We start from the raw sequence: 274,475 nt of genomic DNA on the forward strand, positions 1-274,475 counted from the left end.
CCTCCATTTTATAACCCCCTTAAGCTTGTACACCAAATATCTCAGACCGAATGTTACTCTAACTTCCCCTCGACAGCAATCCTTCCCAGCCCATCTGGCAGTTTCAGCTGGGTCATCATGGCTAGAGGCTGTCCTAACTAGAAATACTGTTTTTAGTTTCTTTAGTGGAAATACAAAAACAGTCACAGGAAATACTGAAACAGTTGGAACCAATTCTGGGAACCAAGTCTTATACAACAGAACCGCTTGTCTATCTGCCTATTCATCTGTATTTTCTTGTCAACGTCTGGACTCCAATATTGTCCAACGAGGGAAAAAATAAAGTGACACCAGAAAGAGACAATTCCTCAGTTTGCACTTAATAAGCCTATTCGTAGGGCCTACCGAGTTGCGCAGCGGTCTAAGGCACTGCATCGCTGTGCTTGAGGCATCACTACAGACCCATGTTCGATCCCAGGCTGTGTCACAGCCAGCCGTGACCGGGAGACCCATGAGGTGGTGTACAATTGGCCCAGCATTGTCCAGGTTAGGGGAGAGAGGGATGGAATCTCCCCATCAATGACCCCCAGACAAAGAGAGAGGGATGGAAAGAGGAGTGGCTCTGAAACTGTCTGTCGTTTCATTTCCTTTTAGGGTTACAGACAGGTTTGACAAACACAGGCCTTGTAAGTGAGTGTGAGGGTGTGTCTTGTGATTGATGCAGCAGTAATAAAGCCATTTAGGACTGTTTACAACATGATTAATGGTCACAAGGTCGCATCATGATTACATTTTCCAGGTTTGTGTGTGTATATGTGAGTGTACATGTACAGTGCATTCAGAAAGTAATTCATACCCCTTGACTTACTCAACATTTTGTTGTGTTACAGCCTGAAAAATGTTCAAATGTGGCAAAGCAATTTTTGCAGTATTACATTAGTGCCTTGTTGCAAACAGGATGCACGTTTTGGAATATATTATTCTGTACAGGCTTCCTTCCTTTCACTCTGTCAATGAAGTTAATATTGTGGAGTAACTACAATGTTGAGTTCTCCTATCGCATCCATTAAACTCTGTAACATGGTGAAATCCCTGAGCAGTTTCCTTTCTCTCCGGCAACTGAGTTAGGAAGGACGCCTGTATCTTTGTAGTGACTGGGTGTATTGATACACCATCCAAAGTGTAATTAATAACATCACCATTCTCAAAGGGATATTCAATGTCTTTTTTTTTTTTTACCCATCTACCAAAAGCTGCACTTCTTTGCGAGGCATTGGAAAACCTCCCTGGTCTTTGTGGTTGAATCTGTGTTTGAAAGTCACTGCTCAACTGAGGGACCTTACAGATAATTGTATGTGTGGGGTACAGAGATGAGGTAGTCATTCAAAAATCATGTTAAACATTATTATTGCACACAGTGTGAGTCCATGCAACTTCTTATGTGACTTGTTAAGCAAATCTTTGCTCCTGAACTTATTTAGTCTTAAAATGGGTTGAATGCTTATTGACTCAAGACATTTAAGCTTTTCATGTTTTATTAATTTGTGAAAAGTTTGAAAAACGTTATTCCACTTTGACATTATGGGGTATTGTGTGCAGGTCAGTTACAATCTTTTTCTTTTTAAACATTTAATCAATTTGAAAATTCAGGCTGTGAGACAGCAATATGTGGAAAAAGTTGAGGGGTGTGAATATTTTCTGAAGGAACTGTATGTGTGTGCGTGCATGTACGTGTGTGATTATGCTGGGTAGATCAGAGGGGTCAGTTTAGACTGACAGGATTACTGTGTCCGTCTTATCAGAACATGATCTGTTAATGAGGAAGAGCTCATCACCTTGGAGAGGACAGAGAGCTGAGTCATGACACTGCTGTGTGAGTGTGAGAGAAAGTATGTCAACATTTTTAAATGAACTTCCCTTAACGGGGACATGACACATGAGCAGAAATGAAATTACTTAGCACTGCAACACTAGTTTCCCATACAGAACATGAATGGATAAAGCAGTGCTTGGCATCAGTTAGTCAGTGCAGTATTAGGGATCTATTTGTGGTGTGCTGGCTTAGCAGAGAGTTCAGTGCACCCCATAATGACAAAGCGGAAAAAAAGAAGCAAATATGAAAGAGAGAGAAGAAAGCACACGAGACAACACGTTAAAACTAAATTCCCTTGAACGAGGACATGACAATGACACGAGGGGAAATGACATGACGCAGCGCTGCAACACTAGTTTCCCATACAGAACATGAATAGATAAAGAAGTGATTAGCATCAGTTAGTCAGAGCATAAGGGTTCTATTTGTGGAGTGCTGGCTTAGCAGAGACAGTTACAGTGCATTCAGAAAGTATTCAGACCCCTTGACTTTCACATTTTGTTACGTTACAGCCTTATTCAAATTTTTATTAAATTTTTTATAATCCTCATCTATCATAATACACCATAATAATAAAGCGAAAACATGTTTTTAGAAAACAGAAGTACCTTATTTACATTAGTATTCAGACCCTTTGCTATGAGACTCGAAATTGAGCTCAGGTGCATCCTGTTTCCATTGATCAACCTTGAGATGTTTCTACAACCGGATTGGAGTCCACCTGTGGTAAAATTCTATTGATTGGAAATTATTTGGAAAGGCACACACCTGTCTATATAAGGTCCCACAGTTGACAGTGCATGTCAAAGCAAAAGCCAAGCCACGAGGTCGAAGGAATTGTCCGTAGAGCTCCGAGACAGGATTGTGTCAAGGCACAGATCTGGGGAAAGATACCAAAAAAGTTCTGCAGCATTGAAGGTCCCAAGAACACAATGGCCTCCATCATTCTTAAATGGAAGAAGTTTGGAACCACCAAGACTCTTCCTAGAGCTGGCCGCGGGCCAAACTGAGCAATCGGGGGAGAAGGGCCTTGGTCAGGGAGGTGACCAAGAACCCGATGCTCACTGACAGAGCTCCAGAGTTTCTCTGTGGAGATGGGAGAACCTTCCAGAAGGACAACCATCTCTGCAGCACTCCACGGAAGCCACTCCTCAGTATAGGCACATGACAGCACCCTTGGAGTTTGCCAAAAGACACCTAAAGGACTCTCAGACCATGAGAAAAAAGATTCTCTGGTCTGATGAAACCAAGATTGAACTCTTTGGTCTGAATGCCAAGCGTCACATCTGGAGTAAACCTTGCACCATCACCATGGTAAAGCATAGTGGTGGCAGCATCATGTTGTGGGGATGTTTTCAGTGGCAGGGACTGGGAGATTAGTCAGTATCGAGGGAAAGATGAACAGAGCAAAGTACAGAGAGATCCTTTATGAAAACCTGCTCCAGAGTACTCAGGACCTCAGACTGGAGCAAAGGTTTTCCTTCCAACAGGACAACAACCCTAAGCACACAGCGAAGACAATGCAGGAGTGGCTTCGGGACAAGTCTCTGAATGTCCTTGAGTGGCCCAGCCAGAGCCCGGACTTGATCACGATCGAACATCTCGGAAGAATCCTGAAATTTAGCTGTGCTGCGACGCTCCCCATCCAACCTGACAGAGCTTGAAAGGATCTGCAGAGAAGAACGGGAGAAACTCCCCAAATAAAGTTGTGCCAAGCTTGTAGAGTCACACCCAAGAAGACTCAAGGCAGTAATCCCTGCCAAAGGTGCTTCAACAAAGTACTGAGTAAATGGTCTAAATACTTATGGAAATGTGATTTCAGTTTATTTTTAATACATTTGCCCCCATTTTGTTTTTTTGCTTTGTCATTATGGGGTATTGTGTGTAGATTGATGAGGGGGAAAAAACGATTTAATCAATTTTGAATATGGCTGTAACGTAACAAAATGTGGAAAAAGTCAAGGGGTCTTAACACTTTCCGAATGCACAGTAAACCAGACCCATGTTCCATTCATGACTCTGACTGCAGCTTCTCTTCTCTCCCACAGAGATTATCACACACGCATACAGTCATGCATATACTGTACACACACACAAACACTCACATACACAGGGAGAAAGCCGGTCTGCACCACCACATACAGAACATACAAACACAGACGGAAACATGGCCCAATAGCCTACAGGCAAAACCAGGACTCATTCTTTATGTATAACCATACACAAGCAAGAGTAGATCGTCTATGCAGGTATCTGTCACGTATAGAGACTGAGTCTATCAAACATTAGTTCAACCTGAGCTGGGTATGCAAAATCCAATGCAAATTAACTTTCCTGAAGTTTGCTTGAGGTCATGTGACTGGGTCGAGACAAGTGTACATGAGAGTAGTCACATACACTCTGGCTGCTGTAGACCTAAACCCCAGCCAACGCAGCACAGGCCAACCACACCGGGCCGTGAATCAGACAGCAGCGCCTGCCAGGGTTGGCAAGTAGCAGACGTGTAAGTTTGGCTGGAGTTGAATCACCGCAGCATGCACGCCACAGTTACCCCACGCTCCCTGCACAAACCCCATCTGAATGAATTATACAACCACAACAAAGCAACAACTATCAAGAGCAACATCTTTAACTCTGCCCAGACAACATCGTCTGACTATTTGCAAGACAAAACCCCCTCGACCTTGCAATCATGAGTGATTGAGTTACATGTAACTGCAGTCATGTGGCCACTGTAAATAGTACTGTATTGCCATCTGAGCTAGAGTGCTGCTGACCTGCCCTTGGTTTACACATCAACCCTCTGGCCTCTGCCATATCAACAGCACATGACATGGGCCTGATAGCCTCAGCTGTTTTATGGACACTCTACTGTATCTCACCAGGTCAAAGGCTAGTGCACCACCACATAGAAATAGGTTGTGTCGCAAATGGCACTCTATTCCCTACATAGTACACTTATTTTGAGCCTTACGGGCCTTGGTCAAAAGTAACAGGCTATAGGGAATAGGATGCCATACGGTATGCAGCCATAGAATAGATAGAGAAGATTGCTTGTCTCAGATATGCTATCACTATCTTTCTTTCCAATAGGGCGATACATGGTAGAGCTGGGTATAGGTTGAGAGCCAGTGGTTTATAGAATGCTGTATTGCTGAGGGCCAGAGGACAGAATGCTAGGCTAATCCTGTCCAGCACAGTACAGCACAGGGATTCCCTGAATGTAGTATACTCTTTACTGCCATGCAGCTCTGTGTGTCTAGACAATAGAGAAACGGACAGAGAAGGCTTGGACCCTGCTATTCTAGGAGGATTAATAATGGACAAATAATGCCCCTGTTATTACACACATTAACCTTCATTCCGGAGCACTGTTTCAGAGCCTTTGTTGCATCATTGACTTCTCCTTTGATGTCCGTCTGACTGAAATCTGACAGCCAAATGAGAGGAGACAGGAATAGGGGTAAATAAAAAGAGGAGTTCGGCGAGAGCTAGACCTACCTCAGCTCAACACAGATTTAATTAACTGTTTTGTGTCCAATTACATTACACCAGTGTTTGTTCATCCTGGCCCTGGGGACCCAAAGGGGTGTGTTTTTGTTTTTGCCTTAGCACCAAACACCTGATTCAAATCATCAAAGCTTGATGATGAGTTGATCATTTGAATCAGCTGTGTAGCGCTAGGGCAAAAACAAAGATTCACCCCCCTTTAGGTCCCCAGGACTAATATTAAGAAACACGCATCACTGTTCTTGAGTGCGTGTTCTACTGACCTGTAAAACAGCTACTCCAACATGTTTTACTCCATGGACTGTCTGGGAGAGTATTTTTAACAGAGAATGGTTTCATTCATTCTCAGCACCAGACACATCAAGCTACAGCAGGTAACTGCCAACACTTGAGTAAATGAGGAATACAAAGTATATTGAAAGCAGCTGTGGATCGCATTAATTAAGCAATTAACATCCCATCATGCTTAGGGTGATGTATAAAAATGCCCAGTTCCCCATTATTTTGGCCACAATAAGAGATCTCAGTCAACAGATCTCAACCCAATTGAACACTTAAGCCGGGAGATCGTTTTCCACCAAAGTCATCAAAACACTAAATGATGGAATTTCTCATGGAAAAATGTGGTTGCATCCCTCTAATAAAGTTTCCAGAAACTTCTATCTCTGCCAAGGCGCATTAAAGCTGTTCTGGCTCATGGTGGCCCAACGCCCTATTAAGAAACTTTATGCTGGTGTTTCCTTTATTTTGGCAGTTGCCTATAGGTCAGTATAGATGTTGACAGCTAGTGTTGAGCTGACTCCGGCTCTGTGGTGACACTATTTGAACAGATATGTTTAAATGTGGCATGGTACAAAAACCTCCAGCTTCCAGTTAAAAAAAAAAGGTTTCTGGTCTCCCTCTCCAAAGTGAAGCACATTGATTGGGTGTTTGCCTGTCAAGTAGTGTTTCTACAGGCCTCAGCACTCTCAATACACTTCTATATTGTCCTATAGTACCTTTTAGAATCGCAAGTGTTTTGGTGACAATTTAGTTGCTTTAAAGGTTCTAGCATACTTTTCCAAGGGGAAACACATTGTTAGGGTGTTCAGATAGTGTTCCCAACACACATAAATAATGAAGATATGACATCCACAAGATGGCTTATTTTCCTGGAGATTTATTGGCCCAGCAAATGCAGAATGTACACATGTTGATCTCTCAGACGCTTTGCTTGTCATACACAAGTTATACACAGTACTCAGGCAAGACCAGGTGCCATCCGCTCCAAACGATCATCTAAATCTACATAGAAATAAATAGTTTGAGAAAAAATGTCTTACAAAAAAACAAAATTCAAGTATCAGAAGCAAACAAATGAACAAAAGTAGTACTGCCAATATGATATGCAGAACATATTTGGCCGGCTAACAAAACAACTTCAAAGCCATTTTTCTCAGTTTCACTGTTGGCGTAGTTACGGCGTTTTACCTTTGTAGGGCAGCGTAGTACACGACTTACAATTAAACTTACAATTAAGTATGAATCAGCCAATCAGAGAGCAGTACAAAAGAGCCTCTCCAAAATACCTTTCCACTCAGTTCTAGACTTGAACATTCCAAACGCTGAGCATTCCTTCAAGTCTTATATATTTACATGTCTATTTACAGAACGTATTTTCAAAACAAAGATATAAGTGCTCACACATGTTAGCAGCTGGCTTACAAAGAAAAGTGAATCACGTTATACTGCATGTTCTCTGAAGGTAGCATATGTCTGAATTTCTATGGCCAGCTATATGGGTACAGAAGCAGCATTGGGCTTGCAAGACAAGCACTAGGCACTCTAGGTCCAAATCTCCTTTTGGAGAGAAAGACAGAAAGAGAAAATTGTGTCTATGGACACAGTCATACACACCACTCAATAGGAATATCAACTTTGCTGTGCAAAAAAATCATTCATTTCATAGCATGAGTACACCGGTTGTTCAGTAACAGTCTGATACTCAAATCTTTAGAAATGAAATCAGAACCAAAAAAGTGAATAAGTGCTCAACATCAACCAAAGTGACAAACACAATTTGGGTAGTCATTATTTCAGAGGCATTCCTATAGGAACATGTTTACATCGTAAACTAAATGATTCCATCTGTTTTTAAAAAGAGTGATATAACCATGGATACATGACTCATCACTCAGATCTCAGGAGGGTGTCAAGAAAGGGAGATTTCAAATTTTTGGCCTGGTTCCAGCTCTCTGAAGGATGCGTTGCCAAGTGCCAAGTAGTCACTCAAACCAGATATAATAGTTCCTTAGAATCACAGAGCTATTACACTAATTAAACCATAATTCCAGGGTGAGCGGTCACTACAGATTCACTTCGGAGGAACCAGAGAAAGCAGAGTGGTTGAGACATTTTGTACAGTATTGTACAGTAGCATACATTATGTTTTACTGGTAAATAAATATGCTATAGGCTATGCAGAGCCATGGCCGGGTCCAGTCGGGTCTGTCGGCTGTAGTTACATAGACCCAAGACCCGGTTCAGACCGGATGGAAAACTTAGAATTTTGGACCCGGGCCCGCTCGGGTATTTCGGGTGGACCTGTGAAGACCCCTAATGTACAGTGTAATCTCGCTCTTTCCCAGAGGCAAAGTGTTTGTACTACAAGCACTGGCAGATAACACAGACCAGACACTCACTAACATGTCTGTGTGAGAAAAGAAGTGCCCTGGGATCTCCAGAAAGAGGAAGATGGGGGGGGACACAACAATGTCCATTTTGGTGACATTGTTGAATTTTCTTTGCCGGCTTTCACTTCCTGGGGTCTTGGATCAGGTGACGGGGCAGCGCGATCTCATTGGCAGAGCTGCAGGATCTCATGGCGATCGTTGGACATTCTCTTCATGTTCTGAGGGAAACAAAAAGCCTAAAATGGTTAAGAAGACTTGGGGAAACCATCACAATATAACAAACAAACTAAGAGTCGTCTGTGAGACAAGACACATAAAACATAAAGCGAGGGAAAGATCCTGTCCTATAGGCTAAGTGACTCCAGGCTATATATATTCCATGTTAAATTTAAACCATGTGTGGGCTCAAAAACGATGATCCAATCTCCCTATCCCACGTCTAACTACACCTCAACAACTAACTATAGAGCTACAATAGGTGTGTAAGAGTGTGTGTCTTTACTTGTCTATGGGTGTTACTGTACACTGAGTGGACAAACCACTAACACCTGCTCTTTCCATGACAGACTGACCAGGTGAATCCAGGTGAAAGCTATGATTCCTTACTGATGTCACCTGTTAAATCCACTTCCGGCGGTGTAGATGAAGGGGAGGAGACGGGTTAAATAAGGATTTTTAGCCTTGAGACAATTGAGACATGGATTGTGTATGTGAGCCATTTAGAGGGTGAATGGGCAAGACACAAGATTGAAGTGCCTTTGAATGGGGTATGGTAGTAGGTGCCAGGCGCACCGGTTTGTGTCAAGAACTGCAACGCTGCTGGGTTTTTCACGCTCAACAGTTTCCCATGTGAATCAAGAATGGTCCTTCACCCAAAGGACATCCAGTCAACTTGACACAACTGTGGGAAGCATTGGAGTCAACATGTGCCAGCATCCCTGTGGAACGCTTTCGAGACCTTGTAGAGTCCATGCCCGACTAATTGAGGCTGTTCTGAGGGAAAAAGTGGGTGCAACTCAATATTAGGAAGGTGTTCTTAATGTTTTGCACACTCAGTGTATAAGTGCCCCTTCTGACTGTGACTTAAGTTGACAGGATCTTTCCAAACCCTGAATAATTATCACCTGTCTATATGTACCTGCAGAGTCTGAGACACAACAACACTACTACTACAGAATAAGCTGCGAGCTAAATCTAGCTGCTTTCTCACTTTACCTTTGAAACACTAAAAGAGAGACGAGTTTCAGACAGTGAAGGATGGTGCAGATGGGCGGAGGTCTTTAAACAGAACAGAAAATACATTTAAAATATAGACGTTCGAAAGACGTGAGTGACAGAACAGTGTGTAGGGGTTGCCGTGGTAACATGCAGACAGCAAAGCTCGAGGAATGCTCTGACATCAGTTAGAAGGAATGCGAGGCTGGAATGGTACACAGCACGTGAGGCCATAGTGAGTGGGAAGGAAGAAGGCACTTGGCACGTATTCCTGTAGGAGAGGTACTTACAGACAGACTTTGCCCAGCCAGTGCTGCACGGTGAAGAAGAGAAGGAAGAAAGAATGAAAAGAAAGAAAAGAAGAAAAGAATGTTAAGAGAGCGAAGAGACAACAGTGTAGAATGGAAAATTGCTTAGAGCAGGACAGAGAGAGAGTGAGAGAGAGAGATGTCCTTCAGTAGATTTGAGGAGTCAAAGATGAGAGAGAGAGAGAGAGAGAGAGAGAGAGAGAGAGAGAGAGAGAAAGAGAGAAAGAGAGAAAGAGAGAGAGAGAGAGAGAGAGAGAGAGAGAGAGAGAGAGAGAGAGAGAGAGAGAGAGAGAAAGAGAGAGAGAGAGAGAGAGAGAGAGAGAGAGAGACAGAGACAGAGACAGAGACAGAGACAGAGACAGAGACAGAGACAGAGAGAGAGAGAGACTCACCTGTCCGGCCAAGGTGAGGTGGGAAGGAGTGCAGAGGGACATGGGCAGCTCCTGGAGGGGTTCGTCCAGGCCGTCGATGCGGGGTTTCTTGATGTTGGGCTCGGGGCTGGTCAGGGGGGTCACACTGTTCCTCCTGATCAGAGTCCCAGGATACTTCTTCATCTCCTCTGGTCTCTCTCTGTGGGTGTTCACCGCTTCCACGTTGAGCGAGATGGACTCTACCTTGCAGCCTGCACACAGAGTAAAAACAAACACACACCACAGTCAGAACAGATATTTAGACGTCACCTTATTTCTCCTGCCCTAGACAAGCTAGAGAACATACAATTGACCCTAATGCCCAATTCACACTATAGAGCCAATCTGAACTGTTCTATTCTGTCTCTGATATTTTCTGGTCACATTGGCTTGGCTCGGTAATGTGAAAGGTGTACACAAGTTCTCACCGTAGGCAATGGGGGTGAGCTTCAGCACCGTGTGGAGGGGACACTTCAGGTAGGGCATCTCTTCTGCACTCTTATCCAGGAAGTAAGCCAGCAGACAGCGCATCACAGCCTGGTGACAGATAACCAGAACGTTCTCCTGTCTCTCCAGCTCCATGATCACTGGCTCCACCCGCTGGACCAGGTCCTGATAGGACTGGAGGGAGGGAGGGAGGGATAAGACAGAGAGAAAGAAGAGAGAAGGGTTAACTTGATATTTTCACAGACACATCGATTCACAGAATTTGACACACTAGAACTATGTCCATGTGTAACTGTACAGTAGTTGGCAGTAGCAGGTTGATTCTAGTAGTATATTGTACTGTGCTAACCTCTCCTGTGGGGTAGCGGTAGTAATATTTGTCCTGGTCTCTCAGAGCAAACTCCTCAGGGTACTTCTCCTTCACCTCATCGTACGTCATCTCCTCACACACCCCCTGTGCACACAGCACACACCTCACATTAGAGCTGTTTAAATGAAGCACCACACACACAGTCCAGTGAGTGGTCTATTCTAGTGTGTGTGACTCACAGCGTCTATCTCGTTGAGGGCCTTCCACTGTTCGTAGGGCACTCCCAGGCTCTCAGCAGTCTGGATGCTGCAACACATCTGATTGGTCCACACCTTCAGATCCGTCAAGTTCTGCTCTTTAACGAACGTCGACAACGCCCCAGAAAACTACACAGAGAGAAAGGGGAAAGAGTAAGAGACCAGAAAGTGTGTGTGTGTGTGTGTGTATTCATGTGTCAACTTAGTGTGCGTGTGTCTGTCTACGAGTGTGTTTCTACTCTCGTACCTTTCTCCCCCTTGGCGACAGCCCTGAGTCTCCCCCCAGGCGTCCCTGTAGGTTGTGCGTGCTCTCTCCATGGCGACACAGGTAGATGGCTCTGGGCTGGACGTGGATGTTCATCAGGTAGTAGACGATCTTACTCTGGACGTGGTCCTGGATCCGGTTCACCAGGAACCGTCTGCCTACATCTACCACCTTGATGAAGGACAGGCTCCTACGTAGGGGGTTAGAACAAGTTTAGTCTAGGGCCTGAATTCACTAAATGTCTCAGAGTTCCATATAATCTTATTTATTATTATTTAAAAGGCCAAACTGATTCTAAATCAGGTTTAAGCCAGTCTCAGATCACACATAAACAGTAGCTAGGGTCAACAGGTATGAACAGTGAATAAGCTATATGAGGTTTAGGCTACCTGTCGTACTGGTCTGGGTCCAGGGGTTCGTAGTGAACCCTGTAACACTCTATCCTCTTATGGAAGTCCTCCATGGCGTCTGTCTTGTTGCAGTCCTGGTAGTCTGGGCAGGACACCTTCACTTCCTGTCATGGGAGGAAGTAAAAGGTCAGGTGACAGCGTAAGACACTCATTAAGAATAACATTATAGATATTACAACGTCAGTAGCTAAGGTCAGGCTGCAACATTAGAGGAACCTTGCAGGAACATGAGCCAACCAATAACATGTTTCTTCAGATGTTCTGTTCAGATTTCTCACTCACCATGATATTTGTGGCGATGACGCTGGGATCATCACACACCGACTCAATGAAGAAGATCTGCACACACACATTTAGAGTCATTTAGAGTCATTTTTATCATCTTTACATTGAAAGACATGATGAGTCATTCGATCACGTATCTGTTTGAGATTGCATCAAGCCGCTCGTAACCATAGAAACACCACTGACCTTGAAGCCGTTCTCACTGCCAAAGTCCAGGATCATGTCTCGTCTCTCACGAGTAGTGTTGGTGGCATCGAAGACTGCAACCTGGCCTCCCTCCTCTGTCAGGTAAGACTCAACGTCTCTCAGAGCTGCTAAGGCACATTGTCTAAGCAAGAAAATAAATCATCTCTGTTAGCCTTGTTTCAAGTACACTCTGATGATCAATGACGTCACATGATGCTCAGAATTTGTCATGGTAAAATACAGAGTAGGATGGGGAGTAGGGGTGGACTCACTGTCTGATTTTCACAGCACTCTCGTTGTCAGCCTTGAAGAAGTCATACGAGCTGTAGTTCTTGACTGCTTCTCTGCGATACTCTCCCACGTTAAAGACTGGAGGCAAAGAACAAACTAACAATGGTAAATAGAATGTTCTGGAGGGAGAAAGTGATCCCAAGCCCAGTTTGTGGTAAATCTGCAAACTAAAACAGAGGAAAGGAACTAGATGAGATGGCAGGAATTCCGATTCAAGAACAATAATCCAATCTCCGCCCTTTTAACCCCAACGTTCCTCTTAGTGAATAAATACAACAATAAGATCAAATAAACATTTCTAGTGCAGTGTGAGGCACATTACTATGACCAATAACAAAAGTTACTAATTTGTTAGCTACACCTGTTAATGTGTCTCGTCATGTGCTGAGTGTGTGTACTGTGTGCACTGTGTGTGTGTGCTGTGTACCTTTGGTGGGCATGCCGATCCAATTGAGGTATCGGGTGAGTTTCTTGGACATGTAGGTCTTCCCCCTGGCTGGCAGACCCACCATCACAATCACTGTTGGGGGGTTGGCCAGGTGTGGGGCCCCCGTCACTAGAGATAGAGAGATTACAATATTGTTCAATAGCCATACACACAATCAACCTGATTAATCGTGTACTCTTAATTTACACACAATAATACTGCATCTTCATTCAGTGACGAATGCCTCTCATTCACACGCTCCTACCAGCTCTAATCCACTTTCCAGGACACAGTACCTCCTCGATGGTAAAACAGCTATAAAGTTATTAGGTCATCACTCCCTCCTTTCCTTCCCTCTATCATTCTCCATCTATCTCACTCCCTCCCTCATTCAGTGTCAGAGAGCTGTACATCCTCTTATAGACTTTGGGAGACTAAGGCTCTGGCTGTGTGGCTGGTCCTTGCAGCACAGTGATGGTCATGGTCATGGATAGACACTAATAGTAATTCCCTCCCACCAGTCTTGTCTGCTCTGCTTCCCCCAGCTAGACCCTTCCCCAGTGGTCAAGATGGTGCGTCTGTCTACCTGCAGACACTGCTGAAGCTGTCTCCACTCCCCCAACCTGACTGAACAGTCGGCTGATAAACCTCCTACTAGAGAGATGGTTCCAATGTCAGAACCACTGTGCATTAGTCAATGCAAGTCCGTCTTTAAGGCATGAAAATGTTTATGGGTATTAGTTTTCATTGCCTGAATCTCCATGTGATACAGACATCACCAGCTATTGGTGCTTTCAAGACGACTGGGAACTTGAGGGGGAAAACTAGGTCAAATCATAATGTCAGTGATCTTCAGGTCAGAAAGTTGGAGTTCTAGAAATAATTTGTATTTTTTTAACCTTTATTTAACTAGGCAAGTCAGTTAAGAACACATTCTTATTTACAATGATGGCCTACCAAATGGCAAAAGGCTCCTGCAGGGACGGGGGCTGGGATTAAATATAAAAATAAATTAAATATAAATAGAAGACAAACCACACATCACGACAAGAGAGACAACACTACATAATGAGACCAAAGACAACAACATAGCATGGCAGCAACACATGGTACAAACATTATTGGGCACAGACAACAGCACAAAGGGCAAGAAGGTAGAGACTGTCAGTAAGAGTGTCCATGATTGAGTCTTTGAATGAAGAGATTGAGATAAAACTGTCCAGTTTGAGTGTTTGTTGCAGCTCGTTAAAGTCGCTAGCTGCAGCGAAATGAAAAGAGGAGCGACCCAGACATGTTCCAGTTTCCGATTTGCATTCCGAGTTGGATGACCGTTCAAAACGATTTTCCAAGTCTGAGCTCGTTTTTTTCCGAAGTCGGAGATTTCTGAGTTGCAAATTCACTGTTGTTATGAACGCGGCATAAACTCATTCACCTCTGTATGACACACAACAGCACAAACAAACTGACGTCAGTGAATTAAGCAGTGGCTATTCAGGCCATTGATATTTATCAGTCGGCTCTTTACAAACTATCGTCACTAGTTACCACAGCCACAAATTCATAAACCCCGCCTATTTCTGCAATTCTCAGCCATTATCCAGCTCGCACCATGCAGACACGCACGATAGTTCGTCCAATCCCGATGCGTCTGCATGTGAAATCCCCCCGTCTCTCCCACCCACACAATGGTTCCTGGCTGTCACGAGCAGAGCGGGGAGCCCCCGGGACCACAGCCACAAAGACATACAAGCCGGCTATTTCTACAATTTATCTTATTAAAATGTAATTTTGAACATAACCCTTAAACTAACCACACTGCTAACCTTATGCCTAGCCCTAACCTTAAATTAAGATCAAAAAGTTATACTTTTTTTACTTTGTGGCTGTGGTAACTCGTGGAAACTAGGGACCAGATGGAGACTTGGTTGCTATAGTGAGCACTATCAACCATAACCCTCTATAGCTACTTGTGAATCCTGACCTGGCTGCGTGCCAATGGCCAGTTTGGATAGGCTGGGCTAATAGGGTATATGCTTTTAGCATAATTATAGTAATTACACACATAGTGTACTTTTTAAAAGTCGGTAGGTTCATTTGAAAACTAAGCTGTTTTAAAATTATTCTGTTGAATGGTTTCAAAAAGTAGGCTACCTACTGTATGCCACGCCAATTGAAAATAAAGCCATGCGAGTAAAACATCAAAACATGCAATCACATGTATTTTCTTATTTCAACACATTCTATGCACCCTCGAACTTAAAGTTCAATACACTACATTTTGCAACAACGTTCCCTGTTTTCTGGTGACCTGTCTGGGGTCTCCCCAACCTGGACCGCTAATGTAGCCTAATATTCCAACCAGCTGCTACATTGTAGATATTATTGTAGGCTCAATGAGATGATTATTTATCTGATTATTGTGAATAAATCAATAGCATAATTATCAAAGATAATGGCATGTAATACATTTATCCTATGGACTTTTTCTAAATGAAACCTGAATGAATCAGATGGGTGCTGATACCAGCCGCGGGTTAGGCTACTACTTACATCGCCGGGGGACTGCCGGTTTGTCATCCTTTGAAGGAATCCAGATCTTTTGTATCCTGTTCTGAGTAAGCATTCCTAGAGGGTAGTGAAATAAAACACGAAAGAAACCTAGGTTTCCCAATAATATCGGTCCCCCCAAAATACCACCGTTACGTGCTTTCAGATCAGCACGAATTAAATAAAAACAGTAGGATACAATTCAAAATGTTTTGGATCGGTTGTCGTTCTCTCTACCAGACAAGTAGTCTGTAATCAAATATATTGGCGAGCTAAGCAGTCGTTAAGAGCTGCTGTGTTCTATTCTAATGCCGTTCAGCCTGTGCCGGTGTATTAATCTACCCCGCTGTGTCCCAGTTCCTTTATTTAAACTGTCCCAGCAGGAAACAACTTGATATCGACGACATCCACCGGGGCGCGCGCTCTCGGGGAGGGTGATGCTGCGCTCCCTTGTGGCTGATGACGGTAATCCACTATTATGGCAAATGGGAGTATCCCGGCGGTGCACGTGCAGATTTGCACCCCAGTAAACCTTCAGACAGGAACAAATATGACCCAAAGAGAGGTTTTTACAGCATTTGCGGTCTCCAAATATTATGTAGTGTCATGCCAATGTCCTATACGGACACTTTCTGGTGCAGATTAATATTTATTTTATGCAATAAAACAGGAAGTGACAAACTTCAGCAATAATTTTACTTCTGGGTAACAGATTATAGGCTATGTGACTGCCATAGTGGCACTTAGACTTGCCCTGAGCATGGCTACAGCCTGCAGTCATGTAGGACCATTTGAGTTTGTATCATCAATAAACTTAAGATACCAGTGAAAGGATTTGTCCAGTGAATAGAGAGAATAATGGCATTGTGCCATTTGGATCTGATTATTTCTAAGTTCTTCTTGTTCGAAGTGCAAGGTGTATATTTCAGAGTGGGGGAGATACAAAAAGAGTGCATGTGTTTGTATGTGGGCCCGTCAACCTCTCCACACACACACAACTCTTCATAGCCTAGCCTACTTCTTCACCCCTCTGTTTCTCTCCTGAACCAGGCCATGTCAGAGCCTGACCCAGACCCCAATCACCCACACTAGGGATACTAGGGAATACCTCCCCTTGACAAGACTGTGACCCAGTCTGGGTGCCAGGGGAGAGACCCCCCCTCCCAAACACACTGTGTCCCCCCCTTCCCTAATACACATACCAGTGGTATTTAGGTTAGGCAAAGAGCACGGTCACTCCTCCAACCAGACACCATCTCACTCCCCCTGCAAGAGCCAAGCATGCTCTCCTTCCACCCTCTGCATGCCCGACCTGAAAACTTTACCCTCATAAATCCCCCCCCCCCCCCCCCCACACACACACTTAATCTTAACTTTACCCAAACATATTTGTATTTCTATCACAGGAGGTTGGTGACAGTTTAATTGGGGAGAACGGGTTTGTGGTAATGGCTGGAGCGGAATGATATCAAATACATGGTTTCCGTGTGTTTGTTGCCATTCCATTCACTCGGTTCCAGCCATTATGAGCCGTTCTCCCTCAGCAGCCTCCACTAGTTTCTTTGTATCTAAGCTTAATTTGAGGTTAGTCATAAAATCTGAGAGTAGAGTCCATGTCAATTTAATTCCCTTTCTATGAATGAGCTCATTTCTGTGTACTACCCGATCGGAATTAATTTGTTCTGATTTAATCCTCCACAGAGATTAGTCATTGTGACAGTCCTCTAACTCACCTATGACCCCTGTCTGTTTTACATAAGATCTGAATGAGGCTAGGGGGGGGGGGGGGGGTGTTTCTTTCATAACTGCCCCAGTACCCCCTCACCGTGCCAGGCTATGTAAAGATGGAAAGCTGAGGGTCTGGTCCTCAGAGCCTCTTATGTCAGACAGAAAAAAAACTGGGCTTCCTAGACTACGCTCTGCCCTAGAAGAGAGATTAAAACCAAAGATTTTAAACAAAAGGAACATTTATTTCCAGGTTTCAATTGTACAGGTTCATATCAGGACACAGAAACCAAGACAGTAGTTCATTACCTCACATACAGGATTTTTCTGCTGGCAAAACAGAAACTACAAGTTAAACTAAATACAGACACATTGTGCTGCTGTTGAGAGTATAAATGTTTGGGGTACTTAGAGACAGAAAGAGCTACTGGTGATTACCAATGTGTGTGTGTGTGTGTGTGTGTGTGTCAGAGCATTTCTTCTGTCCCTGTGAGTATGGATGAGGCGGGTCGTAACAATTCAGGTGGGATGGACCGTGTGTGTCTCACATCTGCTCTCCCAGGTCCAACACTCTGAACTTATCCTGGTTATAGAAGCAGGCTTTTACCACCCGACCACCAAAGAACCTCCCGTTCAGATCCACCACAGCTAGAAGACAGGAAACAAACATTATTACTGTGCAAACATTATTTATTAACACTACTGACTTGACTTTTCTGTCAGCTTAGGCCAGACAGGTCTGTAATATCACTGCCGATGTATCATTGAGTGAAGACTAGTGAGGAATTGTGTTGTTTTGTTCGTTTGGACCGTGAACAAACATACTGTCATCCTAACACGGTCTATGGGATGGTGCTCCTCTTTGATAGTCTACAGTGTTTTCATCATGGACCGTAATTCATTCTTATCAAAGCTTGAAAAAGCAAAATGTTGTGGCTATCAGAGGCTTTCGTATTTCCTGGTATTCAAACACTGGAAAACACAGCCGGGACATCACCCAAGTTCCCAGGAGTTTCTCCTTCCCGAGAATGTCACAGATAAACAACAACAAACAGTCCTGGAGGCAGAGTTCAAATACACATCCAGTCTACAGTAGTGAGATGGACACTGTGAGAGTTCCTTATCAACACTAGGCACATAACCTCATAGGGGCGTGTGTGTTTGAGCAGTGATGACAAGTATCTATTCATCCTAACACCAATGCCGGGACATTCCCAGTAAAACAGGCACATGTGTGGACAAAAGATGGATACATGTGCAGAGCCGTGGCGTATTGGTAACACCACCCGGCATAAGTCACTTCTCCTCACCGGACACCGGGGTTCAAGCCCAGTGCCCACCTTTCCCATGGTTTCTCTACCACTTGCCTGTCTCCCCCTTTGAATTCCTTACTGTCTAAATAAAGTCAAAACACCTGGAAAACAATAGTAACAATGTGTGTGTGTCCAGTCTGGTATTAGTAGCATTATCTATCCTCTACAGAAATGAATAGGGTGTGTGTGTGTGTCCAGCCCAGTCTAGGGTGTATATATTATGTAGGCCGTGTTTCTGTTCCCTTAGAGGATGTGATGTAACGGCGTGCGTGGAGGGGCAGGGGGTTACTGGGACAGCTGTGATGTAACACCTGGGGGGACAGTCTCACCTGCTTTCTGATCTGGGACAACCCATTTGAACTGGCCCCTGCGTTAGCCTTATTACAGACGTAACAGTGATACACACACACACACACACCCAACAGTTACACACACGTTATACACACACACACCCATTATACACACAAACACCCGTTATACACACACACCCGTTATACACACACACCCGTTATACACACACACCCGTTATACACACACACCCATTATGTTTCACTATATTGGATCACTCCAATATATTGGTATCACTCCGCGGCAGAGGGATACATCCAAAGTGAGGACTTACAGATTTACTCCGGTGTCACGGCAGGGGTCTGGTCCTATATATAGACCCCATGGCCGCGACGCACATTCTCTTTCATTTTCTCAGCAGACGTCCGTATGGTTTGAGGTACAAACTTTCTCAAGTTTGCATGGTAAGTCACTAGTAAGTGTAATATCTTGCATGGAAGCATACTTACTGGCTGTCCACATGGCCAGCCCCTCGAGTGCTCCAATCTCTGCACGCAGTTGATCTGTAGCTTCGCCCATGGTTTGTCGTACTTGTGTTTTGTTAGTCCTAAAAAGAGACGGAGGGTTTCGACCGATTCTGGACCTCCGCAACCTCAATGTGTACTTGAAGGTACTGAGGTTCCACATGCTGTCCCCAGCCCGCGTGTTACAGGCCGTGTCCAGGGACTAGTGGTTAGTGACGCTGGACCTGAGGGATGCGTACTTCCATGTTCCTGTTCACCCAGCTCATTTGCAGTACCTCTGATTTGCTTTCGAAGGGACTGCTTACGAATTCATGGTTCTTCCCTTCAGCCTCTCCTTGGCACCCCGCACTTTCACAAAGTGCATGGACGCTGTCCTGGCTCCTCTCACGTCCCGAGGATTGTTGATCCTCAATTACCTGGACGATTGGCTGATTTGTACCACGACCAGGACCCAGGTCCTGTCAGACAGAGACATGCTCGTGACCCAAATCGGCGGGCTGGGCATTACTGTAAACAACAAGAAGAGTCGTCTGATGCCCACCCAGAGGGTGGCCGAACTGGACTCAGTCCTTATGAGAGCACACCTGCCCACCAGAAGGGTTCAGGCGATCTTATCTTGCTTCGACCACTTTCGTCAGGGTCGGACGGGATCCGTCTTAACCTGCCAACGCCTGTTGGGCTTAGGGCACTGTTGAGGTGGTGCTGTCACTCCTTTCTCTCAGGTGGGGCAGGATGCTGGGGATGTGCCGCTGGGACCTGGTCAGCACAGACGCCTCCCAGATCGTCTGGGGAGGGGACCAAGGGCAGGTCGGTCAGCGACTGTTGGTTACCCCCTTGGAGCGGCAAGCACATCAATACACTAGAGTTCTGAGCTGTACTGCTGGCTCTGCGGTCTTTCCTTCCGCATCTGATTGGAAGACATGTCCTGGTGAGAACGGACAACACCACAGTGATGGCTTACATCAACCATCGTGGTGGCCTGAGGTCCCACCGCCTCTATCTTATGGCACGGGAGCTCCTTCTCTGGGCTCAGGGATGTCTAGCGTCTACGCGCAGCACACAAACCTGGCATCCTGAATGTGGCAGCGGATATGCTCGAGGGAGGGCCTGCCACCTTGGGACTGGAGCCTACATCACCAGGTCGTGCAGCACCTGTGGGACAAGTTTGAGAGGGCGCAGGTGGACCTGTTCGCCTCCCTGGGCAATGCACACTGCCCCCTGTGGTGCTCCATGTCAGATCCACCAGGGCCTCTGGGCTTGGATGCTCTGGCTCACGATTGGCCAGGGCTGGAGCTTTACGCATTCCCCCCTCTTTTTCCCCTGATCCAGGCTGTGCTGGACAGGACCACGATGGCCGAGCATCGTCTGCTGCAGGGTGGCCCCATACTGGCCCAGACAACCCTGGTTCAGCCTTCTCCTGTCTTTGTTGTCTGGGACACCTTGGCAACTGCCCCTGAGACCCGAACTGCCGGGGAAACTGTGTCGTCCGGGACCGCACTGCCTCAGTCTGTGGGCTTGGCCGCTGAACGGCATCAATGGTCCATGTTAGGACTACAGGAGGGCGTAATGAACACCATGCAGAGAGCAAGGGCACCGGCTACAACTGTGGCATACCAGTTGCGCTGGCGGTTGTTCTGCTCTTGGTGCACTGGTATTGAGGTTGTGCCCGAGTCATGCAGGACGCAGTATATCCTCCAATACCTGCAGTCTCGCTTGGATGAGGGCTTGGCAGCCTCTACTCTGAGAGGGTTTTTGGTCACCATATCTGCCTGCCATGTGGGGTGGATGGACAGGCTGGTGAGGAGATATCCCTTGTTCTCCAGGTTTATGAAGGGGGTTTGTCGCCCGCGTCCAGCTAGTACCTGCTCAATGGTGAGCTGGGATCTGGGTGTGGTCTTGGCAGCTTTGGCAAAGCCGCCTTTCGAACCGTTTGAGTCTGCATCTCTGAAACACCTCTCTATGAAGGTGGTTTTCTTGGTAGTGATCACTTCCATGAAGAGGCTGGGTGAGCTCCATGAAGAGGGTGGGTGAGCTCCATGAAGAGGGTGAGTGAGCTCCATGAAGAGGGTGGGTGAGCTCCATGAAGAGGGTGGGTGAGCTCCATGAAGAGGATTGGTGAGCTCCATGAAGAGGATTGGTGAGCTCCGTGCTCTTTCAGTAAGTTCTGAGTGCTACAGGATGGACCCCGAGGGGAGGAGTATATCTCTCCGCCCCAACCCTTCATTCCTCCCGAAGGTTCTGTTTACAACCCCCCGGCAGTGGTGGGGGAGTCTGGGCCTCCCTTCGGCATGTTGTGCCCTGTGTGGGCACTGGCTGCCTATGAGAAGCGGACACGGTCAGTGAGAACAGACCAGCTCTTTGGGACTAAACCTGTAAATCCTCACCTCGGATGTATCCCTCCGCCGCGGAGTGATACCAATATATTGGAGTGATCCATATAGCTCACATAACCGTGGTTACATACGCAACCTTCGTTATACACACACATACGTTATAGTAATACAGACAAACAAGCACACACACATCTTACAGAAACCTCAAGGAAATAGAAACACATAGAACACGTTAGGTTGTGCTGACCTTTGATGGCAGACTCGACTCTCTCAAACTCCAGAAATATCCTCACTGCTTCATCATCTGTCACCTGTGCAATCTGAGGAGAACACATAGTTTAATACATATTATAAACTGGGTGGTTCGAGCCCTGAATGCTGATTGGCTGACAGCCATGGTATATCAGACAGCCGTATACCACGGGTACGACAAAATATTTATTTTTACTGCTAATTAAGTTGGTAACCAGTTTATAATAGCAATAAGGCACCTCGGGGGTTTGTGATATATGGCCAATATACCACGGCTAAGGGCTGTGTCTAGGCTCTCCACGTTACGTCGTGCATAAGAACAGCCCTTAGCCGTGGTATATTGGCCATATACCACACCCCCTCGGGCCTTATTGCTTAATTAGTCAACACAATATGACTCAGCACTTAACCATACACACACAGACAGACTTATTCCTCTCACCTCAAAGATGACACACTTGATGACCTTGCCGTATTTCTCACACTCTTCTTTGGTCTCCCCTTCCAAATCTTCATCCACCTCTCCTCTGCCCACCATGTTCTAAAAACACACACACACACACACTTTATTGGACCTATGCACATAAACAAACACACAAGAATTTACAATAAATACTCATGCACAGACACAAAGACACACATAGCACCCACCCGTAGCAGCACGACTTTGGTGGGGCATTTGAGGATCTCTGTGAGGGGGTTGGCCTCGGACTTCTTGGATGGGTCCACTGATGGGAGAAAGAGAGCAGAACATGTCAACAATAGGTCAAATAACTGAATATATTGGTAAATGTAAACAGGAAGAGACTCAGACTGTAGATTTGACCAGAATGTGGACCACAACTGATGTTTTAACAAAGCTAGTTTATCAATCAGATGATGAGAGGGTTACAGGCACTAACCTTAAACTCAATTAGCACATATTTTCTAGATTATCAACCATCATAATGTAGGCCCAGAATAAATGTGTTTACTAGTTCCATAATGAAACTTGACACACATTGAGATGAGCAAACTGTATAACAAAAAATCTAGAATTTGCCTGTGAAAATTAGACAGTAGGAAATAAGAATAGATGGAGACAGCACAGACATGGGACAACAAGACACACGGGGCGAAACCGGATGTGATGCGTCAAGGTAGGGAGAAAGTGATGTAACAGTGCCAAACCTATTGAAGCCGAGCCCCAGCCTAAAGGCTCAGCTGCTGCCGTCTGGCTACTGGATCCTGGTGCTTTAGGAGAGGAACACACACACACGCGAACACAAACAAAACGGGGAAAAAAAGAACACACACAACTAAGTTCAAATGTTGAAGATTAAAATCATCAATGAATGAAAAATACCAATTAAAAACAGAATCTTGACTGAGGATGACCAAACACACAGCTACAAACAACGTTACAGTAGACAATCCTGGAACTAGAAACCAAGACCATTCATTCTGGGCCTATGTAGTACATGATAAAAATAAAAACATCTGGACAGGCTAATATAACTAGAGGAGACAATGAAAATAAGCTCGTATCCATCTTATCTAGTAGAAAGATCATGAGTATTGGTGTTAAAGAGAAAGGGGGGGGGGTAGATGGCGTGTATATATATGATAAGAAAGAAATCTGAGAGAAAGACAGGAGCTGAGAGACAGGAATGAGTGAGAGAGCGAGACAGGGCAGTGAGACGGCAGAAAGTGGCGTTACTCTTCTCAGTGTTGTCTCCTATGATGATCTTGCCACCCCTCTTGCTGGTCTTCTCTACAGACAGGGCCGTGCTGAGACCCTGCTCGTGTTTGCCCAGCCCCTGGCCCTCCCGGAAGCCATACTTCTGCATGATCTTATGGGCCACGGTCCCTCTGGGGAGACAGGGCCACAACATCAGATAACACCACCGAACAGAACACTGAGCGGCTGCACTATACAGGTTGATGCCATTAGAGGGCCAGTGTTCAGGCTATTTCAGTGTGTTGTGTTTTGAGTTGGGTACGTGAGACTACATAGAACTAATAGGGTATCATACTCACCCCATGTTGGCCAGGAATGAGTTGGTGGGACCGCCAGGTGGCGAGCGGGGGCGGTCGGAGTCCTCGTACATGGGGGGAGGGATGGCTGCTTTAGAACCACGGGAGGGACGCATCTCATCATCATAGGAGTATGACGAGCCTGGAGGGGAGAGACAGACAGTTAACACACTCACCTCATCCTGATCAAGCATGTTGAATGTCATCCTAACATAAAATAACACTGCTATCTACTGGACAAACTCCCCCACATCCCAAACAAACAGACAGACACCAATCCCTTTGTGAGCCATGACTCACTGTCTCTACTATCCACGAGCGATGAGGGTGGGGCGATGGCTGCTCCACCCATACCTAAAAGAGAGACATGGGTAAGAATCAAGGGACATAGTCTAGTTACCACATACAGTCAGACACATTATCCTGACGTAATCACAACATTATCCTAACTCCTTAAGTTAAGAACAAGTCCATCTGCCTAAATAATTGCATATAATAGTGATGATAACTCTGCTGTGAAGGCTCAGTGTGGAGACCAGTGAAACCAGAGGTAGTCTACTCACTCCTTTTCCTCTTCTCCTTCTCATAGTCCTCCTCCTCCTCATCTGACTCTCCTTCTGCCGCGGGGAAGCGGGAGAATCCGCTCGGAGCGCTGCTGCCCTCGTGTCGGTCCTTCCTCTTCCTGGACAGGAAGCACACATGAGGTCAGAACGAAGGACAGAACATGGACTGAAATGATGTGGTCATCGTCAGGTCCATATTCCTACAGTGTGAAAACTTCTATAAACAATACGTCATCCTCAGTTTCCTGAGGGATATACCATTCTAACTTATGTCAACAATAACAACAGAATCCTGTTGAATGTTCTAGAAGTGTAGCTTTGGTGCTGTTCGGTAAGAGGAGGTCGTACTTCTCTCTGTCCTCTATCTCCTTCAGCCGTTCCTGCTCTCTCTGCCTCTGCCTCTCCTCGCGGTGTCTCTTCACCACCTTCTCGTAATCGTTGGGGAACATGGGGTCATACTCATCAGCCAGGGGGATTAGCGCATCCCCCGAGGAGAACCCGCTGGGTGCTGTGTCCTGACACACACACACACACACATAAGTCACACATAATTAACACACATTTCACATGGGATACCCTGACAAATACTTGTGTCACAGAAACACACACAGCCCTCACCTTGAGTCCTGCTGCAATGTGTGGGGGTGTGTCTATTATCTGTCTGTCATCAGCGGAACCTCCTCTCTTTAAGTCAATGACTGGAGCCAGGACAGTACCCTGCTTCATCCGCTGACTCTGAGGGGAACACACACACATCATTCATACCTCTGGATGTGGAGACAAGATTCATAGATATGGCTAGGGATGCTTTTGGTAAGCATAGCTTTGAGTCATTCCTGAAACAAGCTTTCATCAACCTGCGGTGCCATTGGAACCCACCTTAGCCTGAGTCAGAGCTGCCTTCTTTACTTTCAGCTGTGACTGCAGTAGCTTAAAATTCTTGGACCAGCCCTCGGTCTTGGTGTCACTGGTCGCACTCCCGACGCCCATGTCGTCGTAAAGCGACATGGTTCTCTCAGTTTAAAGACACGGGAAACACTTTGGTCACCCCACTTCGATACCGAAGTAACTTTTTCGTTGCAGGTTAGGAGAACGTACGCAGTAAATTATAATACTTTACTTAGTATGTCAGGAGAATTAACGTAGCAGGTTCAGACACTAGGCTTAATGTTAGGAAAAGGGTTAGGGTTAGCGAAAATGCTCTCCTAACCGGCTAGGGAAATGATTTGTATCGTAGTGGCGTGAAAAGAGTGTGTCCCTTAAAAATAGTCCTGGCAGTGGCAGGATAAATAGACCTGTAAATAAAAGCAGTGTCAACAAAAAAATAACGTTAGGTAACTGACATAACGTTAGATAGTTAGAGCTGTCGTTTGGATTGCAACTACACGACCGCACATCACACTGAGCAGACCATTACCAAAGACAGTCCAGTAGGTTGAAAAAAACGAAACACATTGCATTTGTAAGGACGTAGCCAGCTAGCTAACGCGTTACTAACGATCAACAACAATTGTATCGGTCTTTTGTCGCAGAGGCACACTAACAATATTTCCCACAAATAAGACTCAAATACTCACCTTATAAAATATAAATAGTAGCCAAATAAATCGTTGTAATGCGTGAATATGTGCCTTTTTATCAGCACATATCGCTACATAGCTTGCTACATGGACTTCCAAATAGATAGAATAAACGTCATCAAAAATGGTCAACTTCTTCTTCTTTAAAATTATATTAGCGGACCGCAACCAACTGCAAGGTGCATACACTGCCACCTACTATACCGGAGTGTGAGGCCGGTCACAGCCTCCTACTAATCTATTTCCCTTATCTAGCCCTGTGTTTCTGCCTACTGTTCTGAAGTGTGAATTAATTACACTTTGTGACACAAAATGAGAAAGGATAAGGAAAAAGCAAGAAAAATTGCCCTACCAACTATCCCTATACCTATTAAAAACGCACCACTATTCCACTACTTTGCCCTATCTGATCCTACATCATGCAGGCCCGGCAGCCTGGGAGGACGGGACACTATTGTTCAACACACCTTGCACATGAATGAGCATGAGATTTCTGAACAGCCCTCGAAACCATGCCAGGACCATCAGAAGCACCAGCCCCAAAAGTAGGTCCATTTACTACAGGTAAGCTCCATCAGTCCGCACTGTAGTTCTACCAATTTGTTTTACGGCCTCTGCGCACGATACATCATGACTAATCCGATATCTTTGAGCCTCTCTCTGTACCTGGCATCCACCAAATGCTGCACTGTGTTCTCCCCCACAATTACAGCACTTAACTTTCACATCGCTTCCACATTCACCGTAATTACATGCCCCTCCACAGCTACATGTCCCATTCAAAACCCTGCAGTGCATATGGGACAGATTCTCTAACATTGAAACTAAGGAATCCTAGGTGTATTTTTCCTGGTACGACTTTCTCAAACCTCAGCATCACTGACAAGCTTTAACTTCTTTGACCCGCTTTCCTGCTGATCAACCTTTTGGCCTTAATCACTCTGCCTCCCTTCACATTTTCTTTAATATAATTTGTGGACATAGATATTGGGATCCCAGTGATGACTCCCCTCAATCTAGCATAAGCACCAGGGACATGGCTTTTAATCTTCTTCCCATTAAATTTGTCCATTTTGAGAATATTCTCTTGATATAGTCTGTATATAGTCTCACTATTGTTATTTTACTGCTGCTTTTTAATTACTTGTTCCTTTTATTTCTTATTAATATATATTTTTAACTGCATTGCTGGTTAAGGGCTTGAATTTAAAACGTTCCACCTTCTCCACTGCTGTCCCTTCGATGTTTCTGTGGTCTATCGTTGGTTAGTTATAAAAATCTATGACATAGTCTTACAATTGGAATTAACGATTGTATATTGGAATTCAACCAACACAAGCCATGTCTAGCAATTCAAAGGTTGTGTGTTCAAATCCCATCATGGACAACTTTGGCATTTTATCTAATTATCAGCTTTGCAACTACTCACTACTTTTTAGCTACTTCGGCATTACTTAGCATGTTAGCTAACCCCAACTCCTAGCCTCTAGGTTTTTTATTTAACCTTTATTTAATTGATAACGTTAGCGACCTAGCTATACAAAATCGATGGAAATCCACAAATGAATACATACCATAGGAAACGTAACATATCATACTCATTTTAATATTGAAGATTTACATTTACTATGTTACTTCTAACCCTGAGTCCAGGTTGTAACAGTAGATTGAGAATGAAAGTGAAAGTGCCAGTGGAAGCTACACATGTCATGTGGATGAAAGGTTTGCGGCGTTAACACAGACCATAACAAAAGGTCGGAGATGCATATTATTTTCCTGTGGCTCAGTTCATCATCAAAGAGACTTGAAAGTGAGTCCTTTATTTAAACATTGGAATAGCAGGCTCCGGGGTCATGCGGCTGCGTCTCCTTTCCCTCCTTCTTATCGTCAAAGTGTGTCGACTCAATACTGTCAGTCGAGGTCAGTACATTTTGTCTGTTACAATTATGTATAGTAAGGGATAAACGTCGTCCCTTTGCGAATTAATATTTCCTATGTATTTTACAGAACGGCGTTGTTTATCCCGCTTATAGTTGCCAAAGAAATCACACATTTACAGGTATAATCATTTTTTATTCCGTAGATTCTTTTTTAAATAAACGAATGTATACTTTCTCATATTTTGGTTGCTAGTTCGATATTTATGCTCATATAAGTAGGTTTGCTAGCAGCAAAACTATTTATCTAGCTAAATAAGCGACCCAGTCGTTCGTTCGATTAGTTCGTTCTTTATGTTCGGTTGCCATGCTCAGTGGCAACGTTCGTATCCCTTGCTTGCTGCTAGCTACGGCTACAAAACTTGTATTCTGTTGCGTTTATTTACGCGGTTTATCCCACATACCAAATAAAACAATACTATAAGCACACATTTACCGTTAGAAATAACATTTAACCAAATGCTAGTCTAAAAGAAATGGGAGATCATGTCTAGATGCATTTTACAGTGTAGATGTAGTATAAATACTGAACAAAAATAGCTGTCCGGTTTATATTTTTGTTCAGTATAAATTACCTGTCTGAGCTGATGAGACAGTGGATTTCGCAGTCAGATGAAACAGAGTAAATACGTATTTCAACGTCATTGATTTAAAAGGTGGTCATTTGTGGAATAGACACCGGCTAGAATGCGGTTTTAACCAATCGGTATACGGGATTAGACCCACTCGTTGTATAATTCCAAGGTAATGTACAGAACGTCTGCGTTTTATCCCTTACTTACTATTTATTGATTAATTTCACACGGAATAATAACCATATTATGTTTTTTTCTTTCTGCCATTTATTCATGGGGGTTATTTGGGGTAGCAGGTAGCCTAGTGGTTAGAGTGTTTAGCCAGTAACAGAAAAGCTGCTAGATCGAGTCCCTGAGCTGCCAATGTAAAAACAATATGTTATTCTGCCCCTGAACAAGGCAGTTAACCCGCTGTTCCTAGGCTGTCATTGTAAATAAAAATGTGTTCTTAACTGACTTGCCTAGTTAAATAAAAAAACGTGTGTGTGTTGTTGAGGATGCTACTCACCTGTTGGGGGCTGCCATCTGCATAGATTGAACAACACTCTTAAAAGGTGTTATCTAGAATCTAAAAGGGTTCTTTGGCTGTCCCCATAGGATAACCATTTAAAGACCCCTTCTTGGTTCGAGGTAGAACTATCATTCTCTCATACACTCTTTGAAAAAAGGGTTATTTGGCTGTCCCCATAGGAGAACCCTTTTTGGTTCCTGGTAGAACACCTTTTGTTTCCATGTAGAACCCTCTGGCGAAAGGGTTCTACATGGAACCATGACATAGACTGACCAGGTGAAAGCTATGATCCCTTATTGATATCCACTTCCATCAGTGTAGATGAAGGGGAGGAGACGGGTTAAAGAAGGATTTTTAAGCCTTGAGTCAATTGAGACATGTATTGTGTATGTGTGCCATTCAGAGGATGAATGGTCAAGACCAAATATTTAAGTGCCTTTGAACGGGGTATGGTAGTAGGTGCCAGGTGCACCGGTTTTAGTGTGTCAATAATTACAACAATGCTGGATTTTTCACGCTCAACAGTTTCCTGTGTGTATCAAGAATGGTCCTCCACCCAAAGGACATCCAGCCAACTTGACACAACTGTGGGAAGCATTCAACATGGGCCAACTTCCCTGTGGAACGCTTTCAACACCTTGTAGATTTCATGCCCCAACGAATTCAGGCTGTTCTGAGGGTGAAAGGGGGTGCAACTCAATAATGTTCTGTACACTCAGTGTATTTGTGTGTTATTTAGTGCAGTTTCATCAAATCCGTTTTACACATTTGTTTCAGATACTACCAGGTGACCTAAAATAGAGAATCAAATAGCTTGATTGTCCATGTTATTACTATCTTAAATCAACCATAGCCTATGTGTTAGGGTTGTAGATGTAAAGAAAAATGTATGTTTTTAATTAAAAAGTGATGGTCAATTATTTCTTTCCAAAATGGTCCCCAGAGGAAGAAGGCCTAATCACTATTTCCTGTCTGAGAAATGCTGAAAGAAACCAAGTTTCCTTACCCTGAAAGCAGTCTAAGCAGACAGAGGCCAGTTATGGCCCTAAACTCAAACACTCGTAAAAACATGAAAAAGTTATTGTCTATAATCAAAGAATGTCATTTTGGCCATACATTTTTTTAAATGTAAGTTTTAGAAATTGATAGAAAGATTTAAAAAATGTAAATACATTTTGGAGAGATTTTTGAAATGTAAATACACCTGGAACCACCTCAGCGGCCTTGTGGTTAAAGTGTCCGCCCTGAGATTGGAAGGTTGGGAGTTCTACCGAAGACTATAAATGGGACCTATTTCCTCTCTGCTTGGCACACAGCATTAACGAGTGGATTGGGGGTAAGACCCTGTGACAGATTAGGGGGTGTACTTGTACATTAAGAGGCTTCATGCTACAGAAACAGAATATTCGATGCCTGGGACTTGTTATGAATAAAAGCCTATACAGACAGATTGGTAAAAAATATCTGCTTGTTGACAAGATGATAGGGATTCACTGAAGGGAAATATTGACCAACAGAGCATCTTTGAATAGTGCTCTTCATGTACACCTCAAAAACAAACTACGGGTTTTTATGTTTTGAGCTTCTGTGTTGTATATTGAAGTGTAATATTGGGATGTAAACTCAGACTCCATTTCAACTCAACATGGTGCGCCAATAACCATATGTGTGTGAGATGTATACTTTTGATACCATGAAGATTTTTAAGACTACCAAAAAACACCATGGTTGGACACTATTTGACATGACAGGAACCTGCCACATCTGTGGGCCAACCAAATGAAGGCTCTTTTAAAGGCTCTCTGAAATGTAATAGTTAAACATTTTCACACCCATTGTCTTGCTTATATTGTCCTTAAAACACTACTCAAACGTATCTTTCCTCTCGTACTATGTTTTCTACTAACCTTCCAGAGAGACCAGGGCTGCGGTCCAAACGCTTAAAAGACACACCCTATCCCCTCAGCCCTCAAATTATGTGGACACTTCTGAAACGCTTAAAAGACACACCCTATCCCCTCAGCCCTCAAATGATGTGGACACTTCTGATGACGAACCATGACGTTTGACGAGTATACACTTACAGGGCAAGGGGCGAGGGAGGTAGGAATGATTTTTAAATGGACCACCCTTGGCTGGAAATTTGTCACTCGTTCATCCCGCGATGATTGTGTTTTCAGCCACCGGGTGCTTTATATGCGCAACAGTCAATTGAGTGCATGTCTACTTATATTAAATATATAATTATTAATATATTCCTACTGTATGATAGCTAGCAAATTAATTAGCTAACTAACGTTAGCCTGCCTAGCTTGTGAAGAAGGAAAATGTTTTATTTCTCCAATTTCTCAAAAGATAACCAAACAAAAACATATTTACTTTTACGAGACGTGTTTGTGTAGTCATGTGCATTAGTAGCACAATTTCTAACTTATATGCATTAGTTTTTACTTACGCTTGTATGTTGACTTCTCCATTGATGTTGTTTTTAAGTTTTCACAGACTTTTCTTAGTGGATGTACAATGGCCGCGAATTGAATTATGGTTAGTTTCAGGCCTTGGAGTGAACATAATTGTACACTCGCAAAGCTGACTAAAAACGAGAGCTGGGGGGCTTAAGTTGCAAACTTCCCTTGCTTGGCTAATCATTTGGACCGCCCTCCAAGATAGCAACAGGGATTCCCCCAAGGACATAAGGTGAGGATACAGTAAGTGGAAGGGCATAAGGCAAGGGTACAGTAAGTGGACGAAGGTGTGTCTTTTAAGTGTTTGGACGGCAGCCCATGAGTAATGGCAAACATTGTTAAAGCCCCAGTGCAGTCAAAATTAGTTATTTCTTCTTCTGTATTATTCATTATATTATGCTACAACTGAAGAAACTGACACTGTAAAAGTGTGATTTTTTTTTGTGATAATGTGAAATGATAATAGTTGCTAGTTGAAAATACAATCCACAAAATCTTCACAGGACCTCCTAATCAGCAAATGTTGCATGGATGGAGTTTAGGCTTGCCTGGTGACATTACCAGATGGTGTAAGTTAGTTGACCAATAACAAAGAGTTTGAAACCTTTCTGCCAATAACAGTTAATTTTCTGATTACATATCCCTCCCATTAGGTCCCTCCGCTCTGGTGGATTGAGCCACATTGTGGTTAACATTGTTTAGGTGCACTTCCCTCCCCACTCAGACCACTCCCAGACAGTCCTAGCACAACTATTGATTGAAAAATAGTTTTTTGCTAAAAAGCTATTTTTGTTTATTTTGGACAATTTGAGTGGACAACTATTACAGTAGGTACTTAATTGTTAAGCAGAATAATCTGATAATAACATATGCAATGGGGCTTTAGAATGCAGAAAATGCAAAATTGGTCCCCCAAAATGTTCAAATCGCGACTGCGCCACTGAGGCTTTGGTTCCACCCCAGTGTTATGGGAACACACCTTATTTACTTAGTCACCTTCTCATCACCCCTCAGACGTGTGCCCACCCCTGCCTCAGTGGAAGCTCACCAAGCCCCTGAACACGAGGGATAGTTATCAAGAAAACGATTCTCTGCGCTACCAGTGTGTGGATGGCTATGTGAGGAAGGCGGGGACCTCCAATCTCATCAAGTGCAAACGGATTGGTCAGGTTCTTCAGTGGATACCCCCAACACTGATATGCATACGTAAGTAGACACTCCTATGACACATTGAGACAGACAAGCCACACCTATAAGATCAGGAATTCCAATTATGCAATAACTATAGACTATATCTGTAATGCATATCATTTACATATAAAGAGCAGGTATGAGACTAGATATTTGGAACAAACGTGTGTATTGTCTGGCTGATTCTCACATGCTTATTCCAGCTGACCCATCCATTCCAACTACGATAAAACGTGAGTATTGCCTGTCTGTATGCCTGCCTGCCTGTCTGTCTCTGCCAGAGAGAGAAAGAGAGATTTAGGAATGTTGTTAATAAATGCCAAAGCCTGATGGCAGGAAAGGGTTGTAGTGAGTTTCATGTCAGGGGAGATCAATGAGATTAAAGCCAGCAGCCAGCAAATCAAACTTCATTTGCCACATGCGCCGAATACAAAAAGTGTAGACTTTACAGTGAAATGCTTACTTACAAGCATTTACAAGCATTAGGTCCCACCAGAGCGGAGGGACCTAATGGGAGGGATATGTAATCAGAAAATGCTTGTTAAGGAACCAACAGTTCAAGAAGAAGAAAATATTTACCAAGTAGGCTAAAATAAAAAGTAATAATAAAAAGTAACACAAGAATAATCTGTACATGTAGGTGGGGGGCGAAGTGACTATGCATAGGTAACAAACAAACAGCGAGTAGCAGCAGTGTACGGGGGGGGGGGTCAATGTAAATTGTCCGGTGGCGATTTTTATGAATTGTTCAGCAGTCTAATGGCTTGGGGGTAGAAGCTGTTGAGCCTTTTGGTCCTAGACTTGGCGCCCCGGTACCGCTTACCGTGCGGTAGCAGAGAAAACAGTCTATAACTTGGGTGACTGGAGTCTCTGACAATTTTATGGGCTTTCCTCTGACACCACCTATTATATAGGTCCTGGATGGCAGGAAGCTTGGCCCCAGTGACGTACTGGGCCATTCTCACTACCCTTTTTAGCGCCTTCCGGTCAGATGCCGAGCAGTTGCCATACCAGGCGGTGATGCAACCGGTCAGGATGCTCTCGGCATCATTCAAGATTGTTGCTTTTGTGAGAAGGTGTTAAAGTTCACAGTTAGCCACTGTTATGTAAATGACAGCTGAAAAGTACCCATGGAACTTAAAACTCTCGACCCGCTCCACTACAGCCCTGTCGATGTTAATGGGGGCCTGTTCGCCTTGGCTCCAAGTCAGAGCAGGTCCTCGGGAGCCCAGTGAGACACTTCCCCCATACAGGGAAAAAGAAAAGTCCGAGCCTTTTGGGTAAAACACTGGGGTAAATTGTCAGTAGAGAGAGAGAGAGAAAATCATTATCTCTGATATCTGGGAAATGAGCCAATCAGTCAGCTGCACAACGTTTCCATATTGTTACTGTATGGTTTGAACATAAGGCAGTTAAAAAAATAAAGTACAAGTTTGAAAGTACTATGGAAAGCAAATGGAAAGTACCATAGGGGAGTGGGTGCATATTTATTTTAACGCCACAGACTAAAAATAACTGACCGCCGTCTCGAACGCCCCTTAAGTCTACATATCCTCTCTCCTTTCCTCTTCTTGTCATTCAGCACCACTACTTTCACTTTCTCCTATCCTTTTGGGTACCTGATCTGTGTGATACAGTATATGGAAAGATACATTATATGGAACGTTCTGTACATTGCCACGGGACCTAAGGCAGCGTTTCCCAAATTTGGTCCTCGGGAGCCCAAAGGTTGCACGTTTTGGTTTTTGCCCTAACACTACACAGCTGATTCAACACGTGAGGATTAGTTGATTATTTGAATCAGCTGTGTAGTGCTAGGGAAAAACCAAAATGTGCACCCCTTGGTTTGGGAAACGCTGACCTAAGGGAAAGAGTCCACTGACATTGATCAGACTGTGGTTATCAACCGTCTGAGTACACGATGTGATTCTATCTATGATTTGAGCTGTTTCTGTGGCCAACCCCACACTGTGTGCAGGTGTTTGTTTGACTTGGGCTGGGACCTACAGTGCCTTCAGAAAGTATTCACACCCTTTGACCTTTTCCACATTTTGTTCTGTTACAAAGTGGAATTACAATGGATTTAATTGTCATTTTTTGTCAACAGTCATTCAAGGGTTTTTCTTTATTTTTTACTACATTGTAGAATAATAGTGAAGACATCAAACTATGAAATAACACATATGGAATCATGTAGTAACCAAAGAAGGGTTCTATATTTTATATTCTTCAAAGTAGCCACCCTTTGCCTTGATGACAGCTTTGCACACTCTTTGCATTCTCTCAACCAGCTTCACCTGGAATGTAGTCTTGCAGGAATTCCCACATATGCTGAGCACTTGCTGGCTGCTTTTCCTTCACTCTGCGGTCCAACTCATCCCAAACCATCGCAATTGGGTTGAGGTCGGGGGATTGTGGGGGCCAGGTCATCTGATGCAGCACTACACCACTCTCCTTCTTGGTCAAATAGCCCTTACACAACCAGGGGTGTATTTTGTGTCATTGTCCTGTTGAAAAACAAGTGATAGTCTCACTAAGTGCAAACCAGATGGGATGGCGTATCACTGCAGAATGCTGTGGTAGCCATGCTGGTTAAGTGTGCCTTGAATTCTAAATAAATCACTGACAGTGTAACCAGCAAAGCACCCCCACACATCACACCACCTCCTCCATGCTTCACGGGGTGAACAAACATATGCGGAGATCATCCGTTCACCTACTCTGCGTCTCACAAAGACATGGCAGTTGGAACCAAAAATCTCAAATTTGTACTCATCAGGCCGAAGGACAGATTTCCACCGGTCTAATGTCCATTGCTCGTGCTTCTTGGCCCAATCAAGTCTCTTCTTATTATTGGTGTCCTTTAGTAATGGTTTCTTTGCAGCAATTCGACCATGAAGGCCTGATTCCCGCAGTCTCCTCTGAACAGTTCATGTTGAGATGTGTCTGTTACTTGAACTTTGAAGCATTTATTTGGGCTCTAATGAACTTGCAACAGATGTAACTCTGGGTCTTCCTTTCCTGTGGTAGTCTTCATGAGAGCCAGTTTCATCATAGCACTTGATGGTTTTTGCAACTGCACTTGAAGAAACATTCAAAGTTCTTGACATTTTCCGCATTGACTGACCTTCATGTCTTAAAGTAACGGTGGACTGTCGTTTCTCTTTGCTTATTTGAGCTGTTCTTGCCATAATATGGACTTGGTCTTTTACCAAATAGGGCTATCTTCTGTATACCAACCCTACCATGTCACAACACAACTGATTGTCTCAAACGCATTAAGAAGGAAAGAAATTCCACAAATTAACTTTTAACAAGGCACACCTCCTGAAGCTGGTTGAGAGAATGCCAAGAGTGTGCAAAGCTGTCATCAAGGCAAAAGGTGACATTATTTTACCACGTAGAAAATAGTAAAAAATAAAGAAAAACCCTTGAATGAGTTGGTGTGTCCAAACTTTTGACTGGTACTCTATATTTCCACACTAATACTGTGAAAATTATGATAATACCCTTTTAGTGTAGGAGCTGTTTGAAAAGCATGTCTGAAATTTCAGCCTGTTTTGGAGGGATGGCGTTTTGGCCTGCCTGGTGACATCACCATGCGGTAAATTAGTTAATAGACCAATAAGAAAGAGAGTTCTAAACCTCTGCCAATAACAGCTAATTTTCTGTTTCCCCCTCCCGACTCAGACCACTCCAAGACAGTCCTAGCAAAATTGTTGTTATTTTGGTTTCTTTTTAACCAATTCTCAGTAAGTTACTTAATTGTTACCCAGAAATGATTTGATATTAAGCTAAACAGCTGCATTGGACCTTTTAAACACTGTTATTGCACACAGGGTGAGTCCATGCAACTTATGTGACTTGTTAAACAACATTCAATACATTTTTGCTTTTAACAAGGCACACCTCCTGAAGCTGGTTGAGAGAATGCCAAGAGTGTGCAAAGCTGTCATCAAGGCAAAAAGTGACAACTTTGAAGAATCTCAAATATAAAACATATTTTGATTTGTTTAACACTTTTTTGGTTACTACATGATTCCATATTTATTATTTAAAAGTTTTTGTGTCTTCACTATTATTCTACCACGTAGAAAATAGTAAAAAATAAAGAAAAACCCTTGAATGAGTAGGTGTGTCCAAACTTTTGACTGGTACTCTATATTTCCACACTAATACTGTGAAAATGATGATAATACCCTTTTAGTGTAGGAGCTGTTTGAAAAGCCTGTCTGAAATTTCAGCCCGTTTTGGAGGGATGGCGTTTTGGCCTGCCTGGTGACATCACCATGCGGTAAATTAGTTTATAGACCAATAAGAAAGAGAGTTCTAAACCTCTGCCAATAACAGCTAATTTTCTGTTTCCCCCTCCAAGACAGTCCTAGCAAAATTGTTTCTTTTTAACCAATTCTCAGTAAGTTACTTAATTATTACCCAGAAATGATTTGATATTAAGCTAAACAGCTGCATTGGACCTTTTAAACACTATTATTGCACACAGGGTGAGTCCATGAATGTGACTTGTTAAGCAACATTCAAGACATTTTAGCTTTTCGTTTTAAATTAACTTGTAAACATTTCTAAAAACATAATTCCACCTTGATATTATGGGGTATGGTGTGTAGATCATTGACACAAAATCTCAATTCAATCAATGTTAAATTCAAGCTGTAATACAACAAAATGTGGAAGAATTCAAGGGGTGTGAATAGTCTCTGGAGGCACTTAAGTCCCTGCCCTGGTTGTATTGATTTCCTGTGACTGACCTCTTTCATCCTCTCTCCCCCAACAGCTTCAACAACCCAGAAGACAACTCCATTTCCTACAACGCACCTCTCAGTGCCCACAGAGAGAGTTAGCCCAAGACCAACCACTCTCAGTTCACTTTTATCTCAAACACCGCGTATGTCCCTCCCAATTTTCATCAATTGCTGCCTTGCTTCTCTCTGTATGTTAATGATGAATGTCCCATGTGCCTCTATGAGGTATAGTTGGACAGGTCAGTTAAAACTGTTACTCTGACCTTTTCCCTCTAACCCTAGATCCTGTCACAAAGACCCAAGAGGTCATTAATACGGTTACAGTGACAACCACCATCATCGATGACATCACATCAGTGCCAGTGGATAAGTCCAGTGCGGTGACCTCTGTCTCCACAAAGACCGTGTCTCCATCAGAGAGTTACTGTGTCTCCAACAGAGCCCCAACCTCCAGTCAGTATCCAGTTGACGGTATAAGGAGACTTGTCCCATAGTATATCACTCTACTGAATAGTACAGATATATTTTTGTTGCATTTATTTAAGGATCTGTGTTGGGTAATGGTCCATTCTGGTGTACTGTTCTTTGTTGTTCATGCTAGACCAGGGGTTCCCAAAACTCTTTGGCCCACGACCCCATTTTGATATCTGAAAATTCTCATGGCCCCAACCATGTAATTTTTTTTAAATTAAAATGTAATTAACAGCCAATGTTACTTTTTGTATTTGGGGCTATGACAGTCCATTGCAAATTAGTCTGACAATGTATCTTTTCTCAACACCACTAATGAGATGGGTGTGCTTGATGCATGTAGTGTCGGAGCTTCTCAAAGTCAGGGGCGTGGTCGACAGTGCGCACCTCATCTCTGCTGTCACATCCAACCTCGATCTATATTTGGTTTTAATGCAGACGAGAGCACGGAATCCAGCTTCACACAGATATGAGCTGGCGAAGGGTGGCATGAGTTTTTTTTATTTCCCCACCCAGCATGCTTGTGTTCAGTTCATTCAGTCTCCCAAATGTATCTGTTATGAATTGAACTTTAATTAAATGAGTTGACTCTTCACATGGGATGATTTTACTAAACAACAAAAGAAAGGGAATATTGAATGATCCCCAATCTCCCAAAAACGTTTTCAACATACATCTGTAAAATTATAGTCTAGAAACTAAAGCTTTGGTTGTCTTCCTCTCAGGCTTCCATGTCTTCTCCCTGGACCTCCTCAATGTCCACCTCTTGAACATCAGACTCTGAGGCCTCATCTTCACTGTCACTTTCCAACCTTGTTGAGGATGGCTCGTTGTCAGGCTCAAAAAGACAAACATTTTCCCAGATGGCCACCAAATTTTCAACCCGTGTATTGGTCAGCCTGTTGTGTGCTTTGGTGTGTGTGTTCCCAAACAAGGACCACTTGCGCTCTGAGGCGGCTGATGTTGGTGGGATTTGGAGAATTTTATATTTTTACATTTTTTATTTAACTAGGCAAGTGAGTTAAGAACAAATTCTTATTTACAATGACGGCCTAGGAACAGTGGGTTAACTGCCTTTGATCAGGGGCAGAACGACAGATTTTTACCTTGTCAGCTCGGGGATTCGACCTAGCAATCTTTTGGTTACTGGCCCAACGCTCTCACCACTAGGTTACCTGCCGCCCGATGATGGAGGCAACAGGGGAAATAGCCTCAGATCCACAAAGTCCATTCCACCAGGTGGCTGATGAGATATTTTGGCATGACTGCCATATTGCATCTCCATCCCAAAGCCCTTGCTTGGAAGTGTACTTCGCCAAGAACCTTGCCCTCATCCAGGCCAAGGTGGCGAGACACGGTAGTGATGACACCACAGGCCTTGTTGAGCTCTGCACCAGACAGGATGCTTTTGCCAGCATACTTGGGGTTCAACATGTACGCTGCGGCGTGTATGGGCTTCAGGCAGAAGTCTTCACGCTTTTTGATGAATTTCAGAACTGCACTTTCCTCTGCTTGGAGCAACAGTGAAGTGGGCAGGGCAGTACAGACTTCTTCTCTTAAACCTGTAAGCAGAGTCTGAACATCAGACAGGATGGCATTGTCTCCCTCAATCCGTGCAATGGCTACTGTTATAGGTTTCAGGAGTTTCAGGCTGCTTACCACGCTCTCCCATAATACATCATCCAGGATGATCCTCTTGATGGGACGCTGTCCATATCAGCAGACTGTGATATGGACATTTCTTGGAGCGACTCCGTCCCCTCCATGAGACTTTCAAACATGATGACAACACCACCCCAACAGGTGTTGATGGGCAGCTTCAATGTGGTGCTCTTATTCTTCTCACTTTGCTTGGTGAGGTAGATTGCTGCTATAAAACTCGATGACCCTTCAAATACCTAACCATTTCCTTGGCTCTCTTGTAGAGTGTATCCATTGTCTTCAGTGCCTTGATGTCCTTGAGGAGCAGATTCAATGCATGAGCAGCAGAGCCAATGGGTGTGATGTGAGGGTAGGACTCCTCCACTTTAGACCAAGCAGCCTTCATGTTCGCAGCATTGTCTGTCACCAGTGCAAATACCTTCTGTGGTCCAAGGCCATTGATGACTGCCTTCAGCTCATCTGCAATGTAGAGACCGGTGTGTGTGTTGTCCTTTGAGTCTGTGCTCTTGTAGATTAGTGGTTTAGGGTTGGAGATGATGTAGTTAATTATTCCTTGCCCATGAACATTCGACCACCCATCAGAGATGATTGCAATACAGTCTGCTTTCTCTATGATTTGCTTGACCTTCACTTGAACTCTGTTGAACTCTGCATCCAGCAAATGAGTAGATAAAGCATGTCTGGTTGGAGGGGTGTATGCTGGGCGAAGAACATTCAGAAATCTCTTCCAATACACATTGCCTGTGAGCATCAGAGGTGAATCAGTTGCATACACAGCTCGAGCAAGACATTCATCAGCATTTCTCTGACTATGTTCCTCCATTGAGTCAAAAAACCTTCTGATTCCAGGAAGACCATGAGCTGTTGCTATCGATAAGCTGTCAGATTTATCATTTTCACCTCGACTAGAAGTAGAGGGACTTTTGTCAGAGGTTGCTTGTTGTGAGCGCTGAGGGAACTTTATGCACTTGGCCAGATGATTCTGCATCTTTGTTGCAATCTTCACATATGATTTGGCACAGTATTTGAAAATGTACACAGCTTTTCCTTCTACATTAGCTTCAGTGAAATGTCTCCACACATCAGATAGTGCCTGTGGCATTTTCCTGTAAAGATTAGAAGAATTAAAAAAAAAAAAAAAAAAAAATACAATTCCATGTACAGATAAATAGTTAAGCAGTTAGATTAAACAACTCCTTTGTAAGATAAATGTTTTAAAATGAAACATGTATGGAAACAGGTGAATTAACACTCCTCAGTTAGCAGACTCAAGCAAGCTAAAACCCACATGGTAGCAAAAACGAACTAGCAGAAATTGTTAACAAGTTAGAAATTATTTAAACACACTTTGCTGTAGGCTACTATTTACTTTACTTAAGTTAACAAAAAAATCACGTATGTCATATAAAATATATTCACCCCACCCAGTATTGTAATCAAAACTTACCAAATTCAAAAGGCACTCGCACATCTGAGCAATCTTATTTGCAGTTGCATGGCAACAGTTGAACAAGATAAAGGACGAAGGCCGTGAGCTCTGACGAAGGCCGTGAGGCCGATACGTAAGCTTATTAAATATCAGTGATACTATCAAGAGCAGTGTGCGGTTTCCTTTTTCCTTAATCAAAACTTACCAGAAAGTATGTAGTCCTTGGCTCAGACAGTGTAGTAGGGTGGGCTCAATATAATCTCATGAGTGTGCAAGATTTTGCAAATCAGCCGTACATGTGATGGAAAAATGCACTGTGCATGCAGAGGGTAGCAATTCCATTGAATTGGGGATATTTTAACCAGTTATTGGCTTCATCAATAAGTGCATCGATGATGTCATCCCCACAGTGACTGTACATACATACCTCAACCAGAAGCCATGGATTACAGGCAGCATCCGCACTGAGCTAAAGGCTTGAGCTGCCGCTTTCAGGGAGCGGGACTCTAACCCGGAAGCTTATAAGAAATCCCGCTATGCCCTCCAGCAAACCATCAAACAGGCAAAGCATCAAAACAGGACTAAGATCGAATCGTACTATACTGGCTCTGATGCTCGTCGGATGTGGCAGGGCTTGCAAACCATTAGACTACACGGGGAAGAACAGCCGAGAGCTGCCCAGTGACACGAGCCTACCAGACAAGCTAAACTACTTCTATGCTCGCTTCGAGGCAAATAACACTGAAACATGCATGAGAACACCAGCTGTTCCGGAAGACTGTGTGATCATGCTCTCCGCAGCTGATGTGAGTAAGACCTTTAAACAGGTCAACATTCACAAGGCCGCAGGGCCAGATGGATTACCAGGACGTGTACTGCGAGAATGCGCTGACCAACTGGCAATTGTCTTCACTGACATTTTCAACCTCTCCCTGTCTGAGTCTGTAATACCTACATGTTTTAAGCAGACCACCATATTCCCTGTGCCCAAGAACACTAACGTAACCTGCCTAAATGACTACAGACCCGTAGCACTCACATCTGTAGCCCCGAAGTGCCTTGAAAGGCTGGTCATGGCTCACATCAACACCATCATCCCAAAAACCCTAGACCCACTCCAATTTGCATACCGCCCCAACAGATCCACAGATGATGCAATCTCCATTGCACTCCACACTGCCCTTTCCCACCTGGACAAAAATAACACCTATGTGAGAATGCTATTCATTGACTACAGCTCAGCGTTCAACACCATAGTGCCCTCAAAGCTCATCAATAAGCTAAAGACCCTGGGACTAAACACCTCCCTCTGCAACTGGATCCTGGACTTCCTGGCGGGCCGCCCCCAGGTGGTAAGGGTAGGTAACAACACATCCCCCACGCTGATCCTCAACACAGGGGCCCCCCAGGGGTGCGTGCTCAGTCACCTACTGTACTCCCTGTTCACTCATGACTGCACGGTCAGGCACGACTCCAACACCATCATTGAATTTGCCGATGACACAACAGTGGTAGTAGGCCTGATCACCGACAACGACGAGACAGCTTATAGTGAGGAGGTCAGAGACCTGGCCGTGTGGTGCCAAGACAACAACCTCTCCCTCAACGTGATCAAGACAAAGGAGATGATTGTGGACTACAGGAAAAAGAGGGCCGAGCACGCCCCCATTCTCATCGACGGGGCTGCAGTGGAGCAGGTTGAGAGCTTCAAGTTCCTTGGTGTACACATCACCAACAAACTAACATGGTCCAAGCACGCCAAGACAGTCATGAAGAGGGCACGACAAAACCTATTCCCCCTCAGAAGACTGAAAAGATTTGGCATAGGTCCTCAGATCTTCGAAAGGTTCTACAGCTGCACCATCGAGAGCATCCTGACTGGTTGCATCACTGCCTGTTATGGCAACTGCTTGGCCTCCAACCGCAAGGCACTACAGAGGGTAGTGCGAACGGCCCAGTACATTACTGGGGCCAAGCTTCCTGCCTTCCATGACCTCTATATCAGGTGGTATCAGAGGAAGGCCCTAAGAATTGTCAAAGACTCCAGTCACCCTAGTCATAGACTGTTCTCTGTTACCGCACGGCAAGCTGTACCGGAGCGCCACGTCTAGGTCCAAGAGGCTTCTAAAAAACCTCTACCCCCAAGCCATAAGACTCCTGAACATCTAGTCAAATGGCTACCCAGACTATTTGCAGTGCCCCCCCCCCCCCCCACACCCCCTCTTTACACCACTGCTACTCTCTGTTGTCATCTATGCATAGTCACTTTAATAACTCTACCTACATGTACATACTACCTCAAATAACCGGTGCCCCCGCACATTGACTCTGTATCGGTACCCCTCTGTATATAGACTCGCTATTGTTATTTTACTGCTGCTCTTTAATTACTTGTTACTTTTATCTCTTATTCTTTTCTGTATTTTACAAAACTGCACTGTTGGTTAGGGGCTCGTAAGTAAGCATTTCACTGTAAGGTCTACACGTGGTATTCGGCGCATGTGACGAATAAAATTTGATTTGATTTTTGATTTGAACATCCCCTGTGCCGTTTCATGCTCAGGAATCGTGAGACAGAACATTATGTCCGACATGTATAACGAACAAAAGTCAACGCATGGGCATCTCGGCCCTCACAGCTAACGTTCATTGGAGATCATATGAGTTTTTGAGTCGTTCAGTCAGTTTCCTCTTGATTGCAAGCAATCACATAAATTATTTGTTTAACAGTGTTATTTGGGCGGAAGGTAGCGGGGCGGCAGGTAGCCTAGTGGTTAGAGCATTGGGCCAGTAACCGAAAGGTTGCTAGATCGAATCCCCGAGCTGACAAGGTAAAAATCTGTTGTTCTGCCCCTGAACAAGGCAGTTAACCCACTTTTCCTAGGCCGTCATTGTAAATAAGAATTTGTTCTAAACTGACTTGCCTAGTTAAATAAAAATATATATCTGACAAAGGTATTGATGTGAGCTTCTTTGCCGGTGCCTCCCCACACATTGAACATTTTCCCGCGACCCCTGGTCACCCCTGGTGACCCCACTTAGGATCGCGACCCCTAGTTTTGGAACCGCTGTGCTAGACAATGCTAGTCTTTAGAGAAAACTGCCTGTGTTCCTCTGCCAGCTGGCTTCACTCCCACTGATCTCCCCTGGCATGGCCATGCTAACTACACACTCACTACAACCATTTCCTGGCATCATTCTTTGACCATTATTACCACACTCATGAATCTCTCTCACTCAAGACTTGTAAGTACTTATGCAGTCTGTCTTTCTCTTTCACTCTCAGGTGAGCCTGAGAAGAGGTCTGCTACAGCCATATATGCGGGTGAGTAGGCTACCACACAGATTACAGGGAGGGAGAGAAGGAGTATAACAGGAAGTAAGTCTGAGTCCTTTCTCCTGATGGTTTTGTTTCTCTCTTGTTCCCATTGAATGGAAATCCTAGGTGTAGGTGGTGTGGTAGTAACCATCTTGCTGGTTGCAGCGTTTGGAGTACTAATGTTTTGGAGAAGGAAACGGTAAGATTGGCTGGTCAACCAGTGTTTCTTGTGGGGAAGGGGGTCTTATTACGTCTCTGTTGAATTCCAAACACTTTCTCTCCCTTATGGCAGGCTGCAGCGGTTTGATCTGTCGCCAACACCAGACGAAATAGTGCAAATGAATGTTGTGACATGAGCCACACTCCTTAGTGCCCTGACGGACAACCAGCAGCCACTTAGAAAAGACAAAAAGGTGCATCAGTCTGATGGTGGGGGAACAATGACCTTGGATTGGACAAGAAGTGGACCAAAAATTACAATGGCTTGGACCTCAGTGTCCTCGTGTGGAAAATTAAAATAACTAAAGCACCACCCAAATTGATTAATTTAAGACATATTGATTTATTTCATTGATTAATTAATATTCTTAAACTGGCAAAGATTCTAACTAATCACAACAGCCCAAAATGCATAGGATTACCTTCTCACTGAATTCACAAAGGTATGTGATAAACATGCAACTTTGGAGAACAGTGAAAGTTAGGCCCGACTAACCGGTGCCTGTATATAGCCTCGCTACTGTTATAGCCTCGCTACTGTATATAGCCTCGCTACTGTATATAGCCTCGCTACTGTATATAGCCTCGCTACTGTTATAGCCTCGCTACTGTTATAGCCTCGCTACTGTATATAGCCTCGCTACTGTTATAGCCTCGCTACTGTATATAGCCTCGCTACTGTTATAGCCTCGCTACTGTATATAGCCTCACTACTGTATATAGCCTCGCTACTGTATATAGCCTCGCTACTGTAAGTAGCCTCGCTACTGTTATAGCCTCGCTACTGTATATAGCCTCGCTACTGTTATAGCCTCGCTACTGTATATAGCCTCGCTACTGTTATAGCCTCGCTACTGTTATAGCCTCGCTACTGTATATAGCCTCGCTACTGTATATAGCCTCGCTACTGTATATAGCCTCGCTACTGTATATAGCCTCGCTACTGTTATAGCCTCGCTACTGTTATAGCCTCGCTACTGTTATAGCCTGGCTACTGTTATAGCCTCGCTACTGTTATAGCCTGGCTACTGTATATAGCCTCGCTACTGTATGTAGCCTTGCTACTGTTATTATTCACTGTCTTTTTACTGTTGTTTTTTATTTCCTTATCTATTGTTCACCTAATACCTATTTTTTACTTAAAAATTGCACGGTTGGTTAGGGCCTGTAAGTAAGCATTTCACTGTAAGGTCTACACCGGTTTTATTCGGCGCACATGACAAATAAACTTTAATTTGATCTGAAGTTAAGGGCCTTCACCTGCCCTGGGTTAGCTCTAACTTAATACAGCTGTTCAGAGAAAGGGATAAAGCCTGGGAAAAGTACAGTAGAAAAAATGGTCACCAAAGATCCAACTGATTTGGAGTCCTATAGAAAATTACGAAACACTAGTAAAACTAAAGCTAGAAAAGCCTCCTATATGGATAGTCTTACAAATAATAAAAACAAAAATCTACAGCAGTTCTGGAAATACACAAATTACCGTTGAAATAATCTGGCTTTAGACCCAACCATTCTACCACCTACAGCGTAATTGAAACTTACTAATGATATATATTCTTAATCTGACCAAGGCCAACTAACTGGTGCCATCTTCATTGATTTATCAAAAGCATTTGGTTTGGTTGATCATTCTATCTTACTAGCAAAACGTTAACATTGGTTTCACTAACAGATCACTACTAACAGATCACTAAAGTGGTTCCATGCATATCTTAGCAATAGAAAACAATGTGTTTTCATAGAAGGACACAAATCACAACTTCTTGGACTCAGTAGAGGAGTACATTAATCTCTATAGTCATAAATGAATTGCCTCTAAATGTCAGGATACACATGATCACTTATACGCTGATGATACAGTGCGGTATACATCCAGTTCAAAATTTTTGCAGATACAAGCAAATCTCTAAAAATTATTTGAACACTTTACAAAAATGCTTTCTAGCAAATAATGTGGTTTTAAATCAAACAAAGTCCTATATCATGCTGTTTGGTATGACAAAGAATGAACTCCACAGCTGGAAGTGATGGAACAATGCTTGAAAGTGTTGATTGTTTGTTTGAAATATCTGGGTTTGAGGATAGATTCTAAATGATCTTTTGGAAAGCATATTGATTATATTACAAAACAATTGACTACAGTGCATTCGGAAAGTATTCAGACCCCTTGACTTTTTCCACATTTTGTTACAGCCTTATTCTAAAATCGATTAAATAATTGTTTTCCCTTATCAAACTAGACACAGTACCCCATAATGACGAAGCAAAAACTGGTTTTTAGACATTTTTGCAAATGTATTACCAATAAAGAACTGAAATATCACATTTACATACTGTAAATATTCAGACCCTTTACTCAGTACATTGTTGAAGCACCTTTGGCAATGATTACAGCCTCGAGTTTTCTTGGTTATGACGCTACTAGCTTGGCACAACTGTATTTGGGGAGTTTCTCCCATTCTTCCCTGCAGATCCTCTCAAGCTCTGTCAGGTTGATGGGGAGCGTTGCTGCACAGCTATTTCCAGGTCTCTCCAGAGATGTTAGATCGGGTTCAAGTCCGGGCTCTGGCTGGGCCACTCAAGGATTTTCAGATACTTGTCCCGAAGCATCTCCTGCGTTATCTTGGCTGTGTGCTTAGGGTCGTTGGCCTATTGGAAGGTGAACCTTCATCCCAGTCAGGTCCTGAGCGCTCTATAGCAGGTTTTCCTCAAGGATCTCTCTGTACTTTGCTCTGTTCATCTTTCCCTCGATCCTAACTAGTGTCCCAGTCCCTGCCGCTGAAAAACATCCCCACAGCATGATCCTGCCACCACCATGCTTCACAGTAGGGATGGTATTGGCCAGGTGATGAGCGGTACCTGGTTTCCTCCAGATGTGACGCTTGGCATTTAGGCCAAAGAGTTCAATCTTGGTTTCATCAGACCAGAGAATCTTGTTTCCCATGGTCTGAGAGTCCTTTAAGTGCCTTTTGGCAAACTTCAAGCAGGCTGCCATGTGCCTATACTGAGGAGTGGCTCCCGTCTGGCCACTCTACCATAAAGGCCTGATTGGTGGAGTGCTGCAGAGATGGTTGTCCTGGAATGTTCTCCAAATCTCCACAGAGGAACTCTGGAGCTCGTTCAGAGTGACCATCGGGTTCTTGGTCACCTCCCTCACCAAGGCCCTTCTCCCCCGATTGCTCAGTTTGGCCGGGCGACCAGCTCTAGTAAGAGTCTTGGTGGTTCCAAACTTCTTCCATTTAAGAATGATGAAGACCACTGTGTTCTTGGGGACCTTCAATGCTGCAGACATTTTTTGGTACCCTTCCCTAGATTTGTGCCGACACAATCCTGTCTCTGAGCTCTTCGGACAATTCCTTCGACCTCATGGCTTTGTTTTTGCTCTGACATGCACTGTCAAATGTGGGACCTTATATAGACATGTGTGTTCCTTTTACAAATCATGTCCAATCAATAGAATTTTACCACAGGTGGACTCCAATCAAGTTGTAAAACATCTCGATGATGAATGGAAACAGGATGCACCTGAGCTCAATTTAGAGTCTCATAGCAAATGGTTTGAATACTTATGTAAATAAGGTATCTTTTTTATTTTTATTTTTTATAAATTTGCAAAAATGTCTAAACCTGTTTTCGCTCTGTCATTATTGGGTATTGTGTGTAGATTGAGGGGGGAAATGATTTCACCCATTTTAGAATAAGGCTGTAACCTGAATTTAAAAAATGAAGTGAATGCACCATATAAGCTTGGGTACCTATACATATCTAAGACTTGTTAGAAAGACCTTAGTAACCCAACTGCTACTTTCTATCCTAGATTATGGTGACATCTATCAAAACACAACCAAGACCTTACTTCGTGAATTAAATGTCATTTATAACTATCCTTGCAGATTCATTCTTGAATGTTATTATAAGACACATCATTGCACAATGTGTGAATCATTAAATTGTCTGTCACCCCCAAACAGAAGACAACTGCATTGGTACCAAATTATTTTTAAATGTATCAACTTAATTTCCTAGTATATATAGTCCCAGCCCAAAATTTGGAAACACCTACTCATTGTTACGGTGGTCCTCCTCCTCTTCAACCGAAAAGGAGGAGTATTGAGGGAACCAAGGCGCAGCGGGTTGTGAACACATAATATTTATTAAAGACAAGACGAAAACACGAACTTCACTATAAACTAACAAAACAACAAACGGAGTAGACAGACCTGAACGACGAACTTACATTAAACACGAGAACGCACGAACAGGGAAAATAGCCTACACATAAAAATGACGATGTACAACACAAACCGAACAGTCCCGTATGGTGCGACAAACACTGACACAGGAGACAACCACCCACAACGAACACAGTGAAACAACCTACCTAAATATGACTCTTAATTAGAGGAACGCAAAACACCTGCCTCTAATTAAGAGCCATACCAGGCAACCCTAAACCAACATAGAAACACACAACATAGAATGCCCACCCAAAACTCACGCCCTGACCATCACACACATACAAAACAACAGAAAACAGGTCAGGAACGTGACACTCATTCCATGTTTTTTCTTTATTTGCACTATTTTCTACATTGTAGAATAATAGTGAAGACATCAAAAGTATGAAATAACACATATGGAATCATGTAGTAACCAAAAAAGTTTTAATCAAAATATATTTTATATTTAAGATCCTGCAAAGTAGTCACCCTTTGCCTTGATGACAGCTTTGCACACTTGGCATTCTCTAACTCTAACACCTAACTTTACAAGACACACGTTACTCCTTTAGACAACAGCAGCAATAAACATGAAGTTGGAGTATCTTTCAGATACAAAGGCCCAACTGACTGGAATAATTTACCTATTGAAATCAGGGCATTAAAATTACACAGTGAATTTAAGAAAGCACTTTTTCAAATGTTAAGAACAAACTGTTTTTAACTAATAGAAACATCACCATGTGAAGATATTTGCATGTTTTTTATTGGTATTATTATGTAAGTTATATGCATGTTTTATTATTATTATTATTACATTATTATTATTAGACAGTAGTTGCCGTATTGTTATAGTTGTTAAGTTTCGTTTTTTCATTTGGACACTTGAAAACGAGATGGTTCCACTCAAGATATTTCATCGTGCAAAATGTTGAATAAATAAGATTTGTAGTTACATCCATGTACGTACGTGCAAATGTGTGAGAAATGTACCGTTTGGCCTATATTTGTGTACAGTGCTAAGAGGTTGAAATTGTAAAAATCGGGAAGATTGCACCTTTCCCTAATAAACATGAAGTGGTGCCAATGGCTTCCTACTTGTTTCTGCTGTGTATTCTTGCACACATATGATCACACTGGAACATACCAGACAACCTTGATTTTAAAAGGTATCTGTGACCAACAGATGCATATCAGTATTCCCAGTCATGTGAAATCCATAGAGTAGGGCCTAATGAATGTATTTCGATTGACTGATTTCCTCATATGAACTGTAACTCAGTCAAATCTTGAAAATGTTGCATTATATGTGTATGTCCTTAACATCACGTTTGGTCTTGCCAGAACCTGACTGCTCTGGTTGAATCTGTCAGACCCGTGAAACAAAGTACCATCGATCTAATGAACAATTCATATTTAGACAGAAGACCGTCCGGAAGATATAGGGGCTGTCTGGGGAATTCTGACTGTCACACAAGCTTACATAGATCATCACACACGTTCCTACTCATGACACTAAATAAAGGTAGGGGCGTAGATCAGAAAACCAGTCAGTATCTGGTGTGACCAACATTTGCCTCATGCAGTGCAAAACATCTCCTTCGCATAGAGTTGATCAGGCTGTTGATTGTGGCCTGTGGAATGTTGTCCCACTCCTCTTCAATGAGTGTGCGAAGTTGCTGGATATTGGCGGGAACTGAAACATGCTGTCGTACGTGTCGATCCAGAGCATCCCAAACATGCTCAATGGGTGACATGTCTGGTGAGTATGCAGGCCATGGAAGAACTGGGACATTTTCAGCTTTCAGGAATTGTGTACAGATCCTTGCGACATGGGGCCGTGCATGATCATGCTGAAACATGAGGTGATGGCGGCGGATGAATGGCTAGACAATGGGACTCAGGATCTCGTCACGGTATCTCTGTACATTCAAATTGCCATCGATAAAATTAAATTGTCTTCGTTGTCCATGGCTTATGCCTGCCCATACCATAACTCCACTGCCACCATGGGGCACTCTGTACACAACGTTAACATCAGCAAACCACTCGCCCCCATCTGCCCGGTACAGTTGAAACAGGGATTCATCCGTGAAGAGCATACTTCTCCAGCGTGCCAGTGGCCATCGAAGGTGAGCATTTTCACACTGAAGTCAGTTACAACGCCAAACTGCAGTCAGGTCAAGACCCTGGTGAAGACGACGAGCATGCAGATGAGCTTCCCTGAGACGGCTTCTGACAGTTTGTGCAGAAATTCTTCAGTTGTGCAAACCCAGTTTCATCAGCTATCCGGGTGTCTGGTCTCAGACGATACCGCAGGTGAAGAAGCCAGATGTGGAGATCCTGGGCTGGCGTGGTTACACTTGGTCTGTGGTTGTGAGGCCGGTTGGACGTACTGCCATCTTCTCTAAAACGACATTGGAGGTTGCTTATGGCAGAGAAATTAACATTAAATTCTGTCAACAGCTCTGATGGACATTCATCCAGTCAGCAGGCCAATTGAACGCTCTCTCAAAACTTGAGAAATCTGTGGCATTTTGTTGTGAAGAAACTGTACATTTTAGAGTAGCCTATTATTGTCCCTAGCACAAGGTGCACCTGTATAATGATCATGCTGTTTAATCAGCTTCTTGATATGCCACAGTTGTCAGGTGGATGGATCATCTTGGTAGAAGAGAGGATCATCCTGCTCACAACAGGGATGTATACAAATGTGTGCAAAACAATTTAGAGATTTTCTGGGATATTTTATTTCAGCTCATGAAATATGGGACCAACACTTTACATGATGCTTTTCTATTTTTGTTCGGTGTAGAAGGAAAAACCCTCCCATATCCAGGACATGCCTAAATTCATGAATCTTGATTGGAAGCAGAGACGGTATACTTTTTCCCAGGACCAAATGTAAAACAAAACACGACGCCACCCACCCAGTGATCAAACATCTGCTCTTGGTAAACCCCTTCTCTCCAACTCTTTAAAACACAGTTGTGAGTGTGTGTAAGGATGCAGCTGTGCATGGAGAGACAGACTGTGTTCGAGAGCATCAAAACGACTGCAGGCGACTGATCTACAAATCCCCTTGCGTCATAAATAACAAATCATTATTATGTGTAGATCTGTTACTCAGTCAATTTACCCATGATACATTGCGGTTTTGATCCTCTCGAACACGGCCACAGGCCTCATCCCAAAAGGCACTCTATATGGCAGTTTGTTGGCGGGTGTGAAGTCAACTTATTTGATCCAAACACTAATACACTTTAAATTGCATTCCAAACTAACCACAAATACTTGTTTTACCGTTTCCGTTAGAGTATTGGCAACTGTGTCTTTATGGAAACAATGGACATGACTTATGATGATGCTTATGTTGTTAAAGTACTCAAACTGAAGACACATCTGTTTCTTTTGTGCACTTTGACCGACTGACTAGCTATTGCAGTTGGCTAAAACGTCTGACTGGTCTGACTGGAATGTGGGCAATTTTTCTAGACATCCTGCACCCACACCTGTCTGAAATGATCAGGTCTGGTTGAGAGACATTGCAAATCAGAATGTGGTATGGTGGTTGGGAGGAGGAAGCGGGGCCTTACATATTGGAGTGGCAGCTTGCACATGGCGAGGGGCCAGTCGGGCATGATGTGGTTATGACACTCCCGCACGGAGCAGCAGGGTGGCTGGCCCTCGGTCAGCAGGGCGCTGGTCAACTCTGTCCTCAGGAAGTACTCCTGGGGAACAACAGGAATTTAAAGGGTTAACCATGGGAGGAGTTAGCCTGGTCCCGTATTCACAAAGAGTCTCAGAGCAGGAGTGCTGATCTAGGATCAGTTTTGCCTTTTAGATCACAAGGAAAATAATTATATGGACAGGTAGATCTGGCCCAAGACCAGCACTCCTGCTCTGAGAAGCTTTTTGAGCCTTGGTCCCATACTGTAGTGCTTCCTACTCTCCAATCACTGTCAAGCCATACACACAGAGGGTTGGCTTTCACAGAACACAAATTCACTTGCACAGTGACGTGCTCATTTGCATCACATAAATGTCACCCAAAGAGGAATGAGGCTTTCTCAGAATTACATTACCACAACATCCTGCTTCAATGAACAGCTTTTACATTTCTCTGAGACGGTGTTTGAGAAATAACACACATAAAAGACGGATAGAAAGACTGGGAACAGGAGAGAGTTAAGTAGAGCGAAGGAGTGTGTTAGAGAGTGATGGAGGGGTAGAGAGGGTGGAGTAGAAGAATAGAGAGAGAGAAGTGAAGAGGGATGAGTGTAGTGGAGGGGGTCAGTGCCAGAGGAGGTTGCTGAGGGGAGGATGACTCATAACAATGGCCTGAATGGAATCAAACATGGTTACCATGTGTTTAATACCATTCCATTCACTCCTTTCCAGCCATTATTATGAGCCATCCTCCACTCACCAGCCTCCAGTGATCAGTGCTCTCACCCCAGCCAGTGTGAGGATGTTGGTGATGTTCTTGGTGATGACCAGAGAGCTCTTGGCCCGAGTCACCGCCACATACAGCAGGTTCCACTCATCGTCTGGGATGTCACCTAGAGGACGAGGGAGAAAACAGTGGAGTCAGCCACTAACAAACATTGGTACTATAATCTGGACTGTAATATTAACCAATGTTGATTTGGCGTAGGCCGTGGACCAATGCAAACAGTCCTTGGCCTTAGATAAGAGTTGGTATTTGGATAGGTTTGATTGCCTAATGATTGCACACACACACACCTCCTGAGCAGCTGGAAAGTCTGGGTAAGTTGTGGGCGGCACAGGGCACCTTAGCAAAGTCATCAGTGATCACCACCGTGTCAAACTCCAGACCCTTTGATTTATGGACTGTCCCCAGGATAAAATCTAAGAGATAAGAGACAGACAGCAGGGGAGGGTTGATACAAATGAGAAAGATCAGACTCTCAAATACAAATACAGCAATTCACAACTCTGTGTGTCTGTACAGTGGTGAGTGTGTGTGTGTCTATGTGTGTGCAGCATGTACCTGTGTGCATGTGTCTCTGTACAGTGTGTGTACAGTATGTAACTGTGTGTGTACCTGCGTGTTGGGCCTCTCTCTTTGTGCAGCCGTAGAGGCGTTCCACCAGCTCAGGGATGCGGCTGTTGTATTTCTCCACCATGGAGAGTTTGCCCTCCAACTCACGGTCCTCTGTTTTTTTAGCGTAACTCTTCAGCCCAAAGTAGCCCCCCAGACTCTGCTGGGTGAACCTACGGATGGAGCTGTCCTTGATGCCTAGAGAGCAGGGAGAGAAGGAGAAGGGAGCACGTTTAAAAAGGGAGAGAGCTAGTTACACTGCAGAGTAGAGCTAAATCTATTGACACAAAAGACCCAACCAATAAAACAATGAGCATTGAGAGAGCCAAGGCAGGATACTGTCTAACCAAAAACAGATGTCACATAGGTACAACATACTAATTCACTTGTATTAGAATTGCAGAACTGAGGCAAGGGGCAGTGTGTGCGCCACTCACCTCGAGAGCGGTTGTTTTCTGGCTGCATCAGAACCCAAATGTCCATGATTCTTTTCAGCACAAAATTCTCCACCCACTGGAGTGGAAAATGGAAAACACATGTCTTACACAAGACCCAAACACGTGTGTGTGTGTGTGTTTTGGGGGGTGAGGGGGTGTATGGAGACTCACCCCTACAATGTGCAGCCTACAGCGGGGGTTGGCGTCGGTGAGTCTGACTGCTTGGTCGAACACGGAGACGTTAGAGCGAGACAGCACTGCTAACTTGCCCCGACCAGGACTCGACCCTGTAGTCAGGGGACGCAGTGAGTCCACAGCCTTACCCTGCACACAGCCTGGGGATGGACACAGACACGCACGCACATTAAAGAGCAGGTTACACTATATATTTCCACAAATCTAACAAAGTAGATTGATGATATTCCACCCAAATCATATTAAAGTTTTAAAATATATATTTATATTTATATATATATATATATATATATATATATATATATATTGTAGCGAACCGCACAGGCAGCTGTGTGTTTTAATTTTTTAATTTTATTAACAACAAATCAATACAGAAAGTACATGAGGGAACATGTACTTTCTGGACAATTGAGCTAGGGGGTACAATATCACATTACACAAGGACCTTAAGGGTCATACATACACTTATAATTCTAACAGCTTTTTTGTTAGTAGAGTATTTCATTGTCTTAAAATACAGTTCAATTTCTTTTTGTAGGGTAAGAAAATTCGATTTTTTGTTTGGAAATTTACATTCGAATATGAAATTTGGCCAAATGAATAATGAATTACATAAAAATGTTTCAGCTTATTCCTATCGTAGGTAAAGAATCCAAGCAGTACATCTTTCCACAATAGTGTTAAACCTTCATAAAAGTGTTCAATTATAAATCTAATGATGTCTTGCCACAGTTTTCTTACACGAATACAATGTCAAAAAAGATGCAACACTGTTTCTGGGTGGTCATTACAAAAGGTGCAATTTGAGTTGATGTTTTCCTTAACCCTCTTCATATAGTGATTGGCAGGATAATATTTATTAATAATTTTAAAGGAAACTTCCTTAATTTTGTTAGAAGTAGGTATGTGTGTGGCAACATCCAAACTTTTTTCCAACAGATATTATTAATAAATCCATTCCAATAAGGCATGACATAAGGTATAGATACAACATCCTGCTGAAACAAGGTTCGTATCGCTCTGTTGTTGAAAGGACCAAAAGAGAAACAAATCTTTCCTACTGATGAGTCAACAGGGTCAACGGAAGGTAGGTTCTGAGGGTCAGGTCTTGACACGTTCCTGAATAATAAAGCAACACCTGAGGGAATGGCATCTAAAACAATTGCAAAATCTTTAGGTGTTACAGGGACCTTGTAAAGTGATAAGAATTCCTTATAACTAAGTAAAATACACTCTCCATTTACTAGTTGGCTCACCAATAGGATATTATTTCAGAACCAATATTCTAAAAACAAAGAAGTATTTTTATACAATATATCCCAATTATTCCATATATAATATCTGTGTGGAGAAAAATTATGCTTATAAATTAAGGACCATGACAAGAAAACTTTCTGCTTTTCATCAGCAGGTTTCACTGGAACTTTGTCAATATTATAATTGTAAACCAACATGAAGTTAAGGCCACCAAAAGTAGAGAAGACATGAGGAATAAAATTACACATAGAAGTGGGTCTTCTTAGGAATTGTTTTATCCAATTGATCTTAAAAGCCCACCATTCTCATAAGTGTTCATTACAACAGTTTTCCTAATGGGTACGGTTTCTCCACAGAAAGTTGAAAAGCATCTGGTCTATCTCCTTGCTTATTTTACTGTCAAGATATAAAGATAGAGCGCCATATGATAGTCTAGAGATACCTCCGGCCTTGGTTATTAGGACTCTACCTTTTAAAGATAAGTCCCTCTGTAGCCATTGATTTAGCTTCTTCTGGGGTTTTTTAATAAGAGGGTTAAAATTTTGTAAGCCTCTAGATTTCTGATCCTTTGTAATGGTTATGCCTAAATATGTAAGTTCTTCTTTTACTGGAATACCATAATATGAAGGTGTCACACAATCTTTGACAGCCATGAGTTCACATTTATTAATGTTAAGATATAGACCAGACGCTTTGGAAAAGGATTGTATCACATTGATCGATATGGGAATTTGGTTAGCATCTTTCAGAAAAAGTGTAGTATTGTCAGCCAGCTGGCTTATAATAATGTCGTTACCGGCTATGGAAATACCCTGTACAGGACTATTATTTAAAGAATTTGCAAGAAGTTGGGTGATTAATAAAAACAGGTACGGAGAGATAGGACAACCTTGCCTAATTCCTCTCTTTAACTCAAATCTAGGTGAGGTGCCATATTTCAATTTGATAGAGCTGTTAACATTTGCACAAAGTCTTAATAGCCTTACAGAAAAAATCCCCAAAGCCAAGTCTCTCAAGGGAGTGGAAGAGGAACTGATGCTCTACTGTGTCAAATGCTTTATAAAAATCTAAAAAATAATATGAAGCTATCCTCGGGTTATTAGGTCTGAGTAGTCAAGTATGTCTAATACTAGTCTGACATAGTTAGAAATATGTCTGTTCCTCATGAAGCCAGACTGTGTTTCATCAATGATTGCATCCAGGACTTCTTTAATTATTTTTGCAAGTAGTAAGGCTAATATCTTATAGTCATTATTAAGAAGACACATTGGACGCCATCGATGAGCAGCACTTATTTTTTAGGCTTAGGTATCAGTGTTATTAAACCCTGACTCATTGTAGGAGTCTCTTTCTCTCGGAGGACCTGAGCCCTCGGACCATGCCTCAGGACTACCTGGCATGATGACTCCTTGCTGTCCCCAGTCCATCTGGCCGTGCTGCTGCTCCAGTTTCAACTGTTCTGCCTGCGGCTATGGAACCCTGACCTGTTCACCGGACATGCTACCTGTCCCAGACCTGCTGTTTTCAACTCTCTAGAGACAGCAGGAGCGGTAGAGATACTCTTAATGATCGACTATGAAAAGCCAACTGACATTTACTCCTGAGGTGCTGACTTGCTGCACCCTCGACAACTACTGTGATTATTATTATTTGACCATGCTGGTCATTTATGAACATTTGAACATCTTGGCCATGTTCTGTTATAATCTCCACCCGGCACAGCCAGAAGAGCACTGGCCACCCCCATAGCCTGGTTCCTCTCTAGGTTTCTTCCTAGGTTTTGGCCTTTCTGGGGAGTTTTTCCTAGCCACCGTGCTTCTACACCTGCATTGCTTGCTGTTTGGGGTTTTAGGCTGGGTTTCTGTACAGCACTTTGGGATATCAGCTGATGTAAGAAGGGCTTAATAAATAAATTTGATTTGATTCTGATGACCGCCATCCTGGTGGTTGGCGGAGTGGTGTGGAGGGGGGTTGGGCAGGGGGATTAAGACCGGGTTTAGCCATTGTTCTTCATGTCTTACGTATGGGCTTCACAAGAGAAGGTCACGGTTGGTTTGTGGGGTATCTTTCATTTATTTGGCATGGGCTACAGCCAAACAGTAGTCTGTGTAAAGTTGGGTTAATAAACCGTCAATTCGTAAACTCAATCCTCTGTCTGGACAATTGTTCCTTTATGATCTAGTCCGGTCATTACAATATATATATATACACACACACAATTTTCTCCATTTGAATTACATTGATCAAAAACTCATAGCAACAATATATTGCATCTTTGATGTCACGAATGGAACAGCCTGGTGGTGGCGGCAGTGAACTACAACCTCTGTTTACCGGCATGCACGTTGTCGAAATGCGAGAAGATGGGAAGAAGCCGTTTCGTGAGGATACGGCGGGTAGATTGGGCAAGGGGAACACCTGGCGTTTCAGTCATATGCGGGGCTCAATTTCCCCTAAACGATTGCTACCAACAGTGGAAGAGTGATAAAAACAATGCTAGCCAGCTAAGTGCACCGGGCCATGCAAAACAAACTGGCCCACTTACACGTATATAGCATGGTGTTTGGGGATGGAATAAGCTCGCTAACAAGCAAGCTACAACAACTCCAACAGAATACTGCACGTTTTACAGAAACATTTTTCGTCAAATACCAATCTGATTAATGTAATTGTATATTTCAAGGTATGACTAATTTTGCTGAACTGCCGACCTTTATTTCCCGATATAACCTGCAGGATATCATGGTAGCTAATGATTGTGTTAGCCATTATACCTAGATTGACTGCTGCTAGTGGTAGCACTTAGGTTAGCATGTGGATAGCTATAATACCATCTGCCAACAAGAGTTTTAACCGGTTTGGTTAAAGACGTTCAATATCTACTGTGATGGTGAAGGTTTATCTTGATTTTGTTTAACAGGAGAAGTACTGATGTGCTGAACTGCTTAAAAGTTATGTGTTTCAAGGCTGCTAGTAGGGGTAAATCAAGGGTGTAAAAGGAGCTATGCTAAAAGCTGTATTTATTTAAATAGGCAAGTTAAGAACAAATTCTTATTTACAATGACGGCCTACCGGGGAACAGTGCCTTGTTCAGAGGCAGAACGACAGATTTTTACCTTGTCAGCTCAGGGATTCGATCCAAAAACTTTTCGGTTACTTGCCCAACACTCTAACCACTAGGCTACCTGCCTGTATAGGTGACACATTTTTTTTTAGCTGAGTGACCAATGTTTTGTTGTTGTAAAAAAATTGTACTCATCGATATGATGTCGGTCTTCACCGTCTTATGTGGACAGTGGCTTCACTCCTCGTGTAGTGCTCCCCTTTAGGTCACTTTTCCGACATATCTTCGGTCAAGTAAAATATACAATTCTCCCAAAATAGAAATGTAAAGTGATGTCGTATTGGGACTTTGTTTGAAGGATGAAACAAATCAGAATGTTGAATAACAACCTAATATTGCAAACTTCCCTTTACAACAAACTGATCTAATCAGAACCAAATAAGAGCATAGTAGTCATGGAACACCATGGATATTTTACCGGCATGTTTACACACTTCAGAAAATCTACTTTAGACCTAGAAATATGAAGTAGGTGGACAAAGTAAACAACAGTGGGTCACTTTCAGTGACAACTAAGAGCGATGAAGCGTGAGGCTAAACTCCTTTGTTTTGGTCCCATACCTACCGCTCTAAGAGCAAAAATTGAACCCATGCGAAGATGCTGTGTGTGTAGGTGTGAGAGCGAAGTCTTGCATCTTGCTTAACGCAACGTCATTTTGCTGAGTCAACCTTCAAAAGGCCAGTGCAGCCGTTCTTATATATCATTTCTGCGTAACAATTAAGTCCTTTACTGTCATAGTTTTACATTAAAATGGTCACAAAGAAAAATAGATTTTTAGCAAAAAACTATTTTTCAAGCAAGAATGTTGCTGTCTGAGTAGGGAGGGAAGGGCACCAAAGCGGTGCATTAACCACAGAGTGGATCAATCCCCAGAGCGGAGTGGTCTAATGGGAGGGATGTGTAATCTGAAAAGTAGCTGTTATTAGCCGAGAGGTTTGGAACTCTATTTGTTATTATATTAATGTATACGGCCTGGTGATGTTACCAGGCAAGCCAAAACTCCACCCGGGAAAGTGACATTATGAACAAAAGTCACAGTAGCAATCTTTCCCCATTGAAAGCAGTGCAGCCAAGCCTGAATTCAAGCAATATGGATACACATAGTTTAAATTTGGATTATAGCTCCTGTCCAAATGTTGTGAATCATATACTCATTGGTCAGTTTATTAGGTACACCACCTCGTTCACAAAAATGGTTCACTCCTACAGACAGTGAGATGAGTGGCCTTGGCTTGCTACATAAAACAGTTAGACAGTCATTGCGGCACTCAGTTACGATTGAATGTTAGAATATGCAAAACGAGTGACCTAAGAGACTGAGCGTATACAAGTATCTCAGAAACAAGAAGCGGCTTTAGTAGGCACGCAATCACCAACAGTGGACAATTGAGTGGGGAAACATCACCTGGTCTGACGAATCCAGGTTCCTGTTGTGTCATGCTTATGGCTGAGTCAGGATTTGGCGTAAGCAGCACGTGTCCATGGCCCCATAGTGCCTGGTATCAACAGTACAGGCTGGTGGCGGTGGTATAATGGTGTGGGGAATGTTTTCCTTGCACACGTTTGCTCACTTGGTATCAAAGGACCTATGTTTCCACGCCCCAAATAATTTAGGCTGTTCTGGAGACAAAGGGGGGCCCGACCAGGTTAGAGGTTAGGCCCGATTAGAGAATGAACAAGATTGGACTAGGCAACTTTAGGAATAATTTTAATGGGTGTCAATGGCAGATTGAGGATTTTTTTTATCCGTACCCCAGTACGACCCACGTTAACATAGTGGGCCAGGAAATAACACTGACTTTAAAAAATTGCCACTTTTACAGTGTTAACTGTAAAATATCAGCTGTTGTACAATCTGATTACAAACACAGGAAAACAATGTAGACATGAAACATAGCGGTATTGATCCTCTCAAACACAGACACAGGTCTCATTCCAAAAGGCACCTATTCCTTATATGGTAGTTTGCACTTTATATTGCATCCCAAATTAACCACAAATACTTGTCTTTACCATTTCCATTAGAGTATTGGCAACTGTGTCTTTATGGAAACAATGGACATGACTTATGATGATGCTTATGTTGTTAACCTCAAAGTACTTAAACTGAAGACAAATGTTTCTTTTGTTATAATTTTAAAAGACATCACAAATAAAAACAGATTTTAAAAAGTAAAGTAGAAAATGAGACGTACTTAAAGACAGGACTGAACTTGTGCATTTTCTTCGCAGCAAAATATAACCACTAAAAAACAAGACATATAGATTTCACAATGGCATTGTGCCCCAAACATTTATCCAAATTAGCAAGGAACACACCTTTAGACTAACAGAGATCATGGGGGGCAGCTCTAGGCCAATCATCATCAAGGGTACCACATTGGCTGAGTAACTCTGTTCCACACTGTTACCTTCTGGTCCATAATTGGCTAGTTCAAATGCCTATTTCGCAGACTGATTTTTTCCCCAAGACAACATCAGTGGAGAGGTTCATGTCTCATGTTGTGTGGGTGTGTTTTCAGAACAGCTCAAGCAGCATGTTGAGTGTGTGAGTACGTGAGCGTGTCCCCTCAGAAGAGAGCCATCAGCAAAGCGTAGTTGATGGGCAGGTTCAGGCGCTCCTCCGTCACTGGCAGGACCTTGAGCAGTTCTGGGGAGGCTAGGAGACTGGCCGTGGGGCCGATACGCTGCAACACACACGCCCCACACATAGGACCTCCATCGTCTGCACTATCCATCTACAACACACAGAGAGTCAGTCAGTCACACACAATGTCACACCCTGATCTGTTTGAGTTGAGTTTGTTGAGTTGAGTTTATTTTTACAGGGACAATGCACATTAATCAACGTTTCAGTAAAAGTGCCAGTTTTAGCCAACTGGCTATTTTTCAACCGCAGTCCCTGGGCAGGTTATTAAAAACAATTACAATATAGACAATCATTGAGCAGTGAGCACACGCAGAGCAACATAGGACAAGCAAGACGTAGCATACAGACAGAGCAACATAGAACAAAAAGCAGCAAGACAAAATTCATAAAAGCAACAAAGTGTTTCCACACCTCACAAGCTACAGACGACAACATGGAAAGCGGCAACACACAGCTAGGGATTATGTTCACAAATCTGATTGACCTTTAGCCATGTCTTCATGCATTTTGTGAAAGTGTGATATGTGGTGCAGTTATGTGTGTCTGATGGCAGTGTATTCCAGACATGGGAAGCTCTCACAGAGAAAGCGGATTTACTAAAGGTGCTTTTCCTTAAGGGAACTATACAGTCACCTCTCATGGCAGACCTTGTGGATCTGCTGCCATATGTTTGGGTTTTCTGTTTAACAAAAATACTGAGTGGAGGGGGAGCCAGGCCATTTAGGATCTTGAATACAAGACATGCGTCAGTGTATTGCACAAGATTTTCCCAACTCAGGAGCTCATGCTTTCTGAGGATGTAACAGTGATGATGGCTATTGGGCTTCCTATCAAGCACTTTGAGAGCCTGTTTGTAGACCAACTGAATAGGTTTTAACGTTGTACAGCAAGCTTGGGCCCAACTAGTCAAGCAGTGTGTTAAGTGGGGGAGTATCATAGATTTGAAGTACAGTTTTGCTACCTCTGTAGTCAAACAATTTCGTATAAATCGGAAATTAGCTAGGTTGAATTTGGTTATCTGAATTACCTTTTTCACCTGCTTTTTAAAAGAGAGGTTGGAATCAAGTATGATGCCAAGGTACTTAAAATCAGATACCACCTGGAGCTTCTACCGTGATACACAGACATCTGGCTCAGTAGCATCTGTTGCCCTCTTTGTGAAGAACATGCAAACAGTTTTTTTCACATTGAGATGCAAACACGAGTCACTGAGACACTTTGTAACCTGGACCATTACAGTAGTGAGTTCTTGTGCAGCTTGTTGTTTGCTCTTTGCATGCACATATATCACTGTATCATCTGCATACATTTGAACTTCAGACCCAGTACAGACAGAAGGCAGATCATTAATGTACAGGCTGAACAGGAGGGGCCCCAGTATTGACCCTTGGGGCACGCCCACATCATAGCTAAGAGTGGGCGACAGCTCATTGCTCACTCTGACACACTGAGTTTTGCCTTCAAGGTATGATTTCATCCATCTCAAGGCATCGGGGGAAAAGTTGAACTTGGACAATTTTGTGATGAGAATCTCATGGTTAACAGTATCAAAAGTCTTCCTTAGGTCCAGAATCACAGCCTCAACAACGCCCCCTTTGTCCATCTTGGACTTCACATTTTCCAGAAGAAAGCAGTTGGCCGTTTCTGTGGAGTGTTTCGCTCTGAAGCCAAACTGCATGGAGTGTAATGTGAAGGGGCTGTTGTTGAGGTGGGCAATCAGTTGTTCTGCTACACACTTTTCAACAACCTTTGACACCACAGGTAGTATACTAATGGGCCTGTAGTTACTCACGTCAGCAGGGTCGCCTGATTTAAAGATGTCCGTTATTATGGCCGATTTCCATACCCTTGGAAACCCTCCAAGACCAATAGATGTGTTGGTGACCTTAGTAATGGGGCCAATGAGTGACTTTTGTAGTTTTTAAGAAAAGGTAGAGTCCAGCCCAAACACATCTTTGGCTTTAGAGTTCTTTAGTGAGCTAATCACCTTGTTCACCTTTGACTCAGAAACCTCCCTTATGATGAAGACAGGTTGAGCGTCATTCACTAGCACTGAGCCCAAGAAACCAGTGGAGGGGTTCTGTGTCAGTACCCTGACAGAGTCAATAAAGTAGGAATTGAAGGCTATTGCCATTTCGACTGCATCCTGTGTTAGATTGTTATTCACCAAGATTTCTAGTCTTTTTGCAGTGTTACTATGGTCTTTCCCTGTTAACTTTTTTAGATTCTCCCAGATCAATTTAGAATTTCTCTTTGCTTCACCAATTATGTTAATAGAAAAGTTTGCCTTGGCCTGTCTGATTTCTTTCATCACCTTATTTCTCAACATGGTAAACCTACACCTGTCATGCTCTAATTTGGATGTTAGGGCTATTTTTAGAGCGTTATCTCGTTCTTTCATCAATTTCCAGATTTCTCCATTTAGCCAAGGAAGAGTGCTCTTTTTGCCAGGTTTGGATTTGATTTTCTTCAGGAAACAATTTATTGTAGTCTGGATTGTGGATAGAAAAACCTGACTATCAGCTTCCATGTCTGTATAGGACAAGAGATCATTCCAGTTAATTCCCTTAATTGTGTTTTCAAAATAGTTTAATTCACTCTTAGGTATTCTTAGTTGATCCGGCTTTCTAACAGTAGAGAGGTTAAACCTGCTCTTAGACAGCTTTCTGGCTATAAGTGTCAGATTATGATCAGATAGCCCAGTAACCATATTGAATGATTTAGTCACTCTCTCTGGTTTATTACTGAACACCAAATCAATCTGTGTTTTAGAGCAACAAGTCACCCTGGTTGGCCCTTTAACTAGCTGTGTAAGGTAAAAGGTATTAGTGATCCGTTTGAGGGTTTTCCTACAAGACATGTCTTCATAATTAATATTAAAATCTCCCATTATGATGACCTCTTTCCCAAAATCACATTCCCTAAGCATGTTATTAAACTGATCAAAAAACACTTTTGGTGGAAGGTGGCCTATACATACCAAAAATGGTAAAAGACATTTGGGGAGACAGTGTAACTTTCAGGCCAATACATTCTAGTTCATTATCACATGACCATTCAATTTGTTTACATCGGATATGTTCTTTAATGTAAATCATCACACCCCCTCCTTCAATCCTGTCTCTCCTGAAAACATTGTAGCCAGGCACAATCAAAGCAGCATATGGAGAGTTTTTAAGGAGCCATATCTCTGAGAGGCAGAGGAAGTCAAGGTTGGAGTCTAAGTAAATGTTGAATTTGATCACTTTTTGGAATGACACAACAAATGTTCAAGTGCCCCCCCTAGTAGTCCCTTGGGCTTAGCTCGTGGGTCCCAGATGACTCGAGAGTGATTGACACATTGAAAAAAGTTACATTTTCGGTGTTTTCTGGAGGCTGGGTTTAGGCCGTTTTGTTTCGTTTTGATTAGGGGCAGTTCGGTAGCGCAATTAACAATCCCTCCCACTTGCACTGGATGCGGGGAACTAATTAAAACAGCTTGCGTACCAGAAGCAGAATCAGGGATCGCATATAGCGACTTGGGTATGTTTGAAGAGTCAAAATCTATCCTGGAGCCGGGTGAGTCGAGAGAAACCATGGGACCATAGCACTCACCCACTTCCACAGCGGCGACGATCAGTGGACGAGCGACGATCAGTGGACGAGGCCATCCACCGCTTTCCACTCCGGTGATTATCGCTGGCTCGTTGATGTTAGGCCCAGGATTGAGTTGCACATCCCCGGAGAGTAGGAGGGTAGTGAACAGGTAGTTTAAAAGTTTCCGATAAATGTTGGACTTGTGTTTGTTACGCCTAAGCGGTTCAGTGGAATAGGGAGCGAGGTAGACTTGGCCATTATTCAGAACATTATGGTATGCTGTGTACTGTCCACTCCCGTGGAACCAATGTGTTTGGTGTTGATATTCTCCGGTAGTAGACTAATTGTGTCATCCCAGCAAGGACGCACTGAGATTATCAGTAGAGCAGCTACATAACTGACAATCATGGCAAAGTACTGGAGATAAAACACATAATTGCGCTTTAACTCTTTGCATGAGTTACTTAGCTGCGGTCGGCGTACACCTGATGTTTTAGATAAAATAACAGCATTTGTATGAGAAGCGGCACCTGCCGCACCACCCCGTCTTCCGTCCGCCATTATCCTGTTAATTGACATCGTGTTGCAGCCAATTGTCAAAAGCACTGGCACCGAGTAAGCACCCGAAATCTTGGGAAGATTTGCATTGTCTGGTCAGAGGACAATAGGATTGTTCCTTTCGATAAAGTCACAAAGGAAGTCAAAGGTGTGCACGGTTTCACCTGTCTTTGTGATTGTCTCCAACCCCCCTCTTCAGGTGTCGCCCATCTTCCCCTGTGTATTTACACCTGTGTTCTGTCTGTTGCCAGTTCGTCTTAAGTCTACCAGCGTTTTTTGTCTCAGCTCCTGCTTTTCCCAGTCTCTCTTTTTCTCACCCTCCTGGTTTTGACCCTTGCCTGTCCTGTCTCTGAGCCCGCCTGCCTGACCACTTTGCCTGATCCTGAGCCTGCCGTCCTGTACCTTTGCCCCACTACTCTGCTAATTAAACCCCTGCCTGCCTTGACATGTTGTTTGCCTGCCCTGTTGCTGTAATTAAAATTGTTACTTCGACACAGTCTGCATCTGGGTCTTACCCTCAAACCTGATAGTACAAACGGGCACTGACTGAAGCAGCAGACCTGGGCCAGCTGCGCGACACCATCTCCTCCCAAGGAGCCACCAGCGGAAGGCACGAGGAACTGCTTCAAGGCCTTATGGAGGGGGTTCAAACGTTGCCTGAATGCCATGACCGGGCATTGGACATTTTGCTGGAGCAATTCCGCGGGTTGTTTGGGAGGCAACCTACCACGGTGGTAACCCCACAGACCCTCAGTAACCCAGCTGCTAGCAGCGCCGTCTCATCGGTCACTCCACCTTCTCTGGAGCCCCGCTTACCTCCCCCGGAACGCTTCAATGGAGAGCCGAGCACCTGTCAGACGTTTCTAGCGCAGTGTGCCCTCATTTTCAAGCTTCAGCCCTCCTCCTTCCCCTCGGATCGCTCCAAGATAGCCAGCCTATCACGCGGATGTCCGGGAGGGCTCTTACCTGGGCTACTGCTGTATGGGAACAACAGCCGGCCATATGCGTTAGTCTGGAGGGGTTCATGGGGGAGGTGAAGAAGGTTTTTGAAGCCCCATTCTCTGGGAGAGAAGCTGCGCAGGACTCCCGCAGTGTGGCAGACTATGCGGTGGATTTCCGAACGTTGGCAGCGGAGAGTGCTTGGAACTAGGAAGCACTGTTTGATATGTTCCTGCATGTCTTCTCGGAGGAGGTCAAGGACGAACATGCAGCTCAGAAGTTACCTACGGATCTTGATTCCCTCATCACTTTGACCATACGAATCGATTGGCGACTACGGGAACGACGGAGGGAGAGGAAATTCAACTTCGCTCGCACGTCCAGGGATTTCAATTTGCCTCCGAGTCATCCCGGAAGTCCCCGACGATTCTGTTGCCGAAAGAACCCGAGGCTTCCCGACCTTCCCCGAAAGTCGCCGAAGATGGCTGAGGGACCGCTTCCCGATCCTATGCAACTAGGTAGAGCTGGGGTATCGCCTGCGGAACGGCAATACAAGATCAACACGAATAATTGTCTATATTGCAGGACACTTGGTCATTTTGTGTTCTCTTGTCCTTTAAAAAGACCAGGCACACTGGTAGGAGCGAGTACTCTGGTGGGCCATATAGAGAACTTTCCTGCTTCCCTTGCTCGCCACCTTGTTAATGCCATTCTGCTGTGGGGAAACCAGTCTAAATCTCTCCAGGACCTCATTGACTCTGGTGCCGATGAAAGTTTTTTGGACGCTACCCTAGCTTCAGAGCTGAACATCCCCTCAACATTCCCATGGACGTTAGAGCGCTGGTCGGGCGCGCTATAGGCTGGGTCACTCATATTACCACTACCATCAACCTACGGGTGTCAGGGAATCACAGCGAGACTATTCAATTCCTGCTCATCGAGTCTCCTCAGATTCCCGTGGTATTGGGATTCTCCTGGCTCCAGCGACACAATCCCCTCATGAACTGGTCGACTGGTGCCATCGTGGGCTGGAGCCGTTTCTGCCACGCCCAGTGTCTGAAGTCAGCGCAACCTGCCCCGGGATGTTTTCCTGGGGGCTCTGACGGTGCCCCGGACCTCTCCGCCATTCCCGCGGAGTACCAGGACCTTCAGGAGGTGTTCAACAAGGCCTGGGCCACTTCGCTTCCACTGCACCGACCATATGACTGCGGGATTGACCTCCTTAGCACTACTCCGCCCCAGAGACGACTGTACTCACTGTCGTGACCGGAGACCAAAGCTATGGACACCTACATTGGGGACTCCCTAGCTGCAGGATTTATTGCGTCATTCGTCCTCTCCCGCCGGCACAGGGTTCTTCTTTGTGGAGAAGAAGGAAAAGACCCTGCACCCGTGCATCGACTACCGGGGACTCAATGACATAACGGTAAAGAACCGCTACCCGCTACCACTCATCTCCTCAGCCTTCGAGCCGTTCCAGGGTGCCACCATGGTTTCCAAGCTGGATCTATGGAACGCCTATCACCTCGTGCGGAGGGGGATGAGTGGAAGACCACCAGCAACACGGCCAGCGGCCACGATGAGTATTTGGTCATGCCATTTGGCCTCACCAACACCCCTGCTGTGTTCCAGGCTCAGGTAAATGATGTTCTCCGCGACATGTTGAACCGGTTCGTCTTCGTCTACATTGATGACATCGTCTTCTCACGCTCCCCCCAAAAACATGTGCTCTACGTCTGACAGGTTCTTCAACCAGCTGTTTGTTAAGGCAGAGAAGTGAGGGTTCCATCGCTCCACCATCCCCTTTCTGGGGCACATCATCTCTGCTGGGAGTGTCCAGATGGATCCCGGGAAGGTGAACGGTGGTGGATTGGCCCCAGATAACCAGATGTTCTTGCCTGCCACCCGGGCTCCTGCCGGACCCTGGCTTTTGGAGGCCCACCATGGTCCCTGACGTCTCCGCATTTACACAAAACAAGACTCGGACAAGCTCCGGCTGGTCTCCTCCAACCTCTGCCTGTCCTTCACGTCCCTGGTCCCACATCTCCCTGGACTTTGTCACGGGTCATCCCCCATCTGATGGCATCACTGCCATCCTGACTGTGTTGGATCGGTTTTCCAAAGCCGCCCACTTCATTCCTCTCCCTAAACTACCCTCTGCCAAGGAAACGGCACAGCTCATGGTGCAGCACGTCTTCCGGATCCATGGACACCGGTCGACATGGTGTCTGACCGGGGCCCTCAGTTCTCATCTCGGTTCTGGAAGGCGTTCTGCACCCTCATTGGGTCATTGGCCAGCCTGTCCTCCGGATTCCACCCCAAGTCCAACAGCCAGACGGAGCGAGCCAACCAGGATCTGGAGACTACTATACGCTGCCTGGTCTCCGCCAACGCCACCTCCTGGAGCCAGCAGCTGGGGTGGGTCGGATACGCCTGCAACACCTTTCCCTGGAATCAGCCCCCGCTTTTCCCCAAACAGCAGGAAGAGGTCATCATTCCCTCTGCCCAGATGTTAGTCCGCCACTGTCGTCGTACCTGGAAGAAAGCCCGGTTGGCCCTCAAGACCACCTCCAGGTATCGACGTCAAGCAGATCACCATTGGACCACGGCTCCCCGGTAATCGTCTCAAGGTATGGCTATCCACCCGGGATGTGCCCCTCCGGGCAGAATCCCGCAAACTCTCCCCCCGGTTTATAGGGCCATTTCCCATCTCCAAAATGATTATCCCCTCTGCTGTTTGTCTTCTGTTGCCCCGTACCCTTCATATACATCCCACCTTTCATGTGTCCAGAGTTAAACCCATGTCTCACAGCCCTTTGTCTCCTGTTTCCATCTTTCCCATTATCCCCTGTGTATTTATACCTGTGTTCTCTGTTCGTCTTGTTTGTCAAGTCCACCAGCGTTTGTCTCATCTCCTGCTTTTCCCCAGTCTCTTTTTCTCGCCCTCCTGGTTTTGACCCTTGCCTGACCCATCTGAGCCCGCCTGCCTGACAATTCTGCCTGCCGTACTGTAACTTTGCCCCAACTCTGGATTACCGACCTGTGCCTGACACGACTATGAAGTCTTGTACCTTTACCCCACTACTCGACCCCTGCCTGCCTTGACCTGTCGTTTGCCTGCCCTGTGCTGTAATAGACAGGAGTTCACCATCTCAACTACAACTGCTGTATGTACTAAATCCCTTTCATGACTTAACATTCACTGCCTCAGCACAGCTCAGGCACACTAAATGTAATAGTGATAACATGATTTCCCCGTAGGGGCCCTCTGACCGACTGACTAGCTGACCGACGGACAGTTGGCTAACAGGTCTAACTGGTTAGCTGTTAGTGGAATGTGGGCAATTTTTCTAGACCTCCTGCACCCACACCTGTCTGAAATGATCAGGTCTGGTTGAGAGACATTGCAAATCAGAATGTGGTATGGAGGAGGAAGCGGGGCCTTACGTATTGGAGTGGCAGCTTGCACATGGCGAGGGGCCAGTCGGGCATGATGTGGTTATGACACTCCCGCACGGAGCAGCAGGGTGGCTGGCCCTCGGTCAGCAGGGCGCTGGTCAACTCTGTCCTCAGGAAGTACTCCTGGGGAATAACAGGAAGTTAAAGTGTTAACCATGGGAGGAGTTAGCCTGGTCCCGTATTCACAAAGAGTCTCAGAGCAGGAGTGCTGATCTAGGATCAGTTTTGCCTTTTAGATCACAAGGAAAATAATTATATGGACAGGTGGATCTGGCCCAAGATCAGCACTCCTGCTCTGAGAAGCTTTTTGAGCCTTGGTCCCATACTGTAGTGCTTCCTAATCTCCAATCACTGTCAAGCCATACACACAGAGGGTTGGCTAACAACACAGACTAGACCACCAGGCTATGGGAGGAGGCTTTCACAGAACACAAATTCAATTGGAACACATTCACTTGCACAGTGACGTGCTCATTTGCGTCACATAAATGTCACCCAAAGAGGAATGAGGCTCTCAGAATTACATTACCACAACATCCTGCTTCAATGAACAGCTTGTACATTTCTCTGAGACGGTGTTTGAGAAATAACACACATGAAGGAAAAAGGAAACCGCACACTGCTCTTGATAGTATCACCGATATTTAATAAGCTTTACGTATCGGCCACACGGCCTTCGTCAGAGCTTTTGGGATTTTTTGAAAGTTGCACCCTTATGTAGACCTGGCCCCACCCACATCCGTTCTACATATCGAAGGGGGTTGGAGGCAAAGGAAAAAACAAATAAGTGCTACCAAATATAACAAAGTGTATAAATAAGACATATTGAACTCTTCTGTATAATCTCAATGAGGACATAGCAAGTTTTCATTAGTCATTGGGTACATCATATGAAAAACGTCAGAATAATCTACAAGAGACACATATTTCATGTTCCAATTCACAGCATAACATACATAGGCATTTCATCATTAAGTCCTTTTGGAAATAATGTCTGGAGGGTGAAAATCTTCAGAGCGTCACATAAATGTCACCCAAAGAAGAATGAGGCTCTCAGAATTACATTACCACAACATCCTGCTTCAATGAACAGCTTATCTGAGACGGTGTTTGAGAAATAACACACATAAAAGACAGATAGAAAGACTGGGAACAGGAGAAAGTTAAGTAGAGCGAAGGAGTGTGTTAGAGAGTGATGGAGGGGTAGAGAGGGTGGAGTAGACGAATAGAGAGAGAGAAGTGAAGAGGGATGAGTGTAGTGGAGGGGGTCAGTGCCAGAGGAGGTTGCTGAGGGGAGGACGACTCATAACAATGGCCTGAATGGAATCAAACATGGTTACCATCTGTTTAATATCATTCCATTCACTCCTTCCCAGCCATTATTATGAGCCATCCTCCACTCACCAGCCTCCAGTGATCAGTGCTCTCACCCCAGCCAGCGTGAGGATGTTGGTGATGTTCTTGGTGATGACCAGAGAGCTCTTGGCCCGAGTCACCGCCACATACAGCAGGTTCCACTCATCGTCTGGGATGTCACCTAGAGGACGAGGGAGAAAACAGTGGAGTCAGCCACTAACAAACATTGGTACTATAATCTGGACTGTAATACATTAACCAATGTTGATTTTGCGTCGGCCGTGGACCAATGCAAACAGTCCTTGGCCTTAGATAAGAGTTGGTATTTGGATAGGTTTGATTGCCTAATGATTGCACACACACACACCTCCTGAGCAGCTGGAAAGTCTGGGTAAGTTGTGGGCTGCACAGGGCACCTTAGCAAAGTCATCAGTGATCACCACCGTGTCAAACTCCAGACCCTTTGACTTATGGACTGTCCCCAGGATAAAATCTAAGAGATAAGAGACAGACAGCAGGGGAGGGTTGATACAAATGAGAAAGATCAGACTCAAATACAAATACAGCAATTCACAACTCTGTGTGTCTGTACAGTGGCGAGTGTGTGTGTGACATCTGTTTATGTGTCTATGTGTGTGCAGTATGTACCTGTGTGCATGTGTCTCTGTACAGTGTGTGTACAGTATGTAACTGTGTGTGTACCTGCGTGTTGGGCATCTCTCTCTGTGCAGCCGTAGAGGCGTTCCACCAGCTCAGGGATGCGGCTGTTGTATTTCTCCACCATGGAGAGTTTGCCCTCCAACTCACGGTCCTCTGTTTTTTTAGCGTAACTCTTCAGCCCAAAGTAGCCCCCCAGACTCTGCTGGGTGAACCTACGGATGAAGCTGTCCTTGATGCCTAGAGAACAGGGAGAGAAGGAGAAGGGAGCACGTTTAAAAAGGGAGAGAGCTAGTTACACTGCAGAGTAGAGCTAAACCTATTGACACAAAAGACCCAACCAATAAAACAATGAGCATTGAGAGAGCCAAGGCAGGATACTGTCTAACCAAAAACAGATGTCACATAGGTACAACATACTAATTCACTTGTATTAGAATTGCAGAACTGAGGCAAGGGGCAGTGTGTGCACCACTCACCTCGAGAGCGGTTGTTTTCTGGCTGCATCAGAACCCAAATGTCCATGATTCTTTTCAGTCCAAAATTCTCCACACCCTGGAGTGGAAAATGGAAAACACATGTCTTACACAAGACCCAAACACGTGTGTGTGTGTGTGTGTGTTTTGGGGGGTGAGGGGGTGTATGGAGACTCACCCCTACAATGTGCAGCCTACAGCGGGGGTTGGCGTCGGTGAGTCTGACTGCTTGGTCGAACACGGAGACGTTAGAGCGAGACAGCACTGCTAACTTGCCCCGGCCAGGACTCGACCCTGTAGTCAGGGGACGCAGGGAGTCCACAGCCTTACCCTGCACACAGCCTGTGGATGGACACAGACACGCACGCACATTAAAGAGCAGGTTACACTATATATTTCCACAAATCTAACAAAGTAGATTGATGATATTCCACCCAAATCATATTAAAGTTTTAAAATATATATTTATATATATATATATATATATATATATATATATATATATATATATATATATATATATATATATATATATATATATATATATATATATATTGTAGCGAACCGCACAGGCAGCTGTGTGTTTTTATTTTATTAACAACAAATCAATACAGAAAGTACATGAGGGAACATGTACTTTCTGGACAATTGAGCTAGGGGGTACAATATCACATTACACAAGGACCTTAAGGGTCATACATACACTTATAATTCTAACAGCTTTTTTGTTAGTAGAGTATTTCATTGTCTTAAAATACAGTTCAATTTCTTTTTGTAGGGTAAGAAAATTAGATTTTTTGTTTGGAAATTTACATTCGAATATGAAATTTGGCCAAATGAATAATGAATTACATAAAAATGTTTCAGCTTATTCCTATCGTAGGTAAAGAATCCAAGCAGTACATCTCTCCACATTAGTGTTAAACCTTAATAAAAGTGTTCAATTATAAATCTAATGATGTCTTGCCACAGTTTTCTTACATGAATACAATGTCAAAAAAGATGCAACACTGTTTCTGGGTGGTCATTACAAAAGGTGCAATTTGAGTTGATGTTTTCCTTAAACCTCTTCATATAGTGATTGGCAGGATAATATTAATTAATCATTTTAAAGGAAACTTCCTTCATTTTGTTAGAAGTAGGTATGTGTGTGGCAACATCCAAACTTTTTTTCAACAGATATTATTAATAAATCCATTCCAATAAGGCATGACATAAGGTATAGATACAACATCCTGCTGAAACAAGGTTCGTATCGCTCTGTTGTTGAAAGGACCAAAAGAGAAACAAATCTTTCCTACTGATGAGTCAACAGGGTCAACGGAAGGTAGGTTCAGAGGGTCAGGTCTTGACACGTTCCTGAATAATAAAGCAACACCTGAGGGAATGGCATCTAAAACAATTGCAAAACCTTTAGGTGTTACAGGGACCTTGTAAAGTGATAAGAATTCCTTATAACTAAGTAAAATACACTCTCCATTTACTAGTTGGCTCACCAATAGGTTATTATTTCAGAACCAATATTCTAAAAACAAAGAAGTATTTTTATACAATATATCCCAATTATTCCATATATAATATCTGTGTGGAGAAAAATTATGCTTATAAATTAAGGACCATGACAAGAAAACTTTCTGCTTTTCATCAGCAGGTTTCACTGGAACTTTGTCAATATTATAATTGCAAACCAACATGAAGTTAAGGCCACCAAAAGTAGAGAAGACATGAGGAATAAAATTCCACATAGAAGTGGGTCTTCTTAGGAATTGTTTTATCCAATTGATCTTAAAAGCCCATCATTCTCATAAGTGTTCATTACAACAGTTTTCCTAATGTAATGGGTACGGTTTCTCCAAAGAAAGTTGAAAAGCATCTGGTCTATCGCCTTGCTTATTTTACTGTCAAGATATAAAGATAGAGCGCCATATGATAGTCTAGAGATACCTTCAGCCTTGGTTGTTAGGACTCTACCTTTTAAAGATAAGTCCCTCTGTAGCCATTGATTTAGCTTCTTCTGGGTTTTTTTAATAAGAGGGTTAAAAATGTTGTAAGCCTCTAGACTTCTGATCCTTTGTAATGGTTATGCCTAAATATGTAAGTTCTTCTTTTACTGGAATACCATAATATGAAGGTGTCACACAATCTTTGACAGCCATGAGTTCACATTTATTAATGTTAAGATATAGACCAGACGCTTTGGAAAAGGATTGTATCACATTGATCGATATGGGAATTTGGTTAGCATCTTTCAGAAAAAGTGTAGTATCGTCAGCCAGCTGGCTTATAATCATTTCTTTACCGGCTATGGAAATACCTTGTACAGGACTATTATTTAAAGAATTTGCAAGAAGTTGGGTGATTAATAAAAACAGGTAAGGAGAGATAGGACAACCTTGCCTAATTCCTCTCTTTAACTCAAATCTAGGTGAGGTGCCATATTTCAATTTGATAGAGCTGTTAACATTTGCACAAAGTCTTAATAGCCTTACAGAAAAAATCCCCAAAGCCAAGTCTCTCAAGGGAGTGGAAGAGGAACTGATGCTCTACTGTGTCAAATGCTTTATAAAAATCTAAAAATAATATGAAGCTATCCTCGGTTATTAGGTCTGAGTAGTCAAGTATGTCTAATACTAGTCTGACATTGTTAGAAATATGTCTGTTCCTCATGAAGCCAGACTGTGTTTCATCAATGATTGCATCCAGGACTTCTTTAATTATTTTTGCAAGTAGTAAGGCTTATAGTCATCTTATAGTCATCTTATCTTATAGTCATTATTAAGAAGACAAATTGGACGCCAGTTATCGATGAGCAGCACCTCTTTTTTAGGCTTAGGTATCAGTGTTATTAACCCCTGACTCATTGTAGGAGGGAGGAGATGTGTGTTATGTGTTAGGCTATTAGTAGGTTGTGTTGTACTTACCAGTACCCAGTGTTCGCGGGGACCGACATGCCAATCAACCTGCTATCTGCCAATCACGGTAATGCCTGGAATGTTCTGATCTCTCTTTTGACGAACATAGCAAGACTGTTTCAAGGATAGCTTTTTTCCATCTACGTAGCATTGCAAAAATCAGAAACTTTCTGTCCAAAAATGATGCAGAAAAATTAATCCATGCTTTTGTTACTTCTAGGTTAGACTACTGCAATGCTCTACTTTCCGGCTACCCGGATAAAGCACTAAATAAACTTTAGTTAGTGCTAAATACGGCTGCTAGAATCCTGACTAGAACCAAAAAATTGGATCATATTACTCCAGTGCTAGCCTCCCTACACTGGCTTCCTGTTAAGGCAAGGGCTGATTTCAAGGTTTTACTGCTAACCTACAAAGCATTACATGGGCTTGCTCCTACCTATCTTTCCGATTTGGTCCTGCCGTACATACCTACACGTACGCTACGGTCACAAGACCTCCTAATTGTCCCTAGAATTTCTAAGCAAACAGCTGGAGGCAGGGCTTTCTCCTATAGAGCTCCATTTTTATGGAATGGTCTGCCTACCCATGTGAGAGGCGCAGACTCGGTCTCAACTTTTCTTTTGTGTTTAAATTTTACCCCCTTTTTCTCCCCAATTTCGTGGTATCCAATTGTTAGTAATTACTATCTTGTCTCATCGCTACGACTCCTGTACGGGCTCGGGAGAGACGAAGGTCGAAAGCCATGCGTCCTCCAAAACACAACCCAACCAAGCCGCACTGCTTCTTAACACAGCGCGCATCCAACCCGGAAGCCAGCCGCACCAATGTGTCGGAGGAAACACCGTGCACCTGGCGACCTTGGTTAGCGCGCACTGCCCCCAGCCCGCCACAGGAGTCACTGGTGAGCGATGAGACAAGGATATCCCTACCGGCCAAACCCTCCCTAACCCGGACGACGCTAGGCCAATTGTGCGTCGCCCCACGGACCTCCCGGTCGCGGCCGGATGCGACAGAGCCTGGGCGCGAACCCAGAGTCTCTGGTGGCACAGCTAGCGCTGCGATGCAGTGCCCTAGACCACTGGGCCACCCGGGAGGCCCCCGACTCGGTCTCAACTTTTCAGTCTTTACTGAAGACTCATCTCTTCAGTGGGTCATATGATTGAGTGTAGTCTGGCCCAGGAGTGTGAAGGTGAACTGAAAGGCTCTGGAGCAATGAACCGCCCTTGCTGTCTCTGCCTGGCCGGTTCCCCTCTCTCCACTGGGATTCTCTGCCTCTCTCTTTGTGGGCTATACTCTGCCTTGTCTCAGGATGGTAAGTTGGTGGTTGAAGATATCCCTCTAGTGGTGTGGGGGCTGTGCTTTGGCAAAGTGGGTGGGGTTATATCCTTCCTGTTTGGCCCTGCCCGGGGGTATCATCGGATAGGGCCACAGTGTCCCCTGACCCCTCCTGTCTCAGCCTCCAGTATTTATGCTGCAGTAATTTATGTGTCGGGGGCTAGGGTCAGTTTGTTATATCTGGAGTACTTCTCCTGTCTTATCCGGTGTCCTGTGTGAATTTAAGTGTGCTCTCTCTAATTCTCTCTTTCTGTCTCTCGGAGGACCTGAGCCCTAGGACCATGCCTCAGGACTACCTAGCATGATGACTCCTTGCTGTCCCCAGTCCACCTGGCCGTGCTGCTGCTCCAGTTTCAACTGTTCTGCCTGCGGCTATGGAACCCTGACCTGTTCACCGGACGTGCTACCTGTCCCAGACCTGCTGTTTTCAACTCTCTAGAGACAGCAGGAGCGGTAGAGATACTCTTAATGATCGGCTATGAAAAGCCAACTGACATTTACTCCTGAGGTGCTGACTTGCTGCACCCTCGACAACTACTGTGATTATTATTATTTGACCATGCTGGTCATTTATGAACATTTGAACATCTTGGCCATGTTCTGTTATAATCTCCACCCGGCACAGCCAGAAGAGGACTGGCCACCCCCATAGCCTGGTTCCTCTAGGTTTCTTCCTAGGTTTTGGCCTTTCTAGGGAGTTTTTCCTAGCCACCGTGCTTCTACACCTGCATTGCTTGCTGTTTGGGGTTTTAGGCTGGGTTTCTGTACAGCACTTTGAGATATCAGCTGATGTAAGAAGGGCTTTATAAATACATTTGATTTGATTCTGATGACCGAGTGGTGTGGAGGGGGGTTGGGCAGGGGGATGGAGCATTGGAAGTTAAGACCGTGTTTAGCCATTGTTCTTCCTGTCTTACGTCTGGGCTTCACAAGAGAAGGTCACGGTTGCTTTGTGGGGTATCTTTCATTTATTTGGCGTGGGCTACAGCCAAACAGTAGTCTGTGTAAAGTTGGGTTAATAAACCGTCAATTCGTAAACTCAATCCTCTGTCTGGACAATTGTTCCTTTATGATCTAGTCCGGTCATTACAATATATATATACACACACACACTATTTTCTCCATTTGAATTACATTAATCAAAAACTCATACCAACAATATATTGCATCTTTGATGTCACGAATGGAACAGCCTGGTGGTGGCGGCAGTGAACTACAACCTCTGTTTACCGGCATGCACGTTGTCGAAATGCGAGAAGATGGGAAGAAGCCGTTTCGTGAGGATACGGCGGGTAGACTGGGCAAGGGGAACACCTGGCGTTTCAGTCATATGCGGGGCTCAATTTCCCCTAAACGATTGCTACCAACAGTGGAAGAGTGATAAAAACAATGCTAGCCAGCTAAGTGCACCGGGCCATGCAAAACAAACTGGCCCACTTACACGTATATAGCATGGTGTTTGGGGATGGAATAAGCTCGCTAACGTTATCTAGCAAGCAAGCTACAACAACTCCAACTGTTGTAACTTTAATGTGTTACAGAGTTAATGTTTAAGTTAATTCATTGAGCTGTATCTAAAGATATTTCTTTACAGTTATTTACATATGTAATTGTATTGGTTAGTATTGAATTACACTTTTGACTGCAAGTTCCAGAATGCCTTGCGACAGGAAGTAGAGAGTGAACGCGCTAGTTAAGTGCAATTAACAGGTGATTATTTTTGGCTCCTTTGCGCTAGCATCTTAGCATTGCTTTGTAGAATCTAAAGTTGTTAAATGTAACGTGATCAAGAATTATTACTAAAAGAAGCTTTCATATCAAACCCGACGTCCCGAGTCATTACTTTGAAGATAGTTATTCTATACCAACAGAATACTGCACGTTTTACAGAAACATTTTTCGTCAAATACCAATCTGATTAATGTAATTGTTTATTTCAAGGTATGACTAATTTTGCTGAACTGCCCGACCTTTATTTCCTGATATAACCTGCAGGATATCATGGTAGCTAATGATTGTGTTAGCCATTATACCTAGATTGACTGCTGCTAGTGGTAGCACTCAGGTTAGCATGTGGATAGCTATAATACCATATGCCAACAAGAGTTTTAACCGGTTTGGTTAAAGACGTTCAATATCTACTGTGATGGTGAAGGTTTATCTTGATTTTGTTTAACAGTAGGAGAAATACTGATGTGCTGAACTGCTTATAAGTTATGTGTTTCAAGGCTGCTAGTAGGGGTAAATCAGGGGTGTAAAAGGAGCTATGCTAAAAGCTGTATTTATTTTTTATTTAAATAGGCAAGTTAAGAACAAATTCTTATTTACAATGACGGCCTACCGGGGAACAGTGCCTTGTTCAGAGGCAGAACGACAGATTTTTACCTTGTCAGCTCGGGGATTCGATCCAACAACTTTAACCACTAGGCTACCTGCCACCCCTGTATAAGTGACAAAAAGATGTTTGTCTGAGTGACCAATTTTTTGTTGTAAAAAAATTGTACTCATCGATATGTCGGTCTTCACCGTCTTATGTGGACAGTGGCTTCACTCCTCGTGTAGTGCTCCCCTTTAGGTCACTTTTCCGACATATCTTCGGTCAAGTAAAATATAAAATTCTCCCAAAATAGAAATGTAAAGTGATGTCGTATTGGGACTTTGTTTGAAGAATGAAACAAATCAGAATGTTGAATAACAACCTAATTCTGCAATCTTCCCTTTACAACAAACTGATCTAATCAGAACCAAATAAGAGCATAGTAGTCATGGAACACCATGGATATTTTACCGGCATGTTTATGTAACAGTATAACTTTAGTACGTCCCCTCGCCCCGACACGGGCGCGAACCAGGGACCCTCTGCACACATCAACAACTGACACCCACGAAGCGTCATTACCCATCGCTCCACAAAAGCCGCGGCCCTTGCAGAGCAAGGTGCAACACTACTTCTAGGTTTCAGAGCAAGTGACGTAACTGATTGAAACGCTAGTAGCGCGTACCCGCTAACTAGCTAGCCATTTCACATCCGTTACATTTACACACTTCAGAAAATCTACTTTAGACCTAGAAATATGAAGTAGGTGGACAAAGTAAACAACAGTGGGTCACTTTCAGTGACAACTAAGAGCGATGAAGCGTGAGGCTAAACTCCTTTGTTTTGGTCCCATACCTACCGCTCTAAGAGCAAAAATTGAACCCATGCGAAGATGCTGTGTGTGTAGGTGTGAGAGCGAAGTCTTGCATCTTGCTTAACGCAACGTCATTTTGCTGAGTCAACCTTCAAAAGGCCCAGTGCAGCCGTTCTTATATATCATTTCTGCGTAACAATTAAGTCCTTTACTGTCATAGTTTTACATTAAAATGGTCACAAAGAAAAATAGATTTTTAGCAAAAAACTTTTTTTCAAGCAAGAATGTTGCTGTCTGAGTAGGGAGGGAAGGGCACCAAAGCGGTGCATTAACCACAGAGTGGATCAATCCCCAGAGCGGAGTGGTCTAATGGGAGGGATATGTAATCTGAAAAGTAGCTGTTATTAGCCGAGAGGTTTGGAACTCTATTTGTTATTATATTAATGTATACGGCCTGGTGATGTTACCAGGCGAGCCAAAACTCCACCCGGGAAAGTGACATTATAAACAAAAATCACAGTAGCAATCTTTCCCCATTGAAAGCAGTGCAGCCAAGCCTGAATTCAAGCAATATGGACACACATAGTTTAAATTTGGATTATAGCTCCTATCCAAATGTTGTGAATCATATACTCGTTGGCCAGTATATTAGGTACACCACCTCGTTCACAAAAATGGTTCACTCCTACAGACAGTGAGATGAGTGGCCTTGGCTTGCTACATAAAACAGGCAGACAAGTCATTGCAGGATTCAGAGAATAGAATCTGCAAAACGAGTGACCTAAGAGACTGAGCGTGGTATGATCGTTGGTGCCAGGCGTGCCGGTTCCAGTATCTCAGAAACAAGAAGCGGCTTTAGTAGGTACGCAATCACCAACAGTGGACAATTGAGTGGGGAAACATCACCTGGTCTGACGAATCCAGGTTCCTGTTGTGTCATGCTGATGGCTGAGTCAGGATTTGGCGTAAGCAGCATGTGTCCATGGCCCCATAGTGCCTGGTATCAACAGTACAGGCTGGTGGCGGTGGTATGATGGTGTGGGGAATGTTTTCCTTGCATACAATAGGTCCGTTGATACCAAGTGAGCAATGTTTCCATGCCCCGAAAAATTCAGGTTGTTCGTGGATGTAAAGGGGAGTCCGACCAGGTACTAGATGGGTGTACCTAATAAACTAGCTACTAAGTGTATATTCATGTCATAGTCACCAGTCAACTCCATTACAATCAAAGGTTACTTAAACTTCAACCAGTGAATGCTTGCGATGGCTAGCTATGCTAGCTCTTCTACCAGTCTGTCTTAATGAGTTTTAGCATGCTAATAGAACACTTTTATATTTTTAAGGGGTATGCAGTAGGTTGATAACAATATCACCAAAGTATGTTGCATTGGACATTTCAAACAACATTGCCAGCTAATGAGAAAACAGGCATGCCATTTAATTTAGAGAATGAATAAGATTGGACTAGGCAACCTTGGGGATAATTTGAATGGGTGCCAACGGCAGATTGAGGAATTTTTTAATCCGTGCCCAAGTACAAACCCACGTTAACATAGTGGGCCAGGAAATAACACTGACTTTAAAAAATTGCCACTTTTACAGTGTTAACTGTAAAATATCAGCTGTTAGTTGTACAATATGATACAAAACACAGGAAAACAGATTTGACTGCACCAGGCCTTTAACTGTCATTAGAGTCCTGTGTTCCTTCACTCACCGTCTTGTTTTCCTCCTACCAGAATCTTCTTCACTTTCTTACACACTTGGAGAATCGTGGCTCCAATGTAGGCAATCTCCGAACCAAACCGAAAGCTCTGAGAAGAGAAAGAATACATATTCAATACACACAGAGCTTTTGTGTAGTGAGTATATACCTGAGCGAGGGAGAAGTGTGTGTACCTGGGTGAGGTAGTAGAGGTGTGTGTGTTCCACCAGGTTCAGGGCATTGACTGCTCCTCTGAAGGTATAGATCTGCTGGTGAGGGTCTCCCACCAGGATCTTCCCACAGTGCTGAGGTAGCATGATGTCCATGATGGCTAAGACACACACACACACACACACACACACACACACACACACACACACACACACACACACACACACACACACACACACACACACACACACACACACACACACACACACACACACTTATCATGGACCTGCTAACAGACATGCTATCAGGTGAGTGGTGCCTGGTGCAGGTGTAATGTAGACCCAGGTTTGGTCCAGGTGTGGTACAGTGGTGTAGTTGAGTCGTGTACCTGGAGTACAGTCCTGTGCCTCGTCTATAAAGATGACATCATACTTGTCCAGAGTCGGCCTCTGCAACTGCCACAGCTTCAGATACCCTGAAAGACATTCATTAAAGGACCCAATCCTAATGACATATTATTATGGAGTGAAAAAGCAAACAGATAGTTTTTGGGATTACCATCGTGGGTCATGTGGTGTGCATACTCCCTGGTCTCTTCTAAGGCAACCATTTTGTCCCAGATCCTCTGGGCATCCCTCGCAAACATCTGAAAAATAAAGGCCAGTTTGTTCAATTGTGGAGATGACCGGTGTGTGACATGTTTGTGTGAATATCAGACCAAAACAGAGGAGAAGTTTGTGTTCTGGTGTGTGAATGTGTGGGGGATGTTTCTTTGGGAGGAGAGGTGTTTGTGGATTTGGGTATAACACTTACCCTTTTTGCATTGCGGTCAGGCACGGTCACTTTGCCATGTGTGTTTTTGTACGTGTTTGGGACGTGGTTGGGGGTGATGTGTGTGTCGACCGAGGCCATGTAGGTATTGAGGGTCAGGGTGACCACCTTGGCGTTGACGAAGCCCCCGCTGCCCTTAGGCAACACCCAGGCCACAGAGAAGGGCTTCACGTTACTAGACAACTTCTTCAGCTCCTGGTACCTGGGAGAGAGAGGGGACTGGGTGACTGATTGAACGGCTTTACTGAAAGACTGACGACAACCAGACATACGGAACGAAACTGTTCTAGACCGACAGACAAGCAGACCTCTTGCCGACGGCCCCGAAGGCCATGGAGTGGACCGTCCTGCAGTCCACGTTGCTGGGGAAACAGCGCTGGGCCTGGGTAGCCACAGACTTGTTGAAGGCCATGTAGAGGAAGTGGAGGTGTGGCCTCTGCTGGGCGTACCGAATCAGGGTGGTGGTCTTCCCTGTGCCTGGAACACAACAACAACCTTTAAACCCTACACTACATCACAGCAGGAACATTCACATATAGGGCACAATCAACAGCTCACAATGTGGGCTTTTCTTGTGAAGTGGGGTGGACCATTCATGTGTGTGTGTGTGTGTATCCACTTGAACTACTCTGCAATTGTCACGATATAGAAAGAGTACTCTCATCCTGAACTGATGAATCAGAATGAGCTGAACTGACAGGGTGAGGGTGCCCTCTAGCAACAATTCAGAGAATGCTAGCAAAAGTACCAACTCTATATCTAACTTGTTTTCTGTTAAAAAAACAGCTGTGCCATGATGTTGGTAGCAGCGATCTGGTGGTACCTGCGAAGGCCATGATCTTGACCACGTGGTCTCTATGGATGTCGTGGTTGAGGATCTGCTGCTGTTCGTGGGTCACCTGAACCTGGGCTCTCCTGGGAGAAAGAGGACTGGGCATGAGACTCAGGTTATTACTGATTCATTCAAAATACTTCCTTCCAGAAAGATATCAGTCCTCACCCACTCTGATTGGTTATTGCTGTGGGTAAAGCGTTCTCCATCAGGTGAAGGACATAGAAGATGTTGTAGTGCCACCTGGAGTGGAGGAAGGAGAACCGTCAATGTCCGCCTGTCTATCCATCTGTTTGTGCATGTCTATCTTTCATATCTATATAACTTCCATCTTGACCTGTTGCTGATGTTGATGTCGTTCCTCCTCATGGCGAGCAGCATGGTTGCCATGGCGCTGAGGTACTCCGTGATGGCGCTGGCTGAAGGGAGGCAGCCTCTGAGACAGACCACCAGGTCCAGAACATCTCCCACCCCGTCACACAGCACCAGCATAAGGGCCATGGCTGCCCACGGGTTAGGGCCCTGACAAACACACACAGTCCAATCAGATAAGCTCAGAAGTATAAAGTAGTTCCAACCGTGTGTGTGTGTGTGTGGCTACATACCCCCTCGATACCCTCCAGTTTGGGGAGTCTGTGTTTAATGCAGGCCTCAGCCTGAAGAAACAGACAATGTGTCCTTACACTCTGTAACACTGCCTCCGGCTTCACCTTCTGACTGGGCTTATACTGGGCCATGAACCTGGAGAAAATTTTTAAAAAATAAGAAAAAAACACACACACACACAGAATAGATCAGAAATGGCCCAAAGGAACAGTTTACAGTAGAGTCCTTACTCGACTATATGGAGGATGCTCTCCTGGTCGTCCTTTATGATTCTATGGGTTTCTAGGATGGCATTGATCTCCTTCACGGCGTCGATCTCCTTCTTCGTGTAGCGGTAATACAGCTTTTTCCAGGGCACAAACTACACACAGGGCCCAAAGACACAACTTAGACAAAAAAAAATGTATACAGCACATCTATTAACATTCTTACACTAGCTTATCTTCATAACTTTAACCCTAACTTCCTCCCCCTGTCCCAGGCTCTCACCAGTGACTGGGTGACAATGTTCCTCCAGCGTTGGCAGACCAGGCTGACATTACAGTAGAGGTCCTCAGCTGGCAGAAGGCTCAACACCAGCATCAGCACCTCCTCTGGGAGGTCGTCCACGTGACCCTGGGGATGGGCCAGGCCCCTGCTGCTTCCCAAGAGGCCGTAGAGGGCGTCAGGCAGGGCCTCCACCTCCTCCTCATGGTGATTCATAAAGGCTGGGGCTGGATCTGACCAACAGCGCTCAAACTCCTTGTCGTCCCCAAACATGTCCGTTGTCAGCCCCTCCAGATAGTCCACCTTCTCATCCTCAGGTTCCTCCTTCATAGAGGTGGCTAGTGCCTCCTCCTCTTCCTCAATTGTCTCATTTTTGGGGATGAGCTCTCCATTGAGTCCCTCTGTCTTTATGGAACCTGGGCCCTGGGACAGGGCTGCTTTCTGAGGACTGAACACCTTGACCACACTGATCACAGGGAAAAACTTTGTGATCCCCTGCTGCTGCTTGTCATCACGTGCATCTGAGATCCAGGGAAGAGGAGAAGAGGGAGCAATGGGGGGGATGACAAGGTAAATGATATGTGTACAAAATGCTACATCATCCCTTAAGGTCTCAAGAGTTTAAAAAAACTAGAGACACAAATGTGCAGTACCTCTCTTTCTCTTTGTGGGTGTTCTGGGGTACAACCCACGGTTGGAGTTGCTGTGCCTGCGAGTGACGGAGTGGGGCTGTGTGAGGGGTTGGCTGCCCTCTGGTCTCCTACTGATTTCACGACACTCCTCTGAGTTCAGGTGCCTTCGCTTGGCTTTTCCTGCAACATCATTAGGGCTGTGATTACATCTCTACTACACGCTCTCACACACCTTCATGACACCAGTCCTGTGTTATGGGTCAGTACTGAGGAGAATGCGTACCGATTAACGTCGTAGAGTTAAGCTTACAGATGGGTGAGATGCATTAGAAAGTTACAGTAGTTGGCTAGCTAGCAATTGCCATTTACCATCCTCTGCCAAGCAGCATTACCTTTAGCGGACGTCTCCATCATGTTGTTTCAAGAACACCTGCCGATGTCCAATCATTCGTTTCCTGCTTTTTCGAAATAAACAAGTAATCTAAATGTTAGCGTATATGCTACATGCTAGCTAGTGTGAGCAGCCAAACAACCCTAGCCGGTATTTGGCTATCCCGTGTTCATATCAGCTAATGCAAAGTAAAGTTCGCTTGTGGATTTAGCCTGTTAGACATTCACCTTTTTAAATAATATGGAATATTACTGATATAATGTCGAGCATTCGTTGTCGTTAACACAGCTAGCTAAGCGTATATTGGCTACTTGGTTCTTCTTTGGGGAATTTACGGAGGATAAAGTTCAAAGTGTTGCTTGCACAGCGCCACCCATTAGTCAGTAGGAGAATAGCAAAAGGCAAAAGAGGCTGAAAAGAAAAGTAGGCCTACATGTTGCTATAAGAATAACATGTTTATTGACATCAAGTTAATTCAATTACTGATAATTGCTAAATAAAATGTGAGGCTCATCTGCATGTCAGCCTTATACCAGTAAGGAGACATCTACACCTATACCTTGGTCTAACAGAGCATTGGTGTGAACTAATGGATGTCAACATAAATGCACAAAAGTATTGCCGTTGCGAGTAACATCTTTCAAGGCACATTATTATAACAGTACCTTTTAAAATGTATTTTACAGTGAAGCTTAGTCATTTGAGTTAGTGAAAGTTAGGAATGTTCTAGTATGTACTCACAGTTATCATTTAGCAATTATATTCCTATCAGTGTAAGAATTTGTATTATCAGACAGCATGTAATATCACATTAATCACAAATATGGTATCTAATTATGACTATCCCCACAGGTAAAGGTGCATAGACGTATGGCGCATACCTCAATATAAAGAGAGAATAATACCGATAAAAGCGGTTGGTCTTGGATAATACAAGCTGTAGGGTAACACTCCATGAATCTCATGGACTGATCCCCAAGACAACAGCTTAAAGCCACAAAATGGCCACCCTGTTGACAGTTTCATCCCTGGCTTAGTCCATATTCGTAGTGTAGCAGAGAGACTACAACAAAAGGAGTCGGAAGCCTAATACCCTCTCCCTCTATTCCCATCCATCTAGTCTACTCTCTCCACCCTTCTCTCACTGTTTGAGCACTCGGAGTTCATTAGGTTTAAAGAAGGCCTGGGACATCCCCATGCCGTAGATGTAAACCTTAGAGTCCACCACAATCTTCTCCTTCTTGATCAGGTCTGTAGGAGGGGGGGGGGATCATGCAAATATTATCTCTTCAGGTAATCACTAGCAGAATATAATAACAGTAATAATATGCTTTTCTGTCTCAAATTGGATTCCATTATGACTTAAGAATTGTGTTATTGTGAAGAAGAAACTTCAAATCGTTGCTCACCATCAATTTCCCTCTGGAATTCATCAAGTGGTAGAAGGAGAACTTCAACAAATTCTGGAAGTAAAACAGAGGCCAGAATAAGATTTAGTTCAATGTTATTCTAATAGTGGAAAAATAACTAAAAGTGTGATTATAAAGAAAATAATATTTACCTCCATCACCTGGAAACGAGTAAAAGAGAGGGAGGAAAGCAGAGAAATAAGTACACATTTAGGACAACATGTACAATACATATCAGCTTGACAATAAATTTAAATTAAATAAATTCATAACAGATTCATAACATTCCAAGAGTGTGACCCCTAACTTACCCAGCTGCTGTGTGGGGTTGGTGTTTTCAAGGTCGTCTCCATTGATGTTAACCATGACTATCTGTGTGGTGCAGTTAGAGAGGCCAGGGTCCAAGCAAGTCACTGCGAGGTCAGGACAAGAGGGAGAGGAAAGGGGGGATGAAGGGGAGTTCAAACTTGTAATCTGCTGTGTGTTACTGCCCCACTAGTCACTGACATCATACTGCACTCTCACATGCCCAATGCTAAAACTGGCAACTCAGAAGATCACAGGCATATTGAATTTGTCTTCGCTGATGGAACTGGTACATGGACATAATCTGCCCTGTGTTTTGAGCGTGTGTGTGTTCATAAGACCTTACCTGGGGTGACTCCTATCACCTCCCCCTTGTAACCAGTCTCCTCCTTCAGCTCTCGCAGAGCAGCAATCTCTGCACTCTCACCCTCGTCAATCAGACCTGAGCAACAGCAAAAACACCCATAGACAGCAAACACGGATATCAGAACACAGCAGGCAAAATACAGCAATGACAGGCCTACATACACTGCGTCTGAACAGAGTTTTGAGATGTGACTGTAAACCCATGTCACCTGCAGGGAACTCTAGGGTACAGCACCCTATTGGTGGACGGAATTGCTTCACCATGACAACGCAGTCTTTGTGGAGGGTCCTCTTCAGAAGGGCGATGATCCCCACACCTGGAATAAAACACAGGAATACATTTCTATAATGTCACTGCTTATCCATCAGTATGAAATGTATGTACACACACCATCTGCTGCATTGGCCTGTCTGGTTGTCCTTTTCGTAGTCTCCCAAGTTCTATTGAAAGACAAAAATGAATTGTAAAATGGAGAAGGGAAAAAAAGGTGTTTATCAAAAGTCGCTTATGGAACTCATTGAGCTGTTCCATACCTTGTGTTTCCAACAGGGTCCACATAGGTGGTCTTCTCAAGTTTCAACCATTTCCCAGATGCAATGACCTGAAGAGAATACCATTGAGTAATGTGATATTGCTAAACTTAGAGACTCTTCTGATAGGCATTTACACCACACAATGTGCATGTTATTGTATCATATCTACCTCCTCTTTTACAATGTGAGGTATGGTTGTCGATTTGGGAGGGTTGCTCATATTTCCAGTACTGTTCTCAGGGAAATGGATGGAGGATTTCGTTTGTCTGCCCAAATCCAGAAATGTTTTTGATTACATGCATGAGTTGATAATTAATAGAGGTATATGCAATGCAGATAGTTATACATAAACTTCATGGCAGGCCAGTTTTACCAACTTTTATTGTCCAACACAAGAAAGTTGATAGCAGCATGGCTGAAGAAGCTATCTAGCTAGCTAGTCTGATTAGGGGCGGCAGGTAGCCTAGTGGTTAGAGCATTGGGCCAGTAACCAAAGGGTTGCTAGATCAAATCCCCGAGCTGACAAGGTACAAATCTGTCATTCTACCCCTGAACAAGGCAGTTGTTCCTAGGCTGTCATTGTAAATAAGAATTCATTCTTAACCGACTTTCCTAGTTAAATAAAGGTAAAAATATATAATTTGTAAAAAAATTAATAAAATTGGTATATACAACCTGAAACAAATGCCTGCAAAATCATATAAAAATGTTCCTTACAAGCCAGAATGTTGAATAAAATTACATTTAAAAATCAATCGTTCCAATCATTTTTCCACCATTCATTTTTCCCCATATGGGATTTTAGAATCCCTTAAAATAAGGCCTGGCATGACATTTTGATCAACATGTATCTCACTTTTGTTTATGTATTCAGCTTTATTTACTCTGATTCAAAAATGCTAGTTAACGTCAAAGTAGACATCTTGCAAGACGTCATCTTGTCTTAGAGAGATTTACACGGTTATCAAAACACAGCCTACCCGAAACACAGCCCTTATTTTAAATGTTTCTAAAATCCCTTAGGGGGAAAATGAATGGTAGAAAAACTATTGGAACCATTTCCCTGTTTGACAGCTAGGTTTTATGGGTATTATGACTCATACTGTGGTACTCTATGATTCGGTTTGGCACCTAGGTAATTGTATATTGGCCATGACAATGAAAATTGTATATTCTGAATCAGGGGTGGATGGAGAATATTTACACCCTTTTTAATGGGTGAATTTTTCATTGTTTAATTTTTTTAATTCGGGTTTTCAATTTTTTATATTAAGAATATAAACTTTTCATGGCATGCTTGGTTAAATAGTTATTGACGAGAGAACCTAATATCCCACATAAAACGAACTTTACCTCGATGCTGAACTGAACCATTTAACTACCAGCTCACTAAAATGTTGGGTAAACAACGTTAGTTTTGACAAACCGCACAGAAAGCCGGTAGAGCAAGTTGATGTAATTGGATTCAACATTCTGGCTTGAAAAGAACATTCACACTATTTTGTAGGCATTAGTTTGAGGCTTTAACTTTGCTAACTAGTTAGCTATTTACTATACCAAGTAAATGTCTATTACAGCCTGATTAGTTAGACTACTAAATTAGCTAGCTACCAAGCTAATTTCTCCGCACCATTGTGAGGGAAGTTTCTGATGAACTTTAAACATCCTTCACCATGGAGAGGAATTTAGTCCGCTAACTCATTCCTAGCAAGCCCCACATGCTGTTATGTAAATATTCTTAAAACATATCAATATATTTTTTTTAAAGCATAGTTACTTCTAACTTGGAAACATGTGCAGTACTCACATGAAGATTAAGTGGTTTTAGTCACAAGTCAAGTTAAAGAAGTGAAAACTCCCTGAGGAAAAAAAATTCAAGCCCCCAACATTGATCACGCCTACGTGTGCAACGCAAAAATAATCTCCCTCTCCTGAAAAATATTATAATACATTAGAGACGGCCTACAACCATTCCAGATAACCTAACCTGAATTATAATTCAATTAAATATTGGTAATAATTACAAGCCATTATAATTGTGTTGTTATGGAAAGGTTGTAAACTACATGGAAACCAATGTCAATCGCCTTTTTCTTAGGGGAACTATATGTGGCTGGACTCACTTCCGGTAAATCATTTGCAGTATGAAGAAGGAGCAAGTTGTAAATTGTCAGTTTTCGGTCTGGTATCCGATATTTAAGAAGCATACTATCAAAAGGTGAACTCCTTAACTTGACCAGCACAGTCTCAGATATGTTGTTGATCTCGTCACTCTCAAAAAACACTGGTTGTGCTATAATGTGGGTAGCTAACGTATAGTTTTCTGTTTAGCTAGCAAGCTGTGTTAGCCAATTTTGTGTGTGTGTGTGTGTGTGTGTGTGTGTGTGTGTGAGAGAGATATACCCGTGTGCGTCTGATATTTTAACACAGCCAAACTACTTTTATTAGCTAATTGTGAATTCTCACAAATCACACCTGTCCTTTACTGTTAAAACATTTTAATCTGTTAGAAGTGCCAGGTGTAAATGCTTGTGTGATGTTGTCATTTGTCATATTGTCATTGATATTGCATCAGCTCAATCTCTACCTTTGAGACTGTTTGTTTTCTCTTATCTTTGGTCAATACTAGTCTGATAGTTTTTGTTGTGTAGGCCTAATGTTTGGTGTTATCTTTCTTTCAGTTTGATTCTCCCACTGCCTCAGAATGTAATAGATTATTTGCTGGACGATGGAACACTAGTAGTATCTGGAGGGTAAGCGTAACTTTACTTACCCCTAAAGCACATACATCTTGTGTCCTGTATTCCCATACACTTGTGGGCAATTCCACGGTAACAGAATTACTCTTAGACACAAATTTTAAAATGCATTTAAAATTTTAAAAAACATTGATTTCAAAGTTTAACATACCATAAAACGTTATGCACAATGACTACTTTGAAAAATTTACACAGTAAAAAAAAAACATACTGGTAAAAAATTGTGCAGATGCAAAGTGATAACATAATTATGGTAAAATCTCCCTCAGTTTTATTCTTTTGCCAAACTTTATCTGCACAGTTCTTCCTGTAAATGCGTTTTTGTATAAGTTTCTGTGGAATTTGTTGAAAGTAGTCCTTGTGCATTGAGTTCTATGGATTTTTAAAACTTTGAAATCAATGGGTTTTTTTGGCATACATTTTAAAGTGAAAAATCTGACTCTCAGCCTATTCTGTTACCGTAATTCTGTTGGAATTGCCCTTGGAATACTCACTGATAAAATCTCGCCTCATTCCAGGGACAACAACACTCAGCAAAACCAGACCAACGACAGTGACTCAGAGGAGGAAGACGTTCAGGTAATTTTGCTCCAGACAGAGGTGCACTCCATTTCGCTCTCTAGTAAAGTTGAGACTGAAAAGGCAGACTTTATGCTCAATGCTTGGCTGTTTGATTTACTGATTGATTAAATTTTCTTCTCTCAACAAAATTAGTGGTCAGATGATGAGACAACCACCACTGTAACAGTAAGTAATGTAGATAATGTTAAATATGATCAATCCATCTGCATATAAGTTTTGTCAAGTTTGTAATATGATATGCATACAGTGAATAGGTGGAGATTTGTTGTGATGCTTTGTGTTCCAGGCTCCAGAGTTCCCAGAATTCAACTCTAAAGTGCTGGAGGCCATCAACACCCTAGGTGGGTGTGTCTTTCCCAAACTGAACTGGAGTGCACCGCGGGTGAGACACGCAACCCTCTAACACCATCAATATAAGGTTAAAATACTGTCCACAGTGTGTCTGTCTGAGTGTTGATTTTGAGTGAATAAGTGTGTGTGTGTTTCCTTCTCTCCTGCAGGATGCTAACTGGATTGCTCTGAACAGCTCCCTGCAGTGTCAGAGTCTGAGCGATATCTTCCTGCTCTTCAAGAGCTCTGACTTCATCACCCACGACCTCACACAGCCGTAAGAATCCCCTCCACGCACTCACATTCTCACTAGGGCTGTTGCATTGACTGTACTACCGCCACACCGACAGTCATGGGTCATGACTGCAGTCAAATTCCAGGTGACCGTTGAGTCACGTAATCTCCTATTATGCACTCTGGACATACGTTGATAGTACCCAACTCACTAACGACCTTCAGCTCGCTAATGGCCTGGTACTCAGCATTCTATTGTCCCTCCATCAGGTCCTAATGGTCTGGTACTCAGGGCTCTATTGTTCCTCCATCAGGTCCTAATGGCCTGGTACTCAGGACTCTATTGTTCCTCCATCAGGTTCTAATGGTCTGGTACTCAGCTCTCTATTGTTCCTCCATCAGGTTCTAATGGCCTGGTACTCAGGGCTCTATTGTCCCTCCATCAGGTCCTAATGGTCTGGTACTCGGGGCTCTATTGTTCCTCCATCAGGTCCTAATGGCCTGGTACTCAGGACTCTATTGTTCCTCCATCAGGTTCTAATGGTCTGGTACTCAGCTCTCTATTGTTCCTCTGTCAGGTTCTAATGGCCTGGTACTCAGGGCTCTATTGTCCCTCCATCAGGTCCTAATGGTCTGGTACTCGGGGCTCTATTGTTCCTCCATCAGGTACTAAAGGCCAGGTACTCAAAGCTCTGTGGTCCCTCCATCGGGTCCTAATGGCCTGGTACTCAGGGCTCTGTTGTCCCTACATCAGGTCCTAATGGTCTGGTACTCAGGGCTCTATTGTTCCTCTAACCACTCTGACATCAATGCAAATGCAATGGAAAATCACATCAAACATATCATGTTTTTAAAACTCACCTCACTGTGATGATCAATTTGGAGAAAGTTCAACAACAGGTTGAAACTGAGGGAAAAACATGGTTGTGGATGTTGTTTCAAAGCAAAATACAACAAAATGGACAGCGCTTTCTAAGGTGATGATTCATTCAAAACACCCATACCCATATATTAGCCCAAGCCCGGAAAAGAAAAAAATGTTTTAAAATGATTGTGCCTTTTTACAATACATAGCCTACCGCATATTAAGCCACGGTAAACAATTCAAATGTCTTTGGGACATAATTGGTCTAGCCTATAAAATTAAACAAATTCTAGTTATCCATTTGAATGTGGACTGGATTATTATGACTACTGAATGGACTGGTTACCTTATGCTACGCTCCAAACTTTTAGTAAAGACATGATTAAATTGAGAATAATTGTTTACACACTGTTTTACCCACTTCGTATGTGTGTATATACTGTATTCTAGTTAAGGCTCATCTTACATACAGTGTATTCAGAGCCCTTGACTTTTTCAACATTTTGTCAAGTTACAGCCTTATTCTAAAATTGATTAAATAAATATGAATACTCATCAATCTATACACAGTACTCCATAATGACGAAGTGAAAACAGGTTTTTAGACATTTTTGCAAATGTATTTACGTAAGTTTTCAGACCCTATGCTATGAGACTCAAAATTAAGCTCAGATGTATCCTGTATCCATTGATCATCCTTGATGTTTCTACAACTTGATTTGGAGTCCACCTGTGGTAAATTCAATTGATTGGACATGATTTGGAAAGGCACACACCTGTCTACATAAGTTCCCACAGTTGACAGTGCATGTCAGAGGAAAAACCAAGCTATGAGGTCGAAAGGAATTGTCGTTAGAGCTCTGAGACAGGATTGTGTCGAGGCACAGATCTGGGGATGCGTACGAAAAAATATCTGCAGCATTGAAGGTCCCCAAGAACACAGTGGCCTCCATCATTCTTAAATGGAAGAAGTTGGAACCACCAAGACTCTTCCTAGAGCTGGCTGCTCGGCCACTGAGCAATCGGGGGAGAAGAGCCTTGGTCAGGGAGGTGACCAAGAACCCGATGGTCACTCTGACAGAGCTCCAGAGTTCCTCTGTGGAGATGGGAGAACCCTCCAGAAGGACAACCATCTCTTCAGCACTCCACCAATCAGGCCTTTATGGTAGCTTTAGACAGACGGAAGCCACTCCTCAGCGACAGGGACTGGGAGACTAGTCAGGATCGACGGAAAGATGAATGGAGCAAAGTACAGAGAGATCCTTGATGAAAACCTGACCCAGAGTGCTCAGCATCTAAGGACTGGGGCGAAGGTTCACCTTCCAACAGGACAACAACCTTAAGCACACATTCAAGACAATGCAGGAGTGGCTTTGGGAGAAGTCTCTGAATGTCCTTGAGTGGCCCAGCCAGAACCCGGAATGAACCCAATCGAACATCTCTGGAGAGACCTGAAATTAGCTGTGCAGTGACGCTCCCCATCCAACCTGACAGAGCTTGAGAGGATCTGCAGAGAAGAATGAGAGAACCTCCCCAAACACAGGTGTGCCAAGCTGGTAGCGTCGTACCCAAGACGACTTGAGGCTGTAATCGATGCCAAAGGTGCTTTAACAAAGTACTGAGTAAGGGTCTGAATACTTGTAAATGTGCTATTTCCGTTTTTGCTTTGTCATTATGTGGTATTGTGTGTAGATTGATGAGTGAAAAAAAACAATACATTCTAAAATAAGCTTGTAACTTAACAAAATGTGGGAAAATTCAAGGAGTCTGAATATTTTCTGAATACACTGTAAACAGACAATGAAAGCTCTTACAACATTCAATGATGACATTTCTCTAAAACAGGCTATAGGCTACATGTGCACCACCAAGTCAGAACAGTAGGCTAAGTAAGTTATGAAGGGGAAAGGGACCAAATTGTTAGGGTGAGGCACATGGGCTACTAACAGCTTACTACACAGCATACACTTATGTGTACTGTAGCAAAGAAAGTAATACTTTCTCCCTAGCATATTACATAATTTATGCAGCAGCATATAAGACATTTTGGGACTCACCTTGTTGTGCTGTGCTCACTTGAACAGGAAGGTGGCGCGACTGTGGGCACATTTTGTCATCAAACTTTGTCATCAAACTCTGCATTTATGGTGCTTTCAAGACAACTGGGAACTCTGGGGGGGCGGGGGGGGGACCACGACAAGGTTGAATCATAACGTCAGTGATTTTCAGGTCAGAGCTCTAGAAAGAGGCCCAAGTTCCCGACTTGGAATTCCAAGTTGGATAACCATTCAAAACGTATTTTCCCCGTCGGAATTTTTTTTGCCCCCGACTTCCCAGTTGTCTTGAACTCACTGAAGTCTGAGATTTCCCAGTGCCTATTTTCCAGTTGTTTTGAGCGCGCCAGAAATCATGCTGGATTGACAGTATGGCCAATGTATTCAACCTTTTGCTGTCCTTTTTAAGCATGGAAAAGAGACCTTTAAACCCAGATTTGGACCATACACCCTCTCCACTGAATAGCTGGCTAGTGATGGCTGCAACGCTTGCAGTTAGCCACTGATTCCTTCCAAACCACTCATTGTTGAATTTGCGATTTCGAACGTGTTGTGTTATGTTTATGGCTGATGAGTACCGATACGTTTTATCTTTAATTTCTCTTCATATGACAGTAGATTGTCAGTAGATCGTTGACTTGATTCATGATGATGACTGCTTGTCTAGCTTGCTAGCTAAGATTTTGAAAGTATGATGTTGACATGATCAATCCAATCAAAGCTACAGTAGATATAACTTGATTTGATGTAATTTTATCTTTGGCCAATGACCTTGAGCCTTCCTGTATGGGTGCTTCTAATGTAAATCTATGGCAGCACCCAAGGGGCTTGAATTTTAGAGCTATCCCTGTAGATTTTCTGGTGATGTAGTGTCCCGATGAGTGACAGAACACTGAGCCAATCACGGCGCAACTAGAGAACATTACCAACCCCTACGCTCTGTATTTTCCGCTAGCTGCCCCTTCCCACAGAAAGCACTGAGCTAGGCTGAAACACCTGCTTTTTGGAGCTGCCTTACTCAGGAAAGCAAAAAAGACAATGTTTGTATGTGGCTTTATTAACTCCATAATAAAAAATAAAAAAACATTATTTGCAACCTGATGTGACACATATTAATGCCAAAATAATATGCAAAACAGTCAACAACAAAAACTATATATATACAGTGGGGAGAACAAGTATTTGATACACTGCCGATTTTGCAGGTTTTCCTACTTACAAAGCATGTAGAGGTCTGTAATTTTTATCATAGGTACACTTCAACTGTGAGAGACGGAATCTAAAACAAAAATCCAGAAAATCACATTGTATGATTTTTAAGTAATTAATTTGCATTTTATTGCATGACATAAGTATTTGATCACCTACCAACCAGTAAGAATTCCGTCTCTCACAGACCTGTTAGTTTTTCTTTAAGAAGCCCTCCTGTTCTCCACTCATTACCTGTATTAACTGCACCTGTTTGAACTCGTTACCTGTATAAAAGACACCTGTCCACACACTCAATCAAACAGACTCCAACCTCTCCACAATGGCCAAGACCAGAGAGCTGTTTAAGGACACCAGGGATAAAATTGTAGACCTGCACAAGGCTGGGATGGGCTACAGGACAATAGGCAAGCAGCTTGGTGAGAAGGCAACAACTGTTGGCGCAATTATTAGAAAATGGAAGAAGTTCAAGATGACGGTCAATCACCCTCGGTCTGGGGCTCCATGCAAGATCTCACCTCGTGGGGCATCAATGATCACGAGAAAGGTAAGGGATCAGCCCAGAGCTACACGGCAGGACCTGGTCAATGACCTGAAGAGAGCTGGGACCACAGTCTCAAAGAAAACCATTAGTAACACACTACGCCGTCATGGATTAAAATCCTGCAGCGCACGCAAGGTCCCCCTGCTCAAGCCAGCACATGTCCAGGCCCGTCTGAAGTTTGCCAATGACCATCTGGATGATCCAGAGGAGGAATGGGAGAAGGTCATGTGGTCTGATGAGACAAAAATTGAGCTTTTTGGTCTAAACTCCACTCGCCGTGTTTGGAGGAAGAAGAAGGATGAGTACAACCCCAAGAACACCATCCCAACCGTGAAGCATGGAGGTGGAAACATCATTCTTTGGGGATGCTTTTCTGCAAAGGGGACAGGACGACTGCACAGTATTGAGGGGAGGATGGATGGGGCCATGTATCGCGAGATCTTGGCCAACAACCTCCTTCCCTCAGTAAGAGCATTGAAGATGGGTCGTGGCTGGGATATCCAGCATGACAACGACCCGAAACACACAGTCAGGGCAACTAAGGAGTGGCTCCTTAAGAAGCATCTCAAGGTCCTGCAGTGGCCTAGCCAGTCTCCAGACCTGAACCCAATAGAAAATCTTTGGAGGGAGCTGAAAGTCCGTATTGCCCAGCGACAGCCCCGAAACCTGAAGGATCTGGAGAAGGTGGAGTGGGCCAAAATCCCTGCTGCAGTGTGTGCAAACCTGGTCAAGAACTACAGGAAACGTATGATCTCTGTAATTGCAAACAAAGGTTTCTGTACCAAATATTAAGTTCTGCTTTTCTGATGTATCAAATACTTATGTCATGCAATAAAATGCTAATTAATTACTTAAAAATCATACAATGTGATTTTCTGGATTTTTGTTTTAGATTCCGTCTCTCACAGTTGAAGTGTACCTATGATAAAAATGACAGACCTCTACATGCTTTGTAAGTAGGAAAACCTGCAAAATCGGCAGTGTATCAAATACTTGTTCTCCCCACTGTATATATATCTGAATGACGGGTCACCACTGTTTACTGCATTGTTGGAGCTAGAAACATAAGCATTTTGCTACATCCGTGATAACATATGCAAAATATGTGTACGCGACCAATAAACTTTGATTTGATGGGTGAAAATATGATGATACTGGATGAGAGAACAGCGTTTTTGCTACTTTCTCACATCATATGTTTTTTTGATTTCTAAGACATTTACGGTTTGTGTCATTCACAACTAAAGTTGCCAAATAACTCTAAATCAAGCATATAGGGCCTGTTTCAAATGTTCACTTTTACTCTCAACATAGCCACTTTATATGCGCCCTTGCTCCGAATTGGTAAAAATGTTGTTTTTATTTTATTCAGTTAAATTATATTCTTCTTACTATAAAATAATGACACAAGACTTATAAGCATATCTTGTCTGCTAAATGAACTTGCCTACAGCCTATGTCATGGTGTATAGCTAGATAACATACAGTAGGCCAACTCATATTCTGTTCTTCTAAAATAAATTTTATTCATATCATAATGTTTCTTTAGACCGGCCTAAAATATATAATGGATTTATTGTGATGGTGTTTATTAAATTAATTTGGTCTACTTTTTTTAATGTAGATCAGCGGCTTGTATGAGTGGAGGCCTGGAGATGCTAAACGTGTTTATGTTCGTTAACGGTCAATTACCGTTATAAAAATAAAAGATCCCAGAAATGTTCCATGTGCACAAAAAGCTTATTTCTCTCAAATTGTGTGTACAAATTTGTTTACTTCCCAGTTAGTGAGCATTTTATTCTTTGTCAAGATAATCCATCCACCTGACAGGTGTGGCATATCAAGAAGCTGATTAAACAGCATGATCATTACACAGGTGCGCCTTGTGCTTGGGGGACAATAAAAGGCTGCTCTTAAATGTGCAGTTTTGTCACACAACACAATGCCACAGATGTCTCAAGTTTTGAGGGTGTATGAAATTGGCATGCTGCTTGCAGGAATGTTCATTTATCTACCATAAGCCGCCTCCAATGTCGTATTAGAGAATTTGGCAGTACGTCCAATCGGCTTCACAACCGCAGACCATGTGTAACCACACCAGCCCAGGACCTCCACATCCTATGCTATCCCATGCCCAACCATGGATGCCCCCTTGCCTGGTCATGTGAAATCCATAGATTAGGGCCTAATTAATTTATTTCAATTCTTATATGAACTGTAACTCAACAAAACCTTTGAAATTGTTGCGTGTTGCGTTTGTATTTTTGTTAAGTATAGATGGGTTTTCTACCCGCTGTGGGAAAACACTGCAGGCAGTGAGTCAGCCTTTCTGACAGCAGTGGGCTGGGAAGAGGTTTGGTGAGATTGCTTCATCGTTGATTTACTGCTCCCATTAGGGCGTTCTGATAATGGGCCCAGTTGGCAGACAGCTCTGGCATGGTGGAGGACTTACAGCACCGTCCAGCACTTGATTTGGTACGAAGCTTTCAAGCGTGAAGGGGCCAATGAGGAGCATTTGTGCATGTGTGTGAAGCTTACTACTCTTGTATTTGTGTGAATGCAAGTGTGAGTTTAATGTGAGTCTAGAACCGAATGGTCACTGAAACAATCTCCCTCTACAGATTCCTTCACAGCAGTGACGAGGATTCTCCGAATCCAGCCATAAACTATGAGGTATTTAACACGTACTCACCTGCTTACACCTTTTCCACACACACACACACACACACACACACACACACACACACACACACACACACACACACACACACACCTTTTCTTCCCACTGTTTAATAGTGTTGTATTATACCCCTGAGTTCAGCTGGTCCTGAGGAAGTGGAGTGAGCTGCTACCTGGTGGGGAGTTCAGGTGTTTCATCAAAGAGAACAAGCTGATCGGTAAGTACTGTATGAAGAGGTTAACACACCATTCACCTTTACTCTCACCCTCCCTCAGCCACATTCAGAGAGCCTGTGTTCACTTGCACTGTTCCCAAGACAGTGTGGCAAGCGTTAGGGCTGTTGTGTGGACTGAAGATCTGTTCTGAGAGCTGTGTGTGTGTTCTTTAGGGATCTCCCAGAGAGACTATACCCAGTACTACCACCACATCTCTAAGCAGGAAGCCCAGATCTGCCACTCCATCCAGGAGTTCTTCAGCCAACACGTCCAGTATCAGTTCCTGGATGAGGACTGTGAGTGGGATTCAGTGTGGTGTGATAATTAGAATATATTGTAATAAGAGTAATGCAATATATTTTCTGTTTTACAGTTGTGTTGGATGTCTACAGAGATAGCTGGGTAAGTCTTGTCATTTATATTTCCAGCCATTATTTCCTGCCTCTGTTTGGTTGTAGCCCAGGCTTTTCTACGAGTATGTGCATCTTTGACGCTGTGTGTCTTCGACAGGGGAAGGTGTGGCTGATCGATCTCAACCCCTTTGGTGAGGTGACAGATTCACTGCTGTTCACGTGGGTGGAGCTTACCTCCGGGAACAGCCTGTCAGCCAATCAAGAAGAGGGTGACACAGCCCAGCAGGTCAGTGACAAATATGTGACACAGGCTGTGGCTTTGTTGTACATATGCATGTGTATGTTTGTTCATGTGTGCAAGTCTTTCTGTGCTTATTATCCCGTTAACACCAGTTTGTGGTACGTCTGTAGGAAGTAGAGGTCGACCGATTATGATTTTTCAACGCCGATACCAATTATTGGAGGACCAAAAAAAGCCGACACCAATTAATCGTCCGATTTAAAAAATATAAAAAATATTTGTAATAATGACAATTACAACAATACTGAATGAACACTTATTTTAACTTAATATAATACATAAATAAAATAAATTTAGCCTCAAATAAATAATGAAACATGTTCAATTTGGTTTAAATAATGCAAAAACAAAGTGTTGGAGAAGAAAGTAAAAGTGCAATATGTGCCATGTAAGAAAGCTAACGTTTAAGTTCCTTGCTCAGAACATGAGAACATATGAAAGCTGGTGGTTCCTTTTAACATGAGTCTTCAATATTCCCAGGTAAGAAGTTTTAGGTTGTAGTTATTATAGGAATTATAGGACTATTTCACTCTGTACGATTTCTATTTCATATACCTTTGACTATTGGATGTTCTTATAGGCACTTTAGTATTGCCAGTGTAACAGTATAGCTTCCATCCCTCTCCTCGCCGCTACCTGGGCTCGAACCAGGAACATATTGACAACAGCCACCCTCGAAGCAGCGTTACCCATGCAGAGCAAGGGGAACAACTACTCCAAGTCTCAGAGCGAGTGACGTTTGAAACGCTATTAGCGCACACCCCGCTAACTAGCTAGCCATTTCACATCGGTTACACCAGCCTAATCTTGGGAGTTGATAGGCTTGAATTCATAAACAGCAGAGCTGCTGGCAAAACGCACGAAAGTGCTGTTTGAATGAATGCTTACGAGCCTGCTGCTGCCTACCACCACTCAGTCTGACTGCTCTATCAAATCATAGACTTAATTATAACATAATAACACACAGAAATACGAGCCGTAGGTCATTAATATGGTCGAATCCGGAAACTCATCTCGAAAACAAAACATTTATTCTTTCAGTGAAATACGGAACCGTTCCGTATTTTATCTAACGGGTGGCATCCATCAGTCTAAATATTGCTGTTACATTGCACAACCTTCAATGATATGTCATAATTACGTAAAATTCTGGCAAATTAGTTCGCAATGAGCCAGGCGGCCCAAACTGTTGCATATACCCTGACTCTGCGTGCAATGAACGCAAGAGAAGTGACACAATTTCACCTGGTTAATATTGCCTGCTAACCTGGATTTCTTTTAGCTAAATATGCAGGTTTAAAAATATATATTTCTGTGTATTGATTTTAAGAAAGGCATTGACGTTTATGGTTAGGTACACGTTGGAGCAACGACAGTCCTTTTTCGCGAATGCGCACTGCATCGATTATATGCAATGTTTTTTATAAGATAAGTTTAATGCTAGCTAGCAACTTACCTTAGCTTCTTACTGCATTCGCGTAACAGGCGGGCTCCTCGTGAGGCAGGTGGTTAGAGCGTTGGACTAGTTAACCGTAAGGTTGCAAGATTGAATCCCTGAGCTGACAAGGTAAAAATGTGTCGTTCTGCCCCTGAACAAGGCAGTTAACCCACCGTTCCAAGGCCGTCATTGAAAATAAGAATGTGTTCTTAACTGATTTGCCTAGTTAAATAAAGGTGTAAAAAAAATAAAACGGGAAAATCGGCGTCCAAAATTACCGATTTCCGATTATTATGAAAACTTGAAATCGGCCCTAATTAATCGGCCATTCCGATTAATCGGTCGACCTCTAGTAGGAAGGCCCTGTGTTAACACCCGTTTGTGGTCTGTATCTGTAGGAAGGCCCTGTGTTAACACCCGTTTGTGGTACGTCTGTATCTGTAGGAAGGCCCTGTGTTCCGCTACACCACCAGTGATGTGACGGTGCAGCCCAGTCCCTGTCTGAGCTACCGGATCCCTAGGGACTTTGTGGACCTCTCCACCGGCGAGGACGCATACAAACTCATCGACTTCCTCAAACTGGTGAGAACGAAGGCAGTGGTGGTTCACACAGTTTAAGATCATCTTAAAACAACCCTTTGGCAATCTCCACGACCGTCTTACAATTTCATTTTCCGGCATCAGTTTTTATAATCTCACTCTTTCCCTCATTTCGCTGCAGAAGAAACGCCAGCAAGAGGACTCTGAGGAAGAGGTGGAGGAAGAGGTACGACAGTGACAGCCCCTGAGGAGCAGGGTCTCTATACGGTGACGGTTCCCTCAGACTGTTAGCCTAGCATAACAGTAACCCTAAAACTGTTAGGTTAGCGGTTAGCACAGAGACTACTAGACACATGGAGGTTTGTCCTTATTAGCTCTTGAATCTTCTGATGGAATCCATACACTTTTGGTCATCACCTTAGGCCTATCCAGAATGCTGCAGATAGAAATGTATTGAATAGAACTAACACAACAAACCATAATGAGGAGAAAAGTATACCTGCAACACTGTAAAAGTCCCATTAAATCTCATGTTTGTGTGTATTTAAGAGGGGAGTTCTAAGCAGTGCTCCTGTTCTATTGGCCCGGTGTGTCTAATGTAAATATAAATGCTGTAACTTAGCGTTGTGTAAAGGTAAGGGGGAGTCTGTTACAGGAGTCTGTGTATAGGAATAAAGAATGCTCACATTTATAATACAGCGCTGGGGAAGAGACGTGTCATGGTTTGTGTTTGTATAGCAGGTACATCATGGGATTGCAATTTCTGAGGGAGATACCCAAAGGGTCAGAGTTTTCTGACTTAATCTACTGGACTTTCTCTCTTCACACACACCAAATAAACATTTTTCCATGTGCTTTCTGATGGTTTCGTTAAACATCTGTATGTAATACCAATACAAAGGTTTACTCATGAAGTCTCTGTGCAACTCTTTCAAACATTCCAGTTCCTTACTTACTCTTTCTGGTCATTATAGTTCTGTCTGTGTTATTGTAGAATTCATTTTGTTTCTTGTCATTGGCTAATTTTCTATGTGCTGGCAAAGAAAGGTGTTCTGATTGGGTAATAAATTGCTGGTGTGTGCCCTTTGTCAGTCTGTTTTTGGGTAGACTAAAATAGAAGGCATACTACTTTCACTGGTAGATTATACAATTTCTCTGCAGTGGATCTGTTAAAAAGTGGAATGTAATTTGGCACCAATGACTAGACTGGCTAGTTGAGAAAGAGAGTAGGGCATTTTTATTAGGGTCCACTTGGGGGAGCTGTTTACCTATAATGAGAACCATCAGAGATGGTGAGCTGTCCTGGGCTGAGACAGAGGTCTGGGATAACAACGCCACCATTCACGTGAAACGTATTTACATTAGGATGAATGCCTGGATGTTCTGTTTTGTCTTGAATAGTTATAAAATGCGATAGCAATGCACTGTTGGGGTAGGATATTGCTGGTTAACCAATAGATCCTAGCCTGTATACAGATGCAGTGCATTGTTCAGAGAGCTGCAGTGTTGTATTATCTGAGCCTGGAGGCAGGGGCTTGTGTTTTCAGCACACTGCCCCTGGGGTGGGGTGCAAAAAGATGTCAATGATGCCACAGCCATCTGAGGAAAGGTGGGTGCCAGACTGCTGATAGAAAGAGAGACTACACGTCTATCATCCTACCCCCCTTTTCAATTCTCGCTCTCTTCTCTTCAGTTTGCCAAGATGGACATAAATCCTAGCCTACATCTCAGCCTGGGTTGACTAATCATCCTTCTGTGAGGGAAGAAGGCAGATATGTGCAAAGTCTAACTTGAGAGACTTGCTGAATCAGAGCTGGGGATCAAGGGAGGGAGAAAGGGAGAGGTAGGGTAAGTGGAGAATAGATTTTCTTGAGCTGAGAGGGACCTGCAGTAGTTTGCAGCTGGAATACTCATGAGCGTCTAGAGCACACGCGCAGGCACACTCTCACACACGCACACACTCTATTTTATCCTGTACACAAGCTCTGGCAGGCCTGTCAGATGAGAACAGTCTGCAGTAATTCTCTTCTCGACTGGAAGATACTATCCTGTGTATCCTGTGTGTTTTTTTTAAAGGTGGATTACAGCACCTTCAGATAAGACACTGCAGTCAAGACTGCTTTGCTGGAGATGGGAGTATTTAACCATCTAAATATTAACACCCAAACTCAAATGTATTTAGTACATCAGATTATAATATGACCATTATAGTGTCTAACATTAAACCTTCGTAGGGCCCATGAATTTCATTTAATTGGGTCAACTGTCTCTCATTCATGTCAGCACTCATTTGATCAAGATATAGTAATATGGCATGTTTTCACATTTTATCTGGAGACACCCTTTCTCAAACTTCACAGCAAGTTGCATGGGTCCCAATGTAGACTCCATCATCTGACCTGGTATAGCCTAATATCCATCATAATAAACATAAGCCAATACAAAATGATTTGCTTATTTTTAAACACGTTTTTGATGGTTTGCAAATACTCTGCTTTTTTGAACGTATCTTTGGTGCAATGCGAATTATCTCTAGACATCCAGTCACACACACACTCTATCACACACACTTGTGCGCAACGCTGTCAAGTCGAGCGATGAGCAGCATCCTACCCGCCCTCATTGCCATAACAACCGATGGCACAATCAGCATGGTTAGATTAAATAATACTCCTCGCATTACGCACCACACGGCTCAACAGAGGACTTAATTAAAACAGAATACTTTTTGGGGAGAGAGAGACAAGGCGATCGCGCAAAGGTGACACGTAGCCCCAAACAATTTACGTCAAGATCATCTAGACCAGCTGAACCCTGCAGGTGCAACCGCAGACGGCGAACGCTCGTTGTCGGTCAAACGGAACGCTGTAGACAGAAAAATAAGCGAAGAATACAGGAGACCTTTTTCGAGAGCTTCGGTGACATTTATACAGCGGGAAAACCACGAGCTCGAAAACCTGCCTAGCTCATTCTATGCGCGTGGGTCTGCTCCCCACGAGCAGGAAGTGTAACTCGAAGCGTGGGAAAGCTGCATTATCTCGAGGGGCTGCTGAGACTCACTGGCATCGTTTGCCCCGGGTTTCCCCTGTTCCACCATGGCTCGGGAGAATGGAGAGTCCGGGAAAGGGACGTGGAAAAAGCAAGTCGACGACATCAAGAAAATATTTGAATTGAAAGAGATCCTCGGAACGTGAGTGTGTTATTTCATAATAACATTTTCAAATTGACCTATTGTGGTCAATGCTAATTGGGCATGAATTTACATCTGGTAGGCCTTTGAAACTTTGTTGCAGAATGTAGCGGGACTCTCGCGCTGGATACGTTGTATCCGTTTCGGTTTAGGGACCGTTCAGCTCCCGGTTTAACTGGAAGCCAGCAGAGATGTTAGGTCATCTATGACGAGTTATTTAACGCTGTAGGCTAGCGTTAGCCCATATTTATTTGGATGAGAACGAGTGTTCGTTGGGTACGCTATGATAGAGAAATATCGAATATCACTTTTTGTAGGCTAGCCTATGTCATTACATATTATGCGTGACAGGCTACCCACTTTGAAATTAAGGAAAGCTATGAGGCCTATGTAGGAACTGTTTTAGAAAAACCTAGACAGTAGCCTATGCCTAAATAAAGGGGTCTCGTGCGTTTTAGTCCATGATTTTACAACCGGTTACGCATGTCTTGTTCAGTTGGCTCTGTTGGTTTTATGCAGTCTTGGCTATTGTTTAGGTTAAACTACTACATTCATCCTCCTTCTCTTCCCGGCCCACCGATCTGACAGCTCCAGTTGTGCTGCTATCTATCGTAGAAATGACCTTTTGGAGACGCAGGCAGTTAAACACTGATATCAATTGAGTCTCCGACCTTATAAAAATATATTTGACCATTGGTGAGTGGTTATCATGGTTTTCTGTGTTTATCTAACCCAGAATGATTTATCGGCCACGGTTTAATACTATTTATCACTAGGTTTATTAGGCCTGCAGTGTTACTAACCTCATACATGAAAGATTGGTTTTGGTTTGACAGCATCATAACGGTTAATTTGCAACCCATGTGAACAGCTTGTTCAGATGAAATGCTTGGCAAAATACCCCAGCCTCTTCTTGAAGACCCTATAGCATTCTCTTTGGCACAGAGGAACAGTTTGTTGACTGGACAGGCAGAATCGAGGGAGGACGGTTGGATTAAAGCGGATTAGCGGGCCAGGGAAAACCTCCTGGTCCTGGAATAGGCCACTGTAACAGTTCAGACATGTTGTATAACAGTGATGGTAATAAATGATGAAAATTATTACAAGTTTTCAACAGGTCATTTCCGTGGGCAATGTGCCGTGGTTATTAAGTATATTGATAAGGTTGTGGAGTGTTGAACCATGGTTCTGCACTGTGTGCACGATGGCCTTTGCAGAAATCCAGGTATGCCCATTTGGAGCAGAGAGTGCATAAATTAGGCTCGAAGGTCATGTCTGATCCTTGTTCTTCATAACTCCGTCAGTTTCACTGAACTCAACAAAGAGGAGATCGGAATTTCTACTGTGTGTCTGGAATTCACATAACAGGTGGAAGTATGGACAGGTGCATTTTGGGTGTGTGCATCTTACTGACAAACTATTGAGGGGACACTCAGTTTCTATGCTTATAGCTAAAGTCTCTCCTGTGTTGCCACTGTGTTGCCATGGTGTCTATGTGTACTAGCACCATTCAGTGGACTCGAGTGGCGTAGCGGTCTAAGGCACTGCATCTCAGTGCCAGAGGCATCACTACAGACCCTGGTTAGATTCCGGGCTGTATCACAACCGGCCGTGATTGGCCCAGCGTCGTCTGGGTTAGGGTTTGGCTGGGGTAGGACGTCATTGTAAATAAGAATTTGTTCTTAACTGACATGCCTAGTTAAATAAAGGTTACATTTTTTTTAAATCACAGCATGACAAAGACACTGATTGGGGCTATTTACAAAGGATTTCCAGAGGTTCTGTTCATCTCCTTCACACGCGCACCACACTGGTACTGAAGACAGGTTTTCTTGTGTATGCTGGTGTTTTGTCTGCACAACTCTGTGGGTTGTTCACTAGCTCTTGATCCTCTAGCTACCTTACTGGAGGAGACATCTTTCTCTGTGACCGTTGACTTTTGTTTCCTCAGTGGTGGGGCTTAGGGATCTATCCTCCCATCTGGTCTTTGGCCAGCGCTCTGTGCTTGGACAAAAGGACCATCTGGGCAAGCATACACACACACACACACACACACACACACACACTTGGCCTCAGGTTCCACCTGGAATTTTTCTTGGTCAGGAAAAAATTCTCTGCCCTAAAAATATTACTCAGATGTTTCATGTTAACGCCATAGCAACACATTAACCAGAGTTCTGCTCAGCCTCAGCCTTTGAACTCCCTCCTGCTGATGTCTGGTGTTTTCCCCTTTTAATTCTCTGTCAGCGGAAAAAGAAGGGGAGAGGAGGGAGGGATGGAGAGAGAGGAAAGGAAGAAACACAGCGGGGAGTCGGGGACATTGCCTGTATAGTCTATTAACTTGCTCCGGTCTCTTGACCATTGGTGTCTTGTTTTCAACACTACAAGAGAGGAAATGGAAAGAGGAGTGAGAGAGGGGATGAGAGGAGGAGGAGAGGGAATTGGAAGAGGAATGGTAAGAGATGAGGACAGAAGTGAAGAGGAGAGCTGGGAGGAGAAATACTGTTAAATAGAATAGGGGTTAGGGCTGGGCTAACACAACATGTTGCTCTGACACACACTATGAGCTAGTCTTTAGAAATTGGATGAGAGATGAAGGTTTTTATTCACCTCGTAAAAAGATGGACAGATGATGTGCCACAGAGGCTACTGGGTCCTTCACATGACTGACTGCAAAATAAGGGCATGGCAGCAGTCTCATTGGTCTTTTGTGCCTTATTCCTTTGCTATACAGTTTCATAATGTTCTATGACTGCATTTCTAAGCTGTATGCATGTTTATAAGGCGATATTAACACTTCATAAAACGGTGCTTCAAGTCAAGCAGAATGTCACGTCTTTTGACTCCTTTTGACATGTTAGTTATTCAGCAGATGCTCTTATCCAGAGTGACTTACAGTTGGTGCATTCATCTTAAGATAGCTAGGTAGGACAACCACATATCTCAGTCATAGTAAGTGCATTTTTTCTCTAAAGTATTCATCAGCAAAGTCAGAGCTAGTGAGAGGAAAAAGTCAAATGCAAGTTTTAGATTTTTTTATGTGTGTGTGTGTGTGTGTGTGGGGGGGGGTGATAGGGGGTGCTGTGGGATTATTTAAGAGACTCTTTAAAGAGGTAGGGTTTCAGATGTTTTCGGAAGATGGGCAGGGACAGATCTTGAACTGGGTTAAGCGGTAGCTGCCGTCCCGTAGGGGTGGGAGGGCTAAGAGACCAGAGGAGGCAGAACAGAGTACTCAGGTTGGGGTGTAGGGTTTGAGCATAGCCTTAATGTAGGGAGGGGTAGTTCCTCTTGCTGCTCCGTAGGTAAGCACCATGGTCTTGTAGTGGACGCAAGCTTCGACTGGAAGCCAGCGCAGTGTGCGGGGGGACATGTGAGAATTTAGGAATGTTGAACACCAGGCGGGAGCCCAGCCAACAGCGAGTCGCAGTAGTCCAGATGGGAGATGACAAGTGCCTGGATTAGGACCTGCGCAGCTTCCTGTGTCATGTAGAAGAAACAGAGTCTTTTAATCTCAGTCCATAAAGTAAAATGGGCTGATTGCTGCTGCCGGTTTTAAAATGTCAGTCCGGAGACTTTTCTCTATCACTTGGATCAGTCTCACAACAGCTTTACCTGAACACTGACACAACACTTTCTGAGCCCCAGAGTAATGTCTCCAAGCGGCGCGTAGGGAAGCCTTAGTCAGTGTGCGTGTGTTGATCCCTGGTGTCCTGTTTCCCTGTGCGTGTGTGTGTTCCTGCAGCATTCTGTTGTTGAATTATTAAACACTGTGAGTGCCTGGGGGGGCCAAGGTGTTCATATGATGCTGCAGACGGGTGTGTTTCAGGTATGCCACCTCACTGCTGAACTGAGACACAGTAGGAAAGAGAGAGGGGGAAATAAGAGAGGGACAGAGGGCAAAGCAGAGCTGCATTGTGGGAGTGTGTACCATCTAGGCCACGATGCCCTTAATTGAATGCTCTACTTCCTGGCATTGTCCTCTTTCTGGGACTGCAGTTATCTCTCTCTCTGCCTAGCTCTCTCTTTTTCTCTCTCTCTCTCTGCCTAGCTCTCTCTTTTTCTCTCTCTCTCTGCCTAGCTCGCTCTCTCTTTCTCTCTGCGTAGCTGCCCCTATTATCCGACCTTGCTGCCTCAGATGAAGTGTATGCAGCGTTGAAAGCCAGCCTTGATAGTTTAGCACTGGGTCTCAGGAGTAGAACAAGTGTACAGAAAGCATACAGCGTTTTTGTATTGGGATCATTCAGTGTGTGTGTGTGTGTGTGTGTGCGCGTGCGCATTTGGGCCTAAAGGATTAAGGGTAGACTGTAATCGGGCATCTTCATTATAGGAAGAGACACGGATTTACCCTCCACCCCCCCGATCCCTTGGTCTCTCTATCCCTCATCCCTCTACCTCATCCCCTCATCACTTCTTTTCCCCAATCATTATCTCTCCGCTCTTTCAATCTGTCCCTCTTCCATCAGCTGCTCCCTCTCTTCTTTTCTTCAGGTTTTTCTTCAGTGATGGTTATTTTTGCTCATTGTTATTTGTGACCCCCGGTGTGTGGCCTCATTTAGTTCCTGGGATTCAATCCTAAATGAAGTCTGAGTGGACTCCTCTGTTTGTCTTGACAGTATTGTTATACCACAGTGAGCTCATTCTGATCTAGATGACACACACACACACTGTATAGAGAGGGCCTGAGAAACATCCATCCAAAACAGGGGTCCCTGGCTACAGCAATGGGTAAAATTAAGTCACTTTTTCCACACCATGTTTTTGTCATTAATATTTTTTTTAATCTATTCAATTAAAATGTCTTGTCTTTGCAGATGGCAAAACAGAGCCAACCTTTTTGAGCGGGAGTGTATCCAGACTCGAATACACACTTGTTTGTATTATCCAGACATATACAACCATGTTCAGAAGTGCTCTAGTAAACTTAAGGGTGTTTTCACATAGTCCTTTTTAAAATAACTGATCTCATTCCTCTTCAAAGTGAACTCTGGGGTAAAAAAAGCAAAAGCAAAGCAACTGTTGTCTTTGTATTCATACTGCCCTTGCCTTTGAATGAGGACTCAACTATTTTGCCAGTTCACTTCGCCTATGTTGTGGTCCGAGTCTTCTTTGCGTTCACATTGCTATGTTTAGAAAGGAACCAAGATCTTTTTCCAACATTTACTCAATGCTCTCTGGGTTTTTACAAAGTGCAGGACAAGCCAATCCATGAGATCTTGTAATCGGCAGTGTTGGGTTAGCGAAGTACAGGTAGTTCAACTAGAACTGTGTCACGCCCTGACCGTAGTTTGCTTTGTTTGTTTCTATGTTTTGTTTGGTCAGGGTGTGATGTGGGTGGGCATTCTATGTTGTATGTCTAGGTTGTCTATTTCTGTGTTTGGCCTAGTATGGTTCCCAATCAGAGGCAGGTGTCAGTCGTTGTCTCTGATTGGGAGCCATATTTAGGTAGCCTGTTTTCCTTTGGGTTTTGTGGGTGGTTGTATCCTGTGTTAGTGTTTTCACCATACGGGACTGTTTCGGGTTGTTTGTTTTGGATTTTTGTTATTTCGTTCAGTGTTCTGTTTGATTGATTAAATATATCATTATGGACACTTACCACGCTGCGTATTGGTCCGATCCTTGCTACTCCTCCTCAGACGAAGAGGACGAAACCCGTTACAAAATGTAACTACATTTTACAGTAGCTTGGTGGTAGTATAACTCAATTCAAATTTTGTTAATGTTTTCAGTAGTTAATTACTTATTTTTTTGTCATGTAACAGTGTTGCTAACTACTGGAACTACACACTTTTTTTTCTCAAATAAAAATGTGTTAAGTTGGTAAGAATGTCCTTTCTTTTTTTGACAGCAGACCTACCTAATTCCTAATTTGTGTTTTAATAAGCTAAATTACACATTCTGTTAACATCTGACTCCAGGGTGATCTGTTCTTGCAATTTGTAGTCTGACATTTCATATTTAGATATAATAATTTTTCCCGTAGTAGTTTGGATATAGTGAACTACTATATTTTTCTTAAGGGTAGCTTCAGTGTAGTTTAACTTCTTCCAGTGTGAAGTAAATCTACTGTATACAGTGGGCTCCAAAATTACTGGCACCCCCGACTGGCAATGCACAAACAATACTTAAAAATATATAATTATGGAGAGAAACTCGAAATAACAACATGAGAAATACTGTACTTTATGAATTTTTCAATGGAACCCACCAAAATAATTATTTGATTTAATGAAACATCAATGTCCTCCAAATCAAGGTTTCACAATTAATGGTACCCTTAAAGATTATTGGAAATAACATCAACAAAAATTAAACCAGGAATTAAATTCCACTTAGATAAACTTAAATATGTCTTAAGGAAATATATTGAGCCATTACATCACTTCCTGTTTCACTTGGGTATAAAAATGAGGTAACATGCATGCAATATCCCTTTGTCATCCAACACCATGAATAAAAGAACTGGCAGTTCAAAAGAGACAGATGGTCATAGACCTTCATAAATCTGGTAATGGCTACAAGAAGATCCACAAACGATTGAATATATCACTGAGCACTGTCAGGGTGATTATTAAAAAAGTAAAAAGATATGGAACAGTCGAAAACCTCACGTGAAGAGGACGCAAATACATTTTGCCCCCCAGGATAGGGAGGAGGATGGTGAGAGAAGCAACAAAATCTCCAAGAATCACTGTGAAAGAATTGCAGGCCTTGGTGGTGTCTTGGGGTCACCAGGTTTCAAAAATCACGGGCTCTTTGGAAGGGTTGCCAGAAGAAAGCCCTTCCTGACTCCAAGACACGGATGCAAGCGCTTGGAGTTTGCCAAATGTCATTTAAATTATGACTGGAAGAAGGTGCTCTGGTCAGATGAGACCAAAATTGAACGTTTTGGTCAGATACAGCATCGGCATGTTTGGCATCGAAACAGAGATGCATACAAGGAGAGGCACCTCGTACCCACAGTGAAATATGGTGGTGCGTCAGTGATGTTTTGGGACTGTTTTAATTACAGAGATCCAGGGGCACTGGTGAAGATTGATGGCGTAATGAATTCCACCAAGTATCAGGCAATTTTGGCTGACAATCTGGTTGCCTCTGCCAGAAGGCTGGGACTTGGCCGTAAGTGGACTTTCCAACAAGACAATGACCCAAAACATACCTCAAGATCCACACAGAAATGGTTCTGTGACAACAAAAAAATCTATGTTCTGCCATGGCCATCTCAGTCGCCGGACCTCAATCCAATCGAAAACCTGTGGGCTGAGTTGAAGAGTGCAGTTGATAAGCGCAAACCCAAGAATGTGAAGGATCTTGAAAGGATCTGCATAGAGGAACGGTCCAAAATCCCTCCAAATGTGTTCCTTAACCTTGTCAAACATTACAGGAGAAGACTCCATGCTGTTATCCTTGCCAGAGGTGGTTGCACTAAGGACTAAATGAGTAGTGCCAATAATTATGAAACCTTGATTTTGGTGAAATGTATTTTGTATTAAATGATTGTATGATTTTGGTTGGTTCCATTGAAACATTAATTAAGTACAGAATTTCTCACGTTGGTATTATGAGTTTATCTCTATAATTATATTTATATATTTTTAACAAATAATCGGAACATCGTGTCTGAACAAAACTCCACACATTTTGGAATTTCTAATCGTCCTTGACAACCACTAATCAATATCAAAAGATGGCACATGTTTTGTCCACAAAATGGACCGCTGAATTCAAGCTATCCGAACTCAGACCACCACTCGATGTCCTCAGTTCGATTCAATTGTTTATTTTTTGAGGGGTGTGTTAGTTGGGAGTGTTTACTCTGCCCATGAAGTAAGCGACCCGCACTGGGTTCACAACAATTGGCTGAAACGGACAATGTGTGAAAACACCATAAAGGTGTGTGCATCAGTACATGTGTACAACACTCCCCCTTGGGGAGGTTCCATGATGTGTGAATGTACAGACTATTGACTATTAATGATCATCAACATCAGTCCATTATCGGATCAGAGCCCTATTTAGAGACTCCAAACGGCCATTGGGTGGGAATGGGATTGGTATCAGGCGAGGGAGACATACTTTTTACCGTAAGCTGTTTTTGATAGTAGCTGGTTTAATCCAGCTATACCTATACAGATTAGTCTCGATGATTCTGTTTAGATTTGTATAGACCAGTCATGCCGAATGACTTTGGTTACATACACCTTATGGCTTAGTTCCTGTACGACTCTGTTTCATAGTTGGTCAGGCACAGAGCATGTTTGTGTGAGAGTGTGTGCTTGCACATTGCAAGCACTTCCTCAACTCCATGTTAGCATCTCCGGTCTCATCTGCTGCTCGTGCTCTGCAATCGGAGACTGATGAGACACATGAGAGGAGCTCGCGGGGAGAAACTCTAATTGGCCACCAAATTAATGTCACGGCCGCATCAGATCTGGAGCATGACACGAAGCTACATGTTAAGTGGTTCCTCTGTGTCTTCTGGGGTGTTTTAATGCTGCGCCACTACTGAAGCCCACCCTCCTAAAGCAGTCCAGTTTTCAGGGCCATACAGGATGTGGGAACAGTCTTGTTGCGAACACACAATAAAAAGGCCTCCGTAACAGACATTTCACAAGAAGAGGTTTAAGTGGTGGTGCGGTGTATATAGAAAGATCGCTAGATTTTACACACACACACCACACACATTCTTACATGGCAATCCCATGGCATTTACGGCAGATTGCATCACCAGTTCCCACCATATCAAATAAAGCAGAGCTAATAATATTAATATCACTGTTTTTAAACTGTCAGCGTATCAGTGAGATAAGCAAGGCTGGGTCTGGCTGGAGTCCGGCTGCCTGTGATCTGATCTGTGTAGAGGATCTGTCAGGAATGTCTGTGCGTTCCCTGGAGATCCACTGGATCTGTTGGATCAAGCCGTCCCACCGAGGATTAACAGGCCCTCTATTGACTAGGCTCTGCTCACACACAGCCTATCAGAGGCTTGTTAGAGGAGGATCCTGTATGGATATTGGAACCATACCTGTAACCTGATGCTATGGGATGAATTCATCATACATTTTGAGAAATGACAATGGCTGTTAAAAGTAGGGAAAAGTGAAAGAGGAAGAGGTGCACGATGATGGCATGTGGCAGCCTGGCTGAGTCAGACTGAGATTGTGTGTACACATACACACATAAATAAATATGAATGTATTTGTAACCAGCTTGGTTGCCATGGAAGGTCTGTCAAACCCCACTGCCATTATTTCAGATGGAGCCCAACAGCTGCAGACTATGACAGGTCTACCCTGTGATATCTATGTCCTTTATTCTATTTTATTCCCCTTTAATCCTTACTCGCAGTCAATATGACAATATGTGGGGTCAGATTTGATCAGTGGAGGTGACCTTATAGTCACAGTATGTGGTTGGGCAGATGTGTGTGTGTCAGAGAGTGTGTGTGTACAGCAACCCTTTGGGTCACAGGAGATGAGGGGCACACACACTTCTCAAAATGGAGGCGTGAGCTGTTAGTGATGCCATCAATTAGAATGTAATACAGTAAGTTTGGACACACCTACTCATTCCACACCTACTCATTTATTTGTACTATTTTCTATGTAGAATATTAGTGAAGACATCAAAACTATGAAATAACACATGGAATCATGTAGTAACCAAAAGAGTGTTAAACTAATCTAAATATATATTATATTTGAGATTCTTCAAAGTAGCCACCCTTTTCCTTGATGACAGCTTTGCACACTCTTGGCATTCTCTCAACCAGCTTCATGAGGTAGTCACCTGGAATGCATTTCAATTAACAGGTGTGCGTTGTTAAAAGTTAATTTATGGAATTTCTTTCCTTAATGCGTTTGAGCCAATCAGTTGTGTTGTGACAAGGTAGAGTTGGTATACAGAAGATAGCCCTATTTGGTAAAAGACCAAGTCCATATTATGGCAAGAACAGCTCAAATAAGCAAAGAGAAACGATAGTCCATCATTACTTTAAGACATGAGTGTCAGTCAATGCGGAAAATTTCAAGGACTTTGAACGTTTCTTCAAGTGCAGTTGCAAAAACCATCAAGTGCTATGATGAAACTGGCTCTCATGAGGACTACCACAGGAAAGGAAGACCCAGAGTTACCACTTCGGCAGAGGATAAGTTCATTAGAGTTACCAGCCTCAGAAATTTCAGCCCAAATAAATGCTTCACAGAGTTCAAGTAACAGACACATCTCAACATCTACTGTTCACATGAGACTGTGTGAATCATGCCTTCATGGTCGAATTGCAGCAAAGAAACCACTACTAAAGGACACCAATAAAAATAAGAGACTTGCTTGGGCCAAGAAACACGAGCATTTTGGTTCCAACCGCTGTGTCTGTGTGAGACGCAGAGTAGGTGAACGGATGATCTCCGCATGTGTGTTTCCCACTGTGAAGCATGGAGGTGGGGGTGCTTTGCTGGTGACAGTGTTTGTGATTTATTTAGAATTCAAGGCACACTTAACCAGCATGGCGACCACAGCGTTCTGCAGCGATACGTCATCCCATCTGGTTTGGGCTTAGTCCCACTATCATTTGTTTTTCAACAGGACAATGACCCAACACACCTCCATGCTGTGTAAGGGCTATTTGACCAACAAGGAGAGTGGTGGAGTGCTGCATCAGATGACCTGACCTCCACAATCACCCAACCTCAAACCAGTTGAGATGGTTTGGGATTAGTTGGACCGCAGAGTGAAGGAAAAGCAGCCAACAAGTGGTCAGCATATGTGGGAACTCCTTCAAGGCTGTTGGAAAAGCATTCCAGGTGAAGCTGGTTGGGAGAATGCCAAGCGCGTGCAAAGCTGTCATCAGGCAAAGGGTGGCTACTTTGAAGATTCTGAAATCTACAACATATTTTGATTTGTTAAACACTTTTTTGGTAAATACATGATTCCATATGTGTTATTTCATAGTTTTGATGTCTACACTAATATTCGACGTAGAAAATAGTCAAAATAAAGAATAACCTTGCATGGGTAGATGTGTCCAAACTTTTGACTGTATAACAACTCCTCAAAGGGTTAACAGCATTGGTGGGACTCTAGATGCACTCTATATACAAAAGTATGTGGACACCCTTTCAAATTAGTGGATTCGGCTATTTCAACCACACCCGAGCACACAGCCATGCAATCTCTGGAAGCAACGTCAGCACAAAAAACTGTTCGTCGGGAGCTTCATGAAATGGGTTTCCATGGCCGAGCAGCACACAAGCCTAAGATCACCATGCGCAATGCCAAGTGACAGCTGGAGTGGTGTAAAGCTCACCGCCATTGGACTCTGGAGCAGTGGAAACGCGTTCTCTGGAGTGATGAATAACGCTTCACCATCTGACAGTCCAAGCAGGCGAATCTGGGTTTAGTGGATGCCAGGAGAACACTACCTGCCCCAATACATAGGAGGAATAATGGTCTGGGGCTGTTTTTCATGGTTTTGTCCCATTAGTTCCAGTGAAGGGAACAGTTTGGGAAAGGCCCTTTCCTGTTTTAGCATGACAATGCCTTCGTACACAAAGTAAGTGAGGTCCATACAGAAATGGTTTGCCGAGATCGGTATGGAAGAACTTGACTGGCCTGCACAGAGCCCTGACCTCAACCCAATCGAACACCTTTGTGATGAATTGGAACGCTGACTGCGAGCCAGGCCTAATCGCCCAACATCCGTGCCCGACCTCACTAATGCTCTTGTGGCTGAATGGAAGCAAGTCCCTGCAGCAATGTTCCATCATCTAGTGGAAAGGCTTCTCAGAAGAGTGGAGCCTGTTAAAGCAGCAAAGGGAGGATCAACTCCATATTAATGCCCATGATCTTGGTCTGAGATGTTTGACCAGCAGGTGTCCACATACTTTTGGTCATGTAGTGTATCTACAGGCTATGTATTGATGGCTTTGAGCCAAGGAACATTCCCTCAGTTACACGGTGTTAAACGCTATAGCCTTGATAGGAAGGGACCTGACTGCCGTTACCATGGATCCTGTTTCTCCCTGCCCTGTCACAACTTATCATCGGTGTGTTCCTCTCACCTGCACTTCCTGCTCTCTGAGAGCCAATCATATCACTCCAACTGACCAAGGTAGGTGGGGATTTAAGGAAAGGAGAATAGGTGAAGGAGAGGAGGATAATATAGGCCTAGAGAGGGTGAGTGGAGGGATGAGAGGACGTGAAAGAGATTTCACTTGTCATTCTCTATTGTTGCCAAGTGACTCTGTCACAATGGCATGGCTGATGGTAAACCTTCAGACTGGCGGGATGAAATGTCTCATCCAAGCAAAAAAAAAACTTTTGCAGCTTCTTACCTCTGACCCCTAACCCTGCCAGCTTTAAATCTTTAGCTCAAGCATCTCTAACATCCTTCTTCTTTCCTATCATCTCTTCTGTTCTGTCTCTCTCTTGTGCTATAGTTAGGTAGCAGCTACAGTTTCTCTCCAGTTCTCATTACAGTGAACCTCTCGCTCTCCCGAGTCACCACTACTGTCACACCTTACTGTGGGAAGCAATCGTATGTAATATGTGCAAATCGTAAGAGATTCATCTGAAGATATCAGCCATTGTCTTGGTAATAAAATAATGGTATATCCAGTAGTAAATGATTAGAGGTAATGGAATCAGTGCTTTGGCAAACTCGTATAGAGAAAGAGTCACATTGGCATAATATCTCATCTCCAGACAGGCCAAAGTCTAAATACTGTTTGGCCGTAAACAGTAGGAACATTTGTCTTCCAGGCAGGCAATTTAAGCCCACACAAGCAGAAAGGCACACATGCATGGAAGCTCACACCCACACACACACACACACACACACACTCACACACACATTGCACATGTATAGAACCTCTACAAACATATTCACAGTACACACACTATACACACACACACCTTTCTCTGTTTTATAGGTGACACTTACAGAAAGGTCCATTACCTTATTTCTCTTCAGAAGCAGTGTGTGTATGTGAGTCACATTTCAAAGCCCCAGCTGTGTTGTACTGTATCTTGATTTATGATCTGTTAGTGTGTGTGTGTTTGTTATAGCTTGGCTAGCGTTGTCCTTAAACGGCACTCAAGGCTGCGCTCAGACTGACTCTGTCTGGCCAGCCAGCAACCGCTGCTATTACACACACGCACTTGCACATAATGCAGTCTTGGTCACCACCATGGTTTCAGTAATGCTCACAATGTACACATACACGCACTATTCAGTAGGTATCCTCATCCAGGATTTACCATACACTGTGCTCCATCCCTCACTCCCTAAGGGCTCTCTCTCTCTCCGCCCCCCCTGCCTCCTCCTGTCAGAATGGTGTTTGTAGAGTAAGCTCAGATCCCAGAGCCAGACTCTATAACTAGCCTTTACAGTTTTAACACCGTTATAATACTGCCTATCCATGTCTGTATGAGAGAGGTGAGGGAGGGGGAGAGAGAGAGGTGAGGGAGGGGGAGAGAGAGAGGTGAGGGAGGGGGAGAGAGAGAGGTGAGGGAGGGGGAGAGAGAGAGGTGAGGGAGGGAGGGAGGGAGGGAGAGAGAGAGAGATGTGGGGGAGAGAGAGAGCGAGAGGTGGGGGAGATGGGGAGACTATACCCTGATACATGCCCTTGTATGTACATATTACCTTGACACCGGTGCACCCGCACATTGACTCTGTACCGGTACTCCCTGTATATAGCCCCGCTATTGTTATTTACTGCTGCACTTTAAGCATTTGTTATTATAACTTTTTTGGGGGGGATGGTATTTTCTTAAAACTGCACTGTTACATTTTAGTCATTTAGCAGACGCTGTTATCCAGAGCGACTTACAGTAGAGTGCATACATTTTATTACATTTTTACATACTGAGACAAGGATATCCCTACCGGCCAAGAGCAGACGCTCTTATCCAGAGCGACTTACAGTGTGTGCATACATTTTATAACATTTTTTTTTTTTACATACTGAGACAAGGATATCCCTACCGGCCAAACCCTCCCTACCGGCCAAACCCTCCCTAACCCAGACGACGCTATGCCAATTGTGCGTCGCCCCACGGATCTCCCGGTTGCGGCCAGCTGCGACAGAGCCTGGGCGCGAACCCAGCCCAGCCTGGGCGCGAACCCAGAGACTCTGGTGGCGCAGCTAGCACTGTGATGCAGTGCCCTAGACCACTGCGCCACCCGGGAGATGTTGGTTTAAGGGCTTGTAAGTAAGCATTTCACTGTAAGGTCTACAGGAATACCTGTTGTATTTCGGCTCACGTGACAAATGCGATTTGATTTGTAGCCTCAAAACCACTCTATATGAGAGAGTGAAGTGTGGAGGTGGGTTGACGGTCGCTCGTCTAGTTGGTGTACGTGCGCGCGTGTCCCTGTGTCTGAGGAGCACTCTTATCATGCCTGGTGTTTGATGTGGGCCACTGATCACATTTCCCCCGCTGCCTGTCCTTTTGATTAGCTTGAAGCCAGACACTGAGTCTCCACACACACACACACACACACACACACACACACACGGAAATGCAGTGTACCCAGAAAGACAGGACTCAAAGCGAGACTGCCTCATGTACTTCTTACTACATTGGCGTCTCATGTTCCCATATCACAGACATCAGTGTGTATCTGTGTGCATGAAGGCAGACTGAGAATCACATCAAGATCTCACGGTTTTACCAATTTGACTTCAGATTCTCTCCAAACCATTAAGGTTTTGGATAGGGTTCAAATGTAAAGTTTAGGCATTCATTCTGAATTGTTCAGTTAAGGGTTAAGGTTTTGGATAGGGTTGAAACCATACAATTTAAAAACGAGTGTCTACCACTGGTATTGAACACGCGACCTTCGGATCCAGAGTCATGGGATTACCATCCACAACGCCTTAGCAAAACCCAAGCCTACTTCATGGTAATAGCGCTCACTATTGCCCCTAGTGGCCTGTTTTGAAGGCTTTCCCCGACGTCCTCGGGACATTTCAAAGTCGATCCTGGCTGCATCCCTCCCCCTCCTCTTAACACACTGTGTCCCCCGGTACAGTGTGACTACAGAGAGCGGAAATCAAACAGCAGCTCCTGAGCATCTCCATAATGGCCTTGTTAGCATAATTGCCAGCTGTTATTAGCTACGTCAGAGCAACAGGACTCTGTTTGTTATTAATTGGGGCTTTTGCTGGCGCTGCAGGTACAAAGCACATGACCGTGTCCTACTACACCCACCCCTAAGCCCCCCCTCTCTCTTCCCATCCCTCTAGAATCTACACTGCCCCTCTCCCTCTCTTTTTCCATCCCCTCCCTCACACGTTCTTGTCGTTTGATGAGGCAGTGCTGGAGATACTGTAGCTAATCAATGACTATGCTAACAAGCTTGCTGACAAACAGTTGTGTTGTAAGAGCTGTTGGAGCAGCCTTACCAATCAGCTTCTACTATGACTCATAAGGTTAGGCAACACCCAAACAAGGCACAATCATGCAATCTTCTGTGTGTGTGTGTGTGTGTGTGCGCGTTGTTCTTGTGCTATGAAAGAGGAGGAGCACTGAAGGGAAGGGGAACATCTCTCTCAATGTCTATCTCTAATTGCAGATGTGAGCGGTATGAGACGAGCAGGCTAACAAGCTAACCGGAAGCTGTGTCTGTGGGATTGACGAGGAGTCTCCGTTTAGCCCCAGCCTTCCTCTGACACCATGTGGTGCGCTAGCAGGAGTTGGTGTAGCGGCATTCACTCTTTTTGTTAGCAGACTGCGAGGGTGTGTCTGACCACGTGCCTCTCAGCAGGTGTATGTATAGCCAGAAAGCTGAGCATAATGCCCAGTGGTCCATCAGGTGTGCGTGTTTTGTGAGGCCTCCTATCAAGGGAACACACAGTACAGTACAGAGTTTGCTGTTGCTGGGCTATCTCTCTTCTCTCCAAGCGGGAATAGGAAAGCTGCAAGGTCATGATAAAATATGAACTGCTGAGTCGCCTACCTGCTCAACTCCGCTGGCATCAGAGGGGCTCTGGTCTGTCATCACAACAGCTCTCTCTCTCTCACCTCTCAACATACAGAGCAGAGAGCTGCTGTTGGCGTTATAGATAAACCACACACACACACACACACACACACACACACACACACACACACACACACACACACACACACACACACACACACACACACACACACACACAGAGAGAGAGAGGTCATATTGATTTTTGCGCTGTGGTTGACTGACTTAAGTTCTTAACAGCACTGAGCCAGTCCTCTGCTGGCTGCGGCCCATAGGTTAACCAGTGGTTGCCATGGTAGTTATGTAAATACAGGGGAAAGCCTCATAGCTGATGTACTGTATTCAGGGCCCTTGCCATTCTGCCTCGCTAGGCGAGACCAAAAAATGCCCCCTCCCCCCACAAAACTAGAATAGTCCCAGTAAAATGATGTCAAAAACGTATGCTTTCCAGGCGTTGAAGTTAGGTTAAATTTAGGTTCTGAATGAAAGGTGAACATGTATTTTCCGTATGTTTTTAAAATACATATTTTCCAGGAAGTTGAAAACGCATCTTTTCTGGATGTTGAAAAAAAAGTCAGGCTAATTTTTGGTTCTGAATGAAAGTTGAAAACAAGTCATTTATAGATGTCTCTGTTTGGGACAAATCAAGGCTGGTCCAGACCGGACAAAATCTGAACCAAACATAGACGTCTATGATTGGTTCAGAATTGGTCAGGACGGGACAAAATAACTATGTCCGTGGATGTGGAAATCAAGGCTGGTCGGGACGGCACCAAAAGAATACTTCCAAAAGGTGTCGGTCCATGCTTACTGAGGTGTAGCCTACAGTTTTGCCCTGAAATGGAATTTGATGAATGCCCATCATGTGGTAGGTCCACAGTTTGTTAAATAGGTCATTGTGACGAATCAATTTGGCTATTTCAGCTCTGAATATCAGCTACCCAACTTTATCAGGAGTTATCGTGAGCCTATTTGCAATGTGTTTACACAGCGGGAGACGCTGAAGTATTTAATTTTTCCCCCGCTATGATCAGCTTGTCAATAATGTACAGATGCAAACTTGAAGCCACTGATCATGACAATGGGGTGACACTCCTGAACAACGGTGACTGTCCATTCTACATGTTTGTTACCATGACAGCATGTTTGTTGTTGTTGTTGACTTAGCACATTTTAGGTTAGGCTATGTGATGGGAGAAATGTGCATGATGTAAAAAGTGTCTGTCTCATTATATTGTCATACATTTTATCTCCAGCCTGTAAGCTACAGAGAAGACCACATACTCTTTCTACCATAGACTAGATCTGCTACATGATTTATGTTGGATGAAATATTTTTGATGGAATGTTGGAGTGCCGCAGCGACAAGTCCCAACAGCACCCTGGAGAGGCACGCTGGCAATGGACAAGCAAAATATTTTTGCACCCCTGCCTGTGAAAGTGGGCACTGCTTATCACAGGGTGGCATCAGCGCTCACCTAAAAATCCCACTGGTTGAGAGAGATTGTCATTGTTTCTGGGTAGAACAATGTGAGGTTTTAAGTGCTATTGTTGGAAGTGCGTCTTGGTCAGTTTAGCTCAGACAATTACGCCTTTCGTCAATCTGCCACCCTCGGCGGCTGCCTAATGAGCGGGCCGGCCGTGACAGTCCCAGCTCCTAATGGTCTCTAGCCGTTACCATGGTGAATGTATGTCTTTGTGGTTTGAAAACCTCTACACCTCCCAGTTTGTATATATACGTTATAGATGTAAGAGAGAGAGAGGGATATATCCATGTTCACTCTGATTTCCACCCATTCAACAATAGGCTGTAGCATTTTGAAGGCAGATTGCGGAGGAAAAATAGGAGAAAACGCAGTTCGGATCCCAGTTCATTTTGTGATGTGGTGGTAGACACGAAAGGATGCGTGTCCTCTCCTCTCTACATTACTGCTCAAACAGAGGCCCCTTTTCATTGAATTAAACCTCCACACGTTATCCTTATGACTATGAACCCTCATCACTATCCCTCGCTCTCATAATTTCCCTCCTGTTTCTCTTTCTCTCCCTCCCTCACCCTCTCTCCTGAACATCTCTTTTTCTGGTCTGTCTACCTTTTTCCATAATCTCTCTCGCTCTTTTCCTTTCTTTTTCTCTCTCTCTCCATCCCTTTTCTCTCGCTCTTTTTTTCTCTCCCTCGCTGTCTGTTCTGCTCGTCTGCGTTGAATAGTCTGTGTTTGCTGGAATGGAAAGAGTCAGGATGAGGGAAGCTGAGGTAATAAGACAGTATGACTGTCCTTTTGGGCTGTAGAAAGAGCTGACTGCCCCCCCCCCCCTTCTCTCTGTGTGAGGGTGTATCTCGTGGCCCATGCTGTTGGAAAAGGCAGCTTCAAGCCGCTGTATCTAATCATCAATAAGACATTACTCACTCCGTTAGGCTGGTAAGCTCCTTAGCAACACCACCGCTCTGTTGCTAACATCAGGAACAGGGGAATGCAAAACACAGGCTTGTTTTTGCCAGAGTTTATAGCATGATGTTGGCGATAGAGATTGATATGTGAGCCACCACCTGGATTCTGTTCTATGTAGCAACGTTTGAAATTGTGTTTTTTACATTGGTTAAAAGTAGAAAATGGTACATCATACACTACAGTTGGGGGAACAATGGGAAAGTAATTCTGCTTTGGAAGTTGATAAACTTGTAACCCCACTTTTGAGAATGTGCTGTGAATGTTTTGGTACACTTACTGGAGCGCTCTTTGTCTAAACCCATCCAGTATCATTCACACCCTCTTAAGCCTTAGCCCCACCCATCTCTTTAGCACATAACTTCACATGTGAATCCTTAAACAGAGTGATTTAAGGTAGTATAGTGAACAACCACAGATTTCAAGGCTAAAAGTGGTGAAATTAGTAGCAAAAAGTAGTATTAAAAATACATTATATCTAGGCCTTGGCCTATATCATAATCTGACTTTGATGCAGGTCATGTTGTTCACATTACCAGCTCTGGTAAACACACACTACAAATAAAATCTTTATTTGTCACATGCACAGGATACAGAAGGTGTAAACGGTACAGTGAAATGGTTACTTGTATAGTTAAGTATTTTGTTTAGACATGTAGCTAGCTAAACAATGCACCACAATCCCAACTCATACTACCATGCATGAATGTGCAGGTAGCTAAAGCTAACCAACTAGGTTCAATATTAGCTATCTAGCTAACATTAGTCTATAATTAGCAATGCATATAGTTTCTGAGATACTAATAATATTACAGATCATAAACGTAACGTTAGTTTGCGAGCCAGCCAGTTAACGTCAGCTAGCTAGCTAACAGTACACTTTAATTTATGAACAGGGGGGCTGAACAGGCCCCCATTAACATTGACAGGGCTGAAGTGCTACTGGTCGAGGGTTTCAAGTTCCTTGGTGTCCACATCACCAACCAACTATCATAGTCCAAACATACCAAGACAGTTGTGAAGAGGGCACAACTACACCTTTTCCCCCTCAAGGGAGTTGGCATGGGTCCCCAGATCCTCAAAAGGTTCTACAGCTGCACCATCGAGAGCATCCTGACCGGTTGCATCACCGCCTAGTATGCCAATTGCTCGGTATCTGACCGTAAGGCACTGCAGAGGGTTGTGCGTACGGCCCAGTACATCACTGGGGCCAAGCTTCCTGACATCCAATGACCTATATACTAGGCGGTGTCAGAGGAAGGCCCAAAAAATTGTAAAAGACTCCAGTCTCCCAAGTCATAGACTGTTCTCTCAGCTACTGCACGGCAAGCGGTAACGGAGCGCCAAGTCTAGGACCAAAAGGCACCTTAACAGCTTCTACCCCCAAGCGATAAGAAGGCTGAACAATTATTCCGGACTATTTACACTGACCCAACTCTGTTTCTTGAACTGCATTGTTGGTTAAGTGCTTGTAAGTAAGCATTTCACGGTAAGGTCTACCCCTGTTGTATTCGCATGTGACAAATAAAATTAGATTTGAACTTGCAATGAAAATGACTTTCTGACAAAATTTGAAATGTATAATATCTGAAAATGTAGCTAGACTCTTACCCGTATACATAAATGAATGCTTCTCCCTCTCTGTCATGGATGCCATGGTTGCCCTTAGTTTGAAGATGTAATCAAGAGACGGGTGTTTTATACAACAGCCTTCTGTGTTTTTCTTCTAGACTCGCTCCGCATTCGGCAATCATCTCTCTGCTTCCACCGGTCATTACACTGATTTCAAAACTCGGTCGTCTTCCGTGACAACACTGTTGATCGTAATTTCTTCCCCATCACACCAGAAGACCATTACAATGTCTGGTTCAATTTAAAATGCTTTTACCTAAATCAGGGATTTCCTGATTCATTTTCAGTCAGAGAGAGTCAGCATGGCACGATCGTTTTCCAGAAAGTAGTCTATCACAACTTTCCACTGATCTTTGTTGATAGCTCTACTAACTTCCGGGTAGCACTGTTGAGAGCAGTAGCAACACTTTTTCAGTTCTTCATGATATCTTTAAAAAAAAAGAAACGGTAGAACGTCCGGCCCATTATCTCAGCCAATCATGGCAATTGGGAAGGTCCCTGTATTTCTCTGTGGCTAAACCAATTCAAATCATAATTTTATCAAGTTTATTTGTATTTATAGATGGCATACAAGTTTGTTATTAAGGCACCTGAAGGGCATTTCTGCCAAAAACCGGATTTGGAAAAAAATGACTTTTCAAATGCCACTCCTGTGAGGTAGTGACATACGGGTCACACATTCACAGACCTGTATCGGTACATATCCACCTGGTGCCTGTGGTGATTTAGCTGTATTTGAACAGCGATGTTGTTTGAGAAGATGTAGTCGTTTACTCCCACACACACACGCGCGCACACACACAAACATACCCATGCATGAATGCCCGCATGCACTCACTCACACACACAGACAAACGCTCGCGCACACACCGACACTGACACACATATATTCAAGTCTCTCACTCTCTCATACACTGACAGCGCAGACAGGTCATCCATAGTCATAATTAGTGGAGCCCATTGTCACCTCCGGGACAGTCAGTGATCACGTTGTTCAGTCACCCGTCACTACTGTCACTAGGCTACAGATAGGCACAGGGCCCAATGACCACAGAGACCAGGCTGGAATAGGAGAACGAGTGTCACGTTCCTGACCTTATTTCCTTTGTTCTGTATTGTTTAGTTGGTCAGGATGTGAGCTGGGTGGGCATTCTATGTTATATGTTTCTATGTTGGGTTCATTGTATTAGCCTGATATTGTTCTCAATCAGGGGCAGGTGTTTTACGTTTCCTCTGATTGAGAACTATATTAAGGTAGGCTGTTCTCACTGTTTGTTTGTGGCTGATTGTTGCTGTGTCTGTGTTTGTTTCACCACACGGTACGGTTTTGTTTCGTTCGTTCGTTTGTTTGTTCCTACCTGTTCGTGCGTTCTTGTTTTATGTGTTCTCAAGTTCAGGTCTGTTAACGTCGTTTATTATTTTGTAGTTTGTTCAAGTGTTTTTTTCGTCTTCGTTATTATTATTAAAATTATTATGTATTCAACCCACGCTGCGTTTTGGTCCGATCCTTGCTCCTCTTCAGACGAAGAGGAAGACGAGCGTTACAGAATCACCCACCAACCAAGGACCAAGCAGCGTGGTAACGGGCAGCAGCGACAGCAGCGGCAGCATACACAGGATTTCTGGACATGGGAGGAAATTCTGGACGGTAAGGGACCCTGGACACAACCTGGAGAATATCGCCACCCTCGTGAAGAGCTGGAGGCAGCTAAAGCCTAGAGGCGGTGGTATGAGGAGGCAGCACGGAAGCGAGGCTGGAAGCCTGAGAGTCAAGCCCAAAAATTTCTTGGGGGGGGGATACAAGGGAGTGTGGCGAAGTCAGGTAGGAGACCTGCGCCAACTCCCCGAGCTTACCATGGAGAGCGAAAGTACGGGCAGACACCGTGTTATGCGGTAAAGCGCACGGTGTCTCCTCTACGTGGGCTTAGCCCGGTGCGGTACATCCCAGCTCCTCGTATCGGCCGGGCTAGATTGGGCATTGAGCCAGGTGCCATGAAGCCGGCTCAACGCGTCTGGTCTCCAGTGCGTCTCCTCGGGCCGGCATACATGGCACCAGCCTTACGCATGGTGTCCCCGGTTCGCCAACACAGCCCAGTGCGGGTTATTCCACCTCCCCGCACTGGTCGGGCTACGGGGACCATTCAACCAGGTAAGGTTGGGCAGGCTCGGTGCTCAAGGGAGCCAGTACGCCTGCATGGTCCGGTATATCCGGCGCCACCTCCCCGCCCCAGCCCAGTACTACCAGTGCCTACACCACGCACCAGGCTTCCAGTGCGTCTCCAGAGCCCTGTTCCTCCTCCACGCACTAGCCCTGTGGTGCGTGTCTCTAGCCCGGTACCACCAGTTCCGGCACCACGCACCAAGCCTCCTGTGCGTCTCCAGAGCCCTGTGCGCCCTGTTGCTGCTCCCCGCACTAGCCTTAAGGTGCGTGTCCTTAGCCCGGTACCACCAGTTCCGGCACCACGCACCAGGCCTACTGTGCGCCTCAGCCGGCCAGAGTCTGCCGTCTGCCCAGCGCCGTCTGCGCTGTCCATCTGCCCAGCGCCGTTTGAGCTGCCCGCCTGCCCAGCGCCGTCTGAGCCGCCCTGCGCCGTCTGAGCCGCCCGTCTGTCCTGAGCCTTCAAAGCCGCCCGTCTGTCCTGAGCCTTCAAAGCCGCCCGTCTGTCCTGAGCTTTCAAAGCCGCCCGTCAGTCAGGAGCCGCCAGAGCCGCCTGCCAGACAGGAGCCGCCAGAGCCGCCCGCCAGACAGGAGCCGCCAGAGCCGCCCGCCAGACAGGAGCCGCCCGCCAGACAGGAGCCGCCAGAGCCGCCCGCCAGACAGGAGCCGCCAGAGCCGCCCGCCAGACAGGAGCCGCCAGAGCCGCCCGCCAGACAGGAGCCGCCAGAGCCGCCCGCCAGACAGGAGCCGCCAGAGCCGCCCGCCAGACAGGAGCCGCCCGCCAGCCAGGAGCCGCCAGAGCCGCCCGCCAGCCAGGAGCCGCCAGAGCCGCCCGCCAGCCAGGAGCCGCCAGCCAGCCATGACCTGCCAGAGCCGTCAGCCAGCCATGACCTGCCAGAGCCGTCAGCCAGCCATGACCTGCCGATGGTCGATGGTCCAACGTCCATGTCTGTTCGGTGCTTTCCCGGGTAAGGGGGCAGTAGCTCTTCGGCTTAATCAGTTTCACAACTGTCAGTGTCCATGCTAGCTGGGCTAACAACACATGTAGAATTACTGATGCTAGCATTGGATGTGCTTGTGGAAGCAGAACAACTTACGTAGTAGCAGTACTACCAGTAGAGCTGGTATGTGTCTTTATGGACACGGGCCTTACTTTCTTTTAATACCATTTATCCATTTTCGAGCAAACGGAATGAGCAGCAGCTACGTTTGGCTACATACAGACCATTAGTGGAATTCCCACGAGAGAGTGATGGTTAATGTGTTTGGATGTTAATTATTTGACTAGGCTGCCTGTATTTGACATTGGGTTGTTATTTCGCTGAACAATAGTTGCATTTTATTTTTGGCAGTGAAACGAGGCTACTCAGGCGATTACTTTTTTTTTTTTTTTTACTCACCCAAATGTATAGCCCTGTTGGAAAATATAAATGGGCTGTTTGAAAATGTGAAGAAATTTACACGATTATCAAAATGTCACGCCTGGGTAAGCCTACACTAAACACAGCCCTTATTTTAAATGTTTGTAAAATCCTTTATAGGGAAAATGAATGGTGGAAAAACGATTGGTACCATTTACCTGTTTGACCTCTAGGTTTTATGGGTATTGTGACTCATACTGTGGTACTCTATCGAGAGAAATGATTGGCAAGACAAAATATTTAAGTGCCTTTGAACGAGGTATGGTAGTAGGTGCCAGACGTACTGGTTTGAATGTGTCAAGAACTGCAACGCTGCTGGGTTTTTCATGCTCAACATTTACCCGTGTGTATCAAGAATGGTCCACCACCCAAATGACATTCAGCCAATTTCACACAACTGTGGGAAGCATTGGCGTCAACCTGGGCCAGCATCACTGTGGAACACTTTCGACACCTTTGTAGAGTCCACGCCCCAATGAATTGAGGCTGTTCTGAGGGGAAAAGGGGGTGCAACTCAATATTAGGAAGGTGCTCCTAATGTTTTGTACACTCAGTGTATAGGCTCACAGGACTTGACCGCTCAGAATTGAATAGGCTCATCCGTTCATCCCCCCCCCAACCTATGTCTTACGAACTGTTAACGTCACATGTGCCCAGGCCAGTCTTCATGATTGCACACCATTTTCAATGCAACTGTTGTAGATAATATTGTATTGTGAGGTATAGTGATATTTTCTGGTGGGGCTGTAATTGAGATATGAGGATAGGGATTTCTGTTAGAGCTGATCGTGGGTATCTTGATGATGATGAGTGGGCTCATCGTGGGTATCTTGATGGAGTGATGTTTTGAGTGTGCTGAGTTCAGAGCAGAAAGATTTGTGCATGGGGACATTGGGAACAGAACTGTTTCTGCTGGGAGGACAATGCAGGCCAGGGATCAGCCAGGGAGATTGGAGATTAATTTCATATGAGAGGCCCTGGTAATCTGGGCTGTGTTTAATCTCAGTTTTGGGGATTGGAGTGATCATGCTGGCTCCTTGCTGTTTCTGGGTATTTTAGAGAACCAAATGTGTGTGCGTGAGTGTGTGTGTGGTGGGTTTGTGCATGCCTTTGTGGTGCATTTGTTTTCTCCTAGTAGAACACACAATCTGCATTTCGATTTGAGACCTTTTTTATTCACACTTTAGTTGATCAGTTTGCTAATTCTGAGATGTTTTGTCCTGAATGCTAAATAGCTGTTAAGCTCCATTCAAAATGAAGATGCTACATCAACCTCATAGCGAAGTTAATGACTAGATGAAAGTTAAGAGGAGAGAGGGAGGGAGAGAGAGAAGGAGAGTGAAAGGGCGAAATAAAGAGAAACTCTAGAGTCTCAGTGGCTGATAGTCTCCATCCTGTAAATCCTAAAACATGGCACATTTAATCAGCTCTAATGATAGCAGCTTTGTAGATGAGCTTCTCCTTCTTTTTTAAGTCATTTAATCACATGCCGTTCCTCTCCATACCCCCCCTCCTCCCCCTCCTCTCCAGCACCTGTTCTAACTCCCACCTCCTATCTGAGCAACGCCTGTATATTGATACGTCTCTATCTGAGCAGTGTGTGAAACAATTAGCCAGTTAGCTTCTTGAGACCATATAGGAGCGTTTCTTTCTCATACCGGCCAAAAGCTACATCTCATCTGCATTCAATCTCATCCTCCTCTTTTTCTCTCTCACTGCCGTAATACTAGCACATGCACACACGCTCGTTCTTGGCCGCTTCATCTCTGTTTTTCTCTCACTGCGTCCCTCTCTCTTGCCTATCTCTCTCACTCTCCACCCCAGCTCTCTTTGAATTTGTGTGTGTGTGCCGTTAGTGTGGAGCTCGGCAGGGATGACGGTCGTTCAGTGATGTATAATTGTCCTTGCTCTGGTGTGTGTGTGTGTCGTTATCTCTCTCCCTCGTTCTCTGCTTCACTCACTCACTCACTCGTGTGGAACAGTGAGTCCAGTCACAGTCAGCCTTACCCAGTAACACAAAAGGGAAGGCGTTCAGTCTAAATGTCATTATTGCACCCAGCCTCTCTATTCAGACACCAGCATTATTCAGAGCCTCTTTATTCTCAACACCTCGAAGGCCTTTACAGAGAATACATAAACATATGTGTAAGAATGGGCCCACCTTACATCTGCAGCAGTGGTTGGTCCTTTGTCACACTGCGGGGTTGGTGGTTCTCTAGATGGATCTGAAGTCTACACGTCAGGTATGTTGTGGTGCGTACAGGGGTAGAGTAATGGCAGGCAAACATCAGGCAAAATCAAAGATGCACTTCTGAAGTGCAGCAGCGCTTTCCATAAAGGCTCTTCACGTTCGTACTCCCAGTACCTCATGGGAAACGTTAGAATCCAACAAATATGATTCTGGCTTTTTGAAGTTGTCTCATGTGAATGTGTTTCAGCAGCAGTTGTCATCAGCATGCCTCCCCTGCAATCAGGTTTAATTGTAGACGGTTGTTTTGTCAGGGCCATTTCCATCGAAAAGGACCCATGAGCACCAACGTTTATAGGAGCTTGTCATGTGAAAGCTAAGAGTCTATTTTTGGGAAATGAAGGCATAGATACATTTTTCAACCATTTTCCATCTTAACATTTTGGCAAAAGTACTGTCTTTTGATTTGTGGTCAAACAGATGGAAAAGGGTCTTAGTAAACATCTACCAGATAAAGTCTTAAAAGGCATCATAAATACACAGTAATATTGAGGTAAAGAGTCCTGCCAACTAATATCAACACTTGTATTTCATTTTGGAGGAACCCTGGGCTAAATGACTCCAATGTAAAATAACTTTTCTTTTGTCTTTCTGTTGTCTGGTGGTCAAACCAAGTGTGTTAAAAGTCTGCGTCTGGGACAACCCCTCCCTCTCTCTCCTCTCTCCAGTTAATGTCACCTCTCCCAGCTCTTACCCATGACCCCCCCCCCCCCCCCCTCTCTTTCCATTTACTGTAACCAGCATCCTCACCCACTGAGCACCGACACTGTACGCTGAAAAGTAGTTGAAATTTGTTCAGGCCACCTTGGTCTTGATGTTAACGTCCACAGACTGACAGGACTGGAACAAATTTAAACCTCTCGTAGACGTACTGTATGGATAGTACAGTACAGTACAGTGATTAGAACACAGTACAATACAGCACTGAATATAGTCCAGCACAGTACTATACAGTCAGTAGAGTGCATTGCAATACAGTGCAACACAATGCGGTAAAGAAAAGTACAGTAGAATACAGTGTATTGTACTCTACTCTACTGTACTGTACTCTACTGTACTGCACTCTACTGTGCTGTGATGTCCAAACTTGTGAAACATGAGGAGAATGACATTCATATCCATCATTATGAATTTACAGATCAGGAACCCATGATGTATTTAGTAGGGATCCCCATTTAGTTCCTGCCAAGTTAGCAGATACTTTTCCTGGGGTCCATTAGTTCCTGCCAAGGAAGCAGCTACTCTTCCTGGGGTCCATTAGTTCCTGCCAAGGAAGCAGCTACTCTTCCTGGGGTCCATTAGTTCCTGCCAAGGCAGCAGCTGCTCTTCCTGGGGTCCATTAGTTCCTGCCAAGGCAGCAGCTACTCTTCCTGGGGTCCATTAGTTCCTGCCAAGGCAGCAGCTACTCTTCCTGGGGTACATTAGTTCCTGCCAAGGCAGCAGCTACTCTTCCTGGTGTCCAAACACATTGAGGCACTTACATCACACATTAAAACAAAATATAAAACAGTACATCATATAACATTATTACACCACTATATATCTACAATACAAAATGTATAATACCACCATACAACAATATTACAGTGTACGTGTGTGTAGAGTGCGCACTCTAGCACACACATGAATAATATGCATGTAAACCTCTCGTGGCTTACAAAAACAAGTAGTGATGAAGTTGATCTCCACTTTGAGTCATGAGAGATTTACATGCATATTATTCATGTTAGCTCTCCGTGTACAATTAAGGGCCAGCTGTGCTGCACTGTTCTAAGCCAATTGTAATTTTCCGAGGTCCCGCTGGGTCACCTGACCACACGACTGAACAGTAGTCCAGGTGCGACCAAAACTAAGGCCTGTAGGACCTGCCTTGTTGATAGTGTTTTTAAGAAGGCAGAGCAGCGCTTTATTATGGACAGACTTCTCCCCATCTTAGCTACTGTTGTGTCAACATGTTTTGACCTCGACAGTTTACAATCCAGGGTTACTCCAAGTAGTTTTGTCACCTTAACTTTCTCAATTTCCACATTATTCATTAGAAGATTTAGTTGAGGTTTAGTGAATGATTTGTCCCAAATACAATGCTTTTAGTTTTTGTAATATTTAGGAGTTAATCCTTGCCTCCCATTCTGAAACTAACTGCAGCTCTTTGTTAAGTGTTGCAGTGGTTTTACTTGCTGGAGTGAATATTGTTGAGTCATCTGTGTACATAGACACACTGGCTTTACTCTGAAGTGTAACAAAACAGCCCCACAATCTTTTTATAATTTCTCTCAGCCAATCATCAGTCATTTGTGTAAGTGCTGTGCTTGTTGAATGTCCTTCCCTGTAAGCGGGCTGAAAGTCTGTTGTCAATTTGTTTACAGTAAATAGTATTGTATCTGGTCAAACACCATTTTTCCCAGAAGTTTACTAAGGGTTGGTAACAGGCTGACTTTTGCTACCCTCCAGGCCTGACGTCACACACCTAGTAGGCTTAAATTGAAGATATGGCAAATAGGAGTGGCAATATCATCCGCTATTATCCTCAGTAATTTTCCATCCAAGCTGTCAGACCCCGTGGCTTGTCATTGTTGATAGACAACAATCCTTTTTTTCACCTCTTCCACACTCACTTTACGGAATTCAAAATGACAACGCTTGTCTTTCATCATTTTATCAGTTCTACTTGGATGTGAAGTGTTAGCGTTTGTTGCTGGCATGTCATCCCTGTGTTTGCTAATCTTGCCAAGGAAAAAATTATGAAAGTAATTGTCAATATCAGTGGGTTTTGTGATTAATGAGCCATCTGAATGATGGAGCTGAGTTTGTCTTTATGTCCATAACTTCATTTAAGGTGCTCCAAAGCTTTTTACTATTATTATTTTTTATCTTTTATCTTTGTTTCATAGTATAGTTTCTTATTTTTATTCAGTTTAGTCAAATTATTTCTCAATTTGCAGTACGTTTGCCAAACGGTTGTGCAGACCGATTTATTTGACATTTCTTTTAGTTTCATCTCTCTCAACCATAACATTTTTCAATTCCTCATCAATCCACAGGGATTTCAGTTTTTACAGTCATTTTCTTAATGGGTGCATGTTTATTAGTAACTGGAATAAGCAATTTCATAAATGTGTGAAGTGCAGCTTCTGGTTGCTCCTCATTACACACCACAGACTAGCAAATATTATTTACGTCATCAACATAGGAATCACTACAAAACATATTGTATGATCTCTTATACACTATATTAGGTCCAGCCTTTGGAACTTTGGTTTTCCTAGATATGGCTAGTGTATTGTGATCACTACAATTTCTGCAGCATTAGTAAGGATGTGATCAAGACATGTTGACGATTTCATTCCTGTGCTGTTTGTAACTACCCTGGTAGGTTGACTGATAACCAGGTTGCTGGGACTGGTTACAGTTTGAAGCTTTTTCTTGCGCGGGCAGCTTGATGAAATCCAGTCAATATTTAAAATCACCCAGAAAACATACTTCTCTGTTGATATCACATACATTATCAAGCATTTCACACATATTATCCAGATACTGACTGTTAGCAGTTGGCGGTCTATAGCAGCTTCCCACAAGAATGGACTTATGTGTTATTCCGTTACCGGGTGTAAATCTACTTCACTTACTATAGTTCAATAACCAAAAGAGGTTTGTTCAAATTCAAGGTGGCGTGTCATATCTGACAGCCCATTCTTTCTGCAGACATCTTTGAATCTTCATTCGGAGCAAGTGTTTTCGTTTTTGATTGAATAGAAACCGAAGATAGATTCTGTTACCAAAGTGAGCATCTGCACAGTTCTTCCAATAAATGAGTTTTTGTCAAACTTTCAGTGGAAACTGTTAGAAGTCGTCCTTGTACATAGATGTGTATGGTTTGTTCAACTTTGAAATCAATGGTTATTGTTTGGCATACATTTGAAAGTAAAAAAATGTAGTAAAAGTGTCATTCTGTTGTCCACTAACAATTGAACCTTTCAACTGAAGAACCATGTATCGCCGTTTTGGAAAATCTTAGTGATATGATATATTTCTCGATTGTATAGTGGATATGAATCATAAAATGTATTGATATTCCATACAGACTTTAAATAGACAACATGTACAATACATGTCCATGTTAGTTGCCAACTCTGGACATTACAGTGAACTTATAGTAAGATTCAAAATCAATAATCATCTGTAAATGCAAACTGACACATGCTCAGAGGAAGCCAAGCATTACAGCTTGCAGCGGAGTACAGGCATGGAATGGAATGACAATGGAGGCTTCTAGGTAGTGTAGTCAGAGGAGGGTTAAAGCAGCCACTCAATCGGCCCCCCTAATGCCACTATTTAGTGGGGAAGCCACTAATCCTGCATGTCAGTATCAGTGTTATTGTGTCACTGTCACCTTGTGAGTCTATTATAGTAATCTCTCTCCCTCTCAGCCTCTTTCTCTCTCTCTTTCTCTCTCAGCCTCTCTCTCTCGTAGCCTCTTCTCTCAGCCTCTCTCTCAGCCACACTCTCTCTCTCTCTCTTTTTCAGCCACACTCTCTCTCTCACTCTCTCTCTCTCTCTCTCTCTCTCTCTCTCTCTCTCTCTCTCTCTCTACACTCTTTCTCTCTCTCTCAGCTACACTCTTTCTCTCTCTCTCAGCTACACTCTTTCTCTCTCCTCTCTCTCAGCCACACTCGTTTTCTCTCTCTCTCTCTCTCTCTCTCTCTCTCTCTCTCTCTCTCTCTCTCTCTCTCAGCCACACTCTTTCTCTCTCAGCCACACTCTTTCTCTCTCTCAGCTACACTCTTTCTCTCTCTCTCTCTCTCTCTCTCTCTCTCTCTCTCTCTCTCTCTCTCTCTCTCTCTCAGCCACACTCTTTCTCTCTCTCTCTCTCTCTCTCTCTCTCTCTCTCTCTCTCTCTCTCTCTCTCTCTCTCTCTCTCTCTCTCTCTCTCTCTCTCTCTCTCTCTCTCTCACACTCTCTCTCTCTCTCTCTCTCTCTCTCTCTCTCTCTCTCTCGCTCTCTCAGCCACACTCTTCCTCTCTCAGCCACACTCTTTCTCTCTCTCTCAGCCACACTCTTTCTCTCTCTCTCTCAGCCACACTCTTTCTCTCTCTCTCAGCCACACTTTCTCTCTCTCTCAGCCACACTCTTTCTCTTTCTCTCAGCTACACTCTTTCTCTTTCTCTCAGCTACACTCTTTCTCTCTCTCTCAGCTACACTCTTTCTCTCTCTCTCTCAGCTACACTCTTTCTCTTTCTCTCAGCTACACTCTTTCTCTCTCTCTCAGCCACACTCTTTCTCCCTCTCTCAGCCACACTCTTTCTCTCTCTCTCAGCCACACTCTTTCTCTCTCTCTCTCAGCCACTCTCTTTCTTTCTCTCTCAGCCACACTCTTTCTTTCTCTCTCTCTCTCTCTCTCTCTCTCTCTCTCTCTCTCTCTCAGCCACTCTCGTTCTCTCTCTCTCAGCCACACTCTTTCTCTCTCTTTCTTTAGAGGAAAAACCCAGGATGTGTTTCTAATTTGACAACTCTTCCTTGGGGAAAGATGTATACATTCACACACATCCATCATACAGCTGTGTGCATGTCTGTCTGTGTGTGCTTCTCCCATGTGAGAGCCCATCTTTGTCTCTGTAGGAGAGATCACTTTGCGCCAGCATTATTCAATTGGGCCCCGTTAACCAAGAGGACCTGTCACAATGGTTATCTGTCTGAGAGTGACACACTCACACACTCTACACTGGCTGCAGGCTGCCCATGTAGTTTCCATTCAATGCAATCATACCCACTGGAGCCTCGCTGAGACAATTACCCAGGTTTATGCACACGAGGAAACGGTATCGCCCAATGTCGCCGGCAACTGCAATAGCAGAAGGGACAAACTTGAACTGCAAAACACCTAGTCAACCCCCAATAACCACACATACATACACACACACACACACACACACACACTCAAAGCCACTTCGTGTGTGAACACAGCTGGGGAGATACTGTATTACATAATCCCTCTGCTCCCTGTCAACAACGGGGTTGATACTGTACTGTATGTACCCTGTGGTGGCTCTATCTCTGTTCTTTGTGAATGCTTTAAAGGTTGTCTTTGTTGTACTGTAGCGCCGCCGTTCAGCTTTTCTCTTATGGGTCTCATTCACACATACAGCTCTTCTCTGTCTCAAACCCACACACAGGATTCTCTCTCTCTATCAATTACAGGATTCACCCACGCTTGCCTCCCTCTCTTCTCTCCCATTTCTACTGTATATGTCTATCTCCTGTTACCTCTTCTCTCTCCTTCCCTTTTGTGGCGTTTTGGTTTCATGGTATGTGGTCAGTCTCTTTCCTTCTCCCTGGGCAGAGACTAAACCACATTCGTAGTCTATAGAGTGTAGAGATGGAGACCCAGTCCAAGCCTTCCTAATGGGCGTGCTGCTTACACAGACCAGCGAGGGTGGGTGGGTGGGGGACCAGCTGGCTCTCGTAGCCGAGGGAGATGGGTGGAGGCTGGGTGACTTCGCCATGGTTAAGAGGGGTTGCCTGTGTGTGTGTGGTGTGTGTGGTGTGGTGTGGTGTGTGTGTGTGTGTGTGTGTGTGTGTGTGTGTGTGTGTGTGTGTGTGTGTGTGTGTGTGTGTGTGTGTGTGTGTGTGTGTGTAGCATAGCGACAGGCCTGCATTTCTGTTTTATCTCTGCATCAGTGTTTTTAGAGCTTTTCAGTGAAGTGTCAGATGGTGATGTCTTGGAGTCGTCAGCAAATGGGGGCTTCTAAATGTCTCTAGTGCTATCTGGACTATAGCACTACACACACACACACACACACACTAATAAGATGTGTTGAATATTACTAAGGTTATATTAATGGGACGGCAGGTAGCCTAGTGGTTAGAGCGTTGGACTAGTAACCGGACGGTTTTAAGATCGAATTCCCGAGCCGACAAGGTAAAAATCTGTCGTTCTGCCCGTGAACAAGGCAGTTAACCCACTGTTCCCCGGTAGGCCGTCATTGAAAATAAGAATTTGTTCTTAACTGACTTGCCTAGTTCAATAAAGGTTAAATCAAAATAAAATAATGTATTACTCAGGTTTTACTGAAATTGTACACTTTCCAAAATGATGATGTCATGCTTGATATGCCTTATTTCACTCCCATCAGCAGAGTGAAATAGGAGGACAGAAAGGAGGGAGGAGATGATGAGAACGAGGAAAGGAAGTATGAATGAATTCATAACCAACACCATGTCCCAAAGGCAGGAGAGACAAGAGCGGGATGAGGAGAGGCGGGGAACGGAAGAATAGAATAAGAGTGGAGAGGAAGAGTGTAGAGAGGAAGAGGGTAGAGAGTAGAGAGGAAGAGGGAGAACGTGTTCCCTGTCTACCCTCGTTCCTTCATTGCTGATTGGCACAGCAGCATGCACCATTAGTCAGCTTATGAATGAAAGCAAACCAGATAGGAAATTAGATTTCCTACTGAGCTAACAAGAAGAACGCAGCAGGAAAGCGAGGTGAGGGAGGGAAATGGAGAGAAAGAGAGGAACGTGGAAGAAGGGAACCGATATCTGGAGGAGAGAACATAGTGAGAATTAACATGAACTGTGGAGAAAGGGAGAGAGGGAGACCGAGGGAACTGGGACAAAGGATAAGGAGGAGATCAAGCATATTGTAGAGCAAATTGAACATGAAACAATAACTACAGGACAACAAGCGGGACTGATAGAGAGAGGGGGGAGACGGTGAGGGAGAGAGCGATAGAGTGATAGCTGAGGGGCTGTGAAGTGTGTTAGTGATGGGGACATAGTGAGTGAGTGGTTTGGAGGGTTTCAGATGAGCTGGACAGAGAACAGTGAGATTCATGGAGCGCGAGTCTGCATTAATGAACTCTGCTTCATAAATATCTGAAACCTTGTTAACTTTATTTGCTGTTTCATGTCTGTGTTTAGTATCTGCACTTGTGTTGAACGGTCTTTTACACAATTGCTAATTTGATTAATCAAATATTTTCTCTTCCTCCATCTCTCTCTCCCAGCGGGGCGTTTTCTGAGGTGGTGTTGGCCCAGGAGAGGTCTACGGGGAAGATGTTTGCTGTGAAGTGTATCCCCAAGAAGGCCCTGAAGGGGAAAGAGAGCAGCATCGAGAACGAGATCACCGTGCTCCGCAAGTAAGTCTCCCACCTACCTTCTCCTCCCTAACACCTGTTACCCTGGCGACCGAACTGAAAACACTGCCGCCCCTCACCATCACGCTCGCTTCCCTCCCACTCCTCCCCATTCACTGTTATCTTTAGGTCACGATCCACAGTCTCACACTGACAGAAGAGGAGATCAGGGTAGGTAGCGACGATTGAAAATGTCCTCCGTCTCCTATTTCTTTCCTTAGTGACCTTGTCTCCTAAGCACTGATACTTTACTGAATGCTCATTCTAATCTTTTCTCCCAGTGAGAAACACTCATGTATTTTACACTTATTATTCATACATATTGTCAGGTAGCTGAGTAGAGATCTGTATGAACACACACACACACACACACACACACACACACACACACACACACACACACACACACACACACACCTACGGGATAAAACTAAAGACATTCATCTCCACGTCACTAGATAATACAGTAATCCCTCTCCACAGCTTGTACTTGGCTGTGCTTGTGAGCGTGTGTGTGTGTGTGTGTGGTCAGATATCACCTTGGATCTGGCCCAGTGCTCAGTAGTTCCACAAGGTCTCACTCAGTCACTCACTGTCCAGAAGTAGGCGGCTACAGTATGTGTTGGTGTTATTATTGCAGAATACCATGCGTGTTCCCTAGGGACAGGCGAGACACCACTTTACCCTGGCAATATTTATGGGGGATAGGTGTTGTCACGGTGATCCGGTCAGTGGAGGGGGGTGTGGCCTAGCCTCTGACGCCTTCCATGTTTGACCTTCGGCTTTCTGCCACTCTCAGCATCTCCTGGCAACCAGCTGATTGACAGGTTCATATGGCCTGAGGTCACAAGACACACCTCCTCAGGGTCAGTGCTTCATACCCAAACAGTGTCATTCACATGTACATTATATATATGTATGTGGACGCCCTTCAAATTACTGGATTTGGCTATTTCAGCCACACCGTTGCTGACAGGTGTATAAAACCGAGCACACAGCCATGCAATCTCCATAGACAAACATTGGCAGTAGAATGGCCTTACTGAATAGCTCAGTGACGTTCAACGTGGCACCGTCATAGGATGCCACCTTTCCAACAAGTCAGTTCGTCAAATTTCTGCCCTGCTAGAGCTGCCCCGGTCAACTGTAAGTGCTGTAATTGTGAAGTGGAAGCGTCTAGGAGCAACAACGTCTCAGCCGCGAAGTGGTAGGCCACACAAGTTTACAGAACTGCACCACCGAGTGCTGAATCGTGTAGCGCGTAAAAATTGTCTGTCCTCGGTTGCAACACTCACAACAGAGTTCCAAACTCCCTCTGGAAGCAACGTCAGCACAATAACTGTTTGTTGGGAGCTTCATGAAATGGGTTTCCTTGGCCGAGCAGCCGCACACAAGCCTAACATCACCATTCGCAATGCCAACCGTTGGCTGGAGTGGTGTAAAGCTCACCACCATTGGACTCTGGAGCTGTGGAATGACGTTCTCTGGAGTGATGAATCACGCTTCACCATCTGGCAGTCCGATGGACTAATCTGGGATTGGTGGATTGCCAGGAGAACGCCATCTGCCCCAATGCACAGTGCCAACTGTAAAGTTTGGTGGAGGAGGAATAATGGTCTGGGGCTGTTTTTCATGGTTAGTTCCCATGAAGGGAAATCTTAACGCTACAGCATACAATGACATTCTAGATGATTCTGTGCTTCCAACTTTGTGGCAACGGTTTGGAGAAGGCCCTTTCCTGTTTCAGCATGACAATGCCCCCGTGCACAAAGAGAGGTCCACACAGAAATGGTTTGTCGAGATCGGTGTGGAAGAACTTGACTGGCCTGCACAGAGCCCTGACCTCAACCCCATCGAACACCTTTGGGATGAATTGGAATGCCTAATGCGAGCCAGGCCTAATCGCCCAACATCAGTGCCCGACCTCACTAATGCTCTTGTGGCTGAATGGAAGCAATATTCCAACATCTCGTGGAAAGGCTTCCCAGAAGAGTGGAGGCTGTCATAGCACCAAAGGGGGGACCAACTAGATATTAATGCCCATGATTTTAGAAGGAAATGTTTGACGAGCAGGCGTCCACATACTTTTGAATATGTAGTATATATGTATACACTTCAAGTGGTCACGTGTGAACACACATTCAGAAACACACACGCGTCAAAAGTAGAGAACTGGCGCACACACACATTCACAAAGAAATGATCAGGTTCTCCCTCTCTTGCTCTGTGAAGTTAGGGTATAGTGTCATGCCACAGTCTCTGCCCACTCTGTCGCCTACTAGTTTATTTGGATCCTGCAGCTCGACAGGGATTCACACACACACGGCCTTGTCTAAGAGACAGAGAATCAGTTGCCAAAAAGTAAGGCATTAACTGTGGAAGGATTTGTCATGTAATGACTGGAGATCAGGAATCCTCTGTCTCTACTCTGAGGTTCCCATCTGCTTTACCCTTCCATGATCCCAGGGAGAGTTTAAACACACATCATTCTCCCTGGTGTTCTCATCTCAGCCATCTCTCCTCAGACTATTTATGACTCATATCTCTACGCTCCACCGCTCGCTACGAGCTCAGAGATCACACACTCCTAATGCATGTACTGAACTCCCCACCTGCTCACGCTTCCTGTGTGTGTACAGTATTATTCCCCCCTTGCAATAACATCATCGGCAAATGGGTCACGAGGCACGAAGACACGCACACAGACCACCACCACAGCAGCACAAGCACACATACCAGCAGCACAAGCACACAGACCACCACCACAGCATCACAAGCACACAGACCACCACCACAGCAGCACAAGCACACATACCAGCAGCACAAGCACACAGACCACCACCACAGCAGCACAAGCACACATACCAGCAGCACAAGCACACAGACCACCACCACAGCATCACAAGCACACAGACCACCACCACAGCATCACAAGCACACAGACCACCACCACAGCATCACAAGCACACAGACCACCACCACAGCAGCACAAGCACACATACCAGCAGCACAAGCACACAGACCACCACCACAGCAGCACAAGCACACAGACCACCACCACAGCAGCACAAGCACACAGACCACCACCACAGCATCACAAGCACACAGACCACCACCACAGCATCACAAGCACACAGACCACCACCACAGCAGCACAAGCACACAGACCACCACCACAGCAGCACAAGCATGTACCATGTGTACACATTATACACTTTCACCATGGAGCAGTTACTATGGCGAGGCCTGAGTGTGGTGTTGACTGTATCAATAGAGACCGAAAGGAGGGAAAGGGTTAGGATAAGGCTTGGGCTTATGTTTATGTTCAGGTTTAGTAGGTGTTTGAGATGACTCTACAGCTGAGGTGAAGGTGGTGTAGATGGGGGTTGAGACAGTCTGGGATCTGATCATCTGTTTGAAGGGTTATAGTTATACATGACTAATAGACTAACGTTATCTGTGTTTTCTGTCCCTCCAGAATCAAGCATGAGAACATAGTGGCTTTGGAGGACATCTATGAGAGTTCCAACCACCTCTACCTGATCATGCAGCTGTAAGTTTTCTCTCTCTCTCTCTGTCTGTCTCTCTCTTCTCCATTCATCTAGTCTTATTTCTTGATCTTAATTTCTGTCATTGTCTCTCTCTCCCCTTATACTTCTTACTGAATCTCCTTATCACCCTCTTTCTCTGTCTCTGTGTCTGTCTCTGTCTCTGTCTCTGTGTCTCTCTCTGTCTCTGTGTCTCTCTCTGTCTCTGTGTCTCTCTCTGTCTCTGTCTCTGTGTCTCTCTGTCTCTGTCTGTCTCTCTGTCTCTGTGTCTCTCTCTCTGTGTGTCTCTCTCCTGTCTTTGTTGCTGTGTCTGTCACTGTCTCTGTCGCTCTCTCTCTCTCCCTCTGTCTCTGTCTGTCTCTCTCTCTGCCTCTTCTGTCTCTGTCTCTGTCGCTGTGTCTCTCTCTCTGTCCCTCTCTGTCCCTCTCTCTCTGTCTCTCTGTCTGTCTCTGTCGCTGTGTCTGTCTCTGTCTGCCTCTGTCTCTGTCTGTCTGTCTCTGTCTGTCTGTCTCTGTCTGTCTCTGTCTGCCTCTCCTGTCTCTGTCTCTGTCTGTCGCTGTCTCTCTCTGTCTGCCTCTCACTCTGTCTCTGTCTGTCTCTCTCTGCCTCTTCTCTCTCTGTCGCTGTGTCTCGCTCTGTCTCTGTGTGTCTCTCTCTTTGTCTCTGTCTGTTTCTCTCTGCCTCTCCTGTCTCTCTCTCCTTCTGTCTGTCTCTCTCCTTCTCCTTCTGTGTCTGTCTGTTTCTCTGTCTCCTTCTGTGTCTGTCTGTCTCTGTCTCTGTCTCTCCTTCTGTCTCTGTCTCACTCAGCACCCAGGAATGGGGCAGGGGGTGACTGTTTTAGCTTTACACACACACACACACACACACACTGTATAAGCCCTCATTACTCCAATTAGACTTCCATTAAGACTGTCTACAGGAAAGGGAATGGGACCTGGCTCGTAGCGCTCAGCTAACGTTTACGTAACGTTACTCTAACGTTACAGCAAGGCTAACGTGCCACTATGCACTCCTGGCCACATTAATCAGCTGGAGTTATATCAGTCTGTCGAGGAGGGCGTGTGAGTTATGGATTAAAGTGCGTTGTCAGTTATGTAAGTGTGTGTGTGTGTGCAGGAAAGTAGAGCAGTTCTTAACTTTGATCATTTCATTTTGTTTATTGCTGAGTCACGGCACACTTAATGTTATTAGTTTCAGTGCTAACAGGCCACCCTTCTGAACTGTCTTTCACTTCACTCTTCTTCCAGTCTTCTGCCTCTCTCACCCTTCCCTTGTCTGTCTCTCTTCTCCTTTCTTCCTTCTCACCCCTGTTCTCCTCCCCCCTCACACCTCATCTGTCCTCCCTCACCTCTCACCCCTCCTCTCACCTTTTCCCCTTACCTCTCCCCTCACCTGTAGCAGGTGTGAAATTATTCTCCCCTGACTCCTCTGCAGCAAGGCACCTTCTCATATCAGGCTCTGTCACCATGGATGCAGAGGTGAAAGGTCACCTTACTCCACTTATGACAGGGCTTAACTTGGTAGAAGCAGGAATAACACCTCAGCAGGTAGGAATCTCAGTACTCATCTGAGATTTGAGTCGGTACACATCTGAGTCCATGTATCAAGCATCACCTCCGAGTATTTATTTATTTCAACTTTATTTAACTAGGCAAGTCAGTTCAGAACAAATTCTTATTTACAATGACGGCCTACCCCGGCCAAACCCGGATGACGCTGGGCCAATTGTGCGCAGCCCTATGGGACTCACAATCACGTCCGGATGTGATACAGCCTGGATATGAATCATCCTCAGAGGTTGACAGGTGTGGTCTAATTCAATTTTTGTCTGAGTTTGACACGTCTGGTCTGATATACAGTACCTGTGCTCTGAGTTTGATTTAACTTTGCTCTGAGTTTAACACATCAGGTCTGATATACCTGTACTCTGAGTTTGACAGATTGGGTTTGATTTAACAGCGTCTGTGCTCGGAGTTTGACATGTCATGTCTGATCTAGCTGTGATTAGTTAGTTGGGTCTGGCGTGATGCTTCCATCTCTGGTTGGATGAAGAGCTGCTGTCTACAGCGATCTACAACCATGTCATCACCACATGGCTGATACATCCAATCCTGTTCACATAAGAGAGAGAGAGATGGATGGAGAGGGAAAGGTATGCGAGGCAGATGGAAGTGTGATGAGAGAGAGAGAGAGAGAGAGAGAGAGAGAGAGAGAGAGAGAGAGAGAGAGAGAGAGAGAGAGAGAGAGAGAGAGAGAGAGAGAGAGAGAGAGAGAGAGAGAGAGAGAGAGAGAGAGAGAGAGAGAGAGAGAGAGAGAGAGAGAGAGAGAGAGAGAGAGAGAGAGAGAGAGAGAGAGAGAGAGAGAGAGAGAGAGAGAGAGAGAGAGAGAGAGAGAGAGAGAGAGAGAGAGGTATGCGAGGCAGATGGAAGTGTGATGAGAGAGGGAAGAAGAGAGAGAGAGAGAGAGGGAAGAAGAGATAGAGAGGGAATGAGATTGGATTCAGAATCTACTCAGTGGAACAATGTATCAAGGAGATTGCTTTAGGATGAATTTGTTATATGATTGAAAGCCAAAACGGAGCAATTGAAGCCAAGAACAAGAGGAGGGGATTTGAAGGGGGAGACAAAGAGAAAGCAAGCAGGCAGAAGACGGAGAGCGGAAAAAACAAGTCTAAAAGTATCTGGAGTAGAGCAAAGCTTGAACCTTTTCCACTCAGTCAGTGGCTTTTTAATGATGAATGTAAAGGGTTGTAAAAGTGTGTGGTGTTTTACAGAAAATACGGCTGTGGTTTTTCTCTTTTCTCCCCAACAACACAAACCATGTGAGTTAAACAAACCCAACTGTTGTACAGTCAGATATGTTCTACGGAAGCAGCAGGCTCAGCCACAGGCTTGTGAGTGTTACTGTTAAAACACCTTCACACCACTACCTTACTGTAGGAACCACTACAGCAGGGTCAGTAACACCTTCACACCACTACCTTACTGTAGGAACCACTACAGCAGGGTCAGCAACACCTTCACACTACTACCTTACTGTAGGAACCACTACAGCAGGGTCAGTAACACCTTCACACCACTACCTTACTGTAGGAACCACTACAGCAGGGTCAGCAACACCTTCACACCACTACCTTACTGTAGGAACCACTACAGCAGGGTCAGTAACACCTTCACACTACTACCTTACTGTAGGAACCACTACAGCAGGGTCAGCAACACCTTCACACCACTACCTTACTGTAGGAACCACTACAGCAGGGTCAGCAACACCTTCACACTACTACCTTACTGTAGGAACCACTACAGCAGGGTCAGTAACACCTTCACACCACTACCTTACTGTAGGAACCACTACAGCAGGGTCAGTAACACCTTCACACCACTACCTTACTGTAGGAACCACTACAGCAGGGTCAGTAACACCTTCACACCACTACCTTACTGTAGGAACCACTACAGCAGGGTCAGTAACACCTTCACACCACTACCTTACTGTAGGAACCACTACAGCAGGGTCAGTAACACCTTCACACCACTACCTTACTGTAGGAACCACTACAGCAGGGTCAGCAACACCTTCACACCACTACCTTACTGTAGGAACCACTACAGCAGGGTCAGTAACACCTTCACACTACTACCTTACTGTAGGAACCACTACAGCAGGGGTCAGCAACACCTTCACACCATTACCTTACTGTAGGAACCACTACAGCAGGGTCAGTAACACCTTCACACCACTACCTTACTGTAGGAACCACTACAGCAGGGTCAGCAACACCTTCACACTACTACCTTACTGTAGGAACCACTACAGCAGGGTCAGCAACACCTTCACACTACTACCTTACTGTAGGAACCACTACAGCAGGGTCAGTAACACCTTCACACCACTACCTTACTGTAGGAACCACTACAGCAGGGTCAGTAACACCTTCACACCACTACCTTACTGTAGGAACCACTACAGCAGGGTCAGCAACACCTTCACACCACTACCTTACTGTAGGAACCACTACAGCAGGGTCAGTAACACCTTCACACCACTACCTTACTGTAGGAACCACTACAGCAGGGTCAGTAACACCTTCACACCACTACCTTACTGTAGGAACCACTACAGCAGGGTCAGTAACACCTTCACACCACTACCTTACTGTAGGAACCACTACAGCAGGGTCAGCAACACCTTCACACCACTACCTTACTGTAGGAACCACTACAGCAGGGTCAGTAACACCTTCACACCACTACCTTACTGTAGGAACCACTACAGCAGGGTCAGTAACACCTTCACACCACTACCTTACTGTAGGAACCACTACAGCAGGGTCAGCAACACCTTCACACCACTACCTTACTGTAGGAACCACTACAGCAGGGTCAGTAACACCTTCACACCACTACCTTACTGTAGGAACCACTACAGCAGGGTCAGCAACACCTTCACACCACTACCTTACTGTAGGAACCACTACAGCAGGGTCAGTAACACCTTCACACCACTACCTTACTGTAGGAACCACTACAGCAGGGTCAGCAACACCTTCACACCACTACCTTACTGTAGGAACCACTACAGCAGGGTCAGTAACACCTTCACACCACTACCTTACTGTAGGAACCACTACAGCAGGGTCAGCAACACCTTCACACCACTACCTTACTGTAGGAACCACTACAGCAGGGTCAGTAACACCTTCACACCACTACCTTACTGTAGGAACCACTACAGCAGGGGTCAGCAACAGGCGACCCGCGGCATTTTAGTTTTTGGGAAAAAAACTACTGTAAAATCACCAGGAATTTAGGTTTCATTTAGGAAGTCTTTCCCCAAGTATTCCCCCTAATAAAAAAGAGATTTGATCGTGTCTCAATGTAATCAAGGTATGAAATTATTGTTATTTTAAAGTAATAATATCTTTTTGTGGCTTAGTTGTGGTCAATTTGCAGTGTATCAATTATTATAATTATGTTCCAGCCCCCCGACCATCCTCTTCGACAAAAATCATCACACGGTTGAATCTAGTTGCCTACCACTGCACTGCAGTGTCTGGCACTGCTGAGCCAGACAACTACACAGGAGCACACAGGGCCACTGTACAGCTCAGATTACACTCAGATAAAGGGACAACTTGATACTGTTCTGACAGAGAGGGAGAGAGAGATAGTGGGTGGGGGGGGGTGAAGGAAGAGAAAGGGATGGAGGAAGGGACAGAGATAGCAAGAAAGAGAGAGTGAGACCAAATGGAAAGATGATTGAGTGTGTGTGTGCCTGCAGTATGGCGTGTGTGTATTGAAAGGGAAGTCGATTTGGCTCCTGTCTGATTGCCATGGTCTCCCTACGCAAATGGTTACGCAATCCTGCAGGATGGTGGCCCATCTCCTCCGTCACTACCACACCGTTATGTCCAGCCAACGTGTGTGTGGCTTAGCCTTTTGCTTGTCATCCCCTGCCACGCTCATCTCGGCTGGGATAAAAGTCACTGTTGGCAGAGGAGAGAGAGCGAGAGAAGAGAAAGGGAGAGATGGAGCGTGGGGATATAGAGGGAGAGAGGACAGAAAGGGCGAGAGAGAGCGGAGCAGATGAGCAATTAATTTCTTATCTCCTTTTTTTCAGAAACTTCATTAGAATGTAACTTTCTTCCTGCTCTTATTTGGTCTGTCACTGTGACGATGCTCCCAGATTGTGTGTGTGTGTGTGTGTGTGTGTGTGTGTGTGTGTGTGTGTGTGTGTGTGTGTGTGTGTGTGTGTGTGTGTGTGTGTGTGTGTGTGTGTGTGTGTGTGTGTGTGTGTTCAATATTCATCCAATGCAAATCTCTGCGGTTTTAGAGAAAAACAAACTCAGCAAAAAAAATCCTCACTGTCAACTGCATATATTTTCAGAAAACTTAACGTGTAAATATTTGTATGAACATAAGATTCAACAACTGAGACATAAACTGAACAAGTTCCACAGAAATTGAATAATGTGTCCCTGAACAAAGGGGGTGTCAAAATCAAAAGTAACAGTCAGTATCTGGTATGGCCACCAGCTGCATTAAGTACTGCAGTGCATCTCCTCCTCATGGACTGCACCAGATTTGCCAGTTCTTGCTGTGAAATGTTACCTTACTCTTCCACCAAGGCACCTGCAAGTTCCCGGACATTTCTGGGGGGAATGGCCCTAGCCCTCACCCTCCGATCCAACAGGTCCCAGACGTGCTCAATGGGATTGAGATCCGGGCTCTTCGCTGGCCATGGCACAACACTGACATTCCTGTCTTGCAGGAAATCACTCACAGGACGAGCAGTATGGCTGGTGGCATTGTCATACTGGAGGGTCATGTCAGGATGAGCCTGCAGGAAGGGTACCACATGAGGGAGGAGGATGTCTTCCCTGTAACGCACAGCGTTGAGATTGCCTGCAATAACAAGCTCAGTCCGATGATGCTGTGACACACCGCCCCAGACCATGACGGACCCTCCACTTCCAAATCGATCCCGCTCCAGAGTACAGGCCTCGGTGTAACGCTCATTCCTTCGACGATAAACGCAAATCCGACCATCACCCCTGGTGAGACAAAACCGTGACTCGTCAGTGAAGATAACTTTTTGCCAGTCCTGTCTGATCCAGCGATGGTGGGTTTGTGCCCATAGGTGACGTTGTTGCCGGTGATGTCTGGTGAGGACCTGCCTTTACAACAGGCCTACAAGCCCTCAGTCCAGCCTCTCTCAACCTATTGCGGACAGTCTGAGCACTGATGGAGGGATTGTGCATTTCTGGTGTAACTCGGGCAGTTGTTGTTGCCATCCTTTACCTTTCTCGCAGGTGTGAGGTTAGGATGTACTGATCCTGTGCAGGTGTTGTTACACGTGGTCTGCCACTGCGAGGACGATCAGCTGTCCGTCCTGTCTCCCTGTAGCGCTGTCTTAGGCGTCTCACAGTACGGACATTGCAATTTATTGCCCTGGCCACATCTGGAGTCCTCATGCCTCCTTGCAGCATGCCTAAGGCACGTTCACACAGATGAGCAGGGACCCTGGGCATCTTTCTTTTGGTGTTTTTCAGAGTCAGTAGAAAGGCCTCTTTAGTGTCCTAAGTTTTCATAACTGACCTTAATTGCCTACCGTCTGTAATCTGTTAGTGTCTTAACGACCATTCCACAGGTGCATGTTCATTAATTGTTTATGGTTCATTGAACACGCATGGGAAAACGTGTTTAAACCCTTTACAATGAAGATCTGTGAAGTTATTTGGATTTTTTCGAATTATCTTTGAAAGACAAGTTCCTGAAAAGGGCAGTTTCTTTTTTTGCTGAGTTTATTTAACCCTATGCTCATTCTCCATCAATCTCCCTCAGTGCAGTAACGAGAGGTGCAGTGAAACTGGTCGATCTTGTGTAGTATAGGTTGTTATTGTAGATTGACAGTTATGTTTGTATCTTATGGCGGTTAAGGTTAGAATTATGATTGATTTAAGCTGATCCAAGATCAGTATTTTGTTCTAGTTGAGGCTGTTTACGGTTCAGTGTGTGGGTTAATAGGAATACCAGTAAGGATCATGGTTACAGCGCCCCCATGGGGATCAGAGGAGAGGAGCAGCCCCTCAGGCTCCTTCTGCACCGTCTGTCAACTCAGTACTGAGGAAGAAGGTACAGTACAATTGCTTCCCAAACGCCATACACAGGGACACCGAGAGTACTAACATCAGTGGATCAAAACGGTACTTCCTGGTAGTCCTTGGCGTGACATTACTTTCCATTAAAGGTCAGCTGTCTGTTTATCAATAGAGAGTTTATACGAGGACTGCAGCCAGCTGCCTTCAGGGGACATGTCATACATGAGAGCGCGAGACAACAGAAACAGTCGGTGGTGTCAATACAGGAACCAGGAGAGGGAGCTGTGTACCTGTGGAAATGCAAAATGTCCTTCCTCCGTTGTTTCCATATTGTGCTTGTCAATACCAACAGAGACCAGTCATAAGAGACAGATTCTACCTCATTAATCTTCTTACCGTACATACTAGGCATTTTAATTTCTCTCCTGGTTCTAAAGCATGTTAAACCTAATATAGAGTAATTTGACTTAAAGTAAATAAATGTATCCCTTCCTCCCTCAGAACTAGTCTTTACGGACTGTGGGACTATTAGAGATGAGTGGTTGGCTACTCCCCCTTGTGGTGGAATGTGACAGAAAGATGCTTTACCCCGACAGACCTACAGTGTTACATAGGTTCTCTGCAGTGCTACGCAGGGACGACTCCCTGCTCACATACAGCGGAGTGCCACTAAGCTAATGACCAGTGCACTGGGCTGTTCTGCTAGTGGCAGACCCAGGATCAGTTTACCCTTTCCATAACCATAAGGGACGGCCGGACAGACTACAAATCTGTCCTTAGATCAGGGCTTAGCAGCCATCTATACTGCCTTGTGCCAGCTAGCTGTTGAGGACTGAGGAAAGTTCTGGGATGTTCAGCTTCTGGCCTGTGGCTGTTCTGGCGCTTTAAAAAACCCATAATCTGGCTAAGAGTCTTAAAACAAACCTGTAAAACAGCAAGGGCACCGTCTGACACACACACACACACACACACACACACACACACACACACACACACACACACACACACACACACACACACACACACACACACACACACACACACACAGTCTGAAGCTTAACTATCCTCCACTGTGTGAATCTATGATCTGAGAAAAATGAGGCACCTTTTTTCTCAGTTTCTTTGTTTTAGATTTTGTTTCCCTCCCATCTCCTGTCCTGTCTCTCTCTGCTACAGTTCTCCCTATACAGTTAGTTTTAGACTGTATGGTGCACTTTGAGTGGTCGTGATAGTATGGAGCATGAAGGGTTAGGTTTAGTGGAGCAGAGGGTTAGAATGGGTCAAAGCATACCCCCACTGTGGAGTAAACACGTGTGTCAAACACACACACACACACACACACACACACACACACACACACACACGCGCATACGGTTGAATGGAGGCAGATTCGTACAGCTCATAAATGAAGTCTCAGTGGATCTGTCTCATGATAACAGGTTCCCTCCAGATGTGTGTTTGTGTCTGCATGTGTGCGCATCTGTTTTACTTACCTCGTTTACTGACCCCCTCTCTGTCTGTGTCAGAGTCTCGGGAGGTGAGTTGTTTGACCGTATCGTGGAGAAGGGGTTCTACACAGAGAAAGATGCCAGTACTCTCATCAGACAGGTGCTAGACGCTGTCGAATACCTCCACAAGTTGGGCATCGTCCACAGAGACCTGAAGGTGATGGTGACACACACACACTTGCACACACTGAAACACACACACACACACACAAAAACCCTGTCTACTCCCCCCTGCATCTTGACATGAGCGGATCACTTGTGTTTTATGGACCGTGATTCATTGCGGTGGTGAGGTGCAGCATGTGTTTGTAATTTAGGCCACTCAGCGGGTCACAACACGCAGTGGCTTCTGGGAAATATACCACATAGCGGACTCCACTGAGAGAGAGGAGTACGGTCATACGGCCTCATAAAACAGACGGCAACATAACTGTATTGTGTTGAAGGGTTATACAGTGGGGAGAACAAGTATTTGATACACTGCCGATTTTGCAGGTTTTCCTACTTACAAAGCATGTAGAGGTCTGTAATTTTTATCATAGGTACACTTCAACTATGAGAGACGGAATCTAAAACAAAAATCCAGAAAATTACATTGTATGATTTTTAAGTAATTAATTTGCATTTTATTGCATGACATAAGTATTTGATCACCTACCAACCAGTAAGAATTCCGGCTCTCACAGACCTGTTAGGTTTTCTTTAAGAAGCCCTCCTGTTCTCCACTCATTACCTGTATTAACTGCACCTGTTTGAACTCGTTACCTGTATAAAAGACACCTGTCCACACACTCAATCAAACAGACTCCAACCTCTCCACAATGGCCAAGACCAGAGAGCTGTGTAAGGACATCAGGGATAAAATTGTAGACCTGCACAAGGCTGGGATGGGCTACAGGACAATAGGCAAGCAGCTTGGTGAGAAGGCAACAACTGTTGGCGCAATTATTAGAAAATAGAAGAAAATAGAAGAAGTTCAAGATGATGGTCAATCACCCTCGGTCTGGGGCTCCATGCAAGATCTCACCTCGTGGGGCATGAATGATCATGAGGAAGGTGAGGGACCAGCCCAGAACTACACGGCAGGACCTGGTCAATGACCTGAAGAGAGCTGGGACCACAGTCTCAAAGAAAACCATTAGTAACACACTACGCCGTCATGGATTAAAATCCTGCAGCGCACACAAGGTCCCCCTGCTCAAGCAGGCGCATGTCCAGGCCCGTCTGAAGTTTGCCAATGACCATCTGGATGATCCAGAGGAGGAATGGGAGAAGGTCATGTGGTCTGATGATTCAAAAATAGAGCTTTTTGGTCTAAACTCCACTCGCCGTGTTTGGAGGAAGAAGAAGGATGAGTACAACCCCAAGAACACCATCCCAACCGTGAAGCATGGAGGTGGAAACATCATTCTTTGGGGATGCTTTTCTGCAAAGGGGACAGGACGACTGCACCGTATTGAGGGGAGGATGGATGGGGCCATGTATTGCGAGATCTTAGCCAACAACCTCCTTCCCTCAGTAAGAGCATTGATGATGGGTCGTGGCTGGGTCTTCCAGCATGACAACGACCCGAAACACACAGCCAGGGCAACTAAGGAGTGGCTCCGTAAGAAGTATCTCAAGGTCCTGGAGTGGCCTAGCCAGTCTCCAGACCTGAACCCAATAGAAAATCTTTGGAGGGAGCTGAAAGTCCGTATTGCCCAGCGACAGCCCCGAAACCTGAAGGATCTGGAGAAGGTCTGTATGGAGGAGTGGGCCAAAATCCCTGCTGCAGTGTGTGCAAACCTGGTCAAGAACTACAGGAAACGTATGATCTCTGTAATTGCAAACAAAGGATTCAGTACCAAATATTAAGTTCTGCTTTTCTGATGTATCAAATACTTATGTCTTGCAATAAAATGCTAATTAATTACTTAAAAATCATACAATGTGATTTTCGGGATTTTTGTTTTAGATTCCGTCTCTCACAGTTGAAGTGTACCTATGATAAAAATTACAGACCTCTACATGCTTTGTAAGTAGGAAAACCTGCAAAATCGGCAGTGTATCAAATACTTGTTCTCCCCACTGTATATAGACTGCCTTTGACAAATGATTACGTTTTTATATCTAAAGTACGTTCAGGGTAGGTAGAGAGATCCAAGGATGGGAGAGCTCCGTTTGTGGTTAACACGCTCCATCTATCTCTCCCTCTGTCCTCTCTCTCCCTCTGTCCTCTCTCTCTATCTCTCCCTCTGTCCTCTCTCTCTATCTCTCCCTCTGTCCTCTCTCTCCCTCTGTCCTCTCTCTCCCTCTGTCCTCTCTCTCCAGCCAGAGAACCTGCTGTATTTTAACCCCCAGGACGAGTCTAAGATCATGATCAGTGACTTTGGTCTGTCCAAAATGGAGGGCAGCGGGGATGTCATGTCGACCGCGTGTGGCACGCCGGGATACGTGGGTAAGAAGGGATGCCTCCCCCCACCCCATAACCTTAAATGTCCTTACTTAGAAGTTAATGCCACTTGTTAATATGCCTTGTGTCGTCAGCTACTGAAATGTTAATACTGGAAGCAAATTAAGTATTTTTGAGGTTTTAGGCTACCGTCCTTTCCAAAGTCGAATGCTACATTGTCTAAGTGCTCACTATTACTGAGTGTGATGCCATCACTGTGCTTTACATAAATGACACACTGCATAATACAGTATACTGTAGGTGAAATCCCACTGCTTTAATTATATGTCTGCAATGGGGGAGGGCGCATCTGTGTGCCGCTCAAACACACAGACATCCTGCCTCTGGAGTAAGAAGGTCTTATCACACGCTGACAGACCCTGCCCCCAGTCGCCTGCTTTCCCCTTTTTAACAGAGCGACTGAGTCAGACGGCCAACATGGCGGGGCGCTCTACTGCAGTTCACTACACGCTAGAGGGCTGTCATCTCTGTGCCACACATGGGGATGTGTATACTGCAGCCCTGGCTGTGTGTTTTTGCATGTGTGCTTTTTCATCTCAGCGGAGTGTGTGAGAGAAACAGATGTTTTACATTATTTCCATGACAGAACCTTTCATGTTGACGTGTAGGACGGTGCCTCTGGTAGTCAGACACTCTGAAGACTCATCATGTTGACGTGTAGGACGGTGCCTCTGGTAGTCAGACACACTGAAGACTCATCATGTTGACATGTTGGACAGTGCCTCTGGTAGTCAGACACACTGAAGACTCATCATGTTGACGTGTAGGACGGTGCCTCTGGTAGTCAGACACTCTGAAGACTCATCATGTTGACGTGTAGGACGGTGCCTCTGGTAGTCAGACACTGAAGACTCATCATGTTGACGTGTAGGACGGTGCCTCTGGTAGTCAGACACTGAAGACTCATCATGTTGACGTGTAGGACGGTGCCTCAGGTAGTCAGACACTGAAGAATCATCATGTTGACGTGTAGGACGGTGCCTCTGGTAGTCAGACACTCTGAAGACTCATCATGTTGACGTGTAGAACGGTGCCTCTGGTAGTCAGACACTGAAGACTCATCATGTTGACGTGTAGGACGGTGCCTCTGGTAGTCAGACACTGAAGACTCATCATGTTGACGTGTAGGACGGTGCCTCTGGTAGTCAGACACTGAAGACTCATCATGTTGACGTGTAGGACGGTGCCTCAGGTAGTCAGACACTGAAGACTCATCATGTTGACATGTAGGACGGTGCCTCTGGTAGTCAGACACTGAAGACTCATCATGTTGACGTGTAGGACGGTGCCTCTGGTAGTCAGACACTGAAGACTCATCATGTTGACGTGTAGGACGGTGCCTCAGGTAGTCAGACACTGAAGAATCATCATGTTGACGTGTAGGACGGTGCCTCTGGTAGTCAGACACTCTGAAGACTCATCATGTTGACGTGTAGGACGGTGCCTCTGGTAGTCAGACACTGAAGACTCATCATGTTGACGTGTAGGACGGTGCCTCTGGTAGTCAGACACTGAAGACTCATCATGTTGACGTGTAGGACGGTGCCTCTGGTAGTCAGACACTGAAGACTCATCATGTTGACGTGTAGGACGGTGCCTCTGGTAGTCAGACACTGAAGACTCATCATGTTGACGTGTAGGACGGTGCCTCTGGTAGTCAGACACACTGAAGACTCATCATGTTGACATGTAGGACGGTGCCTCTGGTAGTCAGACACTCTGAAGACTCATCATGTTGACGTGTAGGACGGTGCCTCTGGTAGTCAGACACTGAAGACTCATCATGTTGACGTGTAGGACGGTGCCTCTGGTAGTCAGACACTGAAGACTCATCATGTTGACGTGTAGGACAGTGCCTCTGGTAGTCAGACACTGAAGACTCATCATGTTGACGTGTAGGACGGTGCCTCAGGTAGTCAGACACTGAAGACTCATCATGTTGACGTGTAGGACGGTGCCTCTGGTAGTCAGACACTGAAGACTCATCATGTTGACGTGTAGGACGGTGCCTCTGGTAGTCAGACACTGAAGACTCATCATGTTGACGTGTAGGACGGTGCCTCTGGTAGTCAGACACTGAAGACTCATCATGTTGACGTGTAGGACGGTGCCTCTGGTAGTCAGACACTCTGAAGACTCATCATGTTGACGTGTAGGACGGTGCCTCTGGTAGTCAGACACTCTGAAGACTCATCATGTTGACGTGTAGGACGGTGCCTCTGGTAGTCAGACACTCTGAAGACTCATCATGTTGACGTGTAGGACGGTGCCTCTGGTAGTCAGACACCTGAAGACTCATCATGTTGACGTGTAGGACGGTGCCTCTGGTAGTCAGACACACTGAAGACTCATCATGTTGACGTGTAGGACGGTGCCTCTGGTAGTCAGACACACTGAAGACTCATCATGTTGACGTGTAGGACGGTGCCTCTGGTAGTCAGACACACTGAAGACTCATCATGTTGACGTGTAGGACGGTGCCTCTGGTAGTCAGACACACTGAAGACTCATCATGTTGACGTGTAGGACGGTGCCTCTGGTAGTCAGACACACTGAAGACTCATCATGTTGACGTGTAGGACGGTGCCTCTGGTAGTCAGACACACTGAAGACTCATCATGTTGACGTGTAGGACGGTGCCTCTGGTAGTCAGACACACTGAAGACTCATCATGTTGACGTGTAGGACGGTGCCTCTGGTAGTCAGACACACTGAAGACTCATCATGTTGACGTGTAGGACGGTGCCTCTGGTAGTCAGACACTCTGAAGACTCATCATGTTGACGTGTAGGACGGTGCCTCTGGTAGTCAGACACACTGAAGACTCATCATGTTGACGTGTAGGACGGTGCCTCTGGTAGTCAGACACACTGAAGACTCATCATGTTGACGTGTAGGACGGTGCCTCTGGTAGTCAGACACACTGAAGACTCATCATGTTGACGTGTAGGACGGTGCCTCTGGTAGTCAGACACACTGAAGACTCATCATGTTGACGTGTAGGACGGTGCCTCTGGTAGTCAGACACACTGAAGACTCATCATGTTGACGTGTAGGACGGTGCCTCTGGTAGTCAGACACTCTGAAGACTCATCATGTTGACGTGTAGGACGGTGCCTCTGGTAGTCAGACACTCTGAAGACTCATCATGTTGACGTGTAGGACGGTGCCTCTGGTAGTCAGACACTCTGAAGACTCATCATGTTGTCGTGTAGGACGGTGCCTCTGGTAGTCAGACACTCTGAAGACTCATCATGTTGACGTGTAGGACGGTGCCTCTGGTAGTCAGACACTCTGAAGACTCATCATGTTGACGTGTAGGACGGTGCCTCTGGTAGTCAGACACTCTGAAGACTCATCATGTTGACGTGTAGGACGGTGCCTCTGGTAGTCAGACACTCTGAAGACTCATCATGTTGACGTGTAGGACGGTGCCTCTGGTAGTCAGACACTCTGAAGACTCATCATGTTGACGTGTAGGACGGTGCCTCTGGTAGTCAGACACACTGAAGACTCATCATGTTGACGTGTAGGACGGTGCCTCTGGTAGTCAGACACTCTGAAGACTCATCATGTTGACGTGTAGGACGGTGCCTCTGGTAGTCAGACACTCTGAAGACTCATCATGTTGACGTGTAGGACGGTGCCTCTGGTAGTCAGACACTCTGAAGACTCATCATGTTGACGTGTAGGACGGTGCCTCTGGTAGTCAGACACACTGAAGACTCATCATGTTGACGTGTAGGACGGTGCCTCTGGTAGTCAGACACTCTGAAGACTCATCATGTTGACGTGTAGGACGGTGCCTCTGGTAGTCAGACACTCTGAAGACTCATCATGTTGACGTGTAGGACGGTGCCTCTGGTAGTCAGACACACTGAAGACTCATCATGTTGATGTCTTTCAGCTGCCGGCTCCTGTCCACGCCCCTACATCCACATGCAAGTCAGTCAGCAGACACTTGTTTAAGTTTATCCATCGGGAACTATAGTCGGTGTACTGTAGGGCCAGCTAAACAACACCTTACTAGTTAATGACATTGGAAGTGTCTCGTCCTTCCTCCTCCCTCTATCCCACAATCTCTTCAGATGAGGCCACTGCAGTTTTTGTCCCTCTATCCCTCCCTCCCCATCTGCTGTAGGCCTTTTCCATTCTAAAAGGCTGTAATGTGACGGTTGCTGCATTAGAAATGCTGCTAAATATAGCAGGTCCTGGATGATGGCATTGAGAAGCCTGCATTCCTGAGGTATGAATAGCCCAGGGTTAGCGCCTGGCTGAATTAAGACCAGACTCTGTGGTTTGGAAAGGCCCACCTTCAGAGAGCGGACACACGCATACACATACTGTGTACAAACACACACACACACGTCGGCCATATTGTTAGAGGAGATACGGAACACACGCTCAGCCCAGCAAAAGTGAAGAAAGTATAACATTTGAGCCTCTGTGTGCACACACACATGTACGCACATGCGTGTGTCTGACTGTCTGTGTAAGTCTATGCGCGTGACTGTGTGTGTGTGCGCGTGTTTCCTGTGATCTGTATTTACCTCAGTCTTCGATATTGTTCTGTTTGTCGACCGTTGTTTGGGTGAGCTCAGTTCTATTTTGGCTGGGCTGTTATCATTGATTAGTCTGGACATGCTTCTCTCAGTCTCGATAATCGCCCACAGGGGTGGGGTCACGGCCTCTGATAGGATGAGCTCCAGCTCTGGGCTCGACAGCAGGGTAATCCAGGGGGGAGAACATGTCTCTGTGTCCGTCTCTCTCCATCTCTGACTGTCTCCAGTTGTCATCAACGTTTCATCCCCCTCTCTCTACATCTCTCCCTTCGTCTCTCTCTCCTCTCTCCTTTCTCTCTCTCTCCTTTCTCTCTCTCAGCTCCAGAGGTTCTTGCTCAGAAGCCCTACAGTAAGGCAGTGGACTGCTGGTCCATCGGTGTCATTGCATACATCCTGTAAGTTTCTACAGTCTATTGTACAACTCCTACAGACATGCTATGTGTTCCCATACCCAATCAATGCCATGAGGGCATAATTCACAGCTTTATATTGAGGGCCTTGGTTTGGATCCTTCTAGAGTGCAGCTGCATTTCACAAGTTCGCACACACGTTTGACTTATTGTGCATGTGTGTGTGCGGGCGTGTGTTTGTCTGTGTGCGTGGATGTTTGTGTGTTTTGTAATGGAGAATGACACAACATCATGCCTCTCTCTTTCCTTTCATCAGAGCCAGATGTTGGTCTGCTACACTCTGCTCTGCTCAGTCACCATGTATGGACATAGTGCTTCTGAGGAGAAAAAACTGACTTTTCAACATGTCTCTTTTGTTTTTCACCCCTCTGTCTGTGTGTGGACAACCTCTGAGTCAGAGGGCAGATTTAGCTCTGTGTGTGTTCCAGCTCTCGCTGACTGAGTTCCAGGCGTGTGTGTGTGTTTTAGGGGTTAGAGTTCAGGGTTAGGGACAGGGAGAATAGGGGTTAGAGTTCAGGGTTAGGGACAGGGTGAATAGGGGTTAGAGTTCAGGGTTAGGGACAGGGTGAATAGGGGTTAGAGTTCAGGGTTAGGGACAGGGTGAATAGGGGTTAGAGTTTAGGGACAGGGTGAATAGGGGTTAGAGTTCATTGTTAGGGACAGGGTGAATAGGGGTTAGAGTTCATTGTTAGGGACAGGGTGAATAGGGGTTAGAGTTCAGGGTTAGGGACAGGGTGAATAGGGGTTAGAGTTCATTGTTAGGGACATGGTGAATAGGGGTTAGAGTTCAGGGTTAGGGACAGGGTGAATAGGGGTTAGAGTTCAGGGTTAGGGACAGGGTGAATAGGGGTTAGAGTTCAGGGTTAGGGACAGGGTGAATAGGGGTTAGAGTTCAGGGTTAGGGACAGGGTGAATAGGGGTTAGAGTTCATTGTTAGGGACAGGGTGAATAGGGGTTAGAGTTCAGGGTTAGGGACAGGGTGAATAGGGGTTAGAGTTCAGGGTTAGGGACAGGGTGAATAGGGGTTAGAGTTCAGGGTTAGGGACAGGGTGAATAGGGGTTAGAGTTCAGGGTTAGGGACAGGGTGAATAGGGGCAATGGAACCATAAAGGCTGTGAGAGCGAGAGAAAGATGTGTTACCTCGGTCGTTAGAGCATCAGGGCAAATCTTTCTCATCCGCTGAAAACGTTCCTCATTTTTGCTCCTCTCTCCCTTTCTGTGTTGTTCTTGGCTCTCGATGGTTTGTCGCTCTGTGATGTGCAAAGCAGGCTCTGCCCTCTGGTTCTCTCTCTCACCCTTCTCCTCTTCCCTTGTTCTTTCTCCCGCCCAAATAGCTCAGACATCCTTCTGTTCTCTATTTTCACCTGTTTATCCATCTCTGTTCGTTTATTGATGTAGTTGTTATGTAACTCTCCATGCTTACACAGCTTTGGATATAAGGATCACTATGTGTCACTGGGTCATTAGAGGGGTGTGTGTGTGTGTGTGTGTGTGTGTGTGTGTGTGTGTGTGTGTGTGTGTGTGTGTGTGTGTGTGTGTGTGTGTGTGTGTGTGTGTGTGTGTGTGTGTGTGTGTGTGTGTGTGTGTGTGTGTGTGTGTGTGTGTGTGTGTGTGCGCGCACTCCTGTCACCTCTACTGTACACATGTGAGGGAGGAGAAATAAATGTCTGAGAAACAGCGTTCACACAGTCAGTCAGTCCAGCTGGCGGATTAAACTGTGAATGTTTGTGTATGTTCAATAAGTAGTCCTTAAACATCCTTGTGAATAGCCTAGGCAATGTTAAATTAGACAAAATATGTGTTTAGAGTTCAAGTAAATATATAAAATCCAAGAATATCCAGTTGTGGATGGTTGGGTTGAGGCCTGATGTTGGACCCCTTGATGTTTCCTCAGTGAGTTCCCAGTGATCAGTGAGCTACTCCCGTCTTGTCATTTAGCCATTAGCACCATTAGAACGGACCTCGTTAGCCGATTTCCGAGCGCCTCCACACAATCCGGCTCGGCATGCCTGGTTGGGTCTCTCCTCTAGGTGTGAAGCGATCGCATCAGGTAATCGGGTGGAATAATCGCACCGGCTCCTGCGGAGGAATGGCGCGCAAGTCTTTAACCAAATGGGAAAGCACAAAAGCAAAAAGCTCATTGCGGCCACATCAGGCAGAACAGCTTCTCGATGGAGAAAGGCATTTTAATGAGGTTCGATCATAATGGCGGCTCATGTTTTCTATGGAAATCGTTTTGCCACTTGAAGAAGTTCAATTAGTCCAGGATGAGGTTAGGAGAGCAGACAGAGAAAAGGTTTAGGATACATTACATTCACCTTGTCAGTTTATTCTTATCAATTGAATAGTTGTTCAAGCATTTGTCTCATTCGTCATCATGTTATTCTATTATCATCTTAAAAGTAAACGATTCCCTGAAGTAGGAAGTGAATGCATGTGTTAACTTTTTTTTTTTTTTATGAGCTCACTTCCTGTCTGTGTCTGCAGGTTGTGTGGCTATCCTCCATTCTACGATGAGAACGACTCCAAGCTCTTTGAGCAGATCCTCAAAGCAGACTACGAGTTTGACGCACCATACTGGGACGACATATCTGATTCAGGTAAGCTGTGTGTGTGTGCGTGTCTAATGGAGTGAGGATCCCCTTCAGACAGAGCACCTTCCTCCTCTTCTTCCTCCCGTCTGGCAAATATGGACACCACGCCACCATAGCTACTTTCTCTATGCTGTGGCGTCGTCCTCTTGGAATTTGTGTGTGTTTTTAAGAGGTCATCACAGACCAGATCTGAAAACCCTATATTCTCCAGTTTGGCGCCAGTCTAACCAGTAAACCATAAAACAACAGTAGTTATTACAGGAAGAGAGCGGAGGCTTCGTCCAGCTATTCGGTACACTGGCCAGGGAGTGTGGGAAACCATGTGCCTTGAACTGTTTACTGTTTGTGTATGTTGTGATGAGTGTGAGTTACTGTTCTCTAATGGTTTCCCACAGCCAAAGACTTTATCGGTAGTCTGATGGAGAAAGACCCGGCGAAGCGCTTCACCTGTGACCAGGCTCTCAGACACCCATGGTGAGAGACAACACACACTGATCATAAACGCACACACTCACACACACACACACACACACACACACACACACACACACACACACACACACACTCATGTGGGTATTATGGGATGTTAAAGTGGCTGTGTGTGTGTTCAGGATCGCTGGGGACACGGCCCTCTGCAAGAACATCCATGAGTCTGTGAGCAGGCAGATCAGGAAAAACTTTGCCAAGAGCAAATGGAGGGTACGTTTGAATATATGGTAATAAATGTCTGAGTGTCATTCAAGTGTCCGAGTGTGTCTGAGTGATTGCTTATTTAATGTAGTGTTTATAAATCATACACTGGTCTCTTCCTTTCTCTCCTCCTCCCTCTCTCCTCTCTCTCTTCCTCCCTCTCTCCTCTCTCTCTCTCTCTCTCTCTCTTCCTCTCTTCTTCTCTCTTGCGCTCTTCTTCTCTTCTCTCTCGCTCTCTTCCTCTCTCTCGCTCTCTTTCTTCTCTCTCTTCCCCTCTCTCTTCCTCTCTCTCTCGCTCTCCAGCAAGCCTTCAATGCCACTGCAGTGGTGCGACACATGAGGAGACTGCAGTTGAGCAGCAGTATGGGCCAGAGCATGGACAGCTCTCACCCTCACCCTCCTAACAGCCGGGCCGCACAGATGCAGAACCAACGGAACCAGGCCAACCAGAACCAGGCCAACCAGACTCCCAACCAGACCCCTAGCCAGAGCTCTACTCAACCCTCTCCGAGTCCAAGCCAGACTCGGAGCCAGAGCCAGAACCCTAATGCAGCCATTATGAAGAGCTTTTCTGTGGACTCACCTCACAAGGACTGTAAGTGGACATGTATGCATCCACACACACACACACAAACCATGAACTAGTAAACACCAACTACCAGTTTGTTAGTTCTGACTGTGTGTTCATAGCCTCTGTTCTCTCCCCAGGTGCCCCAGCCACTCCCACCCCCTGCAGCCTGGCGTCTGCAGCCTCCTCTGTCCCCTCTGGGGGGGCAGAGCTCGCCCGGCCCCACCCCTCCACTGTTGCCACGGTACTAACAGAGACTAAGTGACGCCAGGTCCCGCGGGGGACCAGCTGGGAGGCTACGGCGCTGTGAGAGAGAGAGGGGCGAAAACCGCACCCTCCCCTTCCTTACCGCCCCTACTACCCCCACCCAGCCTGCCCCCCGCCCTGCCCCTCCCCCACGCTGCATCTGGGAGGACTGGGAGAGCAGAGAACTCTAAACCCATTGCACCAATCACAACACGCCATACTCACCTTGGACACGCCCATTGTGTCGACTCTGTGGAACCACACCCACTCCAAGAGCATTATTAATTGGTTTACCTTTTGAGTGTTTGTTTCTGTCCGAGACCATGATGAGTGAAGTGGGTGTGTTTTCAGAAGCTGCCGTCGGATTGGGCGTTGTCTACGTCAGTCAAACTCAATTTCCCTCTAGTCTTTCCCACATCTTCTAGATGGTCCTACTTGTGAGTTTTTAAATTCTGTTTATTTTTCTTGAATTCATCCTCTTGGTTAACAGTTACCAACTGGATTATTTTTCATTTGTATTTTCTTGCGCTTTTTTTCCCATGTTTATGTTCGCGCCCGTGTTTAAGACGTGCTTTAAAAGTACCATGAGACTGTTGAGTGATGTTTCATGAGTAAGCGCTTTATCTATTTGCAAGTTCGAGGTTTGGATGCGGTTTCAGACGTAGATAATGTGTGTACAGCTACCAAGTTAGACTCTTCATCGACGTGAATTTTATCAGACAGAGAATAGAGATTGTAAACAGTTTTAAAATACCCAAAATGGGGTCAGAGCATTGTACAACTTATTTGTTAAGGGAGACATGCACTATGTTTAATTATTGTCTTGCTTTATAAGACTTTTATAACGACCACCCTATATGGGACGCATATACAGTATATTATGAAACACACTGCAGGTTTAGGATCGAGTTGGAGAGTGCTAGACAGGGATGCCCCCTGTTAAAGTTTTAACCATCACATGTTAGTTACCTGTGGGGTTTCCCATCCTAAAGATCAGGGGCTACAGGTGGGAAACCAGGCACTTCCAAATGGGCCTCAGAAAAAGCCCATATGAAAAAGAGCAGCCATCTCTGTAGTGTAGTGTAAGCATGGGAAACCCTGACCTAGTGTATCAGTTTCCCAGGATCCAAGACGGTGGAGCTGTTGTCTCTACCCCCATCCCTTTTACAAAGCCATGACCTCACCACAAGAGCCATCATCATGATGACATCATCAACCGGCACCCAGTACACAAGTTCTCAGGGATTTGGACTGGGCGCCGTGGTGACCCTTGTTGCTGTAGAAAACGGTCGCGAGCATAGATTTGTCTACACAGTTAGATGCAAGTCCAACGATCCCTTTATGTCATTGTAATGTCTAGCCAAAGCACTGTTGAAACAGAGAATATGTGGACACACTGATTATACCTGATTTAAACACCGATGGTTAGCTATGAGCTAGACCTTTAACCCTGGCCGATCCCCACTGGGAAATGGATTGTTTTGAAACGAAGGGCTGAACTCTGAAAATCTGGAGAAAGATGACAAGATGTTTTCTATTTTTCTCCCCCTTGCCTTCTCCTTTCCTCTCTGTCCCACCCCTCCCTCCCTCCCTCTTTTTCTTTCTAGTTTCTTTAAGACCAGTTCACTGTATTCTGTAGAAGTTTCACCCAACACTGGGACTGTTACGCTCACGACACCAGGGTCCCCTAACCAGACTATGGCCAGACACAGCCCTGCATATAGCCTGCAAATAGCCTACATATAGAGGTCAAAGTGCAGTATTATTACCTGGCTTCGTGGTGCTGGGTCAACCATCATTAAGTGTGATGTCATCGACTGGATTATTTTAGGGTGTGGGTGGGCTTTACTTTAGGGCTCCGTTTTTGTTTATTTATTTATTTTTATCGAGGCAAGCATGTATTGTTTTCTGATATGAATGAATATATTTGTTGGAAACGTCTTGTGAATATGAATGCTAATTTGTAAGATAACCTATGCGAATGTTGTGCAGTGCGGGCGTGTGTTTGTGTGGGGGGGGGGGGGTTGATTTGTATTCCCTTTGGAATGTTTAATGTGTTTAAATTAGCTACAGCCCCCACACCTCTCCATCCCGCACCATACTGAGCTTTGATACCACGATATTCAGAGCATACCGTACTGAACACTCAGTAACTGCCATCTACGGAGTTACCATGGAGATGACGCCATCAGTATTCTAAACAATATCCGACTAAAGAAAATACAAATAAAAACATTTTAAATTTAAAAGCAAACTCAGGCTTTAGTTTGCAATGTGTATAAATGTTGAAGCTTTGACTGATACGACATCCACTGTTATGGAGCTGTGCTGTTTTTACACATGTATCTGCCTAAGTCATCAGTCGTCCACTTTACCCCCTTGCTCACTGACACTACGGCAACAGGCGTCCCAACACACCTAAACACATGCCCATGATCAACTGTCATGAGAGAAAAAAATCCCACAATGCATCACAACGCTTTTTTTCTAAAGATTAAATGCGAAGCATGTTGAAAGTGCTTAAAGAAATCCAACTCCACAAGTGTTTGCATTAACTTTTATATACCATTGTATGATGTGTGTATCTGTATCTAAAGAAGAAGATCAATGTGTCCATAGAGAGAAGAGTATTGTTGGGAACCACTGCATCTCCCTGTGGGTCCCTGTGGGGTCCAGAGCCCGGGGAATGGGCCATATTTACTCTGCATGTGACCAAAATAAACCTCCATCTTGTGTGGCGGTCTCTCACTAACGACTCCTGGTAGATGTTCCCCTTAACCACAGATCTAGGATCAGAAAACTCTCCCTCAATCTAAAGCTCAACCATTAGATACTAACTTAACCATAGATCTCGGCTCAGAATATCCTCCCTCAATCTGAACCCTAACCAATAGATACTAACAACCATAGATCTAGGATCAGCACATCCTCCTTCGATCTGAACCTAAACCATTAGGGGGAAGAGAAAATATCTGACCTTGTATCAGTGGTAAGGGGCAACTTTCTTCCTACTTCGTTAAGCAGACACCACCTTCCATTTTGTGTGGCAGAGTGAGTTGCCCTGCCACTCTTACTGTGCTGTGATGACCTTCTGTTATGGGGCTTGTATATCCAATGCCTTCGACAATCATGTGCACATATCAGTTACCATGACGACGACAGAGGCCAGAATGACTGATTTTAGTTTTTTTCTCTCCTGAAATAAACCCTGAACGATCATAATGCAACCGTCTCCCTGTGTCTGTGTGTGCAGGGATTACTACACTTTAAGCCATTCAAAGTTTGTTTTTGCACTTAGATTGATTTCCACTTCTAATTGGCTTGTTTGTTGACCCCTGACCTTTTTGCCTTGACGACCAGAGAAAGATTAGAGAGGAGTCGTGTCCCTCCATAACCCTTCCATACACACAACCCCTGACTTCAGACACACACCACAGATGCTCAACAGACAGACATTTGACAGACGTCGAGCAGATGTAGGGGCGGATGTTGCGCCAACGTTTCACAGATGTTACTCTCACAGACCCACGTCAGACCCACGTCAGTTTACAATTGGCTCATTCATCCCCCTCCTCTCCCCTGTAACTATTCCCCAGGTCGTTGCTGCAAATGAGAACGTGTTCTCAGTCAACTTACCTGGTAAAATAACGGTAAATAAAATAAAATAAATAAAAGGTCCAGCTAGGACCCTGGGTCTGAGTGAATGAAGACACATTGATCTACATGCTCACAAAACAATTGCCTCAGGCATCAACATTGTGTTTTCCCAATACACTTTATTTCTAATTGTATAGCAAATGACTGTTGATTCACTAATATAGTTAGAACTAGCCACTTATAGCCAAGTGTGATTGGACTTAATTGGTGAAAGTGGTCTGAGATTGCCCTGTAGTTCTTCTGGAACTGGGGCCAATTCAAACTGCAGCCACATTAAGCACCCCTCATACTCACTCCTAGCACGTCAGCCTCTCTCCTCTCTCACAGTTATTGACCTTTGAACCCGTACAATGGATCTGGACTCTGAGTCGTGTGCAAATTCCACCCCATTCTTCTTGTTTACATTGTCCCTCCCCCCCCCCCCCCCCCCTCTCTCTGCATCTGTCTTTTTGCTCTCCTGGTCAGAGGAATGCACAGCGAAGCTCAGGGAGATCATTCTCTCATAGACGTTAACAAACTCAAAGCAACACACACACTTAGACACACGCACAATATGACATTCTCAGAGCGAGTTGAGCCACTCAGTGCGAGCAAGTGTGGGTGGGGGGGGGGGGCTGCTGTTGTTGGACGAGAGGTCATGGTGCGTGTGGGTGGGGGGGCTGCTGTTGTTGGACGAGAGGTCATGGTGCGTGTGGGTGGGTGGGGGGGGGGGGGGCTGCTGTTGTTGGACGAGAGGTCATGGTGCGTGTGGGTGGGGGGGGCTGCTGTTGTTGGACGAGAGGTCATGGTGCGTGTGGGTGGGGGGGGGGGGGCTGCTGTTGTTGGACGAGAGGTCATGGTGCGTGTGGGTGGGGGGGGCTGCTGTTGTTGGACGAGAGGTCATGGTGCGTGTGGGTGGGGGGGGGGGGGCTGCTGTTGTTGGACGAGAGGTCATGGTGTGTGTGGGTGGGGGGGGGGCTGCTGTTGTTGGACGAGAGGTCATGGTGCGTGTGGGTGGTGCGGGGGGATAGTTGAGAGGTTTTGCGTTCCCTGATCTTTTTGCCTTTTAAAGTGTTTCCCTCTCTCCTCTGTGCCCAGATACACAGCCCCCTCATCCCTCCCACTCTCTCCTATTTAGGCTCCATAGTTGGCCTACAATCGATGGGATATACTGAAACGGCAGCCAGAACAATCTTTCTCTCCTTCCTCGTTCTCCTCCTTTTCCTACTCCCATCATCACGTCTTCCTTGTCTTGCTTTTTCCCCTCCTCATCCTTTTCCTCAATCTTCTCTGTCCCTTTCCTCATCTCTAGCTTCTAGAGAATGGCAGGCAGCGAGTCCATCTGATTAACTGTAGATGGATCTGAGCTGGTATGTAGGTAACGATCTGTGAAACGTATTACTCTCTGTTTATCAATTTCGCTCGGTCACTCTCTCCTCTCCATATTCTCTATCTCTGTGTCAGATGTATTGGTGATTTTCTCAGGGCCAATCCAGAGACTGATAGAGCGTCTCCCTCTCTCCTGCCCAGAAAAGCACACAAGCACATTCCGTTCTGCTCTGTGTCCCTAGCATAGACGGACAGACTATAGAAGAGTGGAGGGTGTGTGTGTGTGTGTGTGTGTGTGTTCCCTACAGTTGCAGGTATTTGTTTTCCTGTGCTCGTAGACCCAGATGAAGATTGAGGCTGTAGGGGTCTTTGTGATGAGGTTCAAGTCTTAGGACACGAACTCCAGCAAAAGGGGAAGAGCAGTGAAGACTGTGTGTGTGTCTGTGGGGGTGGCACATCTGGCTTTATCCCGCAGTGCCTGGAGGAGAGAGGGAAACCCATTAAGAGCCCGTAACAGCAACCCACAACTCTCTCTCTCTTTCTCATCCTCCACTCTTTTCTTTACCTCTCTCTCTTGTCTACCAAGAATGGAATTTCAGTTGGTGTGTTCAGTTTGTTTGGCCTAAAAACAACAGATTGTGTAATCTGGAAATAAAACACCCACAGCGTTAGTAATCATGATTAGAGTTTATATGCAGCTTCAGTAATACATTCATATATAATAATCCCAATGCCTCATGGTCATTCTCTTTGGTGTTGACACTAGGACAGCAACAGACAACACATGGAACAAATGCCCACAGACCCACCTGCCAGAAAGTAACCTCACTTTCTTCATTCACTCTAGTCATTCACTCATAATATACTCTAAATTAAATCATTTCATCTGTCTATCCATCAGCTGTATGACAGTGCTGTGTATTAATAGGAGCCATACACTATCTCTCTCCCTCTCATTCTCTCGAGTCATTCACTAATACAAATTCCCTCTGCTATTCGAGGGCTACTGGATGCCCTCTCTATGTAATGTGTGTAGGAACTACAGTATATATGGCTGAATATGTCACTAAATGAGTATTGTGTGTGTGCCTGTGAACAACAGGAATTAGAGAGACTGCCCAGCAGTCTTTAACAACATCCAGTCCAGAGACTAAAGCGGTGTGTGTGGCGTGCGGTGTAACACAGCCTCCTGGTATCTGTTGGGCGTAGCCTCCTGTGTGATAGTATTGAGGTGGTGCCCAGCCCGTCTCTCCGCTGACCTCAGCCTCTCCTCCAGCCCTTGCCTCTCCTGCTCCGCCCGGCGCTGGCTCTTCCTGGCGTTCCGGAGGGAGCGCTTCACCTTCCGGACGCGCTCCTTCAGCTGCCTGTTCCTCCTCTCCAGCTGGCCCAGGCGCTCCTGCTGCTTCCTGCTCTTCTCCTCCTCCTCGAACAGAGCCCCCTGCACCGAGGAGCACAGGAGCTGGAGGAGGAGGGAGGGAGGAAGAGAAAGAGGTGAAGGAGAGCGAGAGAGAGAGAAATTAAATCAACATTGGATAGGAATATCTATTAGCAGAAGTGTCATTCACCTAATCATTTTAATGGGGTGCACTAACTGGTGAACTTTTTCATGTACAACTCGATGATACTTGTGTCCCGCCATTTTCAAAGGGCATGACACTCAATTTGTGAGATCAGTGTCTGAATATTTATTTGAGCATAGTGCAACAGGGAAGTTGACTTGAGGGTCTTCTGTAAACATGGGACAGAATACAGCATGCCAGTAAGTATGTTGTCGGTTGGCATCAGGAGGAGAGCGTGAGAGCCCCAGTAACATCATCTTCCCATCAATGTGTGTTCCTTTTGTTCGTTTAACTCCACCGCCTTAGTTACTTCTCCTTGGCTGGTGCTTTTCTTCTCCTGAGGGTTTCTGACAGAGCTGACGCTCTGTGTGTGTGTGTGCACGCGTGTGCGTGTTACATGCTCAGGGTTGATGAACACAGGGGTTGTGTGAGAGACCACAGGGAGTAGGGGCCCTGACTCTTTAAGGGCTCTAAGACCCACTTATCATGAGTTTGGGTGGAAGAAGCCCTGAGGTACAGTACTGTAGCTAGTCCAGCTAGTCCCGCCCCGTCCAGTGAGTCAAGGTGCAATGTAGCCTCTGTCGAATATAGTACCCCATCATCTCTCCCAGAGTTATGACGGTTCTGAGGGGCCACAATTTTCCAGCTCATTGGAGGGGGCGAGACCTCTCTGTGGGGTTTCCCCTCCTAATGCTACGTTAGGCTTCAGGTCGGCATTGCGGAGGGCCCCGGGCCCCTAATATATCCCCAGAGGGTTGTGTTGACATGTGTTTTTGTCCAATGACTAGCTCTCAAAACATTCTGCCCTAACAAGCATTCCATCTCCCTTTAAACAAAAGTGGTATCTGGGAGGAAAAACATGATAGTTCAAATAATTTAGCTCTATACTGTAACTCCTAAAGTCCAGTCCTGACTGTTAAATGTGCGGACAGTGTGCACTCCAAAACATGTTGGGTTGTTTGGATAACCCAACTGTTGGGTTGCAGGTATTGGGTCACTTAGTTTTTTTTAAAGAGCAAGGTTGGGTTGTTGATGTTGGGTTATTGAGATATGACCCACCGGGTCAGATCAGAACACTGGAGGCGTGGCTTAGTAGCGGCGTAGCTTTCAGGAAGTTGTTTTTGCCCACCTGTGAGGGTAAATGTAATTCCAGTTCATCTGTTGTATTGTCATCACATGTTAAGGTTGAATACTGACACTTTTGTAGCTTTAATTACGCTTACACAAGTGTGAGTTATATATTTGGATAGTTACCACTGTTACAATATGTAAATAATAATGTTTAATTGTATATTAGAATGTAATGTGCATAAATATTCAAGAAACATTGAAATGTGCAGTGTACAAACTTAACCTGATGAACTGTAATGACATTTACTCACGGGTGGCCAAAAAATAACCTTGAAAGACACACCCCTAATAGGCCACACCTCCTGAAATTAACCTATGATTTACGTTTTAAGAAATTACCCAGCTGCTGGGTCAACCCAGCATAAAACTAAATAAAAACCCAACTGATGGTTAAATTAACCCATGTTTGGGTAATCCAAACAACCCAACATGTTGGGATATTCACACCACCCAACTGGCTGGGTAAAGATAACCCAGCATATGTTCAATATTTACCCAGCGCTGGGTTACCAAATAACCCAAATTGATAGTTTACCTCAGAAAAACTAAACCACCCAATCAAAGTTCCCTCACATGTTTTGGGGCACTGAGCAAATTTTAGGTTTCGGAAACTTGAACGTTGTGAGAATTTTGTGCAACTTTCCGCCGCGCATCTACAGTGAACATTGAGGATATACCCTTACAGTTTTAAACAGTAGCCAACTAAACCAATGGAGCCAATCGCATAACATTTTCACACGGAAATAGCTTTTGATTTCTATGATATAGCCTACAGTATCCCAATATGTGGTGTTCAATGCAGGCCTACATTCAATTAAAAAACGTTTTTACATTATGAAGGGCTTGACATGAATTAATTATTTTTTACTTGGTCTCTAACTCAAAATTCAAAAAGGCACTCGCACATCTGAACTATCTTTGTTGCAGGTGCATGGTAACAGTTGAATAACATGAGAAAAAAGAAGAAACCCGCACACCGCTCTTGCTGGTATCACTGCTCGTTATTAAGCTTTATATATCGGACTCAGGGCATTCGTCAGAGCTTTGTGAGTGTTTTAAATGTACACCCTTATGTAGACATAGCTCCATCCACATCCGTTCAATGCATCGAATGGGGTTGGAGTCGAGGGAAAATCAACATGTTACCAAATATAACAATGTGCATTTCATAAGTATTCGAATAAAGTGTGTACATAAAACGTATTAAACACGTCTGTAAAACTACAATGAGGACATTAATGAGGACAAGTAAATGTTCATGTTTATTTTCCCTCGACTTTGACGAAGGACTTCAGGTCGATACGTAAAGCTTAATAAAGAGCAGTGATACTAGCAAGAGAAATGTGCGTTTTTTTTCTTTCTCTACTTGGTCTGTAACACCATGGGCTAAATATGTGGCTGTAAATTGCATTGTGTGCTACAAGAAACGTCTTTACAAAATAAAAGGCATTATTATTGCCATACAGAGAATTAGACAGTCGGCTAACCCTTTGCATATTGGCTTATTAGTATAGTCAAGCCTGTGTCAAAATGCAACACTGCCCCTTTAATTAAGACATGCTTTTCAAAGACAGTTTGAAATGTAGCCTACGCGTTTTGTGCTCTTGTAGGAAGCAGAACCTCCCAATTGCTCACCTATACTTTTCTATAACTGGGCTAATAACTCGCTAACTAGCAAAGAATATCAACAAATGTGAACACCGCGGCTCTGATCTGAACTGATCGCTCATGGGCTACCCCTGCCAGTGGAATTCTACTCCGTTGCGCTCTGGCTCTGCCTACAAGAAGATAAGACTCAATCTTGCAAAGTTAGATTTGTTTTGGTTTGTTGCATTGAAAATGGGCTGATATAATGTTGATTCGATCACAGAAAAAAACGTTGATCTATATAGTGCACACTAATGGGGTGATCCCAGGGAAGTTCAATCACTTGCTTTTCTGTGCAGCCTGGCATTTCTTCTGTGTGGCAGTCCTGGAGGAGGTGCGCGGCCACGCACACGGCAGTTTAAATGGGACATTGCACCCAATCCAGGGACCTGGTAGTCTGCCTGAAACCAAACTCAGTGTCTTTCTGACTTCCGAGTCTGGAAAGCCTGTTTTGATGTTGTCGGCAAGACTTGTCGATAATGAAGGGGGCTGTGTTTTTTGACTCATTGGTTCTCCTACTCAAACACCAACAGGGACAGCGCAGCCCCTTCCAATACAACTGTTGGATTTTCAAATCTAAACAACAGGTCTCAACCCCCCAGGGGAAAAAACAATCCAAGCTCAACATTTTTTTGTGCTAATATTGCACCAACAAACGGACTCCTGTCCAGACCAGTGTGTCACGTCTCTCCCTCGCTGTGTACCACATTAGTCGCGGGCTAGGGACCTGGTACTTTGGGACATTATCCAAAGCTAACTCCCAACCATCCATCCATCTATCTATCTATACCCAGCACCACCTGTCAAAACATCCGGGTGTTACCTGCCTGCTGTGGAGGATCATCTGTGTAAACACCACTTAGAGAAAGAGGCACACAGAAAGACACGTACACCGAGAAACACACAAACCATTACCACACACAGCAGTCTACCCTCTGACCTGAACTGAGGTCCTCCTTCTTACAAACTCTGAGCAGCTGTAAAACCTTAATCTAAACACCGTCTGTGTGTATGAGTAATCCGACTGTGTGTGTGTTTGTGTGTGTGACTGAATGTGCAACAAGATCCCACTGTTTTACCAATTTGACTTCAGATTTTGACATTTGTTCCCATTTCTCCTAACATAACATTTATGTATCCAAACGTCCTTAACGGTGGTTAAATTTGGGATAGGGTTACAGGTACAACAGAAACAATGACAGTTAAATGAAGCATTCATTCCAAATGGTTAGATTAAGGTTGGCACTGGGATTGAACACACGACCCTTGGAGCCAGAGCTCGCAGTTTACGCCCGTCCACAACGCCTGAGCAAATCACAAGCATACTTGATGGTAACGTTGCCCCTAGTGGAAGGTTTTTAAGCCCTTTCCTGGCTACCTGGACGGACGTCAAATTTCGCCTTGGATCTTGGTTGGTATGTATGCATGCAGGTCTGCTCGAGTTACAGTGTGGCAGCCATAGTATGGAGCATACACTGTCCTTCTGTTTGGCAGAGTACACACTGTGAATACTCCACTGAGTGCATGTTGGGGGGAAGGGGGTCTAATTTGAGATTCCATGCCCTAAGGAAGAAGGCTAGGGTGCATTAGATGACAAAGTATTTACCCTTGCTGTGACTGAATTCAACTAAATTAAACATTAAAAGGGGTTAGAAAGGGAGGGATATTGCATTATTATTACTACAGTTCTGGACATCAGGTAGGACTGACTGAGCTGACTCACAGGACACACTGACTGTTATGAAGATGCTTAGAGGTGATCCTGCATGTAGGCTGGAGAAGCATTGCGGGATGGGGCATTTGTTCATATGAGAGACCCAGATCTGTCTCCCATCTCCCTATAACTCCAGTCTCTTTATCTCTCCCTCCCTCTCTTTCCTCTCTCCCCGATATGTCTATCTTTTCCTCCCTCCTTCTCTCTTTCTCTCTCTCTTACCGGTCTCTATTTATCTCTCATTTATCCACCCCTGCAGGCTTTTCTCCATAATAAAAGGAGAGGAAGTCTTAAGAGAGAACGCTGAGAGAAGGAATTCTGAGGACAAAGTCTCCATGGATTCGTTTTGGCGCTCCGGAACCGCTCGAGTGCATAAGGGGTTTAATCGAGTGCTAATTGGGGGTTTGGGTGTAAGTGGAGGCGCTCTCCTCTTACCTTCCCATCCAGCTTTCCAGCCTGCATGAGATGTCCATCTGGAACCTCGGCGTTCCCACAGGAAAACTACAGAGCAGACAGCGCTAGACTCATCATGCTAGCCTCTCCCAGCCAATCCCTAACTAACCACCTCCATCTGTCCAACACATCACTGAAGAGAGCCTCAGTCACATGTTAACCTCACACCTGTGTGTGTGTGTGTGTGTGTGTGTCTGTGTGTCTGTGTGTCTGTGTGCAGTGATGCAGTGGTAATAAAATAGGTGGGTAAAACTCTGATCGTCGGTCGTCGTGAAAAAAGTAACACTCCTTATACGTTCACTGCATTTTCCAGCAAAAAGTGGGTAAACTGCATTCAGTTGCATTTACCCTCCACTGCGTGTGGGTGTGTGTAAGCTGTGGTTCCATTGATCGGTAGTAGTATCATTTTTAAGCCTGTTTTCCTCCTATTAACTTTGTCTATATTTCCATAGTGTAAACTCTGACAACACACACATCTGCTCCTCCACATGGACACACCCCCCTCCTAAGGTTGCGACCCTGCATGTCAGTACCTGGGCTCACGCCACGCAGTGTCTTTAACCCCTAACCTCTCAACCCGTTAACCCATCAGAAACCCGACACCCTGCGTGTCACAAGTCTTCGGTCAACGTATTACAGGCTCACTGGGATAGAGACAAGAACATTTAACATTTACATTTAAGTCATTTAGCAGACGCTCTTATCCAGAGCGACTTACAAATTGGTGCATTCACCTTATGATATCCAGTGGAACAACCACTTTACAATAGTGCATCTAACTCTTTTAAGGGGGGGGGGGTTAGAAGGATTACTTTATCCTATCCTAGGTATTCCTTAAAGAGGTGGGGTTTCAGGTGTCTCCGGAAGGTGGTGATTGACTCCGCTGACCTGGCGTCGTGAGGGAGTTTGTTCCACCATTGGGGTGCCAGAGCAGCGAACAGTTTTGACTGGGCTGAGCGGGAAAGAGGAAGAGGAGAAGACCTGACCACTGTACCTCTGAGGTTTCACATGACATCATCCCTCCACTCCAGTCTCCCTGAGACCCCGTTCCATTTCAGTGTCTGCAGGTCTGAAAACAATGGGTACGTAGGTGTAATCCATATACATGGTCAGGCGAAGCTTCTAGCATGTTGCTAACACCTATCCAGTCCTTTCAAGGCTACAGATCTGTGAACACCCGAAGGGGTATGACTATGAGCATGTGACCAGGTTAGCGACAGTCTTTGGTCCAGTGAACCTTGGGAATGGCTGAGTGTGTGTCTGTATTGTCTTGACCTCAGTAGACATCAATATCATGCCTAGGGAATCAGAGGAGACAGGAGGTCACATGACTTAATCAATGACTGCTTTGATCTCAGAGTCAGGTTAAAGTCTAGTTAAGCAGCGTGACCTAGACACACACAAACACACGGTTAGCTGGGTGGGCAGTCTGTGTGTTGGTGCGGTCTCTGTGTCTGATTTTTAAATTGTGTCTCTATAGCTAAGGAGACACGTCAATACATCTCACACAACAGAGTACTGTCTGAGGATGATGGTGGCTCAGAGGTGAATGTCTGACTGTGTGTGTCTGTGTGTTACTCTGTGAAGGTCAGTGAGATGATTGCTGCAGATGTACACACATCCGGAGAGAGGGGAGCTACATGTGAGCACCTGCTGTATCCAGGGGCAACAAGGTTTTAAAGCATAGAGTTTAATATGGCTTGCCTTAGTTACAACCCTACTCTGCTACACATCTGTGTGTGTGTGTTTGTGTGTACGGTAGGTGTGTGCCAGCGTGCATGCATGTGTGTGCACGTGTGGATGTCTGTTGACGTTTTACAAGCAGGTAGAACTTATATTTCCAGCTGTTCAGACCCAGAGGACCCTACCCTGCCTTCTCATTTCTCTCTTCCTGCCCCTTTCTCTTGTTATCTCTATTCATCTCCCTTCTTTATCTCTCTCTGCATCTCTCTTTCGCCCACTCCATTCATCTACCCTTTTCCCTATTTTTCTCCCTTTCTCTCTCTTTCTCCCTCTCAAACCCATATTCCCCTCCATCTACCTTTCTCTCCCTACCCCTCCCTCTCTTTGTCTCCCCCCCATTATGTGTTGCGTGGCCTACCCTGCTGTCCTCCTGGGGGTCCCACTCTGGGGAGAAGGTCTGGAGGGGTTGTCCGTGGGAGCAGTTGGAGAACTGGAACAGGCTGGAGAACGTACGGCGGTTCTCTACGGTGTCTGGGAAGATGGCGTCCTGGAAGTTGACCCCGTGGGGCAGGATGTTGTAGTTCTCATCCATCCTGTAGGAGGTAAACCAACAAACACTGTGAGTGACTGAGTGCATGCTTCCTATAGGGTCAAAACGTGACCCCTAAAGGGGCTCAAGTCTGTATTATATCACCCAGTGCATCGAGAAAGGACAGGATAGAGGAGCTAAATATTGTAGGCCTATATGCTGTAAAGTCTATGTCATGTTTTTGTGTGTGGTTATGATGCATCACAGTCTTTTAAATGTATTTGTGATTCTGTGCGATGTACACAGGTTCCCGGTCACCGGGTCATCCTGACTCACCGGGTCATCCTGACTCACCGGAGGAAGAAGATATAGGAGTAGTTCTCCATCACGGTGTGAGACTGGCATGACAGGTACCCCAGCCCTGTCAGGTTGAGGCGCGAGCCCGCCGGCACCTCCAGCATGCTGCCCCACGCCTGGTCGCACATGAGCTCCACCTCTGCGGAGTAGAGCAACCCTTCCTCTGCGCCCTCATAACCATACAGAGAGTTGTAGATGCCCTCTGCCCCGCCATACTCCTCCCGGTGAATTGCCAGCACCTTGGCATACACAATGATCTCCGCCAGTTCCGCACGGCAGCTCTCACTCAGTGGACGCCACTCGGTGGGCAGTTGGCACCCGTACGCAACGCTCACCATGTAGCCAAGAGTGAGAAGCAAGGGGGCAAAGGTTGTCATGTCTGGTGTGCACATAATTCCTGTCTTTCACCTTTGGGTACTCCTGTTATTCGTTTCTCCTCTCTGGCACAAATCCGATTTTAAAGAAATAAGTAAATAAATCCAACTTTTTTTTTTTTTTTTTTACAATAAAAGTTCCTTTATATCCAGTGATAGGGGCATATAATAACGGCACTGTGATCGTACAGTTGAATTATAGTCCTTTAAATTTAACTGGTTCCAGTTAAAAGTTGGATGAAAACTATTTGACAGATCACACACAGAGAGAAACAGACCTGCTCCCGGCGTTTAATCTGAGTCCATTTGAGCATTGGAGTCCGTTTGTCATTCCGTTAAAGACAGAGATCTTCAAGTATATCCAGACAGATAATCCAATGTTATGACCCAGTGTTTAAGTGCGCATTTTTTGAGCCCGATGCAGCGCAAGTCCAGTCCCATTCAAAGACATTCCAGAAGGCTCCTCAAAGCACCTTCATTCTCAAAGATCTCTCCGACCAATGACACTGCACCAAAGTTTACACAGCCAATCATTGAACCGCCCCTGTTTTACTACAAAAACGTTTTAATGGGTTTATTCCAGAAATATTTTAAACGGTTTGGAGGAATGCAGGCATGCGCGCTGGTGTGCGTAACGCTCTCATTCTGTTACTTTTGTTGTTGTTGCTTGTTTATTATTTTTGACACGTCAAGCATTGTGTGCTTTCTTAGGCAAATCAAATGAATGTAGTCTTGTCTATGTTGTGCATTAAATTCTTTGTCAATGAACAGTAGGCATGCTTGCTTGTCCAAATATGTGTAAGCATTTATTAGACCGATATGTGATTGTTAATAAATAGCCAATGACATAATGTAGACCTACTTTTTAATATCATATGGCGATACATACATACCCGGAGGGGGCTGGTGGGACGAGCTATAGGAGGACGGGCTCATTGAAATGGCTGGAATGGAATAATTTGAACGGAGTCAAACATGTGGTTTCCATACGTTTGATACGTTCCATTGATTCCCTTCCAGCCATACAATGAGCCCGTCCTCCTATAGCGCCTCCTACCAGCCTCCTCTGATTTACATTTCATATGGCTGAATAACTGCCTACACGAGACGAGCCGACTTTGCTGCAGGGATATTCCATGCACTTTTTTTCTCCAAGTGAATGTTGCCATCTAGTGGACATTTGAATGACCTGCAAACCAACAACATTTGTTTGTGGTCCAAGGCAAGCCAATTATACCTCACTCTATTGTTACATTTACATTACATTTAAGTCATTTAGCAGACGCTCTTATCCAGAGCGACTTACAAATTGTTCATTCAGAAGTGCCCATATAGCCTCTCATCCTTCATAGTCATACACTAATTTTACTACTCTGTTTTTATGTTTTTATAATTATACAGTGTCATAGTGCAGTAGGCGGATGGTGGGGAAATTAGGCAAAAGGCTTTCCTATTTCATTAGATTGATGTGAAAATAGTCCACAATATAGGCTAAATAAATTCTCAATTCGCCAATGAAATTGTCAAATAAATGATTGAGTAGTCGGCTTTCTGATCTCATATGTAATGGGTTTACCAGGCAAATGTCACTCCTTAACCAAAAGTGCAAGGTCACTCCTTAAGGGAAAACCCGCTGGAATAGCAGTCCATGACGTCACTGTCAGCTGCTCTGTGGGTCAGTTCGAGGGTGTCACTAACGCAGCCTATTCACTGACTTCCTAAATGTATAGATTCATCTACGGCTTTTGAAGGCAAACCAGCGTAAATTTATCCATTTGATTGAAGATTTGATCATTACACACCCCTTATTGTGACGTGACGTTAGGACAGGGCAATGCTGTAAACCAATAACAAGTCCGAAGAAAAACGAAACAGAAGTATTTTAATCTTCGACAAGAAGTATCCGAGTTCTTTCAAGGTGTATTTTAATCACGTGTGAGTATTGAAATTGCGATTCATTTGTTAGGCCTAGGTGTAATGTGACGCACTAACAGTTTGGGAAGTATGATTTCGTTCTCACCTTGTTTTTACCCAAGCTAGCTAAAGAACCTGTCAAATATGGTACATTGTTTTATCGTTGAAGGTAACGTTAGGTAGAATTTCAAATGAGGAAGTGAAAGAGAAAGGAGTAGGAGAAAAGGGGGCAGCCTTGACAGCTGTCAGTCAACCCATGTCCTGAGTCGGTAGTGTAGCAGTTTTTGATGTGTTACGTTATTTTAGAGTATTTGGGGGTTAGCCCTGACTGGGACTGAACCACCGGTCCAGCGAAAGCCAACACCTTATGACGCGTTCAAACAAACTGGAAAATCTTCCGAGTTAAATGCGTTCATGACAACTGGGAATTCGAAAAAAAAAAAACGAGCTCCGACTTGAAAGTGTTTTGAACGGTCATCCAACTCGGAATTCCAAGTTGGGAACTCGGGCCTCTTTCTAGAGCGCCGACTTCCCGAACCTTAAGATCACTGACGTCATGATTCGACCTCGTTTTTTCCCTAGCTCCCAGTTCTCTTGAAAGCACAATAAACCCAGGGGTGTCAAACTCATTCCATGGAGGGCAGAGTGACTGCTGGTTTTTGGTTCCTCCTTTCAATTTGTGTCCAATTAAGACCAACAACCAAGTGAGGGGAGTTCCTAACTAATCAGTGACCTTAATTTAGCAATCAAGTACAAGGGAGGAGTGAAAACCAGCAGACAATTAGCCCTCCATGGAATGACACACAACCTTTTTTTGACACATAACCTTTACACATAACCTTTACAGTTTAACCAGTGTTTCCCAAACCCGGTCCTCGCAACCCTAAGGGGTGCACGTTTTGGTTTTTGCCCAAACGCTTGATGATTAGTTGATTATTTGAATCAGTTGTGTAGTGCTGGGGCAGAAATGGAAACGCACACCGAATTTGGGAAACACTGAGTTAAAACAAGAGGCCCGTTACACCAAAAGGTCTGAACCCCTTGAGGAGTTCGCTAGGTGTTCCTCTAAGGCCGCTACAATATACACTCAGTCACAGACCTGTGGAGATGTATTAAATGACATGAAAAGTGGCTAGCACACTCAGGCAGGCTGCTGAGCTTCCTACCCCCTGACAGCTGCTGATAAGATTATTCAATAACGGATATTGCCCAGTGTACATGAGTCATTGTGTGCAATAGTATTCCTTCACACCTCTGACAGGGCATATGCTGTTGTTTTGATGCATGCAGATCTAGGGAATATATAACATTTGATTGTCCTTGCACGGGGCTTCCCTAGAATCAGAATCCCTATTCTCATTCTAGTGTATTCCATAGTCTGAGAATGTATTGTCCATTTGCATGTCTCCACACCTCCTCACCTTGCTGTAGAGTGATGGCGTCCAGCTCCCCCATGGTGAACGGGGACATCTCCCGGGGTCCTAGCTCCCACCCCGGCCACAGCCCCACCACAGGCACCCTGGAGGAAACGCTGCAGCAGATGAACTGCCTCATCCAGGAGAACCGAGACCTGAAGGGTGAGGCATGGAGAGGGGATCAGAATGTTGTTCAGCCTTAAAGCTCATTGAGAATCTACTGTATGGGGCGGGGACATAAGGATGTTATGGCATATGAGGTTCTGATTGTTTTGCATTGGCTGATTATGTGATTGACTGCTCTGTGTGCGTTCTACAGTAATGTACTCTCTGTGTATCTTCCCCTGTAGAGGCGCTGAAGCAAACCAACATGTCGATGAAGGAGCGCTTCGAGGGTCTGTCTGTGTGGAGGGAGAAGCAGAGGGAGGAGAAAGTGTTCCTGGAGGGGAGGCTGGATGAGGCGCGCGGCCGCATGGAGGCCCTCTCCTCACACAACCAGGAGCTCAGCATGAAGGTGGAGGTGCTGGAGGGAGGAGAAGGAGAGGGGAAGGGACAGGTGAGAGAGGGAGAAAGGGAAGGCTAATGTTCACAAGGTTACTCTGGCTAGACCACATATTCACCTTATTAAATAAGAAATTATTGTATGGAGGATGGATGATTTTCTGTAGATTTAGCTAGATTTTGTATAACAAAATAAGAGGCTTGGAAAAGAAAGATGGTGTGTTTTTTATATATAGTAGAATATGGATAGATAGATATACTGCTGGGCAGACTGTTTTGTCTTATCTGTGCTGTGTCACCTCCAGGCCGAGACAGCCAATCAGAATGCAGAACTGGAGGCGCTGCGTGCCCAACTGGTGCGTCTGCAGGCTGAGAAGAATGACCTGGTGGCCATGAACTCTGAACTCCAGCTCAAGACAGGTCAGGAGTCAGAGGATGACTCCTTCATAGAGATCAGGTTTGCTGTGAGTAACACTCACTCACTCCATCCATTCATATTATAAGGGTGTGTGTCTTGATTTTAGCACTGCAGTGTGTGTGTGTGTGTGTGTGTGTGTGTGTGTGTGTGTGTGTGTGTGTGTGTGTGTGTGTGTGTGTGTGTGTGTGTGTGTGTGTGTGTGTGTGTGTGTAGAAAGAGGATACTGGAAAGGAGCTGATTCATAATGAAAGGGACCCCAGGTATGACATGAGTGTATCCAGGCAGGAGTCTGAGGAGCTGACTGTCAGCCAGCTGCTCCAGTCTCTGAGGAAGGAGACCCAGAGGGTGGAGAGGCTACAAATCGAGCTCCAGGCTACCAGATCCAGGTAGGCCGCATTTCTGCCTGGGCTTATGTTTGGGTGGAACCAAAGACTGATGTTCCTATGTCTTTCAGAATCACAGAGCTGGAGGAGAAAGAAACTAACACGGAGAGCTCCACACAGACCTCACTACTGCCAGAGGTGGTTTCCCCTGCACTAGCCACCACCGCATGTGGTACTGAGCCAGAACCAGCGGAGACGCCCCAACATAAGTCTGGGAAGGAGAAGGTAGATACACAGATATGCTGGTTAAGAGCTTGTCTCTCACCCTGTAAGAACAGGGATTGCAATTGAGATTGAAATGTATTCATGTACAGTATGTAATAGGGATTTTCCAGTTGATTTAAAATAAGTTGCAGATAAAGTAAATCAATGTGGTTTAATACAAGTTGCAACAGGGAGACACCTCCAGCAGAGAAGCAGGCCCTTATATTCTCGTCTCACAGCACCAATGTTCTGTCAAAAAAACAGCTGAGAGGCTTGTAGGAAGTCACAACATCAGCTGCTACAGAATCACACTGTCCCAGAATATAATAAGAATCAGTGTCCTCGGTCCTTGTACCTCCAGTCTGGCGTCAATCACTCTCAGACATGAACAATCCATAACATTCAGTATCAAGTCTAGTGACCATCAACTAGTACACAAATGAGTGTCCTAAATTTAAAACAACTGGAAATCGTGTGTATTACAGGAAGAGAAAACACAAATGTGCTAAGCGTTGTGTTATTTACTCTTAACTGAATATTCACTTTATTAAATGTCCCCATTACAATGTCCTGACCCTTAGCTTCTTGGTCAGAACTGTCAGTTTGAAGGACTGTTCTCTGTTATGTGTCAGGCTGCGTCAGAGGTGGAGAATCTGAAGGCTCAGATGATGACCCTGTTTAATGAGCTACAGCAGGCTCAGAGCAAACTGGGCGAGGCAGAGGGCATGAAGAAGAACCTGCAGGACAGGTGAGAGAGACGGAGAGAGGGAGGGCTACATAGACAATGAAAACATGTAAACTATGCTAACCTTGCTCATTCCCTTTCCCCCAATACACCCTTTCGCTTTGCCTCTATCCCGCTCTCTGTATTTCTCTATCTGTGTAGATGTAGGGATGTGGAGCAGGAGGTGGTGACTCTGACAGCCCAGCTGGTAGAGAAGCAGGAGGTACAGAGTGAGAATGACAGACTGAAGCTGCAGGTGGACAGCATGAAGGCCCAGAGCCAGCTAGAGCAGAGGAAGGCTGGAGAGGAGAGGTGGGACAACAGTCATGCACGCACACTCTCACTCAGACATATGCATACTCCCCCTGTCACTGTTGGTCATTGGGCCATTCCCTAGGGTGGGGTCTTGGGACAGAAATTCCCTGCTCCTCTTTTGAACCCCCCCCCCCTATCAGTTTCCACTGGTCAATGCCATGAGTTTCTATATCTAAGTACTCCTTAGTCATCATGAGTCAGTTGCCCCTCCCCTCCTCAGGACTGACCTGACCCAGCTGAAGGATGCCTACACCAAGCTATTCGAGGACTACAACGAGTTGAAGCAAGAGAGCAAGAACCGAGAGGTGACCACACTACTTAGCCTCTGTTAAACAGATTTTTTTTTAGTTTGGCACTTTGCACTGTTTTGTCCTTTGTCAAAATGGTATGGCATGGTGAAGGTGATGAATCTGACCGTTGCCCTCTGTGTGGCCTCCAGCCACTGGTCACTAAGGAGGTGGGAGACCTGCAGACCAGACTGGACGCAGCAGAGAAGGCCCTGGCTGCTAAGCAACAGCAGATAGATGTCATGAAGCAGGAGATGTATCAGAAGGAGAAGGAGCTGGAGACGATCTCTGTGTTCCAGGCCCAGGTTGGTTTTCTGTGTGTGTTCTCCATCTAGTTGTGTGTGTTTCTGTGTGTCATGTGAATTATTCTGCGTTGAGCTGGAGGTTTGTGTGGTGTGTGTGTGTTCTCACACTTGGAAAAAGGTTAAACCATTCTTATTTACTTACTGTGAACTCTGTGTGAACATTTGGAGTTGTACAGACTCTCTGAGTGACTGTCAGTGAAGGCAGCTTCTTTGTTAAACCAGTAATTCAATTGAGGCTAAGTACCCTTCCAAAAAAGTTTAACAATTTATATTTTCATAAGGTGTCTTTCTTAAAAAATATTTTTAAAAGTATACTTCTCAGACTGGCTTGATTTTTAAATGTGAATATGCATTAATGAATGAAAGAATTCAATGAAACACAAGAAAGAAGGTAGTAGGCAATCTTTACTCATCATTTGGGTCAAGAATGCAATAATCAGCTGTAATATCAGCAGTTTGACTTCCGTGTGCAGTACTGGTATCTCCAACGACGGTCTCTGAAAATACACAATACATTTTGAGGTAAACTTTCTTGTTGTTGAAACATCACTCCCCTGACCTACATCACACACACACATTGTACTCACTTATAATAATTTGAATGGTAGCTTCCGGCCCCAACTAGGTAGTTCAGGCCTGGGACTTGCCAAGAGATGACCTCATCAAAGTAGTTGACGTAGGGGGTCCACTGACAGTCCTGGTTACAGTAGCTGTTGACTCGACAGCAGTAGAACTTCCACCTGTGACACAGTGATGGAAATCATTGTCAAATACTTGTTTTCTTTCAAATACTTCAGTGGCACTTGGTGGAACCAATGGAATAACCAATTGAACATAGGATCTGGTAAACGTTGTCTACTCACCTTCTGTCCTCATGGGGGTTGGAATGATAGCTGTTCACCCCAGCGAGGACATAGTTATTGGGGCATTTGAAGCTGAACTCTTGTTCTAAGTCATTTACGTAAGGAGACCAGTGGCACTCAGGCTCTGAGACAAATGTGTCTTTGCACTCAAAGTCCCACACACGGTCTTCATAGGAGTTGTCATGCTGACTGAAATTAGATATATGACAATGCACATACATATTAATAGTTGAAATGATTTGAAAACAAAAAATGCATTGAAGTTTTAATTTGTTGATATGCCCAATATCAACAGTGCAGCGCACCTACTGGTCTATGCAGAACAATGAGATCATTTGGTTTATAATTGGTGATGAAAAGTAAAACGGCACTAATGATTAGAGTAGACATTTCATTTTGGGAATCTGTGCCGTCATTTTGGTAGAAGATTGATAGTAAGCAGATAAGAGCCTTTGGACTTTTCTCACCTATTTATGTGGGAGATGGATTGTCTTGAAGGGCAGTTAAAATGTAAGGGCTGGTCAAATTGGTTTTCCCATCGGAGTTCTGCAACACACAAGCAAGGGAACGATAAACTGATTCCATATACTGTAACACAGCATCATAATGTACAAAGAGTAATTGTATGGTAATGGTAGTATGCACCTCCTAGACATTTTGGTTACTCACTCTTCATGTATGTGGGCTGTAAGACAAATTATTTTATTTTTTCCTGATAACCAACCTCATACACTAAGAAATGAACACTTCATTCAGCCTACAACTTAAAACAGCCTACCTCGCCCGCTGACCAAGACTCCAGCAAGAAGCAGAATATAGAAATTGGGTCCGTTCATGGCTTCTTTGAGGAGTGTGATCTCAACAAATCAGCACAAGCGAGGTTAATGCTCCACTTATAGAACTAGACCCAAGTGGTGTCCTTGAGCCATGTACTTTAATAATGTTTGAGCAGGTGTATTGCTGGCATCATTCCAAATTAGTTTGCAACATCATTTCTCAGAAACATACATTTTTCATGAATATCCCTCTTAACTCTTGAGTTATGGTTTACGATTCCCCCCCTCCCCCCCCCCACCAGGGGCTTGTTGGTTGGTTGTTAGTCCCACAATTATACAACATTTACAAGATCTTTTGAATATGAATTTTTATTTGGCTGAAATTAATTTTATAACCAATACACCATTCTGTACATGGCATTCACATTTATATCTGTACAACAAAACAACCACACTTTTATAATTATTGACACATATAGACAAATGTTTTGTCTGTCTGTGATTTTCTATCTGTGCCTATCATTTTAATAATTTTGTGTGTGTGTGTTATTTGTTGTCCAGGCGGAGGTGTACTCGTCTGACTTCTATGCGGAGCGAGCAGCTCGGGAGAAGATTCACGAGGAGAAAGAACGTCTGTCTGCTCAGCTGGAGTTTGTCAAGAAACAGAATACTCAGCTACAGGACGAGATGGACTCACTGGGCAGGTGAGCATCAGATTATATATTGGTCATGTGATCAGACTGGTCATATTAGGTCACGCTCACTGCCATTTTGGATCCACCGCTTGACTACGACTGGTTTCTGTAGGCAATCTCTGAGCGATATGCAGAGAAGACACATGCCACGTGGAGGCAATCCACATGGAGGTGCTGGTCCACACAACATGGAAGGAGCCAGAGGTACAGGACAGTACCTGGCTTTAACAAGGTTCAAGCCAGGGCACATCATATTGTTTTCTGCCAATTAAATGTGATCTCGTATTTATTATATCAAGAAAACCCTCTGCTCCTCTCCATCTCACATTACAACAACGATAAAGGATGTAATTATGTGTGTGTGTGTGTATATAAGGGAATACAGTTACCATACCACTGTGTGTCTGATAGGTGGTGATGCCAGGGACTGGCAGCAGCAGGGGAATATACCGGAGCACGTCTGCCCCAAGTGTAACGAGATCCTACCAGACCTGGACACCCTGCAGATTCACATCATGGACTGCATCATCTGAGCCTTCATCATAGTCATCAGCAACAACAAAGACAACTGCCGCAGATGCACCATAATCTGATTCTTCATCATCATCTGATTTATTGCAGAGTAAAATGGTACCTTTATGCTCTAAAAAGTGTGTTTATTTTGCAGTTCAGGGCTATGTTGCTTTGGTCTATGTTTTAGAACATATCATATGTGTTCTTACAGTGCACAACTAGACACACTTTTTTTTGTTAGAGGGGTGAAAAAGATCCTGTAAAATGTATCACGTTTATTATGCTGTTAGGTGATAAATGGAGAACTGGAATATGTATTTTAAGTTTGGTAACTTTTTTTCCTTATTGACAGCTGTCACTTTGTTTCTTGCTAAAGCGTTAGTTTTGAATTGTTTTATTAAATGCTTATTATGGATTTTCGGGTGGTTCAATTGAATCAAGCTGTAATTCTGTTTGGATGAAGGTTATGACTAGATTACAATTACAGCATAGACATTTCGTTTTGAATAATTCGAAAATATATTGCTTCAACGGAGGGAAGGATGCCTAAGACACTTTAATGTTGTTTTTTGTAAATGTATATTGCACATACATTTTATCCATCGTCATGGTTTGTACATTTATAATTAAACCTATTTACAGCTTATGTAGCCTGCAGGAAGTATGACTATGCAAGGGAGTGTACTGTATTAACTAACTACTAACTTCTGTATCCAGATGTATTTACAAATCCTGTGATTCTGTAAAATAATTATGAAAATATGTAATAAAGGTGTTATTGGTACAGTAGGCTGTTTCTGTCTGTGTTGTTGCACACACATCTGATGGCACCTGAAAAATGCAACATGAGAGTACCCACCATAGATATAGAACAGAATCCACTTTATATCTATGGTATAAAGCAGCTCGAGCTGCAACCAACACTCAAACTGGACAGTTTTATTTCAATCTCTTCATTCAAAGACTCAATCATGGACACTTACTGACAGTCTCTACCTTCTTGCCTTTGCTGTTGTCGGTGCCCGATAATGTTTGTACCATGTGTTGCTGCCATGCTATGTTGTATTTGGTGTCATTATGTCGTGTTGTCTCTCTGGTCGTGATGTGTGTTTTGTCCCATCTTTTTATTTTTAATCCCAGCCCCCGTCCCCGCAGTAGGCCTTTTGTCTTTTGGTAAACCGTCATTGTAAATACGAATTTGTTCTTAACGAACTTGCCTAGTTAAATACCTTCATATGTTTGTTCAGTCAGTGCAATCCGGAATCCTTGGGACGCAACATACCCTTACCTTAACCATTCAACTGCAATATGCTGTTGATCCCTGATAGGACATACCATGTTTGTTGACGTTCATAAACGTTGTTTATATATTCGGACAAGGACTGTAGCCTATATTTAAATAAGCCATGCCTACTTTAGCGACACCAGTCAATAAAATAATGTATAATTTCAACAACAAAAAATTTAACTAGTTATACCGTTTTCTATGATTTTATTTGCGATATGCGAGTAATTTGTGAGTGGAAACATCTACCACATACTTTGTGGACAGGCAAAATAGTAGCCACTATTCTATTTGATAGGGGTCCTTCGTTTAGCGCCAGATTCAGTTCTTTCTCAGTAGTATTTTGAAGAAACGAGGATAGCTAGCTGGAGAAGTCCCTGAAATCATCAAGTAAGGTGAACAATATAATTCTTTGCAAGAAAAATTCGTTTTCTTGGTCACTACACACGAAGTATACAATCGACAACGTAATTTGACCTGAAGTGACCGTCATTATCTCAAAGTGACACTGTTGCGGGCCGTGTGTCATTGCTTGCTACATTGTTGCTACCGCGGCTATCGCACTGTCTGGAGTGTAGATCATATTCATAATGTGTTTGCTAGCTTGCTGTACGCGTTGTTGCTAGTATAAGCGTTGTGAAAAATCGGATAACTTACTTATTTCGATGTCAGTAGGAAACAGATAATGGGAGAGAATATACACAATGGAAATTGTGAAGCTTTAGCTAGCCGTGACCATAAATAACAGTTAATGACATGTCAATAAACACTTGTGTCTTCGGGATATGACTGTTAAAATACCTGTGTATTTTTTTCCCCTAGATCTGCTTTTTTTATCGGGAAAGGCTTGATCTTAAAATTCCAGGAAATGGATGGTAAGGGATACAACTCGCGTGTCTGTGTTTGGTTGGGGGCATAATCAATATATGGCTTTGATCAAAACAAAACTCTATAACACTGTGTGTGTGTCAGGTGATGATGACCTGGACCTTCTAACAGAGCTGCTGGCTGAGAACGAGGCTGGAGAGGAGCAGCAGGCTAGCCAGGAAGCGGAGGACAACCTAGATGACCTGTTTGACAACGATGATGATGATGAAGAGTACAGGGAGGGACTGGAGGGAGAGGGTGGGGAGAGGGAGGAAGAGGATGGAGCCGTTGCCCTCTTTGGAGATGTGGATGGCATTGAAGAGGAGGAAGAAGTTGAAACACAGCCGTCTGTAGGGGAGGCTCCGGACAACCTCAATAAATCCCAAGAAGATTTACAAGGTTTGTCCACATGGAGTTCAGTACCTCAAAATGATTACGATAGCGCTGTAGCGTAGCATTAACGCCTATAGTATGTATAGAGTAAATGTTTCTAAAATGCAGATACCTACTCTTAAAGTATGTCAGCTTCACACACGGTCTCCTTTGCTTTTTAACTCATGGCAGCTTTCAGGCTCTAATCTTATTTGGGTGTGTTTCTGTGTGTTCTCAGAGGAGCTGAGGTGTATGCAGGAGCAGATGCAGAGGCTGCAGCAGCAGCTAGAGGCCTCCCAGAAGAGCTCTACAGCCACCTCTATCCCAAACAGCATCCCAGGAACAAAGGCACCTTCTAAAGCGAACACTCCCTCACAGGGTCCCCCCAAACAGAGCTCCTCCAAGCCAGTTCGTCCCACACAGAAGACCAAGCCCCAAGCAGGTAATACTTTCATATGTTTTTTTGTGTTTCCATTGTGTTTCAGGATGTATTCTCATCAAAGTCAAGGCTGACCTTACAGGAACACAGTGGCGACTTACCATGTCATGTAAGGAGCATCTGTGTAAAGTGTAATGGGTGACGGTGGTGCCTGTGGATGTGTGTTTTAAAGGAATCTCTTCATCTGTTGTTTTTGACAGTAGGAAAGCCCTCGTCTGCCCCAGAACGAGGAGACAGCACCAAGCTACAGGAGTCCTCCGACTTCACCGCTCAGCTCAACAACGCTGACCTGTTCAAACGCAAAGGTCAAAGGACAGCTCACCAGGTCCAGCCTAGCGCTACAGCAGCCGCTACAGACACCAGAGGTCCACTGGTGGAGATTAAGACTCACAGCTCCTTCCAGCCAATAGCAAGCAGTAGTAGGACCAACAGTACTCTACGTTCATCGCTACCTTCCCAGTCCAATGCTGCTGCGGCCCTGTCCGCCGTACGACAGGCCAACCCCCTTCCATCTCTCCCTAAAGACGTCGCCATCGAGAAGTACTCTGGACTGCGGCTGAGGTCAGAGCACACACACACTCATCTACTTGTAACACACACACACTCATCTACCTGTAACACACACACACTCATCTATCTGTAACACACACACACTCATCTATCTGTAACACACACACACTCATCTACCTGTAACACACACAAACTCATCTACCTGTAACACACACACACACACACACACACACACACACACACACACACACACACTCATCTACCTGTAACACACACACACACACTCATCTACCTGTAACACACACACTCATCTATCATCTACACAAACTCATCTACCTGTAACACACACACACTCATCTATCATCTACACAAACTCATCTACCTGTAACACACACACACTCATCTATCATCTACACAAACTCATCTACCTGTAACACACACACACTCATCTATCATCTACACAAACTCATCTACCTGTAACACACACATAAATACTCCAAGGTTTGTTGTCCGAAGCTCAGATCTGGATTCTGATTGGTTCGTTGGTTTCAGGCGACCACGCGTGTCCTCCACGGAGATGGACCGTAAGATGGCCGACCGCAAGCTGATTCGGCTCTCCCAGTTGCCTGAGCGCCTGGCCCGGGAGAAGCTGGAGGAGTGCGACTGGGTCACCTTCGCTGTGCTGGTCAACAAAGCCACACCACAGAGCAACAGCAGTGTAAGACCAGAACTTTTATTTAACTAGGCAAGTCAGTTAAGAACAAATTCCTATTTACCATGACAACCCACTGTTCCCCGGTAGGCCAACTGCCTTGTTCAGGGGCAGAACGACAGATCTTTACCTTGTAGACTCTGGGATTCGATCCAGCAACCGTTCGGTTACAGACCCAACGCTCTAACCACTAGGCTACCTGCCGCCCCAAATTACCCCATCTATACCACAGGAGGTTGGTGGCACCTTAATTGGGGAGGATGGGCTCGTGGTAATGGCTGGAGTGGAATAGGTGGAATGATATCAAATACATCATACACATGGTTTCCAGGTGTTTGATGCCATTCAATTTGCGCCATTCTGGCCATTATTATGAGCCGTCCTCCCCTCAGCAGCCTCCACTGCTCCATACTGTATACCAACATACAACTTGACAGTAGGTCAATGATCATGTGGTTTTATTGACATGGACACTCAGGACTCCAGAAGTAGGTAAGGTTGACCAATGTTCATTAAAACAAGGCATTGACTTGACAAGAAGTGGGCCTGCCTGTATTCATTTCAGATGGGTCAGAGATGGCAGCGCTAAGACTTGCCTCCCTCCCTCCCTCCGCTCACAGGGTAAGACGTTCAGCATCTGGAAGCTGTCTGACCTCCATGACCTGGAAGTGTACGTGTCTCTCTTCCTGTTTGGGGAGGTGCATAAGGAGCACTGGAAGACTGAGCCAGGCACCGTCATGGGCATCCTCAACCCCAACCCCATGAAGGCCAAAGACGGATATGACGGGGTGAGTGTGTGTGTGTCTGTGTTTACTTTCTCTGCAATGTGTGTGTGTGTGTTCTCACCATCACTATCCCCCCCCCCCCCCACCCCAGGTGTCTCTGTCGGTGGACCACCATCAGAAGGTGTTGTTGATGGGGGAGGCTCAGGACTATGGCACCTGTAAGGCAGCCAAGAAGAACGGAGACCCCTGCTCTCAGATTGTCAACCTGGTGGGTTTGCCTCTGCATCCAGAAACACACGCAACCGGAACCGCTCAACAGCTCCTCCATCCACTCTCTGACCCACACTGACCCTCAGAACCGACCTAAAGGCTGATCGGTGTCATTCATATTTCCTGTGTCAGTCATATACCACCGCCAAATAGAGAGAGGGACATTTGAGAAGTTGTGAAGTGACATAGTTTCTAGCGTTTTCTCTGCAGTATGAGGGTGTAGGACTGTTGTCATGTGCTATCTCTCTCTCTCTGCAGTATGAGGGTGTAGGACTGTTGTCATGTGCTATCTCTCTCTGCAGTATGAGGGTGTAGGACTGTTGTCATGTGCTATCTCTCTCTGCAGTATGAGGGTGTAGGACTGTTGTCATGTGCTATCTCTCTCTGCAGTATGAGGGTGTAGGACTGTTGTCATGTGCTATCTCTCTCTGCAGTATGAGGTGTAGGACTGTTGTCATGTGCTATCTCTCTCTCTGCAGTAGGCGGGTGTAGGACTGTTGTCATGTGCTACCTCTCTCTCTGCAGTAGGAGGGTGTAGGACTGTTGTCATGTGCTATCTCTCTCTGCAGTAGGCGGGTGTTGGACTGTTGTCATGTGCTATCTCTCTCTGCAGTAGGAGGGTGTAGGACTCTTGTCATGTGCTATCTCTCTCTGCAGTAGGTGGGTGTAGGACTGTTGTCGTGTGCTATCTCTCTCTGCAGTAGGAGGGTGTAGGACTGTTGTCATGTGCTATCTCTCTTTCTGCAGTAGGAGGGTGTAGGACTGTTGTCATGTGCTATCTCTCTCTGCAGTATGAGGGTGTAGGACTGTTGTCATGTGCTATCTCTCTCTGCAGTATGAGGGTGTAGGACTGTTGTCATGTGCTATCTCTCTGCAGTAGGCGGGTGTAGGACTGTTGTCATGTGCTATCTCTCTGCAGTAGGCGGGTGTAGGACTGTTGTCATGTGCTATCTCTCTCTCTGCAGTAGGAGGGTGTAGGACTGTTGTCATGTGCTATCTCTCTCTCTGCAGTATGAGTGCCAGTACTGCCAGTACCACGTCAAGGCCCAGTATAAGAAGATGAGTGCCCAGCGTGCCGAGCTGCAGTCGTCTTTCTCGGGGAAGGCCACGGGGAAGGTCAAGGGGAAGGGCAACAGCCTGAAGGAACGACTGTGTCAGACCGGCTTCCACTACGGAGGCATGTCCTCACCAGCCTGCGCTGCCGCACTGTGAGTGTGTGTGTGTGTCACAGTGAATATTGTGGGCATGTGTGTGTTGGTTGGTCAGTGTGTGTATCTATGTAAACGTCAGTCGTCTCTAAGCAGTGTTTTCCATTAGCGCCGGTAATTAGCCGGTTACAGACTCATTTTAAATTGGATACTTTTCATTTAAACGTTTCAATTCGCTAGTCCATCGAGTCCTCTCCCGCTAGAATGAACGATCTGCATCTTCTCGAGCTCTATTGATAGGATAGGCGCCTGTCAGTCACAAAGCGAGCAATGACAGAGAAACGCAGTCTGCTGTCTGTCCCGCCTCCCGGTATAATTAGTGCGCGCTGTGGTTGGTTGCAGTCAGATTTCTTTACACGGAGGAGGGAGAGAGCGCGATGGCTGTGAATTTGCACGTCCCCGTGTCATGTAAGTGGTAACCGTGGGCCAAATTCTGGTTTTCAGCCCCATTCATTTCTTTTCTTTTGCGTGTTTCACATAGCCAGCCACGCGGAGTCATGACCCAAAGGCTATTTACTGTGCTTTGATTGACAACTAAACAGCAAGTGTTGACTGGTTTTTAAAAGGTGTCGAACTGACTTGAATTAAGTCTCCTACATCCCTTTGCCATTCATAAATCCTGCAGCGTGGTTATATGTCCGTGGTGTCGCATCAGACAAGTAAAGCGAAGGATTTCCTAGGTTTCCTTTGCCAGGATGTCGGGGTGTGCTCCACGGCGACTCTAACGTGAGTGGCTCTCGTCTCGTCAGTCGGTGTAGCCTACCCAATGGCATCGTTGAGAGGCTCTGTCATTTGGCGCCCTTATTTGCATAGGCTACTGGTAGGCCGAGGCTTTTTGGCAAATATCTGCAGGTAAATTGTGAAAACATATGATGAAGATGGTGAATCATCACTGCAGGGACGTTAGGTGGTGGAGAGCATTCTGGTCCAAATATGATAATTAGGGCCCTCACGGAATCCAGGTATTAAAACAGAATTCAACAACTTTCAAACATTTATTGACCTTTAGTAGGGAATCAACTAAATGTATTAATTTGCCCAAGTTTATCATAATGCATGAACAGAATGCAATACCACAACACATTTTTCTAATCTGGGAGGTAAACTCGATAATGTATTCAATAATTTTGCTGTGTATTTCAGGTGGAATCAGGGTATTACACTTTACCGGAGGCCATCAAAATATAGCTCCTGGCTGGCTACTCTTTCTGTTTGGCTGGCTACTCTTTCTGTTTGGCTGGCTACTCTTTCTGTTTGGCTGGCTGGCTACTCTTTCTGTTTGGCTGGCTACTCTTTCTATTTGGCTGGCTGGCTACTCTTTCTGTTTGGCTGGCTGGCTACTCTTTCTGTTTGGCTGGCTACTCTTTCTGTTTGGCTGGCTACTCTTTCTGTTTGGCTGGCTACTCTTTCTGTTTTTGGCTGGCTACTCTTTCTGTTTTTGGCTGGCTACTCTTTCTGTTTGGCTGGCTACTCTTTCTGTTTGGCTGGCTACTCTTTCTGTTTGGCTGGCTACTCTTTCTGTTTTTGGCTGGCTACTCTTTCTGTTTGGCTGGCTACTCTTTCTGTTTGGCTGGCTGGCTACTCTTTCTGTTTGGCTGGCTGGCTACTCTTTCTGTTTGGCTGGCTGGCTACTCTTTCTGTTTGGCTGGCTACTCGATGTAGTTGTGGAAAACACTGCTCTGCGCTGTGAGTCAGTATGTGTGTGTTTGTATTGTGTTCACTTATGTGCACCTTCGTTCCTGTCTAGGTCTGCGTCTGGCCCTAAGCAGCCCACCCAGACCACGCTAGGAAACCTGTTTGTGAAGGGATCAGACCAGCTGGCCAGCCAGGCCAAGAGACTGGGTAAGACTGGGGGAGGTGGAGGGAGTGAGAGGGGGCCAAGAGACTGGGGGAGGTGGAGGGAGTGAGAGGGGGCCAAGAGGGTAAGACTGGGGGAGGTGGAGGGAGTGAGAGGGGGCCAAGAGACTGGGTAAGACTGGGGGAGGTGGAGGGAGTGAGAGGGGGCCAAGAGACTGGGTAAGACTGGGGGAGGTGGAGGGAGTGAGAGGGGGCCAAGAGACTGGGTAAGACTGGGGGAGGTGGAGGGAGTGAGAGGGGGCCAAGAGACTGGGTAAGACTGGGGGAGGTGGAGGGAGTGAGAGGGGGCCAAGAGACTGGGTAAGACTGGGGGAGGTGGAGGGAGTGAGAGGGGGCCAAGAGACTGGGTAAGACTGGGGGAGGTGGAGGGAGTGAGAGGGGGCAAGAGACTGGGTAAGACTGGGGAGAGGATGGAGGGAGTGAGTGGGGGGTTGAGAGATGGGGTTTAAGACTGGGGGAGATGGAGGGAGTGAGTGGGGGGTGAGAGAGGTTTAAGACTGGGGGAGATGGAGGGAGTGAGTGGGGGGTGAGAGAGGTTTAAGACTGGGGGAGATGGAGGGAGTGAGTGGGGGGTGAGAGAGGTTTAAGACTGGGGGAGATGGGGGCGAGAGAGGTTTAAGACTGGGGGAGATGGAGGGAGTGAGTGGGGGGTGAGAGAGGTTTAAGACTGGGGGAGATGGAGGGAGTGAGTGGGGAGTGAGAGAGGTTTAAGATGGGGAGATGGAGGGAGTGAGTGGGGGGTGAGAGAGGTTTAAGACTGGGGGAGATGGAGGGAGTGAGTGGGGGGTGAGAGAGGTTTAAGACTGGGGGAGATGGAGGGAGTGAGTGGGGGGTGAGAGAGGTTTAAGACTGGGGGAGATGGAGGGAGTGAGTGGGGGGTGAGAGAGGTTTAAGACTGGTGGGAGATGGAGGGAGTGAGTGAGGGGGTGGAAGAGACTGGGGTATTAAGACTGGGGGAGATGGAGGGAGTGAGTGGGGGGTGAAAGTAAGACTGGTTGTAGAGACTGGGTGAAGAGTGGATGGAGTGGAGTGAGTGAGTGGGGGGTGAGAGAGGTTTAAGACTGGGGGAGATGGAGGGAGTGAGTGGGGGGTGAGAGAGGTTTAAGACTGGGGGAGATGGAGGGAGTGAGTGGGGGGTGAGAGAGGTTTAAGACTGGGGGAGATGGAGGGAGTGAGTGGGGGGTGAGAGAGGTTTAAGATGGGGAGATGGAGTGAGTGAGTGGGGTGTGAGAGAGGTATAAGACTGGTGGAGATGGAGGGAGTGAGTGGGGGGTGAGAGAGGTTTAAGACTGGGGGAGATGGAGGGAGTGAGTGGGGGGTGAGAGAGGTTTAAGACTGTGGGAGATGGAGGGAGTGAGTGGGGGGTGAGAGAGGTATAAGACTGGGGGAGATGGAGGGAGTGAGTGGGGGGTGAGAGAGGTTTAAGACTGGGGGAGATGGAGGGAGTGAGTGGGGGGTGAGAGAGGTTTAAGACTGGGGGAGATGGAGGGAGTGAGTGGGGGGTGAGAGAGGTATAAGACTGTGGGAGATGGAGGGAGTGAGTGGGGGGTGAGAGAGGTTTAAGACTGTGGGAGATGGAGGGAGTGAGTGGGGGGTGAGAGAGGTTTAAGACTGTGGGAGATGGAGGGAGTGAGTGGGGGGTGAGAGAGGTTTAAGACTGGTGCTCTTTCTTCATGTGTTTGATTGTTTTTCAGCCATGAAGTCTAACGAGGTGTCTGGCTGCTCAGACGACTTCAAGGACCTGTTATCCATGCCTACCCCGGGAGCCCTCCAACTGAAGAGACACCTCACCAAACCCCCAGGTAACTGGCTCAATCAAGCAGACCAGACCAAACGCATGACCACATCAGATGGGCTATCTGGAGACTAGAGAAAGACAGGAGGGCTTTAGAAGGAAACACATTCTTTAATATTTTTTTTTTTACCTCGGTGTGTATTCTCCCTGCTTGTCAATGCATGAGAATTACTGTACATCATCTTTATCTCTCTTCATCCCCCCTTTCTCTCTTCTTCCACCTCTCTCACTCCCCCAGGTTCCAAGGGCTCGGCCGGTGCAGGGGTCCAGTCCATCTCTGCCTCTGATCTCCTGAAGCAGCAGAAACAGCAGCAGAAGCAGCTCTTAGAGAACCGCAGACGCCGGGCAGAGGAGATCCAGCAGAGGGTCCTCCAGAACTCAGGCAGGGCGGGGGTCCCCGGGGCCTCTCCCCCATCTAGAGGGACCCTCCTGTCCCCTAAGTCTGCCTCAGAGGTCCCCAAAGCCACCCAGAGCCCCACCGCCCCCCACACCCCAACACTGGGCAGGGGTTTTAACGAGGGAGATGATATCTTGTTTTTTGATCACACCCCTCCTCCGCCCCCGACGCCACACAGCCTATCAGCAGCCAAGGTAGGTGGTGCTCATCCTATCACATGCTTTCATGCTTAGCGTACACTGTTGATTTGACTGTAGAATGTGATGTCATAGAGAGGCTAGAGTTCAAAGGTCACAGAGAGGTTGGAGGTTAAAGGTGAAGCCATCCCTCTCCTCTCTAGTTGGCTGCTCTGAAGAAGCTGAGAGTGAAGGGGGCTGGGCTGGCCAAAGAAGACCCCAACGCTGTGAAGAGGAAGAGGAGCAGCAGCACTGACATCACCACCAGGGTACAGAAGAACCTGTCCTCGCCCGATGGTACACACATGAACACACACACACACACACACACACACACACACACACACACACACACACACACACACAGAGAGAGTCCCTGTTCTTACCCATCCTCTGGGATCTGCCTCTGTACAGGTGAACAGCCTGGGGCCAAGGAGGAGGAGCCAGCCCAGAAGAAGAGGCGGGAAAAAATGGACTACGTCCAATCAGAGGAGTTCAAGAAGATCCTCAACGCCAAGTCCCGGCACGGGGCCGAGCTACAGGCGGTGAGTCAGCAATTACGTAACCATAGCAGCCTAGTGCAACTGCTCCCTTCTCTGTGTAACAGTGTAATGATTCCCCCTTATCTCTAGCCCAGTGTTATAATAGTTCCCCTCTCCTGTAATGATTCCCCCTTCCCCTAGTCCAGGGTTAACAGTTCCTCTCTCTCTCTTTAGGCAGAGTACCAGCAGCAGGAGAGTTACTTTGACCCCCTGGTGAAGAAGGAGGCGATGGAGGACAAGATGAGGAGCATCAGAGAGCAGAAGTGTCGAGCCGTCAGCTGTAAAAAGGTCTGTGTCCAATCACAGGTCTTATTCTCTAGTGTCATCAGCTGTCCTGCCAGTTAACCACCAAACCAAACCAACGGTTTTATTCTGTTGAGTCAAAATCTACTTCTGGGATTTGAACCATCAGCTTTCCTTGACGTGAGTCAGATGAACGCCCCATCTCCGAGCACCTCAGAATATTCCCCATGAGCCAACTGGCAATTTAGACCGGTACGATTACAACGGTCCCAATGGCGTGTGTAAACCTAGTAGGACAGCAGATCGGCCAGACTGCTCAGAATTCTAATTCACCTACTAGCAACATGATTTAACCGTCCTGTCAGACCAATATAACTTTACGGCTTAGTACAGATCCATATTTATCTGTGTTTATCTGTGTCTTGTCTCCAGTGTAAGTACACATACTTCAAGCCTGCTGATCGCTGTGTGGAGGAGAAGCATGAGCTGCAGTGGCACGACGCCACCAAACGCTTCTTCAAGTGCCCCTGTGGACAGAGAGCCATCGCACTGGACCGCCTGCCACACAAACACTGCAGGTGAGACACGTACACACGCACAACAGTTTTTATCACGGCCGGTTGTGATACAGCTTGGATTCGAACCAGGGGCTGGAGTGACGCTTGAGATGCAGTGCCTTAGACCGCTGCGCCACTCAGGAGTCCAGTTGAAAGGCACACTCTCAAACACAATGCAGGTCACGTGCTACTGCGTTCATCAGATATGATAATGCTGTGTTCTCTTATTGCAGTAACTGTGGCCTGTTCAAATGGGAAAGAGACAGCATGTTGAAGGTAAGTGTGGCGTTTCAGTAGGTTAGGAGTTCAGATCCTTCTCCTGTCCGATCGGTCCTTGGTTTGACGACTACTTCGTGTTCCCTAACTGTTTCCTGTTCGCGTCCACAGGAGAAGTCGGGGCCTAAGATCGCTGGGGAGCTGCTGCAGCCTCGAGGTGACGAGCAGCCCAAGTTCCTCAACAGCATGCAGTAGCCCTGGGTCACTGACCATCACCTTCGTCATTGTCTTCATCATATGAAGCGACTGCTGCTGGTGGAGTTTCTCGTGTTATATTTTATCTGCACGTCGCTTTTTAAATTGTCCTTTTAATGTTTTTTTTTAATGTCGATGTCATTTTAAGTTGATTAATGGATTTTAAATGGCTGTGTTTTGAATGGATTCAATTGAATATCCCGAATGAGTTGTTTGTTGATCCCTCCTGCTGGGTTTGATGTGAATGTGCTGATTAAATCGTGCTGAGTGATTTACCAACAATCTCCTCCTTTCTCTGACTTGGGCTCGCTGGAGGAAATTGTCTCCGGGGCTAGATTGCGTCCTTACAGTCTGAGGGCGTTTTAGAGACGCCCAGAATAGTAACGGGCTGGGTGAAGAGAGGATAGGGTACGTCTGAACCAGGGAGTCCGCTCACTGTTTTGCTTCTCCCAAATGTGGTGATTTAATACAGCTTGATGTGATAGTCTGCCTCATCAAAATGACTGACAGTCGGTTGTATTGATCTAAGCAGGTTGTGTAGAACACGATCTATCAACCACACCATGTGACCAGGTTATGGCTCATATAAGGAACAAACAGGCACTAGTTAAACTCCTGCGGTAGAGACCTCAGTATCACTGTCTTTTTAGTTAGACTTCTTTCCTCCAGTTTTCTCCTTTCCCTCTGTCTGTCTGTCCTCTGCCCAGTGCTGTCTATAGTTGCAGCTGTGGAACGTTGGTAGTCTCGCATGGAATCCCGACATGAATCTCAGTCTGATGACTTCCCCAGGACTCACTCGCGCGCACTCATTTTTATCATCCCTTCTTTCTCCAGCTTCCCCTCTCTCTCCACTCTCGCTCTTTCTCCACCCTCCTCCAACTCTCTCTCTCTCTCTCTCACACACACACATTTGATTCAGATTCTGAATCTAGGCGCTTAAGAATTCACCCCCTGATTTATCAACACTTACTGTAACAGTAAGAGAAGCTATATATATGCCAAAAAAAAATGGATTTTCTTCATAGCAGTACATTTTAGTATTGTCTTTATTGGTGTCTGTGGTTCTGAATTACAGTTACAGGTTTCATATTTGTGATTACAGTTACAATACAGAAAAGACCACACAGTTTGATACACAGACAGATGTGAAAGATACACAGACCACACCAAACAGTACACCACACAGATACATGCACAAAGATAGAGATTGAAATAAGCATGCATAGAAACACACAACCAATCACGACAGCCTCCTTTTTCGAACTTGACCTGCCACACCCAAAGTCTTTAAACGTTACAAAATATTACATAATATTACCAATTTAAAATTGAGTTTAATCGTTTTGTACTTAAACCTTTTAACTCCTAGATGAGTGATGGTTTGGCCACCTCCCATGCTCTTGTTATGTCCGTCTGATAGGCTAGGTGTCTTAATTGACACAGGGTCCTGCCAATCACAGGCTGGTGCACTATGTTCTGATCTCCTTGGCCTATGGAGCATGCTCACCAACCGCGGGGATAACGGGGGTAGAGTCCATCATAGTGGAACTCACGCCACTGCTCTGTCTTCTCCCGTGTCCTCTCATCCTGCTCTGTGGATGGAGAGAGGAGGAGAAGGGAAAGGAAAGAGGGTTGAGGGTTTTTTGTTTGTGCCAACCTGCAGTGTAGAACGCGGAGGACTAAGAAAGTGTATTTCTGTCCTTCGTGTGAAACACGTCGGTTTACTTATGTGGGAGAAAACCATTTCCAGAAACACAATAGGAACGAGAACTACCACAAGCCCAACACAGACGTGTGGTCAAAGTGTTCAGTGCAGCACACTGTGTGATTACTTTGATTAGATTACTGCAGATAAATCAAGCTGTGGCGTTTACCACTAAGAGATATAAGGGTCTGAGTTTAACCAAATGGGCACTTATGGTTTTAAACCTCATCATTGGAACAGAGTTAGTCGGTCTTACCATCGCGCTCCTCTTCCACATAGTTCTCAAACTCGTTCCTCTGTTCGTCATAGTACTCCCTCCTCCTCTCATCAGCTGACAGCCTTACCCTCTGCTCAGCTACGGAGGGAGGGAGGAGGGGGAAAAGAGAGGGAAACAAGGAGAGATGGAAGAAGGTGTTATGGTTAGTGAGGTAGAGTGAGATGTGTTGTCTTAGTTACGTCATGAACCTCGAAGATGTTTGGCGCCAAACTTCCAACCTGTCCTCACCTCACACTTTCCTTATGTCACACACTGCAGGCAGTCTAACTCTCACTATCTTTATATACGCACGCACGGCACGCACGCACGCACACACAGAGAGGGCCGGTGCTGTATACATTGGACACTAGCCCTCATTGGGGTACTCATAGAAGTTTTAAGGTAACATCACAACATTTTGAGTACACACACAACAAGAACACACATACACTGAATAGTAGATTGTTTTCTTACAAAACGGTTCGGTGGAATGAGGCTTTGCGGAAAGGAAACTTTCTCAGTTACTAGGCTTACTGGTTGGGTTTGCTATCTCTCTCTCTCTGTCTGATTCAATTAAATTCAAAGGGATTTATTGACATGGTAAACATATGATTACATTGCCAAAGAAAGTTAAATAAACAATAAAAAATGAACACTAAACATTACATTCACAATTTTCAAATGGATAGACACATTTCAAATGTCATATTATGGCTATGTACAGTGTTATAATGATGTGAAAATAAATAAACATAAATATGGGTTGTATTTACAATGGTGTTTGTTCTTCACTCGTTGCCCCTTTCTTGTGGCAAACAGGTCACAAATATCTCTTTCTCTCCCTCTCTCTGTCTCTCTGTCGTCGTGGCTGCAGACCTGCTCACGTGTCTTACTGTAACCCAATGACCAAGTTAACAGACCGTTCCATTATCCTCCTCAGGTTTCTTCTCTTTCTTTTCTCTCTCTCAGTTCCTCTTGTTATCTCTCTCACTCTGCACTATAATGGTTAATTGGTCCACACATTCCTGTCTCAGCTCCTGCAGTGCCTTCCCTGCTACCTGCGCATCACTCCCCTAACACGGTCACAACAAAGTCGTATACACACATACACACACATTCATGCATGCACACACACACACTTCTCCCCCTTCTCTCTCGTGCACACCCAGCGCCTCAGTGACTGGCTGGCAGGCAAAATAAACAGTATTTTGTAACTAAAACTTTCCAGGAATGTGGGCTTGTTTTCTCTGACCGGTGGCCCAGAGAGATGCACTGACAGGGAGCTGGAGCAGACGACAGCCTATCTGTCTCTGGGACTGGCTGAGAGGGACAGAGAGGGAGAGAGGCTGCTCCATACTACCCTGTGACTCCTTTTGCTGCCTGTGTGTGTGTGTGTGTGTGTGTGTGTGTGTGTGTGTGTGTGTGTGTGTGTGTGTGTGTGTGTGTGTGTGTGTGTGTGTGTGTGTGTGTGTGTGTGTGTGTGTGTGTGTGTGTGTTGTGTTGTGTTGTGTTGTGTTGTGTTGTGTGAAACAGATGGCTTCAAATGCTTTTAAGCTTTTGGAGCAGCTGCTAGCGATTCACCTGTAGGAGATTTGGAGTCTTTAGTTCACAGCCATGACCTCAAACCACACCACCCAACATTTTAATCCACAGACCATCAAATTAATAGACTTTGAGTACACACACACACACACACACACACACACACACACACACACCACCAGCCTCTACAGAGTTCTGCAAACCTCCCAAAACAAACTGTCCATAATGGCACCAGCAACTTCAACCACATGCAAACACTACCATCAGAAACCCGCATGCCCCCTGTCCTGCCCCTGCCCTGGCTCCATGGTAACGCCCCATAGTGATGGTAAACAGCCTCACCGAGGACCTCCGCCTCATGTTTGGCCGAGCGCCGACTACGCTTTTTGAAGAAGTTTGCTGCATCCGCCTCGGGCATGAAGACTCGCCGCGCTGACCCTGGGGGCAGAGGGTAGCAGGTAAGGGTCAAAGAGGGCCATTGGGGTCACTCAGGTTGGGGAGGGGGAATGGAACATATGACACTCACCTTTGGGCTCTGCAGCTTTTCCCTCTCTTCCATCTGTCACCGATGCACTCCGCACCCCGGTGGAGACTGGGAAAGACAGAGAGAGTTTTTTGTCAATTTTACACTTGAGCTAGGCCTCTTTCTAGAAATTCTGCACATGCACCTTTCAGAAAAGGTCTGAAAACATCAAACCTTTGCCATAATTTTTTTTTTTAAGTCACCCTCCACCTCCTCTACCACACCCTTCCTTGACCCCCCCCACCCCCCAGCATGTCAACCCCCTATCGTGGTACTTACGTGTGAGGATGAGGAGGGTGGCGAGCAGAGAAAGAAAGACCAGATGAGTCCAGGACATGATGAAGAATACAGTGAAGCAGCACGGCGAACAGTCAAGTTATGAACTGAGAGAGGGGGGGAGAGGTGAGGGAGGTAGAGGGGAGGGAGGGGGAGAGTGGGTGGGTGTGAATGGAAAGAGAGGGAGTTTTGGGGGAGGGGGACAGCTGGAATTTCATTCGCCCAGAGGAGGGGGGCATGAAACATAACCTGAGGCAGAATCTGTGTTGTCGTTACTGAGAGACACTTAAGAACACACAAGAAAAATCTGCAGAGTGCAATGAGTTCGAGGCACTCTAAGGATCATTTGAACTTCCAAACAAAATGTTTCACGCAGAAGAGAGGGATGAAGGAGAGATAGGAGAGAAGGATGAGAGAGTGGGAAGTATAGGAGAAGGAGAGAGCGAGTGAGAAGGAGCAGAGGCAGAGATTGACGTTCATTACACCTCACAAATCATAAGGGTGTCACTGATCTAAGTCACGGTATAAGAGCCACACACAGCGCAGGGAGTTGAGTAGGATAGTGTGTGTGTGTGTGTGGATATTGTGTGTGTGTGGTCTGCTCCGGGTTACTGATCTGAGGTCAGTTCAGGCCAATGAGGACACATCTTTCATCACTGTCCAATCAGTGACTAGGGTCTCGCTGGAGATGTCAAAGCTGCGTTTGTATCCGTCAGTTTGTACGTGTGAAGATGTAGTGTGTGTTTTGTGTTTTCAACTCTGATGTTTTCGCTGCTTGGAAGACTTGTAGACCAGGAGACTCTTAATGAGGAGATGTAGATGGGGATTAAAATGTGTTTGTCTGTGTGTTAACTTACTGTGTGTGTCCATCTGTTGTATTGTGTGTGTAGATGCATATTTTTTTCCCCTGAGGAGTAGCTGGCGTGTGTGTTTCGTGTTGATGCATGCCAGCCGTGACAGACCTGGGCATATACAAAGCAGCAGAGCCCATTCGCCACTCTGGTATGGATGATCTCAGTACTCTGCATTGCCCCGACGGGCACAGCTCTCATAAGTTACAAACAATGTGCTATACCCTCCACAGGAGGTTGGTGGCACCTTAAATGGGGAGGACGGGCACGTAGAAATGGCTGGAGCGGAATATGTGGAATGGTATTGAATACATCGAGCACATGGTTTCTATATGTTTGATGACATTCCATATGCTCCGTTCCAGACATCATTATGAGCCGTCCTCCCCTTAGCAGCCTCCACTGACATTACCCTCATATGAATTCCCACAACTTATTCACACACAAATGGTAAGTCTGAAAAATTATCACTGTAATTCCACCATCAGTTATTGCAGTTCCTTCCCTGTCAACCTGTTTATGGTCTACTTTCCTTTTTTTCCATACCTGGTTTATGACCTTTCACCCCAGGTGTGTGATAGTGTGTGACCCTTGCAGTGAGTGTGTTGCATAGGAGAAGGTGACTGTTTTTGTTGTACCTCTCTCACACACATACACACACACACACACACACAGGTATGATTGGCAAGCAGGCAAACTAAATGTGCTATCGTGAGAATGGTTGAGATATCTCCACTTAATAACGAAATAGATTCACTGCTGCTATCAAAGTCCTTCCTCCTCCCCTTCTTCCTCCTCTCTCTCCTCCTCCTTTCCCTGTCCTCCTCCTCTTCTCTCCTCTCCTCCTCTCTCCTCCTCTCATCCTTCCCTTCCTCTTCCTCTCCCTCTCCTCCTCCTCATCCTTCCCCTGACTTTCTTCCCTTCTCTCCTCCTGCTCCTCCTCCTCCACACCCTCCTCCTGTCCTCTCCTCTTCCTCCTTCTCCCCTTCCTCATGTCCTCCTCTCATCTTCCTCCTCTTCTCTCCTGCCCCTCCTCCTCCTCTCCTCCTTTTCAACAAGTGTTACATTACACGCGTCAAGGACGTCAGACAGTGTTATCCAAGTGCTTTGAAATGTGTGAGGACTTAGAAGGCTTAGCTTACATGTCTCTTCTATGTTTTTTTAATATAATACATGCAACATTTCTGTTGTCTAAATGTTAACCACCCATAGAAGTCAGATGTTGCAATAATCTTCTATGAATCTTGTTAGTCTATTTGCTGCCATATGTATTACTGACAAGTTCCAGGTAGAACAGATAAGAATCTCGTTAAATTCTTCTATATCTTTTCCATGTGGGGAAATGGTGATGCAGCCAGTCAAGATGCTCTCAATGGTGCAGTTGTATAACCTTTTGGGGATCTGAGGGCCAAATCTTTTCAGCCTCCTGAGGGGGAAGAGCTGAATAACTTTTTACTGTTTCACAATCAAGCTTCAAGGTGAAGTTCAGCTTTTTTCCCCCTTCTTTCCTCTAAAAGGAATCTACCTTCAGTATCTATGTAGCCACAATAATGACAAACAGCCAGACCACCTCCACAAATACTGCAAAAGGCATCATGCAGTTTACTAACGCAGTAACTCGAGGACCCCACCTTGAGGACTGTTTATGCATGTACATAAACACATGCAGGTGTCTATGTACTGGAAAAATCAAGAAGAGCTCTCTTTAAGATTCTCTCAGTAGGAAACTGGGCAGAGGAGTCTGCCCTTGGCTTCTGTTTTTCTGAGTGAATGAGTGCTTTAGAGACCTGTGTGTGTGTGTGTGTGTGTGTGTGTGATCATGAAAAGAGTATGAGGTTTGTGTGTATTGATTTTGACACTGAATTACATGTGTAGGGTTGGTGGGATTTCATGTATGATGTCTGTGATTAACTGGTAGACTTAAGGGTTTCCCCTTTACTCTGAATGGAATGGCTGTTCTCCTTTCCATGACACACAGACGCGCGTGGCACGGCACACACACAGCCCTTAGGTGTTTTCTTTGGTTCCACAGGAGAGGTACCAGCCCTAGTCAGGAAACATCTCAGCCTCCGTTTGAAAACACAGGGGACAGCCTCACATACAGAAACTCTCTTTCCTTCACACATACGTAGATCCTATCACTTGCCTGGTATCCAGACTGGTGCTGTATATGGGAATTGGACGCTACCCATCTTAATTGCAATGCTCTTTCTCTGTCTTTAAATGGTCATTTTTGTCCCATCCCCCAACCCTGACCCCCCCCCCACTATTCTAAGAACTCTACCTCCCCCCAACACTGTGTCTGGATCTGGGACAAGGTGGGACACTGGGATTGTACGTGTCTCCACGGTGATGGAGATTTCACAGAGCTTTAGCCGCTGAATATTCATGAGGCCTGGGGCTGGGGGGAGGAGCTGGCTGGGAGTGTGTCTGAAAAGCAGATTGGGTCGAGGGGGAAGGTTTAGGTAAAACACATCAGATTTAGGGGATCAAGAATGGTCTCCGAGGTGGTGTGTGTGTGTCTGGGATGTGGCACAAAGGAGTGAGGAAACCAAAAGAGTATCTCACCATCCTCACTAGAAATCCAAGGAACAGACGATAAAGCAATTGATTCTGAGTCTGTTTTTTGTCAGTTACATCGACAATAATGAAAGGAAATCACAAACTAATTTTCAAACATAAGTACTCATTACAAACTCATTAAAAGCAGCATAGATTTGATTGTTAAGGCGGTGATGTAAAATACAACTAGGATTCTGTTATATTGAGGCATCAAGGTTACTGGTATTTCATGGTGGACTGGTCTACAAAGCGACACCCTGAGTACCTGGTTTCCAAAGTGTACTAAAACACACTCATATTCATAACAGCAATAGCCTGCTATTCACCTTCATCCACTCATCTCTCTCATACACACTCTCTTTCTCCCAGTCTATCACTCTCTCTCTCTCACTCTCAATCTACCTCTGCTCCTCTCACTCCAGTCTACCACACAGTAAGTACTTTCTTGTTAGGCAGAAGATGATTACTTCAATCAATGTTTAACTGTGCAATTAACATCCATTTAGTTTAATATGTTGAACACAACAAGAAAACATCCCTGACTGGACTCTTGGACACTCTCTCTCGCCCAATGAATAAATTACTCCCGTCACTGAGACTCAGTTTATTGGCTGGTGGATTTGTCAACTTTTTTCAATCTCCTTTGATTGGTAGGTTGTTAGTGGTGAGTGACCGTCACACTGCAGTGGGCGGGCTCTCTCACAGATTGGTCCTATCCCCTTGCACCAGACGGCCTCTTACAGCCCAGGTATCCTATAACACACGCAACAGACAGTGTTAGACACAGCACACTGTTACACACAGTTTATTAACAATGTGTTTGATGTATACTGAATCACTGCTGCAAAGATGTGATGTACCTCACATGTGACGTCATCAACAGCATATTTCCTTGCTGCGATCTTGTACACCTCCTACCCTATGATCTCCTGGGTGGTTCCCCTCACGTCAATATAGTAGCAGTTAGCTCCGGCATAGTGGCAGGAGATGGCCAACACCCACACAGGGAGCCGTTCTGGCGGTGAACCTTCTCCATGGCGGTGCAGGAACACACAATACGGTCCGCCGGACAGAATGGAAAATAATGCGGGTCCTGGTGCATGGAGTGACGAGATGTCTTATTACCTGAGATAGATCACACACACAAATAAACATACATTAAATAGACAGGCTCCCTGTTTTCACTCTAGAAGGTGTGTCTATGTGTGTCTTTCTGGATAAGGGTCAGTGTTAGGGGTTGAGGGTCAGGGGTTAGAGGTTAGACCTGTGTCTGGAGGCTTGTTGACCACCATGGTGTGCATGGCCATGATGTTGGACCAGTGAAACACTCCACAATAGTGCTCAGATGGTGCCTGAAGAAATGGTAACCGTTTTACGGGCGCCTAACCAATTGTGCTATTATGTGGGGTTTTTTCGTGCTATTTGTAACTTATTTTGTACATAATGTTTCTGCCACCGTATCTTATGGCAAAAAGAGCTTCTGGATATCAGGACAGTGATCACTCACCTTGGATTAGCCAAATATGTTTTCTTCAAAAAGCAGGACGCACAGGATGTACTTCAGACACCCGACAAGGCCAATATCCCCGTCATTGGCAGGAGAAAGAGACGCAGGTATAGAGAACACAGGGCGTGGTGCCTTGCAAGGATCCGCCGACAGCGAGTGGGAAATCTGCCTTTACCATCAATATTACTTTCCAACATACAATCATTGGACAATAAATTAGACGAGGTACGATCACGAATATCCAAGCAACGGGACATCAAACTGTAATATCTTATGTTTCACCGAATCGTGGCTGAATGGATAACATGGATAACATTCAGCTGGCATGATACGCTGCACCGGCGAGATAGAACAGCACACTACGGTAAGACGAGGGGTGGCAGTCTGTGTATATTTGTAAACAGCTGGTGCACGAAATTTTAGGAAGTCTAGATTTTGCTCGACTGAAGTAGAGTATCTCATGATAAGCTGTAGACCACACTATTTGCCAAGAGAGTTTCCATCTATATTTCGTGGCTTTTTATTTACCACCACAGACGGATGCTGGCACTAAGACCGCACTCAGTCAGCTGTATAAGGAAACAGGAAAATGCCCACCCAGAGGTGGCACTCCTACTGGCCGTGGACTTTAATGCAGGAAAACTGAAATCCGTCTAAACTAATTTCTATCAGCATGTTAAATATGCAACCAGAGGGGGAAAAAAACTCTAGAGCACCTTTACACCACACACAGAGATGCATACAAAGCTCTCCCTCGCCCCCCATTTGGCAAATCTGACCATAATTCCATCCTCCTGATTCCTGCTTACAAGCAAAAACTAAAGCAGGAAGCACAAGTGACTCGGTCAAAAAAATAAGTGGTCAGATGACGCAGATGCTAAGCTACAGGACTGTTTTGCTAGCACAGACTGGAATATGTTCCGGGATTCTTCCGATGGCATTGAGGAGTACACCACATCAGTCACTGGCTTCATCAATAAGTGCATCGATGACTTCATCCCCACAGTGACTGTACGTACATACCCCAACCAGAAGCCATGGATTACAGGCAACATCCTCACTGAGCTAAAGGTTAGAGCTGCTGCCTTCAAGGAGCGGGACTCTAACCCGGACGCTTATAAGAAATCCTGCTACGCCCTCCGATGAACCATCAAACAGGCAAAGCGCCAATACAGGACTAAAATTGAATCGTACTACACCGGCTCCAATGCTCGTCGGATTTGGCAGGGCCTGCAAACTATTACAGACTACAAAGGGAAGCACAGCCGCGAGCTGCCCAGCGACACAAGCCTACCAGGCGAGCTAAATCACTTCTATGCTCGCTTTGAGGCAAGCAACACTGAGGCATGTATGAGAGCATCAGCTGTTCTGGACGACTGTGTGATCATGCTCTCCGTAGCTGACGTCAGTAAGACCTTTAAACAGGTCAACATTCACAAGGCCGCAGGGCCAGACGGATTATCAGGACGGGTGCTCCGGGCATGTGCTGACCAACTGGCAGGTGTCTTCACTGACATGTTCAACACTGATTGTCACTGATTGAGGCTGTAATACCAACATGTTTCAAGCAGACCACCATAGTCCCTGTGCCCAAGAACACTAAGGTAACCTGCCTAAATGACTACAGACCCATAGCACTCACGTCTGTAGCCATGAAGTGCTGTGAAAGGCTGGTCATGGCTCACATTAACACCATTATCCCAGAAACCCTAGACCCACTCCAATTTGCATACCGCTCAAATAGATCCACAGATGATGCAATCTATTGCACTCTACACTGCCCTTTCCCACCTGGACAAAAGGAACACCTATGTGAGAATGCTGTTCATTGACTACAGCTCAGTGTTCAACACTGTAGTGCCCTCAAAGCTCATCAATAAGCTAAGGATCCTGGGACTAAACACCTCCCTCTGCAACTTGATCCTGGACTTCCTGACAGGCCACCCCCAGGTAACAACACATCTGTCAAGCTGATCCTCAACACTAGAGACACTCAAGGGTACGTGATCAGTCCCCTACTGTACTCCCTGTTCACCCACGACTGCATGACCAGGCACGACTCCAACACCATCATTAAGTTTGCAGATGACACGACTGATCACTGACAACGACGAGACAGCCTATAGGGATGAGGTCAGAGACCTGTCCGGGTGTGCCAGAATTACAACCTATCCCTCAACGTAATCAAGACAAAGGAGATGATTGTGGACTACAGGAAAAGGAGGACCGAGCACGCCCCCATTCTCATCGACGGGGCTGTAGTGGAGCAGGTTAAGAGCTTAAGAGCTTCAAGTTCCTTGGCGTCCACATCACCAACAAACTAGAATGGTCCAAACACACCACAGTCGCGAAGAGGGCACGACAAAGCCTATTCCCCCTCAGGAAACAAAAAATATCTGTCATGGTTCCTGAGATCCTCAAAAGGTTCTACAGCTGCAACATCGAGAGCATCCTGACTGGTTGCATCACTGCCTGGTATGACAACTGCTCAGCCTTTGACAGCAAGGCACTACAGAGGGTAGTGCGTACGGCCCAGAACATCACTGGGGCTAAGCTGCCTGCCATCCAGGACCTCTATACCAGGCGGTGTCAGAGGAAGGCCCTCAAATTGTCAAAGACTCCAGCCACCCCAGTCATAGACTGTTCTCTCTGCTACCACATGGCAAGGGGTACCGAAGCGTCAGTCTAGGACCAAAAGGCTTCTCAACAGCTTTTACCTCCAAGCCATAAGACTCCTGAACAGCTAATCAAATGGCTACCCGGACTATGCATTGTGTCCATCCAACCCCTCTTTTACCCTGCTACTCTGTTTATCATCTATGCATAGTCACTTTAACTAATCCTACATGTACATATTACCTCAAATAGCCCGACTAACAGGTGCACCGGCATGTTGACTCTGTACCGGTACCACCTGTATATAGCCTCACTCCCGTTATTTTTTTACAGATTTTATTTTCGTATCTTTTGTTTACCTAATACCTATTTTTTACTTAAAAACTGCACTGTTGCTTAAAACTTCTTATGGCTGCATCCCGCTACCGGGATCGAAATGACAGCAGCCAGTGAAAGTGCAGGGCGCCAAATTCAAACAGAAATCTCATAATTAAAATTCCTCAAACATACATGTGTTTTATATCATTTTAAAGGTAATCTTGTTGTTAATCCCACCAAAGTGTCCGATTTCAAATATGCTTTTCAGCAAAAACACTACAAACGATTATGTTAGGTCACCACCAAACCACAATAAGCACAGCCATTTCAGGCAAAAGATTGCTTTCACAAAAAGCAGAAATAGAGATAAAATGAATCACTAACCTTTGATTATCTTCATCAGATGACACTCATAGGACTTCATGTTACACAATACATGCATGTTTTGTTTGATTAAGTTCATATTTATAACAACAAATCGGAGTTTACATTGGTGCGTTACATTCACTAGTTCCAAAAACATCAAGTGATTTTGCATAGCCACATCGTTTCAACAGAAATACTCATCATAAATGTAGATGATAATACAAGTTATACACATGGAATTATAGATATACCTCTCCTTAATGCAACCGCTGTGTCTGATTTCCCAAAAACTTTACGGAAAAAGCAAATCATGCAATAATCTGAGACGGAGCTCAGAACAATAGCCAAATTAGCCGCCATGTTGGGGTCAACAGAAACCAGAAAATACATGATAAATGTTTCCTTACCTTTGATGAACTTCATGAGAATGCAGTCCTAGGAATCCCAGGTCCACAATAAATGTTTGATTTGTTCGATAATGTCCGTTATTTATGTCCAATTAGCTACTTTGGTTAGCGGTAAACAATTCCAAAATCACAAAGCGCATCCACTATAACGTGACGAAATGTCCAAAAGTTCCGTAACAGTCAGTAGAAACATGTCAAACGATGTACTGAATCAATCTTTAGAATGTTGTTAACATACATCTTGAATAACGTTCCAACTGGAGAATTAGATTGACTTCAGAAGAGCGGTGGAATGGAGGTCCTCCTCATGTGAAGGCGCATGTCACGTTCGTCATAACATTTAAGTGAGGAGGACCAAGGCGCAGCGTGATAACAATACATTCTTCTTTAATGAAAACGAAACGAACACTATACAAACCAACAAACGTGACACTATACAAACAACAAGTGCAGACACTGGCAACTTACACATAGACAATCACCCACAACCTGCCTAATGACTATGGCTGCCTAAATATGGCTCCCAATCAGAGACAACGATAGACAGCTGTCTCTAATTGAGAACCAATCTAGGCAACCATAGACTTACATAAACACCTACAATGAACACAACCCCATGAACTCTACAAACACCCCCTAGACAATACAAACACCCTAGACGAGACAAAAACACACAAACATCCCCCATGTCACACCCTGACCTAACTAAAATAATAAAGAAAACAAAGATAACTAAGGCCAGGGCGTGACAGCGCATGGTGAAAGCATGGTCAGCTCGTGGCAGTGATTACTCATTCCTGTCTCCTTCGGCCCCCCTTCACATTAGAGTCATCAGACAAAGTTCTATTGACTGTTGACATCTAGTGGAAGCCGTAGGAAGTGAAAACTCATCAATATCTCGCTGTAATTTCAATGAGAGCTTGGTTGAAAATCTGCCACCTCAGAAACAATTCAAACTGGAAGTGGAACTTCTCAGGTTTTCGCCTGCCATATGAGTTCTGTTATACTCACAGACATAATTCAAACAGTTTTAGGAACTTCAGAGTGTATTCTATCCAATACGAATAATAATATGCATATATTAGCAACTGGGACTGAGGAGCAGGCAGTTTACTATGGGCACCTCTGTGCACCTTTCATTAAAGCTACTCAATACTGCCCCTGCAGCCATAAGAAGTTTTAAGGGCTTGTATTCTGTGCACGTGACAAATAAACTTTGATTTGATTTGAATTCAGGATCTGAGAAAGACAAAGACAAGTGAAATAATAAAAACTAGATGTGGGAAAAAAAGGAAAAAAAGGAAATGAAAGACTGTACAAAGAACGTGTGTGTTCTGAGCTTGTGTGTGTGTGTGTGTGAATGAATGCGTCCCTGTCAGCCTAGCCTGATCACTAGAAATAGACTTCGAATTTCAGACGTTTCAAAAGGTCCTAAGAACATATGCATGCCTCCCTCGGCGCTCACCAAAAAAAATAAAAACAATTGCCCGGCACGAACTTGTGATGCTCGGAGAGAAAGAGCGCTGCTCAGACCACTGCACTATGGCAGTTCCCAATGCTCTAGCAAGCCGCAATGAATAATTAACCCATCAAAAATAGCTGTTAATCCAAAAGATGTCGAATTTCGAAGGGAAACTATGATGCAGTCCGCGTGCGTGGGTCTATGTGTGTGTGTGTGTCCATGCAGTGTGTGTACCTGAGGCAGGCTACAGTAGAGGAATAACTCAGGCTCTTCCTGGAAGTCCTGCAGCTTGGAGATGGCCTTCTGGTCAGGGACGAACTCTGACTTGGCGATGGACACGTCCCTCATCACCACCAGCCCCGAGACCTGCACCTCCCGACGGAATATCCGCTCAAACGTCGCCCTGCCACACACGCACACACACAAACTCAGTCCTTGTTCAGTGTAGCATCACTAATTAAGCCCAGCTGGTAAAGCCATGTGTCTCTGGCACAGAGGAGCAGTGTTCTAGTGTTCTGCTGGTGAACCATGCTGCATGTGGGGTCAAAGACAGGGGACATATTGAAGCGCTGGTGGAGACAGTCAAGTGAAGTGATCTTCAGGCATTTTTCTCTTCTGTGGTCTTTTTCTACTTTTATCATTGAGCATTCTACGTTAGACGCCTGTTCTTTGTTTATCTAGTGTTGTCCTTTCAATCACATCTGAGATCTTTCTGTTGTCTCTCTCATGGTGTTGTGGTCTTACCTGAATCTGTCAATGTGCTCCCCAGACACCAGGCCCTTGATAAGGAGGATGCCATCTCATAGGAGATTCTCTGCTCAGTGCTCAGCAGATCATTGTCAAAGAAATACCTGGATACAGCAAGTGAATGGCAGTGTGACTCATGTGTTTAGATACAGAGTGATGGGAACTCAACGTTGAATGAACTGCTGAGTTGATCTCAGCATTGTGTCATGTGCACAGTAAGTAGGGCCAGGGTCAGTACCTGTTATTTTAGACTGTCCTGATATAAGGCCATTGACATAGTCAAAAACAGCTCAAAAAGGAGATTGATGTGTCACTCAGTGCTTGTGGTTGATAGTAGGCAATGTTTTGGCCAGAGGTAGATGCTTGCTTTATGCAATGAATTAAGGCCATATATGAATAATTTCTTATAACAAAATTGTTATTTGTAGATATTACACATTTATGTAAGCTATGTTATACCGTTAATTATAACAACAAATTAAATTGTGAATAAGCTATAGCCTAATAGTTAGACTATACAAGCGGGCCTTTTACGCATTCAAAGGCTATAAGATAATGTAGTCTTATATGGATAAATAAACACATTTATAGAAAATAAATACATTTTGCAATGTTATAGTTCCACTCCCAATGTTCAGTTCTGCTCTGAAAAAGCCTGACAATTACAGTAAAACAGTTGAAAAGGATACAACAAAAGAAGATGGTCGATCCAGATGATTCATGACCACTTTCAGTCTGTCTGTCGCTCGAGACATTTTGCAAGAATATATGTTTTATTCTGTATTCCTTTCAATGCACAGACAGTCATATGCCCACTGTTATGTAGCCCTATGCTGCCGGTGTAGCCCACTCTCCAACTAGGTCAAAGTTCACAAGTGAGAATGTCACGCCCTGATCTGTTTCACCTGTCTTTGTGCTTGTCTCCACCCCCCTCCAGGTGTCACCCATCTTCCCCATTATCCTCTGTGTATTTATACCTGTGCTCTCTGTTTGTCTGTTGCCAGTTTGTTTCGTTTGTAGAACCTTCCAGCGTTTCCCCTTGCTCCTGTCTTGGTTCCTGTTTTCTAGTTTTTCCCGGTTTTGACCCTTCTGCCTGCCCTGACCCTGAGCCTGCCTGCCGTCCTGCACCTTTGCCCCACTACTCTGAATTACCGACCTCTGCCTGACCTGACCCTGACCCTGAGCCTGCCTGCCATCCTGGACCTTTGCCCCTGTTGCTGTAATAAACATTGTTACTTCGACACAGTCTGCATCTGGGTCTTACCTTAAACCTGATAGAGAAGGACATTGACAGATGCGCACACACACACACACGTTTGTTTTACTTTTCTTGTGGGGTAAAAACAATTGAGTCCCATTCAATATCTTATTTTCCCTTACATCTAACCCTTAACCTAACCCTTACCGTAACCCTAAAACCCCCCAAACCTAACCCTAATTGTAACCCTTTTGGTCCCCACAAGGATAGTAAAACCAAACCAAACACACACACACACACACACACACACTATTAATTGAATGGAAGCTTTCCCTCATTTCAGCCTGGCCTCAAAGCTCATTTCAGTCATGGTCAACAACAAACAAGGAAACAAATAATTGGACACAAAACACTAAATACCACTCCTCAATCCTGTCCGATGGCAACCATCTGCATATGCCCACAAGACATGAGAGAATAAAAGAAAACAGAGCATCTTTGTGGCAAACTTACAAAACATGCAACAGATATAGTCTAATAACTGAATAAACGATTAGGGGACAGAGATCAACAGATATAGCCTAATAACTGAATAAACGATTAGGGGACAGAGATCAACAGATATAGCCTAATAACTGAATAAACGATTAGGGGACAGAGATCAACAGATATAGTCTAATAACTGAATAAACAATTAGGGGACAGAGATCAACAGATATAGCCTAATAACTGAATAAACGATTAGGGGACAGAGATCAACAGATATAGTCTAATAACTGAATAAACGATTAGGGGACAGAGATCAACAGATATAGCCTAATAACTGAATAAACGATTAGGGGACAGAGATCAACAGATATAGTCTAATAACTGAATAAACTATTAGGGGACAGAGATCAACAGACGCAGACTCAAGTGAGAATTCATTCTCTTAGCCTAAGTAGATCGATCCATGCATGCTTCCAAAATCAAAGGGCCCAATCTAATTCCAAGAGTTAATAAATGAATAGCAGGAGTGGAAAAAGTACACAATTGCCATACTTGAGTGAAAGTAAAGATACCTTAATAGAAAATGACTCAAGTAAAAGTGAAAGTCACCCAGTGAAATACTACTTGAGTGAAAGTCTAAAAGTATTTTGTTTTAAATATACTTAAGTATCAAAAGTAAAAGTATAAACCAGATTGCAACATTTTCTTGTATTTTTAATGTATGGATAGCCAAGGGTACACCAACACTCACTGAGACATAATTTAGAGAGGAAGCATGTGTGTTTAGTCCGCCAGATCAGAGGCAATAAGGATGACCAGGGATGTTTTCTTAATTAGTGCGTGAAAACAGACAATTTGACTGTCCTGCTAAGCATTCAAAATGAATACTTTTGGGTGTCAGGGAAAATGTATGGAGTAAAAAGTGTATTATTTTCTTTAGGAATGTAGTGAAGTAAACGTATAAATAGTAAAATATAAATAGTAAAGTAAAGTACAGTACAGATACCCCCAAACAGTACTCAAAAGTACTTAAAAGTAGTACTTAAAAGTATTTTTACCAAGTAGTTTGCACCACTGATTAATAGGCCTAGTTGTCAGGGAATGTCGGCTGAGATGTATCTATCTGTGTAGTAAGCCTCCTGCAGGAGGCGCTACAAAACTACTCATTGAATGAAGGGCCATATTGGTGCTGCTGGTATGCGGCCACCAATCGCATTCAGTTTATTTCCCCCGTCTCTCTCCATGTCAGCAGCAGCATAGGCGGAGGCGTCAGAATGTGGGCAGCCACAGTTTGCACCTCTACCGGTTCATCCACGGACACAATCCGTTCTCACTCCCTGTTTGTCATAGAAGTGAGCTTTCGGGAATCTGGTCTGTAATTTTTATCATTTGAACTTTGAAAACGGTGTTCATGTGAGAACATTATGTACGGAATAATGTGAGCAAGAGCAAAACAAGACGTATTACGAACTGTTTTTTTTACGGGTGGGTGGAAAGACAGGCATCCGGCCTCCGAGGAAGCGCCCATCGAGGTGTGGAAGTCAGGTAGAAACTACGTACATCGTTTTTGGTAAGTAGCCAAATGTTGTGGCTTCATGTAGGTTTACAAGCACACTATCCATCAGAATGGCTACTGCAATGCCGCTTTGAAAGGACTAGAAACAATGTTGCCAGCGCGCAATGTTGCGTCGCCACAAGGGTCTGGTTGAGTTGACCAACTATTTTGCTCGCTTGTCAAAATAGGACTAGCTACCGGACACCTACTAATAGGAGTTGTATTAACACAATTATGTGTGTGGTTTAAATACCTTAGTGAGTGGTTACAATGGGCAATACCATTGCTGTTTATTTGCCTTCAGCCTATAGGCTAACTTACGCACCATTTGATTTTCAACACCATGTTGTCAACACCTTTTAGGCTATAACCCAGGAAAATCGAAGCATGTAACGTTACATACAGTAGGTTATATTGAAAGTGCTGAGTAGAGTGTAAATAGTCAATGCCTTGAGCCGTGCCAGTTAGATGCATGTCATCACATTTTATACACAGATTCCTTTCAGTGTTACACTGGCTTCGTTTGTTTTTGCCCAATTTGATGATGTTTTGCTGTAGCCTATCTGAACCGTTAAAATAACAATGTATTACAGGCTTTACGGTCCATAACAGGGGTCGCAGATTGTACGTTTGTCAAATGTGCATATATGAAACTGATTGGCTACTGTGTACAATGTTATCAATGAATGTAAGGTTGTTAGGCCAATAAGTTACAATTCACAGCATATAGATGTCTGAACTAGGGTTACTGTAAGTGTAATAGTGATGACGAGGAATTGGTTCCTTGGACCACAGTAATACCTGGCACACTCTAATCTCAGTCTAGCAGCACTTAGCTGTGACTGCCTCCTCAGGGAAACAATATCATGGTAGAATTGGTGGAACTGGATCAGTTCAGTCAGATTTCCCTCTGAAAACCACAAAGATACCAGGCAAGCAGACTGGCATTGGATACATCCCCCATTGATGTCATACCTTGTTAGTGTAGCTGGAAGAGGCCAACATAGAGAAGAATTGAGGTAACACATTATGTCCGCCTTTCCTATCCTATTGGCAGTTCCGAATTTCGACAGGTGTGTGGTTGTGATGACGCCCGTCCTCCTGTGCTCGTCTCATTGGAGCTGTGTCATTTCACCTCTGACCCCTGTGATGTTTTTCCAGTGGTGGTGTAGCCTACATGTCTGTTTGGAACAGCCCTTTACTGTGCTTCTGGAGCCAATATGGCCCTGGGCTGAAATATGCACCTGCCCCACCATCTATCCCCCCCAGTACTGCATGTGTCCGGAGTGTGTTTTTCATCCACCATAGGTGTGTGTGTGTGTGTCAAATCTTAGTAGTTGTCAGTTAGTTCTTGGCCAGAGGTATGTGTGTACATGTACTCAGGTTAGACCTAGCAGTTCCCTGCAGCTAGAATGACCCAGATCAGGAGTATGTAGCCAGGTTGTTCTATCTGTGTGAAACCAATCCCTCATGACAGGCTAATTATACTGGCCCAAACCCTCATTTTTCTGTCCCAACTCTCTCTAATCTGTCTCTAGTGCTACAGTGTAACCCTGCTGATAACACTATGCCACAATAACCTTGATATTGATCAGTCTCAGTGCTGGGAGGTGAAGTGCATGGAAGGATAACAGAGAAAGAATCAGATGATATACAGTTGTGATGGTGTACTGGTGCTCTGTGAATTTCCTCTGTCGTGACTCATGAAAGGGCTCACGCTCATCCTCTCAGGTCCAGTTGGATATGATCATGTCGATTATTCATGGTAGATGCACAGAATATCGTGCTGTACAGTCTGTCTTTTGCCAGCCCCCTCTTTCTCTCGCTCTGTCTCTCTCGCTCTGTCTGTCTCTCTCGCTCTGTCTGTCTCTCTCGCTCTGTCTGTCTCTCTCGCTCTGTCTGTCTCTCTCGCTCTGTCTGTCTCTCTCGCTCTGTCTGTCTCTCTCGCTCTGTCTGTCTCTCTCGCTCTGTCTGTCTCTCTCGCTCTGTCTGTCTCTCTCGCTCTGTCTCTGTGTGTGTGTCAACTCCCCTCTCTCCTCCTTTGACACCAGACTCTAAGCCGGTGCCATCCTCTCTCTCCCTCTGTCTTTGGGAAGGTTCCTCTGTGAGTGTTCTTTTCATGGGACCCTCTGCTTACTATACCCACAGTGTCTGCCTGTCTGTCTGTCCGACAAATGTTCAATCCATATGTCTGTCTGCCTTCACATGCAAATCAGCAGATCAAGTCTGAGGGAGGGGAGAGGAGAGGAGATGAGGGGATGAAAAACAGAGGAGACGGTCCAGCAGTGGTGGAAAAAGTACTCGATAGAGTACTCTAAAAGTACTCTATTGTCATAGTTGAGTTAAAGTAAAGATACCTTAATAGAAAATGACTCAAGTGAAAGTCACCCAGTAAAATACTATTGGAGTAAAAGTCTAAAAGTATTTGGTTTTAAATATACTTACATTTACATTTGATACTTATTTGCTAAAATATACTTAAGTATCAAAAGTAAAAGTACGAATAATAAAACATTCCTTATATTAAGCAAACCAGACGGCACAATTTATTTATTTTTTATTTATGGATAGCCAGGGTCACACTCCAACACTCAGACATAATTTAAAAACAAAGTGTTTGTGTTTAGTTATTCTGCCAGATCAGAGGCAGTCGGGATGACCTGGGATGTTCTCTTGATAAGTGTGCGAATTCGACCATTTCCTGTCCTGCTAAGCATTCAAAATGTAACGAGTACTTTTGGGTGTCAGGGGAAAATGTATGGAGTAAAAAGTACAGCATTTTCTTTAGGAATGTAGTAAAGTAAAAGTTGTCAAAACCCCCCCAAAAACGACTTAAGTAGTACTTTTAAAGTATTTTTACTTAAGTACTTTACACCACTGGGGTCCAGACTATTCTCCCTATATGAATGTGTTAAATCTGGTGGGTTGGGGGGTGGTGTTAACAGAGTAATGCCCACAATGACAGTACACACATTCGCAGTGCAGATGTGCTAAAGTACCCAGTATGATGATAAAGTTCCTGTCTGCTATGGGAGGGGGGGATATCTCACTCTGACAGGCTTACAGAGGATCATCCTAGGTTAGATCACACTGTTGCCATTGACAACAGAACCAGGCGCTATCTCTGTCTCGATTTCTGTCCGTCCCAACTTACGAGATTTCTCTCTCGCTCTCTCTTTCACTATCACATCAGGTTTTAATCTTGTGTTCTGTTACCGTGTCTTGAGAGAGCTCATTGATTCGGGACGAGAGATACAGCACACACACCGTGCCCACAGCCTGATCTGTACCTATCACTGAAGACATCGCCAACACCGTACAGCGGGATGAATAACTGCGTGTTTATATGTGCGTGCGGGGCGAGAGAGCAAGATATACATTTTCCACAACTTTATTCCTCTTTAGTCCTTGTGTGAATGTTCATGTGTGTGCCGGTGAGGCGTGCACGTCCCTACTCCTGCTCGTATGGTTATGTGTGGAGGAAGAGATGGATTGGGAAGGCAGGCTAACTCACACAGCCCTCTGCCTCCCCCCTCTCCCCTCCGTCTGGTCAGCCAAGGGTTAAACTGTTTGCCTGGATGTGTGGAATGTGACATCAGATTATCAATAGTGGCAATCAGATGCTTTCCCTCAGTTCCTGATTCAGGAGAGGAGGACAGAGAAGAGGGGGAGGAAGAGGAGGAGGAGGAGTGGATGCTGACGAAGCCCCTGTTTATTTGTCATCTGATGCCTTGTGTCTTCGGGACACGGTCCGTTGTCATTGGGTGTATTTTGGGTCGCTTAGCATTTTTTTTCTTCCCCGGGGCAGTCTAATTGGAGGCTTGATAATGAGTGTAATTATTGCAGCCTGAGTGTGCCTCACTCTCACACAGACACAGTTAGAGTCTTAGAACAGAGGTAAAGGAATGTACAGACGGCTATAGAACTAGCCAGAGAACAGCATTCTGTAAGATGGAATACACCGAGGTGTTACTTCTAACACTTTATCATTGCTATTTTCCCAATTCCATAGTCATGTATATTGTCTATACTGCACATGACCAAGTATTGACAATACACCATTTAAAGTGTAGTGGAGCTCATTTGATGGGTGACCACGCCTGAAACCCAATGACGTATTGGCTATCTCCACTTACGTAGCAGCTGCCTGTGTCCGCCCCCTGCTGTGTGTGTGTGTGTGTGTGACAACTGTTGACCAGCTCTTTTTCCCAGGCCTGCTTTAGAACATGGGTGACTGAATCAGCATAACTAGCGAGGGGAGGCGGAGGGACAGACACATATGCACACGTGCTGGTTATGGAAGCTATGTCAGCCATGTATGGAATGTGGAAGAGGGGTGGGCTTGGGCGTTTGTTTGTATGGTGGGGATCTCGTTCCGTCTCTGTGTTGACCGTTTTTAAAGTGAAACTGAGGAAGTTGTGGTGTGGACAGCTCAACTGTAAAAGACTTTCAGTATCGTTGATTAGTGGTATGATCTGATGACTAGTCATGGTGTTTTAGCAATCTTGTCAGGGGTCGTCGCTGTCTCATTGTCTGGTGTACTGCTCTCCGAACGATTAGACTACTTTCAAGGTGTGTTAGACACGCGCACACATCCTTGGCCTGCTATGGCGACAGAGCCGCAGCTTCCTTCCTGCTGGTCTATGGAGAGCGTTGAGATCATATATACAGTAATCAGCCATTTTATATCAGCCTGCAATGTGTGTGTGTGTGTATGTAGGGCAACAGTACAATACCGGTCTATTGTTATCTGGCTGTGATGTCATCTTATGTGAATGGCTCTGGACTAGAGTCAATGTACGTGGGGCCTGTGTTCTGGTGGGAATGGGACGACGACTTCCACTGAGGGATACACTTTCTGTCCCTGAAAAGAGTTTGATGGAGGGAAGCCGCAGGGGGGGGTTCTGTAGACTATCCTAATGCCCTCCTGTCGTTGCCTGAAGAGGGGCATTGTGGGAACTGGAGCTGCCCTTTTGGAAGGAGCCCAGGGTCTGATTAACACCACCCCGGTACCATGCACAGACCAGCACTGTGTGTGAGCACTCACACATTCTGTCTTTGTTCTCTCTTTTTTTCCTCCCTCCCTCCCTCCCTCCCTCCCTCCCTCCCTCCCTCCCTCCCTCCCTCCCTCCCTCCCTCCCTCCCTCCCTCCCTCCCTCCCTCCCTCCCCCTGGGGAGACTGTCCCATCATGCTTTACCCTGTGGGGGATGGGACATTGGCTTGTAATCTGGAGATTAGAGGGTGGCATTGTCCGAGCAGCAGACAGACGGATTATTCACACACACACACACACACACGAACAGTAGCACTCGTACACACACACACCACAAATACTGTACAGACACATATACACACTTCACATACTGTACTCATACACACTCATAGGGAAATTCCCCGAAGTAGACACACGCACAACAGCACAGAGTGACTGTGTCTAATACAGCGTGATGGTGTCACGTTAGGCTTTCCTGTCTGCCATGTTGAAATAGTCATGGAGCTGTGATCTCCGCACAGCGAACTCTATATGCCGGCACACAGAGTAACATGACTTCAGCTACCATAACAGAACAAACCCTACCTCGGGATGTAACTTCACATAGTGGGGGGGCTAGCACACTGTTCTGACAGGCACATTGTTCACATTCCCTCACAGACCCTCATATCCCAACCCGCACAGTGACAGCACAGTGACAGTACAGTGTCTGTTGACTCTGGTTCACTAGTTCAGCTAACACTGTGGAGCTCTGGCGCTGTGGGAAGTCATGGGAACCTTGTTAGCAAACTGCCAAGAGGCTGACGGAAATAAATCTAGCCGAAGGAAAATTGACATCACAAAAAGGGTTTGTTCTGTTATGGTACAGTAGCTGGACTCATGGTACGTGTGTGTGTGCGTGTCGGACGCTGTATGTTGGTGCTGATAGTCTCAGGACTCTTTTGGAGGGTCTTGGGTGGCAGGATATGTGTGTGTGTTGAAGATGACACTTGTGCAGATAAATGATTAACCTTGTGAAGGCTTGGTCGTCTTGACTGCAAGTGGGGTTAAGGTGGTATTGGGAGGAGGTAGTGAGCTAAGGGGAAATATGGCTGAGAGGCAGGGGATACTCTTGAATGGCTTCCTATCCTAGTCTCATTTCCTAGCCATTCTGCCTTCACAGCCAAATCAGAGGAGATAATGGAGAGGAAAGGAGACTAGCTGAAACTGTTGAGAAGCCTGAGCTGGAGGCGGGAGGGTGGAATGTTTCTCTTCCTGGCTTCCTAACCCTCACTCGGGTGAAGAGGAGGAATGTCACACCAGGAGCGACCCGGACAAAGACCGGAAGCACCGCTGGCTGGTCCAGTGGGAACAGAACTGGGACTGTGGGACGCAACAACCACCTGAGCCTGGCCTGGGTGTCTCCGGGACGATCCCTAGGGGCACCTGGTGGGCACACCTGTTCTCTAGGGCTTTATGGTTTAGAGGTGGGGCCTGGGGCGGGTCGTGGGAAAGGGGAGGATCAACAGGAAAAGAGAGAGATCAGGGAAAGGATAACAGTGGGCAGAAAAGACGGTGAAGTGACAAACCATTGAAGCGTGCAAGGATTAAATAATTGATCTGCTCTTTGTTGTTGGAATACACTTCCAGATAACATAGGCATTTTACTGCTTTAATGTTCACATCCATCTTGCGTGTGTGTTTTGTGTGTGTTCCCCTCAGTACATGTGTCCCTCCTATCTCTGTCCTGTGGGAATGGGAACTATTCCAGCTGTTCCTTGCGAAGAGGAAGCCCGTGTTTTGGGACACACTCGCACGTTCCCTGTTGTGCTCCTCTGGATGGCTGTCCCGAGTCGTCCGGAAGCAGTTCGTTAGACCTCGTTAGTGTGGTATGGCTTTAAAGGAGAAGGAGACGTAAATAGCAAGATGTGTAACTGTAAGGCCGAGAGGGCTGGTGGGAGGAAGGTGCTAGAGGAAGAGAGGATGGATGGGCTGACAGTTATTGACTTGACTGTCAGACGACAGGGGGTTCAATAACCGCTCCTCAATAACCGCACCGGTGTGGCCTTCTGCTCCTCGCACACACCGAGGGAGACGACGAAGCACCGAGTCTTTTATCTTCTCAAAGGGTCGTCATGTGAGACTGAGACATTGGTAAAGCTGGTTAAAGGGTAGCGGTCCAGGCAGCCCTGAAGGGTTGTGTTTAACTGGCTCAGAGCGTGTGTGTTTAGGGGTGAGGTCTGGGTCCTGTTGGACTCTGTCCCGTTCATCTCTCCATTTGACACAGGGATAATGTATAGCCTCGTTCGTGCTCATCCTCTTATCTCCCACGCACGCACGCACAGTGCTTTTCCTCCCTTTCCAACCCCCGTTGCTGCACACTGATGACACTGTAGTGTCTGTGCGCCAATTCAAACCCTGTGTGTGTGTGTCATGCCACTCACTATGGGGCTATGATAACTAATATTCCTGCTTTATTCTGTGGGTTGTTTGTATTTGTATCAGAGAGACTCTAGCTCTGATTGGTGATAGCTACTTTATTGAGGAAAAATCGATGACTGAGATGTGAGGTTGTCTCACCTAGCCACAGTAGCTTAAGATGAATGCACCAACCGTAAGTCGCCCTGGATAAGAGCGTCTGCTAAATAACTCAAATGTCAAATGTAAAGAGGGAGGGAGCACGTGCCTGTGTGGTGTTTATGCTTGTCTGTGTATAATGGCAGGCCTGTCCTCTGTAGAACACACTGTGTATTCAGCTGTGAGAGTCTGCAGTACCAAGTCCTAAAAATAACCCCCCTTACTGCCCCTCTCCTTCTCTCCTCCTCCCTCCCCCCTTTCTCCCATCCCCTCTCTCCTTCGCTATTCCCATCTCCCCATTCTTATCTCCTCTCTCTCTCTCTGCCCCCCTTCTGTCCTTCTCTACAGGATCCGATTGCTCCTCTCTCTCTGTCTCATTGTCTTGGCTTCCACTCTCAAGCTGAAGGAGGTTTTCCAGCATTTGGGACATAGGTATTTCTGTCTCTGTTTGCCCAAGTGCCTCTAATGTACACTCACTCACTCTCTCACACACACGCACATGTCCATTACCCGTTAGCGCTGTTATTTCAGCTCATCCCTCCAGGGTCAGTCACGCTGAAACTCATTTTAGCTCCTTACACTGAGAGGTGTGTGTGTGTGCGAGCTGGCGTGTTGGGCTGGGCTCAGTTCCAGTCAACCAGTGTGATGGATGTCTAGCAGCAGCGTTTTGTGCTAACACATCCCATTACATCACTGTGAATGGTTGCCCCCTGGCAGCACTGGTTTATGGTTATTGGCTGCAGCAGCCATTACCTCTCAGCCGGTTGGCTCGTGTTGGTTTTGGGAGTTCAGAGGTCACAGGTTGTCATAGTGATATGCTCGACCTCTCATCCCTGAGTCTGGCTGCAGGTCAAAAGATCAGAGGGGAGGCAGCGTTATGTCTCTAATGGCTGTGTTCCATTATTTATGTTACTACCTCATCTGTGTGTTTGGGGGAGGTTGTTTGGGTAGGATAGCTGAGATAAGGCTGAGTTTTGTTAAGAGGAGGGGTTGTGTGTGTGTGTGTGTAGGATAAGGCAAGGTTTGTGTTAGGGGTGTGGAGGGGCAGTGATGAGAGAGGGAGAGGATTTGATTAATGCTTCGGGCCTAATCGGGTTAGCGTTGATTGTATTCGATTTGGAACTGAGCTGGCTCCAGAGCGGTGTACTATAGAGCATAATCAATGAGTTAGCCAGCAAAGTTGGCTCAACACAAGTGACAGCTTAAGCACCTGGAGTAATGAGTTGGATTCTGTGTTTTCACATGCAAAAGTGATTGCTTTTGATAAAAACGCTTTATCTGCTTTCTCAATGAAAACTGGTTTGAAAATTCTGACATATTTTATGGAAAATATATGTATGTTTCTAAACAATGTATCATGCTGCCTTGTTGACATGACCGAGCAGTGCAGATTACTGATTGATTTGAGAAAGGCCCTCCTCCCTCACTCCCCCCCCCCCGTTCACATCACGGGCCATAGCCCGGTGCACCGCGGTTCAACTTAATGGAACTCCCTCAGGGTCCAGGAAGGGGGTGTAATACTGTGTTTGGGAGTGCTCGGAAGTATATTGTAGTCCACATGTCTTTAATCCCATTCATTTGACGACAGTGGTGGTTTTGGTTAGTAAGGTACACCTGCAAGATGAGGAACCCCTCTGGCACTGCTGTGTGTGTGTGCATACTGTGTGTTCACTGCTGTACCCCCTTTTCTCTTACACAGGTGTGTTTGTGTGGTGGCCTACAGGAGTCTGTGACTGTCTGTGATCTTTATATCAAAGGGGTGATGTTAGCTAGCCCAGGGCTAGGCCTGTAGCTATAGCCCGTTACTCACCTCCATGTACACGGCAGACACAGAACGGGTAGGGCTGGGCGATATGGCCTAAAAATCATATCTCCATTTTTATTTTTATTTTTTCCTCTGAATAAGCTTTGCTGCACAATTTTAAAGGTCAGTACACCATATTTCAAACAGTCAGCAATAATCTAATGAAGTATATACAGTGGGGAGAACAAGTATTTGATACACTGCCGATTTTGCAGGTTTTCCTACTTACAAAGCATGTAGAGGTCTGTCATTTTTATCATAAGTACACTTCAACTGTGAGAGACGGAATCTAAAACAAAAATCCAGAAAATCACATTGTATGATTTTTAAGTAATTAATTTGCATTTTATTGCATGACATAAGTATTTGATCACCTACCAACCAGTAAGAATTCCGGCTCTCACAGACCTGTTAGTTTTTCTTTAAGAAGCCCTCCTGTTCTCTACTCATTACCTGTATTAACTGCACCTGTTTGAACTCGTTACCTGTATAAAAGACACCTGTCCACACACTCAATCAAACAGACTCCAACCTCTCCACAATGGCCAAGACCAGAGAGCTGTGTAAGGACATCAGGGATAAATTGTAGACCTGTACAAGGCTGGGATGGGCTACAGGACAATAGCCAAGCAGCTTGGTGAGAAGGCAACAACTGTTGGCACAATTATTAGAAAATGGAAGAAGTTCAAGATGACGGTCAATCACCCTCGGTCTGGGGCTCCATGCAAGATCTCACCTCGTGGGGCATCAATGATCATGAGGAATGTGAGGGATCAGCCCAGAACTACACGGCAGGACCTGGTCAATGACCTGAAGAGAGCTGGGACCACAGTCTCAAAGAACCATTAGTAACACACTACGCCGTCATGGATTAAAATCCTGCAGCGCACGCAAGGTCCCCCTGCTCAAGCCAGCGCATGTCCAGGCCCGTCTGAAGTTTGCCAATGACCATCTGGATGATCCAGAGGAGGAATGGGAGAAGGTCATGTGGTCTGATGAGACAAAAATAGAGCTTTTTGCTCTAAACTCCACTCGCCGTGTTTGGAGGAATAGAAGGATGAGTACAACCCCAAGAACACCATCCCAACCGTGAAGCATGGAGGTGGAAACATCATTCTTTGGGGATGCTTTTCTGCAAAGGGGACAGGACGACTGCACCGTATTGAGGGGAGGATGGATGGGGCCATGTATCGCGAGATCTTGACCAACAACCTCCTTCCCTCAGTAAGAGCATTGAAGATGGGTCGTGGCTGGGTCTTCCAGCATGACAACGACCCGAAACACACAGCCAGGGCAACTAAGGAGTGGCTCCGTAAGAAGCATCTCAAGGTCCTGGAGTGGCCTAGCCAGTCTCCAGACCTGAACCCAATAGAAAATCTTTGGAGGGAGCCGAAAGTCCGTATTGCCCAGCGACAGCCCCGAAACCTGAAGGATCTGGAGAAGGTCTGTATGGAGGAGTGGGCCAAAATCCCTGCTGCAGTGTGTGCAAACCTGGTCAAGAACTACAGGAAACGTATGATCTCTGTAATTGCAAACTAAGGTTTCTGTACCAAATATTCAGTTCTGCTTTTCTGATGTATCAAATACTTATGTCATGCAATAAAATGCAAATTAATTACTTAAAAATCATACAATGTGATTTTCTGGATTTTTGTTTTAGATTCCTTCTCTCACAGTTGAAGTGTACCTATGATAAAAATTACAGACCTCTACATGCTTTGTAAGTAGGAAAACCTGCAAAATTGTCAGTGTATCAAATACTTGTTCTCCCCACTGTATATACAGTATCAAGAAAGTATGTGGACCCTTTTGAATTGCCTGGATGCCTGCATAAATTGGTCATCAAATTTGATTTGATTTTCCATCACAACAATAGACACAGTCTGCTTAAACTAATAACACAAATTATTGTATTTTTCTTGTCTATATTGAATACATAATTTAAACATGCACAGTGTAGGTTGGAAAACGTATGTGAATCCCTAGGCTAATGACTTCTTCAAAAGCTCATTGGAGTCAGCTAACCTGGAGTCCAATCATTGAGACGAGATTGGAGATGTTGGTTAGAGCTACATTGCCTTGAACAAAAGAGGTCTCAGAAGACCTAAGATTAAGAATTGTTGACTTGCATAAAGCTGGAAAGGGTTAACTTCTTACGGCTGAGATCGGCTGAGATCCCGTTAAAGTATCTCTAAAAGCCTTGATTTTCATCAGTCCACAGTAAGACAAATTGTCTATAAATGGAGAAAGTTCAGCACTGTTGCTACTCTCCCTATAAGTGGTTGTCCTGCAAAGATGACTGCAAGAGCACAGCGCAGAATGCTCAATGAGTTTAAGAAGAATCCTAGAGTGTCAGCTAAAGACTTACAGAAATCTCTGGAACATGCTAACCTCTCTGACGAGTCTACGATATGTAAAACACTAAACAAGAATGATGTTCATGGGAGAACACCATGGAAGAAGCCACTGCTGTCCAAAAAAAACCATTGCTGCACGTCTGAAGTTTGCAAAAGTGCACCTGGGTGTTCCACAGCGCTACTGGCAAAATATTCTCTGGACAGATGAAAGTAAAGTTGTGTTGTTTGGAAGGAAGGAACACACAACGCTAAAGGGCTGGGCGATATAGCTAAAATCTCATCCCGATATAGGTCATTTCATATCCCGATAACGATACATATCACAATATAGCACATTTTCTGTAAATTCCACGAATAAATAGTTTATATAAAATGACCACATGTAAATACCTATTTCTTATTACATTTAGAATTATACTCAACAAATAAAATGTACTTAATCAAATATGAGTATTTTATTTAGAACCTCTGCAAATTTTCAATTAAGCATGTAACAAAATATAAATGTATAAAATCTAAAAAGGTCAATAGAAAACACTTCAACAATAGTTGCAAACAAAATAAATATAGGCCTAAAATGTATAAACTCAGCAAAAAAAGAAAAGTCCCTTTTTCAGGACCCTGTCTTTCAAAGATAATTTGTAAAAATCCAAATATCTTCATGGATCTTCATTGGAAAGGGTTTAAACACTGTTTCCCATGTTTGTTCAATGAACCATAAACAATTTAATGAACATGCACCTGTGGAATGGTCGTTAAGACACTAACAGATTACAGACGGTAGGCAATTAAGGTCAGTTATGAAAACTTAGGACACTAAAGAGGCCTTTCTACTGACTCTGAAAAACACCAAAAGAAAGATGCCCAGGGTCCCTGCTCATCTGCGTGAACGTGCATTAGGCATGCTGCAAGGAGGCATGAGGACTGCAGATGTGGCCAGGGAAATAAATTGCAATGTCCGTACTGGGAGACGCCTAAGACAGCGCTACAGGGAGACAGGACGGGCAGCTGATCGTCCTCGCAGTGGCAGACCACGTGTAACAACACCTGCACAGGATCGGTACATCCGAACATCACACCTGCGGGACAGGTACAGGATGGCAACAACTGCCCGAGTTACACCAGGAACACACAATCCCTTCATCAGTGCTCAGACTGTCTGCAATAGGCTGAGAGAGGCTGGACTGAGGGCTTGTAGGCCTGTTGTAAGGCAGGTCCTCACCAGACATCACCGGTCGCCTATGGGCACAAACCCACCGTCGCTGGACCAGACAAGACTGGTAAAAAGTGCTCTTCACTGACGAGTCGTGGTTTTGTCTCACCAGGGGTGATGGTCAGATTCGCGTTTATCATCGAGGAATGAGCGTTACACCGTGGCCTGTACGCTGGAGCAGGATCGATTTTGGAGGTGGAGGGTCCGTCATGGTCTGGGGCTGTGTGTCACAGCATCATCGGACTGAGCTTGTTGTCATTGCAGGCAATCTCAACGCTGTGCGTTACAGGGAAGACATCCTCCTCCCTCATGTGGTACCCTTCCTGCAAGCTCATCTTGACATGACTCTCCAGCATGACAATGCCACCAGCCATACTGCTCGTTCTGTGCGTGATTTCCTGCAAGACAGGAATGTCAGTGTTCTGCCTTGGCCAGCGAAGAGCCCGGATCTCAATCCCATTGAGCACGTCTGGGACCTGTTGGATCGGAGGGTGAGGGCTAGGGCCATTTCCCCCCCAGAAATGTCCAGGAACTTGCAGGTGCCTTGGTGGAAGAGTGGGGTAACATCTCACAGCAAGAACTGGCAAATCTGGTGCAGTCCATGAGGAGATTTGGGTCTTTACCTTGGATCGAGTGTTGACACCAACTCATGAAACCCCCGTTTCTCGACCGTGTAAATTGGGGCCATGTCTTTGCAAATGTAAGTTGTAATGGCAGCTGTTATCTCCTTCCATCTTCGGGATTCTTTGCCATATGGTGTGCCGCGGGCGAAAGCCTCTTGAAACGTTTGAGTCGGGGGTTTGTTTTGAGCACTCGACTGTACTTTTTTGGGTCTCATCCGTAGACTCGCTCCGTACTGTTTCACATGATTCTTGCATAGGTGGTAAAAGAGGTTAGTGGTGTTTGAGCCTGTTGCTGGGACCGGCCTGCAGCATATTTTTCAGTTGACGGTTTTCTGGTCCGTGTCAGACTTTTCATGCCCAAACCACGTCCATGCGACCGAAGTTGCCCCTCTTTTAGGTACGAGCTCCGTGTCTCCGTTCTGTGTCACGTTCACTCTCTTCCATGTTTGCTTGTGTTGCTAATTTCCTTCCATGCGGCACGTCCAATTGATGAAAAATATTGCTGTAAAGAGTGTGATTTGCGACACAACAAAATAAACGATAGAACGATAGACGTTTTTCTATCGTCACGCGATATATATCGTCATATCGCCCAGCCTTAACACTATATGTGGAGAAAAAAAGGCACAGAAACATCAAAACCTCATCCCAACTGTAACTATGGTAGAGGGAGCATCATGGTTTGGGGCTGCTTTGCTCCCTCAGGGCCTGAACAGCTTGCTATCATCGACTGAAAAATGAATTCCCAAGTTCATCAAGACATTTTGCAGGAGAATGTTAGGCTATCTGTCCGCCAATTGAAGCTCAAGAGAAGTTGGGTGACGCAACAGGACAACGACCCAAAACACAGAAGTAAGTCAACAACAGAATGGCTTCAACAGAAGAAAATACACCTTCTGTAGTGGCCCAGTCAGAGTTCTGACCTCAACCTGATTTGAGATACTGTGGCATGAACTCGAGAGCAGTTCACACCAGACATCCCAAGAATATTGCTGAACTGAAACAGTTTTGTAAAGAGGAATGGTCCAAAATTCTTCCTGACCGTTGTGCAGGTCTGATCTGCAGCTACAGAAAACGTTTGGCGGACGTTATTGCTGCCAAAGGTGGGTCAATCAGTTATTAAATCCAAGGGTTCATACTTTTTCCACCCTGCACTGTGAATGTTTACACGGTGTGTTCAATAAAGACATGAGAATGTATAATTGTTTGTGTGTTACTAGTTTAAGCAGACTGTGTTTTGTCTATTGTTGTGACCTAGATGAAGATCAGATACAATTTGATGACCAATTTATGCAGAAATCCAGGAATTTCCGAAGGGTATACATACGTTTTCTTGACACTATAACTAGGCTAAATATAAACTGTCCACAACCAGAAGACCCACTAATAATTACATTATTTTATCAAAATAGTTTAACCTGCTTTTTTATTTTTTTATTCCCTGATTGTGCTTTCAAGTCTGTCAATAAAAATATATATATTTTTTTTAAATGTCACCAGAACCATGCTGAATGCACATCCACCAATAATGACCAACTTCTTGTAGCAGGCATTATAGAAAATGAACACAGGTCTTATGAACAATCTCTCAAGCACAAGCCCACGTGCTAGTGAGCAGCCAGCTCAACTTTATATTTCAAGTCTCGCCAACTTGGATATACACTGCTCAAAAAAATAAAGGGAACACTTAAACAACACAATGTAACTCCAAGTCAATCACACTTCTGTGAAATCAAACTGTCCACTTAGGAAGCAACACTGATTGACAATAAATTTCACATGCTGTTGTGCAAATGGAATAGACAACAGGTGAAAATTATAGGCAATTAGCAAGACACCCCCAATAAAGGAGTGGTTCTGCAGGTGGTGACGACAGACCACTTCTCAGTTCCTATGCTTCCGGGCTGATGTTTTGGTCACTTTTGAATGCTGGCGGTGCTTTCACTCTAGTGGTAGCATGAGACGGAGTCTACAACCCACACAAGTGGCTCAGGTAGTGCAGCTCATCCAGGATGGCACATCAATGCGAGCTGTGGCAAGAAGGTTTGCTGTGTCTGTCAGCGTAGTGTCCAGAGCATGGAGGCGCTACCAGGAGACAGGCCAGTACATCAGGAGACGTGGAGGAGGCCGTAGGAGGGCAACAACCCAGCAGCAGGACCGCTACCTCCGCCTTTGTGCAAGGAGGAGCAGGAGGAGCACTGCCAGAGCCCTGCAAAATGACCTCCAGCAGGCCACAAATGTGTATGTGTCTGCTCAAACGGTCAGAAACAGACTCCATGAGGGTGGTATGAGGGCCCGACGTCCACAGGTGGGGGTTGTGCTTACAGCCCAACACCGTGCAGGACGTTTGGAATTTGCCAGAGAACACCAAGATTGGCAAATTCGCCACTTGCGCCCTGTGCTCTTCACAGATGAAAGCAGGTTCACACTGAGCACATGTGACAGACGTGACAGAGTCTGGAGACGCCGTGGAGAACGTTCTGCTGCCTGCAACATCCTCCAGCATGACCGGTTTGGCGGTGGGTCAGTCATGGTGTGGGGTGGCATTTCTTTGGGGGGCTGCACAGCCCTCCATGTGCTCGCCAGAGGTAGCCTGACTGTCATTAGGTACCGAGATGAGATCCTCAGACCCCTTGTGAGACCATATGCTGGTGCGGTTGGCCCTGGGTTCCTCCTAATGCAAGACAATGCTAGACCTCATGTGGCTGGAGTGTGTCAGCAGTTCCTGCAAGAGGAAGGCATTGATGCTATGGACTGGCCCGCCCGTTCCCCAGACCTGAATCCAATTGAGCACATCTGGGACATCATGTCTCGCTCCATCCACCAACGCCACGTTGCACCACAGACTGTCCAGGAGTTGGCGGATGCTTTAGTCCAGGTCTGGGAGGAGATCCCTCAGGAGACCATCCGCCACCTCATCAGGAGCATGCCCAGGCGTTGTAGGGAGGTCATACAGGCACGTGGAGGCCACACACACTACTGAGCCTCATTTTGACTTGTTTTAAGGACATTACATCAAAGTTGGATCAGCCTGTAGTGTGGTTTTCCACTAATTTTGAGTGACTCCAAATCCAGACCTCCATGGGTTGATAAATTTGATTTCCATTGATAATTTTTGTGTGATTTTGTTGTCAGCACATTCAACTATGTAAAGAAAAAAGTATTTAATAAGAATATTTCATTCATTCAGATCTAGGATGTGTTATTTTAGTGTTCCCTTTATTTTTTTGAGCAGTGTATTTGCTTGCTGACAAGGTAGAACATTTGAACTGTTATGAATACACCCTTCTGTCCGTCTCCAACTGTTTGAACAACACAGCCTGTTCACTTTGTTTAGATGTTGAAATCAAGTGTCTTACCTGGATAAGAATATGCTTATCAGAATGAGAATGAGTTGCTAACTGCTGTATATAAATGTGTATTTTTATGCTCATTGCATAAAAAGACAGCTAGCGCAAAAGTCTGTGGCTAAAATGCTACTAGCGGTATGTGGTACCGCAATGCAGCGTGTGACAAACTAAGCATAAATTTCCCATAACATGTTCATTGATACTCTCGTTTTAGTAGGGTCTGCTCTGTTCAACATTTTGGTAGTTGAGACATAAAAAGGGTATCATTAGAAAGGTCATCTATTACAGTCAAATAATGTCTTAGAGTTTCGGTGTCGATACGACCGATTCTGTTGGCCCAAACCTCAAATGCAAATAGCGATTTTAAACTGCTTGTTGTGAGAGATTAATTCGTTATCTTTCATATTTGTTGTGAGTGGCAGGGGGAGGGGCTTGGTGTCTGTGAGAGTGGGAAGGTGCACAGTGCACACAGCATAGAAGGAGCAAAGGAGCCTAGACCAAGAAGATTCAGAACACTCATAAAAACAACAAAAAATAGCATTCTTGCAATACAGGCATTTGGAACATCACGCTAAAACCAAAATGTGAATTAATTTGATATATCCCTCAGCCCTATGGACAGGTACTAGGCCTTTGCCTCAGGGGTGTGGCTGAATAGCTTATCACAGTGTTAACCATATTAGCCTTGGGTCAATGTGGAGGAAGGGTCGTTGACATGTATTTTACAGTTGAATCTATTAATCAAAGTTGGCATATTTTATTACATTTTGCCCTTACCCAGTCCTCCTTTTGACTTCATAGTGTTTAATCTGTAGGTTCTACAAAGCAAAAGTTGGTGTCATATGAAGCTTTACCGCTTGCTCTGAAATATGAAATAAGTTTCAGCGCGGGATCTCTACTAGTTTTAAAGTTATAGCCCGTTTTATAGAGTTTGGTTACATTGCCTACTGTGCCAATCATTGCACTCCTTTTACTTGTATCATTACACATCCTGCACATCACCAGCAGAGGTCGACCATTTTGAATCCATTTTCACATTCACTCTGTTGGTAATGCTTACAAATTTGATCATAACAAAAGTAGCAGAGATCCTGCTCTGGAACGTTTGATATGCCCGTAAAGTATATTGCGTTCAACAATAAATTCGTATTTTTCTATTGTCATGTTTATTTATTTTTAAGCTAAATGAATGTAAAAATGTGTCATTGAAATCAATATACTATTCATATTACAGAGCAAGCGGTAAAGCTTCATATGACTCAAATTGTTGCTTTGTGGCGCCTACAGATGAAACATGGAGTCTTAAGGGAGGCTTTAATTAACTTTAATTAACTATTTCTAAGTTATGCTTTTAGATACATATGTCAAAACTTCCTCCAAAGGACCCTTCTATGAATTACATTTCGTGAACATTTCAAAATCATGTATTTAAAAAATATAAAAAATACATTGTCCTGGTTTCGTATTGAATTACAGTACAGCCCTGTCTCTGTTCTCTTTCTCTGTTCTAGTCTGTTCCTTCCTCAGCTAACAGTACATGCCTGGAGTTACCCCGGTGATGTCATGCCTCTTACACAAACACAAAGACGCCATTCTGTTCTTCTCACTCGAAATATGCTCACTTTCTCTTTTCCTCGCTCTCTTTATCCCTCGCTCGCTCTCGCTTTCACACTCTCTCACACGCACGTGCGCACATCAACGCACACACATTCACGTCTCTTCTCATTCCATTGTATCTTTTCCATTTTCAATTGAATATTAATTCTATCATATCATATTTCCTAGTTACTTGACAAATAGTGAGACTAGAAGGAAAAGCGCAGCCAGCCAGAGAGAGTTCTGGGATAGTCTAGAGACCTACTAATCTTTTGGTAGCAGAATATAGACTCTGGGGCCTTGGTCACCATGGTGATGAGAGAGGAGTTCAGGGATATAGAGAGACAAAAGGGAGAGGGACAAAAGTTGCTTTTCTTATTCAACTTCAAGGCAGATTTCCCTAAATGAGGGGGGAAACTACTGTGTCTTTAGGGACATGACTTCAAGGGAGCTGTCTTAGTTGACAAATTTTAAGGAATTGAATTTGATGTGAGTGTGTGTATTCGACTTAATTAGGCCTTGTCGTCTGCTGTCTCTCCCTCGCCTGCCCTTTGTCTCCTCCTCTTCGCTGGGCTCTGGCCTACCCAGGATGCACTGGGGGACCCTCAGAAGCACAGGCTAAGACGTATGAGAGGAGATCTGAGGGAGTGCCTGGTTTGGGTTCGGAATTCTGGGTCAGGACTTCACAGAATAATTTTTAGACTGTGTGCTTGCTTGCGCATGTATGTTTTTTTTGACGGGATGCTGATAAGCGAGAGGAATGAGGGGGAGAGACGAGGAAGATGGAGGGGGATACCGGGACAGAGCCCATCAGCCAGCTTGTTGGATTGTGTTTGATAGGGAATTCTCTGTGCTTTCCATTTCACATCATTCAGATATGCCAGATGCTTTATCCCCCCTCCCTATCCCCAGCCCCCCAGCCCTGTCACATGAGCTCTCTTTGTTTTGGTGTGGCCCAGAGATAATACGCATCTCTGTTACACCCCTCTGTATCTGAGACAAAGAGTGCTTATCTCGTACTTATGGCTGCACAATGAATCACACTTTAATCTAATTGCAATATTGACATGTGCAATATCCATATCTCGAGGCTGATTTTTATTTTTTATTTTATTTTTACATTATGAATGGAACATTCAAATGTAATAAGGGTCCCCTGACACTCTGACCAACACTTTGGTTCCTACTAGTGATGCACCGATATGACATTTTTGGCCAATGCCGATATTTTCTTTGCCAATAAATACCAATAACCGATTATTTAACATTTTAGCGGCCTTATAAGCGTTCTAGTACAGTTAAATAGTTAACACACACACACGGACGCAGCAGTCTAAGGCACTGCATCTCAGTGCAAGAGGCATCACTACAGTCCCTGGTTCGATTCCAGGCTATATCACATCCGGCCGTGATTGGGAGTCCCATAGGACGGCGCACAATTGGCCCAGCTTCGCCCGGGTTTAGCCGGGGTAGGCCGTCATTGTAAATAAGATTAACTGACTTGCCTAGTTAAACAAAGGTTACACACACACACCACACTGACCATTGAAGTTATTTTGTTGGCATTTACATACAGTGGGGAGAACAAGTATTTGATACACTGCCGATTTTGCAGGTTTTCCTACTTACAAAGCATGTAGAGGTCTGTAATATTTATCATAGGTACACTTCAACTGTGAGACACGGAATCTAAAACAAAAATCCAGAAAATCACATTGTATGATTTTTAAGTAATTAATTTGCATTTTATTGCATGACATAAGTATTTGATACATCAGAAAAGCAGAACTTAATATTTGGTACAGAAACCTTTGTTTGCAATTACAGAGATCATACGTTTCCTGGAGTTCTTGACCAGGTTTGCACACACTGCAGCAGGGATTTTGTCCCACTCCTCCATACAGACCTTCTCCAGATCCTTCAGGTTTCGGGACTGTCGCTGGGCAATACGGACTTTCAGCGCACTCCAAAGATTTTCTATTGGGTTCAGGTCTGGAGACTGGCTAGGCCACTCCAGAACCTTGAGATGCTTCTTACGGAGCCACTCCTTAGTTTCCCTGGCTGTGTGTTTCGGGTCGTTGTCATGCTGGAAGACCCAGCCACGACCCATCTTCAATGCTCTTACTGAGGGAAGGAGGTTGTTGGCCAAGATCTCGCGATACATGGCCCCATCCATCCTCCCCTCAATACGGTGCAGTCGTCCTGTCCCCTTTGCAGAAAAGCATCCCCAAAGAATGATGTTTCCACCTCCATGCTTCACGGTTGGGATGGTGTTCTTGGGGTTGTACTCATCCTTCTTCTTCCTCCAAACACGTCGAGTGGAGTTTAGACCAAAAAGCTCAATTTTTGTCTCATCAGACCACATGACCTTCTCCCATTCTTCCTCTGGATCATCCAGATGGTCATTGGCAAACTTCAGACGGGCCTGGACATGCCCTGGCTTGAGCAGCGGGACCTTGCGTGTGCTGCAGTATTTTAATCCATGACGGCATAGTGTGTTACTAATGGTTTTCTTTGAGACTGTGGTCCCAGCTCTCTTCAGGTCATTGACCAGGTCCTGCCGTGTAGTTCTGGGCTGATCCCTCACCTTCCTCATGATCATTGATGCCCCACGAGGTGATCTTGCATGGAGCCCCAGACCGAGGATGATTGACCGTCATCTTGAACTTCTTCCATTTTCTAATAATTGCGCCAACAGTTGTTGCCTTCTCACCAAGCTGCTTGCCTATTGTCCTGTAGCCCATCCCAGCCTTGTGCAGGTCTACAATTTTATCCCTGATGTCCTTACACAGCTCTCTGGTCTTGGCCATTGTGGAGAGGTTGGAGTCTGTTTGATTGAGTGTGTGGACAGGTGTCTTTTATACAGGTAACGAGTTCAAACAGGTGCAGTTAATACAGGTAATGAGTGGAGAACAGGAGGGCTTCTTAAAGAAAAACTAACAGGTCTGTGAGAGCCGGAATTCTTACTGGTTGGAAGGTGATCAAATACTTATGTCTTGCAATAAAATGCAAATTAATTACTTAAAAATCATACAATGTGATTTTCTGGATTTTTGTTTTAGATTCCGTCTCTCACAGTTGAAGTGTACCTATGATAAAAATTACAGACCTCTACATGCTTTGTAAGTAGGAAAACCTGCAAAATCGGCAGTGTATCAAATACTTGTTCTCCCCACTGTATATCCCCATTACCAGTAAAACATAATCAAAACCTATTTCTTTCACTTACTTGCTGTGCTGTTTCGTTGTTCATTTGTTCAGTCATTTCATTCTCAACCAGGATTTCTCATTCTATGGAACACCATTTGGGTCTTTGCGTGTCAAGTAACACTATTTGACGTGTCAAATAAGCTTGTTGACCAATCAGGACCTGAATTTGACTGCACATCACATAATAATTTAAAGCGTTCATACATTTTTTCCGTAGTTATTACACATTGATTACACTATCACTCGTATTTCATATGTCACAACGATTCATCGATACGTATGCTATGATGCTGGTAAAGTTGTCTCGCGTACCTACAGTGCTGGTCATAAAAAAAGAAGAAAAGCTAGCTATCTCATGGATGCAAACAATGTTCTTCCCCAAAAACAGCAAAACAACATCAGTTTCAGTAGCTATAGTTAGCTAGCTAGGTGTCATCTAAAATAACCCTAATTTATAAGGCAGTTCTTATTTGATTAATGGTGGTCGGACCCATCTATGTGAAGCTAGCCACAATAAGGATTAGCCACAATAGTGGACTTTGCAGTTCGCCTTAAATAAAAGTATGTCATTGACAGTGATGCAAATTAATACAACTAGTAGAATTATGCCATAATTGAATAGATCATGCTAAATGAGGTTGGAAGGTTGTTAAATACATCAACAAAATACAATTAGTTAATTTGACAAATCTGAAATCACACTGGATGTATTATAGTTTAGAATTGCATTGGGGCATATGTATTTCACTGTACAGCCTTACCTATGGATTGTGGATCAATGACATGGGGTATCAGTCTACTCAGTGATACCCAGAGAACATTAGCGCTGTAGCTCTTATTGCGGGACCCTGAAACAACTGTGAATTGAGCCACATTTATTGTCAACCTATGTGTATTGAACACTATTCCAGAGGAAAAACAATACTGCGTGGCTGTTTTGGAGTCTGATAACTCTGAGGAAAAAAATATATTGGGTATTGAGTAGACTGATACCCCATTTCATTGATCCCCAATCCTTAGGTAAAGCTATACAGTGCAATATGAACGTCAATACACACAATAGGTTGACTGGGGAGGTGATTTCACACAGTCACAGTCCCGCAATAAGAGCTACAACGCTAATATTTGCGTAAACTCTTGACAGTTGTGTTCTGTTGGGGTCACCGAGTAGACTGATACCCCATTTCATTGCTTCACATTCCAACCTTGTTTAACATTATCTAGTCTAAATATGGCATGATTCCACCAATTGTAACCTTCTGTATCACTTTGAAAGAGGTATTTGGATTTTGAAGGCAAACCGCTAATTTCACTATTGTGCCTAATCCTTATTGTGGCTAGCTTCACAACACATAACCCGGTCCGGTCGAGCCTCACTAGCCAGATGAAGCTAGCTGGCTGCTTATAATGTTCGTTTTGGGAAACAGGGTTAAGTAGCTGGCTAGCTATTTAATTTCATGAACTGAAGTTCAATTTCAATAGGCGAACAAAAAGTGGCTACCTAGCTAATACTTACTCACAAGGATTCCTAAATCATTGCTAAGAATAATGAAAATAACTGCAGTTTCTACTGGTCATTGTTTTCAGGCTGGTTGTATTGGTGCTAGCTAAGTACCAAGCTAAAGCTAGCTACCCCTGAAGTTGCGGTTGAACAAATAATGCTTTATTACCAGCGCGGTATTGTAAAATAGTGTAATTTGACTTGTCAAATAGTGTTATTGGACACGTTAAGACCCAAACGGCGTTCCATAGTATGTCGTGAAGCTAATGGCAGTGACGCTATTACTGTGTAACTCCGGTAGGGCAACGTGTACCGTTGCTCGACCAGTCGGCGAAAGCTAACATTTTAATTACATTTTAATTGAACCTTTATTTAACTATGCAAGTCAGTTAAGAACCAATTCTTATTTACGATGACAGCCTACCCACGACAGAGAACGGTTGATAGTCAAATTCATTGCCCTTGACAATCTTGGCGTTAATGGATTGCGCCATTGAGTTGTCTTGCTGAAATGTTCTTACTCTTTCAAATGACTGCTCGACTTGTTGACTGCTTGATCAACACATCAGATATTGTGGGCTAGGTTAGGAATGCTGTGTTGCACGTGTAGCGCAAAATTGTACGTGGCTTCATTACATCATGTACCTAGGTTATATAGGTATGCACATCAGCTTTGACATCGGTTTTGGACTTCGGCATTAAACTAGACATCGGGCCGATACCGATGTTGGCATTTTTAGCTAATCTCATAGGATTCCGATATGTTCACCAATATATCGTGCATCCCTAGTTCCTACCCTGTGGCATAAACTTCTACAGGTCTTTTTCATGAGTTGTCATGCCAAACAAAACCAACCATGGAGTCGGAATACTCTTTATATGATTTCAACAATTCACCCAAGTGTTTTGATCTAAATCGCAAGTCAAATCACAATCACAACAATTGGTTAAAAAATCACAATTCCATTAGTTGACCATATCGTGCAGCCCTACCTGTACAGCAGGCTTCCCCAACTGGTGGCCCGTGGGTGATAATTTTTATTTTTTATAAAAATTCCCCCCCAAGTTTTCTGAGCAAAAATAAAAAGGTAGATATGTTTTTTTATTGCTGGATGTTAAAGACTGTACAAACACCAGCAAATCAGCTCCAAGTGATTTTAATTATGGGAATCTGGCCGATTTAGGGCCAATTTCAAGTTTTCTTAACAATCGGTAATCTACCTTTTTGGATGACGATTATGGCCGATTACATGGCAATCCATGAGGAGACTGCGTGGCAGGCTGACCACCTGTTACGTGAGTGCAGCAAGGAGCCATGGTAAGATGCTAGCTAGCATTAAACTTATCTTATAAAAAAACTATCAATCTTAACATAATCACTAGTTAACTACACATGGTTGATGATATTACTAGTTTAACTAGCTTGTCCTGCGTTGCATATAATCAATATGGTGCCTGTTCATTTATCATAGAATCACAGCCTACTTCAACTTCGCCAAACGGGTAATGATTTAACAAAAGCACATTCGCGAAAAAAGCACAATCGTTGCACCAATGTACCTAACCATGAACATCCATGCCTTTCTTAAAATCAATACACTAGTATATATTTTTTTAAACCTGCATATTTAGTTAACTTCTTGACGCTACGGATCCCGTTACCGGGATCATTTTCCAAAACAACCACTAAATTGCAGAGCGCCAAATTCAAAAATAATACTAAAAATATTTATAATCATGGAATCACAAGTGAAATATACCAAAACACAGCTTAGGTTGTTGTTAATCCACCTATCGTGTCAGATTTTGAAAATATGCTTTACAGCGGAAGCAATCCTGAGTGTATCAATCAATGCTAGAACAGCTAGCCTTATATTAGCTTGGTCACGTAAGTCAGAAAAGCAATAAAATTAATCGCTTACCTTTGATAATCTTCGGATGTTTGTACTCATGAGACTCCCAGTTACACAAATGTTCTTTTTGTTCGATAAATATTAGTTTTATAACAAAAAAACGCCATTTGGGTTGCGCGTTGCGCGTTATGTTCAGAAAACCACAGCCTTGTTCCGTTCCTGAAAGGCAGACAAATTCCAAAAAGTATCCGTAATGTTTGTAGAAACATGTCAAACGTTTTTTTTAATCAATCCTCAGGTTGTTTTTAACATACACAATCGATAATATTTCAACCGGACGGTAACCTTTTCAATAAAAGAGAGAAAGAAAATGTCGAGCTACCCCTCTCGCGCGCAGGAACTAATCAAAGGACACCTGACTGGTTTTGAAAAATCTCGCTAATTTTTCAAAATAAAAGCCTGAAACTATGTCTAAAGCCTGGTCACAGCCTGAGGAAGCCATTGGAAAAGGAATCTGGTTGATACCCCTTTAAATGGAAGAAAGACGGGCCAGGAAACACAGATTTAAAAAAAAAAAACATTTTTAAAACACTTCCGGGTTATATTTCCTCAGGTTTTAGCCTGCAGAATCAGTTTTGTTATACTCACAGACAATATTTTGACAGTTTTGGAAACTTTAGAGTGTTTTCTATCCTAATCGGTAAATTATATGCATATTCTACGATCTGGGCCTGAGAAATAGTCAGTTTACTTTGGAACGTTATTTTTTTTTTTTTAATAACGCCCCTAGCGTCAAGAAGTTAAAGAAATTCATGTTAGCAGGCAAAATTAACTAAGGAAATTGTGTCACTTTTCTTGTGTTCAGTGCAAGCAGAGTCAGGGTATATGCAGCAGTTTGGGCCGCATGGCTCGTTACGAACTGTGTGAAGACCATTTCTTCCTAACAAAGACCGTAATTAATTTGCCAGAATTTTACATAATTATTACGTAACATTGAAGGTTGTGCAATGTAATAGCAATATTTAGACTTAGGGTTGCCACCTGTTCGATAAATTACGCAACGGTTCCGTATTTCACTGAAAGAATAAATGTTTTATTTTCTAAATGATAGTTTCCGGATTTGACCATATTAATGACCTAAGGCTCGTATTTCTGTGTGTTTAATATATTATAATTAAGTCTATGATTTGATAGAGCAGTCTGACTGTGCGGTGGTAGGCAGCAGCAAGCTCGTAAGCATTCATTCAAACAGCACTTTCCTGCGTTTGCCAGCAGCTCTTCGCAATGCTTGAAGCACAGCTCTGTTTATGACTTCAAGCCTATCAACTCCCGAGATTAGGCTGGCAATACTATAGTGCCTATAAGAACATCCAATAGTCAAAGGTATATGAAATACAAATGGTATAGAGAGAAATTCTTATAATTCCTATAATAACTAAAACTTAACTGGGAATATTGAAGACTCATGTTAAAAGGAACCACCAGCTTTCATATGTTCTCATGTTCTGAGCAAGGAAGTTAAACGTTAGTTTCTTTACATGGCACATATTGCACTTTTACTTCTCCAACACTGTGTTTTTGCATTATTTAAATCAAATTGAACATGTTTCATTATTTATTTGAGACTAAATAGATATTATTTCTGTATAATATTAAGTTAAAATAAGTGTTCATTCAGTATTGTTGTAATTGTCATTATTACACATACATACATACAGTTGAAGTCGGAGGTTTACATACACTTAGGTTGGAGTCATTCAAACTCGTTTTACAACCACTCCACAAATGTCTTGTTAACAAACTATAGTTTTGGCATCTACTTTGTGCATGACACAAGTCATTTTTCCAACATTTGTTTACAGACAGATTATCTCACTTAATATTCACTGTACCACAATTCCAGTGGGTCAGAAGTTTACATACACTCGATAAAACATACACATACAATGTGATTTTCAGGATTTTTGTTTTAGATTCCGTCTCTCACAGTTGAAGTGTACCTATGGTAAAAAATTACAGACCTCTACATGCTTTGTAAGTAGTAAAACCTGCAAAATTGTCAGTGTATCAAATACTTGTTCTCCCCACTGTATATCAACGGAATTAATCGAATAAAAGGACCATTTGTGGTGTTTATGGGACATATTGGAGGGCCAACAACAGAAGCTCGTCAAAAGGTAAGGCCTGAATTATTTTTATTTCTGCATTTTGTGTCGCGCCTGCAGGGTTGAAATAAGCTTCTCTCTCTTTGTTTACAATGTTGCTATCCTCAGAAAATAGCATCGTTTGCTTTCGCCGAAAAGCCTATTTGAATTCTGACATGTTGGTTGGATTCACAACAAGTGTAGCTTTAATGTGTGAATTAATGAAAGTTAGATTTTTATAGTTGAAGTGCACCTATGATAAAAATTACAGACCTCTACATGCTTTGTAAGTAGGAAAACCTGCAAAATCGGCAGTGTATAAAATACTTGTTCTCCCCACTGTATATCCAAAATGTCCATTTATTTGGCGCATTTGATCCAGAAAAACACCGGTTCCAACTTGCTCAAACGTGGCTACAAAATATCTCAAAGGTTACCTGTAAACTTTGCCAAAACATTTCAAACTAATTTTGTAATACAACTTTAGGTATTTTTTTACGTAAATAATCGATAAAATTGAAGACGGGATGATCAATACAGGATTAAAACAAACTGTAGCATGCTTTCTGGTTACGCGCCTCAAACAAAAAGTACACTTCACTCGACTCTCGTTCTGAACAGGGCTACTTCATTACACAAAGGAAAAACCCTCAACCAATTTCTCAAGACTGTTGACATCCCGTGGAAGCGGTAGGAACTGCAAGAACGTCAATTAGAAATCTGGATTCCCAATGAAAATCCATTGAAAAGAGAGTGACCTCAAAAAAATTAATCTGAATGGCTTGTCCTCGGGGTTTCGCCTGCTAAATAAGTTCTGTTATACTCACAGACATGATTCAAACAGTTTTAGAAACTTCAGAGTGTTTTCTATCCAAATCCACTAATAATATGCATATCTTATCTTCTGGTGATGAGTAGCTGGCAGTTGAATTTTGGGTATGCTTTTCATCCAAATGTGAAAATGCTGCCCCCTATCCTAGAGAAGTTAACCAACCATGCTATTTTGTTCGTTTTTTTGGTAACACATCCGCTACGCTGATCCTCAACAAGAGGGCCCCTCAGGGGTGCATGCTCAGTCCCCTCCTGTACTCCCTGTTCACTCATGACTGCACAGTCAGGCATTACTCCAACACCATCAATAAGTTTGCTGATGATGCAACAGTGGTAGGCCTGATCACCGACAACGATGAGACAACCTATGGGAAGGAGGTCAGAGACCTGACTGTGTGGTGCAAGGACAACAACCTCTCCCTCAACATGATCAAGACAAAGGAGATGATTGTGGACTACAGGAAAAGGAGGACAGAGCACGCCCCCATTCTCATTGACGGGGCTGTAGTGGAGCAGGTTGAGAGTTCCTTGGCGTCCACATCACCAACAAACTAACATGGTCCATGCACACTAAGATAGTCGTGAAGTGGGCACGACAAAACCTATTCCCCCTCATGAGACTGAAAAGATTTGGCATGGGTCCTCAGATCCTCAAAAGGTTTTATAGCTGCACCACCGAGAGCATCATGACGGGTTGCATCACTGCCTGGTATGCCCCCCCCTTCTACGCTACTGCTACTCTCTGTTATCTATGCATAGTCACTTTAGTAATTCTACCTACATGTACAAATTACCTCGACCACCAGTGCCCCGGCACATTGACTCTGTACCGGTACCCCCTGTATATAGCCCCCTATTGTTATTTACTGCTGTTCTTTAATAATTTGTTATTCTTATCTCTTTTTAAAAAATATATATTTTCTTAACTGCAATGTTGATTAAGGGCTTGTAAGTAAGCATTTCACTGTAAGGTCTACACCTGTTGTATTCGGGCACATTTGATGGCGTATGGCTGCAGAATGCTGTGGTAGCCATGCTGGTTAAGTATGCCTTGAATTGTAAATAAATCACTGACAGTGTCACCAGCAAAGCACCCCTACACTATCACACCCCCTTCTCCATGCTTCACGGTGGGAAACACGTGCAGAGATGAACCGTTCACCTACTCTGCGTCTCACAACGACACGGCGGTTGGACCAAATATCGCAAATTTGGACTCATCAGACCAAAGGACATATTTCCACCGGTCTAATGTCCATTGCTCGTGTTTCTTGGCCCAAGCAAGTCTCTTCTTATTGATGTCCTTTTAGTATTGGTGTCTTTGCAGCAATTCGACCATGAAGGCCTGATTCTCGCAGTCTCCTGTGAACAGTTGATGTTGATGTTTCTGTTACTTGAACTCTGAAGCATTTATTTGGGCTGCAATCTGAGGTGCAGTTAACTCTAATGAACTTGTCCTCTGCAGCAGAGGCGGTCCTCATGAGACCCAGTTTTGTCATAGTGCTTGATGGTTTTAGCGACTGCACTTGAAGAAAATTTCAAAGTTCTTGACATTTTCCAGATTGACTGACCTTCATGTCTTGAAGTAATGATGGACTGTCATTTCTCTTTGCTTATTTGAGCTGTTCTTGCCATAATATGGACTTGGTCTTTTACCAAATAGGGCTATCTTCTGTATACCAACTCTACCTTGTCACAACACAACTGATTGGCTCAAACGCATTAAGAAGGGAAGAAATCCCACAAATAAAATTTTAACAAGGCACACCTGTTAATTGAAATGCATTCCAGGTGACTACCTCATGAAGCTGGTTGAGAGAATGTCAAGAGTTTGCAAAGCTGTCATCAAGGCAAAGCGTGGCTACTTTGAATAATCTCAAATCTGAAATATATTTTCATTTGTTTAACACTTTTTTTGGTTACTAAATGATTCCATGTGTTATTTCATAGTTTTGATGTCTTCACTATTATTCTACAATGTAGGAAATAGTACAAATAAAGAAAAACCCTTGAATGAGTTGGTGTGTTGGTACTATATATATATAAACTCAATATTAGGAAGGTGTTCTTAATGTTTTGTACACTCAGTGCATGTGATCTTATACAATGTAAGCAAGGTTTTAAAGTATTATGTTTTAGTAAAATATGATATCTGTTTGGGCTTCTTGTGGTCAATTTGCAGTCTACAAATTATTTGTAGTTGTTCTGGCCCCCTGACCATCTGCTCAAGAAGAAATCGGCCTGCGGCTGGATCTAGTTGATGATCTCTGGTGTACTGTGTGTGAGTGAGTGCAACCACTAGAGAGAGGGTGAGTTAGAGAAAGAGACGGAGTGAGCGAAAGGGAGGGAGAAAGAGGTTGCGTTTTCTCCCTGTGCTGCTGATACAAGATTCTGGAACCTGTCCAATGGGAACAGCTAATCTAGTAACTCTATATCTACGCTGCAGGGTGGCAGAGAGGGATCTGCTCCAGTTACTGAAGGTGGGACCAGCAGCATATGTTTTTTCATTGTTGGATATAAAAGACTGCCCAATGTGCACACACACATTGGAGGACAGCTGTGGCTTCCTTGGCCCTCAGTTCTTCTCATATTTCCTTGCCAGCTCAGCTCATGCAGCTGAGTTAAATAGTTAAATAAATATTCAATTAAAACATTTAAAAATGCAGCAGGAAAGGGAGTGTGTGTGTCACTCCCCACAGCAGCAGACAACCTTGGTCTCAGCAACCCAATCCTCCACAGCCTGCCCACTTTTTCCTAGCCTGTCTGCCCAAGGACAGTGATGGCCTGAGGGGCAGACACAGGCATACTCAGCCCCAGCCACATGACCAGGCCTGTGTCCCGCACAGGATAGATTTGTTGGAATGGTAACAGAGCATGTTAATATCCATAGCCTTATTGGCATTACTGCACTCAATACTGTCAAACTGTGTGTGTGTGTGTGGACCACAAGTGTGGCTGATAAGATAAATGGAGAATGTTCTGTTGAAAAATCCTATTGGTGAACTCTGAACACACTATTCCCCTCCTGCTCACTCTGTTTTTCTCTCTCGCTCTTCTGCTCTCTCTGTTTTTACCTCCCTTTCAATTTAAGGGCTTTATTGGCATGGGAATCATATGTTTACATTGCAAAAGCAAGTGAAGCAGATAATAAACAATACAAATAAACAGTGAACATTTAAATTAAATTAACATAAATATGGGTTGTATTTACAATGGTGTTTGTTCTTCACTGGTTTCCCTTTTTTGTGGCAATAAGTCACACATCTTGCTGCTGTGATGGCACACTGGTATCTATCTTTCTTATCTATCTATATACAGTGGGGAGAACAAGTATTTGATACACTGCCGATTTTGCAGGTTTTCCTACTTACAAAGCATGTAGAGGTCTGTAATTTTTATCATAGGTACACTTCAACTGTGAGAGACGGAATCTAAAACAAAAATCCAGAAAATCACATTGTATGATTTTTAAGTAATTAATTAGCATTTTATTGCATGACATAAGTATTTGATCACCTACCAACCAGTAAGAATTCCGGCTCTCACAGACCTGTTAGTTTTTCTTTAAGAAGCCCTCCTGCTCTCCACTCATTACCTGTATTAACTGCACCTGTTTGAACTCGTTACCTGTATAAAAGACACCTGTCCACACACTCAATCAAACATACTCCAACCTCTCCATGGCCAAGACCAGAGAGCTGTGTAAGGACATCAGGGATAAAATTGTAGACCTGCACAAGGCTGGGATGGGCTACAGGACAATAGGCAAGCAGCTTGGTAAGAAGGCAACAACTGTTGGCGCAATTATTAGAAAATGGAAGAAGTTCAAGATGACGGTCAATCACCCTCGGTCTGGGGCTCCATGCAAGATCTCACCTCGTGGGGCATCAATGATCATGAGGAATGTGAGGGATCAGCCCAGAACTACACGGCAGGACCTGGTCAATGACCTGAAGAGAGCTGGGACCACAGTCTCAAAGAAAACCATTAGTAACACACTACACCATCATGGATTAAAATCCTGCAGCGCACGCAAGGTCCCCCTGCTCAAGCCAGCGCATGTCCAGGCCCGTCTGAAGTTTGCCAATGACCATCTGGATGATCCAGAGGAGGAATGGGAGAAGGTCATGTGGTCTGATGAGACAAAAATAGAGCTTTTTGGTCTAAACTCCACTCGCCGTGTTTGGAGGAAGAAGAAGGATGAGTACAACCCCAAGAACACCATCCCAACCGTGAAGCATGGAGGTGGAAACATCATTCTTTGGGGATGCCTTTCTGCAATGGGGACAGGACGACTGCACCGTATTGAGGGGAGGATGGATGGGGCCATGTATTGCGAGATCTTGGCCAACAACCTCCTTCCCTCAGTAAGAGCATTGAAGATAGGTCGTGGCTGGGTCTTCCAGCATGACAACGACCCAAAACACACAGCCAGGGCAACTAAGTAGTGGCTCCGTAAGAAGCATCTCAAGGTCCTGGAGTGGCCTAGCCAGTCTCCAGACCTGAACCCAATAGAAAATCTTTGGAGGGAGCTGAAAGTCCGTATTGCCCAGCGACAGCCCCGAAACCTGAAGGATCTGGAGAAGTTCTGTATGGAGGAGTGGGCCAAAATCCCTGCTGCAGTGTGTGCAAACCTGGTCAAGAACTACAGGAAACGTATGATCTCTGTAATTGCAAACAAAGGTTTCTGTACCAAATATTAAGTTCTGCTTTTCTGATGTATCAAATACTTATGTCATGCAATAAAATGCAAATTAATTACTTAAAAATCATACAATGTGATTTTCTGGATTTTTGTTTTAGATTCCGTCTCTCACAGTTGAAGTGTACCTATGATAAAAATTACAAACCTCTACATGCTTTGTAAGTAGGAAAACCTGCATAATCGGCAGTGTATCAAATACTTGTTCTCCCCACTGTATATAGCAGGTTTGTTGTGCTTAAACAGATGCCCGCACACACGTCAACACACCTTTGTTTTACTATCCTTGTGGAGACCAAACAGTTGATTCCCATCCAAAATCCTATTTTCCCTAACCTTAACTCTACACCTAATCCTTAACCCCTAACGTAACCCTAATTGTAAACCTAACCCCTAAGCCTAAAATGAGTTTTTCCTTATGGGGACTGGCAGAATGTCCCCACTTGTCTTCAGGTCCCCACAACGATAGTAAAACTAAGAAAACACATGCGCCTGCTCTCTCACTCACTCACTCACTCACACTCTCCTCCATTAACTAAATTTGTTTTAATGAGATCAACTCCAGCCGAGATGAGAAGAGAACCAGGTCATACCCGTGCAACACACACCCACACTTAAACCTGACATCAAAGCGTCCCTGCCTTCGCCCTGCTAGGTACATGGTGGGTGTTAGGGCATGTGGGGGGCGAAAGGTGGGGGAGACTAATCTTTCATCGCCTAACACACACACACACACACACACACACACACAGTGTTTCATCGATTTTCATTGGTAGATTAGTGGTTGACTGGTGAGGGGGGGTGCTGCTATATGCGTTGGCCTGGGGCATATTTGAGGGCACAGATAGAAATGTCATTAGAACTGATGTGATTCCTCACTCTTCATGACAGAGAGGCATGTCTGTTCTACACTATATTTGTATCTGATCGTTCTTTGACGTCGTGCCCTACTGACTGGCACCTGTACGCCTGGAGGTAATTTGAGCCTATAAGCTTAGGCTGGACATGGTGAGTGTATGTGCACTTGGGAGGGGGTGTCAGGGTGGGGGTTGGGTGAACTGCAGTCACAGATCCAGACAGTCATTGATTGAATGATTCCGGGGATTCCTGCAATGCGCTCATGCCATCAGGAATGACAGAGGAATTTTAAGGATGACCGAGATGTGTGTCTAGACAGACAGCTGGTGTCTCAAGTGTATGCAGTTGAGCTAATGATCTCTGAGGGAGTGAAAGAGAAAGGTACAGTACATGACCAAAAGTATGTGGACACCTGCTCGTCGAACATCTCATTCCAAAATCCTGGGCGTTAATATGGAGTGGGTTCCCCCGTTTTGCTGCTGTTAGTGTCCACTGTTCTGGGAAGGCTTACCACTAGATGTTGGAACATTGCTGCAGGGACTTGCTTCCGTTCAGCCACGAGCATTAGTGAGGTCGGGCACTGATGTTGAGCGATTAGGCCTGGCTCAGCACCTCGTCGGTCCCGTTCTGTGAGCTTGTGTGGCCTACCACTTCGCGGCTGGGCCGTTGTAGCTTCACAATAACAGCACTTACAGTTGACCGGGGCATCTCTAGCAAGGCAGAAATTTGATGAACTGACTTGTTGTAAAGGTGGCGTCCTATGACTGTGCCACGTTGAAAGTCACTGAGCTCTTCAGTACGGGCCATTTTACTGCCAATGTTTGTGTATGGAGTTTGCATGGCTGTGTGCTCAATTTTATACACCTGTCAGCAACGGGTATGCCTCAAATAGCCTAATCCACTAACTTGAAGGCGTGTACATAGTTTTGTATATATAGTGTAGATGGCTGGAGAGATGAATAGCTAGATATTCTTGGTCTTCTTCTTGTGTCTGTCTGATTTGAGGTTAGTGCTGTGTTAGGATGTTTTCATGATGTAGTGGATAACTGTATCCCATGTGTGAGAGAGAGAGAGACACACACACACACACACACACACACACCCTTCACTTCTAGCTGGCAGTGTGTTATCGCTGTGTCCAGTACGGGATGGTGTGAGGGGGTTAGAAGGGGGGGGTCCCACTCTCGAGGGGAGTCACCGCGGCAACACAATGGGCAGGGAAACTGGCCTGAGGCAGAGAGAACAAGGTGTTTCCTATGACCTGGCTTACTGCTGTGTCAGCATGCGAGCACACACACACACACACACACACACTGATACACACATACTGATACACATAAACACACACACACTGATACACACATACGGATACACATATTTACCATACACACACAAATCATACACTAGCATATCCGCACAACACATAATTAATTGATACACTTACACACATACAGTAGACCCTACACAGATGGATGCACACACAACACAGCCATACCATTGGACCAGGCAGGTATGTGTTGCTATGAAATGTGGCCAGTTCTCCCAGCCTGCTGGCCTTTTCACCTCCCATCACACTCAGCCAGCCAGCCTGCCTCGGCCAATCACTGCAGCCGCTGGACTAGATCTGTCACTGCAGCCCACCAATCACATCACAGGACACAACCACATGACGAACACTGCTGTTACTTAGGGTGTGGCCAGTCTGAGTACACTGATGGGGAGGTCAGTGTGTGCGTATGACTGCTATGTCTATATTTAGCTGGTACTGTGGATTTGAAGTTGACCTCTGTGTTGTCATTTTAGCCACAGTAGATGGCCTTGACAAATGATGGATGTGTGTGTGTGTGTCTGCTTCTGCATTTGCATCTGTGTGGGTATGTATGTATAAGCGTGTGTGCATGTGTGTGTATTAATGCATTTTGCTTGCAATTAAGGAAAGCAGTATTCATGTTTGGATGTTAAATTCATGTTTAATGCGTGCTTTATGAAGGCCCTAGCTGAGTACTGAGGGGAGGTGCGGTGACTGCAGTATTCCTCTACTCATCATAAATATTAGATTAAAAGGAGGCGTAGTTTATTTATGAACGGTGCTATTTTAGCACACCCGTCACGGCCTCTCATGCATACTCTTGCAGCTTAAGGATTGGACTTCTCACGGTCTGTGTGTCCATGTGTTGGTAGCATGTACAATACCAGTCCATACTGGAATAATAACATGGTCACAACAACACAACGTACTTACTCCAGCCCAACTGTACCAATCTCAACATAAGGAAGCTAGCATGTCGCTATGTGAGCAACATTGGACTAGAAGTGACTAGCGAGACAATTACAAGTTACTTGTTTACGCCTGGCCACCTAAAACGTGTGGGTCCAGTGCTGACCTTTGCCCTCTGTGCAGGCCCTGCCAGCCAACCCTGAGGAGTGTGTGATGGAGAAGATGAAGAGGTTTAAGCGGCGTCTGTCTCTGACGCTGCGCTCCAGCCACACCATAGACGAGTCTCTGTCTGAACTGGCCGAGCAGATGACCATCGAGGACGGCGGCAACAAGGACAATGGTCAGTAGCGTGTGTGTGTGTGTGTGTGAGAGAGAGTGAGTGAATATTAGAGATTGTATTAGTAAACAAACAGAGCACACACGCTCCAGTGCTCTGTGCCAGTCCCAGTGATAAGAGGCTGTTAATGTTACTATTCTGAAGTGACTCTTGGCTGAATGCCAGTAGAGAAGGATACAGCCAGCCAGTGGACACACACACTAGGGCCCTTTGGTCACCCCGAGGATACAGTTTAAATGTTTGATGTAGCTGGCAGCCAACAGTATCCTTTCTTGCCATCTGAAGTGATTTAATTTGATGGCTAATGAGAGTTTAAAGAGATGGTGTGCCAATGGCCAGAGGGAGACCGAGAGAACAGAATGAGAGACATGGAGAGGGAGAAAGAGGGGAAATTGACACACAGGGAAGGCGAGCAGCAGTGTGAATGATAGTGTCCTAGAGAGTAGCTCTTTATGTCCTTATGTAACAACAGAAGCAGCCTGGTGGGATGAAACACGTACTGGGGAAAAAAACACAACGCAGGGGGACGGCAGGTGATGCTGCCACACTGTTTGTGGAAAAGACATCACACAGAAAAGGAAAACACGCACACATAAACAAACAGACATTTTGGGCTGTTGAAGTATGAAGCTAAAATCCTCTGGCCTACTTTAGGTTGCATAAGGGTTATTTTCTACTGTTTTTATATAAAACAAGGAAGCACTCTGTTTACTGAATTCTGCTCAACAGAAGACTGAACAGTATATGAACTACTTGTTTTATAATGACTGATTGATTCATTGGTAGAATGCGTGATGAATCGGATGGATGGATAGATGGGCCGATTGATTGACATATCGCCTAATTGATTGACATATTGTTTCTCCTTGCAGAGCCAATCGTGCGTAATGGGCGACCGCCCTCCTCCCACAGCATGCACTCGTTCCTGCACCAGTACACCGGCTCCTTCAAGAAGCCCCCCCTCCGCAGGCCACACAGTGTCATCGGAGGAAGCCTGGGTTCCTTCATGACCTTCCCCAGCAACGGCAGCCGCCTCGGTGAGTTACACAGAGAGAGAAACAAACAGACTCGGAGATGCACAAGCACGTATATACTAACGGCACACATGCTTGCACACACACTCATTCAAACATGCAGGCATATTTACTAATGACACACCCACTAGCAGCACCACTATAAGCAGCCTGTTCTCCTTCATGGCCATGCCACCCAGCTGCCAAGGTGAGTTGCCGTGGAGACGGGCATGCTCGTGCCTGTGCACCAGGAAGTGACTGAGAAAGAGCAGATGGCAACAGAGGACAAACAGGAAGTGAGTCATAGCCCTTGAGAGTTCTGTCCTGACACGGTCATGGTGTGACTTTTCATCACACACAACACCAGACTCGTCTGTCTCGATCTCCAACCTTCCTCGCAATTAAGTGTGTTTTGTACGACTCGACCTTTCTCATTCTACACTGTGTTTGTGCGGGTGTATATTTGTGTCTAAAAGTTTGATGTTTGTGTGCATATGTGATTCATTCATTTGTGTGTGTCTCTGAGCCATCACCATGACGATAGCTGTTCCTTGCTGTTCTCTGGTCTCCAGGGTGAGCCAACTATTATGGTCTGCGGTCTAGCCGATAAGTTTTCACGGAGAGCTTCTCCTCAGACTGAACTCTGTCCCAGTTAGAGTTGCATGGGTTTGGCGATTTGGGGGGGGGAACAGACAACCAGGCAAGTCTATCTGGGACAAGATGGAACTAGATTAAAACACACTGTCACACTATGTTAAATGCCTGGTTAGCTCAAACAACAGAGTGTGAGAGAGCGAGGGAGAAATAGGGCCAAGGAGAGGAAAGCGAGTGGAGTTGGAAAGAAAGGAGGGGTATTTGGTAGGCAGAGCAGAAGATAGACGGCTAGAGAGAGAAGCAGAAAGGAGGGGGGGGGAGGGGGGGGTGACAGTAGTGTGCTGGATGATATGATGACAGGCTGCTGGGCTGGAGGTGTTGACACTGATGACAGAGAGAATATGTGCCAGCACACTCAGATACAGCTACTCATTAACACTGTGTGTGTGTTTGTGTGTAAATGCATGTATGTTTAGTGTGTGTGTTCATTAGTCCACCCCCCCACTATGCACCATGATCTACACCAGAGGCAGTGGTTTTAGTTTTATGACCCTGGAGGAAGCAGTGTTGGTTAGTGTTTCATCTTTGGCCTGTGGGGTGAGAGGGGGAAGGGGTGAGAGAAGGAGAGAGGGACTGCAGGATGATGAAAGAAGGGAACTTGAGAGAGAAGGAGAGGTTGTAGGGTCGGGACCAGGCCATAAACTAACTGTTGACAGAATGAGAGAAAGCACTCCTTCTCTCTGTAATGTCTCTAACTTATTCTCTCCTATTCTTACTAAAACAGCAGACTACTGACTCAGTTTGACACACGCTATAGCAAGTCCTTGCCATGTTTATCTCATCGCGAGTGTCATTTGCCAGGCAAAATGTTGATATTGAGCAAGTTCAGCTTCTAAACTCGAACTCTTCCTCCCTCTTTCTCCTCTTCCTCTCCGCCAAAGACATCGTCCATGAGAACCTGAAGATGGGCTCAGACGGGGAGAGTGACCAGGCGTCTGGGACGTCGTCAGACGAGGTGCAGTCGCCCACCGGAGTGTGTCTGAGGAACAGGGTGCAGCGGCGTATCTCCATGGAGGTACACAAACACAGCTGGCAGGGTGGGAAGTAGGAGCTGGTTCAGGCCACGAACAGTTAGACTGACTGACTAATGGAATGGTGTCATGAGACAGTAATCTGTGGCACGCTTTGGCCTCTGACTGCTGACATTCCAGACGATCCCCTGCCACATAGCTGGTCAACAATCCTGAGAGGAACCTCAGACAGGGAGTGGGATAGAGACCGAGAGAGAGACTGCTCCACTTAGCTCAGCGAGAACCTGGGATTTAAAGCCTTTAAAAAGCAACTAATCCCTTTTGAAAATGTACTGATGTGGCATTAGTATGAATCAAACAGTTGTTCTAGTGTCAACATTTACTACAAAGTGTAAATAGGATAATTTTGGTCATAAAGGTAGTCTCATCCGTGCGTCACAACGGTAAATTAAGGTTGAGTTTTTTAATTTGACCATGTCCAATTACCCACTAACATGGGGTGATCAGCTGCGGTGATTTCTCTCTATCCAATAACATAAACAGTGACAGACCTGCCCAGCAGCTCCGACTTTGTTTACATAAGACAATGCATCGCGCATTTTTTTACTTGAAAAATACTGCACCAAACACATTGGTTGTATGTAAAATTGCCTAACTAAAACATCCACGGCAACAACTTTAATTCTATTTAATTACAGATTTCTTGAGTTATCTTGGATTCAATCTGGGGATTTTGAGGACGTGAAATTCTGAGTCTAGTGTCTCATGAAAGACAAACACCTCCAATACTGAAATCCGGTTTTTCTTATAAGCAACAGAAAAACACACGTACCAATCGGCGTATGTTCAGTCACTCTTTAAGGCTGGGGATGTTTTTCCTTTCGTCTCCGTGACTCTTTTTTTCTGTGTGTGTAAGCTGTGTTCTTTTTGCTATTTTCTATGTGAGTGAATGCTGTGAAGTGTGACCTTAGTTCCTGGTGTCCCATGGACTAGAACTATTCTATGGATAATAGATTTAGTGCTTGTCTCACTGGTTCTGTTTACGGAGTTCCTATAGAATCACTGGTAGGAACGCTGTTTCCTCAGCCTGGTAACATTCTGCCACCTGGTGGTCAGTCTGGAGAAATGTAAGCAGTACTTTACCTATATATCAGTATTATGTTATTGCACGCACGCGCACACAGGGATTGACCTATTTCTCCTTGATGCCAAGTGTTTATCATATTAGTCTGAGCAGAGACACGAGGCACTTGATCTTTAGATGGGAATCATCAGACATCTGAATAATCTCTCTCTCTCACACACGCGTCATCTCGGTTACTACATCTAACCAGATTCACACAAACGCACTCATGTGGGTACATATCATTCTGCCCAATTGTTCCCTTTGAAGCGGAGTGTTGATGGGGTTAGTAAGCTGTAACACTACACTGATTCATATCACTATCTATAGAGAGAACATGATGCTCTCTTTTCATCTACTTCTATGGGTGAGAGATGGCAGGCGGTATGCAAGTGTGTTACGTGATATCCATGGGGGGTGGGGGTGTGTGTGTCAATAGTGTGTGAAGATGCTTGTTTGCTTATCTATGTTGTTTTTTTGCTTTCTCTTCTTCAATAACGATTGTTTTCATGTATGGATCATTTTTCTAGAAGCGCCTCTATTCTTCTCTCTCTCTTTCTGGGGTGAGTGGGAGGAGAGGAGAGAGTCATTTCTAGGACAAAGTGTGTGGGTGTAATCATGGAGATGGCTACACGTCTCACACAGACAGACGCCGTATTCGATAGGACTCATGATATATGTGATGTGTATGTTACGTCTCTAACCCGTGTGTGTGTGTGTGTGTGTGTGTGTGTGTGTGTGTGTGTGTGTGTGTGTAGGACCTGAACAAGCGTCTGTCTCTGCCTGCTGACATCCGTATCCCTGACGGTTACCTGGAAAAGCTGCAGCTGAGCAGCCCTACCTTCGACCAGCCCCTCAGCCGACTCTCACGCAGGGCCTCCCTGGTACGTGTGTGTGTGTGTGAGAGAGCGATTGAAGGAATATAACATTATTGCCCGACAGCGTTCAGGTACCGCCCTTCTTTCTGGTTGTCTCCATGGCAACAGGCATGAGGTTGAATTAGACTGTCTGTATGTAATCCTGTGCAGTGAATGAAGGTATCCTGTACAAACGTCATTCAACACAGAAAAAAAGACAAACAACATGGAAGATGATCTCTTTATTTCTGTTTTTCAGTCGGAGATTGGTTTTGGGAAGCTGGAGACCTACATCAAACTGGACAAACTGGGAGAGGTCAGAGAACACACACAAACACTCCTATAAACTCCGAAAACATGTTTTTCACAAGAGGTTCCTGAAAGTGATTTAGTTTTGACTCCGGTCATAACCAGTTAGTTTTTTCTATAGGGGACCTATGCTACAGTGTTTAAGGGGCGCAGTAAGCTGACTGACAACCTGGTGGCGCTAAAGGAGATCAGGCTGGAGCACGAAGAGGGAGCACCCTGCACCGCCATCAGAGAAGGTGAGTCTATACCTCTCTGCCTTTCCTCCTCTCTATCACTTTATCCCCCCTTCTCTTCCTCTCCCTCATCCTCCCATTACTGATTTCAATGCCACATTGTCTTTTGTTTTTTTCTCGCTCTTCGCTCTTTCTCATTCACTATTATTCCTCCTCTTTGTCAATATATTACCCCTTCTCTCCCTCATCCCGCTCTTTCCCTCTCTCTAGTCTCGTTACTGAAGGACCTGAAACATGCCAACATCGTGACCTTACATGACATCGTCCACACAGACAAGAGCCTGACGCTGGTCTTCGAGTACCTGGTGAGAATCACTTACTACCTGACTCTGTTCACACTGCATGCTGGTCATTGTAGTCAAAAATCTGCCCTAATTATCTGAGGAGTTTCTAGTCCTAAGTAGGCTGTTGTACATGTACTTCCTGTCTTGTCTGACTGACTGCTGACCTCACTTCCGGTGCAGGATAAAGACCTGAAGCAGTACATGGACGACTGTGGGAACATCATGAGCATGCACAACGTCAAGGTGAGTATGACTCACTGTACTGTACTGTAAGTCACTTTAAATAAAAGCCCTTGCATAATAGTGGTTAACACTGCATGTGTTTGTGCGGTTCTAGATCTTCTTGTTCCAGATTTTGCGGGGGTTGGCGTACTGCCACAAGCGGAAGGTTCTCCACAGAGACCTAAAGCCCCAGAACCTGCTCATCAATGAGAGAGGGGAACTCAAACTGGCTGACTTTGGTCTGGCGCGGGCTAAGTCTGTCCCCACTAAAACGTACTCCAACGAGGTGGTGACTCTGTGGTACCGGCCACCTGACGTCCTGCTAGGCTCCTCCGAGTACTCCACACAGATTGACATGTGGTAAGAACACTACATCCTAACAACCTACGCCAAGGGTAAACAAATCCTACCCTGGAGGTCCGGAGTACTGCTGGTTTTCTCTTCTACCTGATCATTAATTGCACCCACCTGGTGTCCCAGGTCTAAATCAGTCCCTTATTCGAGGGGAAGAATAAAATAAATAAAAAAAACGATGGAACTGGCTTCGAGGTCCAGATTTAAGGCCCTTACACCCTAGGAACTACAACCACTTCATTCAATGAATTTTCCACACATAAACTTTGAGTAAGAGCTATACATCCTAACACCTTCATCCTACTCCATAGCCTCTATTTTTGATGTGTGTGTGTGATTTTTTTCTCTCTCTGTGTGTAGGGGTGTGGGGTGTATATTTTATGAGATGGCTGCAGGTCGGCCCCTGTTTCCTGGCTCCACCGTAGAGGACGAGCTCCACCTCATATTCAGACTGCTGGGTGAGGACAGAGTACAGCCTGATTTGGATGTTACAGCCTAACTGACCTAGCGCCACCTAGTGTCTGCTACATGGACGATCACACACCCACAGAACTCTCTAAATAAGGAGGAGAGTCCTCAGACATGCTGCTGCTGATGGGGACATTATTTGAGCGTTAACTAAACGTTGATAGAGCGTTATCTAAAGACTGTCCTCTCTCTTATTTCTTCAGGCACGCCATCAGAGGACAGCTGGCCAGGGATCTCTGGCGTCGACGAGTTCAAATCCTACAACTTCCCCAAATACAAACCTCAGCCCTTCATCAACCATGCACCCAGGTAGCGTGTGTGCGCGCGCACGCGTCCATGAGTGTGTTTGAGAGCGCACGTTTCTGTGTGGGTGTGTGAATGCGTTTAGTCAGTGCAGGAGGCAGGAAATCCTGTGGAACTTTGGTGAAGCAACTGTTCACTTCCTTCCTCTGAAGTTCCCATCAGTCATCACCGACTGACAGTAAACCCTGTGATTCTCGATCTCCTTTTCAGGCTGGACACAGAAGGCATTGAACTGGTGTTGTCGTTTCTGAAAGTGAGTTTCTCTGTCTACATTTTCCACACACTGTGTAACCTACGCAGTTATACTCTGAATCACTGGCATGCAGTACTGATAAAATAGCAACAGGGGGCACAGTAGACACTTCTGCCTTACTGATTCTGTTTTGTTGTTGCTTTACTGTCAGTGTAGTGTGTTAACTGTTGGTCTCCCTCCTCTCCAGTACGAGTCCAAGGAGAGGACCTCAGCAGATGAAGCTATGAAGCAGGCCTACTTCAAGAGCCTGGGGGCACGGGTCCACACACTGCACGAGAGTGAGTCTCTAAACCTGGGGATGGTCTAGTCCTCTGAATGGCCTGGAGATAGTCACACATAATTACAAATCTCTCTCTGCTCTCCATCTCTCTCTCGCTCAGGTGTATCAATATTCACTCTGAAGGATATCCAACTGCAGAGAGACCCTGGCTATCGAAACTCCTCAAACCTAGAGTCAGGTGTGTATAAAACAAACACACACACACACACACACACACACACACACACACACACACACACACACACACACACACACACACACACACACACCTCACCTGGAGCTTTATAACTGTTATGACATACATGGAACACTCCTTCTCTCTCTCTCTCTCTCTCTCTCTCTCTTTTATCCACTCCATCTCTCCAGGCAACAGCAAGAACAGAAGACAGAGCATGCTCTTCTAGACTTTCTGCTCCTGGGTGGAGCTCTTTCCTGTTGCTATAGTAACGGACTCTCGCTTGATATGAGACTGAATGGGACAGAGCCCCCTCCTCCCTCCCTCCTCCCTCTCGCATGAGCCCCCCCCACCCCCATAGAGTGAGTGAGTCTGGAGTTGATTGGGGAGGGAGAGATGAACTACGTTTATTTATTTTAAGATATGGAAGGGGGTGGGGGGGGGTATATTTTGCTGCTATACTACTACTGTCTGTATTTAACACGCAGTTTGTGTATATGATGATGTGAACTCAGACACCATGCACAACCGACAAGTCGCTAAGGTTACTATTGTTATTGTAAATGATGAATTATGGTTATTATGATTCCACTGATGATCTCGATGTTGTTTATCATAGCTGTTAACTTTGCTGTTTTGCATGTCATGGTGTTCAGAGACTGAATGCCTTTTTAGCATTTTTCTTTCCTCAAGTACTTTCTCAAGCTTCCTCTGATGGTGGTGTTTAACTGAAATGAGACCATACCAGTCCAAACTGGGAGAGAGGGACTGGACTGGGAGTGTCTGGTCCGCAACTGGAAATCTGTCCTCTGAACCGAAGCAATTCCCAGCCTCCCTCTCCTATCTCCTTGACCTAGAACATTTCAGGGGCCAGACGGTGCTTTAGGAAGGAGTCAAAATGGGGTTGAGATGGGGTCCAGTCATTGGAAGAGCACAACGACCCTCAGAGCCTCTTAGCCAACGAATGGGACCACAGCAGAAGGTGGAGTTTGACTCCCCAGGACATTTCTGGTCACCCTCTCCGGTTGTCATGGCAACAGGGAAGCGATGATTAAGGAGGAGAGAAACACAGGAGCGTCGCAGGAAGTGATGTGACCTCCCACAGGAACTCATCAGTCCCCACCCCTCCTCCGTTTCCCCTAGATGGTCTTGACCCCCCCAGGATGGTCTTGACTTAAGTTCTTGTATGCAAGATATACATTTTCTCTTCTTGCCTTTTGGAGGTCTACAATACTGGTTGTTTTTGTGCGTCATCAATAACCTGTAAGCAGTTTCTAGTTTTTTGAATGGCTCTCTTCTCTGTAGCTGGCCATGGGAGTGGGGTTGTACCATGATTTCAGGGCACTACTAGGATGACTGGTGTTTTAAAATGGCTGACTTGATTTGACAGTATTATTAAGAGATTTTTGTTTTCTATGTTTGACCTTTGGTCTTTGACCTCTCCTTGTGAATACAGTGTCAGTGTGGCATGTCAAGGGGCAGAAGCTTCGCCTCTCAAAGGAGAAAAAAATATTTGTTTCAGTCTGCATTGGACCTCAAGTTTCTTTTTTCCAGCGTTTGTACACATTTCAAATTGAAATTTTAAATAGACTTAACAAGCCGCTGTGTGTGTTTTCAGCTGACAGTGATGTATATTAATATTGTAATACTGTACTTTTTCAAGTTTAAAAATGATCTGAGCTTACCTAGGGTGTGTGTGTGCCAGACATATGGAACTCCTGCTGTGGTGTAAACTCAACCTCTCTGGAACACTGACAGTTGTCCTGTAATTATTTATTTCTCATAACCATCACAGTAAAATTAGTCTGTTTGATAAATACACTTGTCCTTGTCTTTATTGTGGTTTTCTTGAATAGCATTCAATGCTTCATGGTTATTTAAAACCGTGTGTAAGACATTTTTACTTGACTCTCGGACCGCAAAAAAATAGCAAATCATTGAGAATACATTTGTATCAATTCCTTTATAAAAACAAATAACCAAAAGCTGTTCAATATTGAACTGGAATTTCGTCTATAAAAAAAAAAAACGTTTTAAAGCTTGAAAATAAAACATTTACATAAGTCTTACATTTGAGAAGGCACAGCCGGTACAAGGTAATAATGCATATAAAGTGTAATACAATACAAAACCATAGAAAAACACTTAACCAGAACAATACAACCAGGTTCACAGCCTCAAATGAACATATCAACCACTATACAATGATACAAACATTTATAACCACGCCCTGTCTCTTTTATAAAGCGTTATAACCATACGCCAGGCATTTGATAAAGGGCTGACAAGGTACAATGCATGGGACAGCATTCTGGCATTGTGAAGTGGATAAATATGGGATAGAAAATGTTTTCAAGATGGATGAGATCCAAACTAAACACAAGAAAGTTTACAAACTAAGATAAAGAAAATGTATCTTCAAGTCAATGATATTGACGCAGTTAAAGGCTGATCCAGTAGGTTTGCAGCAGTGTCCTGATTTTTGCTGGCTTAACCTACATTTGGCCTCGAGTCCTGCTGTGTCGGGGTCCAGGATTTGAAAATGCGTGGACTGGGCATATTTGTTCTGGTCGGGCCTGATTTAAGCCTGTTTTGGTCCAGTTGGTAGTAGAGTCCAGTAGGGTATGGTACTGTCCTCCAGGAGGATCAGGACATATGTGGGCTGTGGGATAGCAGTAGGGGGGAGGAGATGGGCCCATTCAGGAGGGTGGGGAACTACAGACAGGCAGAGAGACAGACAGATGGACAAAGGACAAGACTGCTGAGATCCACTGTCAGATAGCAAATACCACACATTAATAATAATAATGCCCCCCATATTATACTGAGGTAAAGTACATTAATCTATATCCCTATTCTAGTGTTATACATGTGTACTACTACTACAAATGATAACTTTATTTTGAAAGAACTCCAGCCCAAACTCTGGGTAACTCTGGAGACGCTGACTGGGTTTAAGAATTCCCTAAAATGGTGGCCGAGGTATTTTAACGCCCATCCCTCCTGACGATGGGAGGAGAGGCACTTCCTGTTGTGAGAGGGCTGATGGGAGTGGGTGGGGCTCCTGATCACCCCCCCCCCCCCCCTCCCGAGCAGGAAGCAGCCCCCCCACTCCTGGTCTACACCAGAAAGGAAACATCTGTAGCTTATTTTGAAACCCATGCACACAGTGAATCACACACATACACACACTTAAGTATAATCACAGCGAACCGCTCACACACACAGAACTAAATAGCGGCAGTGTCATGTGACTGTTGTTGAGAAAATGAGGCTGTTTGGGGGAAATCTTCTGTCTTAGCAAAGGTTGCAAAATTCAGGGAACTTTCAAAATAAAATCTGGTTTTCCAGAAGTCCTGGATGGAGGATTGCAGATTTACTGCTTATTCCCTCCTGGTTCCGGGACCCTCCAACTGGGATTTCGGGAAACAAGGGATTTTATTGAACGTTCCCGGAATTTTGCAACCCTAGTTGTAGCTCAAACTTCTAACTCAGACTGTCAGAATTCACTATCCCTCCTTTGTCTACCAGTTAGAGTGGAGCCCTTTCCCTCTCAGTACGAACAAGCATATAAATACTATACTGTCCTCCCCCTTTCTGTCACCCATCCCACAACTTTCCCCTCTGTCCCTCCCTCTCTCAACTCCCTTCCATCAGTCTTCACTCCAGGTGGTGTCACTCTTTCTTTCCTTTCTCCTCTCTCTATTCTCTTTTAGAGTGTGTGTGTGTGTCTTACCTGGAACAGGGGTCCATGGCCCTGCAGGCGAGCGGGGCTCAGGGGTCCTACGGGACTCAGGCTGCTCCAGAAATGGATACTGGACAGCAGGGGACTGGGGGTGAGGATGAGACCTGAGGGAGTCTAAAGGGGGAGAACAAAGAGTTTATGGAGAACGTGAGAGAGATTTCAATTTGTTCAATGTTCTGTTGGTGTTTTTCTTGGTGATCTGTAAAATGAGCTAGCTGAGTATGAACACAACACAGAGATGTAATTTCTCCCTGTGGTTATTCAGTCCTGCTGTGCTGCCACTGTTTGTTTTAGTAAAACACCGGAACCAGGAGGGGAGAGAGAGCTTCATACCCTGCTTTGGGGGGACAGGGGGGGTAGAGTGAGTTCAAGGCTGACTTTGGGAACTCTCTTGAGGTCACAGAACTTGGAAAACTAGGTTCCAGCTGAGAAGTTACATATGACATCAATTTCTCTCCATCTTGCCTCCCTATTGCTCTCTCTTCCTGACTTAATATATCTGCTTATAGGGGGGGGGGGGGTTATGTGGGTAAGGAATGATGTATGCTATTTTAATGTGTTGTTTTGTAGTGGCCCAATAAATAGGAGTTTTAGGTAGAGAGTATATATCTCTCTATCCGTGGTATTACAACAGCCCTTACCTCACGCCGGCGATTCAAGAGCTTTAGAAACATATGGCTTCACTTACAGACCTCCCTACCCTCCCTTCTCTCCTTCTCCCCTCCCTTCTTTTCACTCTCTCTTCAGCTTACCTCTCTCCCTCCCTCTCTCCACGTTACTAGTCTCGCTCCCCACCCACTCCCTCTTTTCCGCTTACCTCTTTCACTCGTTCCCTCATTTCCTCTCTCCGTCTCTCCTCAATAACTCTTTCTTACCTCCCTCCCTCTACTCTCCTCTCCCTACCCTGCCTGTTTCAGGGTAAGGACAGACAGTTCCAGAGAGACTCAGGGATAAGTCATGTATTTCCCCCAAATGTCATTACACACATAAATCAGCACGCGCACACAGAGGGTGAGGGTGGAGCGAGTGAATGCGTTTGTGTTCAGGGCTAACCTGGGAAAAGATTGTGAGTGAGGGTGGTACTGACCTGTGCAGTGAAGAAGGCTGGTGTTAGGGACCCTGAGGGCAGTGCAGGACTGTTGAGGGCGATAGAGCCAATGTCATTGGCTGTCAGGAGCAGGGAGGGTGCGGATATCTCCAGGCCTTTAGGCTTCCTGGTTTTTGGCGGGACGCTATTGGCTAAGCCCCTCTTCTCTGGTGTGGGTGTGGCCTGGCCACGATCTCTGTGACCAGATGATAGGTTAAGGGGTTGAGCGCTCTGCTCTAATTCGTCAGTCTCAGGGGCGGGGCTCCGTGCCCTCCAGAGTGTGTGTGTGGGGCTGTGTGATGGGGAGGAGGAGCAGGACGAGGAGTGGGCTAGCCTTGGGGAAGGTTTGGATGAATAGTAGCCCTCATTGGAGGAAGGGAGCGGGGATGACGGCAGAGACACCACCGGCAGTGCAACGCCCTTATGGCTGCGGTTCTGAACAAAGCGAATCACCGTGCCACTGTCGTCATGGTGATCATGTCGAGGCTCCACCTTGATTGGCCGGAGTAAATCAGGGGGGCGGAGGAGGTCCTGGGGATGCTGGAGGGAGCTGACGGTAAAGGAGGAGTAGAGGCCTGAGTGGAGGTACTCGTTCCTCCCTGGGGGGCCACCCCTCACCCCCTCCTCATCCCCCTCTCCCTCTGACAGGGCCCCACCAGCCTCATCACACACCCGCACCCCCATCTCCACCGCCGCGGGGTCCATCTTCAGGATCTCGGGGAAGGACACAAATTTGTACACAAACTTCTGGCCAATCACCTTCTTGATGATGTTCTGGAAGAGGAAGAGGGAAGGAGGAGTTTAAGCATCATATATTATACAGTAATAACAGTGTAATGTTAACATGCATGCCGTGATGTTATATGGTGGTTTGACCTGTAGAATTGGTACAGACATGTTCATGCTGAGTAGAGATATTTGGTATTTATTAGGATCCCCATTAGCCGCTGCAAATGCATCAGCTACTCTTCCTGGGGTCCACAAGACATAATACATAGTACAGAACATTATCAGTATATACACACAATATCTAGGTCTAAAACATAATACAAATCACAATAAAATATATATCTATATAAAATGGCTGTGTCTTGTCACAGTCCCCTTTGTGCAGGTGTTATTTATATGTTTTTATTTTTTTTTAAATGTGTTTATTGCTAGTTTGAGTTACCTGTGGTGGCAGAGAGTTCCATCTAGTCATGGCTCTATTTAATACTGTGCGTTTCCCAGCCTCTGTTCTGGACCTGGGGACTGTGAAGAGACCTCTGGTTGCATGTCTTGTTGTACTGAACTGTCTGCTTGAACAGACAGTTCAGTACCTTCAACATATCAATACCTCGCATAACGACCAATAGTGACGCAGTCAATCTCTCCTCAACTTTCCATCAGTGTACATCCAAGTGTGAATACATGCTGCCTTGACCAACTGCAATTGACCTATGTCCTTCTTTGCCGCTCATGACCACACAGCTGGGCAGTAGTCCAGTTGCGACAAAACTAGGGCCTGTAGGACACGTCTGGTCGACTGAGAAGGCAGAGCAACGCCCTATCATGGACAGACCTCTTCCCATTTTAGCAACCATTGAGTCTATATGTTTTGACCATGACAGCTTGCTATCTAGGGTTACACAGAGCAGTTTAGTCCCTTCAACTTGCTCAATAGCCACATTACGCAATAAAATAACTAAATGAGGTTGAGCAAGTGATTTGTCCCAAGAAATTATGCTTTTCGTTTTTGAGATATTTAGCAACAGCCTATTGCTAGTTACCCTTTCTAAAACTGACTGGAGCTCAATGTTAAGTGTTTCAGTTATTTATTTGACTGTTGTAGCCGACGTGTATGCTGTTGAATCGTCAGCGTACATAGACACACAGGCTTTAGTCAAGGTCAGTGGAAGGTAATTTGTAAAAATAGAAAACAATAATGGCCTTAGCTGGTTGCCCTGTGGTATACCACACTCAACTGAATTTGCATGAGAGAGGCTTCCATTAACAAAAACCCTCTGTTCTATTAGATAGGTAACTCTCAATCCATAATAAGGCAGAGGATGCAAATAACACCTATGTTTTTTCAGCAATAGGTTATGATCAATGGTATTAAAAGCTGCACTGAAGTCTATCAAAACAGCTCCCCCAATCTTCTTCCTATCAATTACTTTCAGCCAACCATCAGTCATTTGTGTCAATGCCAAGCATGTTGAGTGTCCATCAGTATAAGCATGCTGAAAGTCTGTTGTTAATTGGTTTTCTGTAAATTAACTTTATATTTGATCAAATGTTTTTCCAAATGTTTGCTAAGCACTTGTAACAAGCTGATTGGTCGGCTGTTTGAACCATTAAAGGGTGCTCTGCTATTCTTGGGTAGCGGAATGACCTTTGCCCCCCCTCAATGTCTGAGGGCACACAGTCTTCTAGGCTTAAATTGAAGATGTGGCAAACGAGTCACAATGTATTCCGCTACCAACCTCAGCAATTTACCATCCAGGTTGTCTCTACCGGTTGGTTTGTCCTTATTTATAGATAGCAACCATTTTTCACCCTTCCATACCCACTTTGTGGAACTCAAAACTACAGTTCTTGTCTTTCATTATTTGGCCCATTATGCATGAATAGGAAGACTCAGCATTTGGTGTTTGCATGTCATACCTAAGTTTGCTAATCTTGTCAACAACAACAAATATTAAAAGTGGTTGGCAATATCAAAGGGTTTTGTGATGAACAAGCTATCTGCCTTAATGAAAGATGAAGCCGAGTTTGCTTTTTTGCATCACATTTCATTAAAGTACTCCTGAGCTTTTTACTATCATTCTTTATACAATTTATCTTAGTTCCATAGTATAGTTTCTTCATTTTGTTTAGTTACATGATTTCTCAACTCACTGTATGTGTGTGAAGGGTTTATACAATGTTGGTGTACCTTGTCGTCCGTACCAGCAGGCGTGTGTTTGGTGTTTGTGTAGTGCCAACGTAATCTATGGGAGTTGTACCTTGTCATAGTAGTAACGCAGGGCGCGGCTCAGCTTGTCATAGTTCATGTTGGTCTTGTTCTTCCTCAGGCCCCACAGCTTGGCCACCTCTTCTGACTTGAGCAGTTTAAACTCCCCGTCGTTAGACGTCCAGCAGATCAGGTGCTTGTGGCTCTGGTCCAATAACAGCTGCAGCAGGAACTGCCACAACGTGATGGCACTCTCCATGACTGGAGAGAGAGGGAGAAAGAGAGAGAGGCCATCATCGTCAGTTGTACTCCAAGTACAACAAGTACAAAAGCCTCCGCCATGTTCCGCCCCGAACCTAGAAGGCGTTTCCTGCACCATAAAAATCCTACCCATAAAGACAGAAAACACACCAACAACACATTTAGATCATCACTACAGCAGACACTGGAGTCACAGTATTATGCTACTCCTGGCATCATGTGCCAGATCCGGTGCCAACCAATGTACTGCCTATAAACATATGTATGCCTATGGGGCCAAGTGCCAGCCAGCGACATCATACATCTCATATTACAATATGTTGAAGTGGGGAATAAAAGCCATTACTGCATATGTAATGAGACACACCAGTGGCTGTGTAAAACTTTCACTCACTGGAGAGCTTGGCTGGCTGCCTAAATGATAAGAAGACGGGTCAACACAGCAGCTCTTTGTGAATGAGGGGCTGCCTGGCAGCTTTAGTACATCAGACAAGTCAGAGAAGCTTGTCCACTCAAACTCTATGCCACTCCACTAACACGCATGCACACTCGGTCACTTGCACTCACTCACTCATACGCTGTGCTTTGTGACTGTGTGCTTCTTAGTAGTAATTATGTTTCATTATAGGTCAAAATAAAGAGTTCAAGTGTGTGTGTGATTGTGTCAGAGATCAGGGACTTGGTGCTGCCAACTATGGCCAGATGGGTGGAGCTAAGGATGTTTCCGTGGTGACGAGAGGATGTGGTCAGTGCCCCTCTGCGAAGACAGGCCACAGCCCAACGACACTATTTACCTTGACTTCACTGTCCGTCTCTCTCACACTCCACACAGACAACTTTCTGTGTACCTCTCTCTCTCTCCATCTCCCTCTAACTCTCTCACACACCCATACACACACACACACACACATTCCCCTTGTCTGTTTGAAAAAACTGAACAGAGTATCCTGCTTTCCTTCCTCCTCCAGAGACCATCCAGGAGAGGAAAAAGGTGAATACCCACTCTGGCTCCGTTTCCTGAGGAGGTGTGTGTGTGTGTGTGTGTGTGTGTGTGTGTGTGTGTGTGTGTGTGTGTGTGTGATGGGAGACCATAAAGCTGTCTAAATGAGGACTTCCTCTCATTCTGCTACAGGGCGTCTTCCCAGGGAAAGACCAGTCCCAACTCAAAGGTAGGAATTCCTGTCACCGGGAACCATCGGAAACACAGGGACCTCACAGTTGGGACAAATGGACGGGTTTCCTCCTCGCCTCGCTCTGGTACGGCAACACACACCACCCATTTCCTATTCCACAACAACATATGGAGAATGCATTGCATACATGTATGTACTCTGGGTCTCCCCCAGGACATGCTGTGGCATGATGCATGATGGATTTAGTCTTTGATGTTCCATAGTGACAAGGGTTAACTAGCCAAGCTCAGAGACAAAACAGCAGGATCTGTTCATTTGGGGATATCCTTAGCAATAGTAAGGAAACATGCAACTCTGCATTGCCTGATAAACACTGGATTGGTGCAACTAAAAATACTGTTACCATAGATTTACATATGTTTTATTGCAGCATTGAATATGTCCTTGTTATTTATTTGTACTGTATGGGATGATAGGCCCACAGCAGTGTCTCTCCTCCTGGACAAGTAGGTACACACACACACACACACACACACACACACACACACTACTTGTAGCTTCTGGTAGGGATGATTTATTTTGTTGATGGGGAGTTTCTAGTATCTTATAACAGTGTTATGACACAGAGACATAAATCATACAGCTGGTCCTCTGGACAGGCTTCTCCAGTATCGAACAACGATACTACGCGCTCCTGTCGCTAGCACGTACTGCTCAACCACCAGTGATATCATAAAACATCATAGGCTATATAATGCCTCTGGTCGGTACCAAACGCCGCATATAGACGTTCTAAAGTCTCAAAAAAGTATGGGTTATCACGGGTGGACCGCCGGGCTCGGGTCTGTGCAGAATCATCGGTGTTGGAGAGCCTGGAACACTCAAACGGTTCTTTGTTAGCCCCATGACTCATTTTCAAGATGTTGTCTGCTGCCAGTTTCAATCCGGAAGCGCATGGCAATTAGTCTGTTGAGTCCAGACAAACCAGAAAGTCTACTATAGTTTTTAAAGGGCCATGAGCATTTTCACACCAACAGCTACTTTGAGTTGCCAAATGCATCACAATAAACAAGAAATTGCGCGAGAAAACCAGACTTGAGCACCGTGACAGACCCGAGCGATTTGAGTTTGACATCCAATGTGTGAATAACAGAGTAGCCCAATGTTAGCAAACATCAAAACGAAAATAAATGTAACTTTTTAATATCGTACTTTTATGAATAGAAGGAAACACCTACTTTTTACGCAAATGTATACATGTGTGCCAAGATAGCGTAACAAATCGGGGATATACTACCAGCATCTATCGACTATCGTCCCCTAAATTTCAAGTTCATTGTGATGACCGAGTTATATCATATTTCCAAACTATATTTTCTGGTACAGAGTTTACTTCTAAGTCATCATCACTCAAACTCAGTGACTATCCTGGTTTAATAAAGTGAATATGAATATCTTAGAGAAGCATGCCTCCACATACCCTGGTGTTAGACGTCTACTTTCCTTCCGTATATGTTTTTAAAGAGAATTCCGTATAATGCGCTGGTTTTCCATGCTGATGCCGTCTGGGCTGCGGCGCTTGAGACTGTAAGGGGATCCGGAGGTTTTTTTCTCCTTCTTCAGAGCAGGAAGTCGGAGCGCGCAGACATAGAGCCGGCTCACTTCCTCTTGCGCATTATTCCCCAGACTCTCGGCCGTCTGTGTAAACACGCTTTTCCTCCTCTCTGCGACCGCTTGCGCGCGCACACACAGTAATATTGTAATTCTGACTACTTGCGGGCCCAACTGACGTCACCTTCTTGGCAAGCACCTGGAGGCGTTTGTGTTCCTTCCTCCACACGCACATACAGTCTGAGTGCTCTCTCTCTCTGTGTGTGTGTGAAATCTCCTTGACATCTAATTATGGAAAGGCATTGGGCTAGTTGTTACATTCAATTAAAAAAAGTAGGCTATTCTTAAAATTCTCCATCAGCCGCACCACACACAGACAAACGTGTGTACACACTTTCATTCTCACAGGCTTCACTTGAGGTTAAAACGGGAGAAGAGGAGCTCTTTAATCCTTCCACATGTTTCAGTCCAAGATTCCATTCACAGCGCTTTTAAAGGCATTTTCCCAAAAAGTTCATGGTAAATGCTGGAGATGTCGGTTCAATCGGAAATTAACATTAAATGTCACGCGCACTATACCGTGGATCTTACACGGATAGGATTGAATCATGGCCTTAGTAGAATAGAGTGATGTGATTATGTTGGTGTGCATGAGTGTTGTTGTGTGTCAATGAGAAAATGCAATAAGTAGGCTTATGTGTGAACGTTTGTGTGTGTGTGTATCCACTTTTCTGGTTTGCTGCATGTGTTTCCTCTCACTGACAGGAAACTGTGCCTCACAAAACACATACAGTCACGTAGGTCAGTAGCCTACACATGGCCGGCGTTATGGGCGGGCCTTGGGGGCCTGGGCCCGCCCTACCGCCCTACCGTAGTATTTAAATATTAATAATTTATTTAACCGAGACGCGCCCCGACAGAAAGTTGCATCAATCTCAGATAAAGCATCCGAGCAAGCGAAACAGCGCCCCCATGTCATATTATTTCTGTCCAGACTGCATCAGAAACATGGGCTACATATATGCCTCCTGTCGACAATGCTTTGGTTGAAATTTGCATAAAGTAGAGGAGAAATGAACTTGTTCTACCGCTCCTCTAGTAGGGTTCTCGCTGCTCACCTTCCCACAATCCCCTGCACATTTCTCTGTCCTCGTTGAAAATGAATGGGGGCTGGACTTCTCCTGCCGAATTCGTTGCTGGCGAGCATCGCTCGGATGCTTTCTCTAGTGAGAGAGTATCAGCAGCGAGGAAGAGCCGAAGCCCGATGCATTTGCATGGTCATAATATGCAGACCTCAGCTTGTAGCCTGTCTTCCCTCCTTTGGGACGATGACTCCCATTGTTAGGGTGGAGACATGAGCATCTCAACATTATATACATATCTAGTTTCAGCCTCTTTTGAATTGGAAAGGAAAGTTGACGGATGCACAGTGCACTGTTTGGATTCTGGCTTCCACTAAAGTAAATGTATGTTTTGCCTAAATTATTTCATAACTGTCTAAATAAAATCATTAACAAAACTTCACCAGAGAGCATGACTTAGCCACAAAGTGATCATTAGCTTATTATTTTTTTAAATACCTGTGCGTATCCCTACGCCTATTTGGGAAGCCTGCAATTTGGGCAGCGCGCATGGCAGTAGGCATAGTTGATTGAGTTGCGGCTGTCAGTGAAAAGCATCTAAAATATGTGAGAAGATAATGTGTGTTGAGTATCATTTTAAATGTTGCAACAAGAAGAGGGGTGTGTTGTGAAGATATGGCATGTCTCTCTCCAGAATGCATGCACTCAGCTCTTCAGAGTGCGCTCAGTTGTCTCCTGCCAATTCTTGCGAATTCATTGTTTTATTGTGTGAATTGTTTGCCCTTCAATTGTTTATTTTTTATAAAT

General features: G+C 44.8%; 15 protein-coding genes and 1 pseudogene across 33 annotated transcripts; 6 read left to right on the top strand and 10 right to left on the bottom strand.

The window, feature by feature from the left end:
• Positions 1–6,505: 6,505 nt before the first annotated feature.
• Positions 6,506–15,737, bottom strand: LOC139534037 (6-phosphofructo-2-kinase/fructose-2,6-bisphosphatase 3-like). Of its 3 annotated transcripts, none has more exons than XM_071332687.1 (13): positions 15,396–15,737; positions 12,846–12,974; positions 12,400–12,496; positions 12,128–12,269; positions 11,939–11,995; positions 11,636–11,760; positions 11,229–11,436; positions 10,964–11,110; positions 10,764–10,868; positions 10,396–10,588; positions 9,950–10,179; positions 9,250–9,312; positions 6,506–8,252 (listed from the first exon to the last, which is right to left on the bottom strand). In XM_071332687.1, exons 1-13 carry the CDS (start codon positions 15,466–15,468, stop codon positions 8,199–8,201), a joined length of 1,623 nt encoding a protein of 540 aa, XP_071188788.1. In that variant the 5' UTR covers positions 15,469–15,737; the 3' UTR covers positions 6,506–8,198. The 3 variants fall into 3 exon arrangements, with proteins under 3 accessions (XP_071188788.1, XP_071188787.1, XP_071188786.1); XM_071332686.1 differs by lacking the exon at positions 9,250–9,312 and adding an exon at positions 9,540–9,562; XM_071332685.1 differs by lacking the exon at positions 9,250–9,312.
• A 1,604-nt stretch (positions 15,738–17,341) lies between these two features.
• LOC139534038 (splicing factor 45-like) lies at positions 17,342–28,519 on the bottom strand. 2 transcript variants are annotated; one of them, XM_071332689.1, is made up of 13 exons: positions 28,499–28,519; positions 25,286–25,701; positions 25,025–25,141; positions 24,755–24,921; positions 24,407–24,525; positions 24,144–24,197; positions 23,847–23,985; positions 23,527–23,678; positions 22,998–23,060; positions 22,479–22,555; positions 22,270–22,368; positions 21,823–21,895; positions 17,342–17,765 (listed from the first exon to the last, which is right to left on the bottom strand). In XM_071332689.1, exons 2-13 carry the CDS (start codon positions 25,412–25,414, stop codon positions 17,662–17,664), a joined length of 1,293 nt encoding a protein of 430 aa, XP_071188790.1. In that variant the 5' UTR covers positions 25,415–25,701; positions 28,499–28,519; the 3' UTR covers positions 17,342–17,661. The 2 variants fall into 2 exon arrangements, with proteins under 2 accessions (XP_071188790.1, XP_071188789.1); XM_071332688.1 differs by lacking the exon at positions 28,499–28,519 and adding an exon at positions 25,984–26,186.
• LOC139534041 (interleukin-15 receptor subunit alpha-like) lies at positions 27,284–49,843 on the top strand. 4 transcript variants are annotated; one of them, XM_071332694.1, is made up of 8 exons: positions 27,284–27,796; positions 32,489–32,680; positions 32,869–32,898; positions 37,458–37,568; positions 37,708–37,896; positions 44,274–44,312; positions 44,433–44,505; positions 44,599–49,843. In XM_071332694.1, the coding sequence occupies exons 1-8, from the start codon at positions 27,748–27,750 to the stop codon at positions 44,660–44,662; spliced, it is 747 nt and encodes a 248-aa protein (XP_071188795.1). In that variant the 5' UTR covers positions 27,284–27,747; the 3' UTR covers positions 44,663–49,843. The 4 variants fall into 4 exon arrangements, with proteins under 4 accessions (XP_071188795.1, XP_071188796.1, XP_071188793.1 ...); XM_071332692.1 differs by having other exon boundaries at positions 27,286–27,906; XM_071332693.1 differs by having other exon boundaries at positions 27,286–27,906; positions 37,708–37,878.
• Positions 49,844–52,351: 2,508 nt separating this feature from the next.
• On the bottom strand, positions 52,352–54,600 carry LOC139534042 (F-box DNA helicase 1-like). Its single transcript, XM_071332696.1, has 6 exons — positions 54,422–54,600; positions 54,251–54,326; positions 53,817–54,011; positions 53,495–53,620; positions 53,178–53,310; positions 52,352–52,479 (listed from the first exon to the last, which is right to left on the bottom strand). Exons 2-6 carry the CDS (start codon positions 54,294–54,296, stop codon positions 52,467–52,469), a joined length of 513 nt encoding a protein of 170 aa, XP_071188797.1. The 5' UTR covers positions 54,297–54,326; positions 54,422–54,600; the 3' UTR covers positions 52,352–52,466.
• A 5,891-nt stretch (positions 54,601–60,491) lies between these two features.
• fbxo18 (F-box DNA helicase 1) lies at positions 60,492–85,847 on the bottom strand. The gene is made up of 21 exons (XM_071332684.1): positions 85,535–85,847; positions 85,164–85,322; positions 84,514–85,031; positions 84,255–84,385; positions 84,024–84,159; positions 83,756–83,940; positions 83,587–83,661; positions 83,410–83,501; positions 82,895–83,063; positions 82,569–82,788; positions 82,314–82,401; positions 82,144–82,230; positions 81,779–81,915; positions 81,597–81,693; positions 72,677–72,840; positions 72,502–72,577; positions 72,068–72,262; positions 71,733–71,858; positions 71,440–71,546; positions 69,998–70,132; positions 60,492–61,565 (listed from the first exon to the last, which is right to left on the bottom strand). The coding sequence occupies exons 1-21, from the start codon at positions 85,554–85,556 to the stop codon at positions 61,398–61,400; spliced, it is 3,087 nt and encodes a 1,028-aa protein (XP_071188785.1). The 5' UTR covers positions 85,557–85,847; the 3' UTR covers positions 60,492–61,397.
• Positions 85,848–85,973: 126 nt separating this feature from the next.
• LOC139534043 (ADP-sugar pyrophosphatase-like) lies at positions 85,974–90,108 on the bottom strand. The gene is made up of 10 exons (XM_071332697.1): positions 89,956–90,108; positions 88,318–88,414; positions 88,149–88,216; positions 88,006–88,055; positions 87,824–87,931; positions 87,595–87,690; positions 87,254–87,355; positions 87,095–87,103; positions 86,943–86,996; positions 85,974–86,784 (listed from the first exon to the last, which is right to left on the bottom strand). Exons 2-10 carry the CDS (start codon positions 88,366–88,368, stop codon positions 86,675–86,677), a joined length of 648 nt encoding a protein of 215 aa, XP_071188798.1. The 5' UTR covers positions 88,369–88,414; positions 89,956–90,108; the 3' UTR covers positions 85,974–86,674.
• A 108-nt stretch (positions 90,109–90,216) lies between these two features.
• On the top strand, positions 90,217–103,333 carry LOC139534039 (translation initiation factor eIF2 assembly protein-like). Of its 2 annotated transcripts, none has more exons than XM_071332690.1 (13): positions 90,217–90,366; positions 90,830–90,901; positions 91,426–91,486; positions 91,622–91,654; positions 91,776–91,871; positions 91,990–92,096; positions 99,347–99,398; positions 99,547–99,622; positions 99,794–99,916; positions 99,994–100,022; positions 100,131–100,259; positions 102,157–102,294; positions 102,434–103,333. In XM_071332690.1, exons 1-13 carry the CDS (start codon positions 90,293–90,295, stop codon positions 102,488–102,490), a joined length of 1,047 nt encoding a protein of 348 aa, XP_071188791.1. In that variant the 5' UTR covers positions 90,217–90,292; the 3' UTR covers positions 102,491–103,333. The 2 variants fall into 2 exon arrangements, with proteins under 2 accessions (XP_071188791.1, XP_071188792.1); XM_071332691.1 differs by lacking the exon at positions 90,217–90,366 and adding an exon at positions 90,387–90,448.
• A 1,495-nt stretch (positions 103,334–104,828) lies between these two features.
• Positions 104,829–166,864, top strand: LOC139534076 (calcium/calmodulin-dependent protein kinase type 1D-like). Its single transcript, XM_071332776.1, has 11 exons — positions 104,829–105,442; positions 139,328–139,459; positions 142,935–143,009; positions 152,134–152,272; positions 154,426–154,552; positions 159,449–159,524; positions 162,027–162,139; positions 162,529–162,607; positions 162,745–162,832; positions 163,127–163,418; positions 163,532–166,864. Exons 1-11 carry the CDS (start codon positions 105,348–105,350, stop codon positions 163,654–163,656), a joined length of 1,341 nt encoding a protein of 446 aa, XP_071188877.1. The 5' UTR covers positions 104,829–105,347; the 3' UTR covers positions 163,657–166,864.
• Positions 166,865–169,274: 2,410 nt separating this feature from the next.
• Positions 169,275–178,684, bottom strand: LOC139534044 (coiled-coil domain-containing protein 3-like). Its single transcript, XM_071332698.1, has 3 exons — positions 177,673–178,684; positions 177,208–177,382; positions 169,275–170,061 (listed from the first exon to the last, which is right to left on the bottom strand). Exons 1-3 carry the CDS (start codon positions 178,065–178,067, stop codon positions 169,753–169,755), a joined length of 879 nt encoding a protein of 292 aa, XP_071188799.1. The 5' UTR covers positions 178,068–178,684; the 3' UTR covers positions 169,275–169,752.
• Positions 178,685–179,754: 1,070 nt separating this feature from the next.
• LOC139534047 (optineurin-like) lies at positions 179,755–188,151 on the top strand. 3 transcript variants are annotated; one of them, XM_071332703.1, is made up of 13 exons: positions 179,755–179,984; positions 181,395–181,540; positions 181,729–181,934; positions 182,185–182,343; positions 182,511–182,683; positions 182,752–182,905; positions 183,517–183,632; positions 183,771–183,920; positions 184,144–184,228; positions 184,363–184,515; positions 186,716–186,858; positions 186,962–187,053; positions 187,261–188,151. In XM_071332703.1, the coding sequence occupies exons 2-13, from the start codon at positions 181,399–181,401 to the stop codon at positions 187,380–187,382; spliced, it is 1,695 nt and encodes a 564-aa protein (XP_071188804.1). In that variant the 5' UTR covers positions 179,755–179,984; positions 181,395–181,398; the 3' UTR covers positions 187,383–188,151. The 3 variants fall into 3 exon arrangements, with proteins under 3 accessions (XP_071188804.1, XP_071188807.1, XP_071188806.1); XM_071332705.1 differs by lacking the exon at positions 179,755–179,984 and adding an exon at positions 180,936–180,993; XM_071332706.1 differs by lacking the exon at positions 186,962–187,053 and having other exon boundaries at positions 179,759–179,984; positions 187,261–187,398.
• On the bottom strand, positions 184,903–188,803 carry LOC139534048 (hemagglutinin/amebocyte aggregation factor-like). Of its 3 annotated transcripts, XM_071332707.1 has the most exons (6): positions 187,244–187,337; positions 186,157–186,235; positions 185,846–185,924; positions 185,379–185,567; positions 185,103–185,255; positions 184,903–185,012 (listed from the first exon to the last, which is right to left on the bottom strand). In XM_071332707.1, the coding sequence occupies exons 2-6, from the start codon at positions 186,212–186,214 to the stop codon at positions 184,964–184,966; spliced, it is 528 nt and encodes a 175-aa protein (XP_071188808.1). In that variant the 5' UTR covers positions 186,215–186,235; positions 187,244–187,337; the 3' UTR covers positions 184,903–184,963. The 3 variants fall into 3 exon arrangements, with proteins under 3 accessions (XP_071188808.1, XP_071188810.1, XP_071188809.1); XM_071332709.1 differs by lacking the exons at positions 186,157–186,235; positions 187,244–187,337 and adding an exon at positions 188,698–188,803; XM_071332708.1 differs by lacking the exons at positions 186,157–186,235; positions 187,244–187,337 and adding an exon at positions 188,346–188,667.
• mcm10 (minichromosome maintenance 10 replication initiation factor) lies at positions 188,481–200,070 on the top strand. 4 transcript variants are annotated; one of them, XM_071332701.1, is made up of 18 exons: positions 188,481–188,535; positions 189,470–189,522; positions 189,620–189,913; positions 190,125–190,328; positions 190,526–190,886; positions 191,388–191,553; positions 192,168–192,335; positions 192,424–192,540; positions 193,554–193,750; positions 195,498–195,592; positions 197,302–197,409; positions 197,641–197,993; positions 198,140–198,272; positions 198,390–198,520; positions 198,692–198,805; positions 199,193–199,338; positions 199,551–199,593; positions 199,705–200,070. In XM_071332701.1, the coding sequence occupies exons 2-18, from the start codon at positions 189,516–189,518 to the stop codon at positions 199,786–199,788; spliced, it is 2,721 nt and encodes a 906-aa protein (XP_071188802.1). In that variant the 5' UTR covers positions 188,481–188,535; positions 189,470–189,515; the 3' UTR covers positions 199,789–200,070. The 4 variants fall into 4 exon arrangements, with proteins under 4 accessions (XP_071188802.1, XP_071188801.1, XP_071188800.1 ...); XM_071332700.1 differs by lacking the exon at positions 188,481–188,535 and adding an exon at positions 188,927–189,037; XM_071332699.1 differs by lacking the exon at positions 188,481–188,535 and adding an exon at positions 188,948–189,042.
• Positions 200,071–201,169: 1,099 nt separating this feature from the next.
• Positions 201,170–204,249, bottom strand: LOC139534049 (unique cartilage matrix-associated protein-like). The gene is made up of 5 exons (XM_071332710.1): positions 204,094–204,249; positions 203,818–203,883; positions 203,634–203,729; positions 201,750–201,848; positions 201,170–201,380 (listed from the first exon to the last, which is right to left on the bottom strand). The coding sequence occupies exons 1-5, from the start codon at positions 204,149–204,151 to the stop codon at positions 201,292–201,294; spliced, it is 408 nt and encodes a 135-aa protein (XP_071188811.1). The 5' UTR covers positions 204,152–204,249; the 3' UTR covers positions 201,170–201,291.
• A 3,745-nt stretch (positions 204,250–207,994) lies between these two features.
• LOC139534051 (phytanoyl-CoA dioxygenase, peroxisomal-like) lies at positions 207,995–215,742 on the bottom strand (annotated as a pseudogene).
• A 2,090-nt stretch (positions 215,743–217,832) lies between these two features.
• Positions 217,833–263,631, top strand: LOC139534052 (cyclin-dependent kinase 17). 4 transcript variants are annotated; one of them, XM_071332715.1, is made up of 17 exons: positions 217,833–218,183; positions 226,067–226,150; positions 254,162–254,318; positions 255,188–255,352; positions 256,864–256,997; positions 258,835–258,960; positions 259,193–259,249; positions 259,364–259,478; positions 259,686–259,780; positions 259,940–260,002; positions 260,097–260,341; positions 260,696–260,793; positions 261,007–261,112; positions 261,317–261,359; positions 261,547–261,637; positions 261,740–261,817; positions 262,006–263,631. In XM_071332715.1, the coding sequence occupies exons 3-17, from the start codon at positions 254,192–254,194 to the stop codon at positions 262,041–262,043; spliced, it is 1,581 nt and encodes a 526-aa protein (XP_071188816.1). In that variant the 5' UTR covers positions 217,833–218,183; positions 226,067–226,150; positions 254,162–254,191; the 3' UTR covers positions 262,044–263,631. The 4 variants fall into 4 exon arrangements, with proteins under 4 accessions (XP_071188816.1, XP_071188815.1, XP_071188818.1 ...); XM_071332716.1 differs by lacking the exon at positions 217,833–218,183 and adding an exon at positions 223,990–224,009; XM_071332714.1 differs by lacking the exon at positions 226,067–226,150.
• LOC139534053 (ETS domain-containing protein Elk-3-like) lies at positions 263,619–272,694 on the bottom strand. Of its 2 annotated transcripts, none has more exons than XM_071332718.1 (5): positions 272,456–272,694; positions 269,634–269,842; positions 266,647–267,420; positions 265,551–265,673; positions 263,619–264,529 (listed from the first exon to the last, which is right to left on the bottom strand). In XM_071332718.1, the coding sequence occupies exons 2-5, from the start codon at positions 269,838–269,840 to the stop codon at positions 264,461–264,463; spliced, it is 1,173 nt and encodes a 390-aa protein (XP_071188819.1). In that variant the 5' UTR covers positions 269,841–269,842; positions 272,456–272,694; the 3' UTR covers positions 263,619–264,460. The 2 variants fall into 2 exon arrangements, with proteins under 2 accessions (XP_071188819.1, XP_071188820.1); XM_071332719.1 differs by lacking the exon at positions 272,456–272,694 and adding an exon at positions 267,818–267,897 and having other exon boundaries at positions 269,634–269,770.
• Between the last annotated feature and the right edge of the window lie 1,781 nt (positions 272,695–274,475).

Source organism: Salvelinus alpinus, chromosome 11 (genome assembly GCF_045679555.1).
Source record: "Salvelinus alpinus chromosome 11, SLU_Salpinus.1, whole genome shotgun sequence".
Lineage (NCBI taxonomy): Eukaryota > Metazoa > Chordata > Actinopteri > Salmoniformes > Salmonidae > Salvelinus > Salvelinus alpinus.

Coding starts and splice junctions, on each gene's coding strand:
- LOC139534053 (XM_071332718.1), bottom strand. CDS start 269,840: ATGGAGAGTGCCATCACGTTGTGGCAGTTCCTGCTGCAGCTGTTATTG. Junction 267,421..269,633: donor TGCGTTACTACTATGACAAG/GTACAACTCCCA, acceptor TTCCTCTTCCAG/AACATCATCAAGAAGGTGAT. Junction 265,674..266,646: donor CAGCCTTCTTCACTGCACAG/GTCAGTACCACC, acceptor CTCCCCCTTTAG/ACTCCCTCAGGTCTCATCCT.
- LOC139534044 (XM_071332698.1), bottom strand. CDS start 178,067: ATGTGCACACCAGACATGACAACCTTTGCCCCCTTGCTTCTCACTCTT. Junction 177,383..177,672: donor TCCTATATCTTCTTCCTCCG/GTGAGTCAGGAT, acceptor TACCTCCTACAG/GATGGATGAGAACTACAACA. Junction 170,062..177,207: donor ACCCCCAGGAGGACAGCAGG/GTAGGCCACGCA, acceptor CTCCTCCTCCAG/CTCCTGTGCTCCTCGGTGCA.
- LOC139534076 (XM_071332776.1), top strand. CDS start 105,348: ATGGCTCGGGAGAATGGAGAGTCCGGGAAAGGGACGTGGAAAAAGCAA. Junction 152,273..154,425: donor TCGTCCACAGAGACCTGAAG/GTGATGGTGACA, acceptor CTCTCTCTCCAG/CCAGAGAACCTGCTGTATTT. Junction 154,553..159,448: donor TGGCACGCCGGGATACGTGG/GTAAGAAGGGAT, acceptor TCTCTCTCTCAG/CTCCAGAGGTTCTTGCTCAG.
- LOC139534049 (XM_071332710.1), bottom strand. CDS start 204,151: ATGTCCTGGACTCATCTGGTCTTTCTTTCTCTGCTCGCCACCCTCCTC. Junction 203,884..204,093: donor CACCCTCCTCATCCTCACAC/GTAAGTACCACG, acceptor TGTCTTTCCCAG/TCTCCACCGGGGTGCGGAGT. Junction 203,730..203,817: donor AAAAGCTGCAGAGCCCAAAG/GTGAGTGTCATA, acceptor CTCTGCCCCCAG/GGTCAGCGCGGCGAGTCTTC.
- LOC139534041 (XM_071332692.1), top strand. CDS start 27,840: ATGCGGCTGCGTCTCCTTTCCCTCCTTCTTATCGTCAAAGTGTGTCGA. Junction 32,681..32,868: donor CCCAACACTGATATGCATAC/GTAAGTAGACAC, acceptor TGCTTATTCCAG/CTGACCCATCCATTCCAACT. Junction 37,897..44,273: donor CAGTCAGTATCCAGTTGACG/GTATAAGGAGAC, acceptor TTTCACTCTCAG/GTGAGCCTGAGAAGAGGTCT.
- LOC139534038 (XM_071332689.1), bottom strand. CDS start 25,414: ATGTCGCTTTACGACGACATGGGCGTCGGGAGTGCGACCAGTGACACC. Junction 24,922..25,024: donor ACATTGCAGCAGGACTCAAG/GTGAGGGCTGTG, acceptor TGTGTGTGTCAG/GACACAGCACCCAGCGGGTT. Junction 23,679..23,846: donor TCATTCCTGGCCAACATGGG/GTGAGTATGATA, acceptor CTGTCTCCCCAG/AGGGACCGTGGCCCATAAGA.
- LOC139534039 (XM_071332690.1), top strand. CDS start 90,293: ATGAAGAAGGAGCAAGTTGTAAATTGTCAGTTTTCGGTCTGGTATCCG. Junction 91,487..91,621: donor CAGAGGAGGAAGACGTTCAG/GTAATTTTGCTC, acceptor CAACAAAATTAG/TGGTCAGATGATGAGACAAC. Junction 102,295..102,433: donor TCATCGACTTCCTCAAACTG/GTGAGAACGAAG, acceptor ATTTCGCTGCAG/AAGAAACGCCAGCAAGAGGA.
- LOC139534048 (XM_071332708.1), bottom strand. CDS start 188,547: ATGACGGTTTACCAAAAGACAAAAGGCCTACTGCGGGGACGGGGGCTG. Junction 185,568..185,845: donor TCCATCTCCCACATAAATAG/GTGAGAAAAGTC, acceptor ATCTAATTTCAG/TCAGCATGACAACTCCTATG. Junction 185,013..185,102: donor TACCATTCAAATTATTATAA/GTGAGTACAATG, acceptor GTGTATTTTCAG/AGACCGTCGTTGGAGATACC.
- LOC139534042 (XM_071332696.1), bottom strand. CDS start 54,296: ATGGACATTTGGGTTCTGATGCAGCCAGAAAACAACCGCTCTCGAG. Junction 54,012..54,250: donor AGAAAACAACCGCTCTCGAG/GTGAGTGGCGCA, acceptor CCTGCTCTCTAG/GCATCAAGGACAGCTCCATC. Junction 53,311..53,494: donor ACTTTCCAGCTGCTCAGGAG/GTGTGTGTGTGT, acceptor CTCGTCCTCTAG/GTGACATCCCAGACGATGAG.
- LOC139534043 (XM_071332697.1), bottom strand. CDS start 88,368: ATGAGCAACCCTCCCAAATCGACAACCATACCTCACATTGTAAAAGAG. Junction 87,691..87,823: donor TACCCTAGAGTTCCCTGCAG/GTGACATGGGTT, acceptor GCTGTTGCTCAG/GTCTGATTGACGAGGGTGAG. Junction 86,785..86,942: donor ATTCCAGAGGGAAATTGATG/GTGAGCAACGAT, acceptor CCCCTCCTACAG/ACCTGATCAAGAAGGAGAAG.
- LOC139534052 (XM_071332715.1), top strand. CDS start 254,192: ATGGAGAAGATGAAGAGGTTTAAGCGGCGTCTGTCTCTGACGCTGCGC. Junction 258,961..259,192: donor TCTCACGCAGGGCCTCCCTG/GTACGTGTGTGT, acceptor TCTGTTTTTCAG/TCGGAGATTGGTTTTGGGAA. Junction 261,113..261,316: donor TTCATCAACCATGCACCCAG/GTAGCGTGTGTG, acceptor TCTCCTTTTCAG/GCTGGACACAGAAGGCATTG.
- LOC139534037 (XM_071332687.1), bottom strand. CDS start 15,468: ATGCTTACTCAGAACAGGATACAAAAGATCTGGATTCCTTCAAAGGAT. Junction 12,497..12,845: donor GATCGGCATGCCCACCAAAG/GTACACAGCACA, acceptor CTTTGCCTCCAG/TCTTTAACGTGGGAGAGTAT. Junction 10,869..10,963: donor CCCTCAACGAGATAGACGCT/GTGAGTCACACA, acceptor CTGTGTGCACAG/GGGGTGTGTGAGGAGATGAC.
- fbxo18 (XM_071332684.1), bottom strand. CDS start 85,556: ATGATGGAGACGTCCGCTAAAG. Junction 81,694..81,778: donor ACCTCTACTACCTCACCCAG/GTACACACACTT, acceptor TTCTCTTCTCAG/AGCTTTCGGTTTGGTTCGGA. Junction 71,547..71,732: donor ACTTTCCAGCTGCTCAGGAG/GTGTGTGTGTGT, acceptor CTCGTCCTCTAG/GTGACATCCCAGACGATGAG.
- mcm10 (XM_071332701.1), top strand. Junction 189,914..190,124: donor ATCCCAAGAAGATTTACAAG/GTTTGTCCACAT, acceptor GTGTGTTCTCAG/AGGAGCTGAGGTGTATGCAG. Junction 197,410..197,640: donor ACACCTCACCAAACCCCCAG/GTAACTGGCTCA, acceptor TCACTCCCCCAG/GTTCCAAGGGCTCGGCCGGT.
- LOC139534047 (XM_071332703.1), top strand. CDS start 181,399: ATGGCGTCCAGCTCCCCCATGGTGAACGGGGACATCTCCCGGGGTCCT. Junction 183,633..183,770: donor AAGAAGAACCTGCAGGACAG/GTGAGAGAGACG, acceptor CTATCTGTGTAG/ATGTAGGGATGTGGAGCAGG. Junction 184,516..186,715: donor TCTCTGTGTTCCAGGCCCAG/GTTGGTTTTCTG, acceptor TTTGTTGTCCAG/GCGGAGGTGTACTCGTCTGA.